The sequence below is a fragment of the Ursus maritimus genome, unplaced genomic scaffold (genome assembly GCF_017311325.1).
Source record: "Ursus maritimus isolate PB19 unplaced genomic scaffold, ASM1731132v1 scaffold_25, whole genome shotgun sequence".
Taxonomy (NCBI): Eukaryota; Metazoa; Chordata; class Mammalia; order Carnivora; family Ursidae; genus Ursus; species Ursus maritimus.
This window is the reverse complement of record NW_024425008.1, coordinates 19501313-19789670: the sequence shown is the minus strand read 5'-3', so window position 1 is coordinate 19789670 and position 288358 is coordinate 19501313.

Sequence of the window (288358 nt, the reverse complement as noted above, 5' to 3'; positions counted from 1 at the left end):
AGGATGCCGATGCTGATAATGTAATGGCTCTATTGGGACATCGGCATGCAACAGTTTTATTTTTTCTATAAACCTTTAACTATGTTGTGACAAAAGTCTCTTTCTTAAACCTTGATGACAGATTCTGGCATTTCCTGGCCAATTTTAGATGTTAAAAGTTGAGATCAATTTACATTTTAGTCTTTATTTTGACTCGAATCTTATCTCCAACTCCCCTCCCTGCCCTGCCTTGGCACAGGTTTGACAAATTGCCTGAGGTCCGAGCTCTTCCGTCTGTTTTTCCACTTCTTTCCAGCATTTCCATGTGATTGAGTGTGAGTGGGGACAGCCTTAATTAGGATGCCAGCTCTTCCTTCCCTCTCGTTTTGGGGGTTAACTTTGCTTGCATTGGTGGAATTTGGGAGTTTGGGAGGAGATGGTGGAGGCATGTCACAGAAACCAGCTGCATGTCATGATGGGGAGGTGATGCTGGTTATCTTGGGAACCCGTGTGTGTCTTCTGGTGACCTCTTCATGGCCATTGGTTTAGTGATGAGTTTCCACCAGTCCTCTCCGTCACTGACGTTTTCCCCAGAGAGGGCAGCCATGTCTCCCCAGGCCCTGAAATTGATCTATGCCCAATCACCTTTTAGGACAGCAGCTCCTCTCTTGGTGGCCACCAGAATGGCCCCAGGGCTCCTGCCTTGCCCCAGTGCTCTTTCACAAGGAGATATTGAGATCTTTGCTGCAGGAAAGGAGGGTGGGGCTCACCCCCTTAGGTACCCTGTGCCACAGTCCTTTTTCACTCTGATGAGGTGGGCATCTCTGGCAGTCTTTGCACCTTTAAATGGGCACTAATCTCCATGTTCAAGAATAGCACCTCTCATCTAGAGCTGTAGGTCAACTTCCTCTGATAACTCTATGGCTGCTGCAGAAGAGGGGTTCTGCAGCTCTGCAAGCTCCATCCAGGGTGTGAGATGCCAGTGTTCCCATCTGGTAGGTTTTCTTAATCTCTCAGAGGGTTTCTCTTGAAGTTTTTCCTTTCTTTTCTTGAAGATAGGGAAGTGGCATCCCATTACACACCCAGCATGTCTTGACAAGCCCCATGACCCTGATGGTTCTGCCCCCTCCCACTTTGGTCCTTCCAGGGCTGTCTTTTAGGGACTAGGAAGGGGCAGAGATTTGTGGTGGTAGCGGGTGAAGGTGGAAGGGCAGCTCAGGCTTAGTAAACCCCAAGGAAGGCATCTGGGCCCTGGTGTTGACAGCTTTGTTTAGAATGTGAGGTTTGGGGAGCCTCTCTGCCCAAAGCTTTGGGCCTTTGTTGCCAATTTTGGGTACACACAAAATTTACTGCTCAATATCCCATTACTTTAGCTAAACTTCTTGCTACATATATGCTGCTCAATATCCCATTACTTTAGCTAAACTTCTTGCTACATATATGCTAGGCACAGTCCTGGACCACACACTGCTCAGTTTGTTTAAGGTCACAGTGATCCTGTGAGAAAGATGTTATTATCCATTTTTCGCAGATGAGGAAACTGAGGCATATGGAAGTTGTATGAACTGCTCAGGGTTATGCAGCTAGCCCTGATTTGAACCTGGCAGTATGATTCCAGAACCTGTGAGCTTACCCACTACCTCGTGATTCTTTCTGGCTTGAGAATTTAGCTTAAATTCCACTCTGCCCATACCCTTGTTTTCATGCTCCTGGCAACTTTGGATATATGCTTGGCTACTTTTTGGCTACTGGGTCCTCATTGTGATATCGTTGGGGAGGACCACTTTTCCTATATCCTCTTTGGTTTAATGACTAGGGTCCTGTGAATTAAAATGACCAAAGACAGATTAACAGGAAAAAAATTTATACATATGGAAGCTAACAAAAAAAAGTAGCTAGGTTTCTAAATGATTAAAGTTGGAGGCTTAAATAACTAACTTAGCAGGGGTGAGGAGGGAATGAAAGAGGCTTTTATGGAAAAACAAATACGTTTCTTTAGGCAAGACAGATGGGGTTTTAGCAGAACAAATGGAAGATAAGAAAGTTTGTGATGATGTTTGTTTATGCAGGTGCGAGTGGTCTTTCCATCTTCTTCATGGCCACGGAACTCCTCTGGAGAGGGGATTTATGGCGGGTTTACTCTCTGTCTTCTTCCTGGGAGCACACCCACCACTGAGAGGGAAAGTATGGCGGCTTCATTTCTCAGAAGTTGATGTTTTTAGTCAGATAAGGGAAGCCCTGAGAAAGCTTTTTTCTGCATCTGTTGTATCTCAAATGTTTTCAGCTTAAAATAATCTTCATACTAACTGTGGAGTTCTGAATGGGTCCCCACGGTGTAGTAAGTAGCATCATTCTACCAAGCTGAGCAGTTCTCCTAAAGGAGTGATTTAAATATTAGGTAAGGCATAAGCCCAGAGCAATAGGCCAGTGAACCCAGGCAGAGGGTGGCTGGGGAAAAGCCAGGAACACTGGACCTGTGGAACTGAAGGTGACAAGACCATGTGGCCATGGTTATGATTCGGTTGTAGTCATATGAGTCCAAATAATGTGTAATAGTAGTAATGAGAAGGAAGACTTTTAACTAACACATCTCTCTAGTGCCATGAGACATTTAATTTATTCTTTTCACATGCCCATTAATTTTTTCAACACATACTACTTACTTAGTGGTTACCATATGCCAAATAAAGTGCCGGGATAGAGAAAAATTATACAATGCCCTTGCCCTAAAGATTATTGTCTAGTAGCAAGTTATGAGTAAGCTCTTTGCCTGCAGATAAGAGATGGGGTTTTGGAAGGAGGCCAGTTCAGGCTGGAGGGGTAGACACATGGCAGTGTATTTAGAATCTCAAGTAGTTCATGTGCATAGTCTTCTGGGAGGGTCAGACAATTGGTTAGGGGTGAGGTCATAGGTTTATTTGACAGATTAAATTTAGTCTTTATTCTGTAAGGATTGAAGAGTCACCAAACTCCTTTAAGAGGAGAATTAGATAAACTTTGCATAAGATAAATATTTCTCTGGTGACAAGGTGGAGGAAATATTGGCAAGTCCGGGACTGAGAAGGAGCGTAGTGGTAAGAGCATCATTTAGGAGACAAAGACAATGGTCCAGGTAGAAGGTGAAAAGGCCCTGAGGCAAGGGATGTAAATGGAAGGCAGAGGAGGGGCAGATGGAAGACACTGAGAATTAAAGTCAAGAGGATTTGGGTACTGGGGCGCCTGGGTGGCACAGCGGTTAAGCGCCTGCCTTCGGCTCAGGGCGTGATCCCGGCGTTATGGGATCGAGCCCCACATCAGGCTCCTCCGCTATGAGCCTGCTTCTTCCTCTCCCACTCCCCCTGCTTGTGTTCCCTCTCTCACTGGCTGTCTCTATCTCTGTCAAATAAATAAATAAAATCTTTAAAAAAAAAAAAAGAGGATTTGGGTACTAATTGGATGTAGAAGATGAAAAAAGAGTTGAGGTTGGCCTTCAGATTTATGGTTTGGGAGTTGGTTCTGTGCCAAGGAATGAGGTCCAACTTCTGTGGTCTACTTTATCTTTAGTCCGTATGAGATGTTTCTACCTTACAGTTGTTTAAAATTGGAGTAACAGTCCTAACCTCTCTATCTTACAGAAACAAATGCAGATATTCAATCTGACAAGTGAGGAATACGTATGGTCAGCTGTGGACGACACAGTCTTCCTGCCCAGCACTCTATTTCATCACCATGTGGCTGCTCACAGGTGTGGTCTGTCTATTCTCCCAGAATGCCACCAGAGAAGGGAGCAGAGGTCAGGTGCCCATGTGGTTCTCCAACTGAGCCATGCCAAATACATTTTAAAGCACCTGTTGAGTGTGGAAGCTATTATTTAAGATGGCTGCTAGGTTGGGAAGGAGTTGTCCCTCCTTTACCTGGAGAGAGCCAGCAGGGAGGTGCTCATCAAATTGGTTAATAGATTATAGAATAGTGGACAGTGTGGGGTTGACTGGTGCAGTGAAACCTTGGCAGTGGAAACAGCAGGGAAATATAACAAAGCTGAAAAAGTGTGGCCATAACCCAAAAAAGAAGCCTTAGCTTGACTGAACTGTGTGTTATGGGGATGCCAGGAGCCATGATTTCATAGAATGGAGCTCTTTTCTAATTTCTCACTGCAAGCTTTTCTATATCCCAGGTGCTTTCCTCTGAGCACAGTGGAAGATAGAAATCATCCAGTGTCATAGATAAAACATCCCAGTGGACACCATTTTGGGTTGTTAGTAGCCATCTGTGGAATCTTGAATGGACTATTATAATTACTGATGATTTCTCTTTAGGGAAAAAGAAGCAATTGTCACACTTGTAATAGATCTTGGAAATAAAATTCCATACCCCCTTCCTCTAATTCTTTTTCCATTGGTGTGTAAAATTTTTGCACACTTGAACCTTAACTTTCATGGATCTTCTTAAAAGTGATCCATGATGTGACTGACAAGAACAGCGTAAATGTGGGTCTGCATCCTGGGGTTCAAGGGAGAGTCCTGTTGTTATATGTTACGCAGGACGATAGGCAGGAATGAGTTTCTCCACTGAGAAAATGTGGGACGCTTGATGATATGTATTAATTTGTTTTTGTCTATTATGCACTAGATTAGAAAGTACATGAGGGCAGGAGACTTGTCTATTTTGTTTTCCACTGTATTCCAATACCCAGAACATTGCGGGGTCCATAGAGGCTTTCCCTAAATACTCATGGAATGAGCAAATGAGGAACACATGAACCAAAGAAGTTCAAAGAGTGAGAAATGGAGCTGGACCTGGGGGAGGAATGGGGAATTTCGGATCAGAGAAATGAAATCAGGACTAGCAGGTCAAATGCTCATAAGGAGGTATGGGGAACCAGAGAAAGGAGGCTTATTTAGGTGGGGAGCTGGAGTATGGTGTTGGGATGGTGGTGGTGCTGGTGCATGGTGGAGTCAATTGGCCTCAGAAAGGCAGAACAGATGGTGTGAATGCCAACATTATGTCTTTGGTCTTTAACATGGCCTCGTCATGGAAATAATTTGTCTCATTTACTGTAAATTTTCCTGGGAATCTCAAACTCCCTTCGAGCTATCCATTGTCTACATTTATTTCAGAATAATGAACCAAGCCTTACTCGCAGTTTTGGTAAAGCTCTTAGCTCCCGTGAACACAATTGAAAGGGGACCCACTCTTTATGAAGGACTGACCCTGTGCTAGACCTCACGTTGGGTATTTCCAGAGTGCCTCTAGGGCTCGGCATTTTCAGCAGAACAGCCCTGGCTACCATTTATTAAGCACTTACTGTCCAAAGCGTTTTACCTCTGTTATTAATTTAATTCTCACAAGAGTCCTGCAGATTAGAAATTACTAGAGACATAGAGGACTCCTGAGGTTTAAGTTAAAATCCCTTGCCCAAGATCACACAGGAGACAGGTGGTGAAGGTGGAATCAGAGCTCTGATTTGCTTTACTTCTAAGTCCATGTTAATAAGAGCACATAACAGTCCCCTGGAGGGATTGATGAAGGGAACAGAGTCCAGCTGCCCAGATCCCTCTGCAACGGGGAGTCTTCAGCAATGCCCTGTAGCCACATTGCCTTTAGCAGGGAACCAAATCCTGCCTCTCACACAGGTCCTCTGTGTTTTTGCATATTCTTTTCTGATGATCTTATTTTAGTTCATTTTTTTTTTTTACTTTTATGCCCCTGTCTTGTTAGTTTTGTTCCCATCCAAAGAAAAAGTAGTTTCAAGGATTTTTTTTTTTCCCCACTTAATTAGATCCAAGGCTTGGCTTGTTTGGTGGTACTCAGCTTCTTTGGCAGACTTGCTTCTGTAGCACAAAAGCAACTTAATGTCAGCTTGACAACTTGATAAGTCTAATGCCAATTTTTATGATGGAAAAGGAAACTTCTAGATTTAAGATTAAATATGGGCCTTTGAGAAACAAGACAAAATGACCTCATGGCTATGCATGAAGTTGTAATTGGGGAGCAAACATACCTGAATGATTTTGTTAGTGTGCGATGAGATAGAAACATTAGCAGGTGGTTGCTAAGGCAGGGCTGTGCTGGGTAAAGTTCAGGGTTTGCTCTTTGCCCCGCACAGCGGATACCCCTGGTACCCTGTGTCAGATCCCATTAGACCACCTTTGCTTTCAGCTGCAGTTGGCAGTTGGTAGCTTTATGGGAGCTTGGCTTCCCTTGTGCTAACTGTTTGTTCTGCTTGAAGCATAAGACGTGTGTTTTCATTTTCTGTCCTGGTGAGTAGGAGCCCACTCTGCATGCACAAGCACAGCTGGGAAGTATGTGTGTGTGGCTCTGACACTCTTGGGGCAACCTCCAATCCATGGGGGCTGAAAGCCAATAGATAAATGTTCCAGCCACCTGTCCTCCAGACAAGTAATTTTAGGAGGCTTTCTGTATGGTTCTCAGAAGGTCCAAGTGTACTTAAAAGCAGTGACCTCAATAATGCACCCTTCCATTGGCTTTGACTCCATCCTTATCTCACTTTTCCCATTCTCTCATTTCTGATTCCTGGAATTACCACCTCAATAAATTACTTACACCAACCAAGTCCTTGCCTCAGGCTTTGCTTTTGGGTTGAACCCAAATTAAGCTACCTAACTTTGGTTCCAAGCAGAATTTTTAGCACAACAAGAAGGAATCAATGTCTTAGCAACTCACTCTAACCAAACTCACATGGTATTAATGTATAAACCACAATGACAAATATTAATTTATGAAGATGCTTAAACTACCAAGTGGACCAGAATACTCATATATGCTGGACAGAGCACAATTTGCTGCTGGGCAGAGTTGGTGATAGACTGAGATTCTTGCTCTTTGACTCCTCTTTTTCTAATATCCATGTGAATAACTTCTATTCTGTTAAGACATTTCTTCCTTGGATACAGGAAAGGTTCAATTTGATATTTAAAATCTGCTTATTGATCTCATTGGTTGCATTTTGAGTTTACAGTTCTCTGGGACTCACTTTACTGAACTGTCTCGTGCTGTTGACAACTTACCTCCTTCCACCACCTTCTTTTGGTAGAGTGAGAATATGGAATATATAGAGAAAGGAGAAAGATGTAGGGGAAAGCATATCTGAGTGCCTTTCTGTTTCAAGCTCACTATACAAACTGATACGATGATAGCCTGACAGCATACAAAATCATTTCAGTTTACTGTGTGTGTAGGAGCTTAGAAAGATTTTTATCCCCAAACGGTCAAAATAAACATGCTTGCAACTCAAAGAATTAAGTTCTGGTTATCTGAAACTCATCTGTAACTGAAAGCATATTCCCTGATAATTTTTGATAGCCACATATTACTTGTGTTTCTTACATATTCATTTTGCTGAAGAAAATCATTGCTGACATGTTCTGTATAAGTTCCTATACACCGCTTCTTTCCATTCTTAATGCCACAGCCTCATTTTCATCTTTTCTTCCCCTAGACTATATCAGGAACCTCCAAGACAGTCTTTCTGATTACAAGGATCCCTCTGATTCATCCTTTACGGCAATGCCAGGCAGATCTTTCTATTATACATATCTGATTATGTCAGGATCTTGCTTAAAACCTGTGCATGGCCCTGGGTAGATATTACTTACCAGTATTTCCAATTCTCCTCTCCTTCCATGAATATGGGGGAAATATGTTTCCCTTTTTCCTTGAATTCAGGTGTGGCCATGGGATTTTCTTTACCCCCCAAAATGTGAGCATGAGTCATTTTCAGATGAAAGCTCCCATTATGGACTAAATTGTGTCCCCCTAAAATTCATATGGATGTTGAAGTCCTAACCCCCAATGGGACTGTATCTAGAAACATGGTCTTTAGGATATAATTAAGGTTAAATGAGGTTGTAAGGGTGAGGTCCTAATTCAATAGAATTGTGGATTTCTAAAAAGAGGGATTTCTCTCTCTCTGTTTCCACGTGAGGACACAGTGAGAACGTGGCCATCTGCAAGTCAGAAAGAGAGCTCTCCTCACATTTGACCATACTGCCACCTTGATTTCAGGTTTCTAGTCTTCAGAGCTGTGAGAAAATAGATTTCCGCTATTTAAGACACCCAGTATTTCCTCATGGTAGCTAAGGCATACTAATACAGCTCCCCTTGGATCTGATGAACTCTGAAGACTTGTCTTGACAGGACATCATCCCAGTTTGATAGAACTTTAATAAGCTGAGCTTCTGAGTGTGGCTGACAGAATAACGACCCACTAAAGATCTTCATGGCGTATTCCCTGGCACCTGGACAAATGTTCCTTTATGGGACTAAAGGGTCTTTGCAGATGTGATTAAGGTTATGGACCTTGAGATGTGGACATTATCTTGGATGATCTTGGTGGGCACAATCTAACCATGAGTCCTTAGAGGTGGAGAACATCATAGCTGTGGTGGGCTGACAGATGTGACAATGGAAGAATGGTCAGATAGATGCTTCGAAGATGGACAAAGGGAGCCATAAACCAATGGAGGCAGGCAGCCTTTAGAAGCTAGAAAAGGCTAGAAAATAACTTCCCTAGAGCTTCCAGAAAGGAATGCAGCCTTATTTACATCTTGATTTTAGCCCGCTGAGACCTACATCAGACTTTTGAACTATAGAACAATGAGATAATAAATTCATGCCATCTTAATCCATTGCGTTTGTGGTAACGTGTTACAGCAGCAACAGGAAGTGAATACACTGAGTGTGGTAGATTGTATAAATGGTCGCAAATTCTTTATTACATCCATATCTTTACTTGGTGACATTATAGTTTCTTCTGACAAAAGATGGAGGCTACTTCTCCTTGCCTTAAATCTGAGTTGGCCATTGTTCTCCTTTCTGAATGGCAATGATTACTGAGGTTATCTGGTCTTTGTTCCACCATTGTGTGTTGAGTGTATGTCTGTGGTAATGATCGTATGGGAAGTTGGAGAAGTGATTCATTCAGCTTCATTTTTTTAGTTCCCAGGTATCTGGTCCAAGAGGGGCTGTGTGTCCGCACTTGCTGTAAAGATTAATGTCATCCCTCCCTCCTTGCCAGTGAAGAGACTACTGCTGTCTACCAGTCCTGGACTTTAAGCTCAATGCTATGATTGGCTGAAACTTTAGGATTTCTCTCTGGGGTTGGATTTAGTGTTTTCAAGGCATTGAAGAAGAACAAACCAAATATGTGATGACCAGAGGAATGGACTGTGATAGTAATGTTCTGTGTTCATCATATCTGATTCTCTTCTACTTCTGGGCATATGAGGGAATTAAATTTCTACAACTCCATAGTCAATATGCAGGACCATGGGATTTGTTCTGACCAATAGATTGAAGCTGAATTGAGGTGGGTTGTATAGGAGCTAAAGCATTTAATTGTGGGTGTGGTACATTCCAGCATTTTGTTCTTCTAGCATGGTGCTCATGGAGGCACATACTGAGATGCTGAGCCACCATGTGGAGGACAAATGTCCTGAAGTATCACCTTAGCTCATAGCAGACTTTGTTTGAGTGAGAAACTTCTTTGTATTAAACTATTGATGTCTTGTTGCTTTTGTTATTACGGGATAACACACAACCCTGACTAATATATAGTATAATTGGATGGTTTGGCATTAAGTATTGGCTCTTACTATGTGACTATGAGCAAATTACTTTATTTTTCTAGGTTTAAATTTTTGTGTAGTACCTATTTCATGAGATTATGAGCATTACATGAAGAAATGCATGTAAAGTATTTGGCATACTGTCTGGTAAAAAGGAATACATGTTAGTGTAATAAATGTTAGTTACTTTCATGATCAAAATCACCATCATTATCGTCACCATCAGAGTTGTGAAAAACACTGAGATTCTGGCTAAACAAAACTGGAAAGTGTGAAGTAAGGACCTTTCTGGAAGTAAGTTCAACATACTCCTTACCTTTGAACTACAGAAGTGTTCCAAGTTGGTAATCTGTAATTTCAAGAGTAAAGTCGAACTTGGGGAGTATCTCCTCCTTGTATTGTGTATCTTTAGAGGCTGTCCACATGCCTTGATGTGATGCCCCTTTCTCTATCTTTAAAGCCAACAACCGTGGGCAGGGTCCTCATCACACCACCTAACTGAATGCTTCTCTTTCCTCTTCCACTTTTAAAGGCATTTGAGGGTATATCGGGACACCTGAGTAATCTAGGATAATGTCTCCATCTCAAGGTCCTTGCTTTATTCACATCTACAAAGTCCTTTTTGCCATGTGACGTCACAGAGTCACTGGTTCTGGGGACTAGGACCTGGGCACTTTGGGAGACCATGATTTTGCTACTACCATGCCTAAGATTACTTATTTATGCATTCTTTTTTCCTCCCACATTCCCTCCTGCACCTTCTCCCACCCCTTTATTTTCTTTTGATTAATTTTGGCAGGAATTTTCTTTTTTAAGTCTTCAGAATCCCTTAAAAAAAAAAAAAGATTTATTTATTTATTTTAGAGAGTGAGAGCACAAGGTAGGGGAAGGGTAGAGGAGGGAGGGAGAGGGACAAGCAGACTCTGGGCTGATTGTGGAGCCTGTTGTGGGGCTCCATCTCAGGATTCTGAGATCAGGACCTGAGCCAAAACCAAGAGTCAAACGCTTAATGGACTGAGCCACCCAGGTGCCCCCAGAATCCCTTTTGTGTTCTGTCTCTATGTCATCTTTATTTTCTACTTGGTTGATTTCTACCGTATCATTTTTATTTTCTCCCTTCTATTTACTTTTGGGTTGTTCTGTTATCCTATTTTTAATTTGCTAAGATTGTAGATTCAATAGATATGAGACACTTCTTTTTTCTAATTATAGCTTATTAGACTATAAACATCCCTGGAATTACTCCTTTAGCTGCATTTCACACTTTTTTATTAGCCTTCACTTCTAAGTATAATCTAATTTCAAAAAATGACTCATTCTTTGACCTGTGAGTTTTAATAAGTATATTTTTAAATTTCTATAAATATGAATTTTTAAAAATTAAAATAGAACTCAAAAGTCTGAAGGGGACTTCCAGGTAGCATTTCAGCAAGAGAATCAAATATTACATTTGGGATCATGATTATAAGAATTCTCTTTACAGCATCCTTATATGCATTACTTTTATCCTTCCATATCTCTTTTCAATTGCAATAAGAGTCCTTAAAGTACCCAGGTTCCTGGAGCACTTTCAGAAGGAGGAGTGGTGCTGGGGAACTGCGTACTACTCTTCGGCCAACTCTGAGATCAGGCGAAGGGAACAGCCATAAGTGGATAAAGTTGGTAAGACAGGATAAGGAGGAAGGAGCAGGTTGTGTCCCAGGGTTCTGTGCAAAGAAGAAATAAAGTTGGAGCATGAGTTGGGCCCTGATATTCCTTGGACTTATGTTGTAAAAAGCCAGTGTAATTCCCCCACAGCGCACACCGGCAGAATGGAAAAGAAAGTGCCCTGAGACCACTAGACAGGGACAAGACAATAAAATCACAAGTGGATGTAATGACTAAAAACAATAGAGTTCTGGGGCTTTCTGGGTTTGGAGTAAACAGCCCAATGCTGTCAAAACTTCTCAGAGGACGTTAGCAAATTGTGGCATTGTAAAATAATTACTCTAATGATGATCCTGAGTCATGTGGACAACAAAGTTATGTTTAAATATGCTTTTTTGAGGCGGTTAGCCTATATATAAATATACTTTATGAAAGATTTCAATTAAACTAGTTAAAGCAAAAATAAAACAAAATCTCTGGGGGTTTAGAGCAGAGATTTACATTTATCTGGCATATTCATTTATCTGATTTTTTTTTCAATAAATAAAAATACAGAGATGGGGGGACAGGGGGAGAGCAAAGTCTGGGCTAAATCAGGCCGCACTCACTCGGTTATACATTGCTTATGGCTCTAAGACAGAGTGATAGAATAGGTGAGTCATAGCGACCGAGACTCCATGGTCTGCTGGCCTGAAATATTTACTATTCTGGCCTTTTGCAGAAGGAGTTTGCTGACCCCCGCCTCAGATCATTATTGTGCATCTCCAGTGTGCCTGCTCCTTTGCTCCAAATGTGCCCAAGGTCGATGTGATGCCCATATTTCTGGAGCCCCTGTAGTAAAAGGCATCACAGCATCTTCCAAAGTGAATGTTCATGAAAAGTTGCTCTCTGTGAACTCCGGGAGAGGCGAGCACATGACTGGTTGGCTCGCCTTGCAGAGTCCGCGGTGGTCAGTGGCCGGGACCGCCACTTCCGGAACATGTGAGGAAGTGTGGGTCGGGAACCACCTGAGGGCTGAGTGCCATGGCAGGGACTCAGCTTGCTAGTGTTCGTTTGCAAAATATGGGCCACATCTCATTTTAGAGTTAAATACTCCACTGAGGTTTTGCGCCTTTGTTCCTGAGTGACATGCCACTGTTTCAGTTGACTTCTTGAGGCCATCGTGGTTCCTAAAGGAAGTCACGCACCAGGCCCCTCTTCTGTCCTAAAGGGTTCCACTTTCCTGAGGTGAGTGAGATACATAGTTCAAAGGAAGCAGACCTAAACAATAAGCAATAATAGCAGTGGAAATTGCACGGAAGAGCTGCTTCTGGCAAATACTTAACAGCTGGAGAAGTTGGGGACCTCTGACCTTATCCAATCATTATCTCCCAGAAATGCCTCACAAAGGGAGAGTATAAAAATACAAGGAAAACTGGTTATACACACACACACACACACACAAAACAAACCCCACAATTAAGAAAAAATAATAGCTCTCAATACCGAGCGGCTATTTGTTGTAGAAGCTAATTTTTGCCTCGAGTCTTTTCTCATTATGAAAGATCAATATAATACTTTATAGGAAAACAAAACACTTTTCTTAACCTTTGGTAGGCGGATAATTAGGAATATAATATGAAAGAGGGCCTCATACTCCGTTCACAGAGGTCTTGTCTTTTAAGACCGGGGATGGTTTGGGAAAATACAAGAGGCGAATTCAGAGATGTTAATTAGAAATGCAGCGACCACTTTTACTGACGTGCTGAGAACAGCAAAGCTTTCCAGAAATTATTCAAGCTAGAGGGAGTGATCTCGTTTTGTCTGGTTCTGAGAGCTTTCTAATTTGAGGAAGAAAATCACAGTGGTGGAAGCCACAAATATATCATATCCAAGATGCAATCGGCCCACGGTCTTAGTAAAAGGAATATTCTCTGGTTCTCTGCCTATGGTGATATTTCTCAAGCTCCTGTTTGAGGGAATCTGGGGATTTCTTTCATAGATGCCTGCCAGGCTTGGTACCTCTTCTCTCTACTGTTTTGTTTTGTTTTGTTTGTACCGCTCTCTGGGTTAACAATGTGGATACGTTTCAAAATTACCCATGAATGTAAAAAGCCACAGTTACATACATGGAGAAGAATTATATGAACATAACTCCTTGTATTGCTTCCCCCTGTTTCCCCCATGCCTGGCATGGGCTCTACTAGGAGCAGGACCGAATGCAGATTTGGTGAATGAATGAATGGATTTCTCCATTCAACATAGTTTATCCCAATAGTATGTTAAAAAAATATATATCTGAGGTTTTGTATCCTAGCTTTTTGCCCTCACTGCTACACTCTTGTTGCTACACAGAGACTTTTTATTCAGTGCTTTTTGTTCGTGGGGAAGAACGATTCTGTTTAGCATCTCCATCTTGAGAATGGGTTGAATGGTAGTCCCCTCATCAGGTGCCATCTGAAGTATAATGGTCTAAGAGTTTCCGGTGTTCCCATTCACAGAAATTAAACATGATCTCGTTACTAAACACACCTCCTTATGACCCAGGACCGAAGTCTTCCTTCTCTTACTTCCTACAGCAAACTTTGTACCTTAGGGCTTTCACTCATTCATGTATACATTCAAAGATATTTGTTATTAATTGAAACTATTTTAGCATCTTTCTAATTTTTGATTAGAAGGAGATCTCTGAAATCTCTGAAGGAGATTTTAATGCTGCCATTTACCATTCTTGTGACACTGGGCAAGTTATTAAACCTAGCCTTGGTTTCCCTCTCTGCAAATGAGGGTAGTGATAGAATCTTTCTTATAGGATTGCTGCAAGGATTAAATATTTTAACCTGTCCAATGGCTAGTGGTTAGTACACATTAACAATTAAATAATAATAATAATGTTATGATTCAGTTTTTTGAGGATAAAGATAGCCTCATGTTTCATACCAGGCAGCACAATTTTTGATCAATATTTGTTGCATTTATTTTATCTTATAGGAGAGAAAGAGGTTTCAATACAATGTACAAAATGACTCTGGGGTTGGTAGGTATTTCTCTAGCATCATCAAAACAGACTGCCCTGGCTGATAGGGGACCCAGGTCTTTGATTCAAGTGGCTTCACCTTTGCATCCCTTTCTCACAGCCTCCAGCTCAAGCGCTTAGCTTCCCACCTCGCACTGTCTCCCAGAGGATGAGTTGGTTAGGCTGACCGCTGGCTCCTAATCTTGGTGAAAGGTTCTTTATAGACCTCTGAACTTATGAACCAACTGTATAGAATCCTTGCTGAGCAAAGGAAGAGTTGTACAAACAGGAACAAAAAGGAGCAGGTGACCTTGGGCTTATTCTAGGCCTTGGAAATGGGTAATAAACAAAAGGAATCTGAGGGTGTGGTGAAGGATCTCATCATTAGGACCACTATGTTCTTTCCTAAATGGTTTTGAGCACATTTGCACGTTTTGAAAAAACAAACTACCTCCTTCTAAATTGCCTAAGTGCTATATTAATATGAGGGCAAATGGCAATTTTGCACACTGGGTCCAGCATTTTCATAGTCTAGTTCTGAGAAGAGATTCTCTCTTTCTGATACGTAATCTATTGTTTATTGGTTAAAATTCAGTGTCCTTATTAAGACAATGTATGTAAGATGCAATCAAGACTCTGACAGGCGCACTCTCCACGGAGGTTAGCATATTTTGGAAGCTCCAGGCGGTGGGAAATGAGGCTGAAGATTTACAGGGTGATTGGATTTGAGAAAACCCTGCATGCCCTAAAAGGGGATGGGAATTTATCTTTTAGGTAATGGGGAGAGTCTGACAGTTTTTAATCAGAGGATTAACATAGTCATATTTGTGTTTGAGGAAGGCCACTCTTGCCATAGCAATGTGTGTGTGTGTGTGTGTGTGTGTGTGTGTGAGAGAGAGAGAGAGAGAGAGAGAGAGAGAGTGTGCACGTGCGCATGCGTTTATTATGAGAGACAGGTCAGAAATTAATTCAGAGACTAATTCCAGGTGAAAGATGGTGAGAGGTGAATGCAGGCAGCAGAGGTGGAGATGGAGAGGGACAGGTTTTAAGGAGGTAGCTCTTAGCGACTGGTGTGATTGGTTCTCAGAGTTTGGGTGTATTTTGTGAAGGAAGAAGGGGCTTGGACTGAGTGGGAGATGTTAGGTTCTTCGAGTCTCATTCATTCAGGTAGGAAATGCAGGTGGATGAGGTGATTTCATGATTTCTGTTGTCAACTATAAGTTGAGGACTCCCACATCTATACTTCCAGTCCAGATCTTTATCCCTCTTTTGCAGACCCACGCACTCAGCTCTTTACTGGATGCATCCGGGCCACAGGCACCGGAAACACAGCGTGTCCCAAACCAGCATGGTGACTTGCTTTCCGAGTTCTCTCCTCATTCTTAATTGTTGAGTGACACCATCTACCCTGCCAAAAATTTAGGAATCATTCTGATTCATCTCCCTGTGTGACTAACATCTAGCTCTTCACCAATTCTGTCAATTTGATATCTTTTATATCTCTTTGGTTTGTCCATTATTTTCAGCTTTACTTCCAAGAACAGGAAGTGGAAGTTTACTGAGGGAGTTGCCAGGACAGGGACTGTATTAGAACTTAAGAATTCAGAGATATTTCGATTTCAAATGACAAAAATGATTTCATATGCAGTGGCTGGAGATTAATGGGTGCCTTAGTCTGTTTAGACCAAAAAGGCCATAGACTGGATAGCTTAAACAACATTTACTTCTCACAGTTCTGACGGTTGGAAAGTCTAAGACCAGGGTGCTGAGAGATTCTGGTGAGAGCCTGCTTCCTGGTCCATAGATGGTGGTTGTCTTCTCTCTCGATGTCCTCATGTGGCAGAAGGAGGGAAGGAGCTTCTGGATCTTATTTATAAGAGCCCTAATCCTGTTCAGGAGAGCTCTGCCTCATGACTTTGTCACCTCCCACTGGCCCTTCTGGGCTGGTTTGTTTGTTTGTTTGTATGGAAGTTCCAGAAGGAGAGAATTTAATTCAACTTCAACGAATCAGTTTTGGAAAAGGTTATTATTGATAATTTTACAAAATTAAATAATGGAATGAATTTTCAGATTTAAAGCTCACAGTAATCATTGAGTAATATATAAAAGCAAATTCACAGTAGGGAGGGCCTCACCTCTTAATACCATCCCATTGGGAGTTACAATTTCAACATATGAATTTCAGGGTAAAATAAACATTCAGTCCATAATAGTGGGTAAAGAATGATGTAAGGAGGTCACCGGATTAATAAGGTGAGGTGCACATTCCTTTTGCCCAAACATCTGCCTCTCTTTCTTATGTATGGGAGAATTCCCATATGTATTAGAGAATTCCCTACCTTATGAGTCCATAATACTTGAAAATGCCAGATATTCACCTTTCAAGCTTTACTTGTATCTAAGACATGCCTGGGACCCAGACGCCACCAACCAGATGCAACCACCATACACCTTGAATCTAGAGTCACAGCAGCAAGAACGGCATTTGGTATTGCAAGATTATGTGTTGAACACAGAAGTGACAGCATTGACAATGGTGGTCATGGTTGCAATAAGATCACCCTTCCATTGCAGAGATGGCAGCAGGACAAACAGCAATATCTAGTAGACTGATGGCCCTCATAGACCAGTTCTGTGGTGTGCTTTTGGGCATTGATGCCGGATGCTTAGACTTGTGTTCTCCCAATGAGTCAGGAAGTGTGCCAGTTAGGGATTCTCTCAGCGGCAATAACAGCAAACACAACCAGCAGTGGCTTAGGGCATTAGGGGTCTTTCTCCCACCATAATAGAAGAAGCCTGGAGTTGAGTAGCTACTGACATTCGCTGAACAGGTTGAGAGTGTCAAGGCTCTTTGTTGGCCTCTTGGCCTTTCCCTTATGCTGGAGTCCATGTTTAAGACAGGAAAAGGGGAGGGGCGCCTGGGTGGCTCAGCCGTTGGGCGTCTGCCTTCAGCTCAGGTCATGATCCTGGGGTTCTGGAATCAAGCCCCGCATTGGGGCTTCTTGCTTGGCAGGGGACTGCTTCTGCTTTCTCCACTCTCCTTGCTTATGTTCCCTCTCTCATTGTCTCTCTCTGTCAAATAAAAATAAATAAAGAAAGAAAGAAAGAAAGGGGAGACAGGTTAGCACCTGTTTTTCCATTTTACGAGGCGAGCCAAAGCCAGAGACTTAGGCTTACATCTCACTGTCCAAAGCTTATGGTCAACGAGCTGCATAGGAATGTGGGAATTGAGGGAAATGAGTACTTAGTGACTATTCGGAGTGTTCAGCCTCTATCACAGAAGTGGGCAGTGGGGAAATAAGTTGAGAAAGAGGCAGCCAGTCTACATTGTACATCACAGTGAGTTACTCAATGTCTTTAAAAAACCTGTGTGTGTGTTGTTTTTGTTTTTACTGCAAGTGTAACTTTAATCCACCTGAGTCGGTTTCTGTTGCTTTCCACAGAGAACCCTGTATGCTAATCCAAAACTTGGTATTGAATAAAGTCAAATATGGAGTAAGACAGGAATTAAAGATGATTCTAAAAGTTTGGTTGACTTAGAGAATGGTGCCTCTATTGATTAAAATCCGAAAAACTCTTACTAAGGAGGGGGTGGCTTATAGTAGTACGCTATTTACTTCATCCTCAACTTTAAAGAAGTAAAGTATGTTGACACAGTTGAATCACTCATTGGTAAAATGTACGGGAAAGGTATTTTTGAAGCACAGAGGGGAGCTCACTTTGCCTGTTCCTGGTGCCATCGTCACCTCTTCCACTTTTTCGTTAGCTTTTCCCAGGACATTTAGAAGACATTTTGAATTTTCAGTATTATTATAGTTGCTTTGAGAAGGGGGCTCCAGTTTGTCTGTGCATAGGCTTTGTTCCATTAGTGATGGAATGAGTTGTTCTTTAAGACAGTAAATGAGATTGATTAAGCAGTGAGGTAGTGAATCAATTATAAGATCATAAAAACAGACCCCTATTTATTGATTTTCCTTTTATTGTCTTTCTCTTTGGGGCAAAATTTATTGAAAATTGACAGTAAGAAAACCCTCTCTTGAGGTCATTATCAAATGCCAGTGTCTTCACACTGCTGGGTACTGTTTTCTACCACAGTGCCTTTGCAGATGAATTCTCTGTGCCTAACTTCTGTTTCTCGTTTAAAACACTCATTGGTGTCACCTCTTCCAGAAAGTTTCCCCCTATACTCCTTTAGAGGAGAAGCCTCTGGTTTTATTTATCTCTTTATTCCACGTTCCTAGGACAGAGCCAAGCATATTTCAGTTTCTCAGTGCATGCTTGTTGAATTAACAGAATAAATTAGTATTAGAGAACTTACAGCGAATTGAATATTAGTCTTGATTGATGGGAGGAAGAGAATGCATATTGAAGAAACAGAGAAAGAGAGAAAGAGAGACCTAAGCCATTCTTAGGATATAAGAGGGCCAGGGAAAGGGAGTGAGGAGCCATGGGAGCACAGACAATATATCCATCCAGCTCATACTGCCTTGGATATAGGAGTATTAGGAGTATTGGGGGCTTTCCCTGGCAGTGTGTGGGTTTTTTGTTTTTTGTTTTTCCCCCACTTGCCTACAGCTCTAGAACATTTTTGGCCTCCTTGCCACACTCCCCAATTATCCAGAGCCCCAGGGGCCTTACTCCCCCAGCATGACAGTTTCCCAAAGCATGGTTCCAATTTCCCATACCCTTAGTGGAGAAGACCTTACTTTTCCTTTTCTCTCCCTTCAATTTTAATAGCTCTGGAAAGAAATTATGATGATTGTATCTACTACACTCTAATCTTCTCGGTTGTCAGGCCATGGAAGTACCAGATCTATTCTATATATCTTATGTTTCTATGTCTCTTCAAAAGCAAAAATGCTGTTGAATAGTTTAGAGCCACAGACCTGGTTTATGGTTAAGGTGGCTCACTCAGCACCCTCACATACTTTGGACCTTGGAGGACGATAGTCATTCACCACTGTAACTCATTGAAACATATTACAAGAAAGCTCATTTTTCCAGGCTCCTGAAAGATTCTGAAGTTCTTTGTCTTCTCTGAGATTCTTTCCCTTCCCACCGTCCCACCCTCAACTTTTTCCTACTCATTGGCCTTTTTTATGTTGGCTGCCAGAAGGACTCCGAAGCATTTCAGCTTTCTAATACATCTTTTCCTGGCTTGAAGAGATGCCCTTCTTTGCAGCTCTATTTCGATGTTTGAGATGATTGTCTACAGTGTGATTTTTAAATTTGAAACATTCTCTTGTGTTCTTAGGAATTAAGTGGTATTTGGGAATCTGACAAGTAAATATACTCAAGTTTCCTCTTCCTATCAGAAGGAGGAAGAAATGTCTTTCCTCTCATGTTCTTGTATTTTTATTATGCAAAATGAAAGTCAATGCTTTATTTCCTCTGCCTGCTAGCCTCTTCCCTGTTTGGTGAGGGCAGTCAGCTGGTGATTTGTTGCTGAATCAGAACTGCCCCACTGATGAGAAAATGAAGGTCAAACTCAACCTTCTAATTTTAGAATCAAAATCAATTGGCTTTTACATTTCCAAAGATAATATGTCGTTTATTTCAAGATTGACGTGTTATGTAGTACTTAGCCTAAACTGGGCCAACCCGTGGAAGTATTTTGTGATAACCACGGGCACCAGAATTGCTACTGTATCTTGGTAAAATGGCTGCTTGTCTCTCCTTGGGGACTGTGAAAATATAAAAAGAGAATCATTATAGCTAGGAAAATCCTATTCTGCCTTACTAGTCAGAAAGCACTGCTGTTAGTTTCTGTGGGAGCATTTCCCAGGGATATTCTTAATTATTGATGACTAAATTCTCATTACTTAATGGAAGTTGAACTTTAAGGGGAAACAAGAGGGAATTATTTTTTGCTCATTGGTAATACACATTGTCTTCTCCATATCCATGGATGAAGACACTGGCTTGGCAGAAAAGAGAGATCAGAGAGTATGGATAGAAGCAAGGGAAGGGGGGCGCCTGGGTGGCTCAGTAGTTAAGTGTCTGCCTTCGTCTCAAGGCATGATCCCAGAGTCCTGGGATCGAGCCCCGCATCGGGTTCCCTGCTCTGCTGGGAGCCTGCTTCTTCCTCTCCCACTCCCCCTGCTTGTGTTCCCTCTCTTGCTGGCTGTCTATCTCTCTCTGTCAAAAAAAAAAAAAAAAGACAAAAAACCCCCCAAAAAACCTTAGAAGCAAGGGAAGGGGAGAAGGAGAGGAGAGTATAAACTGCCAAGTCTGGAAGCCTAGGTTTTTGTTTTTTTTTTAAGATTTTATTTATTTACTTGACAGAGGGAGACACAGCAAGAGAGGGAACACCAGCAGAGGGAGTAGGAGAGGGAGAAGCAGGCTTCCCGATGAGCAGGGAGCCCGATGCAGGGCTTGATCCAGGACCCTGGGATCATGACCTGAGCTGAAGGCAGACGGTTAATGACTGAGCTACCCAGGCGCCCCAGGAAGCCTAGTTTTAGCTAGGGCTTAAAACTACTTATCTCTTCCATGTATACATACATAAGAGGGAGAAAAATCATTGTGACAAAAACACCCCTACCCTTGTAGAGGGATGTCTCTGCTTATGGGAGAGCCCCCCTGTTCTGCTGGACTCCTTGGTTCATTTGAATATGGAAAGGTGGCCAAGCGCTGAGTGTGAGGGCAGGGGTTGAAGAACACTGACTTGTTTTCCTTAATAGGTTGAGGAGATTTTGGAGTTGAGGATATGGAGTGGGAATCTTTGAGAAACAAAGTGTGGAAGAGAGTGGAATTGGAAGGAAAACAACACAAGTTCTTGTGATGACCTGGGCTGGGGGAATTCCACAGGCTGGGGCGGACATTGACAAACCCTTAGTGGTCAGGTATCCAAAGGTCTTGTAGAATGAGGATGTCTAATGCTGAATTTGAAATTGTTTGTAATATTGTGGTATAAACCCCCTTTCCTAGAGAATTCTTTGTGTAAGTCAGCTTTTGCAGAAACAATGTTGGACAACAAACAACTGCGAAATCTCAGTGGCTTACAAAAACATTTCTTTTTTGTTCATGGGTCTGTGGGGTTGGCTACCGTGGCTGTGTTCCCGGATGCGGGCCAAACTCAGGTCTGCTCCTGTGGCTTTCATTTTGGGGTCCAGCAAACTTTTAACCTTCAGGAAAGCCATCCATGTGCATCTAAAGCCACACATGCGTACTGCCTCGAGGGGAGGTTTTTATTTGTTTGTTTGTTAATAAAATACGGGAAAGAGGTGAGTTGCAAATCGGGTTGCCGCGGTATGCGTCAGGAGGACACGACACAGGGAGATCCTTAAGGGAGATCACTAAGTAAGAGAAGGACCCAGAGCCGGGTACAGGAATATGGAGATTTCCCCACACCCATCCCGTAATTGGCAGAAATCTTGTACATGGAGGAGGGTTGGTCTTTCACAATCCACACAGAGTATTCACATCAATCCTTTTTCGTCTTGGAGGGCAAGAGACTCTAGCTTACATTTGTTCTATACATGTGAGCTTTGAGACCGGGAAAAGTATTCATTCTGATCTTGCCTGTAGAAAACCAATCCACATTCTTGAGCCCATCTCATTTTATATAATCATTTTTTTCCCCAAATAAAAATCACCTGAATGGCTCTTACATGATCACTTCTACTCAAGCTCTTAGATGAGTCAATTTCCTATCCAGCCTTTTATTGTCACCTCCGCCTCCACAAAAATATCTGGCAAAGAAAAAGGAGAGACTTTTTTGCTAAAGGCTGTGTGAGCCGTTGGATCTGTAAGTTCAGCTCCTGTTTTCTCCTGCTTCTTTCACAGGCTACACTAGGGGACTCAAAAACAAAAGCAAAACAAACCCCAAGCTCAGTCTATGGCTCAGCTCCTCACCAGCTTTTTGCTCCTCTGAAGTTTAAAGTAGTTCCTTTTTAGATGTGAAGATTTGCAAGTGGTCGGGCTTTAATAAGTGTACCAGCCTTGTCGTCACTTTTAGATAACTCACCCACCCCAATCGCTTCTTTTCCCTAAATGGTAGGTTATTTTCCGTTTGATTTCCTTTTTCTTTTTTGCAGAAGAATGATTTGCCTTGAATTGATAAAGAAGAAAAGGAAAGGGCCAATATGCTTTTGCTTCACAATGAGGCAGAGACAAAGAGATTCAGTAAACTATTCTTAAAGGAAGGACAGAACAGGTGAAAGGAAATAGATTAACCCATCGAGTTGTTAGATCACTTCCAACCCAAGGATCTTTCTGCGCAGCTCGGCTCTGCGTGGTCTTGTTATGTGATCCATTTCCTGCTCAGTGCAACTTTTCTTATGGAGAAAGGGGATGGGGAAAGCAATTTCAGTCTTTTTCACTGACTGACCCATTTTCCTACAGCTGGCTGTTGGCTCTTCAGAGCGTGATGGCTCACTACAAGGGTGGGCTTCTGTCCTCTGCATTGTCACTCTTTCAGAGGACAGTTGTGTGTGAAGGAAGGAACCTGGTACCAGTTTCTCTCATTAGTTAGAACTGAATTAAGGAGCTGAGAAAATGACTATCAGCAACCAGTTCCCTTTTGAGCCTGAGGGTTCCTTATTCATATGAGCACAGAGTTTTAGAGCCACAAGATACTTAGAGATCATCTCTTTGAACCACCTTGTTTTACGGATAGAGTTCCAGAGAAGTTGAAGGCTCTCCCAAGGTCAGACAACTAGTTATTGGGAGTACTGGGACTAGAGCCCAGTTGTCTTAATTCTATTCTTTCCATTACATTTGATTTATTTCCAGAATCTAGATTATAATTAAAGGCACAGACGTATTAAAGTTAATCATTAACCTCTAAAGTGGCAGATTGAGTTTTAATAGAGAGAACACTAAAACTCTCGGTAGGGATAATAAGGGGGCAATTGGGGAAGATTTAAACTGTTCAAGAATAAAACAGCTTTCCAGCTTCTTGTTTCTGGTGGAAGTCTAACGAGAAAGTTTGTTTCAAGGCATGCAAATGTAAAGGAAAGGGGTTTGACAGAAAAGCGAAATGATTGTCAAAGCTCACCTGAGCACAGAGCTCAGTGTTTTTCCACTTAAAATGTTTCCTTTCCTCTTCCCAGGTTTAGAAAATATGATTTGGGACGTGGAAATTTCTTACAAAACAGCACGGGCTCTTTGCTTTATCCCTGTAACAATGATGCTAAATTTGAAGAACTCTCATCTTCAAAAAGGACATAATACCTTGCAGATATTTTTGAGTTGCTTGATCACTTCTTCCTGGCAAGGTCCCCCATACAGCTCAGCTCTGCAAGGACTTTTAATTCCTCTCCATCCCACACCCCCCCCATGTTTCCTCACTGCAACCTTTTCTTCTAAGCAAGTCTGGGAAATGTGATGTCAGTCTTTTTCCTCATAACCTCCTTCAAAGTAGGGACGGTGGTTGAGAAAAACCCTTTGTGGGTTGGCGTCATGGAGCAGGAGTGGGGAGGCATGGAAATATTGATTATTTGGGGCTCCATTTTTCTCCCAAATAGGGAAAACTTGAGCCTGCCAAATTGAAGGAATTATTTAAAGTTGAGTGGTCAGACTGGAGGAAGGGAGGGAGGTAGCATTAGTTGTCACATACAAATCTAGAGACAGAGGCAGGAGTTCAATGTTTTATATGTTATTGGAGGAAACGGGCCTTTCTTTTCCTGTTTTTTTTCTTTTTTCCTTTTCTGTGTGTGTGTGTGTGTGTGTGTGTGTGTGTGTGTGTTGTTTTCTTTTTTCCCCAAGACCCAGAGCATACAGTGCCTGAGTAGAGAACATATCTGGAGGCTCCCTCCTTCCAGGATCACCTCTGTGCCTTCCACCCTTCCTACCCTCCCTCTTTCTCTTGCTTTCTTCTTTCCTTCTGTCCTTCATTGAATCTCTTTCTTTAAGATTGCTGAGCATGTGTTTTAATGTTTATAAGCCCTTTTATTTTATTTTAAATAATATTTCATTTAAAATTTTAATAACTGTTGATACTACTTACCTTTTTAAAAAAGATTTTATTTATTTGAGAGAAAGAGAGAGAGAGCACACGACTTGGGGGAGGGGCAGAGGGAGAGACCCTCAAGCAGACTCCGCGCTGAGCACGGGAGCTCGAATGGGGGCTCAATCTCAAGACCCCCGAGATCATGACCTAAGCTGAAACCAAGGGTTGGATGCTTAACCAACTGAGCCACCCAGACGCTCCAATACTAGTTGCCCTTGTTAAGCACGTTTCTAAGGTCCATTTTACAGATGAGGAAAGAGAGGTTAGTGAGGTTGAGTAATTTATTTATGTTTCTGTCAAAGAGGCAGCCATTGGAGGAACTGAGACTTGAACACATGGTTTTGTGATCTGAAGGCCTGTTTTCTAGACTTCATTATGCTATCAACAGCTTCCTTCCCTCTGTCCTCCACCCCATATCCTTTCCCAAATCCCTGGAACTCAAATCTCTGCCTCATGTATGATTTCCACATTTAGCATCAAAGTTTCTAGCAGAGACCTGCCTGTTGGGAAGTATTTATCTCTGATGATAAAAAGCTGGTCCTGCACTCATGGTGGTGTGTGTATGATACGAGCTTGCAGTGCATAGGAAGAGATGCCTTGTCAGTTGGAGTGTAAGATTCCAGAAGGTTCATTAGAGAAAAACAAGGAAGACATGAATTTATTTAATTTATGCCACAAACAGCTATTGTTAGTGAGTCTATAGCTTTCAGAAAAGAAATGACTCCACTTGAAAAGAAAACCACCCAAACAGTCCTGTCCATTCTTACTTCCAAGTGCTCCTTAAGTGAATGTTGTTTTAAATACCTTATTTATTAAATGGAGAAGACTGTAAGTGTTAAGGGGCTTTGGATCAACATCTCTGAAGGCAGCTCAGTTTTGTATTTATTCTCGGCAAAGGAATAAAGCACTTGAAGCTAAAGCATTTAATCCCTGCCCCCCTCTCCCTCCTCCCACCCTTCCCCCACCACTCCTTTCTTCTTGCTCAGCCCCACTACCTGAATGTTTCTGCCCTAGTTGTGCGGGGCCTTGAGAGAGACTTGCAGGCAGACATGGTGAAGTGTTCCACTGAGCCAAAGTTCTGCTTGATTGGCAAAATGGTTCTTTCCTCTGTCAGTGAAAAGAGAAGCACTTGGAGAAAGAAAGACGCCTTGTCTGCTCCCTCAGTGATTGTTAAAACTCCTGTGTTTGAACTCCAGATCCCTGCCACCGTCATCCTCACTGAGTTTGCTTGCTCAGTTCGGAAGGGTTTTGGAAGCCTTTGTGATGAGGGCTATTGGCAGTGGTTGATACAAAGGAAAGAGAAGAGAGGAAACTCATCAAGTTTAATTTTATTCCAGATTTTGGTGGAATTCCACTACTGAATTCCAGAGGTGAGAAGGCCAGCGCTGGCTCCCATGCCTGCTGGTCTTTGTGGAAAGAATGTTAATTAGGACAGCAATGTGAAAATGACTGCTGAGCAGTTTGCCTGGCTTTAGCTGGAATATAATTAATGATATAAACACTATTTATTGAGTACCTACTCTGTTTCAAATATTGTTTCTATGAATTTTCACAACAATTTTATGAGGTAGGTGACCTTTCTTACATTTTTATGTATAAGGGTACTGGGGCTCAGAAATTGTCAAGGGCCTGATGTGCGACAGTGGATCAAACCCGAGGTCAAACTGTTAGGGCTGTATTCCTGATGGTACCAAAGATGCATTATGACAGGGATGCTGGTTTACCTTAAAATATTAGGAATTCTCTCCAGATATCTTCCAGCTTCTCTAAACTACTCATCATGGATTTATTCATCCGTTAATTTATACAAATTGTTTCTTTAAAAAATTAATAAATTAGGAAAATATTAAAGGCAATATTTGTGCTATTAAAAAAAGTCAAATAGTGCAGATGACTATAGAAGAAAAGTAAAAATTTCCTTTTCCTCCCATTTTATTCCCTAGGGCTACTTCTCAGATAGAACCATCATTAAAAATTTTCTGTGCATATCCCAGAACTGTTTCATGCACACCTAAGCATGTATGTGTATATGGGGACCTGTGATCAAACATGCCTTCGTTACTGGGGAGGACACACCCAGGAAAAAGAAACTTAAGCAGATGATTCAACCACATCGCCTTATAAGCATGACAACTAGACCTCTGGGCAATAGGCTAATAATACTTATTAGCTAGAGAGTATCCGTGGAATGTTTGAGTAGGACATCCCTGGATTAGGATTGATTATGGTAAACAAATTTATAATCCATGGTTATATGAGGCACGACTGTCTGGAGAATGCCATGTAGACTATGTGACTCTCTAGGGTATAAAATAGAGATGTTTTTTCGCTGAGAATCTACTTGCTGTGTGAGATGACCCTTGAAACTCATCAGGGAACTTGTCTGGGCCCGAGAGCATTATGCCCGATAAGGGCATGAATTACACTGTTTGTATGTAGTCTGATTAATTGAACTAGTCCTCTATTAAGGGAAATTTAGGCTGTTTTCGGTTTTGTTTTGTTATTACAAACAATGCTGCATTGGACATCTTTGTCGATATATATTTATACATTTGCTTATCTGTAGGATTAAGACAATACTAGGTCAAAGTTTATGTTCATCTATAGTTTCGACCACTTTATTCCTCCTTCTCCCTCCCCTGGCCTTCTCCCATGTACAGATACAAGACTGTTGTAAAGCCAACCCCAGATCTGGTATTATTTCATCCTTAAAAACTTTGATATGTGTATCTAAGTTTATGGAATCTCTCTCTCTCTCGATACCACTCTTTTCCTTACATAAAATAGAGTATGCCATTCACACTATTTAAAGCTTGCATTTTTCTCTTAACATATCTGGGAGATCAGTGCACGACAGTATATAGAGATTTCTTTATTCCTTGTTATAGGGTACATAGTGTTCCATTTGTGAATGTACCATATGTTATTAAACCGATCTCCTATTAGGGACAATTGAATTGTCTACAGTCTTTTTCTATTACAAATAATAGTCTTTCACAGAAATTATTTAATAATTTCTCCTCTGTGTATTTGGGATAGATGTCTTGAAATAGAATTGCTGGTTCAAAAGTTATCAGTAAGAACACTTTCGTCCAGGGGAGACTGAATTTAATATGCATTTAGTTTGAGTTTAGTAGGATGTATTTAATGTAGTTTCCCATCATTCTGTGCATAAATTACTGCTAGCTGTCTCCCAGTGTAGAAATGCCATTCTAGCAGGATTCCTTCTACCCAATGTGCCAATTCACCATCATCATGACACCAGGATCCAACATAACACCTTCACTTGACTGTTACAGCAAGGATATCAATGACAAATTAGTGTCATAAATCCAAAGTATTTATAACTAGTCACTGTAAAAAATTAGTCATAAGGAGTTGTGAGGTAGAAAAAAACTTTTCTAAACTATCCATAGTTAAAACACAAATTTTGATCATGTGTTTAAGGAAAGAAGAAGTCATTTTTTTCTTTCTTTAGGAAGGAACTTTTCTTCTCCTTCTTTCTCCTCCTCCTCCTCTTCTCCTCCTGTTCCTCCTCTTATTCTCTTCCTCCTCCTCCTCCTCCTCCTCTTCTTCTTCTTCTGGTCCTCCTCTTCCTCCTTCTTTTTCTTCTTAACAAAATCATTGTCTCATGAAGAGGCAGTCAGAATGCGAAGCCAAAATAATGTAGGAAAAATTGTCATGGATATGTATCAGGCTGGTAAATTAATAAAAATACCATGCATTTTTCTGGATTTTGTGATGTTTGATGCATTTGTTAACTTTTTAACATTTGTGACTTTTTTTACTTCTCTTTTAGTTTTAAATAAGTATTTATTCCTCACTTTATAATTTTGTATTCTTATCTCAGATATGGCTCCCAAATGGCATAGGCTTGGGGTCATGCAAAACCGTGCTATGCCCTTAGTTGTGGGAGTGGTATATTCAGTGACTTTCAGTAATGAACTGGATAATTATAAGCTGAACTCTGGTGGGAAATACATGGCAACAGGTTATGTATCATTTATGGGCGTACTTCCCTGAAGAGGATTATATACTGAGACAGCCAGTAGTAAATACTTGGGGAAAATAATGCAACTTATGTAGTTGCCCTCCATTTTCTTTGTACATGGAAATGAACTCACCTTTCCCAAAATAGACACCCCCAAAGTCCCATTCAATCATGTTCTTGGCTCAAAGTCTGGGATTTTGTGATCATGTTTCATCATTTCCAGATGTGATTCTTCATTGGGAAAATTATAATCAAAACCAAACACTAAATAAGAAACAAACAAAACAACTCCAAACCCCACAATGAAAAGATGATTTATCTGTTTATTTCTTTCCCCCAAGCATATTTTGATAGGACAGGAACAGGATGGCTTCAATAAACATTCTCATTTGGAGAGAAAAATGGGTGGCAACCAGCAGTCACTGGTTCCTAGCAATTCTAAAACATTGCTGGATATACATTTTGAGGATGCTTACTCTGGGGGTAGGGAATATTCCTTGTGTTTTTTCTCCCCTAACCCTCTTTTATCTTTCTTAATCAGTCATGCTAAACATTTATCAGTCTTATTGAATTTATCAAGGAAGCAGCTTTTAGATTCATTGATTCTATATATTTTTGCTCATTCTATTTCATTGATTTCCATGTTTTGTTATTTCCCTTCTTAGCTTAATTTGGATTTAATTTGCTCCTCTTCTAGTTTCCTATGGTTAAGTTTGATTCATTGGGTTTAGACTAGTTATCTTTTATAATACAAGCATCTCATGCTATAAATTTTCCTCTAAGAACTATTTTAGCTGTATCCCTGAAATTTTGATAAACTGTGTTTTTATTTTCATTCAGTTCTAAATATTCTAATTTTCCTAGTGATTTCTTCTTTCCCTTATGGTTCTTTAGAAGTGTGTTGCTTTATTTCCAAATATTTGGGGATTTTCCAGATATCTTTTTGTTATTGAATTTTAGTTCAGTTCTATTGGGGCCCGATAATCTCCTCTATATGGTTTCATTCCTTCAATTTATTGAGACTTTTTTCCAGCCCCAAATGGAGTTTCTCATGGTGATATTCCCTGGTGCATTTGAGACAAATGTATAATTTGCTGTCCTAGAAGTGAGTTTCTATAAATGGCAATTAGGTTAGGTTGGTTCATAGTGTTGTTCAAATCTTCCATATTCCTACAGATTTTTTGTTGTTGTTTTATGAATCATAGACAGAGGAGCATTGATCCAGTGTAGTTATTTGTCTGTATCTCTTTTCAGTTGTATAAGATTTTTTTCATATATTTTAAACTCTGTTATTTAGTAGATTAAAAATGGGTACATTTAGAATTCTTATGTTTTCTTTTCATCCTCAAAATGTTCCTCTTTATCCTGGTATATTGCTTGTTCCGGAGCCTGCTTCATCTGGTATTAATATAACCATCCCAGCATCTGCACGGCATATATTTTTCATCCTTTTACCTTGAAACTGTCTATATCTTTATATTTAAAGTGGATATCTTGTATACAGCAATAAAGCTGGATCTTGATTTTTTTTTTTTTAGCTCACTTATTGATCTGGTTGGATTTAAATTTAATATTTGCTTTTTGTTTTCTATTTGTTCCACCCTTTCTTTGTTCCCTTTGACCTCTTTTCTTATCTTTGAGGTATTGACTGAGCATTTTCTCTGCTTCCGTTTTATCTCCACTACTGGCTTATTAGGGATTCCTTTTTGTTTTAATTTTTAGTGATTGCTCTAGGATTTACAATATACATCTTTGACTCATTACAACCTACCTTCAAAAAATATTATGGTAGTTTATGTGACAAATCCTACACTAGTATACTTCTAGATTTTCCCATCTATCGTTTGTGCTACTATACCCCGTATTTTACTTCTACCTATGTTATAAATCTTACAGTTTATTATCACTATTTTTGCTTTAAAGACCCAATTATTTTTAAAGAGTCATTTTAAAATGAGAAAAAAGATTTTTAAAAATATTTATGGAGATTTTTTGTTTGGCATTTTAATTGCATTGTCCATTTTTGGTTGTTTGTGTTTGTTTTGGAGACATCCAAAACCTTAGCCTCCTTGCCATCTTGCCTTCTGTCCCCAAGTTGTTTTTTAACCTATTTTTATGTGCAGCCCGTGCAGCCTCGGGGGTGATGAGTTAATATGATATTCTTGTTGTGTGAAGTAATACTTCCTTGTATTTTCCTTCAAATACTAATGTTTAAAAATGTACGTGTGTGTGATCTGGGACAAACAACTGTTCTATACTTAGATACCAATTTTTAAAGTGAGAATTTGAAGGACAGTCTTTGTTGCCAAAGCTATTACAGAAAGACCGCAAACGTTGCTTAGTATTCGGCCTTTCTGATATAGTCTCATTCGGAAGTGTTGGCTAACTGCATAGGCTTTTATTTACTATAATACATGAATTTCTCACTTATCCAGAGGTCATCTCTCTGACAACCTCATCTATTTGGAACACTAGAGAAAATAATAAAGTAAAACAAATGGCTTCTAAACAGCTGAACTAGATGCTTCAAGGTCATTAAAAATAAATTTCATGAATTTTACTAAATGGAGAACCCCTGACTCAGAATGTGCTTGCTTCCACTAAAAATATAATTTTAACCAGCTTGGCTAATTGGTTTCCTTGCCTTCAGCAGAAGGGGGGGGGAGATAGGGGTGATGGGGAGAGAAATGAGGAAGAAGCACACACATTATGTAGCGTAAGATATGATAACCGATGTTTGTATATTCCTTTAGACTGCGATCTCCTTTAGGGCAGTTAGTTGGTGTCTTATTTATCATTGCATTCTCTGCACAGTCCCTGACACAGGGTAGTCAATAAAGCCTGTCTACGTAATAAATAAACAACAAACATAAGAGACTCAGAGGCTGGGGGGACATAGGAGAACCACATGATGCTGAAATAGGATTTAAAAAAGGGTAGCAGTTAGAGGCCGAGAGTTCTTTGTACTATACTGTACTGTGCAGCGAGAACATTTCTATTTAGGGAAAATAGGAGCCAGCATGGAGCAATAGCTCATTTTGATATCGGTGACATGTCATTCAGAAAAGGTTACAGTTTAGAACCCATGTGAGTATTTATTGCCTTAAAAAATGATTTCCATTAAAACTCTCCTCCCCCATCCAGCCCTGCTCTTCACTCCCCCACTACCCCAGCCCACCAAATCTCTACTTCTACCTCTGGCCTCCCTACCTATCAGTTCCACCTCTTCACACGTGGAAAATTCGCTGATGCCACAAATGGGTCATTACCTGATAATGTTGCAAAATGATCTGTTTTTGTACGTGGTGGATTTGTTAGAAGGAATTAGTTGTTCAACAAATTTATGGAGGAAAAAACGTTCATAGTGATATACATACCTATCTGTGCCTTAAATCTGAAAAACCCTATTCACCTTTAGTAAATGCATACACTGTGTATAGATGGACATTTCTGCTCTCTTTGTGATAATCCGTTTATTCAGTTGGCCCTCATTATGTTATTTTCACCAAGACGTTTACCCAGAGAAGCACTAATAATGATAGAAATGGCAGCTGGCACTCCCTGAGTGGTGGTGAGTGTGTGTGCACGTGTGTGTGCTCCAGTGGCTCTGCAAAGACTTTTCATGGACTGATCGATTATTTAATTCTTACCACACCTTAGGAGATGGGGACTATTACTATCTAATGTCATGTGTGCAGAACTAAGGCTTGCAAAGGTGACCTTACAAAGTCTGTGTTGACAAATCCAGTAAATGGCAGAGCTGGAATTTGAGTCTTAGTGGTCTGATCCAAGCCTGTGCTCTTAACATTTGTGCTGTACCCTTTCTCTTCTCCCAACATCTCTGAGAATAAGGTAGGGAACAATAGCATGGTATCGATCTTCATCCTGCCGAATAAAATATTGCTTTACTCTGCTGTCATGTAGTCATGGCTGTGGCAGGGATCAATGAAGCTAACCCTTGGTTTGAAGAAAGAATTGGAAAATACATGTATCTCTAGGCTCAGTTTATTAATTTGATAGTAATCAGTTCTTTCTCTCTCCTTCTCTCTCCCTTGAATTTGATTGATGTATATAGCTAACTCAGATAACCCATAAAGCATTATCTTGCATCTTGCCCCACCCCAATTTATTCACTGGACAGAATTATTTGGATAATTTCATTATTTCCTGAGTTCAATTTCTTCTGAAGCACCTTGGCTACAGTTTTCATTTCTTTTCTCAACTTTGTTGAATTTTGTTCACATTGGAATATCTTTCTACAGAAGATAATATTCTTGGGACACAATTTTGAAATGTGTTCATTCAAAGAGCCTGAAGAAGAAAAACAAGTCATGCTGATTATCATGGTTCCTGTGTAAGCAATGGACAGGAAGATGCTCGGTTTAATTATCTTGGTGTCCAGATATGGAACAAAATATGCCACCGGTTTCTTTTCCTAAACAAAGCAAACCAATATATACACCTGCCGGAAGGTCCAGGGACACAGGGATGCTTTGTATATAACTTTAATAAAAAACGTGTTTTTCTGTTATAATCTTCCATGAGTGAGGCGGGAACCAGAGGCGGGAACCAGAGAGTTGAGGAAGAGCGAGAGATGGCCGCACTGGGGAATAAAGGAAAATGAGGAGCTTGGAGTGAGAGGCACTGATAAGATAAAATGCATTCAGTCTATCTATCAGATGTTAGCAGCCTTGCCCTGCTGCTCTGAAATTGCCTTTTTATGTTGCCTTTCTCGAAGGCGAGCTCAGAGGGTTGCCTTTAGTGTTCTTTGGGAAAGGAAAAAACAAGAATAAATACAGTAGTCACAGCATATGCCCACGATCTCCTCCTAATCGCAGTTCATCAAGATTATTGACATGGACTTGTTAGGCAAAAATGAGAATCACTGTTTATTTGCTGAGTACGTCAGTTCCCTCTGCCCCCTTCCCTCTACTGCTTCTTGCCAGACTTCTTGCCTCTCTTCTCGAGGCTATGCATTTTGAGTATCATTAGGAATGTCGATATCTGCTCTCCAATCCCCACCTTGACCTTAATAGTTATATCAGAGAAATTATTTTCTTACCTTCTTTCTTTGGCTAAAGCGATCCCAGTCATTCCTTGAGCTTATTAATTTTTTTCCCCTGGTGCCTGATAAGGACATTTTACAGGGCAATCATGACTCAGAGTGAGGGATGGAATATAAAGTCAGAACTCCGATTTCTGAGCAGTTAATCAGAGGGTGAGCAATCTGAAGTTGTTCCCAGACTGAAATTTTCACAGCTGATTGCTTTCCCTACTCAGTGCCATTGTCCAATGCCCCTGGGTGCCTCGAAGTGCTCGGTAATGGTGGCACCTGGGTTGTGGTAATGGCCTTGGTCCTATTTTGATGGTTTGCTTCATAGTTTTCCACGGACTCAAATAGCCGGAATACAGGGGCAGCCTGAGGAAGCTGAATGCTCCTGTATTATATCTACAAACATTTGAGATCTAAATGCCTGCAACTCCATGGCTTAACTCTCTCACCTCCTTATGCTTCTCTTGTGGTCTTAACTCGACCCAAAAGGGCCCTTAAAATCTGAGATCTCCTCTGCTTATTGACCTGAAGAGAGGGTGGCCTGGATAGAAAAGTACTGGTACTTTTGCTGGCGGTGTAGGTGCTTAGAAGAAATTGCAAGTTCTCAGCTCTGATTTTATTCCGGGATCACGTTGGCGGGCAGATCTACTCATTCCCCTGCCCCTGACTGGACCTCAAATCCTCCTCCGGGAGGACCTCGGCTCCCGGTGGGAAGGGAGATAAGTGATGGAGGAACGTTTTACTGCTTGTAGGAATGTGCCCGCTGCGGGATTTCTCCTTTATTTCCTAAAGCCCTTCTGCATTTTGCAGTCCACTTCTCCGAGCTAAACCAGGCAAAGAGAAATATGATTAAGTCTCAGAAGAGGCATGAAATGGCCTGCAGCTAGAGGAGAAAGTTTAGGGTGGACACTTTGAAAGATGAAGAGTAAGAGCGATTAGGCAGTGGAATGGAAGTGCCATCACGGCGGTGAGCCGCGGAAAGGTTAGATAAGATATTAACATTAATGAGGGAGAGCACAGCCCCGGAGCACGAAGGAGGCTTGACTAAGAGGAGGAGGGCGGGAGGGAATCCGAACAGCCCGCTGACAGCGCCGCTCTCCTCCCTGCTCCGGACGTGTTTGAGAGAGAGAGGGACACCTAGATTGCCGTCCCAGGCTGTCCGTGTTGTTATAAAGCGGATTCTTCATTTTTTCCGCAAATCTCTCTCTCTCTCTTTTTTTAAGTTCCTACTGCATGCCAGGCCCTGTGTCGGGCTCCGAGAAGGTAGCTATGTAAAGACGGAAAGGATTCCGTGGGTGTGTGGGGGTGTGTGTGGAGACAGAGGGATCAGAGTTGGGGGCTGGGCGACTTCTGTGGAAGAGAGAGCTGACTGTCTGGCGAATGCTCCTAGAAGCTCTTCGCTCTTGGAAAAAGGCTTCTTCTTCCCCAGTGGGAGGCACTATACCCAAACACAACTTCTCTTCTCTTTTCTTTCTTTCCTTCCTTCTTTTTTTAAAAAATTAATTAATTTATTTGAGAGAGAGAGAGCGTGCGTGCGTAAGCAGGGGAAGGGACAGAGAGAAGGGAGAGAGAATCTCCAGCAGACTTCCCTCTGAGGGCGGAGCCCCATGTGGGGCTTGATCTCACAACCCTGAGATCATGACCTGAGCTGAAATCAAGAGTTGGAGGCTTAACTGACTGAGCCACCCAGGCGCCCCCCGCCCCCAACACAATTTCTTAAGGGACTAGGTCCCTACTCTCCAGTGGCCTACATTTACCTTCTCCCAAGGTGGTCAAGGGCTGGCAGCTGGCACTCAGACAATTCTTTACGGGTGTCCCCTCCCTTTTCCTGCAGCCCGGGACCTACTTCCTGTCTGTGTGTTCTCTTGTGGGTGAGGCTGCTCTCCTGCCTGCATTATAATAAGGGAGAGTTGTAGGAGCATAAGTGTCCCTCCCAGTACAGAAATGCTGGCATCCCTCTGAAAGATGCTGAGAAAACGACAATGAACTTCTTTTGGAGGAGCCTCAGCTTGCAAGTTCCCCAGTAAAGTCCATCCCTTAGCTCTGCTACATGCTCTGGCATTTGGTGTCTCCCAACTTGGCCATAGCTCCATAACCACTTAGTGGAATTGGGCCAGCAGGTAGGATTTTTGGCTGGTGCATGTTTTAGAAGAAAGTGAATTGAATACCGTTAGGTGGGGCATGTGTTGCTCTGGTCTCAGATCCCCTACAGCCTTACTGCCTGGCCCCTGGTTGCACTTGAATTTGCTTTATTTGTGATGTGTTCCAGACGTGGGATGTGTTACAGAAGGGGATGCATGGGGACCGTGGGAACATGGAAGAGGGGGACCTAACCTGTGGGACTTTGGAGGAAATGGCGTTGAAGCTAAGACATGAAGGATGAGAAGGAGTGAACGGGGTGAAGAAGATGGGGATGGAGTGGGCATGGGAGCGAATGTGTTTCAGTAGAGGCGTCCATGTGGGAGGCCCTAATAAGAAAACCTTGGTGTCTTTTAGGAGTGGAAAGTTCAACATGTCTGGAGGGGTGAGCCCAGAGGACCTGTGGTTTGAAGAGTTTTTCTTAGATTTGTGATGAATTGCTCCAAAGTCTTTCCTGCCTCTCCCCTGTGCTCAGAATTTGGGGGAATCTCAGACTGGAATTAAGAACAGAATCTGTGTAGAGCCTGGGAATAGAAGAAAACAGAATAGAAGAAAATAGAATGGAAACAGAACCTTTACTTCTTCATTTTTTTTTTCCTTTTTAGAGGCCAATTCTCCTCTGTCTGTTAAATATCCACGTAATAATTACTAAATAACTTGCACAAAGATCCATGAACTACTGTGCTATTTCCCTTTTCTCTTCTTTATACTTTTTTCTCTCTTCTTTTATCCCTCCCTGCCTTTCTTTTGTCTTTTTCTCTCTGAAGAAGGACTTAGCTATAAAACTAACAAAATAATTCATTGCACTTAATTTTGTCTTCAGTGGTTTGGGAATCTGAGGAAAAGCATAGGTCCCTAGAGAAATCCTAATACATGTGACTGGAAGATAAGACCTGTGAGGACAAACAGGAGTGAAGACTAGAGGTTTACTTGCTCTGCTGAAAATAAGGGAAACACTTTCCCTCCCTTCCATTCTTGTCAGAACATCTACCTTAGAAAACTGTAAATGTACTACTTTCTCTGTCGCTCTGAAATACATTTAAAAAAACTTTTTTAGAAATGAAATAAACCTTTTGTTGACTTTATGACCCAGGAATATCCTTCTCAAGGACCTGGAAATGGCAACTCCTTGAAATGGAAGCACCAAGGGAGATAGAACCCCTGTCTCCTGGTTTCTCTGGGAGGATAGGTTACTAACTTCAGTGAGTGCCTTGCTATAAGTTGTAGAACTACTTCCTGTCATAGAGAACCCCGTTCCTTTTAGATAAAGTCACTAAGCTCACAGAGATGGTCACCCCAATTACCAGCTAAAGTTGGGATGAACTCTGTGTGACAAAGCACTATGATGCTGTCCACTCCCCTTACTTGAGGACTAGTTATGATTTCTCTTGAAAACACGTCGTATACAATGGGTTGCATCTGCTTGACTATAGAAAAGGGTGGATTTCCTTCTGTCTTTGCAATCTCTTGGTGAATTGCCTGTAACGCACTTCACATTCTGGCTTAATGCTTATTCAATAATTAGAAGTGATTTCTTTCTCTACTACCTTTGTGGAGAGGATTTCTGGGTTGGAAGAAGATTTTGTTTTTTAAATTGTATTGCCCCCACAGACCTTGAAGAGGGTAACATTTTGTGTGTCCTTTCCCAAAGCCATGAAATCGCCTTTCAGGGGAACCTAGTACTTTGAGACATGGAAACTCACCCACTCGCTCTCAGTTGCTGTGCCCGATATGAGTTCTATTTGGCAGATGGAATGCCAGCCCTTTCAAATTTTCTCAGGTGGACCAAGCACTGTTTGCTTTCAGAAGTTCTCAGCGAGACTTTCATTTTAAATTCATAAAAGTTATCAGCCAACTTCCAACAATTGTTTAATAAAAAGCAATTAGCCAGCCAAAAATATAATGGCTTTTATGTCAAAATATGCTGGAGACAGCTGCTAAGCGGGCCACTGGCAGCCCCTGGGCCATATGCCGTGAGTCCTAGGCATATGCACAGCCAGGCACAACAGCACAGAGCATATTGGGAGTAATAAACCCAGCCCCCCACCTTTCTCCTTCTCCCCTCCCCCAACTCCCCACGCCGGAGAAACCGACAGCAGGAAATTCTCTGGAGTAAATTGCCGCAGTCAAGATTCACAAAACTCATTTATTAGGCAAGGATCTAATCTGGCAAAAGATGCAGAAAGCCCTAGCTCCCTAGCCTGGTTTGGATAAAATCCATGCAAACCTTATTGCATTGCAGCAAAACGATTAAAAAAAAAAAACCTGCCTCCACAAAACAACCAAGTCAACAGCACTCATCAAGAAAATTGAAGTCAGATTATAGACTTTTCTTTTATCTATCTGTTTGCTTCTCCCGATCTAATATTTGCAGGGAAAAAGTTTCTGGAGTTTGCCCTTTCTTGTGAAGATAGTTTCATTCTCCACAGCATTCTTTGATGTAGTCCCGTTTATTGCCCTGCCTTGCTCCCCAGGAGACGTTCCAAGGACTGAGATATTGGTGATGGCCCCGTGCATCTTGTTGTCATCGGAAATACAAATCCAGATCGGTACTCATTTTCATCATAGGGGAGGGAGAAAAAGGAAACTTTCCTGAAATTTTTTGCTAGCAAGAGAGGCCATATTTTCATCAAAAGCTTGTTTATTTTGAGAACAAAGCAGAGGCAAATCACCTTTTGTTTATAGAGAGCTTTTCCATCCCAGAGGATGCCATGGTTTGTAAACACTCCGAAGCTGTTTTTAGAGCGTTCACATCGCCTGCCTCCTTAAGGACAAGATCCGGGGGGCTGCTCTATACCCATGCTTTCCGGCCATTTTGCAGTGCCAGCAAATCCTCATTCTATAGTTGAGAAAATGTGTAATGCTTTTGAGAATAATAGGATTTTTCCCCCCATAAACATATTAAATAGCAGACTGTAGGCAATAGAGTTCCGGAATAACCCTTGGAAAGGCGGCAGCGCAGATCTAGGAATCTCCAGATTCTTCAAACTTCAACTCATTCTTCCATCTTCTCTCTTCCCCCCAAAAACATTTTCTGCAGAGCTGCAAAGAATACTGTGTTGAAGGTCTCCCAAGAACACACACCCCCAGTTTCAATAATTGGCAAGGAGGACTCGCAGGGCTCGGCACAGTGGCATTCGTGGCTAAGACTAACTGCAGGGAAAGGTTACAGAGCAAAATGAGCAAAGGGAAAGAGGCATGTGGTGCGAAGTCTGGAGGACACCAGACATAAGCCTCTCCCGGGGAGTCATATGGGACGATCTTCATCCCCCCAGCAACAAACTGTGACAACACATGTGAAACATTGCCTTCCAGGGAAGCTTTTTAGAGACTCTATGTCCAAGGTTTGTAATGGAGGTCGTATAGACATCCTCGGCCTGACAGATTAAAATTCCAGACTCGAGTATAAAAACTGGTGTTGAGAATAAACTATTGCACAAATTGGTTAAGTGCAGTGAGCCATTCTTGCTAGTCTTGGTAACTGTGGGGACCCTACCCAAATCCGAGTTCCTGGATGTCAGAGTCAAGGGCCAACCTTGCAGCAAGCCTTTCCAAGGGCAGCAGTCTCACTTGCACACAGATTATGTTGCAGACTGATCCTTCCAGCCTTTCTTCTTTCCTACCTCATCCACCTGCAGGGAGGTCTGAGGCACATCGTGGGTGCTCCTGGGAAGGGGCTAAAGGTGGGCTGATAGGTGGGTGAGAAATGAAAGGCTTGTAGGGGCGCCTGGGTGGCTCAGTCGATTAAGCGTCTGCCTTTGGCTCAGGTCATGATCCTTGCGTCTTGAGATGGAGCCCCGCATTGTGCTCCCTGCTCAGCGGGGAACCTGCTTCTCTCTCTCCCTCTGCCCCTGCTTGTGCTTGGACTCTAAATGGAGGTACAGTTTAGTAAGGATTCAAAGAAATGCAACATAGTGAAGCTTAAAAAGCAAGCATTTTAGAATTTGTCAGACCCAGGTTCAAATCCTGCTTACTATTCCTATAGAATTTTTTTTTTTAAGTTTTTTTTTTTTTTTTACCACTTTTTACAAAATAAAATTGTCTAAAAAATTAAGTCTAGAAAATGTTTTTTTGTTGTTGCCTCATATCCAAGTGGGAGAGGAAGAAGCAGGCTCATAGCGGAAGAGCCTGATGTGGGGCTCGATCCCATAACGCCAGGATCACGCCCTGAGCCGAAGGCAGACGCTTAACCGCTGTGCCACCCAGGCGCCCCCTATTCCTATAGAATTTTTAAATTTTAAATCTTTCTTGTCTGTTCTTATGGGTAATCCACCGACTATCTGATGCTCATGGATAAGCAAGAGTTGGGTAAATTTGGACGTAGTAGAATAACCTTCATTTCGGAGGAAATATCATATCGAATATCATATATCATAGGAATGACCTACAGGCCTGCAAGTCAGTAGGTAAATAAAAGTGAAGTTAATATTTCTTCTTCTTCTTCTTCTTTTTTTTTTAAGTAGGCTCCATGCCTAGCACGGAGACCAACATGGGGTTTGAACTCACAACCCTGAGATCAAGACCTGAGCTGAGATCAAGAGTCCTATGCTTCACAGACTGAGCCACTCAGGTGCCCCAAAAATGAAATTAATATTTCTGAGTGTAGGTCCAATGCTCTAACTTTGGGCTGAGATTCCCATTCCATCTTTTTTAAAGATTATGTCTGAATACTTTGTGTGTATACCCCTGAGCACGCTCAGGGGGACACGAGGACATTAGAGATGGGGTCTGTGCTCTCAGGATACTTACAGCCTGGTGCGGGACCTCATGGAGCACAAGGGAGCCTCGAAATGAGGCAGCAAAGGGATTCATGACATTACAGACCTTTAACTCTAGAATTACAAAAGATAAAGGAAAGTGAGATAGAGAAAGCACCTAACCATTAATGTATCACGTCTGAATTTAACTCCTCTTGTTAGATTTGTTTTTCAAGTCATTGTTATACTTTTTGTCATCTCCTGAGCCAGTAAGTTAAACAAACTAGAACTCTTGGGGGAGGAGAATCTTGATTTACTTGTCTGAAGTGTTCATCCAGAGAACACGAGTTTGATTTTTGCCCTCCATTTCTCTAGCCTAAGGGAGTCTTATCATCCTTGCTTATCTACAGAAATAAAGCCACCATTCTCCTTAGCCCTTTCTAGGCTTTGTTCAAGTCCTTAATTGTTCATGAAGCATGAAATCCAGGAGAGCAAACATGTCCTCAAGTCAGGCTCTCGGTGGCTTTGCACCATGCTTTGTTCATTTCATGGGGGAAGTCTTACCCTCACTTGGTCTTTGTTCTCTGGACTGCCAGACCTCTCCCTCATGCACCTGACCAGTTGTTCTGGCCTGCGGGTCTCTGCTTCAATCCATGGCCTCACGTTTAAATACATAGAGCTATACATCGAGAGCTTTGTGTACTCATTGTACAAAAGGCTTTTAATCGATCTGCTCGTTATTTTACAATCATCTTAGAATAGAGGCCAGATCATACAGTGATTGAGTTTGGATTCTTTACCCTCAGTGCCTGGTTCTAATCCCACCTCAGACACTGAGCAGCTGTGACACATTGGACAATATACTTAATCTCTGTTCTCGGTTTCCTCATCTTATAGATGACAAAATACTATTACCAGTCTGAGGACTGGATAAGAATATTTTTGACATGCTTCAAGCAGCGTCTGACACTATATTATTTTTTTTAAGATTTTATTTATTTATTTGACAGAGAGAGAGAGAGAGAGAAAGCAGGGGAGAGGCAGAGAGAGAGGGAGAAGCAGGCTCCCTGCTAAGCAGGGAGCCTGGTATGGGGCTCATTCCCAGGACCCTGGGATCATGACCTGAGCTGAAGGCGGACACTTAACCATCTGAGCCACCCAGGTGCCCCTATATCATGTTTGATAAATACAGAAATTAGAAAAAGAGTCTTATTCCATGTTACAGTGTCTCTTAGATTCCTTCTTTAGATTACAAACAATTGCTTTGAGTTGTGTCTCTCTTGATAAGCCAGGAGTTGAAAGAGACTATTATAGAGATCTGGTCTTCTCACAGATGCACCTTTCTTAGGCTATAGCCTAGTTTCCCATGTTAGAAATCTGATTTATGCTAAAACAGAACCAGAAATGAGAACTTCTGCTGAAGGAAGACCTCATTACCTTTTAATTAACGCAAGAGAGAAGACAGCCAGTTCCCTTTTCCTTCTGGTTAAAATGTGGTTACAGATCTCCTAGCCTGATAAATTCCATGCTAATATTTTGAATTCATTCTTTCCACCAAATGAGACAATTGAGGCAGAAACATGAGTTTGAGTGGACACATGGGTCGATATTGCTCTAAGAAAAGTCCTGTTGGGTGTTCAGAGGCCGAGCATGATATAAAAAAACAAAGCAAAGCAAAACAAAACCCAAAAAACCAGAAACGAAGAAATTCTCTTGAAATGAGAACAGAAAGCTCAGAACGCAGTAGGTCCTAAGCAAATGCTAACTCCTTTTTCTCACTTTGCCTGGCTGCCAGAACCAATTTCTTCCCTCTCAATATTTATATTGACCTTTCTTTCCCTTTAGTCAGAAAAACACAAAGATTTTTTTTTTAAGGCTCATACCATAAACTGTGTGATGTTTAGCTTTTGCAGAGGTGTGAAGAAGTCCTGCTGTTAAAAGTGGAGTAAGATTTTTTTTCTTGGGTGGAAGCCCAGAATATGCTAGACAAGCCAAGGTGAAGACTCTTCCTGACTAATGACAGCGTGGATGCTTGTGTGTATGTTTATGGGTGTGAATGTGTATGTCTGGGTTCTGGAACGATTTCGGCAGGGAGAAGTGAGGACCAACAGAAAGGAATTAATCCGAAATGTTAGATGGCAAAATGGTTTGATCCACCGCACAAGACCCAATGTGTGAGTTCCTTCTTTCATTCTATTTGGTTGGAGTTAGCGATCTTTAAATTTTCCATCTTGGAAATGCACAATCCAGTTAAAATAGCATTTTGTGGCTAAGCAGGCATATCATGACCATTGTTCTGGCCAAAGCAGAAGCCACGACTTAATTACTCAAGTCTTGCAGAATTTTAAAAACTTAAAATAAGCATAGCAGCTCCTATCCATGGAAGTTTAGCGCTGCCAGGAGTGCCCATAAGAGAGAAGGTGTGTGGTTGGACAGGTTTCTTATTTTAAAGATGCCGCTCCAACTTCTGTCCGCCTTAAACAAGACTGTGATAAAACAAAAAGGTTCAACAACAAGTGTTCAACACAATAATCCCTTGTTCATAGTAGATTGTTAAAGGTAGTGATATGTGTAAGGGTAGAACCTTGGAGATAACTATCGATAACAAGTAGACATTTGGCTTCCTTTCCAACCTCTTCTAGAAAAAGTTTCTTTCAAAGAGAAGAGCTGCTCCGTGGACACTCCTGGTGGGGACCCAAATCAGTGGGCCTCTCTTTCCCAGTGAGGAGAAGCGGGGCCTTTTGAAGAGTTGGTGTCAGCCCCGCTGCAAGCCTGCACGTGTGACGGGGAAAGCCGCGGGCAGGCGGTGGTGGCAGCTGCAGCCGGCGCCAGGCCTCTAGCTGGCTTGTTATACGATCCTCACCAGCTTCCCTGGGAAGAGGAAAAACAAATTTTTTCTCTAATGGCTCAGATTGTCTTCGATACTTACCAGCAGGAGTTTCTGACAACTTCGTTCTCTCAGATTTTAGGGATTTAAAGAGAAACAAAATATCACACACTTGCAACGGGCGCTGGAAGAGGCCAACGTCTACGTCATTAGCGAATGGAAAACAGTGGCCCCTTTGGGCCGGGTCAGGAGGTCAATGTGTGTATGACTGAAAGGCCCTATTTATTAACCAAATACCCATTACGTGGGTCAAGTCCAAGGCCAGCCTGATGAGTAGGCAACTCCTCATATGGTTTCATTTCGGGGACTGCAATACCACTCCCTTGATCCTCCAAATGGGAAATATGGCTCCTATGTGCCCACTGATGCCTGAAATGTCTTTTATAGGAAAAATGCCTTTCATTTAGAAGCCAGTAATAAGATTCATAATGAAAGTACCTTAGGTGTGACTTCAGAATACACTGAGGTGTGAGTGACTGGAGTCTGGACTCTTGAGAGAACATTTAATGATTAAGGGAAGAAAGAGCCTTTTGCTTGGATGGGAAGAAAAAGATATAAACAGGGAGAGGGGAGCAGAAAGGGAAGACCAGAGAGTAGCAAGCTAACTTTATTTGTTGGTTCACTTTCAAAATGAGATAGAAAACGCTTATGGCTGAGGCATAGCAAGCTCTCGATGTTAATTATTCTGATTTAAAGTCATGGCAGGTTCAGGACTGGTTATGCCATTTTGGAGATAAACCCACAGAGTCCCCGCTCTGAAGCTACAGTGAGCCTTGTGCATAAAATCAAGGCCCTCGGAAATCACTCTCATTCCATTTTCTCTATCCCCTCCCCATCCTAACATTTTCTCTTTGCATTACTCCTCAGTCCTTTGCTTATGGGAGGACTCTAAAGGAGTCTTAAAAGGCTTTATACCAAAAAGATGGGGGGGGGGCTTTGCAATCAGAGGCATATCTAAACTGGCTGACTTCTGGCATTCCACCATATACCACATGTCTGTGTCACATTTGTATGACTCGTCATTAAAGGATACTTGATTGCTACCTTTCTGGTTATGGGACCCCTGACTGTAATTGCCCATTTGGATGGCTCGCATCCAGGCACATGACCGGCATGCAGCTTTCCTGATTATTCCAGCTCTCAGCAAGTGGTTCATCTGAACTACTTGGACAGCACCAATGGCTGTGACCTCTCACTCGGCATTCATATATAAATGCCTCATAAATAAACCTTGTATTTTCATTTAGTTTTTTCATTAACATATACATGGCTCATCAACGTTGATTTATAGTCTGTTTTTATCTCTCTAACTAGACTGTGAACCTCTTGTTAAGGTCCAGGTGGTGGATAGTTTCTGAAATAACTGCCAGTGAGTCTCACATCCCCATATTCATGTCCTTGGGTAAGCTCTTCCCCTGAGTTATTAGTTTTTAATGAATATAATAAGACAATAGTGTTAGAATGCCACTTCCAAGATTGGGTTAAAAAAAGTTCATAATTCCTGTCCTGCTAGCACTCTCTGGCTCATTCTTGCTTACTCCATGTGGTGGAAGCCAGTCGCCATGTTGTGAGCTGTCCCGTGGCCAGGACCTGAGGTTGGAAAGCCTTTGGCCAACAGCCAGAAAAGGAGTGAGACCCTCAGCTTAACCACTTATGAGGAACGAAATTTTGACAATAATTGCATGAGTGAGCTTTTCAGTAGCTTCTGTATCAGTTGAACCTTCACATGAGAATGCAGCCCTGGTTGACAGCTTGATGGCAACCTTGCGAGAGATCTAGAGACAGAGGCACCCAGGGAAGCCACAATTAAATTCCCAATCCACAGAAACTGTGAGGTAATATGTTTGTTGTTTTATGCTGTTGACTTTTGGAGTAATTCGTTACACAGCAATAGATAATTAATATAGTCCTGGCTTGTAGTCCATCTTTGCACTAATTCCATCATTCCAGAACAAATAACTAGAATATTGGAGAAATATGCTTTGAGCTACTGGAGGAACATTTATTTTCTTTCCCTCTCAGGTGGGAGAAGGTAACAGGTGAAACCTACGATGTGGTCCTAAAAACCTGGCCCCCTTAATTGCAGTCTTGGTGTATGAAGCCAGGGGGTCAGTTAACAGGAAGAGCAGTTAACAGGAATAGCAACCTGTGGACCTTTCAAAGGGCTAAGTGATGCTGAAAATTGAGGTTTAGTGGCAACATAAGAAAGTCAGAATGAAAAAACCTAAACTTGAGGAATGGGGAAGCAGGCGAGTGGGAGGTGGTTCGGACAGTCCATTTCTAGACTGAGTGAGTGGCGCTCATGGAAGTAGGTGCGGAGAACAGAAACTGTGGCGAATCCATCCAGAGAGGGGGTTGCAAACATCAATGTGGAGGGTACCAGGAAGTGAGTGAAGCTGGCACGTGGAGGCTTGGTGAACCGGAGAGGGCAGGTTGGTTTCAGGCAGATATAGTGTATGTTGTTGTGCTCTACCCAGATCCTCATCCTCAGGGACAGTGTGCCCTGGAAATGTTGACTGTTAATGGTTGACAGCTGCATTCCTCTCTGAGCCTTGCCCTCAGCCGCAGGGAAGTAGCTCATCCCCGGGGTGGCTTGTGGCCAAAGTCTGGAAGGTGAGGGAGTATAAGGAGCTGACTCCTGTGCCTCAGTGGGGGGGAGGGGGTGGTGGTGGTGGTGATCCTGAAGGTCTGCTTCCGCTCCAAAGCTCTGTTCTTTCTTTCTCACTTTCTCACAGTGTGTCTCCCACCAGTACCTCCAGGAAACCCTTTGCGCACAACATCCCATCTCAACCGAAGACAATCAAGACAAAGGGTAGCAACTAGCCAGCTCTAACGCTCATTGCCATGCACGGGAATGTAGATCCAATGTATGAGCTGGAAATGCAAATGTGTAAGTGAAATACTCCAATCTTTCTTTCTGTATTGGCAAATGATTCCAATTTAAGGAAAAGAATGACCTCTGAAGTGAGAAAAAACACATCTCTGGGTCAGGTTTAGCTAAGGGGACATGAGTTTGAGTCATCTAAACCCTGTATCTGAAGCTGGATATATTTTAAAAAGATTTTACTTATTTATTTGAGAGAGAGAGAGCAGGAGCGGGGTGGGGGTGGGGGAGGGAGAGTAAGGGCAGAGGTAGAGGGAGAAGCAGACTTCTTGGAGCCTGACTCAGGGCTCCATCCCAGGGTCCTGGGATCATGACCTGAGCTGAAGACAGATGTTTAACTGACTGAGCCACCAGGCGCCCCTGAACTTTGATCTTTTTTCTTTTTTCTTTTTCCCGTCTCTGTTAATATAAGTCCACCATTTGCTTAAGAGAAGAACTGGACATTTTGTGTGTGGGTGAGAAAGGAGAAAGTGGAGGGAGTTTAGTTTTCCCTATTCTCAGTACCATGTAACTCGTGTAACACTTACCATGTAGCAAGTACCATGTCACTTGAGTAATACTTCATTCTTTCCCTCCCTTCAAAATGTGCCAAAGAAATAGATTTCTAGATTTTGGTGAGTATTAGGGGTAGAGATTCTCTTCTGTCATCATGGTTTTGATACCCTTCCTAAAGGGGTCAGATACTAAGAGCAACCATATATGTACCCTATTTTACACCTGCTATCCCCGTGCAATTATTAATATCCACCCCCTCTCCGTCTCCCCAGTGTGTTCCAGTGTTAATTCATTTTATCTCTTTGATGGGGAAAGCACGTACTGTTACCTGTCAGAGTATCATTTTTTTCCACGAATAAAATTTTTGGACTTCTAAGATAATTAAGATATACTGCCTTCTAAAGAATGAAATTCATTAAAAGTTACATTTTTTCTCTTGCAAGTTGAAATCATTCTCAATGTCCCAGTGTAGCAATTTGACCCAATACTACTTTTCAGGGGAATAGTTTTCACACTCACTTCACAGTTTAAACCAATTTGATTTCACTACTAATTTGCCTTATTTTAACTTGGACATGCTGAAGCAGTTCAGGCGGCTTCCAAACACTTCCTGCCTCATTAGCTGATAGCTGTAGTCTAATGACTTTCGGAGCAAATGAGAGCTTCGAAGGCGGTGGACACCAGCGGAAACAGCTCTTTGCAAACTGAAAGAGAGGATGTCAAAATTGGATTTAATTCCATCCTTTGTTAGCTTTGGGGTAGTTAGCATTTATTTAAATGAAATTGTAATTATTTTCAGTGGTGCTGATTGATGGGAAATCCCTGGGTAAATAGACTGAAGCCATCACACAGTCCGTCACATAGTTGAGTAAATATATAACAAGGGAAACCTTTTCTATTAGAGAGTTCAACATAATTTTCTAAGTTCAGCTATAAAGATAGATGTTGATGTAAACTTTTATGTGTGTGTATAGAAACATATACATCTCCCATACGTGTGTATGTGTACCCTCACCACATATGTAAATCTGCATTAAAAATAAATATATGCATTAAAAAACATGGCTCCTTTCCCTTTCCCTAGAATATAGATTAGGCTATTTGGTTATGATAAAAGCCTGAGGCTCACTCAGCCTATCTCAAGGACAAACGTGAGAATGAGAGAGATGGAAATCTCTTTCTTCTTTTCTAAGATTTTATTTTTAAGTAATCTCTACACCCAACGTGGGGCTCGAACTTACAACCCTGAGATCAAGAGTCTCATGCTCCACCGACTGAGCCAGCCAGGCGCCCCCGAGATGGAAATCTTTCACAGAGAAAAGGAGCCAGGGTTTACATAGACGCCACACCAGGCTCTAAAAGTAATTCAGGATCTAGGCAGTTACTCTTAGGGGCTCATCTAACCTTGATCCTCACCCCATCCTTCCTTATTTATAAAGCTTCACTTTTTCCCCCCGTGAAAACTAGACAACTTCACAACCTCAGAAGATAAATCACATTTTGTCTAAGGCAGGCAGCATAATCTAATTCCCTTTGTTAGTGTTTGCTTTAGGGGTGAGCAGGAGAACAGATTCCGGGCAATGATGCACAGAAGAAAATCTCTTATGGTAATTTGGGAAAGGTTTTGTGCTCTGGTAACTAGAGATGGTGGTGAGGCTGGTTCTGTTTCTCTGCCATGAAGTGGTGTGCAAGGATTTTATGATTAGAGCTATGGCAGCCATCTTGAAAGCATGAGACTAAAAGCCTAGAGATGAAGGACCAATATGCCGAGGAGAGACTTGCAGAAGGATAGAAAAGAACCTAGGTCCCTGACAGTGTCCCTAAACAGCTCTCCCAAACCTAGACCACCTAACTCCAGACTTTTCATCATGTGAGAAAGTGAAATGTCTTTATTGTTTGAGCCATTCTTGGTTTGGTAGTCTATTACGTGCAGTCCAAAGCATCTCTGGCAATGTCCAAGGGGGCTCTCGGGACAAGGTTATCTTGTTGTCTGCTCAGTAGCAGGATTTTGTGGATATTTATTTCTAACTATTCAGGGTGACTTTAATGAGAATCAGAGGGGCTTTCGTAGCACCAGTGTTCAGAGCTCTCCAGAACAGATTTCTTCCTTACTATGCTTCATGATTGAGCAATGTTGCAACATTCCCTTTGACACACTGAAGGGTTGTCAATTAGATAGAGGTTCAAGTGATAACCTGAAAACTTTCTGCTTTGGTATGTTTGGACTTCATACTTCCCTTAGTTGATTATTCATGCAATTCACAAAAATTTATTGAACACCCAATATGTGTGAGGTTTGGAAATTTAGTGGGAAATACAGAAATGCTCCCTGCCTTCTTGGAAATTACATTCTAGTCAGATTATACAATTTATGTGTTCATTTGGCCTTTTGATACCGAATTCCAGAGATATCCAAGATGTTGAGCTGCAAGAACAGGGTATGGAAGCCTCCCAGCATGAATGTATATCTTTCTGAAAGTGATGAAGATGATAGCAAGCAACTTTTTTTGTATTCTTTTCTTTTTTGTTATGATATTTGAAAGAGTGGAGACAACAGTGAAATATTAAATTGACATTTTATCATTCTTACCTAAGCCATATTTAGAATGTCTAGTCTGGAACCAGAATATGGTACCCTTTGTAGGTTACTTATCTGGATTTTCTCAATATAAAAACAGACAATCAACTTTCAACTGTCATCTTAATATTTGGAAATAATCCAGGTCATGTGTACCAAAGTGGGCTGTAATAAGTTTTAACAAGGGTCTCCCAGCTTTTATGTTGCTGTTGAATCAATTGCAAGTTCAAGGATCCCAGGACTTCCATTCGGGGTGAAACAGGGAAGTAGCTGTGCTTTGAATGACTTCTCTACATTCACATGTGGGTAAGAACATTAAATTTGAGAGTTCTTGTCAAATAATAGCTGGAGTCCAACAATCACATCCAGTTTGTCTGGATTTCTTGTGTCATTTTGTTGGGTGGGGACATCATTACTTCTTGCCCTAAAGCAGATTCTCTTCATCATGAAGTGAATGAGTTGAGCTAGTGAGCTGTTAGTAGTTGCTGATTTATCTCCCCTCCCATCTTGGGCCCTCATGGGGCTGTTCAACTGTCCAGGATTCATAGTTACAGAAAACCTTGAGTCAAAGAAGGATGTATCTCTATTCGGTGGCTGTCTGTAGTGGTTTTGGTATCCTAGGGAACAAAAAATATAATCCTTTACAGGCTATATTTATGGAAATTGAGTTGATGGTGTTCTCTTTGATTTCTCCTTTGCTTTTTCACAGTCTCTCCTTTCATTCTCTATTGGTTGGAATTCTAATGAATGTTATCTTCAAAAGCCCCTTTGGCAAAATTTCTTTATTAAATAAAGCTTTGTTTTCTAGGCTAGCTCCCTACATTCCAAATGCCAACCCCGAATAGCAGTCATCCTTACCTAGCCTCTACTCCATCTTTAAATGTCTAAATTAAGCCTCTTGGCCACCTTCTCCCACCATTGCCAGATTTAAAAATCTGTGTTTCGGAGGTAGTGCCTGGAGTTGGTGACGATAACCTTGACCCGACACTTATTTTAAGAATCAGATTATATTCTGGATCTTGGCCTAGTACAATGGCTTGAAGGCCTATAAGTCAGCCTGTATTTTTTTTTTTCAGTTTTTTTCCAGGATAACATTTTTATTTATTCATAGTTTGTGTTTCAAAGAAATTTCCTTCATTAAAAAGATTCAATTCATCAGTTAGAGGCAATGGGGCAGAAAATAGATCAGTGCTGTGATGAACCATTTTCTACACATGTAGTTATAAAAACCTTTAAGGTGATTTGAAACAGGAAGCCGAGTGACAGACTGCATTGCTGTCAGCTATGTCTCGGGACCAGACCCACAGGTGGTGGAGAGTGAAAAATATTTTACATCATTAAACTCTTCTTTTCACTTCTGAAATATGCACCCTTAGTGCAAAACAAAGTTGTATCTACATATCAACAGTTAGCATTTTGCCGGACTTTTCATAGCTTTGATCAACCAAGTATGTACCTTCCATTCTGTATTAATTATATTAATTAATTATTCAGCATGTGGCTTTGGTAATAATTTGACACTTAGACTTAAAATAACAAGGACTGACGGCCTACTTATGGCTTTGAGGAGCAGAGGGCAATTGGAATAATAGTATAGACTTCTTAATTTTAAAATATGCATATCTCTAGTGTGAAAATTTATAATTCTTCAAGCAAAATTGAGAACTAAGTTTGAGACGGTCTGATTACAAGGCTCTTAGGCTTCTCCTCTATTCCCTGAAACTTCTTCCCTTCTCAGTTACTCCCTGCTGCTAATAAGCTGCTAGGGCTGAATAGCATTGTCCTTTAGGCAGACCTGAGACCTTGGACTAAGCCCAGCTCCTCGCTCACCTCCCCTCCTTCCGGTGACCTGGTCTGGGCAGGGGTCGCTAAGCTGGCTTGCTAGCCAGCCTCTGTCCCCACCCCTGTCTCTGGTTTTGATTATCGGGCCGCATGTTGGAGGAGATGGTGCTGACATGCAACTCTCCAAAAAAGCATTCTCTTTTAGAAATCATTCCTTATTTTGTCTTGATGCTTTGTTCATTTTTTATCAATTAGACGAGAGTTTGCCGATTTTATTGTTTATCCTCCCTTTTTCTGATTCCCCCCACATCAAAAACCCCATATGCATTCGATATCACTGCTGCTAGGTCTTGGAGCAGACACCTAGTTTCATGCTTCCTGTGTTTTTACACTTTCTTGATACTTCTCTGTTTTCTGGACTTAAGTTGCTTTTCTTCATAAATAAGAAAACAATATGTTTTATTCTGTTAGTAGTTTCTCTTAAGGTCTATGAAACCACGAAATATTTTTCCTATGAATGTAATAATGAAACTCCTGCACTCTGCGGAAGATGATGGGACACACAGTTTTCCTGCCCCTCGCGGCTGCAGCCTTCCACCTGCTGGGTTCTGCTCTGTAACAGGCCCAGATATTTTTGTACAATTTTTTTCTGTTTAGTACTTTTAAATTTGTTTCCTTTACTATCAGTAATTAATTACTGCTTCTGCTTCATTTTCTTTACCTAATAACTCCTTGCCTATGACTTTATAAGGTACAGTTTCATAGAACTTCAACATTTATGTACAGTGCTATACATAGATCTTAGGTACATGGTTCCATGTGTTTAGCAAGTGCCCACGCTCATAAGTGCAGAGCATCATTTCGGGAAGATACCTTGTGCTCCTTTCTAGTCAGTCCCTAGCCTTCTTCCAAAGACAGATGATGTTCTGATTTCTTTAATCATAGATAGTTTTGTCTGTAGAACTTAATTAGAACCTGTGTCTGGTTTCTTTCTCAGAAAGAAGATGCATCTATGTAGTATGTTCCCGTAATTGATTGCTTTCCTTTGCCACGTAGCATCCAATGTGTGACTAAGTCACAATTGTCAATTCTTCTGTTGATGGACTTTTGGTGTGTTACCAGCTTTTGGCTATCATAAATAAAGCTGCTATGAACATTCATGTCCAAGCCTTTTTTTTGAACATATGCTTTCATTTTTTTTCTTTGGCAAATACCCAAGAATGGAAATGCTTCTTCTTAGGGTAGATGTGTGTTGAACTTTATGGGAAACTTCTAGAATGATTGTCAAAGTGGTTTTATCATCCCCCCCGCCAATATATCCTTACTGACATTTGACTATGTCAGTCTTTTTGATTTTAGCCATTCTAATAGGTGTGTGGCAATATCTCTTTGTGGATTTAATTTAGCTTTTCCTAGTGACTAATCATGATGAGAACTTTTTCATGTCTTCTTGTCAATTTGTATATCTTCCTTTTGGAGCGCCTGTTCTTTTCTCATGATTAAAACTGTACTTCTGTCTTTTATTGACTTGTAAGAATTATTTATATATTCTAGATATTAGTCCTTGGTCAGCTAGTACTGCATACATTTTCTCTCAGTTTGTGGCTTGCTTATTAATTTCTTGGTGATGTCGGGGTGCCTGGGTGGTGCAGTTGGTTAAGCATAGGACTCTTCGTTTCAGCTCAGGTCGTGATTTCAAGGTGGTGAGATTAAGCCCCATGTTGGGCTCTACACTCCATGGGAATCTGCTTCTCTCCCTCTGCCCCTCCTCCTCCTCCTCTCTAAAATAAATAAATAAATAAATTTTCTTAATGATGTCTTTTGATGAGCAGAAGCTCTTAATTTTGGTGGAGTGCATTTTATCAATTTTTCTTTCTTGGTCAGTGCTATACCTTTATTTAAAATTTCTGTTTTCTGCTTTGTTTTATAAATTTTGTTTGTTGTTCTTTATCTAATCTTACAGTGTCTTTTGAAAAGAAAATGTACATTTAATTTTAGAATTGAAAACCTTAGCATTATTCTTTCCATCTTACTTTGTTTCCTCTTTTTTTCTTATTTTGTTATTTTTGTGTCTTTGATCCAGTTCTGTGTGTTTCCTTTTTTACTCACGCTAGTTGAGAAGTTTCTTGGTGCTTCTGACATCTACCAATTGCAATCTTGTTATTCCCGATACACATAATTGAATAGATACAGGCTTATCTCATTTTATCGTGCTTCTCTTTATTGCACTTTGCAGATATTTCTACAAGTTGAAGTACTGTGGCAACCCTGTGTGGGGCAAGTCAGTAGGCACCATTTTCCAACAGCTTTTACTCGCTTTGTGTCTCTGCGTCACATTTTGGTAGTTCTCACAATATTTCAAACTTTTTCATTATTATATTTGTTATGGTGATCTGTGATCAGTGATTATGACTCACTGAAAGCTCAGAGGATCGTTGACATTATTTATTGATAAAGTATTTTTAAATTAAGATACGAACATTGTTTTTTAGACGTAATGCTATTGCACACGTAATAGACTACAATACAGTGTAAACGTCACTTTTGATGCACTGGGTACCCCCGAAATTCATTTGACTTGGTTTATTGTTGTACTTGCTCTATTGCAGAGGTCTGGAACCGAACCTGCATTATCTCCAAGGTATGCCTGTATTTCTCTACTATTAAATGAAATAAAGATACTAACCATATCCCTCAACCAAGGTTATGTACTGCTTCTGATTATTAAGCTGACCTAAAGATAACAGGGTGACTATATGTCCTGATTTGCTTGTGCTAGTCCTGATTTGTTTCTATTTTCCTGGCATAATTAGTATCTGTGCCCCTTTAATCTAAAACCATCCCTGTTTGTATAATAAATTATATGTGTATGATTAGTGTAATAAATTAAATGTTTTAGATCACTTTGACCTCCCCACTCCCCTCCCACGTATCCACCCAGTGGAATGCCTTTAATTCTCTCCTTACCCCATCATGGCCCAGCAGTGAAAAGCAGACTCTAGAGTGATTAACTAGCTGTGTCATCTTGGGTGTCTTTGCCTCAGTGTTCCCATCTGTAAAGTGGGGATAGTAGTAACATTTTCTTTCTGGGTTGAAACTGATCAAAGTGTCTAGACAGAGCCTATGCCATACATGTTAGTGTGTCATAAAAATGTTGATTGTGATCTCCTGTTCCCTCCCAAGTCACAAGTTTTGCTGAGATAGTTTATTATTTTTAGTTCCACACTGTTGTGGGTTTCAGCTAGTTCAAGAATTCTAATAATTCAAATTCCTAATGATCCTATCATTATATCCATTCAAAGTGCATTGCCTCCTGCTGTTTTCTCTCCTTGTCACTGTCCTTCTCTTGCCATCTGTTCTGTTCATTTGATTAGAGTCCTTTCCTAAGTATTTTCCTCAGTCGGGTTCTGTGGGTGATGTGCTTTCTGAATCCTTGATATATCTATAAATATACTCCTCTCCACTGTCTGGGGATAGGATTCTTTTGTTGCAATCCTTTTCTGTCATTAACCAATTGATATCATTCTCCTGTTTTTTAGCATCTAAAATTACAGGTGAAAAATTTAGTGTTAGTTTTTGTATTAATTTTCTAGGGCTGGCATCAAGTACCACAGACTGGGTGGCTGATATAATAGATATTTATTTTCCCATAATCCCGGAAGCTACAAGTACAGTATAAGATGTTGGCAGCATTGATTTCTCGTGAGGTTTCTCTCCTTGGCTTGTAGATTGCTGTCTTCTCCCCCTGTCTTGACATGTTTCTCTCCATGTGTGTCTGTGTCCTCATCTCCTCTTCCTGCAAGGACACCAGTTATAATGGTTTAGAACCCACCCTAATGATGCCATTTAACTTAATTCCCTCTTTAAAGATACTATCTCCAAATATTGTCCCATTGTCAGTGCTGGAGGTTAGGATTTTACCATATGAATTTGGAGTAACTAAATTCAACCCTTCACCATTTTATTCTTTTCCTTTTGTGAAGTGATCTGTCTTTCTCCCTCCCTCCCTCCCTCCCTCCATCTCTTTTTCTTCCTTTCCCTCTTTCCCTTCTTCTCCGCTCTGGAACTCAGCCCTTTTAATCTGCAGACTCAAGTGTTCCAACCAGGAACATTTTTTTTCCTTTGCTATTTTTGGCTATCCTCTAGCTATTCCTCTTTCTCTTTCTGAAACTCCTATTACTTGTCCATCTTTTAAGAATCTCATTTTTCCTTCATTACTTCCATCTCTAAGTATATTTCCTCTAGATTGTGAGATATTTCTTCCAATTGATTTTCTAGGTCACTAATTCAGTTTTCAGTAATGAAGGTCCTTTTCTCACATCAACATATTCACTTTATAAATAGGAGAGCCATGTTTTCTAGTTGCAGAATATTTTTATTGTGCTAAAATTGGCTTATTTAAATGCCATTTCTTTGAATTTTTCTTAAAAATTTTGCTGTATCCTCCAGGAATCTTATCTTCTTTGAAGGTACACAATTGGAAATGTCTTGTTTTCCTCCACTTTTGAATTGTGGGGTTCCCTTGGGCGCATTGTTAACTTCCTTTGCCTATGCTCTATTTATCCTTGGTGCATGGGTAAAGCTAATGAGTGCTTTGAGAGGTGACAAGCCCCTGAGTGATTGTTGGCAGAGCAGCACCTGCCTCTTCCCTGTGGGTCAAGGATTTAGCAAATGGCAAGCTGTCAGTCTTCTGGTGAACGCCAGGAGAAAGCTTCTTTGCTCTCTGATATCTTTGGTCACTATGGTTCCAAGTCTCAGAGTCAAGGAGGAACCCAGTCCACCTGTGTGGTACCTTCCTACAACAGGGAAATCAGCAGGTCCTCCCAAGACCACGCACAGGGGCTGCCACCCCCTTTCTTCTTTGGATTCTGTGGATTTCTTCAGTCCAAGCTCTCAGGGAACATGAGGTCCAGACCTTGTTCCAGGTCTCTTGACTTCAGGTTTGCATGATTCCCTTGACCTCAGAGGGAAAACGTCCTGCACCTGAGCTACCTCTGGGGCCCCATCAGAACCCCAGGCCTAAATCCCCTTTCCATGATCACCCTGAGGGTCTCTTGGTTTGTATTTTTCTCAGAAGAGATAGACAATGGTTGGGTTGTAGTTGGGAAAGAAGAGTGGCTGGAACTCATTTTGAGACTGGCACAGAATTGTTGCTGAATCTGAACTTCGGCTTGTAGCAAAACTTCCGAGTTTCATATAATTAAATTAGAATGTTGATTATATATTCTTTTCAATACTTATGACATTAACCTTATATTTTGTAACCATATTTATAGCAGTTACTTAAACTCAATTCCATATACTAATGGTTGTTCTTTTTAAATCTGCAGATTCAGATCTTTCAGCTCAGGAAAGTGTTCTCCCATTAATATCTTTGATTTTTTATTCTCTTTCAGGGCATTTGTTTTTTTCTCCAGTAAATTCTTAGTTGCATCTTTGTTCTGTGCCCAAAGCTATCATCATCTTTCTTGTTGTTTTTATTTCTTTGTTCTTTTCTTTGGATTTGGGTGAACAAGATTGTCTTCTATTTTACTGATTTCGATTCCTTTAGTGTTAACTTACTACTTCTAATCCATTTTCAAATTCTGCTATAATTTTTAATTTATCAATATTCTATTTTATCCCACCTGACTCTCATTTTATGAACTGCTGCCTCTCATTCGTCTCTGTTTTCATTTCTGTTGAGGATATTCATCTCTTTACTTTTGTTTTATAGAATACCGTTTTTTAAAATTATAAGCAGAAAATAAATGTTAATTCTTATTTATGCTTCTTGAAATAAATATGTTTCAAACACATATTTTGTCTCTATATCTTGAGTGCATATTCCCTTTTCTTCATGTTACGGAATCTTTTTATTTGATATATAATATATAGTATATATATATACATAAAATATGTATATTTAACTCATATTCATAGAATAATTAGAGTTCCATCCAGATTTGGCATTTTCTTTTAAAAAGTACTATTTATTTTCTGCTAGAACGTTGTGAGAATCCTTTTTTTTTTAAGCTATAAGGTTAGCTACCAGTTTGGTGATCCATCAGTATGAAGGAAGAAAGGGGATTTTCTTTCTGTAGAGAGTTCCCCCTACACAGGAGGACCGCCGGGTTTCCATTTCCTTCCCAGTGCTGAGCCTGCCACATCAGGGCAAGACTGATGCTGCTTGAGAAGTGCCTTCCTTGCTTCTGTTGGCAGTAACCCGGGTGAAGCCTGCCTCACAGCCACCCTAAATGGTCCTGAGCTCTGGTGGTTCAAGAAATGCCACGTGAGCTTTCCCCTTCTTTTCCATGGGTTCCCATGCCTCCTCTTAGCATTTTCCACATCGGAGTGCTGTTGGGTCTGGGATCTCCCCTATACATTTTCCTTGGCACCTTATATACCATTCATGGAAGTCAAGCTCTTTTCAGTGTATGTCCTGTTGGTGCCGCATCTGTGAAAAGGTTCTCAAACCTTCCTGTATGTTCATGTTTGACATCCTTCTCCATTTTCTTATGTGAATTCAGGTTTTCTTTTATTCCTACATCAACTGAAACATTTGCAGTCAGAACTGCAAAGAGGAAAATAAGGTCCATGCTCGCTGTTCTAGCTCATGTGCTGACCTCCACGGTGGCCACACATTTGAGAAGTGGCAGGCTGGATGTGGCAAGGGCTGACATACCTGCATTGAGGAACGAAATGAAAGGAAAGTGGGGTCGATTTGGAAGGCGGTATAAGTACCAATTTACAGATGATTGCCATATACCGGGAAAGGAAGTCAGGAACCACCTGGTAACTTCTGACTGACTCTAGTACTGACATTAGAACATGATGGAATATTGTGCCTGACCTGGACAATAGCACTCTGCTATGACTCTGTGTGCTTAGTTTCAGGGAACTCGTATGTATTGCAGTGGTCAATTCTCTCCTTCCACTGATCAGCTTCTAAATTCAGCAGCCCTGTATCTGGGAGTGTGACCTTTGCTTGTCCACACCCATTTGGGTGGTTGCAAACGTGAATGGTGACAAACATTCCAATTTCTGCCGTGTGCTTCTCTTGTGTGGAACTGTGCTTAAGAAACACATCAGCAAATCTGTGATATATGTGAGGAAAGAGGTACGATGAAAAGCCTGATGGAATTTATCAGGGACATCTAGAAGTATCCCGAGAAAAAGCAAAAGGAAAGGCAGGCCACTTTTTTCTCTTTTTCCACAAGAAGTTTAGAACTGACATTATGACCCACTCTCTTCTTTTATTGTCATTGCAATGGATTTTGAGAATATTTACTTCCAAAGAAAATCCTGGGTCCTAATGTCATTGCTTACCCTGGGGAGAATTACACAAACTCTCCAGCATCAATTTCTGTGCTGGTAAAATGTGAATAATAATATATACTGGATGTATTGAGAGAATTGAAGACCCCATGTCTGGCACCTAAAGGGCACTTGATTGTACCAGCTATTATTTACATCACTCTTTTATTGCTATGTTTACTATTCCACGAATAAATTATGTTTAGACTTCTTATATGTAAATGATGAATACCAATATTTACCTGGTTTTATATGTACATAAAACTGAGAAGTTCAGGAATAGATCAGACTTCAGGACTGGCTGAGCCAGGGTTTATACAACTTGACAAAGATGTCCCGCCGGCTTTTTCTTGAGATATAATTAGTTCATTCTCAATCTCCACGTGGCGGCAAGATTGCACAGGGGGTCAGAATATGCCACCAAAATATGCTACTCTGGCATAAGGATTATTTTGCGCTGAAGACAACTGAGAAGGAAAGCAGATGCAGGATGACCTCTCTGCTGTCTTTCTAGCTGCCCCAAAACAGATGATAAATTCCCCTCATGAAGTTGTCCCTGCCTCCCCGCTGCCTTCCTTGTACCAGGACGAGGATAACACCCTCATCACTGACAATGACACGGCACCAAGGAAGGGTCCACACAAACCAACCTCATTATCTAGCCCTCATCTACCATTGGTTTTCTCTTATATTTGCCTTCCTACAATTTGCTGCCCCTGAAAGCTCAAAGCCCCTCTCCTTTGTCTTGTCACTTCTCTTTAAATCTGTTCTTTTTTTGTCCAAATGGTATAAAAGCCTCCAAACCCAGCTGTTTCTTCGGGAATTTTCTCTTCTTTCTATGAAGTCCCCTTGCACTGCGCAAAACTTTTACTGTCAAATAAATGTGTGTGCCTTTTCTTCTGTTAATCTGTCTGCTGTTGGCTTGTTTCACAGACCCAGCTGGAGAACCTAAGAGGGTACTGGAGAAATGTCCTCCTCTGCAATTGTTTAAACAGTTCCAACAGTCAGATCCTGAGCAAGAGCAGGCATCATTGTCCCAGCAGGACTAGGACTGTGTTGAGATTCTGATCGCCCACCCTGAACCACCCTCAGCACTGAATTCTGCCTGGGGATGGAGCCCCGGGGGCAGAACTGCTGAGAGAGGGGAGAATGGATGCTGGGGAGGCAAGCAACGGATGTCCAGTTAGATAGGAAACGGGATGAGTGAGGAGGATTCTTCCTCAATTGAACCTGCTAATTCCAATTTTACTATGGGTTTGCAGATAAAGGATCGAGGAATGACTTAATAATGACCTCTGAGTGTAAGCAGTGTTAAAAATCGAGGCTGAGGACCTGTCATTTTCCATCTCCACTTAGGACAGCCCTGGCCGTTGTGATGACAGGAGAGCAATGTGTAGTCGTGATGAGCTCAGGGAGAGAGTGGGTGCTTTCACTCACCTGGACCACGCTAGCCAGTGAAATGGAATAATGCAGCCATCCCCAGAACACAGGCTGAAAGGACTAGATGAATTTTGACCAGATTTAATTGTGACCAGATTGGGGGAGTGAAAGTTTCAGTTTGAGTCAAGTTAACTGTTTTATTTCATGTCCCATTTTTAATGCTTGCATAGAACCCTCTCGCTTTTTCTAAATTACATGCCTCATTGTATTTGAGTTCCTCCTGCTTTTGACAGCTCCGTGCCTTCCAATTTTGCTTCTGCTGCTTTGATTATTATTCCTGATTTGGTTGTTGATGAGACATGTGGTTTTCTTCAATTAGCTCTGTCACTCTTACAAATGTGTGTGTCTCGCAAGTGTCCTAATTAAAGTCAGGAGGAGGAGGGGGTGAGAATTACAGGCAATTACAATGGTGCCATCCTCCTCTCTCCCTGCTCTTTTCTCCTCATCATCGGGGCGCATTCTTCTGTGTCTCCATTTTGCAAGCACATTGAGCAGCCTCTCTGTTTAAAATCCCATTAATTTTTTCTGAGCACGATATGCAGCTGTGCCCGTGTGTCATACATTTCACTTTCAGGAAACCCCCTCGCTTTCATTTAGTTTTATTAAGTGCGGTCTCCTCTCTGCCACTTTCTATCATTCTTTCCATTTGTCCTGAGACAGAAGACTACCTTTACCATCACGCACCATCCAGTAAAGTCTCCCCAAACCTGCGGCCTCCTCTTGTGTGGGCTTACGTTCCGTTCACTCCACTTCAGCGCTATACACGTTTCTGGATTTCCTGAGACTACTGAATGTGCCAGGCAGTGTGCTCGGAGCCGGGACTACAAAGATAAATAAGCACAAAGATGTGAAGACGAAGTGGGATAGATAGTAAGGAGAGGCCGGATTTCAGAGCCGGACAAGATTTAAATGCCTGCTTTGCCACAAGCTAGCTGTTTGGCCTTGGGTCAATCACTTAGCTGTTTTTTTTTCATCTGTTAAAATTATGCTAATAATACTTACCTTGCAGGGTTGTTGTGAAGATTGGAGATAATGTATGCAAAGTAGCTAGCTTAGTGCCTGCTATTCCTCAATAAATGGGAGCTATAATTATTATCATGAATAAGATATAGTGTACTTAAGGAACTCACACCATCTACTCAAAGAGAGAGAAGAGTAAATTAACTTTTATAACATATTGTTATATGTATAGTAATGAAAGGATGTGGGTGCTAATGGAGTAGCCTCCCTGGGGCTCTGCACGTTCTCTCCTCCACCCACCTCTCCGTCCTCCCCTACTTAATCTATACACTGCAACCCCCCCAACCCCCAACATCTCCAATAAGCTTCAGCCACCCAACTTCTGCCCTTCTCGGTCTCTCTGCCTTCGTCCCTTGTTCCCTCTGCGTGTAAAGCTCATCCACGTGGTCCTTACATGGCTGGCTCTTTCTCATCATTCAGGTTTTAGCTCAGTCATCCACTAGAAAGGTTTTCCATCACCATCCTTGTGTAAAGTAGCACATCTCCTCACCTCCGTTTTGAAAAACGGAGCAGTTTTATTTCCTTCATGGAAATGATCTACAGTTATCTAATTTGCTGGTTTCCATGTTCATTTCCTGGCACTCCCCACCAGGGCAGGGAACATATCTGTGTTTGTTCACAGCTGTGTTCCCGTTGACAAGAACAGTGGCTGCAATAGAGAGCATGCTCAACAAATATTGGGGGGAATGAATAGCGGGGGGAGATCTTAAACAGAGGATTTCTGTAGTGGTGGGTGTGCATTTTGCTGCTGCTGGTATTGACAGCTGCCCACCACCCAACATATCGACCACTATGGGCTCCCGAGTCTAAGGTAAGAGGCTAAGATACTGGGAGTCTTGCATAGTGGTGTCTAATTTTGTACCTCTCAACCTGGCTTTAGAAAACTAGATTTAAATACCCTTCTTAGATCATCTGCTATGTGGTTTTTACCTGAGTCCTTCTTCCCAGACTCCAGGCAAATTCTTGGCAGGGGTCTGGTCAAGGCACCAAATGGCGGCCCTCAATAATTATTGTTTTCATGGAAATCCATCTTTCATTGTCCCCTTTCCTATGACTTCCAGTGGGAAGATGAGGGTGCTTGCAGGAAAAAGGTAAAAAGGCATTCGAGTCTTTGTGAGGCTGAGTATTTAGCTTTAGGCATGGACTTCTAGAAATAAGTACTGACTTTTACAACTAACGTTTCTCCTCCAGTGTCTGAGTTGGGCTTAGAATGACAAGGCATCAAGGAGTCCTACCCAGTGTTTTAAAAAAATATGTGACCTTGATCAAAAGCAGAGACTGGGTAAAATATAGCAGGCTTAGTGAAAATCTATTCCTCCTGTTGGAAAAACAATTCAGAGGGCAAGAAGCACATATCAAAGCTCCCAATTTACCAGGGGCGGGGGGGAGACCAGTCACACCATTTTCTTATAAAAAGGGCAAAGTTTTTATTTTAGCTCCACCAAGACTTGCAGTTCTTTTAGGCAAACACGTTTGCAAGGCATCCACTTAGCTTCCAATCAAGTGGTTTAACAGACTTTGTAGTTGCTTCGTTGGTGCTTATAGGGCTTCTTACCACTCACTTAGAATTTTAATCTGCATTCAGATATCTTTATATTTTCTTTTAATTGTCTTTCTCAGTCTCAATCCAAAAAGGAGCCCGAAGACTTAATGCAACTTATGTTTTATCTTTATAGGATTACATTTAAGTGTAATTTCAGGTTTTATTATGACACGGGAGAAACAGATATGGCCAAGGGACTTAATCTAATTCATTGCAATTCAGCTAAAGGCCTTGGCAGTGGCAGAAGCTCAACAAATTTGTTCCAACCTCTTAGTCTTTCAAACATTTGTGAGTCTGCCTTGCCTACACAATTGCAGCTCAAAAATAGAAATTTGTTCATTCACACACAAAATAGCATTTTAGATGAGCCACATAAGTATACTTCAAAGATATATTATTTTGTTTATTAGAATGAACTGAAATAGATATCATAGGTGTTTGAATTATTATTAGCTTTCTATCTGTATATCCTTATGTAGACTGTATGTACTTAACATTTAAATGGTTGGGTCTTAATCTCCATTAGCAGATGTTATCAGTGTTGGGATCTCTAACATGTGGTACTGCCGGGTTTTGGCACACCCTATATTGGGTACAAATTGGGTTGTTCATGATTTTCCAGATCATGACGGTTTCCCCAGTGAGCATACTTGAGCCTCTCCTATTTAATTTGGAAACAGACCTCATTTGTTAGATGGTAAGCGTTAAAATATAAGCTACAGTGAGCCAATAATTGTCCTCCAACTTCTCTAGCCATAGGCTGGACATAATCATAGTCTGGCCAGTAACAGCCCTTCCACAGGATCTCCAAGCTGGGAGAGAAAAACGCTTGTCTTTTAGTCAGGCAACTGTTAGAATGTGAGTCCATTGACACAGGCAGCCACATTTGCAACAGTGTGGAGGAAGCTTGTTTACATTAAAAGAAAATAAAGCCAGTATTCGTTCAGAGAGAAGCAGAGATGAGATTCAACAACACTCAAGTGCCTGATTTGATCGTCCCAATGATACCCCTGCCTGTGCAGAGCACACGAGCAAATATTTTGTTTGTCTGTTTTGTTTAAGGTAGTTTGAGTAGAGACTTCTAACAAGCAATCGAGGAGTCCTTCGCTAAACATAAACCCCAATTCACCCCAAAGCGACAATAGGCACATATCCTTCCCATGAAATCAACATGGTAGAAAACACTGAAACTGATAAGGTGGAGGAAGTAAAACACAGACCCAGTTAGAATCATAGGTACAAAACCAAGGACACCTCAGAAAACAATAATGATAATAAGAGCCTGGAAATGAGAAAATGACATTTCCCCAAAGGTGGTAAGGACCTCAGGAGAGGATCACCAGAAACTGGGGACTACTTGCTCGGAAAATGAGCTAAGTAAGGTTCCTATCAGTCCCATTGAGAAGAAAAGCCGAGCATTTACAAAATCCACTGTCTATTAGGGATATTGTATAACTGTGAATAGATTCTCAACACCCAGATGACTCTTCTATACAGAAAAGCCTTTTTATTACTTCTTTGATGTTTATTTAATGTCCAAATTATTGATATTATGAATTTAGCAAATAATTTTTACCAGTAAACAATAAACACTCTTCTAAATATTCACATACTATTAGATCATGTTAAATAAAAACTTACGGATTTAATAAAACAAATTTCCCTAAATACTTAGACATTGACTGCAAAGTTAAAAGTTGTTTCATAAAGCTCTCCTGATGATTTGATTAAAAGCACAAATCTCCAGAAGTTTTCAAAAATGCTTAAACATGCCACGATGCAGATAGAACACAAAAAAATGTCTCAATGATTAACAAATTATTATGGTTACAACAGAACTTAGTATCATAATGCAAATAGCATGAATTAAAAATGTGGCTTTTCATGTCCCTATTCTCGTTCTCATGTTTATTCTTATTTCTCTTCCTAATCTTATTTCCATTTTTATTATAATTCTTTTTTCTATTCTTATTCTTACCCTTATTTTGATTCCTTCCTATGTTACTTTTCTAGGCTTATAGTAAATGCATTATATATTCTATTTTCATCCTATGCTTGTAATCTTACCAGACTCACTTGAAAAACAATACCTTTGCAGACTAGCCAAGATGGCGGGTCTAGACTGTTGACCAATTGGTTGTACAGATCAGAATTATGCCTGAATGTTGGGAAAAGTTGAAACTGCTGCTTTTGAATCATTTACAGAATTGGAAAATGTATTTCTTGCTTAAAACGATGAATTTGAGTAGATTCTTCCAATTTAACAATTTATATTTTTGTCTTCTATTTTTCTTTTACTATAGTTTTCGTTTTTCACTAAGACTTTCTATCATATTGAAAATTTGTTCTTAATTAAAGGTATAGTAAAATATGCCTAGTTCTTGTTCCAAAGGATAATAAGACCAGTCATTCTCTAATATATTCTGGTATCTTTATAAAGTCCCAAGTTATGCTGAGACAGAGGAATCCTTTCACCAACCTGGTTTGGGCTTTCATGCCTTTGGAGCAAAGCCCGAGCTAACCGTCTCTTTCAGTTGTCTAATGAGACATGTTTCTGTCCAAGTGTGGGGCACGTTGTCTGTGCACTCGGAGCTTCATTGACTTTGTGCAGATAGATACTCATATCCATACAGGAAGCTTTCTGCTTTTGGACCTGAAATAAAGCCATCGCCTCATTTCCCGGATGTAGCTCAGTCAGCGTTCCCTGTTTTCAGAAGAACGTTAGAATACCTCCACAGGAAAGTTACCATGGAAATGAAAAGTGCAATTGGCTAGTTATTAGTTTTTTATTGCCCTATGGAACGTCTAACTAGACTGTTTAGAGAAGGGGACCAAAAAGGAGTCAGAGCATTTGTTTCTTCATAAAGTGTGTGAGGAGAAATTCTTGCCCCTCTGGGAGTGAGGGCAGAGTCTGACCCTCCTCCGAAAGATGTTCTGCCAGACCATGTGCACAGCTGCTTCAACCAGTTGCTGCTAACAACTTCTCACACCAATAGACCCAGTTTTCCGTCTCAAGAGTCTCAAAATGCCACGCTCCCTCCAATTCTGACAATCAGTCCACAGCTTGCCCTTAATGTTTTCACTTTATGTCTGGAAGTTAATAGGAGCATGGTTTCTAACATGCAAAACACATTTGGACTAATAAAAAATGAATAAGACCACCTGGTGGGCTTTCCCTTTAATCTAGACCTTGGGCTCATTTCTGCCCCATTTATTCAAGGCTGGGGTTGAATTCCACTTGCCAAGTATAACAAGTGCAATCATTTCTGTTTAATTTTTTTTCTTTCTTTTTTGAGCCTGCACATTTTCTGACTTCAGTCCAGGTGAATACAATTTTAAGCAAAAACCCAACTGTGCAACTTTAAGAAAGTTTCAAGTTCATTCAGCTCTGCCATTAGGTGGCAGCAATACAACATGAAAAGCATCAAGACAATCCATGGGATGAAGATGATGATGATGATGATGGTGGTGGTGGTGGTGATGAGGGTGATGGTGGTGCTGATGACCACTGAGGCATATAACCTTGGATTCATACATTGCCTTTATCCCAGTGCAATTTTCTTACTGTTTCCCCATTGATTCCTACAATATACATGGGAGATGGGAAAGGGAACGTCTTGTTTCCATGTTGTAAAATAGGATTAATTAAACTCAGAGTTGTCGGGGAACTCGCCCAATTGACCTAGGCAGGTATTATCAGAGTCAGTCCTGGAATTTAGGTCTTGGGATCCAAATCCAGCCTTCTTTTCACCTGCACTCCTTCCATGAAACATTCATCCTCGTTAAGTATGAACTTATTAATGCTTACGAAATATGAAGTTAAATTTACCAAGGAATTTAATTTCATCCACTAGGTAGAGGAAAGAGGCAGAAGGCATGCATGTGCAGGGTTAACATAGAGATCGGCTGTGCCTAAAAATGTGGGAGAAAAATATTGTGTAAGGGTGACAGTATCTGTGAATTCTTTGAGGCCAGATTGCTTAGTTTAGTGAACACCAGGCATTTGTGGTTTTAGTGTCTGTTTCTTCCATGTCATTTACAGCATGTAGGGGCTCCGGCACGACCCTCACGCCACCTGAAATAATATTTGATGGCCGACTGCAGGGACTCTGGGCCTGTAGGAGTGAACAATGCTTATATTGGTCAATGGCTTCACACAATGGCAGGAAAGAACAGTGCATCTAAAGGGGCTGTTGGACCACCCCAAGGACAAGACCCACACTTCTCACAGATTTATTTTGCAGTCAGCAATCATCAGAAGCACAGCAGGGCTCTGAGCACGAGAGGTCTGTGGGTGGGATGAACTCTGAACCACACTTGGGTATCAGGTGCCTGGGCTTAAGGGAATTGGGAATAAAAGTTATCTTAAGTTTCGGTTTCATTGTTTACTTTGCTTTTGAAGCAAAATGAGAGTCTTGAGTCAAACCAGGAATTTTTTTTTCTTCTCTTGAGGAAAAGTCCAGTTCATGGTCTGTGTTACAGACAGGTGAGGGTAACACCATGTGGCCAGAAGCAGAAAGTTCTCGGAGTTTCTTGAGGGGTGCTGTAGCGTACAGGTGAGTGGGAAGGAAAACAGTTAAACTACAGCCTGCGGAGCCATTGTTTGTGCGTAGCCTTTGACGGGCAACATGCAAAAGGGCACAGAAGACATGGTTTCTGGGAGGGAGGTGTTAGCTACACAGATTTTGCAAATATTTGTACCCTTTCTTGGCCTTCCACTGCCTCCCCGTGGCCGGGAACACAGATCAGAGAACAATGGAAAACCTGAAGAGTAGGAGGTTTTACGTCAGAATCAGGGCAGAGACATTTCTTGTGTTTTCTTGGGTTAGGAAGTGAAGAACTGTCTTTTCCCAGAACACGTGCGGAGCAGTACTCGGTCTAAAGACAGATGAGCACCGTGGCTTTGTTGCTGCCTTCGATAAGAATTCTCAGAGTAAAAATATTTCACAATTAAATGTAAGCAATTGTGGAATTTTTATTATTTTATATCTCCCATGCTTCTGCTTTTATCTTTTAGCATGAATCATCGAGCTCAGAGAAAGGAGAGAACTATTGGACAGTGGTATCCGTATGGTGAGCATTTTGTATATATTATTTTGTTTGTTTCTATTATTCAGTGAATATTGATTGAGAACTACTGCGTACCTAGAACTTGCAACACCAACAAGGCTTTTGATATAAAGTCCATATTGCATGCATTTATGGGTCTACTAGGAGAAATGAGCATTAATGAAATCAAGATGCATATCCTAAGATTCTGGTACCATTTCCAGTGTATGCTGTGTTGGGGGGTGGAACATTCTCACACCACCACAGCAGCTGGGAGTCTTATAATTCAATTCAATTCTAACGTTATCTGCCCGGAGATAGTATCAGATCCCACAGGTTAAGGGCTTAGTCCCACAAGACTGCTCTTTACTCTGAACGCCCCTCTAAGTCTGGGTTGTTCTCTGTGCTTCTGACTGACCGACGAAAGATTAGGAGTTCCCACAATCCCCTCCTTAGGTTTGATTAATCCGCACAGAGCCGCTCACGGAACTTAGAGAAACATTTTGCTTACTAGATTACTGGTTTATTATAAAAGAATATAACTCAGACACAGACAGACAGAAGTGAGGCATAGGCTAAGATATGGGGAAAGAGCAGAGGGCTTCCATCCCCTGTCGGCAGGTTCAGCAGCACAGAAGCTCTTCAAACTCCATCCTTTTGGGTTTTATGGAAGGTTCACTAACTAGGCATGATTGATTAAATCATTGACCATTGGTGATTCAACTCAATCCCCAGCTCCTCTACTTCCCCCCCCCAACAGAGGTGGGTGGGTGGGACTGAAAGTTCCAACCTTCTAATCACATGCTTGTTTCCACTAGCCACCTGAGCCTATCCTTCTGTGCTTTCCAAAAGTCACCTCATTAACATAACAAAAGCCCTTGATCACTCTGAGCACTTAGGAAATTCCAAGGGTTTTAGGAACTCGGTGCAAGAAAAGGTGATAAAGACCAAATATATGTATTTCTTACCATAAATTGCAACATTACACACATAAATACGTATACATATCTATATGATAACAAGGGAAGCTTTGCGGCTTATGCAACTGGATGGAGGGCAGAGGGAGAAGGAGGTGGGGGTAGGCAGCAACATGACCATGAGTTTGGTAGAGAGCAGACACTGAGGCTATCCTTTAGGATAGCCAGGTAGAGGCGTGAGTAAGTATGAGCTTACAGAACAAGTCTGAACTCGGCTGTTAATTTTTGGTTTTCACTGGCATATGATGTTTCAAGTCGTGTAACAGGACAAAATCATTCTGTCAGAGTAGAAAGAAAAGAGTGCCTTTTTACAATGCAATCTTGTTGAAGCCGTGGGGAAGACTCATAAAACAAGGGCAATAATGTCCGTTGGATTTAACAACAAAGAAATGACTGGTCTCCTTAGAAGGTGTCCTGTTGGGGGAACCAATGACACTCCCTTGGTCCCCGTATCCATATATGTATATATAGGCAATGCCCACTTCCAAGTCTTGCTTTCCTGATCGTTTTCGGTTTTATCTTTTTTTTTTTTTTTAACTGTTCATGTCACCATTAAACTTAGAGAAGAGAAATCCCTACTCTTCATCCTCCAAATTCCTCTCAGAGATACATGTCTGGGATAACCCCTCAAGGACCTAATCAGTACAAGAATGAAAGCTGAGAAGAAGTAGCTATTACATGTCTTTCAGACCCACTGACTGGTTCTCATCGTGCCCTTCCCTACTGGGCAGGTTCTGAGATAGGGATGCTTTTGTGTGGCTCGTTAATCAGTATCAAACTCAAACTCCACAAATTTGGCCCACTGTTCTGTGGGATACATTTTTTTACCTGCAAGACTATGTGTCCGTGTATTTTCATTGTATCGTAAGGAGAGAGGAAGGGCTTTCCTTCCTGAGAGGCAACATTGGTGGTCTCAGTGCTCTACAACCCTTGGTGCCAGTGATTGGAGCCGCGTGGCTCTTGCCTACTCCTTACTCTTTCTTTCTGGCATTCACCGAAGCATCAAACATAAATTCATCTATAATGGAAGCACAGCACTACCAGGGTTTTCATCCTCTGCAGTGGAAACAGATGGCTCTATTTTTGGTTGCTGTGATCTCTATCGACTTTGGGACTGCTACACTTCTAGAAGAATGTCCTGAGGCTAGAGATTTAGAATAGAGTAGAATGCAACATTGGTTTGCATCATGTTCTTCGTAGAAGCTGCATCACACAACGCTTCAGCTGGAAGCAGAGATTCAGTGGAGAACGCATTGCAGAAAACAGCTTGATGGACTGATGGATGCATCTGTAAGAGATGGAAACTGAAGAGAGCAACTGAGGAACCCAAGCCAGGGAAGAAGATGTGTTCACCGAGCCTTTTCTTTTTTTTTTGGGAAAATGCACGAGTCACATCCCATAGTCCCTATCGTGAGACCAGAGGGAGGGAAGTTCTGATGGCTGGGTAGAGCTCAGGGTGGCGGGTACATAGAGCGAAGGGGATGGGACTTAATCCTGAGCTCTAGAGCATTCTGGCTCAGGGCTTAGGACTGTGCTATGGAGACACCCAGATATGCATTCCAGTCCCTGGGAAGGGCTATGGCAAGTTTGAAAAAGACCTTCGAGGGGACGAATTCAATTCAGAGTGATGCCGGAGTTAAGGTTTGGGGGGATGGGGCTGAGAATAATGATCCTTCTTGAGACCAACTTTGTGCCAAGGAGTGAAAGAGGCTTCTTACTTATACTATCTCATTGAATCTTCAGAACAAACGCAGAGGCTAGATGTTTAGTCTCCTTCTTCGGGTGAGACAATGGAAGGTCTGAAAGATCTACTCATCCAACAAATAACAGTAATTATGATAATAGCCAACATCTATTGGGTGCGTGCAATACGCCAAGCACTGTTCTCGTGCTGACCTGGATTATTCATTTCAATCTTCATAACAGTCCTATGAAGTAGTTACCATTCTTGCAACTACTTTGTAGGTGAGGAATCCAGGCAGAAGAGTTTCATGTGCCCTCAGGCCACATATTCAGTCAGTTAGAGCCAGGGTTCAAATCCAGACAGCCCAACTCCTGTTCAGACACCTTTACTATGACATAACTGAGTGTCAGTCATAAACAGGAACAAACATGATCCTGACCTTCATATAACATGCTTCTTTGTGCTGGAAAGGCTAAGTAAGTTTTCTGGGGTCACACAACGTGGTTATTCAGGGTTGGAGGTTTGGACCAAAATCCCCCTCAAAAGCCACATTTTACAGGATACCTACATTCAACCCAAATATTCCCCCACTTTGGACCAGGGCGCTAAACCCTCGGAGCGTCCTGTAGCCTTCCTTACTCTCCAGCCTCTGCTCTGCCATTTTATCTGCTTCTTCATCTTCCCTCTTCTTATCTCTCCCACTTTATCCTACCTTTCCTAACCAAATGCCCCAAATCTAAAGCCCCAAGAGAGCAGCATGAGCTTCTCAGAGTGAGGGGGTGGGGATGTCATTGCCATGCCCATTTTCCATAACCTGAGGTACTTCGGAGCATACCAACTTCTTCCCCTGAGCCCAGCCCTGAAATCCCGATGTTGGGTGTGGAAGGCGGGGTGGGTAACCTCTCTGAATGAAGTAGCCCACAGTGCTCAGGATTAGCTCCCCTCAACATTAACCTCCTCGGGGTACCTCTACTCCTCCAAGGATTCATACTCTGTCAAATAAGCATTGTTTGTGCTTCAAGTGGTCACAATCTGCTAAGCCTTTTCTATCTGCTAAGGTCTCAATTATCCTTATTTTATGAATGGGGCACCTGAGCCTGAGAGAGGCCAAGTATTTTTCCCCAAGGTCACCAAGTTAGCGAGAGGTAGAGGCCGAATGTGGAGTCACGTACGTCTGACTGCAAATAATCTTTTAAGTGCTCTATGATGGGTCCAAAAGAAATGACTACATGCCAGGGGGTTGTCGTTAGTTGACAGGTCTCTAAATCTTGACCATACACACCCCAATCTTTCCAGACTATTTTGAAACTCCAGTGGAATACCTGACATATAGGAAATAGGAGTGAGATTTATGCCAACTTCATTATACCAAGTGTTTTCCTTTACTGGGGCACGTTCATTTCTGAATAGGAAAGATAATACTTGAGTGGCGCTTCTATCTACAACCATTCTGGGGGCAGGAGGAGAATATTTGTTTGGCTTTCTCTTCTTAAGGTAGAACAGAACACAATGGAAAAAAAAGAGTCGAACAAGTTTGGAAGTTCTTTCTTCCCTTCCTTCCTTACTTCCTCCCTCCCTCCCTCCCTTCCTTCCTTCCTTCCGTCTTATGATTGTACTTAATAGTTTTGAACAGTGCTACAAAATAATGTGGCTTTTGAAAGAAATGCTTTCTGCCCAGTTTCCTTCTGGCCAAAGTTTTGAGAAAAGAAAACTATAAATAGCTGATGATAAAAGAAAATTGCTGCTGTGATCTACGAAGAAAGAAAGAAAGGGAAAATACAAAAGAACCATCCTGAGAGGTTTTCAAATAAAAATTACGGTTTCCCTCCCAGGGCCCAAGATTGCAACTTCTTGGAAGATGGAAAGGCAAGCATGTGATGGACGTTTCCTCTCTCTTGCTTGTTTTCAAAGATATTTTGTTATAGTTACTTGTCTTCTGTAGAACTCAGAGCTCTTCACATCGATTAAACATTTTAAATGAACTGAAATTTCTCAAAAAGAAGATAATTTACAAACAAAGGTTCATTATCTGTAAGGCAATCATCCATGTCTTCTGATTCTTGTCTGCATCTCTCTCCTTTTCTCTCCTGTCCTCACATGTCCTCTGGAGGAGTAAGGAGGGGTAGGGAGGATGGGGGGGGAGCAGGGGAGGTAAGAACCAAGGGGTGAAGAAAACTTGGCAGGGGTCAACTGTTGAATGGATAATAGCTTTTTGTTTACTCCTCACCAGTAAACCATTTTTTGTTTCCTGCCAAAATGTTTGTTTGCCATTGATTAAACTTCAGGTTTTTATTACCCAGAATTAACTATAATGTTTATGAAAATGGAAGGTTAAAAGGGACAATATCCCTGCAACTTGCTCCATTTGCCTGTAACCAAAGGGCTTCTCTAAACCGAAACCATCTCCTCTTAATCTGAAATGCAATTCTTATCAACTGGAAGTCATTGGGCCACAGCTCAGATGTGCAGCTGCTGTTCTGAATAACACACAGAGCTCGATTTGCTGTTTTCGGTTTGATATGAAAGTTGGTTTGCAAAGGTTGTCTTAAAACAGCAAGTGTGGGAAATGGTGATCTCCGGGTCCGGTCTGTGAAGACAAACTGCTTTAGGTTTTTAAGGCCAGTTGATAGGTATGTGCACTTACACTTTTCTTTCGAGTTACATCTATCTTTTGTGCTGGGGACACTCCCTGGCCCTGTAGACGGAGCACAGGGACTGATCTTAGACTTGAAAGAATTAATGGGTTTCTGTGGAATTGTCTCAGGGTGGCAGGTGGGACCTCTGTCAGAGTCAGGGAAGGAGAAGAAGACGCGTGTCTCCAAGATCAAAGTCATCCTGACAACTTGACATGGAGAAAGGAAAAAAAAAAAAAAGGAAGTTGAAAATGAGAGAGAATAAAGTCAGAGAGGAAACTTGCCCAGGGGCATTTTAGACATAAATCTTGTGATATTAACATTTCCTTTATTTTTTTTAAAAAATGAAATAAATTGCTTCCCAGTGCCCCTGAAGGTCCTCAGTACCAGCTGCAGCTTCGGACTGCCGAGAGAATGGCGGTGAGGGTAGGGCGCGGGTAACGACTGGGGGTGTCATCAGTCATGGGCACAGTCTAGTGAGCTGTCCCCAGAATCTAGTGTAACTGTCACCTCTGGGTCCAATTAGAAGGCACACTGGATTAGAAGCCGGAAGACCGGGATACCGCCTTCATCCTGTCCCTAGTCGTGTATTTTGTTGTATAACTTTATTTATTTGTGCTTCAATGTCTTTATCTAAAAAATCAAAGATTTGGGCTTGATGACCTGTAATTCCTTTGATTTTAGTTAATCATGTGAGGCGTAGTATGTTCATGATCAGATCTCCTATGAGCTATTTTGGTCAAGAAGCCAATCCACGAACACAAGTAGATTATGCACTTTCTCTGTGCTAGGCTCTGCGGAGGGGATGGGAAGGGTAGGGAGGGACAAAAAACCCCTTGATTCTTGTTTTCTGTCACCTCCATGTGAGACAGAACTGAGGCTTTTTCAAATCACTGCATCCCCAGAGTCTAGCACGGTGACTGACATGCAGAAGTCCCTCCGGAGATGTCAGTCAGCTGTGTCTCTAGTTAGAGAGACATTAGGCATTAAGAAAAGACACTAAGAAAAGATGCCCCCCAATGCAAGATATATAAAATTGGTACCAAATCAGTGAGCACAGTGTAACTGTTAGAGAACTTCTGAGACGGAGGCTCTCTTGGGGCAGAAATGGTGTGAGATTTTCCAGACAAAAGGACATTTACCTCAAATGGCTGAAATCCAAGTGGCAAATTCATTTCAGATCCCGTAGATAGAAATCAGTTTCAATGCTTAGACAAAAAGATACCACAAATCTTGTTTGCTTTTTACACAAGAAATATCCTAATTCAGGCTCTGTAGACTTAGTTTTTTTTTTAATGCAGAATGGGTCATGGTGAGACAGAAAATGTAAGTCTGAGGATGGTGTGGGGAAAGCAGCAAACACTTTCCACCTTGGGGTAGAGATAGCTCTGTGTCTCAGGGCAGATTATGTGATGGCGAAGCACATACTTGGCTTGAGGAATTCACCATTAAATATGGTTGCGCTTTGGGCCATCTTCCCATTTTCCTCTTTCCCCACACCCCTGCCCGGGCTCCCCATCTCTCTGTAGCTGGATACCACTACTGTGGGTGGTGGTGTGCTAGAGAAGCAGAAATGAGAAAAAGACATGATGATACCTTCTCCTGAGGAGCGTAGATCACGGGAAGAGGGAGATGTGAAATCAGAAGTTACAACGGCTTGAGACTACAATTCGTACGAATAAGTAACTGCTGTGAAAGCTCGGAGAACCAAGGAACTAAAGGTCTCAGCAATTTCGAAAAGAATTCTGGGCGCCAGACTTGGGCTGTGTGTGCTGGGAGAGGCAGAGTTGTGCTGGCCACGTGAGGCAGGCTCGGTGCTTCCCACCTAGCGTCTAAAGTCTGCAGCTTTGAGTTGCTTCCTCCAGGGGCTGGAAGGCAAACAAACCGGAATGTTATTTGCATGAAAAAAAAAAAGCCATACGTTTTCTTTGTAAAGCACCTGTATTAATTTCCTGTTGCTCTTGTAACAAATTATCACAAATTTAGTGGCTTTAAACACCACATATTCATTATATAATTCTGGAGGTCAGAAGAAACCAAATCAAGGTGTCAACAGGGCTGAGCTCCTTTTAAGGGCTCTCGGAGGGAATCTGTTCCTTATCTTTCCTACTTTGTAGAGGTTGCCTGCATTCCCTGATTCACAGCTCCTTTCCTTTGTCTTCAAAGCAGTGTAACATCTTTCCATCTCTTTCTCTCTGTCTTTGACCCTCCCACCTCCTGCTGAAAAGACCCTTGTGATTCCATTGAACCCACCCTGATAATACAGGATAATTCCTTCACACAAGATTCTTAACTTAATCACGCCTGCAGAGTTCCTTTTGTCATATAAGGTAATATAGTCACAGGTTCTGAGGATTAGGACGGGAACAGGGACATTGTTAGGAGGCATTCCTAACAATATAGGAGGTTCCATTCAACCAACAATGGTACCCAAGTGTTCTCTTGAGAGTTGGCCCTTCTGCTGTCTCTCCTCTCCTAGATCTTTCCACTACGTTATCTGTCCCAGATCCTTCCACAGGGAATGCAGAATGGAAGCAGTATAGCTCAACGAGTTCTGGATTAAACCTCCAGTGTAGTGATGGACAAGTTACTTAACCTTTCAAAGCCTCAGTTTCCTTATTTGTACGGTAGAGGTGATAAAGACGCCTATTCATGGGCTGTTGTGAGGATTTAATGAGCTACCATGTATTTAATGAGATACCAAATTTATTATGGGAGAGTCTTGCACATAGAATAGGCTCAGTTCGTGTTGGCTATTATTTCTGCTACCCTCTAATTATGAGTAGGAAGCTGGCAAGGCACACAGGCAGAGATGAAAGGTCTCCAAAAACCTGAGCTGCACTGAGAACTCAGCTCGGTTTTGGTTTTCGTTTGGGAGGTTTTTGGTTTTCATGAAAACCAGTTTCCACTGGCTGCCTCTCCCCAACTCTCTAGTTTTAGAAAATCAACTTGTTTCAACTGACACTACCCCATCAGTGTACCCCAAGTTCCGCTTTAGGGATCTAGGGAAGGAAGAGTCATTTTCAGGCTTTCAGTGCTGGAATTTTAATTCTAGAAGCTCTTTGGAAGCATCATGCTCTAGAATTCCTAAATTCATCTTCTGATTTTAGCCTGGCATTATGAGGAAAATCATCTCATTTAATTTATTTGCCCTGATGTGTAACTGTCTGATAGCTCAACAACCTTTTTTTTTTTTTTTAATAAGTGTTGCTCATTAAACCAATAAAACCTCTGAAGGGTGAAATTTCAAGAGTGACAAAGGGGATGAACATAATCTGGAGACACGCTGGAAAATATATTTGGGCAATACATCTGCTTGGTTATTAGGTGTATTTTTTTGCCTAAGGGCATGGCCCCAGTAGTAGGTTGGTCTAAACTATTCTTGCTTAATAGCCTTTTCCATTCCTTCAATTTCTGAACACACATTTTATCTATTTCAATATTCTCAAAAGGGTTCCAAAAGCTCTGGGAAAGTTGGGAGGAATGGGGTAGTTAGCATCCAGGACTAGAGTGCCAGTGGTCATCTGTTTGATAATGTAGGACCTGAGTTTTTAAGTTAAGGACCAGCCTGTATTACAATTTCCTTCCTGTTTGTGTCATCTGCTTTAACAGGAGACATTTTTAATTCTTCTCAGTTATTAAATATCCAATATCTTGGGATCACACGAGCAGATATATCCTCCAAATTTTCATTAATTTTTTTTCCAGAGCTATCTTTCTGAAAATGAAATGTAACAATCATCTTGAGGCATCAGGTTTGATGAGCCCAATAAGGACATGGAATTCGCAGCAGTAGCTGTAGCAAATGATTGGGGGGCTCATGGCTCTTTAAACTCCACAGAATTGCTCAGGAGAGAGGGCATGGTACTTTTATTGATGATGCAAGGTGCTAGTGGGAAAGGCCCAAGAGATCTAAGTCCTATTCATCACAAAAGAGACCTTGCCAGCTCCGGACAGGTGTGACTTGTTTTGGAGCGGTAAAGATTGCTTCTGAGGGATGGAAGCACAGTTTGGGAAGAACTTTTGTTTCTGCACAGTTTGATCTGAAGCATAGAATTCTGATGTGCCTCTTAACATGGAAATCTGAGAATGCCTTAAATATAGTTAACTGGCGGTCCTCTCAGGGGTCTGGGATGACAAGAACAGTTATCACTGACTGAATACCTATGGTTAGATGCTTTTTGTGTATTTTTTTTCTGATTCTAATTGCAATCCTACGAGAGGGGTATTAGGAGATTTGCTTTACAGCTCAGGAAAGCAACATTCAGGATGCACACCCAAGGTCACATAGTTACAAAGCTATCCCTGGGAGTTCTGGAAAATTCACCTGCAGAGTTGGCCATACTGAGGGACCCATTAATATTCTCAATATCTGAAAGATAAAGAAGAGATTAAGTATGAGAAAAGAAGAATCATTTGAAAAACAATGATCTACTTAAAAGCAAATGAAAAAAAAAAAACACCCCAAAACCACTTAATTACATTAAAATCATCCAATACATTATATAATAGAGTATAGTACTTTTTAAACTGTAGTTTGCAACCCAATAGTGAGTCATGAAATTTCTTTATTACATCTCAAACATTTTAATTTTAGTGAAATAGAATAAAATAAAATAGAAAAGAAAATACCAGAGGGCAACATATGGAGTAAGGATGAATGGCTTCAGGAAACATGGGTGTATATATCCATGTATGTGTGTCCTCTGGCAAAAGGGAAAATGTATTATTTTATTGTGGGTTATGGTGAAAAGAGTATGACAAACACCCAGGGGGTTCCTTAGTATTGCTGACTCCCATCTATCCATTTTTAGAATACGTAGCCCAGTCCTCTCTTCTCAGAATTACCCCTGTTAATGAAACAGCTATCCCTATGTGTTATGTAGTACAGTAGCTTGCAGCGTAGTCTGCTTTCACAAGAAGGCTGAGGGTCAGAGAATTTTTTGGAAGGACTAAAGAGTACGAGCAGAGACTGTTGGGTGCTACAAACATTAATAGAGGTAGAAGCATGACTGCTAGGGGGACTGATCAAACCCTCTGATCTTCATTGTCTTTATCTTGATTACTTGGTTTAATTTTAGTCATCTTGTATTTGTGTGACTGTGCCTGTGTAAGACCTCAGATTGTTTATTCAAAGAAAGTATAATGTAAATAAGTAAATCAAATACACAAATATCAGTGTATCCATCATTCACTTAACAAATGGTTATTGAACACCTGTTTTGTGCCAGCCATTATGCTAAAGGCTAGAAATGGAAAAAAAAAAAGGAGGGTATTCTATGATCACTGTTCTTCATGAGTTCAAATGGTTGTAGGAGAGGTAGATACATAAAAAACATAATCACACTAAGAGAGGTGATGCCTGCTTTGATTAGTATAAATCCAGAAGGGTACTGCATCAGTAATGACTTCATATTTGTGTCCTCTTCAAATTCATACATTGATGCCTGATCCCCAAATAATGGTAGGTGGAGATGGGGACATTGGGAAGTGATTAGGTCATGAGGGTGGAGCCTTCATGAATGGAATTAGTGCCCTTAGAAAACAGAGAACTTTTGGGGCACCTGGGTGGCACAGCGGTTAAGCGTCTGCCTTCGGCTCAGGGCGTGATCCCGGTGATCTGGGATCGAGCCCCACATCAGGCTCCTCCTCTATGAGCCTGCTTCTTCCTCTCCCACTCCCCCTGCTTGAGTTCCCTCTCTCACTGGCTGTCTCTATCTCTGTCAAATAAATAAATAAAATCTTTAAAAAAAAAAAAAAAAGAAAACAGAGAACTTTCTTTCTGCCATGTGAGGATACAAGAAAATGGCCATCTATGAACCAGCAAGCAGTCTCTCACCAGACACCCCATCTGTCAGTGCCTTGATCTTGGACTTCCCAGACAACAGAATTGTGAGATAAATGTTTGTTGTGTAAGTCACCCAGTCTATGGTATTTTATAGTAGCTCAAACAGACTAAAATACACATCCGACCTAGCATCAGTGTGAGCGTGTGGAGTGAGTGTATGTGGGGTGTGGCTGAAGAAGCAGGTAAAGGAGTTTGGTTGCAAAAGGCTTCTGGGAGAAGGTGATGCCTGAGAATCATGGGATACAGTGGCTCTCAAACCTTAGCGTGCATCAAACCGTCTGGAGGGCTTGTTAAAACCCAGATTGCCGGGCCCTACCTTCCGAGTTTCTGATTCTGTTGACTTGAGATGGGGACTGAGAATTTGCACGTCTAACAAGTTCCCAGGTAATGCTGTGCTCTTGGTCCAGGGACCATAATTGGAGGACCACTCTCAAAATGGTTTTAGTTATAGGGAGCATCACCCCTTTCTTATGTGAAATCTTACATAGAATGTTCATGTATAAAACAGACAAAAGTGGAGGGGGCTGCAAGGAACTCTTATTCTCTTCCCACTTGTTCATTCCCAGTGGTTGCTTCTGAAACATCTTTATGGAAATAATGAATCTAGAGGAAAATCTGGTTCCACGGTTTTATAGTTTTCTCTGTGGATGCTTCCCTCTCTCTCTCTCTCTCTCTCTCTCACTCTCTCTCTGAGCTAAACTAAATTGTTTGATAAAGAAGCCAGTCAAATGATTTGAGAAGAGCATGCAGATGGGTGGGCAAAAGTTTTGGTCAAGAATATATGGACCTGTGTTTTGATTTCTTCTTCCCCCCCGTAACGTGATGTGGTGATTAGGTCTGTTCTTGGACATCTTTCTTTAAAACTTTGGTTTTTGGTGTTTTATTCAGTCAAGTTATGGCATTTCTATATGAGATCCCATCATAAATTATTCTGAAGACTCAGTGTTAACTCTGTGTTAATAAATTCAGACTCTGTGTAAATGCAGACTCTGTGTTAATAACTCTTTGTTAACAAAACTTTGTTTTAACTCTGTGTTAATAAATATCAGGGTGAGAAAAATGCTTTGGGTCAAACACATAGAGTTTGGGAACTCTTTTTTGATGGCTACCTGAAGTTAGTTCACACTGAGGTACTATGTATTTTGATGCGTAATGTCCTAATGAAAATGGGAAAATGATGAATTATCTAGATATCCAGAATGCTAGGTAAGGCTTAGAAGTAATTGAGATGTTCATTGTCCGTCCAGATATTCTGCATCACAGAGTAGATTAGTTCAATTGTTATAGTGGCAAACTGGTTGTAGTATAATTGTTTGATTCCATATTAATGATCTGGAATAGTAATTACCAAATAACATTTTGGGGTCCTCATTTTCATCATTGATTGAAATGAAGGCTCTATGGCAGAGAAAAAAAAAAAGACAAATGCCTTCCTGCTTTGGAAAAGAAAAACTCCTGAAATCTTACTTTGAGATTATTCCAAGTTTTGGTTTATCCTTTGACTGTTTACGTTGTCTCAGATTTATAAAAAATGGAGGATTTGCAATAGCCCAGAGTTGTAACCAAGTTTAGAATGGTTAAATTTGGATGCTTAACTGAAACTTGTCCAAACTTTTTGTCTCGTTTGGGACGTTGTAAGCCTGATCTATGAAGGTACGTGATACTTTCATGTAAAATTAAAAAAAAAAACTAAGACAAATAGAAATCAAAAGTGATTTTTAAACAAAAACCAATCAACATATTACGAAATGTCTAGGTCCAAACTATAGTAGTTGCACAGTTTTTCTTTTAATTTTTTTTTAAAGATTTTATTTATTTGACAGAGAGAGACACAGCAAGAGAGGGAACACAAGCAGGGGGAGCAGCAGAGGGAGAGGGAGAAGCAGGCTTCCCGCTGAGCAGGGAGCCCGACGTGGGGCTCCATCGCAGAACCCTGGGATCATGACCTGAGCTGAAGGCAGACGCTTAACGACTGAGCCATCCAGGCACCCCACGAGTTGCACAGTTTTGGGAAACATTGTATTCCATTCCCTACAGCTCTCTCTGTTGCTGATACTACTTCCTTTGAGTTTAAGTTTGAGGCCTGTTTAATTTTTAGTTTATAACACCACCAAGTCATCATTTGTATCAGGTATGCTAAATTGCATCTGTTTTTCATTTTTCTAAAACCAACTGGTGACATTGGGGAGAATAGTGGTGAATGTGTTTTAATGTTTATGGAAGCCACTGCTCAACATGATTTCTCAGAAAAGGGGGCACTTCTGCCAAGGAGACATCTGGGAGAGATCCATCAGTGGTCACTGATGCAAGCAAGCGTTCACATACTCTCTTGGAGTTGAGAGAGATGTGTGAAAACCTAACACATCTGGAAGACAATCAATCCTCACAGTTAGTCAACATCTGGGAGTGTAACCAGCCGGGGTTGACAAAACTGGTGATTAAATGTGATGGAGGTTGACCATCTACAGACAAGTGCGGAGTAACTGCCTGTGGATTGTGAGAGCGTACATGCGCCTTGCGTGCTATAATGAGCCATTAGCACCCGGCTTGTGTGCGTTGGAAAGGCATCAGAACACTGAGGAATGTAGGGGGACGCTTTCCAAGGTTTTTCCAATTTGTTTTTCTTTCAGAGCAATATATAAATCCACACTATAAATTCAGACAAAGCAAACGAAAAGTTCAACCTCCCTAAGCTTCCTCATTCCTTATCCTTCATGTTTTAACTTGCTATTTTCATTTTCTGGCTTCATCCTCATTTTCAAGCCATCGGTGTGTGCGTTGGTCTGAGTGTCAAATACCAACATTAGTGCTACTTCTCCTGGGTCCTTCTTCAGATGCGTTTTTATCACCACTCTTTGGGCTGTTTCAGATGTCCCACCGCAGTAGCCAGTATCTACATTTCGTTCAATTTTAAACATCAAAAATAAGCCACTTTGCTTAGATAACCATTTAATGTGACTCTTTAGAAGAGCTCACATAAGAACAATAAAATGATTAACAGCTTACTTTCTTCTGTGATTTTTATACTCCGTTCTCTTGCTCTTTTCTACTTTTTGGGGGGTGAGATAGGTCTAAGTTTCTCCCTAGGATCTTTATAGCTCAAAAGATCTAGCACCAAACTACAGAAGAGACATGCTGTTTTGACTTTCACCTTTCTCATTTAGCTCTACATAGAACAAGAAAATCAGTGGTTTGCAGCTAAATGAGAAAGAGATCTGACTTTCTCCCTGAAGCGGAATTTGTTCAAGAAGTACTTGTGTTGTCTGTGGCTAGTAGCTAAAGATAGGTTCACAGAAGGTATTCCCACCACTTTTTGTTCAACAACAACTTTACAAAACACTGCAAATATTTCAAAACCAACCAAGTAGGGTTATGAAAAACCTTAGCTGTGTTCTCTATAAGCACATTCTCAAGTCAATCTTGGTGCAGGGTTTTCATGGAGCAAATTCTCAACGTTATTGGCAGTAGTAGAATTATTGGTCCTTTCAATTGTGCTTCTTCAATTGTGATTTAAAATCAGACCCCTTCTCCAGCAAGGAGAAAAAGAGAACCACACTGGGAAAGAAAAATTCCACAGAGCTTTTGGAAGCTAGAACGAGTACCACAAACTTGGTAGTATTGAAGTTTCCTTAAGTAAATCTTTTCAGCTTGTGGTTGGAAGGCTTCTGTTGCAACTCTGCCATTGCAGTGCAGAAGCAGTCATAGACACACTAAGTAAATGAGTTTGGCTCTGTTCCAATAAAACTTTATTTACAAAACAGGTATAACTTGAGGGTTGTATTTTGCTGACCCCTGATTTAATATCAAGCATTTGGGGAGAATAGAGAGAAAAGATCTTGGAATTATTGTGAGTGTTGTGTTAAAACTCCAGGAGAAAATGGTTAACATCATTTTTTTTCTTTTTTAGATTGTTTACTTATTTGTTTGAGAGAGAGAGCGAGAGAGCGCATGCACAAGTAGGGGAGGAGCAGGCAGAGGAAGAGGGAGGGGCAGGGAGCACTGAGCAGGGAGCTCAACACAGGGCTCGATCCTAGGTCCCTGGGATCATGACCTAAGCTGAAGGCAGACACTTAACTGACTGAGCCACCCAGGTGCCCCGAAAACGGGTAACATTCTAATCAACAGAATCTATAGCCTTACTGTCTAACTGAAGTGTCTTTTGGACTAAAAGAAAGACACTGAATCACAACTATGATGAAAGCAGTTAACCTAATTCTCTAGTCTTTTCTTCCGTTCTTTTCTCTTCTTTGCCTTTCTTTTTCCTTCTCAATCCGATTTTCTCTTTTGTTTCCCATATTTTTTTAGACTTGTGTACATGTCCCATTCATAAATCCATTCCAAGAGAATGCTTTGGCTATTTTGATAGATACTTATCATTTAGTCCTGGCTTGATTTTCATTAAAATGAGAGTGGGAGAACACTTTAGCCTCAAGAAACAAAGTTTGTTAGCCAATTTAAACAGTTTGCATGTCTAGCAGCAATGAAGAAAGACAGATCTCCATGTCAACACTCTTTCCTGCTGCCCCTTCAATGACTGAAGAGTCTGCAATCAATTACATGATATAACGTTGTTTAATTGATGGGCTATAAGTGTATGTGAGTCCATCATAATAGATTAGCTTCTATTGAGATAAACCATCATGTGGAAAACTGTCTGTCCTCCAAATGCAGGCTTCTGCCAAACCGTTTGATCAATGTTATAGAATTTCAATGGATTTATACTCAGAAAAGTGGCTGTAGAAAAGCAGCAGCCTCACGCTCAGCACATTTGCCCTCTTTTTCCCTTGCTTCAAGTCATATCTGCTGATTTCATGGTTTGACACATTTTGTTTTTAAAGATTTTATTTATTTATTCGACAGAGAGAGAGACAGCCAGCGAGAGAGGGAACACAAGCAGGGGGAGTGGGACAGGAAGAAGCAGGCTCCCAGCGGAGGAGACTGATGTGGGGCTCGATCCCATAACGCCGGGATCACGCCCTGAGCCGAAGGCAGACGCTTAACCGCTGTGCCACCCAGGCGCCCCTTGACACATTTTTTTAATTCTTGTTAGCACACTTGGATCCCATTCTGCCTTCCAATATTACACACTAAGTCAACCAAGTTCAGATCAGTCTCCCTGCTAAGCAAGAAGGAAGAAAGAAGCACCGAAGGGCATAGAAACATTGTATGGAACTCTAGCAGACTTAGAGAATATTTGTCCCAATCTGATCATTTGAACCCTGACCCCAACAAGTTTGTTGGGAATCATAGTATTATGGAAAACAGAAGTACTGGACCGGACTTGGATTAGGCCATACCCTGAACAGTAGTTATGTATAGGATCTCAAGTAAATCACAAAATATCATGGGTCCTCAGTTCTTCACAAAATGTGAAAGATGGATTGGGGAATTTTTGAGGATATGTTGCAGGTTAATATTCCGAGAATCTCAGATGTCGTCATTTAAAAATTCTTTTGACTTTTTTTTTTTTTTAAAGATTTTATTCATTTATTCAACAGAGATAGAGACAGCCAGCGAGAGAGGGAACACAAGCAGGGGGAGTGGGAGAGGAAGAAGCAGGCTCATAGCGGAGGAGCCCGATGTGGGGCTCGATCCCAGAATGCCGGGACCACGCCCCGAGCCGAAGGCAGACGCCCAACCACTGTGCCACCCAGGCGCCCCTTGACTTTAAACTTAATAGAAGTGCATTTAATTTACTGAGCTTCAGTCTTCTAGTTATTTATTATGTAACCAACCACCCCTAAATTTTGTGGCTTAAAAAAACACAACAGCATATATTTTGTTCACAAATCTACAATCTGGGCAATAATCTATGAGGATAGTCATCTCAACATTGGCTAAGGCAGTTCAAAGGCCAAAACCCAGAATCATCTGAAGGCTTATTCACTCATACTCTTGACAATTGGTGTTTGCTATTGGCTGGGAAGTTAGCTGGGACTGCTGGCTGGAACATCTATATATGGCATTTCCATGTGTCCTAAGCTTCCTTACAGTATGATGGCTTGGTTCTAAGGACAAGTACCTACATAGAGCCAGTAAGAAGCTGTATTGTTTTCATGAGCTACTCTTGGAAGTCATGCAGAATTCCATCCACCACGTTCTATTTGCCAAGGAAGTCACGATAGCCTGCCCAGTTCAAGGGAATAGAAAATAGATTTCATCTTCTGATAGGGGTGTGTCAAGATGCTGGAAGAGCAAATGGGACTGTAAATATTGCTGTGGCCATTTTTGGAAAATATGATCTGCCTGGTTATGACAAATACTTATATTTGAATAGAACTTCTATAGACATGCTAATATCATTGGGAACTCAGCTTCCTCATCAATAATTAAAAAAGAAAAAAAACCCTGGTGTGATTCTATATCCCAAAGTCTCTTCTTAATATCCATATGTGCCTTTTCTTGTTTAATCTTCATTTTTACAGATGAGGAAACTGAGGCAGGGAGACTTCAAGTGACTTACATAAGCTCTTATAGCAGGCAACTGTGCAGTGGAAAGCTGGGCTTCAGAATCAAGGGTGTCTAGTTCCAAAGCCTGTCCCTCTTCTGCTACCCCACACTGCCTCACTCATAAAATCTTGTCCTCATGTCTTAGCTTTGTTTTTGTTTTGCTTAACTTTGTTCACTTGTTTGTTTTTGGCTGGAAGAGGGTAAAATTCAGATGAGACTTTTTAAGTGGGACTTACAGTTGTCAAATAGTTTAATACCTGAAGTGACCCCATATCTAAAATTAGTCTTTGCACAAGAGTTGACGGTTATCCTTTTTAAAAATTTTTATTTTATTTTTTTTTACACTGGAGACTGTAAAGCAGAATGATAGCCTGGTTGTTATTGGTAACTTAGGGATGAGGAAGAACACTGAAGCATGTCTCGAATTTATAGCTGACAGTACATAGGACCATAATGTGAATACAGACTTATATGTGAGAGAGTTCATCAAGAGTTAATAATAAATAAATAGTGTCTTCAGAGTCAGATATGAGGACACAGAAGAGTAGATCAAAGGTGGCCAGTGGTCTGGACTAAAAAGGAGTCAAGGAGGTATTGCCTAAGGTTCAGCTTCTGCGTGTGTGGGCCAGGCCCATGTAAGAGAATGGAAGAGGCAACAGTGTCTCTGCCTGTCCCTGGATGAGTTCTACCAAACACATGTGTCAGGCATGTATTCCAGATTGCCAGCAATTTGAAACAGTAGCTGTTGTAAAGGCTCTCTGACTACACAGAGTCACTCCTTGATAATTGCTTACCCCATTCTTCAATAAAAACAAACAACAAAACAAAAAATGATTGACTTTCTCCAATTCTCTTTTAACATATTTGGCATTGACTTGCCCCCACCAACAGTGTTATGGCATCTTGTGAACATAGTCTTATGAAAAGAATCCACTTCCCACCCTCTGCTCTTTTTTACACAATAGTTATAGAGGAATTTATGGTCTTCAGGAATTTACTATAAGAATTTTTCATTTTTGTTAATAGTGGGGTAACTGTTAAAAGACCATTCCGAGTCTGGCTGACAGAAGATTTTGCCTTGCTGTCTATATCAACACAGTCCCCCAGTACGAATAGTCTCCCAAAGACAATTTGTAGGTCTTAGCTGTGAGATTTTCTTTTCTTTTCTTTTTTTTATGTGCTTTCAACAATCACAATTGCTTCACAGCACAACATCTGGAAGCACATTTGGCTTCATTGTTGGAAAATAAATTAGCATCCCTGTTCACAAAAAAGGGGCTGACCTTGCACTGGATAGCAATGACTGTGTCTTTGGTTGACAGACCAGTCTTCCTTGACTATGGGAAAGAAGCTGAAATGCATCTCTTTTCTGCGTTAATGCCCATCTCTCAGAACAGCCTGTGTCTACTCACTATAAACTGGACATTTGCCCTAGGACATGGAGCAAAAGATGACACTAATTGGAAGTTGGCATCCTGGAAAACATTGTCGGAGTCATCTCTTGCAAAAAAATAACCCTTATCTTGTGCCAGTGCTGAACCGTGGACTCCATGGACCTGCCTGTGTCTGCTCACACCTGTTCCAACACAGATGCCAAGATACGGGGGGTCAGGAGGAAATTAGACACACAGAGCCTCTGGGAAGCCACCAGAAGTCACAGGGCCCTTTGAAAGTCCTTTGAAATTGTAATAGGTTGGACAAGGAGGGGATACCCTATGTAGATGTATTTGGCTGTGGTCATGGTCATGAACATTGAGAATCCCACATCAAGCACCAATTTGAACAAATTGAACAGTGAAGAAAGAAAAGATTTAAGGAGCCAGAAATAGAAATCAGGAAAAGGATAGAGGATCTGTTACCAACAAGTTTTGTGTGTGTGTGTGTGTGTGTGTATAGCAGCTTTTTCTTTTCAGATTAGGTGTGGTGTACAAATATAGGGATAGAAAAGTGTATACATGTTTGCAATGATATAAATAAATAAGCTTATGCATATTAGTATCTTCTGCTATTTCATGGATTTGGGCAGACTGTAAGTCAAATTATGGACCAAGAAACATAAATTATATGCATATGTAAAACCTGACATCACAATTAGCATCAAAGCGGGTGCTAATCCTAACTGTGAAATACTAGTAATATAAAGTGATTATACTTTGCATCATACTTCTTTTTTTAATTTAAATTCAATTAATTAAAATATAGTGTATTATTCATTTCAGAGGTAGAGTTTAGTGATTCATCAGTCTTATATAACACACAGTGCTCATTACATCACATACCCTCATTAATGCCCATCACCCAGTTACCCCACCCCCCCTCCCTTCAGCAACCCTCAGTTTGTTTCCTATAGTTAAGAGTCCCTCATTGTTTGTCTCCCTCTCTGATTTTGTCTTATTTTATTTTTCCCTCCCTTCCCCTATGATCCTCTGTTTTGTTTCTTAAATTCCACATATGAGCAAAATCATATGATAATTGTCTTTCTCTGATTGACTAATTTTGCTTAGCATAATACCTTCTAGTTCCATCCACACTGTTGTAAATAGTAAGATTTCATTTTTTGATGGCTGAATAATATTCCATTGTGTGTGTGTGTGTATATACACACACACACATATATACTACATCTTCTTTATCCATTCATCTATCAAGTGATCATACTTATCTTATCTCTTTACCTTCCTCTCAAAGGGCTCCTGAAACTTTTAATTATATAGGACTTTGTAAGATGCAGAAGTGAGGAATATATATAGATGATTCCATGTAGCCAGGAATTATGCTGCTTTCCCACTATGGTATATTAATTCCTTTTCTTACTCTTCAGTTAGTTCAACAGATTTGTTATGAACTCATTTGGTGTAGACACTATGTGCTAAGCCCCTGGGATACAAAATATTTAGGCTACCTTTAGTTGTTTCCCAGATTACTGTCCCAGTCTCTTAGCCAAGGTTCTTGCTTCTGGTCTCACCACTTCACCATTACATCTTCTCCCAACTTGTTCTTCAAATTACAGATTGAGTTACCTTTCTAAAATGCAAATTCTATGCTGTTACTTCCATGAATAAAATTCTTTTTGATAAAACAATTATCAATTGTTTTCATGATACAGTGCTAGCTTCTTGGCAGGACATCTGAGATTCTCATGAGCCTGCTACTGCTTGCCTTCCAACCTCATCTTTGACCACCCCTCAGCATGCCTCTGATTTGACGCCACAGTCAAACAACACTACTTGTAATTATCTGAAAGCACCATGTTCTTTCTTATCTCAAGTTCTTTGCAAAAGGTGCTCCCTTAACCTGGATTTCTTTCTACCCCTTTTCATGTGGTCAATGCCTACTCATCTTTCCTGACTTAATGGAAATGTCACTTCCTTTGGGAAGCTTTCCATAATGCTCCTTATCTGCTACTGCAGGCTTTACATCTTTCTGAAGCACTTAAGTCTTGGATGGAAACATAAACTTATGCACCTCTGCTCTTTGTTTCCTTGGTACCTTGGACTTTCACCATCAATATTATAGCTGTGTGTATATCCTCACACTTAGCACTTACTGTGGCCAGGAATTATTTTCCACTTGTCATTATTTCATCCTTAAAAAACTCTATGTGGTAGATATTATTGCCATCATCTCATTTTTAACTACATTTAATTAATTTTCCTAGATGTTTTAGGAATGGCAGAACTAAGATTTAAACCTTCATTGGTAAGACAACAGAGCTTGCTTTATTCTTTCTTATGATACAGTGTAATAAATTCCTTCTTCTTCCTATCTCTTGCTTATTCAACTTTAAACTTTTTGAGATAAGGAGTAATGTTTTTATCACAGTTACATCTCCAGGGCATAGTACAATGTCTTTCATGCAACACATTTTGAGAACACAGAGAATGAATAGGGAGGCCTTTGCACCACTCTTAAGTTGCTCATAGAACTAGAGAGTAGACATCTAAAAATGTAGTTTTGGTATAATAAGATAAATGCACTATTATAGGTAAGCATGGGTTACTATGAGAGTGAAGAAGAGGGGCCCATAGACTAGACTTTGAGTTCTTGTCTTCCTAAAAGAAGTGATGTTTGAATTGAATATGAACAGACTAACTTATTTCCACTAAATTGGTATCTAGGGGAAATTTAAGTAATATAATCCTCTCCATGACAAAAAATTAAGGATAAACTCCTGTCATATTTTTGAAATACTTGGCATGTGGCATCTGGAATGTGAATCTATTAGTCATATTTTTTATAAAAAAACAAACAAACAGTTCCATGAGTTGATTGATATACCATTGCTGAGTTATTGTTAAGACATGGTAACATATTGGGGGGTCAAGGACTAGATTGTAAAATTTTTGTTTTGACATTTTCTCATGACAAATGATTATTATTAGGATCTGATTGAATAAAAACTCTAAGACTTCAAGAATAGGCTAGGTTGAAGGCTCATGAAAGGTCTTTCCAGACCTGGTAGTCTCTGATCCTCAATTTTGCCAATTTTGCCAGTGATTTCCTCTGAGAACATAGTAAAATAGTCACTGTTTTAAAAATCATAGTCTGAATAAATAAAGTAGTATTGTAGAGGAGATGAGTGCAACTTTGAATTCAAATGAACTCCTGAGATGGGTATCATCAATAGACCCAGTTTCTAATGGTCACTAACACCTATGGCAACCAGGACCGCTGTCCTTGGTGCTGACAGTGATGTTTACATTGATGCTCTTTGCATGAGAGTGAGTTGGAGTGGGGGAGAGGGAGAGTTTGAGCATTATCCTAGATACAGGAAACAAAAAATCTCTCATTTAACCAGTAAAATCACTTTTACTCTGCTAAGCCCATGTAGGTAGCTTCAAAGTTTTTCTGGGATTATTCATTTATTAATCAAGTTTATATTTTTAACAGTAACAAAATTTTTACATGAAGGTTCAAAGTCATTCCCCTTTAATGTTTTATTTTCCATGTTGATTTCTTGGTTTGCCATTTTAGATTTTGTATGCATATCATGTCAGGGAGTTTCTTCCTTCTATTTCAGCAAATTTAGATACCCATTTTACATTATTTCTTTGTGTTCACCTTTCCATAGACATGGAGGATATTAGTTCAGTTTCTCTGAATATAAAAATAAATCAAGTTGAAATTAATCTGTTTGTGTAAATGGAAATTGTTTGTTATACCTCATTTCTTCCTCTACAACAATGTATCTGATCCTCCTCTCTATTCTTAATAACAACCCAAATTCCTTGGGCTGATGATATTATTTGTTGGTCAGCATGGAAGAATACCATGAGTCATTGTCTTCTGCTTTTTATTTTTTTAAGTATTATAAAGATTTTGCCTAATTTCTCCATTTTTCTTAACATTTTACTGCTCCTAGGTCAGTAAATTTCACACCAGCCACTTTCTTTCGGGCTACTTATTTATTTCCCATTTAACTTTTCTTATGCAACTCATTTCCCCCCCAATTTTCTCCCTAGTTTTCTTAGAAATATTTATTTCCCTCTCTTTGTCCTGCTTGTTAGAAAAAAAGAGGTTAATCCAGACTTCAGTATATGAGTTTTGATGGCAATATCTCTATAGTAAAGGGAATGAAAGCCGAAAGCTTTGAAATGGAATTAGGGAGAATAAAGTACCAGTGCATTGAACCTCTAAACTCGCTGAAAAATGTGCAGTAAATGCATTCAGGGTCCTTAAAAGTCAACATATACTTCCTTATCTTTCTCTAACTAAGCTTACTTTCACCAAAGAACAAATTCTTTATCTTTTCAGTTTTTTTCCCTCTTTCTTTCTTTTTATTTTTTGGTGTTCCAAGGTTAATATATATATATATATATATATATATATATATATATATATATATATTTTTCCTTTTTTAATGCAATTTTACAATATTTCAGTTTCAACTGAAATTTACAAGCTTTTGTGAACTGGACCTTATAGATGATGCATATCATCTCATTATGTCTTTGAGGTCAAAACAATCAGCATATAACTTTTGGAAAATATTCATTTCCATCATGGGAGTGCCTCTGTATTAATTTCTTATGCTTGATGGTTTTTATTAAATATTTCATTGCCATCCATTTTAAACACTGAATGCCTCCATTTCCTTTGCATCAAACAAATAACCATGTTAGTAGGTTTTTCTTTATTCACACTCCATTTTTAATATCTGTTCATTTACTCACATGACAATCATTCATGACAATTATTAATAGAGTGCCTAGTACATACCAGGCATCATACTAAGTCCTGGGACAGAGATGTTTAAGAAATAGTCCGTATCTCAAGTATTCATGCTCTAGTAGGGGATGCCAGATGAACAAACATAATTATGAAACTGTTAACTGAATTATAACAGAGGTACAGAGCACCATGGGAATATAGGAAAGGGAACCAATTTATCTACTGGGTCCAGAGCCGGAAACCTCATGATATGACCTTGAAGAATTGCCCCTAATAGCTGATCAGTGATTACTGGACGTGATTGTGATACATTTGGTGTGGTAGTATGGCTTTGGAATCAGGCAGATCTGTAAACAAATTCTGGCTGAGCCACTTTCTAAGAGGTTTCTCTTTGAGAGTCAGTTTTTTCATCTACTCCATGGGAGTGATGACTCTTGCCTCACATAATGTGGTTGAATAAGATAACGATGCTCGTACCTTTTCTTTAAGCCTCTTCCCATGAAATTTGAGAGACCAAGAGCAGTGGAAGGACCAAATTCTGAAAAAATCACACTTGGTAATACACAAATCCCTACCTAAGCTATTTACATGCCTAATTCTTTTGTCACCACAATCTTATGAAGTACATATTATTATTTCTAGTACCCCTGATTCACAAGGAAGAATACAGGAGTTTAGAGGAGTTAAATGTTTTGCCCTGAGGATGTGGTTAGTGAAGAATAGAGCAAGAGTTTGAACTCAGATCTGCATAGCACTGAAGCCCCAGTCTTTATCCATTCCTACACTCTTGCTCTCTGCCCTGCTAGGGTGAGTTGAAGTTGTTGAGTATGGTAGACATTTGTCGCATGGATTTGGGTTTCCGAACAGAAGAGTAGGTTAGATATTAGATTATACATTCTATGGGGAAATGTGGCAACTGTATTTTGCTAAACCAAACACCCAACATGTTGCACAGGATTTAATACCCAGAAGGCACTTATATTTGTAAAAGTGAAGCCTAAGCTGATGTATCAAAAGACTCAAAACACAGATGTTTATTTTCTTCTCACATTACAGTCCCTGGCAGGTAGGTAGGCCTGACAGCCATTCTCAGTAAGTAGGCTGGAGAAAGCAGACGTTCAGGTCAAGGATTTTCTTTAAAGCAAGTAATGTCAGAGTTGCCGCTATCACTTCCATTCACTTCCTATCAGTGCAAACAAGTCACCACATCTCTGTAAGATGGGCTGGAAATTTTAGGTTCTTGTTGGACAGCGACTTGCTCAGGAAGGAGAGGAGATAGATTTGGGGACACTACCATCAATTTCCATTACAGTGCTCAATGAACACCTATTGAATGAGCAAATGAAGAAAATCAAAGCCTGTGAGTAAACATGGGCCCCAATGAGGCCAAGACAAAGATGTTAGCTTAATCCACAAGCTTACAGACCCATGTCAGTATGCCAATATGTCTTTCTAGCTAATTCTTTCCAAAACACATCTTTAGTCGTAGCTACCTATTGTAAGTATCTCTTCACTATAGTGTTTTCCTTTAATCTATGGCTGTCAACTTTTCTCTTGAATGTCAGAATGGGATCGAAGCCACAGAAGAGTTTTTGTGAGCTCCATGGATTATGCTGCTTTCTTAAGGCAGATAAAGTGACAGGTTGTACAGCACTTATCTGTATCACCTGTCAGGGACTCTTCATCCTGGGGCAGAGGAGAGGATCAGGAGTTTTAGCTGGTTATTTGTGATCCTCTTCAGGACCCCTGTGTTGGCATTTGGAGAGAGTATCTCTGACACTGGCAAAATGTGGTTTTAGTTCTAAAAGAAAGTACTGGAAGTTTTCTACCTCTGGACTTCTAGACTCTGTCAGATCAATATCCTAGCTGGGAACTCCATCTCAGCAACTTCTTATGTTCTGTAATGTAACACTTTCTTTGTTTCATTTGAGAGTTTTTCTCACAGCCGCTGCAGGGGCATGCAATCATATGACGCCCGACTGGTAGCAGATAATTCACCCCACACAGAGCGTGACCACTCTTGTCTGTTGCCTGAGGGTATGGCAGATCCTTATTAATTTCACTGAGGCAACAGCAGAATTACAATAGACTTTGTGAATGTAGAAGAGAAAAAGCTACATTTTGGGGAAGTAGTCAGTGAGGCTGTATTCTTCCAGACTTACCAAGGTGGAACCTTTTTCTCTCACTTGTAAGGTGAAAAAATAAAGAACAACTACTGAAACCTTATATCCCTTTAAGCTCTTTCATTCCTAAGAGCTTAAAGTGACTCTGAAGTCCTACATCTCATTTATTTCCACAACATCCCTGTGGAGTCAGAGGCTAGTTTTCTTTTACTGTCCAGAGGGAAGGTAATGCCCTGAGAACTTAAGTGATTTGTATTCAAAGTCAAAAAGTGAGTCAAATTGTAAAGCCAATGTTTAAAATCAGGTGTTCTGACTCCTTAGCTAGGGGCTGCTCTAAGAGGACAGTATTTGGGGAAGAAATAGCTGGGAGAATTCAAGATATATGATAAAGACACATGTGTCATGTTATATCAAGGTTCAGATCTGGTAATGTTTCTTAGTTCAGAGATTTTTAAAAAAATGCTCCCAATGACTCGACAATATTTAATGATGTGAACTGTTCTCCCTCTCTTAAACCACAGGCACAGGGATCATGATTCTGTATTTCGTCTGGAATGATGCCGTGAAACCAGAATTCCTAAATAGCATTAATGCTTTCATATAGTTCAGGAAGAATGGGGCACATTGGCCATGCACATAATTGATGCTCATTAAATTGTTGTAGAATAGAATAGTTGTTACAACAAATTGACAAGTAGATCTAGATTCACTTAATAGACTTGTAGGTTGGAGCAGGGTCTCTTTAACTCCTATGTTACTTTGTGCAAATTAGGAAAAGTGCTTTTCTTTCAGGTGGACACAGCCCTAAGACAGGATGCATAGCTTGGTGAGCAGAACCCTGGCTGAATTTCAGCTTCAATTATCTATCCCCTCAACTGGATGCTCTTTGTGGCAATCTTGGGGTTGAATAACACCCTTCAGAGTCATTTGGCCCACTTCTCCCCATTCAGGAAGTATAACATCATTCCTACCCTGCAATAGAAGTGAATCCATTTTTAAAGACTTCTTGGGAAGCTATTTTCACAGCCCCATCAGTTACTCATAATACTATTCTGGAGTCCCTGAGGTTAGGATAAGGTTCATCTGCATATGAAGGGCGACATCCTAAGGGATTGGTCACAGAGAGGAAACTGACATTTACACTTAATTCTTCAGGAGGTCAGTCTTAGGTGCTATGTAGCTGTCAGCACAGAAACGTCAGAGAGATCATGGGAATACCTGTGTTACAGTAGGGCCTTCTCATAGGTTCATCCTTCTAATGGAGGGATAATTTGTCTGCCTTGCCTTTATTACCAACTTTCAGGTGGGACCTGAATTAGTATGCTCAACCATAAAACAGATGGGAAAATAGGGGATTAAAAGACATTAAATACATTAAAAGTAGAACTTTAGCAGATCTCTTTGGTCTCAAATGAAATGCACTATATGATGGGCAGTGGTCTCCTCTCTGGAAACAACAGCAACAATCAGGACTGCGTAGATTATGAGCTTGTGGATTTAACAAGCTTCATGGAAGGCCCATTTATAATGAGCTTTCCACTGGAAGTGGAGAACCTCAGAGGGAAGTGTTGGGATATAGATATATAGCCTGGCCAAACTTCAGACAGCCATTCAGAGGAGCAAGCCTTAAGTTGCCCTCAATCAGGACTTCAGGGATCTGCAGGCAATGAAGATCGCAGGAAGCTCCAGAGTCCCCAGGATATAGCTCGTTCCTACAAAGGGAGTGGGTTCCTACAGAAGCTCTCTTTCTTGAGCTCTCTTAATTTCGGTAAGAATATAATTGTTAACCCACGGTCACACTAATGTTTGATGATGGGTGTATTTTAATTCACAGATGAAGAAAAGGAGGTAAACACACTTGTTCAAATGGCATTAACAAACTTTTAAAACTTCCGGTTCTGTCTTTTCTGCTAAACCTGATAATTTCTAAGCTTGAACAAAGAAGTCCGTGGAATATGAATCAGTACTATTTTGTTGTGTGCCTCCAAAGTGAATGCTGACCATGTGTATCAATTACTGTGTAAAGTTCTGTGTGGCCTGAATTGTATCCCCCTAAAATGGTGAAGACTTAACCTCCAATATGACTGTATTTGAAGACAGGGCCATCGTGGAGGTCAAGTTAAATGAAGTCGTAAGGGTGAGTGTCCTTTAAGGACTGGTGTTCTTATAAGAAGAGGCCCTAAAGATCTCTCTCCTCATGCATGCATATGAAGAAAGGTCATGTTAGGACACAGTGAGAAAGTGGCCATCTGCAACCCAGGACGAGAGGCCTCACCAGAAACCAACTCTGATGGCACTAGGATCTTGCACTCCTGCTCTTCAGTTCTGTGAGAAAATAAATTTCAGTTGTTTAAGCCGCTCAGTCTGTGGCAGCCCTAGCTGACTAATACATCAAGTCAGCTCGAATAAGCTTCTTAATCAGGGAGATGGTACTATTTTGGAAATTCAGTATAGTTATGAATGGTATAGGTTTTAGAGCCCAACGGTGTTACTTCAAATCCCAGATCTACCACTTACCACTTAAGTGATCCTGTGCAAGTTCTCAACTTTTCTGTGCATTATGCTTTTCCATCCACAAGGTGGTAATAATAATAGTATCTTTTTCCACTGGCTGTGAAGAGGGTTAAATGAGTTAGTATTTAAAAGTTGCAGAGTGCCAGGCACAGAGAAAACAATATGAAGAAGCTATTGCTATTACCTCAGTCCTCAGTTGAAGACACTGAGGCTTAGGGAGACGAATTCACTCAAGATCATTCTGGTATTAAATGGGGATGTATCCCTACTGGAACCAGATTATTTGCAGAAACCAAGTCCTTAACCTTTATACTACATTGGTGCTGGCAAAGGACCATCAAACGAGAAATGCAGTTAAAACTTTTTTCTAAGTAGACTAACAATTTTGAAATTCGCCTGCTTACATTGCAGGACGAGGGCTATGGTGGGACTTATTCTACACCCCTTTATTTTGCTGAAATTGCCAGAGTTGGAATGCCTGGCAGAGAAGGGGTCTTTGATTATTTCTCTTCCTTCTCAACACTGTCCTGACTTGCTTTCACTTGTCTCAGCCATCCTTGGAAATGTCCAAAATGCAGGATGAGTACATGCTTACCATAAAGTACACGGGGAAATCTGGCTCATAGAAAATGCGACCTAGGAAACAGTCAGTGGGCACACGGGCTTTGAGGATTCCAAGGCGACCTCAGCTCACTAGATTCATTCCATTTCTTCCATTGGGCAGTGAGACTTAGATGGGTTGTGACATGTTGAGGGATGCTGGTTTCTGTGCAGCTTCTTGTCCTCTGTGGCAAAACTGAATATTGGGAACAAGCACGAAATCCCTGTCAGTTTTGTCTCCCGTGAACTGTTACTCTGCCCTCCATGGTTGCACTTCTGCTGGCTCTGGCCTTGGTTCTCTGGTTGCCGAAGCTGTGACAGCAGCTGTGCCACCTTGTGGGAAGCTACAGGCCACATAACTGTTGAATATTTAGTATCTTCTTGACCTGAGACCCTCATGCATGCTAAATCCTCTGCAGTGTGGCCAGAGGGAGGGGAATTTAATTGCTTTGGCTGATGATAGACCATCTTCTCCCCTTTGCTTCTAAACTTTTGCCAGACACCTTTTCTAACTCATTTGATCTTCCAAGATCCTTTCTCTGTACCCACTTGGTCCTTCAATTCCTACTTCTCTCCATATTATGCCCTGTGTTTCCATCTCTTAACACCTAACAGTAATTCTCCATTCTACTTCAAGGTCATTGAGGTTAAGCATCATGCATGCATGTGGCCTCAGATGCCATGTTAGGCTGGCCACTGGAGATATCTACCAGACACTATTTCTTTCTCTATACTGAATGAATGAACCAGTGAATGAATTAATGGATTATACTCAGTTGCTCTTTAGAGGACCTAGCAATATATACTTCCATGTTACAGACTAATGGAAGATAAAGGATTGAAAAGATATTTACATGTATACACACGCTGCTTTGAAACATGGCCAAAAGTCAGCATCTTCTCGGGCAAACTGGCAATACTTGGAACTTGATAACTTTCAAATTTGTAAGGTGCTGGCAGATGCTAAGACTATGGCTTAATTGATATTCTCTAGCTTCTTCAATTGTCAGAACTAAATGCTATTCTGAGAGGGAGCTCTGATATTCCCATGGTAACAGGGCTCCATTAAAGGCATGACATCACAAAGCTGTCCTTGTCTGAGGACACCTGGGAATTTCAGGTATAGACAGAAATACCCTTAAAGGTAAATAATACATACATATTCTGTGTAATTATGTGCACGTGCATAGATATGCCTAATGTAGCCACACCTTTCATTTGGTCCCATTTATCATTAGACTTTTAACGACTCAGATCTCAAGTGTGGATGTAGTGTGAGGTGCTTTCTCTTCTTAAAGAAGAGCTCATCTAAATTTTGTAATAAATATCTACCATTAATGTGGGGCTGCTCTTGGGCAGAAAAGAAAAAAAAATCAAATCCTTTCCTTGTCTACTTACCATTACTTGTAACACAACTCAGGGAATATTGATTCTTAGCACACCCTCTAAAATGGATAAATACATTGTCTTTATGCAAAATTATCCAGCACCATGCCCCTGGCTGGCCATTCATGACTTAGGTCAGTTCCAGCAGCGCGCCCGAGGGAGTAGTTTAGAGTTATAAGAAAGGATTATACAGACAACCTGGGCAAGTTCACCTAGAGTGTCTTTCTTTACTTGGTTAAAAAATTAGTCAAAATGTTTAAACCGTTTGTTATTTTGTAGTTGCCTCTGAATACTTGGCACGATATCTGAAAAAGGAAGTTTTTGTTTTTGTTTTTTTTTTTTTTAAAGAAAAAAACGGAAGGGTCGGTGGATTTGAGAATGGTCTTGATACCCTCGTCGTTGGTATCATCCCTTTGCTTCTTTACGGATTCCCTTCTTATCAGAGACAATGCTTTTAATGTGTCCATTTCATCTTATACAGTGCTGTCAGGAAAGGCACGAGGCAGACTGGATTAGCTCTGAGAATGTAGGAAAATATGACAAGGTGAAAGGCTAGTTATGAAGTTGGTTAGCTCATAAATAATACAAACTTGACGGGGTTTGTAAGAAGAAACTGGGAACAATTTGCATAGCCTGTGTTGTAGGAGCAAGTGTGTCTAAGTGTTTATGCTGGCTGAAGAGGTGCTTCCAGCCCGAGGATTTGCCAAGGTGGCTTTTCTCTAGGGGTGCTTTTAAAGGCTCTTGCTGCCCTTCCCTCCACCCAACCCCCCTCACCCTTCCCCATAAATTCCTTGGAATTGTTAAAGATGTGAGGCTGAACAACGCCCAGCAGCTTTGCTTATGACAGCGAGTCACACGGAGTTCTTTTACATGAAAATCTAGTGCTGTCTTTCTAAATAGTATCTATGTATGGTCCCTTCATTGACATTCACATTTTGGCTATGAGAAACAATTTGCTACATTTTCTCCATTTCAAATGAGTCCCTATCAGCGGTCTCCATGAGGATTTTCCTGAGGGCTAGGTGAGCAAAGTATCTGAGGATTAAAAATTGCTTTATGTCTGTTAAATCCCATACAATTGTAAGTAAATTTCTTTTTTTCCCCCAGTGGAAAAAAATGTTCATCTAGAAAATTAAGCTGGAAGGAAACTTAAAAAACGTATAATCCCTTCACTTTTCAAACATGAAACGAAGCCAGAAGAAGAAACTAAGTCGTGCCACTAATTTGTGGCCGAACTGAAGCAGGAAACCAGGCATCCAGTTACTAGTTTGTTGCTAACACAATGTACATTCAGTATATGTACACCTGTAATATCTGTGTATGTATATTCCTGCATCTTAGCAATAAACTATTCACATTTACCTGTGTGTGTGTGTGTGTGTGTGTGTGTGTGTGTAGCTTGAATTCTAATTTTATCTAACCCCTTATGACTCCAAATGTGGTCTGCAGACCTGAAGAATTGCCATCACCAGGAGCTTATTAGAGATGAAGAATCTCGGGCTCTCCCCGAAACCCCTGAATCACAGCCTGCCGTCTAATAGGATCCCCAGGTGATTCATACGCATTACACTTGAGAAGCACTGTTCTAACAGTCCCTGGTTTTCTGTAATAATGAAGTACAGTGATTTCGAGTCCAGAGATAATCCAAGACATTCATTATATATGTTGATTTCTCATCTCTCTTTTCTCTCTTGCACTAAATTTTCCAGTCCCTTCCAGCTGCTATAAAATAAAATGATACTGAAACTTAACACTGCCGCCCTGCTTTTGGTGGAAAGGGTTGCCTTCAGTTCCGATTTTGCTTTCCTCTCTTCAAATAGTAATTGTTAGTATGTATCGCATGTTTGTGCCCCAAAGTGCACGATGTTCCTTGCATCCATGATCTCTTTTAATCCATGCAAAGATGGCATGCGGATGTAATGATCATAATCTCCATTTTTCGGAACAGGAGACTGAGGCTGAAAGAGACTGAGTGACAAGATGTCTCATTGGACTCAAACTGAGATTGAGCTCATTTCAGGGTGTGGGCGTTAAGCACAACATACATTGCTTTTGCAATTCAAAGTTCTCATTTGCTCTTTCTTCCAAGCATCTACGCATCTAGAAAATGAAATTACCTTACCAAGTAAAAACCAGAAGTCAAACGTAGTACAATGCCTAGTATATGGTGGGCACTCGAGAAATACTTGGTGGATATATGTATGAATGAATGAAAGAAAAGGCCCACGTCTCCGTAATAAGAAAGTACTTGTCTCTCTGCGACACCAAGAGAAGGGGCAGATGTCCAGAGGAAGGGATAGCTCCCATTTTAGGGCAGCTGATGTTTCTTTGGGGTCCCTAATCCCACTAACCCTCTTTCTGCTTTCCTTTACCTTTCTTTGACCTGCATATCACCACAAATGCCTGATGGTTTTTCCACATTTTCAGTTTTCATTCTTGTCCTCTTGTCTTAACAGTAGTCTGCCCGGGGGACTGAGACCAAATCTAGTGACATCCTTGGAGGCCCTGAGCTACTATTTCAGGGATTCCAAGAAAGTCCCATTAACCCTTAATCCTCTTCCATTTCTAGGGAATTGCAGAGCTAGACCACCAAGCTTTAGGTTAAAACTCTATGTTATTAGGCTTTTGTACATTGTGTCAGTGAAAGATCAAGAACCAGTCCCTGAGCAGTAAAGAAAAATATAGGGATGCTGAATGCCTGGGACTCAGAGGGATGAGGGGGGAGGAAAAATGGAGGCTGATCCATCTGAAAGATAAGTGGCTTGTTACCCACTTTAAAGCAGCACTGGCTCTGAAGACGTAAAGGGCAGTGGGGCCAGTGCAGGGCAGGCCCCCTCTACCCCGAACACTGGCCTTGACTTCGGTGCTGCACCCCTGTTCTGATTTGGTACAAGGAGACAAGAGTCACGCCCTGAAGCAATGCAGTTAGGGTGTTTAGCTATTTATTTCCTTTTGTTTGGGAGGTTTAAGAAAAAGATTCTCAATTGGTGAAGTGGCAAACTGTCCTCTGTGCAGATAGGTTCAAAAGGGCCAAGGAAGGAGAGTACACCTCACATCTGCTTGGATGGTTTGGTCCGCAGTCTCCTTCCTGGCTTGGGCTCTTCATTCTGGTCAGTGGTGCTCTTGACTTTGGGGACAACTCCCCCCCACACACACATGTTGCTCCCCTCCCCCTCCCCAGACCTTCGAAGGCTCTGCATTAGATAAGTCCCCAACACAGATGACCCCCTGCAGGATGGGAAAGCCATAGGCACACCTAGCTTAAAGAGTGTTTTGGGATTTTCCAGAGGACACTTTTCAAACGTCTAAGCTGCCAAGAGTGATCTGAATGTCATCCACTATTTTACTATTTTTATTTGGTAAATGATTAATATATTAAAAAGAGTTCTTGCCCCATATGCATTCATTGATTATGTGTGTGTGTGTGTGTGTGTGTGTGTGTGTGTGTGTGTTTGATTTAGTTTCTAGGGTAGAAAAACATCTTTGTGACAAATTTATGGTCCTTCAGCTAGGAATAGATGAGAAATTGATTTAAGTTTCTTCATTCATTCAACCCAGATACGTGGAGCATCAGCCACATGCGGACTTTATGCAGGAGTTGGAGATAAAGAAACAAAATGCAGCCTCCGCTTTTAAGGAATTCCTAGTGTAGTGAACAAGAGGTAGGTATGCAATCAGGTAATTGTAATACAATGTCACAAATGATAGAGCAGAGGTGGCAACGGAGTATTATGGGAATGCGGAGCAGGGAGGGGCAGGCTCTGTTTGGGAAATCAGCTGGTTTTATGGGAAACATGCTGTCTGCAGATGGTGAAGTTGTAATACTTAATTTCCACATTATATCTCCAACCTTGAGATGACATTTGATTGTTTAAGGGCTAAGCCACAAATCTTCCCCTGATCTGTGGTCCCTCTGTAACTCAGGGAACAATTACAATCAGCTGGAATGCATCAAGGCAAATAGGGTAGGGTTCAAAGTAAAAGCCACTCTCTGCTGACGTGGGTCGGCTCCTGGCCGCTGCAGAGAGCACTTAATTTTATAGTTTTTCTGATTAAGGCTTTCCGCAGCCGCTCCTTCAGTAGAACAGGTAAGCAAAGCAAACAAGCTAGAAGCAACGTCACAGATCCTGTAGTTCAGTCTTCCCTGCTTCTGGCATACTTAGCAGGATGTCGTCTCCCTGGTGCACAAGGAAAACAAAATTGCTTGCATGAGGCCCTGGTTACAGCGAAGAAGGGGGGAAGCGGGAAGGAATTCAATCTTTGGCTTAGAGAAATCTAATTCTCTCAAGGTATATTGAAGTCCGCAAAGCAGTTATCTTTCTGAGCAGCTAGATACCACCTGGAAATGTAGCTCCTAATAGCCTTGGTGAGATTAAGTCAAGTTTCTGTGATTGTGGTCCTTACACGCAGGTCATGTAGGGTTTGATGCCCTCCCCCCCCCAGTCGGCCTGCCCCAGCAGTCCCTTTCACACTCCTCCTTTGCCCTGTGCTTTTCACCTCTTCCGGGCTGCTCCCAAGCCACTGGCATCTCTACAGGAGGGAGGAGGAATGAGTGGCTTGACAGCTTAGAAGGATTCGTTTAATAGTAATTGATGGAAGCAGCCCACGAAGGCCACCATTCTATTATTCTTGCAGCAAGAAAGGTTATCAGGGCTTGATAGAACCACACTCTCTTGCTGAAGTATTTTGTGACTGAGGGGACTTGGTGTTTACTGGACTTGCGAGGGAATTGGGAGACAAGTTGAAAGGGAAATTAATTTGAACTGTAATTGATGTCAGGTCAGTGATAGGACTGTGGGAGGGAGTAGAGTCGTGGGGTGGATTTTGCATGGGGTAGGCAATACCGCTCCAAAGTTGGCACTAGGTCCCTTTGCTGTAAGAAGTGTAATTTGTGAGCAAGGGGTCAATTTGTGGGTCTGGTGGGTCTGGTTTGATTATAATGGATGTAGCAGATTTTCAAATGGAAATACGGGTTGGTAAACATGTAAACAGATTTGGTATCACTTCATCTAATATTCTTCGCTTGTAACTGTTAATCTCTGAGGCAATTCAGGATCATTAGACAAAAGCTATTTCTGTAAACACTGCCTGAAATTATCCTTTGGATTTTTATTTCAGTCCAATGTTTCTTCTTTCTTTTTTCTTCCCTCCTTCTTTCCCTTTCTCCTTCAGTCCTTCCTTCTCTCTCTTTTATTCTTATTCTCTTATGACTTCGGTACCATCTTCCTACAGAAGTAGAGGGAATAATGTCTTCTAAGGATACCCTAAAACCCCTTCCCACAACTCAGGCTAAGAAGTGACTTTCCTGAAAAACCAGACTCCCAGATTCACAAGGAGGGTAGTTTTTTTCTTTTCTGGTCATTTGCAAAACAGACATACATTTATTATTGCCTAATGATTCCTGTAATTGTCAATGACATAAACCAACTCCAATTGACTTAAGGAAGACAAAGGAGAAAGATTTGTCTTGTAGAAATAGGAAGTTCAAGGGTCACTTTGGGGTTGCCTGTTAGATTCAGGATCTCAAAGTAGTCAGCTCCCCACCTCTGCCCCCATCTCTAGACTCAGTTTCTCCTTGTGTCCTTCATAGTGATGGGCTGATGGTGGCTCTAAGCTCATTGCCTACAGCATAAGAGTCAAAAAGAAGTTCTTCTTTCCCAAATTGTATATAACATTTTCTTGGAAGGAAAATTGATAGTCTCTGTCTTGGTAAATGTCTACTGTGGTTTAAGGAATGGGGGACAGTCATAGGTCAGGTCCTGTGTCCATTTGTATAGCTTCTGTGGGTAAGTGAGGCACTGTGGCTGACAATTTTGCTGGACAGCATGGAGTAGGAAAGGGACAGTTTTCAAAAAGAAAGAGGGGTGCTGAATAGACAAATATATCAGATATCTACTATGGTGTTGTCCTGGTTCTTTCTCTTTTAGGTGGCTAGAGTTCTGGGAGAAGATAATTTTCTCTCTGTAGGAATATAGTTTGATTCTTCTCTTTAGGTATTTTAAGTCCTGTAAATAATCTGACCTCAACTTACATTTTGAGCTTTATTTTCTATTGTTCCCTGAGTCATATCTAGGCTCTAGGGAGACATGACCACTCACTGTTCTCCAAATATTTTCTTCTCCAGGGTTTTGTATTGAGGGCCCTTGGTCATCAGAATTGGGGTAAACTGATCATTCACAAATTTAGAAGTAGAATATTTAAAATTTTTTTCTCTTTTTTTCCAAAATTGATCTAAGGGTCAGGTTTATTTTTTCTTCAGGATGCAATGCCCTGAATGGCATTTGAGTAATATCTTTTTTATCTGGTTCTTTCATTGCTATTTCAGCACTTAAGAACCACTGTGTTACGTTCTGCGTTGTGCTTGTCGACACTTTTATAGCCCTCTAATTAAATTTTTTCATTCTTCATTTGAAAATTATTTTTATCTCTCTTTTTCTTCTTAAATGTAAATATCCTGGACAATAGCAAAAAAAAAAAAAAAAAGGGACAAAGGCTTCAATTAATATGTAGTCAGAGGATAATTGCCATAGAAATAGTGACTATGGATGTCTAAGAAGAAAATCAAGCCCTGGACTAGAAAAGCCCTAAAGCTGCTCTAATATTTTGGTTAATGATGCCTTTGTTCATTTCTGTGTGTGGATTGTCATTGTGACAAAGCAGCAAAAGAAATAGGAATGAATATTAGAGAAGATACTGCAAAATTAGGATCCAGAGGAGCTCCTTTGAAACTGTGCTTGTTTTGAATTTTTTAAGGATTCTGAAAATGGAAGTATCTTAATTGTCTGTCTTTTATTCCTAGATCTTCAAGGACCACCAAAGTATAGAGGTGGGAAAATGTCCTTGTAATTTTGCCGTATTAATGCATTACTTTTGTTTCTAATACCTCTTTCTCTCATTTCCCATGCTGCACTCTTCAACCCTTCAAGACTTAACTCATGGTTAACTGTCTCAGTGAAGCTATTTCTGAGAGCCTCAGCTGGAATTACTATCTGCCATTCTCTAAAACAGTGGTTCTCAATGTAGTTACCAGACCAACAACAGTGACAATACCTGGGCTCTTTCTGGAGATGCACATTCTCCGCCACAACCTACTGATTCAGGAACTCTGGAGGTGAGGCTTAGCAACTTGGGGGTTCACAAGCACTCTGGGTTATTAAATGATACAGTTTGAATACCACAACTCTAAAGCTGAACTTTCTGTTTCATATTTACATGGAGAGTGTGTAACATCTGCTCTCCTAGATAACGTGCTCTGGGGAGGATGTCTGTGTCATTTTGATTTTTAGGCCCCAATAAAAGGTAAAAGACATTGAAACATGAAAGTCTGTAGATGACTAGGCATAATAGGACATAAAGCTTACATAAGAAAGAGAGAGGGAAACAGCCTAATCCAGTTTCTCAATTTTCCAATGTGCCTCCTGCTTTGATTGAATGGACCGGATAATTACTAAATCCCTATTTCACTTTATGTCCAAATCCCTGTTTTGCTTTATGTGGTGTCTGTCTGAGCACAGAACAGACGTGCTCTCCTGCTATAGTCACTAGATAGGTGTTCATTGATGGTGATCTGCTTCCGTTTCTGCAACCCAGCAGTTGTAATACTATTGCTTAGGGCTTTTGTGGAGTCTGCTGGTCAAGTTTAAGTAAAGGGCAAATCCACTTTAAATATATAGAACAGTCTATTAAACATTTTTTTTGTTCTTCAGAAGACACTGTTCCATCCCATCAAAACAGACTCTCCCTCACTTCAGGTGTTGCCCGGGAGGCTGCTGAGCTCTCTGGGTGTCTAAACTTGCCCTCTTGTCATCAGCTATTAAAACTGCTAAAACAGAAGAATGCTTAACCACTCCAGCTGTTAAAACATTAGTACATGCTTTGGTGAGCTCAAATTTAAATGCTTTGAATGGCCCTTTAGGGGATCTTCTTTTTTAACTTTGAGTTCAGTCAAAATTCAGCAATAGTTTTAACATCTTCAGTCCCTGGATGTGCTCATATTTCTCCATTTCCCCCTAAATGGTCCAGTTAGCCACTAGTTTGAGGATTAATTTTTAAGCTGTTAGTTTTGTATTTAGAATTCACCAAACTTTAATGACTTTTTGGCTTTGCCTTCTGTTTTTCACTCCAAGCCTTCCCAGATTTTTTTTTTTTTTTTAAATCTGCAATTCCAAATGATTCTTCCAGGATGAATCAGGACAGGATTCGTGAACAGGGCATCCGAGGGAGCCTTTTTCATCTTACCTGTCTACTAGGTCCAGCAACAATCAGCCTGCACCTTGTCTCTGTTTCCTGAACCTTACATCAATCCTTTTCTCTTTTGTAACTTCTTTTGCACTCATATTCCATGTTACACACATGCCGACTTCTTATACACTCTACTAAATTTTATAGGATTTTCCTTTAAACTCTCTGGTTTGCTCATTCTTTCATATATTCCCAATCCATTTGGACTTTCCTTAAGAAATGCATTCAATGTTCCTAAGTTTTAGAACTCAATCCATTACCTTTCTATAGAACTCGAGATTTCTGTTCTACCTTATTCAACTTGGTCGTCTAAGGTCCTGCTACTCAAAGCATGATCCATGTATCAGCATCATTGGCATTATCTGGGAAATGTCAGAAATGTTGGATCTAGCCCCCCCCCCAAACCTATGGAGTCAGAATCTACATTTTAACAAGATCCCCAGGTGACTTCTGTGCATGTTAAAGTCTGAGAAGCACTATTCTAACAGACATTTCACACTGAATTAGGCTAGAACAGAATTTTTTACTCCTTTTTCTATCCAGTTCCTCCCCAGGTGCTCTTCCCCATAACTACCACCACTCCCATCTCATTTCTTTCTTCCCCTCACTCCTCTCAGACATTCCATTAAAATGCCCAATGAGTCCTACCTCCAACTGTACCATGAATCCATTTGTACCATTCTTCATGACAACCGCTTTTCATCACTGTATTCACTATATCACTCATCACTGTTTTTGAGGTTATCTTATATTTCTGTACTCGTGTTTTGTCTTCATTCTACCTACCCCCCTGCAACTAAAAGGTAAAATCCTGAAGGGTAATTCTTTTTTTTTTTTTAAAGATTTTATTTATTTATTCATGAGAGAGAGAGAGAGAGAGAGAGAGAGGCAGAGGCTGAGAGAGAAGCAGGCTCCCCGCTGAGCAGGGAGCCCGATGCAGGACTCCATCTCAGGACCCCAGGATCACGACCTGAGCCCAAGGCAGATGCTTAACCGACTGAGCCACCCAGGCACCCTGAAAGGGTAAGTTCTTGTCTGTCTTGTTCTTCTCTGTATCCCTAGCACTTAAAATGATGAATGGCATGAGGAAGATGCTCAAAGAAACAGTAGTTAATTAATGAAGTTTTTATTTACATGACCCAAACAACATCTCTCTTGGATGAGATGCCTCATGACAATGTGAATAATTGATGAGCTGAGACTCAACACGGGCTTCTCCCTAGATCCCAAATTCTTACATGGAAAAATATTCCATACTAAAGAAGCAATTTTCATTTTGAGCAAACTGGCAGGTAAATTAATAATACTGAGAATCAAATGATTTGAGTTCATATCCATATTTAGTCACATACCAAATGTGTGACTCTGGATGTTAAATTTGAGTTTCAGTTTCCTCATCTATAAAAGGAGGGCATTGCATTACATGCAGGCTGTCTATCATATGTCTTCCTGATTGAACGCATTCTATGAAAAATGTTTTACCCACCCATTTCCCTTACCCCATTTTTCAATAATTATCTGGTATGTATCAACTAATATGGGTTCCTTGTGCTCCTGTTATTGATGCCAGCTATTATGATAACCACTCTGAATCAGTGATCATTTTTAATTGAACCTGAATATATTTAATTACATAATTTTGAGCTGTTCAAGTTTAATTGAACCAAAATTACATCCAGAAACTGGGCCACTATGAAAGATAACTGACAAAAAGGTAACATAGTATAAGTAAAGCTTATAATATATATACACGTAAAGCTTGATACACTAACTATACTAACTCATCTATTATGTTCTATTCTTTTATGCTAGTCATGAATTTTCTGTTTAGTGATCTTATCAACAAAGTAAACTTTATGTAGTCCACATTTGCATGGGTTTTTGATCATGGGACATACAGTTACAAATAAAAAACAATACTAATAAATTTTGAAACCTTTGGACTAGAGATTCTCTAAGATCTACCTACTGTTTTAAAACCTATAGATATATACGCATAGGTTGCTTTTAATGGTACATTAAATACCTTATAATAAATTACAGACGAATCTATTTAAGTAACTCAATAATGAAAAAATATTGACGTGAATAAGTTATACAGGATTTCCAGTCAAGATGAAGAGAGAAGGACCAAATTTACTCTTTTACTTGAAATAAAAACCAGACAAAGTTTATTAAATGACTATTTTTGAGATGTTGAGCAACAAAAGACAAATAAGACAAGCCCTAAAATTTCCCGATTGCCGTCTAGGCTGTGGCTCAGGGAAGAGGAATCCAGTTGAGCTCATCCTGAGTCAAAGAGATGCAATTGGGAGTCTGGGAAGGCCAAGGGAGCTGGAGCCAACAGAAGGAAAGAACCATAGTGATCTGAAGACCTCCATCAAACCTTTCTCTGAGTGTTGATCAGTGCCTGCATGAGGAACTACTGAGACTGGGGAAAAAACCATACAAAATGATGAGAGAGAAATGCTCAGAACTGACATAGGGCCTTGGAGGAAATGGAAAAGTATTGGTCAAAGGGTACAGACTTCCAGTTATAAGATCCACAAGTTTTGGGGATGTAGTGTATAGCATGGTGTATAGCTAATAGTACTGTGTTCTATACTTGAAAGTTCCTAAGAGAGTAGATCCTAAATATTCTCACCATAAAGGACAAATGGTAATTAGAAATTAGAAATTAGGGGTGCCTGGGTGGCACAGTGGTTAAGCATCTGCCTTCGGCTCAGGGCGTGATCCCGGCGTTATGGGATCGAGCCCCACATAGGGCTCCTCCGCTGTGAGCCTGCTTCTTCCTCTCCCACTCCCCCTGCTTGTGTTCCCTCTCTTGCTGGCTGTCTCTATCTCTGTCAAATAAATAAATAAAATCTTAAAAAAAAAAGAAATTAGAAATTAGCATGATGCTTACAGAAAAAATTGAAAAGTTGATTGTCTTCAAAATTAAGACAATCTGCAAAATTCAAATGAAACATAGACTGGGAGAAAATATCAGCGAGTCACATATAGAATGAAAGACTTCTATCCATAATATATAAAAATTCTCAAAATTCAACAGTAAGAAAAGGAACAACTTTTTTTTTTTTTAATGGGAAAGATGTTTGCATAGACACTTTACAAAAAAATATATGGACAGCAAATAAGCATGTAAAAAGATGCTCAACACTATGAGCTATTTGAGAAGTGCCAATTAAAACCACAATGAGGGGCATCTGGGTGGCTCAGTTGGTTAAGTATCCAACTCTTGGTTTTGGCTCGGGTCATGATCTCATGGGTCCTGATCACATGGGTCGTGAGCTGGAGCCCCACCTCAGGCTCTGCGCTCAGCAGGGAGTCTGCTTGAGATTCTCTCCTTTTGCTCCTCCCCCACTCATGTGTGCACTCTCTGTCTTCTAAATAAATCAATAAATCTTAAAAAAGAAACCCACAATGAGATACCACTACAAACCTATTAGAATGTCCAAAATGAGGAAGAATGAAGATATCAAGTTTTGGTAAGATGTGAATCAAATGGAACTTTTATACACAGCTGGTAGGAATGTAAAATGGTACAACCTGTTTGGAAAACAGTTTGACAGTACACCTACCAAATGACCTTGGCATTCCACTCCCAGGTACTTACCCAAGGGCAGTGAAACCATGTTTATATGAAGTCTAGGTCATCAATGTTTATAGCAGCTTTATTTATAATAGCCCCAAACCTGGAACAAACTATCTGCTTATCAAGAGGGGAATGGATAAACAAAACGTTGTACAGAGATTCAGTAGTACTCCCCTTATCAAAGGCTTCATTTTCTGTGGTTTCAGTTACTGTGGTCAACCATGGTCCAGAAGTCCATCTGACGTATCATCAGAGGATCGGTAGATAGCCTAAAGCTATCACAATGCCTACATCACTCACCTCACTTCTACTCATCATGTAGGCATTTTATCATCTCACATCATCACAAGAAGAAAGGTGAGGACAGTACAATGAGATATGTTGAGAGAGAGAGAAAGACAACATTCACCTAACTTTTATTATAATATATTATTATAATTGTTCTTTTTGATTATTAGTTGCTCTTATTAATCTTTTACTGTGTCTAATTTATAAATTAAACTTTATTATCAGTGCATATGTATAGGAAAAACCATAACATACACACAGACACACACACAGACACACACATACATACAGGGTTTAGTATTATCGCAGTTTCAGGCATCCAGTGGAATGCTTGGAACATATGCTCCATGGATAGGGGCCATAATGTGTAGTGGAATGCTGTTCAACATTGAAAATAAATGGACGATTTATATATGCAACATGTGAGTAGATGTTCAGAAAAGGGTTAACCCTGGCAGGCCTGAGACTGTTTTCCTTAAAAAAGCCTGCTGAAATGGTTGGCCCTTGGCTGGTGTCTGCGAACTTGGGTTCAAGAGGGTTCCCATCATTCCCAGAACTGTTAAGAATGACTCAGTATATGTGCCCAAAGTTTATAGCAGCAATATCCCCAATAGCCAAAATATGGAAAGAGCCCTGATGTCCATTGACAGATGAATGGAGATATATATATATATACACACCCACAATGGGATATTATTCGGCCATCAAAAAGAATGAAATCTTGCCATTTGCAACAATGCACAATGTGATTGAAACTAGAGGGTATTATCCTAAGTGAAAAAAGTCAGTCAGAGAAAAACAAATCCCATATGATCTCACTCATATGTGGAACTTAAGAAACAAAACAGATGACCATAGAGGAAGGGAAGGAAAAATAAAATAAGATGAAAACAGAGGGAAGCAAACTATAAGAGATTCTTTAGGAAAGCAACCGAGGGCTGCTGGAGGGGAGATGGGTGGGAGGATGGGGTAACTGGGTGATGGGCATTAAGGAGGACACTTGAAGTTATGAGCATGGGTATTATATGCAACTGATGAATCACTAAATTCTACCCAGAAGCTAATAATACAGTATATGTTAATAAAAAAATGACTCCGTGTACCTAAACTGTTTGCACAAACAGTCTAGTTTATGCTGAACACTTGGTTTTCTTTTGAGGGTCTGGAAATTTGTTACATGCTAGGCAGAGGCTGTCTACATGACCAGCCCCAAATAAATGCCTCTAATAAGCTTGTCTGGCAGATAACATTACACATGTGTTGTCATAACTTGTTGCCAGGGTGGCGGGGGCAGGGGAGCGGGACACACACTAAATGTGTCCTGTGTGACTTCATTGGGAGAGGACTCTTATTCTTGCAGGATTTACTTCGTGTTTCCTTTCCTTTTCTGACTACACTTTGCACCCTTTTGCTGCGGTAAATCATAGCCATGGGCAGTTGAGTCCTGTGAGTTCTCCCAGCAAATCATCAAAGCTAACGGTGGTCTTGAACTTTTGAAAGAAGCTCAACTCCCTCCCTCTCAAAAAACAAGTACCTAGTATATACTATATATTTTTAAATATATTTATGTATGTGTGTATATCTATCTACCATACTATATGGTTTTATATGGGTATGTTCATTTTCCTAATTGTGGAGCTCGTTTAATGTATGTATGTTTAATGTATGTTTTAACATATGTTAAAACATCAAGTTGTACAGCCTAAAGATGTGTGGTTTATTGTAGGTCATTTGTACCTGAATGAAGCTGTTCTTAAAAAAAAAAAGTACAGAGCACTTTCTATGTAATGGGTAATATTTTCAGCACTTTATGGGAATGATACTGTTCTGTCTTTCTAAAACCTTGTGAGGTAAGCACTGTTATTATTCTCAGGAGGCTGAGTTTTAGATAAGCAAAATTACTAAGCAAAGCACACAATAGCCAAAGAAAGAACTTGTACTTTAACCCAAGCCTGGCAGAATTCCAAAGCATATTCTCCATCAACTCTTTCATATTCCATGTATGAATTACTGAGAAATGAATTTTGGTAATTATTTTGAAATTTCTCGTCTACGAATGATCTTCCACTGGCACTCCAGTTTGGGGATTATAGGAGGTCATTAATTGGACTTTGTGTCCTCTGACTCTTTGGCCTGTTAGCCGTTATTGCTCTGCTGTGATGGCCTTAGGGCTTTAGGACAGCAGAGGCCAAGGGCTCCCGTTTCAGAGTTCCCTGACACTGACTCCTGCGCCTTTACTCAAGGTTCCTGCTTCGCGTCCCTGTCCCTTCTAACCTTGATTCTGTGCTTCAAGCCCCCATTCTCTTTCAGATTTCCTACCGAGTTACTGACTTATTTTGTCTCTTTTCCCCACCTCTTTATCTTTGGCTCTCTCCAACTTATATTTTGACTATTGATTCCATGGGATTCTTGGCAATGACTGCACCCACTGCTCCGGGCAAGAGACCGTCTTCCCAGCCCACCGTGACTCCCCTAGTTCCAGCTGGACTCCATCTCCAGAACAGAAAAAAAGCAGACATGGAAGTCAGTGAATCAGGTAAACTTTCAAAGATTAAGCTAAAATTAAAAGAGAATAAAAAAGAATTCTGCTCTTGTGTTTTGATGTATGTAACTTCTTGGTGTTTGGGAACTCCGCGGTACATCACCTGCTATTGTTACATTTGTCACATCAATCAATCAGAGGCAATTATGAAACTGCCAACTCCATCCTTTTTATTCAGCAAGGCTGTCTAATTCTACAGCTATTAATAACCTTCTTATCTCTTGGTTTATCATCCCCCTTTTCCCGGCTCCCTTTCCAGCATTTCGATCACTGAACTTGAAAGGGCTTGTGAGACCGTTGCATGTAGAGGAAGTTAGGAAATTAAACAATATTGCTTGCACCAGTCTGAAGTAATAGGGACTTATTTTCATGGCGGTGCCTGGTATGTGCATTGTGCCATAAATTATCTAAGCTGTTTTGAAATGGAGAAAAAAAAGATCCCTTTCTTCGAGTGTGGATCTGAATGTTTTCACTGGATTGTGTAAGAGATGGTTTCACTGGCATAGGAGACAGTGTGACCACCCAAAATGTCATGTCATGTCATAGACTTGCAGTCTGGCTGGGAATCAGAGTTCATGTTTAATTTTATCTTCCTCACATCTAGTAATACGAAGGAGTAATAGTGAAAATAAATTCTTGCCTCAGTAGCATTTGGAATTTTAAATCGGCACCTAAAATTGTACTTTCAAAAGCCTCCTTTTTGTGGAGCCAGAGACTATCCGTGAAGGGGAAATGCTAAGTGTGTGCTACACCCCGGGCTGCAATCTCTCTGTGCCCTACGATCTTTCTTCATATAATGGATACGATATAAGGAAGACAGGGATGCAATTTCATGGCAGCTGATAGGAAAGAGAGGAAAAAAATCCTTGAATTTTATGGTAACTTTGATGATCAGGCCAAACTCTCTGTCAGGATCTTCCTTCCTTCCTTCCTTCCTTCCTTCCTTCCTTCCTTCCTTCCTTCCTCCTTCCTTCCTCCTTCCTTCCTTCCTTAGTTCCTTCCTTCCTTCCTTCTTCCTTCCTTCCTTCCTTCCTTCCTGCCTTCCTGCCTTCCTGCCTTCCTGCCTTCCTCCTTCCTTCCTCCTTCCTTCCTTCCTCCTTCCTTCCTTCCTTCCTTCCTTAGTTCCTTCCTTCCTCCTTTCTTCCTTCTTTCTGTTTTTAAGAGCGAGCTTGGGAACTTGATCATTTAGCACAGCAAGAGAATTCAAACAGGGTCCATGAAAATTTTCTTAATTCTACCTGTATCTGGATAATCCACTTTAGATACTTTTTAAAAAATGAAGTAACACATAAATAAATGGATTGATATATGAATTCAGAAAATGTACTTAATTTCTGGAGCTCCAGCTTCCTCTTCCATGCAGTGGGCATTACTGTATGGAATCAAATTTAGCGCTGCTCATGACTTTGGCCCAATTTGTTTCTGCAGGAAAGGTGTATAGGAGTAGTTGCTCAGAATGAGTAGATGCTTAACTTTTTCAAAGAAAGTAGCAAAGGCATTGGTAAGAATACCTTTGTTTACAAGTTATAGAAACCTAACGCAAACAAGATTTAAGCAAAGAGTAAAATTGGCTCATTTATCTTTAAAGTTCACGGGTAGATTTTTGTCAGTCAAAGCTAGAGGGAGGGGCTCGAATGATACCTTTTAATTTGGTTTTCTCCTTCTCTATTATCTATTATGCCTTGTCCCAACGAGATCTACTCTCAAGCATTCCTGTCCTACAAGATGACTTCTGGATATTCCATACTTATATTCTGATAGCTCTCCATCCAATTGAAAGAGCCTCTTCCCTTCCCCCCAATGGTTTTTCAAAAGTTTCATTGGATGAGCTTATGTCTTAAGTCAGTTCTTGAACCAGTGACCTTGGGGATCACTGCTCTGACTGAATCAGCTTGGAGCATATATTTATGGTCAGGAACCAGGGTGTAGTTTTACCATTCAAACCATGAGGACAAAGAGTAGTGAAGGAATGATTTCCTAAAGGGAAATGTGGATTATTTTTTCTAGAAGAAGAGGGAATAGATACTGGGCAAGAATTAATAATAATAGCGGACAGTGATACAGTGCTTACTCAGTGCTGGGTATTGATTGATCTGATTGCCTTAGATATGAAGTTACTTAATAATCAGAATAACCTCGTTTACAGATGAGGAAATTAAAGGCCAGAGAAGTTAAGTAACTTGCCCAGGGTCATTCAGCTAGTAAGTGGCAGAGGCAGGGTTCAGAGGCAGGCAGCCTGGCATTAGAGTTCATGCTCTCTAAGTCACCAGGGAACAAGGCCTCTCGGGATAAAAAATCTATCACTCAGACTCCAGAATTCCATCTACCAAGTTTTGACTCTTTTGCTTATGAGCCATTGGATGTGGACAAATTCTTAACCTCTTTGATTTTGTTTCTTTATCTATAAAATAGTGATGGTGATGGTAATATTACCTGGAAGGTTAAATAAGTAAATATATCGATGGCATATAGTAGGCACCTGACGATTGGTACCTAAAATGACAATCATGTTGACATGCCCTGTGGCATAAAAAAAAAATCCCGACCCTCCGAATTCCTAAAACACATGCATCATGGAATGTGAAGTACTATTTTCTTCTCTACTCACCAAGAAAATGGTTAAACGTGAATCTTAGCTCTTATTTCTCTTCTGCCCGATTTACATTTTAGGGATGGTCTCATCACTGATTTTACATTAAATACAGAGGTGTGACTAAATAATTCTGTCTTGAAGCATAAATTAGGAAGGCAAATGTACTTAGAATTACACTTCCCCCTCCTTTCTCTCCTCCTCCTCCTTATCGACATGAAATACCATTTACTGAACACCTACACACGATGTGTGGTGTATCGTCCCATGCTCTCTCCTAATTTTCTTGCCTTTTTCTAAAATGCTTTTTATTACAGAAAGGAAATAAATCATTGAAAAGTATGACATTTTTCTGTAAATAAGTAGGGGTTTATGTAACTCTTGAAAAGAGATAGTATAAATATGTATTTTAGTAACATTTTATCACAAACAGTGGTGACAGGAGTTTCCTAAACAGGAACCATATATTCAAAATAATGAGACAAAACTGTTAAGTTCTGGAAGAAAGAGGCAACTATTGTTTGTTTTTCTGTTTCTTTGGGTACCCATCAAAATATGTTTTTCTCCTTAATGCATCATCTTGCTTTTCTCCTAAAAGAGAGTATTTTACCAACTCCTTTAAGGAGTGAAATGGATAATAAAAAATATTATGGCACGTTTCAAAGTCTGGCTCTTTAAACAGGTAAGGGATATCGTTTTTAATAAAATCCTGGGGAACCAGAAAATGGAACTCCCATCTTGTTTGATTAAAAGGATGTTAAAGAGGGGTTGTCTCAGTAGGTAGAGCACACAACTGTTGACCTCAGGGTCTCAGGGTCTCAGGCTCATGAGCTCAAGCCCCACGCTGGGTATAAAGCTTACTTAGAAGAGAAAAAGGGTGTTTGGAAGATAATATTTAGCTGAGAAGGCAGAGGACACAAGAAAGAGGCTTGTTCTTTAGCACAAAATATCTGGACATCAGCCATGACATGTTTCTTATATTTTTCTGATTATGTGGTCAAAACCAAAATTTCATTTTGCCTGGCATGTGGTAAAACTTGCTAAAGTAGACTTTCCATTTGAGTTTTGTTGGTCTCATATTCTCTAAAATGGTGCACAGAAAGGAACATTATCAGTGTCTTAGGAAGATTTGGCTTCAGTACTACTGTCAATATGTGACCTCGGGTAAGTTCTCTAGAAAGCAGGTCAGTTCTACTGATGATGTGTTAACCAAATAACCAGTTTTTGCCAAATTTTCTTGTGAAAGTTTTAATAAAATATTAGTAAGTTTAGCAAAAGTATAATTTACACTAAAGTTGATATGCTAGCTGAGAAAATGGTCAAAGAATTTTATTTTTATTTTTTTTCTTTAAAGATTGTATTTTTTTATTTGAGAGAGAGAGAGAGAGCGCGGAGTGGAGGGTGGGGAGAGGGTGAGGGAGAAGCAGACTCCCCGCTGAGCAGATCTAGGGCTGGATCCCAGGCCCCCAGGATCGTGACCTGAGCCGAAGGCAGATACTTAACCGACTGAGCCACCTACGAGCCCCTGGAAATGGTTAAAGAATTTTAAAAATTATAAAAAATTCATATACGAAATGTTATTTTCCAACCCAAATTTGACTTTTCATACATGTTAGAATTGTTTCCTCTCCTTTTAGATTTGAATTTCGATGCTTTTGACTGTCATTTTTGTACTTTTTGCAAACTTTAAACACTTTTAATATTCTGTTGCCAACATCTGAAATGGCATATCAACTTTCAGTCTGTATCCCTAGCCATTTAAAATTTAAATTTAAATCCAATAGCATGTGAAATATCACAATTTTAAATTAAATTAAATTTTAATCTTAAATTAAATTGAGTTTCAACTTGAAATGAAATTAAATCTATTCTAAATTAAGTCTAATTTTCAGTTATTTTTATTAAAGTAAGATTCAATCACATTAAGCATTTAAATTCAATTAAAATTTAAACTTAAATCCAAGAGCATCTTAAAGAAATAAGAATAATCTGAAAAAAAACCTCATAGGAATTGCAGAAACTTTGTTTACTGATAAGAGACAACTGGGATAGGTCAATGTATTGTTAAGTTTACTGAAATACCACATAAAAAAGGATTAAAAAGCTCAAAGTATGTAAAGGAAGTGGGACCACTCAGAATCTTTTATTATGGCAGATCATATGATTAGGACAGCTAATACTCTTTGACAAATCAGAAAATGTGAAAGAAGAATTTTACAGTAGACCAAAAAAATCCTAAAATTGCTAAAATCTGACAAAACACAAATAATGTTAAAATGAGTTTAGAAATCAGTAGAAACTAAGAAATTCTTAGAATAAATGCTGACATTTCTGTTGTATTTTTAAAGAAAGTTTTATTAGCAGAAATCAAAATTCGACCTTCCTTTTAAGCTCTTAAAATATTCCTGTCTGATTTTCAGTTTCCTCATCTGTTCAAACTATAAAAACCATTTTCATTAAACCAGTAAATGTGATACATAGAGCACATTAGGCATTTAGGAAGTTGAATTTTGCAGAATTAACTTTAAGGGCACTGCCCCACTGCCGGCTGCTAACTTCTCCAAGCCTCACTTTCCAAGGCTGTAAAATGAGAATGACAGTAACATTGCCTTCTTCCTTTCCTGTTCCCTCATCTGTATTTCTCCTGTACTGTTTATGTATTTCCATTGAAGTATCTTCTATGTAAATATTCCCAGGGCCTGACACATGGTAGAATAATAATATTAATAATTGCTCATTTCATGCCAGACACGGTGCAAATGCTTTACCTAATTATCTCCTTTAATCCTGACATCAAGCCAGTGAGAAAGGGACTATTATCTCCTCACTGTAGATAAGGAAACAGATGCTCAGAGAAGTTACTTTATGAAAAAGAGGCACAGGGAGCAAATAATGGAACTGAACTTCAAACCCAAGAGGTGTCACTGCGTGGCTGCTGAACGGAATTTCTAAGAATACCAATAGGCCAGCTCTTTTGTGCGTATGTGTCTGTGTTTATGGTGCAAGGCTATTATGTTGTCTGGCTCATTTGTTTCTTTTTAGGACTAAATACATTTTCAAATGTGAGGGCCTCTGCAGAGGCTAATATGGCATGTGAATGCAGATATTTTTTCCAATGTCTATGTGGACTGGGTGAGGATGAGAGACGGGAAGGAAGGATGGGCAATGTGACCTAATGATTCAGTACAAGACAAAGGGGGATGAAACAACATGTACGAGTGAAGATAACGACCCGAATGTGCTTGTGTTTTGGACCCTCAGGAAGACTGGTGTGGATTACTCTGAATTCAAGAGAACTTCTGGGTCATTAGTCCTCATTGCTTCTCATTAGCTTCTGTGGAATTACATAAACTAGATTTGTTGGAGATGTGTAATGAGCTGGGGCCACAGACACCTCTCTGTCTCCGTTTGCAGGGAGATCTTGATGTCTTTGCCTTCAGCCGTTTGCTGCAACGAGTGTGGAGAATTTACGCATTCTGAAAATTAACAGAGAACACCTGGCTATCTTTTTCTGGGCTGAAAGCCTCATTTGATGTCAAATGTTAGCTTGCCCATTGAGAAGAACTTGTTTATTCATCCATCCCTTAAACATTTAATGTGCTCAGACTATGTTTCAGACACCGCTCAACCTTATAGCTGCCAGAAAATGATATTGTCCCTGCCTTTCGGGGTTAATGATGTAATAGGGAGGGCAGACAAGCAGGAAAGATTATGATGCAATCAAATACATACAATGTAGGAGAGCCAAGATCATGATAATTTTCAATATTTACTGAGAGCTTAATTTGTAACTAGACATTGTCCCAGAATCTTATATCTCTTATGTCATTTTGTTCTTATAAAATCCTATGAGGTAGTTACTTTTATTATGCCGAATTAAGATGAGAAAACCAAGACACAGTGATTTTGAATAACTTGTCAGGGCCACAGAAGTGGCAAAGAGATGAACCCATTATTTATATCCAGATAATCTATCACCAGAATCAGGGTATGTGAGACACTGTGTTAATATTATTTCTTGTATGGGACTACAGATAGAGGCTCCAATGGAAATGCAAAACATACTCTCATCATATTCAAGTTATAATGAAGGCTGGAGACTTAAAACAAGTTTCTGCCTTTGGGAAAAAGAATAGGAAATTAAATAAGCATGTTTCAATCGAGGCAGTAACACATGGTGCTTAAGAACCAGACCGCTGAGTTGAATCTGGACTCATCTACTCCCGCTAGCCGAATAACCTAGGACAAGCTATTTAATCTCACTGGGCGTCTGTTTTCCTTCATCTGTAAAATGGAATAATATTAGTATATAGGTCACAGGTTTTTGGTGAAGGGTACATGAGAATATTTGCAAAGTACTTAGCAAGATGCTTCGAGGTTAGTAGGGAGTGATCAATAAATACTAGCTCTTATTAAATGTAATAAAAAATTTACAAATGAATTCTTTACAGCACTGTATCTGCTCTGAGTTTGAAGAGACAGTAAAGTATAGGAGTGGTGGAGTAACTTATAAAGTGGTTGGTAAGGCAAAATATCAAAGAGAAATAGAAAAACCAAAGGGGAGAATTGGTTCTAAGCTACATAAGCTAAAATTCAAAATCGAAGAAACTTTGTAAGTTTGGATTGACTTAAATATTACTTAAAAGGCAGGGGCTCAGTCAATCATTACCAAAAGGAAAAAATGAGGAGCTCCAAGAATCCCAACAAGGATAAACAAAAAGATTTGCACTCAAATATATACCACAAACTGTTGAAAAGCCAAAAGCAAAAAGAAAAGAAAAACTTGAAAGTAGCAAAAGAAACATGACCTAATGTGTGAAGGAGAATGACAAGCTAAGGAATGACTTATAGCTCATCAGAACAATGGAGCCAGAAAGTAGTGGGATAACATATTCACAGTGCCGAAGGAAAAATCCTATCAACCATGACTCATATTATCAGCAAAATTATCCTTCAAACGTGATGGCAAAATAAAGACATTCTGTGATAAACAAATACTGAGAGAATTACTTGCAAGGCACTTTCCGTATGCTATATTGATTTCATCCTGACTCAGGACTTGTTAAAGTTTTCTTTTTTTACTCTTGCTTTGTAGATGGGGATGCTGTGAAACCAAAGGGAAGTTACGTAAATGGCCATACAGCTAGTGTGTGGGATTTGAACCCAGATCAGCGGGATATTAATGGGCATTCATACTCCTTCTGACTTTCCGGGAAGTTCATCCTATCGGTTTTCCGGCTTCCAAGCTCTCTCCTTTCATCTAGTCTCCCTGGTGCTGTTAGATGATCCTCCAAAGTATCACTTTCTTGATGTTCCTTCATCATTCAAAATCTGTGAATGGCGGGGCGCCTGGGTGGCGCAGTCGTTAAGCGTCTGCCTTCGGCTCAGGGCCTGATCCAGGCGGTGTTCTGGGATCGAGCCCCACATCGGTCTCCTCCACTATGAGCCTGCTTCTTCCTCTCCCCCTCCCCCTGCTTGTGTTCTCCCTCGCTGGCTGTCTGTCTCTGTCAAATAAATAAATAAAAATCTTAAAAAAAAAAAAATCTGTAAATGGCTTTTTCTTACCCATAGCGTGAAAGCCAAATTCCTTAGCTTGATTTCTAAGGATTTGAAAATTAAGTACCATTGAAACATGTCTCTTAATATTTCCCAAGTTGACGGGTTTATATCATATCTGCCAACCCTTTCCTATCGGTTGAAGTCTGCTTTATTTTTTGGGTGGGGAAACCAACTCAGAGCTCATGTCTTTTAATTTTTCTCTGGCATTTCCACTCTTTCTTTATTCTCTCTTTTTACATATTGCTATTACCCTCTTTAATCTATGTGTTGCAATATATTGTGAGGTTTTATGTACATTTAATATACCCACATATGTATGTATTTTATATATATATATATCTCATAACTGGATAGGAAGGAAGTCATCTTATTTTTTTATGTCTTCAGCAGGACCTANGCACAGTACTGTCTATATTATAGCAACCTATTAAATATTCACCAAATGATGTCTTATGGTTTTTGGATAAAAAACTAAATATTAAAGTCACCTAGTAAGAAAACCTCCCCCCCTCCCCCTTCACACACCATATCCTGGTATTTAAAGTGATCCCATTTGGTTGGAAAATTATGTCAGTCTGGTCTTGTTAAAATCAAATCTGAGGGAAACAGAAACCTTCTCTCTTTTCGTGTTCTGGGCTCAGGAGGCCACCACGATTTTTCAAAGCCAGACACTTATGAATTTCTTCTCAACCAACGTTGCCATGAACCCAGGGAAAACCAAGACAGCTGTTAGTGGTCACGGACACTCACAGCTCATAAATTTGATAAGCTAAGATGGTAGCCAACTGTGGTTTGATGGGGTAGGTTTGGGAAGGTTCCTTCAGATTTGGACTGAACTATGTTGTGGTGCTTATGAAACACAAGTGGACTCAATTAACTCACTCCAAACTAGACTCTCTGTTCCATATATTGTAAGAGTAGTGAAGAGGGTTAATATTCATGGAAAAGTAATTGATTTTATAGTGGAAGCTGAATACTTAAAAAATTGCTGTTTGGGGGATTTTTGTCTGTGATTCTGTTTTCTTCCCAAAATGTGGTCTATCTTTAAAAACACAACTGGGTCAATCACTAGTATGGATGTCTTTCTTCTCTTTTTCCTTAAGCTTCACCTCTGATCTCATCCTCTCACTTTGAGGAAAAAAAAAAAAAATCAAATCTTGTTAGGGTTACCCTTTGCCCCCAATACATACTAGTTTCATTTATCTCCTTAAATATGTTATACATATACCTTCATTTATCTAGGTTATCCTTCTGGCTATATATTTATCCAATTTACCAAAAGTAAGACACTATGATTAGTGATTGGTAATTGATGTTGGTTCTCTGCCCAGCCCCTGATTAAAGTTCTTACCACCTAAGGGAAGCGGGGAGAGGGGACTGTATTGGAAGGGAAGAAGTGAAGTTCAGGTGAAGAAATAACAGGGACAGATTTGGGGATAGATGTGGAGGCTGTATCCTCATTATTTCTAGTGTTCTCCCATTCTTACCTGAATTGGGGCCAAAAAGGCATAAGGATATGCCGGTAATTGTTATTGCTATCCTGGAAATTTCAGACAGCTAAAAGAGCCAGAATCAATATTTAAAAATATTTAGGGCAGAGAAGATAAATATGAGGTGGGACCAAGCCACAGTCATGGGACTACATGAACTTGGATCGTATATCCCGCACCTTCCACCCAGTGAACTACGTAGCTTTTTGTTAATCTTGCAATATTGCGATCAGGCATTTTATGTGAGTGAAGAGTTGAACTCACATCACTCTTTTTTTTTTTTTTAAAGATTTTATTTATTTATTCGACAGAGATAGAGACAGCCAGCGAGAGAGGGAACACAAGCAGGGGGAGTGGGAGAGGAAGAAGCAGGCTCATAGCAGAGGAGCCTGATGTGGGGCTCGATCCCAGAACTCTGGGATCACGCCCTGAGCCGAAGGCAGGAGCCCAGCCACTGTGCCACCCAGGCGCCCCTAGACCTCACATCACTCTTTGAATGGGTTTTTACTCTACTTACTGACTCCTCCTGCTATATGCCAGGCATAGTTCTACAAGCTAGAGATACTCAGTGGTAGATATGACAGACACAGACCGTTCCTTTTACTGCTTAAAATTTAGTAGGAAGAGTACGTGCCACTGTCCCCGTGACTTTTTTTTCTCTATTTCTCAAATCAAGGAGAAGGAAAACATTTACTCATAATCAAAGTTTATTTTATCTATATTACTGTAATCAACCAGGCATAAAACTCTAATATTTAGATGGGCTAATCTAACAGTAATTAAAATTACAACATTTCTTATAATCTACCTTCACCTATATGATTTCTTGGAATTTATAATCTACTTTACTCATATGATTTCTTTTAACCTCACTGAGATTCTGCTTTTTCATCTGGAAAGTAAGGCATAACAATATCTGTCTTACGTGGATAGATACAGATAGCCAGCCAGTCTAGGGTTATGCCTGACAATTGTGAAGTTCTGCATTTTATAGAGGGTGAACCTGAACCTTAGAGAGGATATGTGAATTGGCCATGGTTGAATATAAAGCCAAAGGGGAAAAACGAGACTTAAAATATAGTCTTTGGACTCCGAAGTTTATGGTTTTTCCATTATACATCAGTTGTTGCTCAATTGACCCATCAATCAATTGGGAGACAGGAGTATATCCTCTCAGAACTTCTCCAGACTTTGTGTTCCAGGAAAGCCGGCTACATTTTACTCTTTTTGGCAGCCCATATGATAATAGTACAACCAAACAGGAGAAGAAATAGAGAGGAGAAACAGGGAACATTACTTTAAGGTAATAATACAATTCATCCACAAGCTGACCACCCGGAAATAATCAATTTTGTGCGTATCCTTCTAGTCATTATTTTAGAAAGCATTCTATTTCCAGGCTGTTCTTTTTTCTTTAAGCCCTAGTCATAGGGAGCTGATTGCATTTGTTCCCTAGAATATTAGAGAAGGAGCAGACCTTTCAAGCTATCCAGTCAACCTCCTTTACTATTCAAATGAGGAAGTCACAGTCAGAAAGTTATATCTATGGACTAAGGCAAAGTCCTAAGACAAGAAAACAATTAGTAACTTAATGAATTATTTTCTGCAAGTAATTGCTTACAAAATAATGTTCTATGGCTTAACCATAGGATAATAATGGAAATTTTGTCTGAGTTAAATTTAGACAATGTTTTGACCTGTTACATCATTGTTTCAGACCCAACAGAGCCTTTGCAGGGCCTCATGTATGGTAGCTCTCAAAAGTAATTGCGATGTTATACATATGACTTATGTATACACTTCGGAAATAATTAACACAGCTTACTAATCTAAGTCAATTATCCTCATATTCAGGCACACCACCATCATCCATGAAATTTTGCTGAATGTGTCCCATATACAATTATAATAGGAAAGGGAAAGAAAAGATGTGTATAGAAATATTGAGCCATTGGAACTGAGTTGCATAATGATTGAGGTTTGAGTATGTGTGTTCATTTGGGAAGGGGATGGAGGTGGAAATAATTGAGAGGAGAGAGGAATGTAGGACGCTACCACGTGTGATTATGGTAGTGACATAAACTGATAAATGAAGGAGTCCAGTTACAGAAGAAGGTGAGGGATTTTAAAATGTTAATTATTTTACTCTATAACAGCCCATGTACTAGACTGGTCACCATTTATTGAATACCAATAACATAAAATCCTAGTATAATAATGGCTAACACTTCTGGAAAACTATTTTCCATCCATGATTATAAGCACTTGACATATATTAAATTATGTAATCCTCCTCACAACCCTGTGAAGTGGGTGGAAATATCATCCCCATTTTACAGGTGAGGAAAATGGAGTTTAGAGAGATTACATAAACAGCTCAAGGACACTCAGCTATTACATGGAAGATCCAGGTTTTGAACTCAGTCTGCTTCCAGAGCCTGTGATCTTGGGCACTTTGTCGTACTACCTACTAGAAGCTTTGCTGTGGAAGGAAAGATGGGGATCACGTAGAATAATTAGCCTCACCTTACAGATGAGGAATCAAAGTCCTAGAGAAGTTTGGTGACTTGCCCACGGTCACAATTATTTTGTGAGAGAGCCGGAACCATGACAGTTTATGCCTTTGTGTGCAAGACTGAAGCAGTTGGAGACGGATTATGGTGACATTAGCCTGCAGGGACCAGGTACTTTTATTATCACTGCCATTCATCAACCAGTCTCGAAAAGCTAGAGAAATGGGATGGCCCACACAAGTTTTCAAGGTTTCTTTCCTATGTGAGGCACTTAAACAATTCTGTGAATGGAGACATCATTCTTGCTTGCTCTGGATAAGTGACAGTTTCCTTTGCAGAATATGTCGCAATAGCTCATTGGCTATTCAAGAGTCTATGTATGAGGAAAGACAACCCAAAAGGAAAACTGAGTGGCGGCCCTGTGCCGGGGGAATTAACACAAGATGCAAGAGATTGAACAAGTGATCTTCTTTCTCTCTCTCTCTCCTCCCAGGCAGTGCCCTCCACCTTGTGCCACCCCAGAAGGACATCGGTCCACAATATTCCCAAGAAAGAGATTCCACTCCTAACTCTTCATGGCTGACAAAATAATAAGAGAAGAAGGGCTTATCTGGTATCATTCCATCCTCCTAACTAGAAAAACTCCTTCAGGAAATGTCTTGAGGCTAACTGGGAGACGTACATCAAAGAGAATTTGGCTAAGCTGAAATGTCATCTTTCACGGGGAGCTCACCAGGGCGATTTATCAAAATTGACCCTATCAGAGAAGGACCAACCATCCTTAGTAGACCCGAGGTTGCAAAATGCCACCACATTTGGCCATAGAATTTATCATGTCAGGAGATCTATAGTCAACACCATGTGCTATGAAATATGGCAGTGCTGCCGGCATATTTATCTTTGTTGGGCCTGACAGATTAGCCTCGCATTTCCACTTAGCCCACTTTTGCACCCCAGTGCCATCGATAATGACCCATCAGGACAGTCTGCTTGGCAAGAAGACTTGCAGCTCCCAGAAGCTGGGATGGGTGGAAAGAAAGCTCGTCCACATGCGCATAGTTGGGATGTGCTCTTGTATAATGCTGAAAAATTATTCAGTGACTTTCTTCTTTTCCAGATGATATTTTAAGAAAAGTAACACATTAGATGGGAGTTTAGGCTCTTGACAAGTTGACACCATCGAAGACACAGACACTTAACTTTTTTTTTTCTTCCATTTTTTCATTTCCCAGAAAAGAAACAAAGGGGCAGGCATGGTGGGATATCTTCTTCGTTTCTGAGTTCCTCCTTGGGCAGGATTGTAAGGGTGGCAGTGCGGGGGATCAAGGTTTTTGCCCCCTTCACCCTCCGGCTCTCTGTTCTCACCGTGTGCTGCCTCTGCACCTACTGTTCTCAGGATCTCTGCGTTATCGACTTTTCCCTGAACTCTGCTCAAGGCACATTCATGTACACCACTACATGGTGAGGTGCGGATATGCTGTCCTACCTTATGACTGCTTTTTATTATAATAAACAAGAAATTATTGAATTAGGGGCGACTGGGTGGCACAGTCGTTAAGCATCTGCCTTCGGCTCAGGGCGTGATCCCAGTGTTCTGGGATCGAGCCCCACGTCAGGCTCCTCCGCTAGGAGCCTGCTTCTTCCTCTCCCACTCCCCCTGCTTGTGTTCCCTCTCTCGCTGGCTGTCTCTCTGTGTCAAATAAATAAATAAAATCTTTAAATAAAAAAAAAGAAATTATTGAATTAGATGAATTGTGGCATTTCGGTTCTTAGCTTCTCCCTGATTGTGACTGTGGTCGGATAAAGGGAGTATCAGTTTACCCCCGAGCATAGCAGAGTGTACGTTAGAAACAGTTTAGGGGAAGGCTCAGGACTGGGTGTTATGAATTTGGGGTTTGTGTCCAGACTCCATGGCTTGTGCTGATTGACCTTGGGCGAATCTTGAAAACTCTGTGTTTCAGATCTGTGAAACATTTGAAAAATGAAATGGCTCTTTTTCAGGATTGGTGTGCAGATTAAATAGAATTTTATACATCCCTGTATATGTAGACATATACATGTATATATAGTTTCATAAATTGAAGAGCGTGATAAAAATGATTTTTCTTTTTTGTAAAGGCAACAGAAAGAGAACTGGGTTTGAAATCAGAATTTGTGTACTAAAATTCTAGTTTTCCCATTACTAGTTATGCGATTTCAGGAAAATCACTTAGTTGCTCTGAGTCTCAATTTTTCATCTGTTAAAATAATGAGAATAACTGTTGTAAAGTTCTAATAAGACATATGTAACATCCTTTGGAAATTTCAAAAGTATTACACAAATGCTTATTAATTTATACCTCATCTTTTATTTTAAGATTTATTTATCTAGTATAGAGAAAGAGAGCACAAGTGGGGAAGGGGCAGAGGGAGAGAGAGAGAAATCCTCTAGCAGACTCCCTGCTTGGTTCAGAGCCCCACGTGGGGCTCAATACCAGGACCCAGAGATCATGACTTGAGCCAAAATCAAGAGTCAGACGCTTAACCAACTGAGCCACCCAGGTGCCCCTCCTCCTCAATCTTATTATAGAAAGTATATTCATACCATAAAGAAACTTCCGTTTGATCTCAGGTTATTTTATTCTAAGATGTCTAGCAGACAATCACCAAAAGGAATCTGGTCATTGGGTAATTTGGATTTCATATTAGGTTAAGATAGAAGTCTATCTTAACCATAGCTATCCCTCATACTAAGACTGGACAGAAATTTGTCCCTAGGGTCCTCAAAAACAGGACACAGTGGCCAATGTCCTCCACAACCATTATAATAAACACAAGGACAAAAGTATTGGGCTGTAAATAAATGTTTATTTTACAATTTTCCCAGTGTTGGGATGCTATAAAATAGACAAAGGAAGAACACAGCTACAGCAGAATAGTTATTACCACAAAACTGTTGGGGCAAAAATCCTCCTACTCCCCCGAGAATCATTGTCCTCACACAGTCACAGGTACTCAAATAGGACTCAAATCAGTTGCAATGATTCCTACCGACTTTCTTACAAAGTTCCTATGGTTTCTATTTGACTCCCCATCCCACAATTCCTAAATGGGCAATAGAAATCACATTTCCTTGCTGACCCGTTTGACCTGCTGATTACTGCTGTCATGACTAAAGGAGGAGTCCGTGGACACAGTGGAAATCCTCACAGTTCTCTCTTTTCCAGGGAGCCTACATTATGTAATCTAAGTGCTTGTTAAAAATGCAAATTCCTGGGGCCCCTGGCTGGCTCAGTCGGTGGAGCGTGCAGCTCTTGATCTCGGGGTTGTGAGTTTGAGTCCCACGTTGGGTATAGAGATTGCTTAAAAAGGAATTAAAGAAAAAAATACAAATCCCTGCTGAATCAAAATCTTATGCTAAGGGATCTAGGAATCTTTATAAAAAGCCATCAGGGGTGTTTTTTATGCAAATTAAAAATTGAGACCAGGACTGGAGACTGGATGAAAGACTGTGACTCACTATCAGGCCCTGACGGACCCCACATGGGTAAATAAAAGTCCCCTGTCTGTGTCTGTAAGGTTGTGTCTGCAAAACACTGGGAATGGGGTTGAAATTGCCTAGCATTTAATTAGACTCCTAACCCATGACTTTTGACCATGAGAAGCAAGTTGACTATATGGGAATAGTACAGAGCACAGTTTCTTGGTGACTTGTTGTCAGGCCAGGAAGCTCAGCTCGTTGCCTTCTGACCCGCAGAAAAGCTTCATTCTAGACACCATCTACATCTCCCCTCTGAATTCTTGGTCTAAATTTACAAGCCTAATGAACTCCAAGTAGATGTGCTGTGGCTATCTCTGACTCAACACACACCAAACTAACCCTGTGACTTTCACCTGGTTCTTATCCTGTATCCTACCATCAGAAGGGGAGTGTCCATCCTTCCACGCATCCATGCAAGAAACTTCAGAGCCAAATCAGCTTTTCTTTTTTTTTTTTTTAAAGATTTTATTTATTCATAAGACAGAGAGAGAGACAGCCAGCGAGAGAAGGAGCACAAGCTGGGGGAGTGGGAGAGGAAGAAGCAGGCTCCCAGGGAGGAGCCTGACGTGGGGCTCGATCCCAGGACTCCAGGATCATGCGGTGAGCTGAAGGCAGACGCTTAACGACTGAGCCACCCAGGCACCCCAGCTTTTCTTTCTTCCCCATTCCTGCACCTGTTCAGCGATTTATTCTTCGTCCAAACTATGTCAATTCCAACTCTCTAGTCCCTCCAACAGTGCCCTAATCTTAGACCATTGGCGTCTTGTAACTGGTCATTTGCTTCTACTTCTTAATGTATATTAGTCAGAATCAATTTCAGTGGATGTTGCTGAAACATCTATAATTCATCACTGGGCTGGGTGTTTCCACATATTTATGTCACTTCATTCTTATAAAATTCTGTTGTTATTATTCCCATTTCCACCTGCAGAAATTGAAAATCAGCAGGGTTGTGTGACTTAAGATCCCATAACTGCAAAGCCAGGATTTCAACCGGTCTTCCAAAAACTGGTCCAGCTGTCTCAAATTTCCCACCTGAAATCTATTCTTCACATACTGCCATGGTCATCTTTCTCTAACACAGTTGTGACTGAGTCACAATTCTCTTGGCTCAAAAATCTCCATAGTTCCCCATTGTCTGTACCAGTGTTTCTAAATTTTTTGATTATGTACCCTTATCAAAGAATTTTGACTACACATCCCATGTGTGTAGATTTAGGTATTTATTTGTGAAATACTTGCACTTACTAAGTATATTGGTATATATCACAATACATACATATATATAGAAAAATGAATGTAAAAGGAAAGAGAATAAAATACAAATAAAATTACAATATACTTTGTTATGTCCCTGTGGATGATTTTTTACTTTCTCAGGGGGTTTCTCTGCACTTTGGACACCACTGAATCCAAGTTTAAAGGGCCTCTATGATCTGGCTTCCACCCAACTTTTTGGGCTTATCTTCCACCCCTCTCCATCCAAGCCTCACTGTGTTGCTCATAGTTTGTTGTAAATACTATGCATTTTCTTGTCTCCAGTTTTTGGCTTCAATTGTTTCATCAGACGGAAGGGAGCATTATCCTTTCTCTGCCAGCAGAAAACTACAGGTGTTGGCTGCTTTTTGAAAGTTCATCGTTATGCCACTTTGCTTTTACAAAAGACCTACGTTAGTACTTGTTTTCACCAAGTGAAAGAAATCCGAAGAGGATTTTTGCTTTTATGAAAAAAGGCAGAAAGTGAAAATAGCATTCAGCGTCTGTGCTGCAGGGAGCCGAGAGGGAGGCGTTGCTCACCCCCAGCAGTGAGAGGGGGCCCCCTCCCAGCTCCTTCCCAGGAACTGCACCAGCATCTCAGCATCAAGCCACCAGAGCTTTGAACAGTGTCTGTGAGCATCTGCGCTTTATCTCGACTTATTTTGTGTATCTGTTAACAAGATGTTTCCTAAGGTATCAGAAAAGCCTAAGAGAGATTATTTTTGGGGTCTGGGAATGCTCAAAAATCGTTCCATATGAATTAATGGTAATTGCACACCTTATCTAGTTCCTATTTCACTCCTTCTTCTGAAGCCAGAAGGAATCTCTCTTACATGCAAACTAAGCCCGTCCTCCGCTCCATGCCCTTCAGTGGCTCCCCATTGCCCTCAGGGCAAATTCTCAACACCTTCATTTGGCTAATGAATGACCCTGATCTGGTCACCTCTTTATCTTCATGCCCCCTTCACACACTAATTAGGCCAAATGCCTTCCAGTGTCCCAAATTTGTCATGCTTCTTGCCTCCCTCTGCATTTCCTCCAAATTTGATTGCTGTGCCAGTAAACGAGGAGGAGGAAGAGCCCTGATTTGCAGTATTTGACAATTTCCATGGTGTAAATACTTTTCACCATGGCTCACTTCAGGCTACCAATGTGTTGCCACAGAACAAGGAATTAAAAAGAGATGTACACAATTGGCTCTAGCAAGTGGGTCCCTGCCTGCTCCAGCCTACTGCTGGACTAAATCTTACAAATCCTTCAGATTAGGGTTTAGCTGCCCCTCTCCTTGAGAAGGCTTTCTTGATCATGCCATATGCTTCTACTGTAGCCTGAGCTTAGCCTGTTCTCATACTTATCATGTAATATTGCAATTTCCTGCACATTTCTCTCCCTCACTGTTAGTCTGTAAGCTCCTACATGTAGGGGTTGTGTCTTACTATCGTTTCTCCAGGAACTTCCAGAGTGCTTCCCACATGGTAGTTCTTTAATAAATATTTGTTAAATAAATAAGTGAATGACTAAAACCCAGTGATAAGAACTAACATCAAGTACTTTGCACCAGCCACTGTACTAATTGGTTTGTATGCATTCTCTCATTTCGTTTTCCTCTAAACCCAACGGCGGAACATTTGATTATCACCATTTCACAGATGAGAAAGATTGAGGCTCAGGGCATCTATCTCACTCAAAGGCACACAGAGAGGGGAAGACACACACACACACACACACACACACACACACACACACACTCTACCTTGAACATTTATCCACTATATTTGTTTTAGGTTGAATAAAACTAGCATTTTTAAATAGTTGGCTTCTGTGAAGAAGATTCAAGATCTAAGTCACTTTTATTCAGGACTTTTACAGAGGGCTAAACTCTCAAATGCTGTCACTGACACTGTAAATTTGTTCAAAGTTAATGGCAAGCAATTGGTATTATGGCCCTTGAAAATATTTGCTTTTAAACAGTGATTCTATTTCTCATAAATAATAAAAAATATAGACAATACTTTGTGACCAAAATATTATTTCTAACGGTTTTAAAAATAACCTTTTTCACTTTAGAATAATTTTATATTTATAGGAAAATTGCAAAAAATAGTATCATTTCCATATATACTACATGTAGTTTCCCCTATCATGAACCTCTTACATCACTATGATACATTTGTAACAATGAAATGAACCAATATTGATACACTATTATTAATTAAAATGCATACTTTATTCAGATTTCCTTTTTTTTTTTTTTCCCTAATAACCTTTTTCTATTCCAGGATCCTATCCAGGATACCATATTACATTTAGTTGTCAAATCTTTTTAGGTTCTTCTAAGTTGTAGGTTTCTCAGACATACTTTGTTTTTGGTGACCTTGAGGGTTTTGAGGAGTATTGGTCACATGTTTTGTAGAATGCCCCTGTATTAGAATTTGTCTGATGTTTTTCTAATGATTAGACCGGGGTTGTGGGTTTTGGGAGGAAAACCACAGAGGTGAAGTCATATCCTATCAAGGGCACATACTATCAACATGACTTATCACTGTTGCTGTTGACCTTGATTACCTGGCAGAGGTAGTGTTTGTCAGGTTTCTCCAATGTAAAGTTAGTCTTTTACCCCCTTTCCGCACTGTACTTTTTGGAAGAAAGCCACTATAAGCAGCTTACATTTAAGAAGCAGGAAATTATGTACCTACCTTAAGACCAGAGTATTTACATAATTTGGAATTTTTCTCTACGGGAAGATTGCCTTTTTCCTTCCATTAACTTATTCATTTAATCATCTATTTGTGGATACAGTATGGATTCAGAGATATTTATTTTGTACTTTTGGTCATAATCTAATACTTCATTATTTTCTTGCTCAAATTATTAGAGCTTTTGGTGATTTTTTATTTGGTTCCTGTGTCTCTTAGACATAACCCATCATCGTGTTTTTTCAAGCACTTCCTCAGTTTCTACCACTACTAAATGCTTCAGACTCATGTTGCATATTCTTTGCTCCAGTCCTAAAGTCAACAATTCCTCTAAGAAGCCTTTGTCCTTTTTATTGAGGAGTAATATTAGAAAACAAGACCTGGGCTTGTTTCCACTATGGTGATGGTGTTTCTGGGCTCTCTTAGCTGACAAAGCAAAGAAATATATGTGTGTATACTAACCTGTGTATATACATATACCTATAACTGTTTCTAAATGTAACCATCTGTATTTATTTTAAGCTAACCGTGAGCTCATCCTGATGTCTCCAACTCTAATCCATGATCACATGGATCACTTCAGCCTCCACCATTGCTTATCGGTAACGTCCCATTACAACAGGGAAAAACTTCGTTCTTACCATCCTCCTTCCACGTACTTAATTCTTCAAGTCCAGTTATACTTGTAGAGTGGTTTCAAAATTGTGTGTCATACCACCATGGAAACAATTTTATCAACAAGAGTGCACTGCTTATGTATAGTTCCTTTTGCCTTTTCTCTTAGGGAATCCACACATTCCAAACTTACTTAGCTTAGAATGGTTTCCCCATCCCTTTCAATGAAGTAATACATTTGTAATACAGTTAGATCATTTTACTACAATCTACATCCCATCAGGGGATCCCTGACCTCCTAGATCAGTATTTTTAAAAGTTACTTCTATTTTTCCAGACCATAAGGTTTCCTCTTTTTTTGCTGTAAAATCCTATGTGTTTTGACAAATGCATAGTATCTATTCACAATTCCAGTGTCAGAATAGTTTTACTGCTCTAGAAATTTCCCTGTGCTCCACCCATTGAACCCTTTTCCCATTCCCAAAGCATCTGACTGTTTACCGTCTCTATAGTTTTGCCTTTTACAGAGTGTCATATAGTTGGAATTATACAGTATGTCACCATTTAGGACTGACTTCTCTCACCTTGCAAGAATGCATTTAAGATTTATCTACATCTTTGCAGTGGTTTTGCTCATTCCTTTTATTGTTGAACAGTATTACATTGTGTGGATGTACTGTAGTTTGTCCATTCACCTATTGAAGGACATTTTCTTGCTTCCAGGTTTTGGTAATTATGAATTCCCAATGATCTTTTAAAAATAATTGAATCATTGGAAATAACAAAAATATGCAAGTATTGAACTAATCTTTGGATACACAATTGTACGTCCATATAATGACATAATAAAAGAGTTTTTAATGGCACTGGAAAATGTAAATAAATGTAGGACACAAAAATTATATATTCAATATGGTCTCAATGTAATGAAACATGCATATGTATCTGTTCCTGGAAGGAAATATAACACTATGTTCACAGAAGTAATCTCTGGGGATCGGAATAATAAGTGATAGTTAATCTGTAGATAGTTCTCCATATTTTTCACAAGGGTTAATTATTCCTTGTATAACCAGGAAAAAAATAAAACAAAATCATTTTCAAATCACATTTCGTGCTCTCGATTCTGTAGCGAACCGCGGTTACATATTTTCAGAAGGATTTCTGGAATTTTCCTCCTCTTCCTTCATTTCTTAGAGATTGTCCTTCTGGAGTGGTTCTTCTCTGCGCTAGATTCATTCTCATTCGTCTGACTCTTCACAACCTCTAAGGGTTCTTATGCAACTTTGTGTTCTTTACTCTCTCCTCTCCACCTCTCATTAAAATCCTGGCAAATATCACCAACCAGACCTTATTTTCCCATTAGCTGGAGGACATTTGGGCCATGTGACAATCAGGATTTTCTAGAATGCCTTGCATCCTCCATTAGTCAGCAAGATTATTGACATCCCCTTGGCACTGGGTGTCATAGACCTTCAACCTATTACATTTTAAGGTATTTTTGATTGTTATTTTTATAGTGAGGGGTGCAGGACACAATGGTACCGACACATATGAAAAGAAAAAGGGAAAAAACCTAAAGTAAATGCATGTAACCTTGCGTACTACTTCTTCTTTTTTTTTTTTTTTAATAATGATTTTTTATTATATTATGTTAGTCACCATACAGTACATCCCCGGTTTTCGATGTAAGGCTCGATGATTCATTAGTTGTGTATAACACCCAGTGCACCATGCAATACGTGCCCTCCTTACCCATCACCGGTCTATCCCATTCCCCCACCCCCCTCCCCTCTGTAGCCCTCAGTTTGTTTCTCATAGTCCATAGTCTCTCATGTTTCATTCCCCCTTCTGATTACCCCCCCTTTCTTTATCCCTTTCTTCCCCTACTGATCATTCTAGTTCTTATGTTCCATAGATGAGAGAAATCATATGATAGTTGTCTTTCTCTGCTTGACTTATTTCACTAAGCATTATCTCCTCCAGTGCCGTCCATGTTGTAGCAAATGTTGAGAACTCGTTCTTTCTGATTGCTGAGTAATATTCCATTGTATATATGGACCACAACTTCTTAATCCAGTCATCTGTTGAAGGGCATCTCGGCTCCTTCCACGATTTAGCTATTGTGGACATTGCTGCTATGTGTGTACTACTTCTGAAAGTGTGATTGCTGCTGTCACCTCAGGCAGCTGCAGTTCTCCATAAAAGCAGAACTAATGAGGAAAGTTCATTGTGGTTTTGAAGGTAGATGATTAGAAGAATAACAGAAAGTCCAGGCCCTCAATTCTTCTGTTTTTAAAGGGGCTCTTAATTTCTGTTTTTGTTTTAAATAAGTTGATATAGCATATATTTCTGTGACCATTGGCAAAATGATTTAGACAAACTTTATTTCTTTTGGAATATTATAAATTCATTATGTTTTCACCAAATATTGAAACTTTAATTTTAAGATTTCTTCTCTCACAGTGCTAGGGACACTGGGAAAAAAATGTTTGTATTAATTTCAGCTCACACCCCGAACCACATTGGAAGTTCTGCAACTGATGAAAATGGATACACCCAGTTGACTGTCAACACCTGAGCCCTGCTCTTGGCAGATTTGTTTTTGAAAGGAACACTTTTGAAATGGGGAGAGAACCACATGCCAATTGGGTATAAAATGGTTCTTGCCAATGTCTGACTCAGCAATGGTTTCCACAAAGCCCAGTTCCTCTGGAAAAGAGATGATTCCAAGCCAACGGAGGTTGGTTAATATTTTCTGAGCTTCTATTTTTTTTTATGGGCAGTATGTTAATTGCCAGATTTTCGAAGATGAATAATCCTTAGTCAGTCTGTCCACTGAAGGAGTTCATGGTCTAGCAAGAGAAGTAGGAACACAAAAAATTCTCTGTAAAACTGTGCAGTAAGTAGTATTCTAGGGATAGGAAACATGGCACTGTAAATTGCCATTTCCGAGGAAGTGAAGGTCCTGGGGAATATCTGATAGAGCCATTCCTAACTCCTTGCCCATAGTTTTTTTTTTTTTTTTTTAATTTTATGTCATTTCTGTTGGTAGAGATAACCTTGAAATAATATGGGTGATTCGAGGACTCTTAAGCTGTTTGGATAACTCGATAGATAAATGCTGAGAGGTCTATCATACTGCTTTTGAAGAAGGACATCTGATCTTCACACTCTAGAACACAGAGCTAAATTGGCCAGTGGGGAAGGGAAGGGGCTATCTTAAGCGATGAGAGTGGTTCATGCTTCTTGGACAAGCACCCTCCCCCCAGGCAGGAGCCTAACCTTAGTACAGCTTTGGCTTACACTTAGAAGTACAGAAGCAACATATAATGGAAAAACACTGGCTGTACATTACCATACATGTTCAGAAACCTGAGATTGTACTTGGAGTGAAAGGCTGGTGCATAGTAGTCTTAAGACATCTTCTGTTGGCCACAGAAGGCCAGGACTCCAGTCAGTAGGTAGAAATGATTCAGCAATATCAATAGGTAGATGCTTTTGTAAGAAGGATGTTCAGTAGGCATAAATGCATTTCTGGGTTTATTGTGGGGGTATCAAATTACCTTCCTATGATTTTTATATAACTCCTTCCTGCTAATATACATCAGCAAACATTATGAGTTGCTGTAAGCAAGAGATCCTATCATTATGTCAGCTGTGCTTTGCAAGGCAGTCCTTAACTTACCAAGGTTCTGCTTTCTAAGAGTTAAAGAGAGGCCATTGTCTGGACTTACAACTTTTCTCACAGTAACAATACTGGAGTTTTAAAAGCAGAAAGTGGAGAACCTTATTTACTGGATTGATTTATGCATCAGTCTGTGCTGCCCTTAAGTTTTTATTATGCAAATTTTAAACATGATACAAAAGTATAAAGAATACTATTAAAAAACATAACCAGTTTGAGTAAATCATAACATTTTGCTGTATTTGCTTCAAATTTTTAAAAACTTTTAAAACATGACAAGCTAATTATGAAAAAAGAATTTTCTTGGCGAAAGAAACAGGCTCCGTTACTGCTCATGCCATATTCAAAAGCAACTCTTTGTTGCTAACGTCCTCCAAACCTTGAACTTGGGTTTAAATGAGATTTCAGGATTTGGCTTCTACCTACCTCTCTTGCTTCATCACTTGCCACTTCTGCTCCTTACCAACCCCAAATCTACTACTCCAGCCATACTGAATTTCTGTCAGTTTCTGAAAGAAGCCATATTCTTTCTCAATTCCTCACTCCAGCAATGCTATTCTCTCTGCCTGGAGTACCTTCCCCTCTGCCTCTTCTCTGGAGTGACTCTTCACCAGATCTCAGTCTCTATGTCCTCTGGAATATTTCACCTGAAATCCAAGTCAGGTGCTTTTTTAAGGATTCTTCCTCTAATGGAATATTTTTCTTTTGAATGTCAAATACTTGCTAAGACAGTGAAGATAATAAACATGGTAGATAACAATTAGTAAAAAAAACCAAAAATATATCTTGGGGTTTATAAACATTTTTGAAAATTTACTTAAAATAAGTTTAATGTTAAAGAATATAGATCCATTGAAAGTTATATATGATATCCAATTATTTTATAATACCCATGCAGCACTTCTTGTATACTACCTTACATTATTAGTCTTTCACATACTTACCGTATATATGTATATATCCATGAATACATATATGCACACACATGTATGTGTGTGTGTATATATATGTATATGTGTTTTTATATATATTATTTATTTTGTTTTTTGTTTTTTTGGGTTTTTTTGCATCTCTATGGAGGGATCTATTTTTGGATATGTTATATATCTAAAGAGAGTAAAGTTTTCGAGTATGTACTATCTGGAACATTTGCTAATATACCATGCAATAGCTAGCATAACATCAGCACATAATAGTTATTCAATTAATTATTGGTTTAAAATTGAATTTTTAAAATGGAAGAAGGGATAACTAAAATTTTTAAATAGCACTTAAAAATAAATGTTTATACATCTCTAAAAGCTTAAAAGGAGACTTTCCATGATCAACCTCAGAAACAAGTTTCTCCTTATACTTATAAATTTGTTCATTATCTTTCCTAATATTTATGGAGGCTCCTATGGTTTTGGTCTTGAATTTACAATGGTGAACTAAACAAACATGGAAATTTCATCTAGCGCAGACTTAGAGATTAAAAAAGTAAATCAATTATTTAGGCAAAGAAGAACAAATAAATACTAAATGAAGGGGTACTTCTTTAAATCGGAACGGTCTGTCTGAGGAAGATGTATTTCACTTGGGAGCTGAAGTTTGAATGAAAGAGAGGTGCATTCAGAGAAGAAGGTTTTTGTTTGTTACTGTTTTTTTTAATAATAACAAGGGTAGGGAAAGGGGGCCGAAACTGAAGTTAAACAATACACAGATCATGCAGAGTTTTTAGAACAAAGAGTGTGAAAAAAACCCCAAATTCTGAGGTTCTAGGATTCAATGCCATTTTTGTGTGTGTGTATTTGAGGGTGTGTGTGCCCCCTGTTACTTAAGGCTTTTAGTTTGAAAACAACTTCAGACACATATTTATGTTAAAGGAAGTGTTGTATATGACGACTACCCTTGTTTCCAGGACGTACTGTGTGATCGGGTAGGGAGGGTTTAAATGGCGAGAGAAAAATCTAATTTACAACCATTTGGGAGGTCACACCACAGTTTCCAAAGATGCTTCTAATTTTTTCCTAGGTTATATGTGGATTTTACTACATCCAACAAATTGATGAAGACTTCGGGCACTCCCGGTGATTCATGGACATTTCCATAAAGAGGTTTGAGAGAATGTGTTTTGACTTCTGCAGGTACTTAATTCAGCAAGAAGGTCCCTAGACAAGTGGCTCTAGTGTTGTGGTACCACATAAGCAAAGCAAAATCTAAAGCTGTACATACCTCAAATTTACCAAATCAAATCTTAAAACAACCAGTCACGAACAGCCAACCAGGCTTTAAGCCAATCAGAATTTCCCTTACTTTGCTTCCGCCCTTTTCCTATGAAAGTTTTCCACAGCTCCCGTGGGTGGAGTGCTTCTAACGGCTTCCTGTTTGGTGCTGCCTAATTTGAGTCAAATTGGCTCAAAGAAACTCTTAAAATTTTAATATGCTTCAGTTTATCTTTTAACATATGTAGTGAAAACAATATGCATATCGAGCATTGGTAAGGACTTTTAAGGTCTTGTCTACCAAGGACCAAATCCCATTCCAGAATCCCAGTTCTCTATTTATACTTTTACGCCTCTAGTATTAGAAGCTTATCACCTCCCAAGTTGGTCTGTTTTATCAACTCTAGTTTGAAGGCCTTTTCTTACGTTTGTGTAAAATCTCATTTCTCGTAAACTTTATTCATTTTGCTCTTGGAGCAACACAGAACAAGTTTGTTTATTTATTTATTAACTTAATGGAATTTCAAACATATACGCACAGTTCAATTTCTACATTATTTCTTTCTTAGCTAAACATAATCACATTCCCTCTGTCTCTGTCTCATGTACCAGTCTATCTATTGCTGAGAGAGCATCTCCCTATACCCTAGACACTCTACACTTGACCTCATAGAATTACCCTTTCGGTCACTTTATATCTTCAAATTATCTTTCACATCTCTCAAGTGCTTGTTAATTTCCTTCTTCAAAAAATTTAAATATTTTTGACCCATAGAGAGCTTTGGCTGCTTTAGGAATTTTGTGAGCTTTACCAGAAGTAAGTTCTTCCTTGATTTTTTCCTTTTCGTTAACATTATGATCTTCTAGTGTGTTCATGGTTTCTACCAAGTTGAGATTCCTGGCAGAAGGTTCTTGTCAAAAGATATGTCTGAAGAAGTAAAGGCAGTATTTCCCAGAAAAATGTATCTCACCTGTCATCCGGTGAGTGAAATTTTGTGAGACAGCGATGCTTTTCTGTAGAAAGGTTTTAGAGGAGATGGTTTTAATAGGCCTATTGTCACGGAGTGTAAATACTTCATCCAGAAGACGACGATATATTGTGAGTGGATTAAATTATTGATTTCCAAACTGAGCTCGGCAGGTGCCTGGATTGTTCCTTGTACTTACTTACACAGCCGTAACTGTGGGGAGTGTGTGTACCAGGGGTGGTAACCAGCTCAGCTAGGGATGCTCCACTTCTATCTGGTGTGTGTGTGTGTGTGTGTGTGTGTGTGTGTGTGTGTGTGTGAAGTCAAGCTTTGTCGCAAGATTTTGTTGAAGAATGGCTAAAAATTATTTTGAAAGCCACTGGAGTATTTTGGATACTGAGGAATTTTCCTTAAAAACAGTGGAATATTCCCATTAAGCCTCTTGCTAAAGCTAGAATCTTTTGTGGCCTTGGAATTTTATTTCTAACAATGATAAAGATGCCAGCTACAAGGGCTAATGACAGCAAATGAAGAACTAAGGATTAGGAACAGGTAAACTCAGGCACCGCTAGGACCCTGCTGTCATGCAAATGTCCTTGCTAATGCAGAAAGGGGACTGAAATTACAGTTCATATGGCTGTCTAGAAACAGAACTGTTCCTACAGAGAATGCTTTCTACAGGTTCCCTAGGGCTGTGCAGCTCTTTAAATCAGCAAGCCCCTTTTATTTTCAATCACAAAGTGGAAAAACGCACCTTCTTTTCTTTTTCTCTTTCAAGAAATCCAAACTACAAGTATTGTTGAGTCACCTTATCTCTCTTTGAAGAGGGAAATGCCATCCCTTTGTGGGTTGAATGTAGAAGATTTATGAAGAAAAAAAGAGTAGAGAAATGGATCATAGCAGCATTGGATTTAATATTTTCTTCTTTTTACAATGTTCTGCCTTGCTTGACATGTTTACTTTACAAACACTTATATTCCTGGCTCAGAGTTGCTCTCTGAACACCACGGTGCATAATTAATGTCAAGGTGGAAGGCATTATGTTGCAAATGCTGCTCCCTCTGCTCGGAATAGCATTTTTAAAGCCAATTTAGGTCACACATGGTTCAGTCTCTTAGAAATTTTTCTTAATTGTTCAGCTAGAGAGAATGCCTCGGGGCGTTTATTAACAGACATTCCAACGGGCTGTCTGTCCTGGGGTGCGTGAGTGTGCTGGGAGTAGGGTACAGTGTCCCCCGGGGTGCTGGGGGGGGGGAGGTGATTGTGTTGGAGAGAGGGTATTCCAAGAAGGTTATTTTTTTTTTCAACCTCAGAAATAGACCACAATTTAGCTAAAAAGTATGTGACAGCTGTGCACTGTTTTAAAGAAGAGAGCTGTTCTTATTTTTCTCACTCCAGTAAGCTTCTGAGGTTCACATGGCAAGGAACATGTCAGGCTGGGAAACAGATACAAAATACGTTTTTAAATGGACCATTTCTTTTATGTTCAGTTGTCATTCGCCACTTTCTCTGAGTCCTCTCCTGACTGAGGAGGAGGCTGATAAATCTTGCAGTAGCGTCAGTGAAGTCAACAGGATGGAAAATTCTCAATCCTTTTTTGGCATCTGTAGTCCCCAAGGCTTGAGCCAGAAGATGTGCTGTCCTGAGGGTGACAGTCAATATCACAGGTGGAGACAAGGAAGAAATTGGAGGTTCCTTTAGATGAATCATCTACAGAAGGACTAGCCCAACTGGGAGTAGAATAGCACTAGATGTCACCTCCTCTTTTCTTCCATTTGTTCTTTCCCAATGGGATTCAGCTAGAATCCCAGAATTGAGAAGGAAGGAGATTAGAATATGCCACTTTGGCTTAAGGATTATTTTAAGACAAAGAAAATTGAGAATCAACAGGTACAAAAAAAAACCTTCTTGAAGCTTCTCTGAGGTAGCAACTTCTGGGAAATAAGACTACCATAAATTTCATTTTAGGAGAGATCTTCCCCCAGAAGGAAAAAGGAGAATAAAACCTACCTGAAATCCCTTCTCTGGGGGAGTTTTATGGCCCTGAAGGAGACAGAAAGTTCACCCAAATTTGTATAGACAAACATCACAAATTTTTTTATTTCTTGATTTCTCTTCTAAAAATCCATTTATTTTTTCCAAGAAGAAAACTATTCTTCTCATAAAAGCCTTTTCTATCCCGCTTCCTTGATTTAAATTAGGTATACAAGCCTCTAACTTCAACCATCTAGGGGTCCAGCTACTTTTTTTGTTGGCTCCCACACGCATACAAAAACCCCTTTCTCTAGTTAATTTATCTTTTTTTTTTTTAGTTTAATTTGCACATCCCCATCACCAAATATAAGAGGGTAAAGGAAAAATTTTTCCACCCCTAGTCCAGCTTCCCAAGTTTATTACATCATCATATAATACAGACTATATTTTTTCCTTTGAATTATATATGGACACAATAAATACTTCTTGTATCTATCTGCCATATGTCCCAAGTAGGTCATTAAGAACCAGAGTCTAAGAAGATTCTTCTGCAAAGGATTTGGTGAGAGAGTGCTGCAGGTGAAACCCCAAAGAAGTGAAGAAACAGGATGGGGTAGGGAAGGAAGCTCTACAGAGATGTGAAGTCCACTGAAGTCCAACCTTAGCCCGAACCTACAGGGAACGATGGACCACAGGCCACATGATTGTCCCAGCTTGGAGCTAGGGAGCTAGTGTTTTATATTCCACATCGTTGAGCCATTGGCGATGGGAGACCCTGGAAGAAGGGTCTAACCTTGCAAGGATTTCTAGGGGATTGTCTCCAGTCAGGCTCCTGAGAGCAACTCTCATGAGAAGGATACACCTGTGAGCTGCTGGGAACCAAACTCAGAACAGTTAGGAGATGAAGGGAGTCTTGCCAGGGCACCAACGGCGTCTGCTACACCATGTAAAATATCCATCTTGTATTGTAATTTGTTTATGAGAAAGATATCCCAGGACCCATTGTAGTTAAGCTAAATCTTTGCGTGAAGAGGATTATTGGAGATACAGGTCAGGGGTCAACATACATTTGCTGTAAAGGGCCAGATGACAAATATTTCAGACTTTGTGGACCAGATGGTATTTGTTGCAACTACTCAACTCTGCTGTTGTAGCATAAAAAGAGACACAGACAATATATAAACACATGGGCAAGGCTGTGTCCCAATACAACTTTATTTACATTATTAGATGGGGGGGTGCAGATTTGGCTATAGTTTGCTGACCCCTGAGAGAGGGAATAAAACAGAGAAGATATTCAGTGTTTCCAATTCATCTAATCTCTTAAAATAGAATTAATTTTCATTTCAAATAAAAGCCTTCTAACTAACATATTGTCCAATTTTGGTTAAGAGTATAGGGTTTGCACATGAGAGACTGTGGACTCTGGGAAACAAACCGAGGGCTTCAGAGGGGAGGGGGGTGGGGGATTGGGATAGGCTGGTGATGGGTAGTAAGGAGGGCACATATTGCATGGTGCACTGGGTGTTATATGCGAGTAATGAATCATGGAACATTGCATCAAGAACTGGGGGTGTACTGTATGGTGACTAATATAACAAAATAAATATTATTTAAAAAGAAAAAAAAAGAGTATAGGTTACAAAGTTACAAAGTTACAAAGACCAGGATTCCACTTTGCCACTTTCCAAGCTACCCATTTCACAGGGTAATGCTGAGGAATAAATAAGAAAATGTAGCTAATGCACTCATAATATGGTGGTTGGCCTTCATTAAGTGCTTAATAAATGATACTTCGTTATTATTGTTGTTCTTTCCAATGGAATTTTGCTTTATAATTACTTTCCTGGAAGTAACACTATTTTTATTTTATTTCATTTTATTTTATTTTTTTAAAAGATTTTATTTATTTATTTGAGAGGGAGAGTGCACAAGTAAGGGGAGGGGCAGAGGGAAAGGGAGAAGCAGACTACCCACTGAGCAGGACCCTGGGATCATGACCTGAGCTGAAGGCAGATGCTTAATGGACTGAGTCCCCCAGGCGCCCCAGGCATTATCACTACTTTTAGTCAGTATCTGATTTCCTTCTGAGACATTTCGAGAATGAAAATAAAGGTTTGCAGGATAAATGTGACTGCACAAGGGAAGCTCTATATTCTCACATCAACTTGACCCAAGACCAAGACACCTACTTTCCGATTTCCTAGACTTTTCCTCTCTCTTGCTCAGCAAAGATAGATGCGATAAAGATTTATAAAATAGATCCTCATTGAAAGATGGAATTGATGTGGTGGAGGAATTAAGCTGGATGGGAGTCTGGTAGAAAATCTGACGTATAAATGGATCCTATTTGCTCTAACAAAGAGGAACAGCTGAGGAAAATGGGATGACCTGAGCTGGACCTTAACTTGGCCGCTCCCATGATCACCGCCGGCCTCAATCGCTCACTGAATGCCTGAATGAATTTCTAACTCTATTGGGTATAAGTCAAAACAACTTTCACTTGTTTCATTTAGCTTCCATTATAGGATGGAGGCGAGGCTTGGATTGGGGGCTTGATTTAAAACAGAGCTGTCTCTCTCTGTTTCTCAGGCAGGAAAAAAATGTGAGCAAAAATTACTCTTGTCTCTAAGGAGCCTGTGGAGTTGGCCCCTGTCCTGGAGAAGAAGCTGGAAGGCCCGGTGCTGCTGATGCAGATTCATTGAGGAAGTACACTCCTCAGAGGCAAGCCATCCGTCATTACTCACTTGCTGGGCTTTTGCTTCCCAGACGACTACATAATGTCCAACTTGGACGTACAACCCTGCATCAGCCCAGGGGAAACAAATGGCACCCCTTTGGTAGATTAAATGGATTGGGCCATCCAAGGGAATCTGTTTTATGGAATCATTTGGCTTACTGCACAGCCTCATGTTACAGATAAATGAAATTCTTTAGCAAAGGAGCCAAACCTGCTTTTTAGTTATTTTTCCAGAAGTAGAGTCATTGGTTGCCAGAAAATGTTCAGCTTCATGATAATGGGGAACACTGGACTGTGAGAGCACTGGACTGGGAGTATCCTTTGCATTCCAAATTAAGTCCCAATTTCTCATCATGGCTGTAAATACCTCGGTCTTGTGTCACTGCTTTCTTCCTCATCCATATGCTCCAACCACACTGGCTTCCTCCCTGTCCTTCAAATCTGTGAAGTGTGTGCTGTTCCAAGGACTTTGCGCTTGCTGTGGCTCTGCTGAATATCCTTTCCCCAGGGCTTTGCAAGATTGGCCCTTTGTGATCTTTGATTGGCTTCAAATGTCACTTTCTTGGGGGGTTCTTTGCTGACAACTCCCTTTGAAGAGGCATCCACATCACACTCTGATACATTGTCCCAAATTGTTTTCTCTATAGCACTTTTCATTATCTAGGACTCTTAGTTATTTGTTTACTTTTTTTTAAATTTTATTGTTTCTCTCTTCTAAAACACAAGTTTCATGAGAGTGCTGTCCTTTTCTGTCTGTGTCTTCAGTTTCTAAACAATGCCTGGCACACGGTGATGCTTAATTAGTATTTTCTGAAAGAAGCAATTAAAGAAGGAGTCAGATAATCTGGATCATGTTCAAAACCAGTCCCGTAAAAACTGGAAATCTTCATATTCTTTCTGGGTTTCAGTTTTCTTAAAATCAAAGGATTGGATACTCATAAAGAATGTATATGCTTATATTTTATGACTCTATGGAGATTTTTTCTTTTTACTGCCCTCAGATGTTGCTAGCCATACAAAAAAAAATCATCCCATTGGAATCAGGAGTTACTACTGTACATCTTTCTCTGCGGCTATGTCCTCACAAAGCCAAAATAACTAAATGATTCCATCATATCTGTTATTTGACATGACAAAAAGTTTATTTCCAGGTTATATAAACACAATTCAAATGAATAGTTAAAGAAGAGATTAAACTAGAATAGTTGACCCTTAAAATCCTGAGATATGAGATAGAAATATTACTTTTCCCAGTTGTCAGCAGATTATTTTCCATTGAGAAGTGATCCATGGTGATGATAGTAAAATTAGGCATGCTCACTAGAGTTATGTCAATAACATTTAAGATTTCATCAGCATTGACTTCAATTCTGGTTTTTTGAAGATGATAGAAAATATCTCCTAATGCATATCTCCCCCCCCCCATAGCATTGGCCCTGTCGTTTATTTTAAGGATTACACTTTTATTAGCAGGATGTTGAATTCCTCTTCCTAGAAGCCTGCAGTTGTCTTACAAAATTGCTCATTTTCCCCACCAGTTTTATTGAGAAATAATTGACATACAACACTGTATAAATTTAAGGCGTACAGCATGATGGCTTGATTTACATATATTGTGACATTTACATAAATTGTGGAATTCAGCTAACATCCATCTTCTCATATGGATACAATAAAAAGAAAAGAAAGAAAAAAAGAAAAAGCAAAAAATTTCTCCTTGTGATGAGAACTCTTAGGATTTACTCTCTTAACTGTCTTATATATCACCTAACAGCATTAGCTCTAGTCATCATGCTGTATATTACATCCCTCGTACTTACGGATCTTAAAACTGGAAGTTTGTACCTTTTGACCACCTTCTTCTACTTCCTCTGACATGATCCTTTGCATCCAACATCCACATGTCTGATCTTCTTTCCTATGGGCTGGTTTTAATTAGTTAGTTTGTTTTTTAGATTCCACAAAGTAGTGAGATCATACAGTATTTGTCTTTCTCTGTCTGACTTATTTCACTCAGCATAATGCCTTCAAGGTCTATCTGTTTTGTTGCAAATGGTAGGATTTCCTTGTTGATTTTTTTATGGCTGAATAATATTCCATTGCATATCCATTCATCCATCATCCATCGATGGACTCTTATGTTGTTTCCATGTCTTGGCTGTTACAAACCATGCTGTTATGAGCATAAGGGTGCACATATCTTTTTGAATTAGTGGTTTCATTTCCTTTGGATATATTCCCAGAAGTGGAATTGCTGGATGGTATAGTAGTTATATTTTAATTTTTTGAGGAACTTCCATACTGTTTTCCATGGTGGTGTACCAATTTGCAATCCCACCAACAGTGCACAAAGGTCCCCATTTCTCTACATCTATGCCAGCATTTGTTCTCTCTTGTCTTTTTGATGATGATGATTCTAACAGGCAGGGGGCAATATCTCATTGTGGTTTTAATTTACATTTTCCTAATGACTAGTAATATTGAGCATCCTTTCATGTACCTGTTGTCCTTTTGTAAATGTCTTTTGGAGAATTGTTTATTCAGGTCCTTATCCCATTTTTTAATTGGGTTATTATTTTTTTCTATTGATCTGTCGGAGTTCTTTACATATTCTGGGTGTTAACCTCTTATCAGATATATGTTGTGCAAATACTATCTTGTTCCTGATCTTGGGGAAAAGCTTTCAACCTTTCACCATTGAGTATGTTAGTCGTGGGCTTGCCGTATATGGTCTTTATTGTGTTAAGATATGTTCCGTCTAAACCTAATTTGTTAAGAGCTTTTATCATGAATGGATGTTGAATTTTGTCAAATGTTTTTTCTACATCTATTGAGATGTTCATATGGTTCTTTTCTTTATTCTATTAATGTGATGTATCACATTCATTGGTTTGTGTATGTTGAACCATCTCTGCATTTCAGGGATAAATCCCATTGGATCGTGGTGAATGATCTGTTTAATGTGCTGCTGAAGTTTGTTTGCTGGTATTTTATTGAGAATGTTTGCATCTACACTCATCAGGGATGTTAGCATGTAGTTTTCTTTTCTAGTAGTGTCCTTTTCTGGTTTTGGTATCAGGATCATGCTGGCTTTGTAAAATGAGATGGGAGTGTTTCCCCCTTTTCAATTTTTTTTGGAAGAGTTTGAGAAGGATTGGTGTTAATTCTTCTTTAAGTGCTTGGTAAAATTACCAGTGCAGTCATCTGGTCCTGGGCTTTTCTTCCTTGGGAAATTTTTGATTACTGATTCAATCTCCTCACTAGTTATTGGTCTACTCCTATATTCTATTTGTTCCTGGTCCAATTCTGGTAATTGTACATTTCTAAGAATTTTTCAGTTTCTTCTAGGTTAGCCAGTTTGTTGGTGCATAATTGTTTATAGCCCCTTATGATCTTTTGAATTTCTGTGTTATCAGTTGTTTCTCCTTGCACATATATAATTTTGTTGATTTGGGTCCCTTCTCTTTTTTCCTTGGGTAGTATAGCTAAGGTTTTGCCAACTTTGTTTATCTTTTCAAAGAAGCAACTCTTAGTTTGGTTAATCTTTTCTATTATTTTTCTGTTCTCTATTTCATTTATTTTTGTTCTAATTTTTATTATTTCCTTTCTTCTGCTAACTTTGGGCTCAGTGTATTCTTTTCCTAGGTCCTTAAGGTGTGTAGGTTGTTTATTTGGGATAGTTCTTGCTTCTTAACGTAGGCATTTATTGCTGTAAACTTCCCTCTTAGAACTGCTTTTTGTTGTATTTTATAAGTTCTGGTATGTTGTGTTTCCATTTTCATTTGTCTCAAGAAACTTTTTTATTTTCCCTTTAAGTTTTCCTTTGATCCATTGGTTGTTCAGGAGAGTGTTGCTTAATTTCCATGTATTTGTGAATTCTCCAGTTTTCCTCTTGTTATTGATTTCTAGTTTTATGCCATAAGGTCAGAAAAGATGCTTAGTATGATTTCATTCTTCTTGAATCGGCGAAGACTTGTTTTGTGACCTAACATATGGTCTATCCTAGAAAATGTTCCATGTGCACTTGAGAAAAATGTGTACTCTGCTGTTCTTGGATAGAATGTTCTGTATATGTCTGTTAGGGCCATTTGGTCTCTAGTGTTGTTCACCAATTGTTCATTTTTGTGCTGAAATCACACGCCATGTGTTCGTGGTTGATATTATTTCGTTAACTCTATACATTCATGCTTCATTTCATGCACATAATGGTGTGTATGATTTTAGAAACCAAAGAAAGAGTTTTTATCTACATGTTTCATTTTTGCCCACAGACATTTATCAAGTATCTACTACGCCTAACTCTTTGGGGAATGTAGGCAAGAAAGTAGATGACATGGGCTCTGCCCTGATTTATATTCCATATTCGGTGTTATAAACATTAGTTGAACACCTACTGTTTACCAGGATCAGCCACACACTTTCGCTTCAATTATGTCATTTATTTCTCAAAGCCATTATGCCGTATAAATATTATTGTCCAAACCTGGCAGATGGGAAAGCTGAAGGCTACAAGTTCTTACAAGATTAAATTGATGTCAAAACTAGTACTTAAAATTAATTTTCTGATTTCAAGTCCAGTGCCCATCGCAGAAAGAGAGATGATACATAGCATTAATGAAATGACCATAGAACAAGGCAAGCTACTCTAAATATAGCAGGAGAGGAAAACATGTGCTTCTGTATCTCTACTTTAAAAAGGTGAATGTATTAGTCAGGGTTCTCCAGAGAAACAGAATCAATTGTTTGCTTGCTTGTTTGTTTATTATAAAGAATTGGCTCACACAATTATGGAGGCTGGCAAATCCCAAGACCTGCAATCTCCAAGAGCCAAGAGTGTGAGTTCTAGCCTGAATGCTGGCAGCCTTGAGATCCAGAAAGAGCTGATGTTTCTGTTCAGGTCTGGAGGCAGGAAAAAAACCTGTCAGCTCAAGGTAAAAGAAGTTCCCTCTTAATATGGGAGGGTCAGCCTTTTCGTTCTATTCAAGCCTTCATTGACTGGATGAGGGTCACTCACCTTAGGAAGGCAATACAATACACTCAGTCTAAGGATTCAAAGGTTAACTTCAATCAGAAACACCCTCACAGACACACCCAGAATAATGCTTGACCAAGCGCCGGCGCATTTCATGATCCAGTCAAGCTGACATACAAAATTAACCACCGATGTGGTTTGCCCTATTCTATTTTGATATGTACTAGTGACAATAGCCCATAGTGGCTTCTGCATTAAAATTCTAATGTCAAGGTTTTTTTTTTTTTAATTGAAACAAATGCTTGTTCTTTATTTGTTTTATACTGCCCAGCATCCATTTTTCTTTTGTATCAGTTCTTGATATGCTTATAGGGAATTACCTCTCTTCAACTGCCCGTTCTTGGAGGGACTGTACATCAAAGTTCCCTACTTTTCGCTACCGGAAGGGCAGACATATGACCCAAGATAGTCTCAGCAGACTCTCACTCTGGGACTATGAATCTTGAGCAGAGCGACGTAAGGTGGGTAAATGATTGGGTTCAACTATTTCAGTGGCAGAGGCTCTGAGTCCTTCCTGCTGCTTACATGTTTGGAACTGCCAGGTTTCAAGCCTGGTTCTTTATTCTCTTACCATCATCCTTTAATACATTTCCTTTTTGCTTAAGTTAGCACATTTGTTTTTGTTGCTTACAATGGAAGTATCCTCTCGAATACAAAAGCATTATAAGAGTCCCCACATTTTTGTGTCTAGACTCAGTGGGGAGGAACATCAACCGTTTTAGATTTGCCACTGGGATGGATTTCCCAAAAGATTAAGTATTCATTTGAAGCCTGGACTACCACTGAGAATTCTGTAGCAAAGCTATTTTTTGAAGTGCTTTCATTTTTACATTGTCAAATTTGGTTTCCTTTGACTCATATGGTCCCCACATCCTGAGACGGGGACTAAAGCCATTATTTTTGCTTAATCTTAAAATCTTCTTACAATACTCACTTTTCAAGTGGGATTCCTGGAGTTATTCAATTTTCTATATAGCCTGCTTTAACAAGGAGTAAAATGGCTGATTATGCCGCACTTTTTCCAACACCCTAGTGGAGTTTCTGTACAATAAGTACTCATTACCAAGCCTCTCCATCCCCAATGAAGAAGCAAAGACCACAAGAGACTAAGTGCCTAGATGGAGACTTAACAGCACGGAAGAGATCCGGGAGCTGAACTCGAAAGTTCTTTTCCCTCATTGGCTTCAACAACCGGACTGTGTCGTGTTGATCTCTCTTCCTTCCCCTTTGCACACCGACCTGTGCTGTTCATACAATGCTCTGCTGTGTCTCCAAGTCAGACTCCAGCAGTGGTACATGCCGTGGATGCATTCTAGAACTGGATCCAGTCAGAAACACAGGCCAGGAACCAGCGACAATGTCTGCTTTAGAAATCCCCAGCACTCCTGCCCTTTCTCCCATTGTTCTGCTTTGGCTTGGCAGATGAAAATGTTCCTCTTTGACAGTTTCATTTGGCTTCTTCAGAGCCTTACAAATCCTCAGATTGCCATCTGGGCTTTTTCCTATTGCTTGATCAAGTGCGTCTACCATTACTGCTTTCTTTGTATTCAGCTTATTAGTCCTCTGTCCCCTTGTTCTTTCTGGCTCGTATTTGAGCAGTGTCATAGTCCACACACGATCTCATCCTTACTTTTCTTTTATGTGTAGAGAGTGTATCATGGGTAAACCTTCAGCTCTTACAATCACATCAGCAAACATTTAATGCTGCCTTTTATAACCTGAACACGCTTTGTTATTTCTTTCACATTTCATGCCTCAGTGGTTGTTGTAAGTTCCCTGCTGTATTACAACTGCCTGTTCAGACACTTAATCCTCGTATCCACTGGGACATCACATATTGCCAAGGTCAGAATTTTCCCTTCTGTGAAATTGTGCAGTTTTACTCCTTAAGATATATCATGTGCTTAGGGTTCAAGCTTTAAAAATTTCAAGTAACTTGCCTCCCTTATTATGGCAACTGAAAATATTCACACGTCTACAGGGGCAATTCATAGATTTTTTTCTGATCCATCCAGAAAAATGAATGGAGTACTTAAAAGTCTACACTTCTGCATTGTATCTTTCCTACCTGTGGCTCATATCTGATGGCATCTACAGCATATTTATCTTTTTAGAGCATACATTTGTGTTTTTATTCTCAGGGACTCCATTTGGCATTCAAGCCAAGCATATGAAGCACTTTATATAAGCATTTTCAAGAACCTGACTTAATTCAGCATAACTTTTATCTTTATAGCCCCAAGACAGGAATGTGTGTCTTCTCAACCCCACATTTCCATCTTCATAATGAAGGTGAGAAAATACTATTTGCTTAGAAGTGGCAGTGGGAGGTCAGAGGATGTTCAAATTTCTCCAATTTGTCTAATGCCTTGTGGGCCTTCACTCCAAGATTGTGATAACCCCATCTCCTCTTTTCCAAGGTTAACTTTTCCATCTCTGACCCTTGAACTGCAGTCAACCTCTCCTTTGATTGTTTCTTTGATCTCCTTCTCTTGTCCGACAAATGGAGCCCAGGTTCCCTCTGAGTTCGAATATGCTTAGGGTTCCCCGTGTCAGAAAGCCATTTCTCTCAACTATATTAATGCCCCTGGCCTCGTTTTCTACTCATCACCCAAACTTTGAACCAATTGTCTAAACTTGCAAGTTCTGTTTCATCACCTCTTAGTCATCCCTGAATAGTTTGTAGTAGACGTCAGTTGCATTGCTCCACTGAGACTGTAAGGAAGAGTGGCTAAAGTGGCCAAGAGGTGAGGACAATGCAATATGGGGAAGGGCATATCGGGGGTGGGGGGGAAAGCAGGGACAGAGGCCTGGAGATAGGACTGAAAAGATTCATTTTGTCAGAGTCAAGAGCAATGGTAGGACTTGCAGATATGAAAACAAGTTTAGGTGGTAGGAAGTTTTCATCTTGTAAACCAGAGGAAATTGAGAACGAAGAAAAAACTTGCCTTGTTACATGGAGAAAAATAGGCAAAGAGGACAGTCCTAGGCTTTCTCTGTCACCATTCTTCCCACGATTTTTCCATTGCCCAAGTGATGATTAGTCTCCAGACTCCAGACTCCATGACTCCAGACTCCATGAACTGGTGCACAGGTTTAAACCACCCTTAGCAAGCGACCCTGTAGACAGAGTTTTTCCAGCCCAAAGTCACTGCCTGCAAACCTTTCTGGTTTTACTGACCTGGTGTATACTCTCTGTTAACAGCTTTACTTTGCCTCACAGAGATAGATGCCTCTGTTTCAGCAATATACAGTCTGGGAGAGTGCTTCCTATCCGTTGGGCACTTGTACCCAGAGTCCAGTTCTGTTTGGGGACCACAACAATGGGATGTGCATGGAAGATAAAATTCGGAATTATCCATGTTGACAAGTGGCTCTGCTCAGCCGTCAGAAGACGGCTTAACAATCATTTCTCTTTGGTGTCTTAGGATGTCCTCAGTTGAAATTCTGGGTTCCCACTTAAGCATAAAGGTGTCAGGTATTCATTCATGTTGTCATATGTTGGTTTCTGTCTTGTCTCCTACACAATGAGTAGAATCCCCTGGGGGAGGGACCCATACATCTGATAACCAATAAGGCCGGCTCCTGGGAAAGCACAGTATAATAGAACACGGGCTCTCATGGCAGATTGCCAAAGTCAAAACTCAACCCTTCACTTACTAGTTATGCCATCTTGATTAACTTAACTCTTTGCGTCCCACTTTCTTCATTTGTAAAACAAGTATAATAATAGCAATTTTCAAAAAAAAAATAATAATAGCAATTTTCTCAGTATTGTTACATGAAGTGAATTAACACATGCACCTTGCTAAAACAGCATTGTGACATTGTCATTTCAAGCTATTGTGTTGTGGAATTTCACAAGTATCAAGAACTCCTGAGGGGCTTCAAAGTAACTTTCTAGGACAAAGGGCAAAGTTTGCAGTGGCAAACAACCAGTTGATCCTGTTCTTCTTTATAATACTCTCCACTTGCCCCATGATAGGTCATAAGATGGGAGTCATCACATTACTTTTTCAGGAGGAGCTAGAATAGGGACATAATTAAATAATACTGTACTGGGAGAAGAGTTTCTTATAGTGTATTTATCAAGAAAAAAATATTATAGACCTATGAGATAGGCATAAAGTACCCTAATGACTGTTTTGCATACACCTTGTCCCTCACCCTCAAGGATAATAGTGTGCGCCAGTAAGCCACACTTCTTTTAAGTTATCCCAGGACCTATAGGGCTATTAGAACTGAGGAAGCCTTGAGACTGATGTTACTGTGTTCACAGACTAATCAGGGCTCAAACCTTAATTGTGGATGATGACAACTATAGTTAACCTTTGAAGATATTTCTTGTGTATCTTAGAAACAACTAAAAAGATAGTTGACTATACAATTCCAGGAAAAAACTGGTGGTGTCGGTTTCATAGAGTTTTGAGGCCTTCTTGTTTCTCCTCTTTCTCCTTCCATGAATGAATTTTCATCCTCAGAGCAAGCTCTTGATGTAGATTTTCTATACCTGAGCTTTTGGATTGTTTATATTAAATGTTCCATAAAAATTATTTGGCACCTCTCTTCCTTTTCCTGTCCTTTGCCCATTGCTTAATTGCATATTTCCTTTAGGTGGGAAAATCCAGGAGACTGTCAACACCTGATATTGCTTGGAATTTCAGTGGGTAAAGACGGCACTGGTGTGAGGTCTGGGGTCTGCTAAGCCGAGCCTTCAAAGCACAGATGTTTCTCTAAGAGCTTGCCAGAGCTGGCCAAACTCTCCAATGTGCAAGTGGGGCTAAAACAATTTGTAGGCAGAAAGTGTCTCCCAGCATTTCTGGTCATCCTGCCTCTAGACGAGGCTAGAGGCACTGCAGAGGTAGCTTCTCTCATGGAATTTCCACACTCTGTGGAACCACTCCTTGGTGGTTTAGAGTTGCAGCTCAACAGTTTGGAACCAGCAAGCAGATCAGTCTATTCTCCATCCTGCCCTGTAACTGGAAAGTTCATTTCTCCTGTTCATTCAGTTCTAACTTTCATGTTGGCTCATTACGGTTGTGCCAAGGACTGCCACCATAGTCTAGACTAATACAGACAGAGAACTAAATGCTGTGGGTGTTCTTTGTCCTGCTGCTTATGTCGAAAGTGCACAGTGTTGTAGCACTCTCGAGAATGCTGGTTTTCAAAGCTGAAGATTATGATCTGACGCCTGTGACATCTGGACATGAGAAACAGGTTTAGTGAGAGGTTGAGAGACAGTTGTGTGACCTCTCGAAACCTTGAACTGAATCAAATGTATTTTTGTTGGGAGAAAGATAATGACTAGAACAGATGTCATCTGAAAATGACTATCTGCACAACACTGCCCCATTCCTGAGAAAGATTACAAATTCTCCCCTTGGATGATAATCCTGTTTTCTCTAATCAGGTTTTGGGTTGTGTTCAGGGAGAGGAAGATGATATTGTAAAATCAGAATTTGGAAGCCTTTGAGAACTAAAAGCGAACGAAGTGTATTAGAAGTTTATGATAAATCTCTCATGAAGAAAAACTCCAAATAATTTATGTAGATACCCCCCCCCCCAAGGAGATGGAGCATAACTCCTAGTCCTAAAGTGTGAGCTGCACAGAGCGACTTCCTCCCAAAGAGCACTGGATGGAGAAACCTGACAAACTCTCCCTCAAATAGAGGATCAAGGTCAATACAAACAATCATAAATCATATCTGCCACATGTACCCTTGATGGGACATGATGAAAATGACACTTCGCCTCTGTGGTCTTCTCTCCAAACCCCATTCCTCCAGTCTAATCATGAGAAAAATATCAGACAAATTCCAGTAGAGAAGCATTCCACAAAACACCTGACAAGTACTCCTCAAAACTGCCAAGGTCTTCAAAAACAAGGAGAGCCTGAGAAACTGTTGCAGACGAGAGGAGCTTAAAAAGACATGACAACTCCATGTCATGTGAAATCCTAGAACCGAAAATGTCCATCAGGCAGAAAGTAAGGAGATCTGAATAAACTACGGAATTCAGTTAATTTAAACAAATGTTTGATATACCAGTCGTTTTCTTATATCTCAACTAATTTAATTCTCACAGTGAAACCACATGTCCTTTAAGGGCTGGGGGCTTAGTATCCTAAACCCATGCTTTGAGAGATATAGTAACTTGTCCCCTTGATGAACTAGAATTTAAGTTTAAGATTATATGACAACTTAGAACAGATTTGCCATAATCCTATGATGATTTATATATCAATTTTTTAAAGATTTACTTATTTATTTGAGAGAGAGAGAGAGAGCACGTGAGTGGGAGGAAGGGGCAGAGAGAGAGAGGGAGAGAGGGAGAGAATCCTCAAGCATGGAGCCCGACTCAGGGCTTGATCCCAAGATCCTGAGATCATGACCTGAGCCGAAAGCAAGAGTCAGATGCTTAACTGACTGAGCCACCCAGGCACCCCTATATCAATTTTTTATTGCTACTATAATGAATCATCATAAGTTTAACAGCTTAAAACAATACCCACTTGTATCATTGTTCTATATGATACCCACTTGTATCATACCAGTAGTCTGGGTACAGCATGGCTCAGTGGGGTCCTTTGCTTAGAGTCTCACAAGGCTGGACTTAAGGCATGGGCAGATCTGCTTTGCTTCTCAGAGCCCCACAGGAGGAATCTGCTTTAAAGATCATTCAGGTTATCTGCCAAATTCAGTTCCTTGTGGTCATAGGACTGAGGTCCCCATTTCCTTGCTGATTGTACGGCTGGAGCCTCTTTCAACTCCTTGAAGCCCCTGCAATCCCTATTACATTGCTCCTTCCATCCTCAAACAAGCAACAGCACATCAGGTCTTTCTCATGCTTTGAATCTCTTTGACATCCTCTTTTGCCCTCAGCCAGGAGTGACCTCTGATTTTAAGGGCTTTTGCGATTCTACGAGCTTGCTGGCTAATCCATGGCTAATCCACTGGATATGGGAGCAGGAGACTCAGGTCTCCATCTCAATTCTTTCTACCACAACACAACATCTTTACTGAGGGGTAGGATGACTGCAGGGCAGTCACTCAGGGAAACTAATTTACTGGCCATATGTTACATTCAGATTCTAACTCCAGATACTTTAAAAGTGATAAATCCATAAATTCTCTCTTCAAAGATGAATCGTTTTTCAGTTTAAAGTTTCTAAACTTAGAATTCATTTTCCAATCTTTGCATGTATTTAGGTGGTAATACTTTCCTCCAGGAAGCTGTGAATAGATTACTTACAATTTCTTTCCTGATTCCCCTTTCCTCCATCAAATGTGACCTCTTCACTCTCTCCTTCCCCTGGACTGGAAGTACCATGGGCACAGGGGCCATGTTTGCTGTGTGCAGCCTGGTATGGTGAACACAGGAGGCAGTCGGCCATTGAATGAATGAATGAATGAACGGGCAGTCCCTTAGAACCGAGGAAATGGGGTATTCTGAGAGACTAAGGAGAAGTCCTCCCTTAAGCTCACCTCCTCTCTGCCTCCTTCCAGGGACATTCCAGGACCCCAAGTGGGCCACATTCACAGGGGTGTTGTCACTGCACTGAAGGCTACAGCCAGGCTATGGGGTTCTCTTTCTGGTGCTCAGGACTTTATTTTCCTTTCCCGTGGTAGAGGTTGTGAACTGACAGAGCACTAACATTCCTGTAACCAACTTGCTGGCATTCTCCGGAGTTTCCTCCTTCCACACAGCAGGGTGGAATGTGGTAAAATTCAGGTTGGAGCTTAAAGGGAAAGAAGGAGCTTTGAAAGAAGCAATGGCTTGACCGATCAGACTGCCTGGTTCCCACATGGGCTCTGTCCTTTACTAGCTGTGTGAGCTTGGCAAAACTAGTTACCCTCTCCCTGCTCCATTTCCTCATCTGTCAAGTGTTGATAATGGTAGTAAATGTTTCATAGGGGTGAAAACGAGCTCATGCCTATAAAGCATTTTACACAGTGCCTGGCTTCTAGAAAGTGCTTCTCTCTTACAGCCACTTCTCTCATACCCTCGCCTACTTTAAGCATTTCTTCAGGTCTTTCCTTCTCAGTAAGACCTCCCTGAGCATCCTACTTCATATCTCAACCTGCTCTGCCCCTGAGCCAATTGGCACTCTTGATCCACCTACTTGCCCTTCTTTTTCTTCATTCTATAGCCTTTCTCTAAATATTCTGATAAATTACATTTATTTTTAAATGTCAGTTATATATTTGAAGATAGAATAGAAGCTGAAATGGGAAGAAGGCTACTTTTCATGAAATTTTTGTTTTTCCCTTTCAGAGATTAAAAACAAAACCCTCTAAGCTAAATACATCCCTATGGCATCATAGCTGACGCTTCTTCTGAGCTTTAATTTAAGCTTCAAATCGCCCCCACATGGTAAATAAATACCATATAAATATCTGGTGACTTTGCAACGTCTTTTATGTTTTCTACAAGTTCAACTCCTCCGATCCCAACTAGGGTCACCACTAAGCACAGATGATATCTACATTGTATTTATACCCATAAACGAATAGTCTCAGGGCTCTACTTGGATTTAAAGTGTTAGCAAGGACTCTCCTTGGTCTTAGACTATCCTTTGGGGAGGCCTGGGACCACAGAGATCCTATGTGGCACATGTTTTACTGAATTGTCCTCCAAATTCCTCTAGAGTTGAAGTTATGCTTACTTGGTATTCTCCCTGCGGCACCGCAAACCCCTTTCTTTGCAGTCCCTCTTCTGGATAGTTGAACCACAGGTACCAACCCTTCCCCCCTCCATCTCTTTCCATACACTTATCTCTTTCCATACTCTTGTCCTACTAATGCAATACCATCTGCCACACTTTTTCATCCTACTATGGTGTCATTTAGAAACCTACGTCCAAACCATTTCCCTCTGGTCATAATAACTGAAACTGAGTTTTCCTTTCACATTACTCTGTTACTGGTAACCCCCTGCAGGGGGGTTTAAATCTTATTTAATCTACACACACATTGTTGAAGTTCTACTGAGGTTTCATTTAAACTGCAGATCACTCCCATAAGAGAAATAAATATTAGATAAATATCTGGCAAACTTCTTACTCTTAATATCCCTTGGTGTTCCCTAGAAGTTTGGGAACAAGCTGGAGTTTGGTATATTTCTTCCAACATCCAGGTCAACCATCCTTGTCCTTCTCAAGTGACAGTTCTATTTTATAAAGTCTTTCCAATCTTCCTGACAAGCTGTGATCTCTGCCTTTAATGTCTTCATTCATAATTATGCCCCTTTTTGACATTCTTACTATCCACTTACACCTTTCTCTTTTCTCATTATAGTCATCTCTAGTGTTTTAAAATGTTGGTTTTATTATTATTTAGGTGTGCTGAGGCCATAAGGTCAGGAGACAACTGCCATTGAAAAGAGTTACTCATAGTTCCCAAGAGAAAGGAGTGTGCCACACCATGCAGTGCCACACAGGGAGGCACTGGGATCAATTAGGAGGCAACAGGGAAAACATGGGCAAGAGCCCTTACTGTGGTTACTGTGGGAAGGATTGGGAAAGGCCGGGTAAGCAGTTTGGGACTGGCTAGTTTGAATAATTTCAGCAGGCTCTGTAGGGCAGAGGTCCTCCCCCCGAGTTGTCTGGTACCTGGCGGCAGGGTGGTTAGGGTGGGTAGATCTTGGCTTAGACTGTAAGGGCCAGATAAAACAGGTGATTAAGGTGAATGGGTTTTGGGTGGGTTGGTTTTCATATGAAAGGAGCACTTGCAGGAGAGTTCTTTACAGTCTCTAGGAACTGGCACGCTGGGGGAGACAGTCTCTCAAGGAGTTGCAAGGCCTCGGATGTCTGAGCATCAGAAAATACAGAATATAAACAGACAGGATTAATATATTCAGTCGCCTAAGTTCTCTCCAGATCTCTTAATAATTGAATTTCTTCTTCTTCCCTACTTAACTATCTCCTTCCCATTTTCCACACAGTTAACTTGATATTTGGTTTTATACTCGGGAATTCAACTTTCCACCAATACTCTTGCCTTGTCAGTGCCAACGGTCGCCATCTTCACTTAAACTACCAAGATGAAGCACTGGATTAGATTAACCATACTTCACACTCACTTTGGATCTTGTTCTCTGAAATTCCCCTTATCACCTACATACCCCTTGTCCTCCTTTATCTCTGTTTATTCCACTCAGCAAGTTCTTTTCTCTCCATTTTGAGTTCATGGACTTCTCCAATCACTTCCTATCAATGCTATTCCAAATGCTATTGATCGACCCACATGATGCCTTCAGTTTAGCCTTCCACTCTTACTTCCTTCATTTAGTTCCCCTTCAACCAGAATCGACAAGCTTGTTTCTTCTTCTAACTAGTGTATACATGACTGCTAGATTAATCTTCCCTAAATGTAATTCCTGTTATGAGACTCCTGTACAAATGCCTTTATTGACTTCTTTACATCTATTGAGCGAAGAACAAACAGATTATTCCTGCATTAATGGCCCTTTATGGTATGGCTTTTTGCCCTTCTCTTGGATGAAATCTGCTTTGATATTCCCTGGCCAGTTTTGAACTTTCTCTCTAAAAGACATGTAACCCTATGGAGGTTTTAATTATTTGCATATCATTAGACAAAAAGCTTTCTCATGGCAGAGGCTTTATCTTTATTCATTTTTGTATTTTCCATAGTGATTAGCAATAAACCTTTGAAATAGCAGGTGTTAAAGATTACTTTGAACGACATAGAATCTCAAACCCTACATTAGGAATCTTAGTACTTCAGCTAAATCCTTAATTAGGTGTCATTTTTAAGAAAATAAAGATATTTTATAAGTAATTGAATATACATCTCCAAGAAATTACTCTACAAATGTTTGTTTGAATCAAACACTTAAACAAAGTCCCAAATTGCCACATGTATCTTAGTTTGCATTATATTTTGTGCTATTAGTTCTCCTTGTGCTTTCAATGGTACATTTAATGCTTAGAAAAGGGTTAAACAAATGCTATGTGTTGTATCCAAGGGAGGAGGGAAAGTGAGACAAATTAAGTTGTTTATATAAAAGCCAAGAAAATCCAAGACACAGAAATAGTCTAATACATCATGAACTCCCCCACATTGCAGGCTTTGAGAGGGTAGCTACATTATCTTGCTTGGAGACAGCGAGGGGGTAGAAAACAGTGGAAAGTCTGATTTATGATCCTATATTGAGTAGCCAGGCCACTCCCTAGTTTTCCACCTAGCAGGTGAGAGGAAGTAGAAAATAGAGTCATATACTTTCCGAAGTAGAAAGGTTCTTAGAGGTCATTTGGTTCAATCTTCTGCCAGTAGCAGGAGTCTTTCCCAAGTGCCACCGACATATGGCTTCTGTTGTGCATCCCACCGAGAATGATGATTGCTCTATTGAGGGATCTCATTTCACTTTAGGACAGAACTAATTATTAGGAAATCCTTCTTTCTATTGAGTTGAAATATGCTTCCCATAACTTTTACCCAGTGGCCCTTGTTCTATCCTCTGGAGTAACGCAGAATAGATTTAATTCATCTTTCTTATAATTGCCCTCCAAATAGCTGAAGCTCACTATCATGTCCTCTATCAGTCTTTTCTAGAGGCTAAATAAAAATCTCTATTCCTTACATAAATGACAATTCCAAAGCACTTTATTTCCTTCTTGCATTTGGAATTTATATCACGTCAATTAGCATATTAATTTGTGTGCATTTCCACTCTCTTTCTTCCTCTTTGTCCTATGTTGAACTGAATTGAGGAATTTTTTTCCTGAATCTTTTATTCTCCTAGCCACCTTTCTCAAGATCCACCTTAGGTCTTTAATATTTCTTTTAAATATAACTTCCAGAAGAGAAAGGGGACAGGAAAAGCAATGCATTCTTTTAAAAGAATGTCTTTCCAATGATTTTAAAGGGAAATATGTTGATTTTGTGGTAGTTAAGACTATGATGAAATTCTTTTAGAGGAGTAAGGAGGAGATGAAACTATGAGAGACTTAACACAGAACATAAAACGTGGAAACTTTGAAGAGGCTTCCTTAGGCAGTCTCCCACCCGTGATGCTCCGTCTTGCCCGCTGGACTGGGCTATCAGGCTCTGGCTCTTCCTCTGCCTGAACTGTAGAGAATCTGGAGGGACTGTGACTTCTCTTGATCTTATCAGTGTAGTCCTCCCAAGGCAGCCTCAAATTATAATTTGATGAATAAAATGAAGCAGATATTCGTGGCTTCCAGAGAGCACAAGGCCAACTAGAGCCTCCCCGACTTGGCCTCCTGGACCTCACTTTAAGTAGTGGTACAAACTGATGAAATATCCCAGAATACTAAATGGAGTATCTGACTTTTATTTCTGCTGAATTTTATCATGTCACTTTTTGTCTCTCTCTCTTTTATTTTCATTCCCTTAAGAATCTCTTATGGCTTGATTCTGTCCTCCAGTGAAAATTTCTGTCATCTTTCATTTGATAAGTATGACATTTATGTCTTAATCTAAACTTTAGATAAAGTTATTGAATAGGATAGAACCAAGAACTAGACCCTTAGGTCTGTCATTTGGGACCTCCCTCCAGACAGACATGGGTACTTTAATCAATATCATTTAAGTTCCAGTGTCCTACCCTTTGTGAAAACACATAACAGTATTATTAGCCAGCAAACATTTCTCCATTTTGTCCACAAGGGTGTCCTAAAAGCTTTGTTACAGCTTTGCTGAAGTCTTTGGTAAGATTGCATTGTCTCACCAAATTTCCTTATCAAAAAGAGAAGGCAGTGTCTTTTGTCTTAAGTTCATGCTGGAGAATCATCACATTCTTTTTTGTGAATATACCAACATTCTCATTAGCTATTAGCATGCCTATATCAGTAAACTACATGAATTTCATTAGTCTGTAATTTCTAGAATCTTTTTCACTTAAAATTAAAATTTTCATTTTCATTTGGTATTTTCGTCTTCTTATGAATGTTTTAAAGACACTGACGTCATGATAATAACGCAAGGTTCACTTAGTATCATGATTTAACTCAATGTGGGTTGGAAACTGATTTATTTAACCCTTTATGATTCATCCAAATCTTGAAGTAGTTCTAGAAAAATCCCCATGCTCTAGAACAGTGCTATCCAAAGAACTTGCTGTGATGTTGAAAATGTTCTGTATCTGCACTGCCCAGAACAATAGCCACTAGTCGTATATGGCTATTGAGCCCTTGAAATTTGACTAGTGCAACTAAGGGACCGTTGTTTAAATTTTGATTAATTTTAACTTAACTTTAAATAGCCACATATATAGCTGATAGTTACCATATTAGAGAACACAATTCTAGGATTCTGGCCTTTTTATTAATGTAGAGCCTTCTCTCTTTTTGTATTGCAAAAATTTGATTATATTGTCAGATTAAAAAAAAACTTAGCATGCCTCTCATCAAAGGATTACCTCTATCTTTTCATGGAGATGTTTAAAATCTGCTTTTCTTAGTATATATAGATATCTCTACCTTCTGCTCCTCTTCAGACTTCCTAGAACAAAAATTTTAAGATTCAGTATGGCACTTGGGAAGAGCCATTCCATGCACAGATGGTTGAAATTTTGCTAAAAGGAATAGGGATAGATTTTTCTCTCTTTTATAGACCATTCCTCATATCACTTCCCCTGTCACCACCCTAACCATCACCGTCTCAATTAGCAGGGGATGAGCTCTTGAAGTTTCTGAATGCAGTCTGGATAGGCACATCTTCAGTTGGAAAAGCGCAAGATGTTAACAAGAAATTAATGCTTACAACAGGAACACAGCTCTTAAGTACATTATTTAAAACGTTGGAGCCACAGAGTGTTATAAAGAGAAAATGCTTTCCTGAGGCCTGATACAATTAGAACGGGAAAGATTTTTACACAGGAGTGTATTGGGAAGATGTAGCTTACATCCACATTTTTGACTTTGTAGCCTGGGTTGTTAGATTGGCATGTCATGACTTCGAAGGTGTGTGTGTGTGTGTGTGTGTGTGTGTGTGTGTGTTTGTATATATACTGATGTGGGAAACAAAGGCAGATGAAAAATTATTAGATTTCCTTACGATTTACAGCCCATTGACAAGTCCTTGAAACAGGCAGGGTGACGTTCTTCTAGTGACTCAGCTGCCTGGATGTTAATACTCTGCTAAGAGCAAAAGGCAATCCTAGCCTGACACCCCCCCGCCCCCAACCAGTATCCTGTAAGTCTGCTTTAACACATAAAAATTCCTTTGGAAACTTCCTTTATCTGTACTCCCCATGATACATGTTGAATATCATCTCCCAAGCATATGACCCACTGATATACATCTGAAGGGTCTCATGATTCAGGTTTTATTAAACGGTAGTAAATGACCTTTTCCTAACAATAGCTAGCCCTTCAAGGTCCTGGAATCCTTTCTTCCAAAGCTATCCCTAACCCCCTCCCAACTTCAAAGTATATAACGGGCCACTCCTCATGACCCCAGAGCAGCACTTTCTGCCCACAGGTCCTGTCCCGCTGCTTTAATAAAACCACCTTTGCACTAAAGATGTCTCAAGAATTCTTTCTTGGCCATTGACTTTGAACCCTAACATCTTTCCCACATCATATACAAATGCACAGAATCAGGTAATATGTCTAGGTAAATCTGTATCTACAATGCCCTATGCTCATTCTTACATCTGAGTTTGTAGCCTGCATTTTCTTATGAATAATTAATTCTTATGACAAGAAAACTAAGAAGAGCCCCAGGATTTGTTAACTATTTTTGAAACTGTGGGGTGAGGGGGAGCTGGATACTTAATTCTCAAAAATGTGTGGATTACTAACAATGAACAATAACGATAGCCTGCCTTTGCAGGCTTAACTGGGAAGAACATCTTGCCATGCTCAGCTTCCTCTGGGGCAGCTTCTCTATGCAAGTGGAGGTTAGGTTAGTCTGACAGGCACAGCTCACTCATTCACTGACTCACAGCGACAAATCTGGGACACCACACGCTCTCAACCTTCTTTGTTTCCTAATGAATTTGAAGTATTAGCAAAATGACCAGAGCAGTTCCCTAAGGGTATTCAGTAGAAATAACATATTGGTAAATTGTCAAGTGCTTTGAAAAACAACAAAAACAAAAAAACTCCTAAATAAAGTACTAAGTGTTATTTTATGCCTCCTGCTACACAAAGCCCATTTACGGGCTCAATTCCCTTAATTCCCTTGTTGATGGTGGTGGTGGTGGTGGTGGTGGTGATGGTGTTTTGTTTGTTTGTTTGTTTGGGGGGTTTTTCTTTTGGACACAGTTGGAAGAGGAACAATTAACTCTGGCCATTGTATTCTAAGTAATTACTGATTACCCCATACCTTCTCAGAAAATTATGCAGAATGGGAAGTAAAACCAAACAGTGACCTGTAGGTGGTTTGTACTGTTTGTAGCTAACAAACACTGCACCCCAGCTCCATTTACGCCCGTATTGCTTAACTGTCCCCAGCCAGTGATGATGGACGATAGTACTTGAGTCCAGAGAAAGGAGCCCTGAGGCCCTTACCGCATCACTGCGCTAATGGACCCTGAACTTGTTTAAGAGAGAGCAATTAATTCTTAGACCAGCTTCGCAGCAGAGACTTCCAGAGCTGACTTTTCTTTGTGTCCTAGAACCAACCATCTCATATCTACCCTTGTAGGGCAAACATATATAGAGCAGGAGGGAAATAAGAATTATGACTGAGCTCCCTGCCACCCCATATCTTTATTTTCTGCTTGATCTCTTTGGTAAATTCCCCACAAGAAGTGGGAGTTCTCTACCCTTTTAATGAAGAGTAACATCACCTGTCTGCCTACTTTTCTTCCTCTCTCCTTCCCTTCCTCCCCACTCACTTCGTAAATATTGATGGAGTATGTATTATGGGTCAGGCACTGTGTTAGGTGGTAAAGGCAGCATATGCACCCTAAAATATGCTACTTTGGCATTGGGATAATTTTGAGCTAAAGACACTTGAAAAACAGCAGGTGCAAGAGAAGGGCGTTCTAATCTTCCCTTTTCTGCCTGAAAACAGGAGATTAAAAACTCCCATGTGAAAGATATTCTCCTTGTATTGGGAGAAAAGAAACATTCCTCAATGGGGAGCCAAAGCTAAGAGAATTCTGTACAAACAGACCTTGTCAAAATAATTCTTATCTTCCTTTAGCCTCTCCGGAATATTTTAGTTACTTTTCCACAATTGCCTCTCTTTGTTCAATGCGATATAAAAGCATTTAGGTTTTGCCACTTCTTTGGACTCCCATGTCACATAAAATTTATATAAATCTGTATGCTTTTCTTCTGTTAATCTGTTTTATGTCATTTTAATTCTAAAGCACAGACAAAAAACCTGAAGATGGTAGAGGGAAAGTTTCTCCTTCCCTACAGTGGTGATGATGACATAGGGATTAATAAGGTGACTTTCTAAAGCCAACAGTCTCTGCACTGTTGCTGTTCCTTTCCTAAATTGCACCCCAACTCCCTTACCCCAACACAGGCTCACTGAAAAAAAAGGTGCTGATTTCAATAGAAGGAGGGAGGTTTACTGGAATCAGGGGAGAATTTCAAGGCAGGAGGAGGAATCCTAATGGACAAAAGGAGGCAAGACAATAATGGCCTCCAAGTAACACATTTAAAGTTTGGCTGCTTTTGTGCTAAAACCATTAGACATGATTAACACTCTGGTAACTCAGTAAATAAGAGCTTTAGTTCCTTTGAAATAATTCTGGGTGGTGGGTGGAGAGAGCAGAAGGAGAAACATAATTAGGGGGTAGGTGGAGAGGCAGGAGGGCCCTTCTTAAGTGTTTACATGGTGGGGGGGGGTTGCTTTTTCAACATGTAACTCAACCAGTTTACCCTTCCATTGTTACATGCTTCATGATGCTTTATTCTTGCTCCGTAATTGAAGGAGATTACAGTTTAAAAGTAATATTTAAAAATGGATTATCTAATGTATACTGCTTATTATGTTGGCTCAGTACGTTGTGCGTATAGGTTGTAAAGCTTTTAGGGATTAAGTTGTAATTAATTTTTTATCACGTCAATTTCTTATGTGATTTCCTATGCTCCTTTGCCTGCATATTCTCTAACAGGAATTTTCTAAAGATACCTGGCTATTTTTGTCCAGGAGCTAAGAAATATCTCTAAGTACAACTCATATAGAAACAACCCGGATGAAGATATGGTAATGGGGGGGAGGGGGGGACAGTTTCCTTGACAAAGTTCCTTTTGTATATAAATTATGTTTATTGTAGGGTTGCTTGAACTAGCTGTTTAAGCTAGATTTTATTGAAAAGTTGGATTTGGGGAATTGAGTGTTGGTGGAATTTGTCTGCATAAATAGGTAGGTAATAAGCAGGGTGCTCATTGTAGCCATTCAATGGATATTTACTGAATTGGTCATAAATGAGAGGTTTCCTCACCATGACAATTACTTTTTACACTATAATATATTTAAATTGAGGGCTTTGTCGGGTTAATGTGGTATTCTAATGGCACCCTGGAACGGTGTTGTGTTGTAGATTTCTATAAAAAAACAGTAAGTGCCCAATTACTTAAAAGCCAAAACACCATGTCCAAACATTAAAAGAGATTCCATTCAAACTGGATATTTCTGGAACATCTGATTTTAAACAAACAGCCTTGTTACCTCTATAGTTATTCTTACTGACCATGTTAAGTTTCACCTGAGCGCTGTGTTCTTGGAAAAGAACAAAGATCAAGAAATCCTCCCACCCTTTGTGTTCCTGGAAATGATTTAGTGCAAAGAACCACTTTTCCTCCTACCACCTAGATAAGACTCATCAACAACCTGTCCCCCCCCCCCATGGTTTGCTCCTGATAAGGCCAGATGCAGACCCTTCAAGCTTCCATTCTTCACCTCTTAAATGATTAGCGAAACTGTTATGTCGCCACTCATTAACTGAAACAAAACACTTGTTAACTAAGCTTTGGTTAAGGTTCCCTTCTTCTCCCAGATTACTGAAGTTTGCTCCACTTCTCAGTCTGGGCCTACGCACGCACAACCTCTCCTTAACAGCCTGCCATGGTCTGAAAGTTTGTACACCCCCAAAATTCATATGTTGAAACCCTACCCACCAATGTAAAGATGTTAGAAGGTGGGGCCTTTGGGAGATGAGGTCATGAGGGTGAAGACTTCATGAATGGGATCAGTGCCCGTATAAGAGTCAGCAGAGAGCTTGCTTCCTCTCTCTGCTGTCTGCCCCATGAGATACAACAAGAAGTAGGAAGTCTCCAAACCGGAGGAGATGCTCACCAGAACCTGATCGTACTGGCATCCTGACATTCCAGTCTCCGGAACTGTGAGAAATAAATTTCCATTAAGTACGAGCCTCCCACTCTGTGGTGGTTTGATAAAGCAGCCTGTGCCTGTACCCCTCCTGAGAGTGGCCTTATGATAAAGCATTCTCTCATCTGCTAACCCATAGCACCATCTTTTCATCCCACTTCCCCATACCTGGTTCTCTGTAGCCTTGTTCACTCCTCCTCCATAAAAGAAGCATCTTTTTTGCCTAACTCTTGAGGTGCTCATAGATCTTATGGTTACAGTGTTCTTCCTACCACAGTAGCCTCCTTCCCTATTGCAATAGTTTTCCCACATTTACCACTTGGAATAATCCTTTCAAATAGTCTCTCCCTACCAAGTCCAAATTCATCTTTACTTGACATCACTCACACTTGTTAGATACCGTATTCCAAGGTGCTCAGACAAATTTAAAAACTTCCTAATGGATTTAAAAAAAAAATAAACCAGACATGAAATTTTTCTTGCTGTTCTCAGTATTTTAGAACACATTAAGACAACAGGGTTACCAAAACTCTAGTTCCTCTTGAAGTCTATACTTGAAAACTTCCAACCCTCACTCTGTCTAGCCCATATTTTGTTTCCTACTCTAGGTTAAAATTCTCTGTGTGTACTTTCCTCTTGAAAACAAAGATATTGAATAGACCTTAGGCATCGAGGATTTGTTTCTAGTTTCTGTTGTTTGACAGCAACGCCTGAGGTCTGTGGCATGAAATGATCTCAAAATTTTGCTCTGTGAGACTGTATGGTTGGGAGTGAGAGATTTACCCGTCTGAACCTCACTGTGGCTTTATTATCTGAAAACAATGTAGAGAGAAATAGTTTTAGATATGTTCATGTATTTGGGGGATTCCTTTGGAACGTAGGCGCCCTGCTATTTTCATTAGCTTCTCCAGCTCTCAGGACAGTCCTTGACATACGATGTACTCTTAGCAGCGATTTCCTTCAGTATATTATTAAAAACAACCATATTTTGGGGCCTCCTGCTGCAGATCTAGAGATAAAACAGCTTTGTGGCTCTTCTCACTGGGTCGATAGTAGAGTGAACAGGTAGATAAGGAAGGCAGCATTTTCCTCCTGACTCTCTTCTCAAGGTCAGAGCAGGAAGAGAGTGCCTGTACTCAGCAGAGCATTCTTCATGTGGTTGTTACCTATCCCGTTGGGCTTAATTCTGTTCTTAATGAGCTGCACACCTGTGTCTCTGGCTGGTTGCCCTCCACACAGTGGGAGGAGGCAAGGGAGGGTGAATTCCTCCTTCATCCTGAGTCCTAGGATTCTGGGTTGTGCCTGCCTGTATTTTGTTGACCATCCCCAGTGTGGGTGGTATTCTGAACATTTTCCCATTATGCTAAGCAGCCAACATCGGCTTTGTTATGCAGATTGAGGTTAAAGACAGTGAAATTTCTCAGTCATATCCAGGCACACCACAGCCCCAGCAAATTTCCCAACTGCATAAGGAAATCTTGCCTGATTGTTTTTGTTTTAGTTTCCTGTTGAGTGGATGCTTATCACAACTCAAGAGAAGATGGTGGTAGAGTTCACCAAAGCCTTGGGCTTCAGGGTGAATGGCCTTACAATAAAGAATGCAAAATGAGTCCTGAAATCTGAAAGACTTTTATCAGCCTATCACTTTTTTGGTGGGGGGGGATTCTTTATAAGGGTCTGGGGTCAGGAGGGAGATGGACAGTAATAACTCATATTTCTTTTGACCATTATCTCAATTTTAGAAAATGGCTGGGTGAATTTTTATTGGTTACAAGATATATTTGGGATAGAACTCAAAATGTAGCCTTTGAAAAGTGTGCAGGATTCACTTCAGGGGGCCATGGGAGCACTTTAAGGAGTTAAACAGTCCTTCCCTGTAGAAACTGAGACCAACGGACAATTAAGAGTCCTGTGGTGGACCATATCTGAAGATATAGGCCAGACATACTGAAATGAGGCAAAATCATGACTATGGTATGACCCCAAGATCCAAAGTTCTGAACTGACATGTTAGTTGTGGCTGCTGGTTTATGTTTGAGTTCTTCTCACATGGGCTTCCAGGGTGTGAAGGGGATCGGTATATGCTACTCCTAAATATGTCCCTTTGGCATAAGGATTATTTTGATTTGAAGGCAATAAAGCAACAAATGCAGAAAAAGCTCTTTTCTCTTCCCATCTCCCTAAAAGCAGGACATATATTTCCCTTTGTGAAGTTGTTCTTGCCCACCCTTTTCCCACACCAAGAATAACCCTTATCACAAGAGATAGAGAGTAGGCACAGAATTAAGTCTGCATAAACAAATCTTACTAATAACCCTCATCTTCCATTGGTTTCCCCAATATATTTACCTTCTCACAACTATTGCCCCTAGAACACTAAGCCCCTTTTCCTTTGTTGTATCACTTCTCACAAAGGTATTACTCTTTGTTAACATGATATACAAATCCCCAGATCTGATCCTTTAGGTCCTCGCTTGTTTTCTATGAAGGACTCCATGTATATAAAAATTAAAATATTAACATCAAATAAAATTTGTATGCCTTTTCTCCTGTTACTCTGTCATTCATTGGTCTAATTTGCAGGCTCCATTTATAGAACCTAAGAGGGTAAAATAAAGGTCCCCCCCACCCCCCTTCTGCAGGTACTATCTCAAATCTCTCTCTCATTTTCTCTATGTACTTCTATCTTGCCTAAGCCGTTGGTTACCAGATTTATTTTATCCTGTCCTTTTTTCATCTTATCAGTAGGCACACAACTCCAATATATGTTTATTTGGTTATAAATTATATACTGGTAGTGCACTAGTATTTCTGTGCGTTATAAAATACACATAAAAATAGAAATGTTAAATTAAAAATATCAGTATTCTGATATTCTTTTCCTCACTCCCCAGTGGATCTTTGAAGCCTCATTTCATTTTGGGGAACCTGCTCTAAGATGGGCTTCTTTCAAGAGCCAGAGTGAACTTTTTGAAGTGCAAATACAATCCTATCACTCACCTGTTTAAGACTAAGATGGCTTCCCTCTGCACTGTGAATGAAATCCTGTTCCCAGAAGCCACAGAGGCCCTCCTGCCCTGTTCCAATTTGACCCGTCTCCTTCTCCAGGCACTTCTCTGCTCCTCTGGCCTTGGTTCATTAGGATCCTGCCATCTTGGTTTCCATTCCAGTTGTTCCAAAGCTGCAGTCTCATGCCTGTCACTGAGTTTTCATGTAAGTTGTTTTGAAGGCTCTTACTTCTACTCCTCACATGAATAATTTTTGCTCATTCTTTGAGTATCTTCTTTCATGTCATTTCTTCTAAGAAAACTTTCCTGACCAACTCACTCATCTCCCACTCATCCAAATCAGTGTTCCCTATACCAAGCTCCCATCTCATTCTTAAGTTTTCCTTCGTGGCACTTATGATAAATATGCATACTGGTGACATTGTTTGCTTGATAACTATTCCTACCAATAACTTCTGTGTGCCCTGGGGCTATTTTTTTTTTTTTTTGAGCATTTTATCCTGGTGCCTAGAACAATATTTAACACATAGTAAGCACACAATACAATTTTGATAGTTGAACAAATGAATAGTGACCATATTTTCCAAATCAAACACCATGGTATGTGGTTTTGGGGGACAAAGCCTAGTCTATTTGGAGTAGAGACTCTTCCATAAAATCCAGGATATAGGACTGGTGAATTTCCTCTTTATTCTTGTCAACTATATATCCCGTTGGGCTTTGTGGCTGTTGTGATATGAATATCAGACAGAGATTATATCCAATGAATGAACATATTGCAGGATCCTGTGGGGTAGTGCTTTCCTTCTCAATGTGCCTATCACTTCCTCAATTGTAATGCCGCCATTTTTGGCAAGGAGCTGCTGATGCTACAAGTCCAGCTCTCACTTTTATTCAGTTGTCTTGATTAGGCAATAATCCAGTGTTCCTAAATTATTCACAAGTCTCAGGCATTGCTAAGGACTAGCAACTGTCAAATATGGTAATTGTCAGCTGGGCAGGAAGAAGGACCTGATTTAAATGTATGCATTTAAATGAACAGGAAAAGCAGAACTGGAAAAGTGACCCCATCCCTTCCTTAAGTGCCCAGACAGTTAAATGCATGATGGATTTCCCCAGGGCTCCTGGGCCAGCTGCTCTTCCCCCTCAAAAAGAAAGGGAAAAGCCATTCCCTGTTGTAATCCAGGGCAGAGGGTCTGACACTGACTGAGTGCCTGTACTATTTGGCCAGGACTAACTTGCATAAACACATGTGATGGGGACATATTGAAATATGAATTGGGGCTTTTTCCTTTTTAAATTACCTCCTGTGATAATCAAGTTTGTTGTGCCTTCCCTACGCCAGCCTAGACAGCTGTACGCTGCTTTGAGGGGAAGAGGGAAGCCACCATATAGTCAGAGCACGAGGTCAAAGAAACTCAGTTATCTATTTACTTAGTTCTTTAACAAATAATTAGCATAACTCCTAAATTGTACTAGGAGTTCTGGGAATACAGTGTGCTTAAAACATGGTCCCTTCCTTGTGAAGCCTACCTTCTACTTGGATCGATAGATAAAAAACAGAAACTAATAAATAATCAATATAACCACTGTAACAAGAATGGTAATATTAGTAATCAAGTCAGGGGAAAAAGATAGAACATGAAGTAGGTGAGAATATTTAGGTACCTCACCGAATACATGTCCTTTAAATAGTACTGCCAGATTTAGCAAATAAAAATATAAGCTGTCCAGTATGTATGTACAAGGGCCATCCTTATACTAAAACGCTATTCATTGTTAATCTGAGATTCAAATTTAACTGAACATCTTCTGTTTTATCTTGCAACCATTCAAACTGCACATCTTGCACAATTCAAATTGTGTCTTGAATAATGTGAAGAAGCTGGCAACCGAAAGCCCTAGAGAAGGAGCTGGCAGACAGGGGATGTGCAGGTGTAAAGTGCCCTAAATCAGGAACAAGGAGGAGAGACTGAGGATGGGGATGAGAGGTTGTCCAGACCAGACTGTGTAGGGCCTGTGAGCCATGTTATGGATTATGGATTTTATTTTAGTGTGATGGGAAATCGCTGAAAATGTCATCTGGGAAGAAGAGTGACATTATCCACTTTTTGTTTTAAAGATATCACTGTGGCTTCAGGGTTGAAAACAGGCAGGAGGTAAAAGAAGAAGTAGATACAACTGGGCAGGGGAGAAATACTTTTTTCTATCCATCTTAGTTTCATTGGCTAGGGCCTGTACTTTAGATTGATGAAAGACAGATTAACAAGAGAAGAATAAATAGAAGTTTCTTGCGTGCACCACACATACACGGGGGAGTACTCAGTGACTAATAACTCAAAGGAGTGGTTAGAAGCTGGGCTTATATGGCATCGTAACAAAAAACAATACATTGGTAAAGAAGTGACAAAGACAAAGGAAAGGGACTTTGAGCTTCTAGGGGTGGCAAATTGTGGGAAGGCAAATATATGAGAGAAACTGATGAAACATAAGGGTTGTTTCGGCAAGATGGGTTTGGTAGATTATTCCGGTGTCACCTTTGGGTTAAGAGTCTAGAGTTGCCTCTGGTGATTCAGAATCATCCTGTTCTTCCTGTTATGGAGGGGGAAGGCAGAGAGTTTTCTTTTCTTTTCTTTTTTTTTTTTTAAAGATTTTATTTATTTATTCGACAGAGATAGAGACAGCCAGTGAGAGAGGGAACACAAGCAGGGGGAGTGGGAGAAGAAGAAGCAGGCTCATAGCGGAGCAGCCTGATATGGGGCTAGATCCCATAACGCCGGGATCATGCCCTGAGCCGAAGGCAGATGCTTAACCGCTGTGCCACCCAGGCGCCCCAGGCAGAGAGTTTTCTTAATTCTTAATTGCCTTCAGCTGAAATGAATCCTTACACCGAAGTGACCTGTTTTGGGGTGGCATATTGCCAGAAAAAACAATGTAAGAGTGTATTACAATAGACCTGCCATAAGATGGTGAGGCTTGAAGGAGGGTGGGTCTGGTGGAGGTGATGAGAAATACTTACATACTTAGATTTGGTATATATTTTAGAAGTACAGCCAGTGAGAATTACCAGAGGAGTCCATGTGTGTTGGTGGGAAGAGAAGAATCAAGAATCATTCCATTTTAGCCTAAGCAATCATTTCAAAATTTGTAAATGTCAGCAGGAACAACAAATTTTTATTCAAATTTCTATGGAGTTTTCCCACTTTGGCATCAGATAGAAGATAGGCTGGCGAAGAAATGGGGAGAGACAGAAGGAATGGCCATTTTAAATGGAAAGATCTTAAGACTGATGGATTATTCAGCATCTGGAACCATGTCCAGGGAGCTGCATGGAATCAGAGTCACACTTGTCCTCATGGAGGCTTTCTGATGAGAAATTGATCAAAGTATCCATTGATAACAGGTAGCCAGGTATTTGCTATGATTTCTGAGACTCGAGCTCTGGGATTTAGCTCTGCATGCAGCCTCTCCCATATGAACAACTATTACATCCAGTGGTCTGGGACACTCAGAATGATTCCCTCTCCTTCATCCTGAATATTTTAGAGTGCCTTAATGGCAGTGTGAAGGCAAAGCTGCCATAGCTATGGTAGGCAGGTTAATTGTCCTTCAGAGATGTTCAAATCCTACTCTGCAGAACCTGTGACTATGTCATGTTATATGGCGAAGGGGAAATCAGGTTACAGATGGAATTAAGTTAGTAATAAGCTGATGTTCACAGAAAGAGATTTTCCTGGATTACCTAGGTGGGTTCAGTGTGATCACAAGAGTCCTTTAAATGTGGAAGAGGGAGGCAGAAGAGTCAGTACTAGAGTGATATGAGGAAAGACTCCACCCCCACCGCTGGCTTTGGAGACGGAGAGGCTGTGAGCCAAGGAACATAGCTCCTAGAAGCTGGAAAAGATGAGAAAGCAGATTTTCCCCTAAAAGTTCCAGAAAGGAAAGAAGCCCTGCTGACACATAATTTTAGGCCAGTAAGACCCTTTTCAGACTCCTGGACTCTCTTACCATAAGTTACTAAATTTGTGTTGTTTTAAACCATTATGTTTGTATAATATGTTACAGCAGCCACAGAAAATAATACACTGACCAACAGGGAAGTGGATAAGACCAGCTGGACGTCTTTCATTGAGGAGAGCAATGATAGAACATGTTTGTCCTCTTATACACAGACAAGTCGTCCAGTCGTCCCTGGCAGAGGGAACTGAAAAGGAGACAATTACCTAGATAATTGAGGTAACGTCCTATATCTTCCAATTTTCCAAATCCTGGCCTCCGTTACCAGCTGCTATAGACTGTTTGTGAACCCCCAAAACTTATGTTGAAATCCTAACCTACCTTTGGGAGGTGATTAGGACATTAGGGCAGAATCATGTATGGGGTTAGTGCCCTTATCAAAGAGGCCCCAGAGAGCTCTCTTGTCCCTTCTACCATGTGAAGGCAGAGAGAATACCGCTGTCTGGGAACTGGGAAGCAGGCTCTTACCAGGCACCAAATCTGGCAACACTTTAATCTTGGAGCTTCCAGTCTCCAGACTTATGAGAAATAAATTTTTGTTGCTTATAAGCCACCCAGTTTATGCTATTTTGTTACAGCTCCCTGAGATGGCTAAGATCGGAGCTTAGCTTTCCAGAAGAAATCGGAAGTTTTGGGGGTTTGTTCAGCTCCACGTAGCATGCTGACTTTTCTGTGACTTCTACCCCTAGACTGTAAGCTCCTTCGAAGTGCAAATTATGTCTTATTCCACAGTCCTAGCCTCACACTGAGCACATAGTCGTTGAACAGATAGAGGAGTAAATGAATGAATACATGAATGAATGCATGCATCCCTTGCCTTTCAATTTTGACAAATGCTCATGGTAGGCCGGTGTGTCTACCAACAACTGTGTGTTGGAAAATCCCCAGTGAAGCTTGAAGTCACGCAAGTCATTTTGCAAGGCCTGGTTTGACAGATCCATTTGTTATGCAAGGTCATAGTGTTGTAATTGTTGTCCCTTAGCATAAATGCGGGCCAGGGACCAAGCATTAAAATGCAGTAAGTCCTTGCCATCTAATCTCTTCCTTTGTTGCTTGACCTGATCTCTGACAAGCAGCCCGCAGCCCCGCCAGACTGTTGTAAGAATGACAGCTTTGGCTCACAAACGGGAGCAGGGCGACGTGAGGGGTGACGCGGTCAGTCGGCGGGGGAGCCTGGAACTTAGCTGGCTTGGAGGATGGGGACAGAGGGCGAGGCAGGGCAGAGTGAGAGAACATTAGGAGAACTGTGTGAAGTCGTGGGTTGCTTCAGGTTAAATCTGAGATGCATTTGTTCAGTGATTGTTTACTCTCCTGGATGCTTCGTGCCAGGCGCCATGCAAAATACCTGGAGGGAGGGAGGCCACGAAGAATAATCACAGCTGACATTTACTTCCTGTTTATTGTGTGTCAGGCACGTGGTGAGCGAGTTAAAAGCAGTATCTCATTTAATCCTCGGAACAATTCTGCATGCAGAACAGCTATGACACTCATTAAAGTGATGAGGAAAATGAAGCTTGGTGACAGTAACTTGCCCAAGGGCACCCAGTAAGTGGCAGAGCTGAAAATGCGAACTGCGCTCTGAATCAAAAGCCTATCCTCTTAACGACTGCTCATCCTGGCCCGGTCTTTAGTCACTGCAAGGGATCCTTGAATGGCTGCACTTTTATTCTAGTAGGGGACATAAGATCCACAAATACAGAGTTATGAGACAAGACGGGATGAAGGCTGTAAGAAAGGGGTGAGCTCAGCATTATGCACACGGAACTGCTGGGAATGCAGCCTCAAGCAGGATTTCAGAAGCAAGAGCAAGAGAAGAATAGAGGGTCAAGGGTTTTGCCTTCCTTTACGAGAGATTTCCTGAGCACCTACTATGCATCTGACACCCTTCTGAGTACCTGCGATCTATGAAAAATAGAGCAGAGATTTCTCTGCCTTCTTGGATCTTGTGTTGTAGCAGAGGGAGAGAAACAGTAAAGAATAGACTGTACATGTACTGTTCATATTCACACGCACACATTTTTACATGTTAGACGGCATTAAATACAATGGAAAAAGAAAAAGTGGAAGAGGGCAAAAGGTATTTTAAACGGGGTCACCATGAAATAGGGTGTCCTGCACTATCTCATTGAATCCTCACAATACTTTTGAGGCAGGTACTATTTTTGTGCCCCCTTTTCTCTCTTTCTTTCTTTCTCTCTCTCTCTCTTTCTTTCTTTCTTTCTTTCTTTCTTTCTTTCTTTCTTTCTTTCTCTTTCTCTCTCTTTCTTTCTTTCTTTCTTGAAGATTTTATTTGTTTATTTGACAGAGAGAGAGACAGCCAGTGAGAGAGGGAACACAAGCAGGAGGAGTGGGAGAGGAAGAAGCAGGCTCCCAGCAGAGCAGGGATCTCGATGCGGGGCTCGATCTCAGGACCCTGGGATCACGCCCTGAGCTGAAGGCAGACGCTCAATGACTGAGCCCTCCAGGCGCCCCTGTGCCCCCTTTTCTGATGGGGAAACAGGCATGAGGAGGTTAACCAGTTTGCTCAAGAAAGTAAAGGAACTGAGATACCAGCTTGGGTGTATGGACTTCAGGACCTGTATCCTCAATGCCTATGCTATTCTCACTCTCCAGAAGGCTTTTAAGATTTTCTCCTTTTCCCTCCAGAAACTACAGATTTGCAGTTACAGCTGTCAGGTTCCATTTGGCCTTCCTAGAACTTGCTGAACTGGGAGACAGTGAGAATTCTTTCTGGTGGGCCCAGCTCAGCCTCAGCTGTGGAGGTCCCAGCAAAAGCTACATTCAACAGCCTCAGCAACTTAGCGCCTACCCTCTGGCACCAGGAGCCACCTCCAGGCCAACAGAGCCACCTCCAGCCCAACAGAGCCACATCCACACAGTCTCGGGGCTTCAGCATTCATTTCTCCTGCTTTCTCCACCTTTTGTCATCTTTCCTGAGCTATATTTGTACCTATTAGGTTCTTTGGAACTGGGTTGTGGGCCAGCAGAGGCCAATGCAGGGACTGGCTTTTGAATCTGGGCAATTGCTCTCCAGCCTGAGGATGAAAAAGCCCTTCCTGTCCTCTCCTTCACAATGGCCCCAAGTCCAATAATTTGGAGCCACTGCAAGTCAGCTCCTATTATGAGCTGGAAAGAGAATTGGATTGGAGAGCTCCAATTCGTGTCACTATGTGCTTTTCTGGAAAACATTGCCTTTGAGGACCCTGCCTAGTCTGGTTTCTGAGATCCCTTCTAGTGTTGTAATGAATTTTTAGTGTGTAAGTGTGTACTTTTGTTGGGTTTTATAAGCTGACCAGGGCTAGCCTAGGGCAATATTATCAAGTAGTTGATATTTTGATTCATTCACCAAACACAATATTTTGTCATTCAATACTCAGCACCCAATGCGGTGGGTACCGTGTTAATATCCCCATTTTATAGATGACAAAACTGAGGTACATGGAGGTTAAGTTGCTCAAGGCTAAATTCCTTGAGGGTGGTAGGGCTGGATTAGAAACTGAGTGCTATCATAGCTCATGTATTTATAATATAATCTCTAAGTGCTGGGGACACATCTAGATTAGAGATCTCTGATTTCAGGAAATGTAGAGCCTAGTGGGGAGATAGGCAAGTAAACTGAAAATATCAACAAGGGCCATTTCTTAAAAGTTGGGTATAGTGCAGGTGAAATACTGGGAGAGAGCATCCAGGAGAACCAGTGGAAGTTTTCTTCTCCTTTCTCACCCATATCATTTTTGTCTCTCTGGGAGCATTGTATGCATTGCATGACTCACTGTATCTGCAAAATCTGTCTGGGTGTTTTCTATCTCCTCAGGATTTTCTAGAGGACCATGTTGAAATAAGTCCAAATGAGGTACAGTTAATCTGTTGCCCTAGACTCTAGCTATCTGTTACGGCATAACAAGCTCCTTCAAAATGCAATGGCGTAAACACCAACCTTTTTATTATCTATCATGATTTTCTGGGGCAGGAATTTAACAGGACTTGGCTGGGCTATTCTGTTCCACCTGGCAGAGACTTTGGTCACTGGGTGGTACACAACTGATGTCTGGATTACTATGGAGGGTCCAAGATGGTTTTGCTCACATGCCTGGCCTCTTGGAGGGACATCTGGAAAGCTGACCTCCATCCTTATGTAGTCTTAAGACTTCTCTAAGTGGTCTCTCCAGTAGGTAGTCAGAACGCCTACATGATTCCCCAGCTATGAAGGGAGACCATGGTTAAAGCTGCCAGGTCTCTTAAGGCTAAGCACAGAACCGACACAGTGTCACTTCCACCATCCTTCATTGATTAAAGCAGCTAGCTACAGGCCAGGCCAGATCCAAGGGGAAGAGAAGTACTCTCCACATCTGGACGGGAGGAATGTCAAAGAATTTATGGCATTTTTCATCCACCACTCTTTCTAATTGACTTTGCCTTGAATTTGCGTAAAGGATTCAATGTATTTTTTTAAGTTTTTATTTAAATTCCAGTTAGTTAACATACAGCTTAACATTAGTTTTAGATGTACAATATACTGATTCAACACTTCCATACAACACCTGGTGCTCATCACAGCGAGTACCCTCCTTGATCCTCCTCACCTATTTAACCCATCCCTCCACCCACCTCCCCTCTGGTACCATCAGCTTGTTCTCTATAATTAAGAGTCTGTTTCTTGGTTTGCCTCTTTTATTTTTTTCTCTTTGCTCATTTGTTTTGTTTCTTAAATTCCACATATGAGAGAAATCATATGGTACTTGTCTTTCTCTGACTTATTTCGCTTAGCATAATACTCGAGCTCCATCCATGTCGTTGCAAATGGCAAGATTTTATTCTTTTTTATGGTTGAGCAATATTCTATTGTTTGTACCACAACTTCTTTATCCATTCATCAGTTGATTGACATTTGGGCTGCTTCCATAATTTGGCTATTGTAGAAACTGCTACTATAAACATTGAGGTGTGTATATTCCTTCGAATTAGTATTGTTGTATTCTTTGGGTAAATACTTAGTAGTGCAACGGCTAGATTGTAGGGTAGTTCTACTTTTAACTTTTTGAAAAACTTCCATAATGTTTTCCAGATTGGCTGTACCAGTTTGCATTCCCACCAACAGTGTAAGAGGGTTTCCCTTTCTCCACATCGTTGTGAACACCTGTTGTTTCATACATTGTTGATTCTAGCCATTCTGACAGGTGTAAGGTGATATTTGACTGTGGTTTTGATTTGCATTTTCCTGATGATAAGTGGTGTTGAGCACCTTTTCATATGTCTGTTGGCCATCTGTATGTCTTCTTTGAAAAAATGTCTATTCATGTCTTCTGTATATTAACTGGATTATTCATTTTAGGTATTGAGTGTGATAAGTTCTTTATATATTTTGGATACTAACCCTTTATCAAATACATCAGATATGTCATTTGCAAATATCGTCTCCCATTCTGTCGGTTGCCTTTTAGTTTTGTTGATTGTTTCCTTCCCTATGCAGAAGCTTTTTATTTTTATTTAGTCTCAAAAGTTTATTTTTGATTTTGTTTCCCTTGCCGTAGGAGACATATCTAGAAAGAAGTTGCTATGGCCAATGTCAAAGAAGTTCCTGCCTGTGTTCCCTTCTCGGATTTTTATTGTTTCAGGTCTCACATTTAGGTCTTTAAGGATTCAAGGTATTTCTAATAAAATGTTGTTTTCTCTCTGAAAACTGTTTGAAGCTGAGATGCCACAGCCTTTAGTAAATATTTGGTGTTCAAATAAGACAGCTAGACTTTCTTAGCACTTACTGCAAGGATGGTAATGCCATCCATGTGCACAGTACAATATGGGAGCTGCTGACTGCACGTGGCTATAGAGCCCTTGAAGCATGTCAGTATGGCTGCAGAAGTAAATTGTACATTTTGTTTAATTTTACTTAATTTAAATTTAAGTTTAATAGTCTCTGTGGCTGGTCTTTACTATATTGGACAGAGGATTTATTTAATGCTTACTTAGAGCAGAGTCTATAATACAAGATGGTATTCATTAACCTCAGGTGTATAACACTGGTACCTTGAAATTCTTTCACATTCTAGCAAACTTCAATTTTTTATTAAGTTACATTAAGGAGGTAGGAGAAAAAGGTTATATGTTTATGGCTAATAGGGAGTGAATATAGAGGCCTAAATATAAGCACAAAAGACCACGACTGATGGAGGGGTAGTAATTTAGGGACCAGCTCGTTGCTCTGGACAAGCAAGACTCTGGAGTATGTCAGTAACTATTTATCAGAATACCATAGCCTGGTTTAGTGCTTTCCAGGCAGCAAATTAAGTGAAATAAGTATTATTTATGTTCACCTGGCATAATTTGTTATTAGACTTTTTCTAATGGCAATAATAGAACTGGAGCAGTTAAGCCATGTTCTCTAGGGTACTGGTTCTACTGCCAAGAGCAGAAAACTTTCATCTTCCAAAGCCTCAATCAGCCAGCTTCTCATCTGCATCCCATAAATCATCAGGAAGGAACAAGCTCATTATCTCAGCACTAGGGACAAAAGTCTTTTACATGACACTGAACTTCTGACTACTGCAAAACATGGCCGCTTGCCATCATATCTTTAACAGGTGTGTTGGCCCCTTTAACAGACTGGGCCAGAAGTTTGTGGCTGTGGCCTGAAATTTCAATTTTGTTTTGTATCGTAATTTGCAGTGGGCCCATGTTCAGAGGTAATTGGGTCTAGTGGTCTGTGGAGTTACTTGGATGTTTGTCATTTTCATAGGATTGGGGAAAGAGAAGTGAGTCTTTCTGCCTCTGAAAATATTGTCTGTCTAGAGGCTAAGACTAGGGAAACTTCTCTGCTCTACTTTGGGAAGGTGTTTCAATGCGTCTACTCCAAAGAGCTGGGTAGGATCTCCTAAGTACAGGCTGTTAGACTTTCTTATACCTCCACCCTGTAGTTCCCTTTATCTAATAGGACTGATTAGGTTCTGGAACCTTCCAAATTACAAAATATTTTATTCTTGTGTCATATAGAATTTCCTATGATTATTAGTAAGATAATTGTTTTCTCAGGAAGGTCTCGGCTTTCATCTCCCTTTCTAAGGACAGAAATACTATGAGTATTACATGGAAGGTGTTCCAGATGTGGACATTCTCTTGCTTCCCGATCAAGAAAAGATAATTTGGCAGGAATGAAAAAGGGTATACTCTATAACAGGTATGGCAAACCTTTCCCATAACAGGTCAGATAATACATATGTTTGGCTTTTGAGCCACGTGATCTCTGTCATTACTACCCAAGTCAGTAGCAAAGCCAAAGACGATGTGTAAAAGATTGAGTGTGGCCACCATTTCAATAAATTCTATTTATGGACATTGAAATTTGAATTTTGTGTGATTTTCACTTGGGATGAAATTCTTCTTCTTTTGGTGCTTTTCAAATATTTAAAAATGTAAAAACCATACTTCATTCACAGGCTCTTAAAAAAACAACAACAAAACAAGTGGCAGACAGATTTGGCCTGTAGGCTGTAGTCTGCTGACTCCTACTCTTTAAAATGCACACATAAGTAACTAGAGCGTTAATATTTCATAAAAATTGCTATAGATATTGCCGGATCCAGCCCTTTAGAGTTGTGAGACAATTTATGTTTGCATTTTCATATACAGAATTCAAAACCACAATTTATTTATAATGAACATCTTTGTAAGTGGGTACTTTAAAAACAGTGAAAAAGAACAAAGCATATTTTTATGGCACAGTAGAAAGATAATTGATCAAAGTTTTGGGAGTCTAGGATCCTCCACTCAGTCCTGACATTAAGTAAGGACTCATCACGTTGGATTTGCTCTTCTCTAAAATGGGAATAATGCTGGCTTTCCCATTGTCATAGGCTGTTGCGAAATCCAAATGAATTTGTGCTCCTGAAAACTCCTGGAAAAAAGATCAAGCACTACCTGTGTATAGAGTAACTTGCCAGGAGGATCCCCAAAGTTTTTGGGCTGGTACGGTATATAATTTTTCTCAGCAATTGTATGGGAAAAATATTTTCATGTAAGTGAATAGATATAGATGGATATTTTTGTATTCATGCTGTGATGATCTGAAGAGAGAAATGATCTACTCTGAATATTTTATCTTTTAGTAACACTAGCAATCTTGCCATATGTGAATCTTTTAAAACCATGCTACAAACTGCTGTTTCACTTAGAATATTAGGTTTTCCCTGATTTATCCCAAACAAAAATGGCCAAAGGGGATGGCCTGCATGCACCTTATACATGGGAGGATATAGAAGACAGTGGGTTAAAGATGGGATTGAAGAAGGAGAAAGGCCTTCACACAAGTGGTTCTTCCTAATATTGAAAGGTTACTAGTTGACGAGACAGGAAAAACATCTTTTTTTTAAAATTTTTAATGTAAATTCAGTTTAATTAACATATAGTGTATTATTAGTTTCAGAGGTAGAATTTAGTGATTTGTCAGTTGCATATGACACCCAGAGCTCATTCTATCATGTGCCCTCCTTAATGGCCATCATCCAATTACCCCATTCCCTCCTCTTCTAGCAACCCTCAGTTTGTTCTCTAGAGTTCAGCATCTCTTATGAAGTATCTCCCTCTCTGATTTCAGAAAGACATCTTTCTTAACCTTCTGCTGTTCAGAGAGGTATTAGCAATAAATGATAGTGTGTGTGTGTGTGTGTGTGTGTGTGTGTGTGTGGGTGTGTGTGTGTAAATGAAAGGACATATACAATATACTACAATGGGGGAATAATTTCAAAGGTGAAAAATGTTCATCTTAAAATCATTCAGTTTGTTTAATTTTAGTTTAATCGATTTTGTAAAAGACTTTTTTTTTTTTGGCTGGCAAGAAATAATTCAATGAAAGACTAGAAAACATTATGAGAAGGGTAAATTTTTGTTTGTGCTTCTTAGAATATGAAATCACTTGTCGCCTAAATAGAGAGTCTTAATTAAAATAGATGAGAAACCAGGGAAGCGGAGGAGAAAGACATTTAAACATATTTTTCTTGTGTAAGATTTTTCATGTTTTCTTCATAAAAATTGAATTTCCCTTCTGGGCTTTGCAGTATAGTTTGTATAATTATTTTGGAGAAATGAGAAATGAGAGAAGGAAAATGGGGTATTTTAGAACCAACCCCAAATAGATGCTACATCTGGCTGATTTCAGTTAACTCTCCAAGCACTACTATAACGGTGGAGATGTCACGAATTATGATGATGTAAAGTTTTATATTTCCCACTTCTGACACTCATTTTCACAGTGCTGGCATCTCCGGCCACTTGTTCTTACTCTCTCTGCTGTACGTATACTCACGTAATCTTCAAACTTTTCTTATTCTTCCATATTTTTAATATTATTATACTCTTGTTAATAATGTGTCTACCATTTTCTGATTTGGATGCATGTCTGTGATATCGGCAGTCATGCTCAAGAAATTTGACTTTGGGTGAGACCAGCCTAATGTTTCTCTATAGTCCATAGTGTAATGAAAGGGCCTTTAGTAATGGGTCAACACTAACAAAAGCTTTTCTCATTAGGTATGGTGAGGGAGCGGAAGGCAAGCTGAAGACAAAGCAGAAGCTGACACCCTGCAACCCCCCCCCCCATAGGATGTATGTGACATTCCTCAGGCACTCCTGGCTGCCCTAAAGGACAAAGAAACAGTCCTTATTACCTACAGCCCATTGACAAGTCCTTGAAACAGGCATGGTGACATTCCTCTAGGAATTCAGCTGCCTCGATGTTAATACTTTGCTAAGGACAAAAGGCAGTCCTGGCCTGATCCCCTCCCCTCCACCAAGATCCTGTAAGTCTACTCTAATGTATAAAAATTCCTTTGGAAACTTCCTTTATCTCTAACCTCTCCCCCCAAGATATGTGTTGGCAATCATCCCCCAAGCGTATGGCCCACCGATATACATCTGAAGGGTCTTGTGACTCAGGTTTTATTAGACAGTAATAAATGACCTTTTCCCAACAACAGCTAGCCCCCTCAAGGTCCTGGAAACCTTGCTTCCAAAATTCCTCAGAGACTTACGCTATCCCTAACCCCCTCCCAACTTGAGGGTATAAAATGGGCCATTCCTCACAACCCGGGGCAGCAGCTCTTTCTGCCCATGGGTCCTGTCCCCGTGTTTTAATAAACCACCATTTTGCACCAAAGATGATTTAAGAATTCTTTCTTGGTTGTCGGCTCCAGACCCCACCTCACTGATAGTCACCTGTACCTCATCAGGTATCCACCTCAGAGTCTTGGTACTGTTGTTGCTAGGTTCAGCTTTACTTAGAGGAGACCATCACACACACTGATACCAGATTCACACGTTCAGAGTGTAGAATTTTTAGGGACTATAAAACCTAATGACGGCAAATATGAGTTCAGAAACCTCTATCCACTCTACCATCTTGTTATATCAGAACCCCCTGAAGGAACAGTTAAACAGTACAAAAGGAGCACAATATGTTAAATCCCTAGTCCTTAGGCATTTTGAAAATTAGAACCAAATCTAAGCTCAAGGAGTTATGTGTACACTCTTGGATATTTTTGTGGATCCTGGATTCTTCTTTTATTAGGTCAACGCAAATTGCCTGTGCCGTGGGGAGGCAGTACCACCCAGGGGATGAGAACTCAGCTCTGGAGTCAGACTTACGTGGTTTTAACCTTGCCTGTTCTCCATATTAGCTGAGAAACATTGGGCAAGCTATGATAGTCTCTGAACCTCAGCTTCTCCCTCTTTAAAATGGGGATAAAAATTGTATCTTTCTAAGAAAATCCACTGAAATAATCATATATAGTACTTAAGACACATAAGATGCTTGGTACAGTGCTTGGCCCATAATAAGCACTCGATAAATATCATTAAATATTTAAAGAATAGCATACAGTCTTTCTAGGACAATACAATATACATAAATACATAGATAAAAATTATTGTGCTTTCAAGAAGGTGATGGTCTTTCTGCAGACAGAAGTCCTAACCTCAGGAATGATTTCAGGAACAGCAGACAAATGTGTATCATTAAGGGTCCCAAGAACAGATGTGCTCAACTGAAAGTGTATAAGGAGGAATGAAAGATCACTGGGGAACAGAGTGGTCTAGGAAGGTTTCTTGAAGGTGGTATTTGATCTGGGTCTTGCAGAATTTAACAGATAGGTAAGAAACTGTTAGAACATTGAGGTAGGGCATTTTAGGTGGAGAAAGTAGAAACCAGGCCCTAATGATGTCTAGCTGATGTGAAAGGGTCCCTACTTTTAGACCATAGCCCAGTGGCAGCCATTACAGGGCTTTCAAACAAGATGATCAATCCAAAGTTGGAAAAATTCTCTCCCTTTCAAGTATTATGTATCTGGGATCCAAATTCATGAGGCCTGAATTTGAACCTAAGTTTAGCCATTGACTAGTTGTGTGACATTGAGCAAGATTCTTACCCCTTGGTGTTTCAAATTACCCATCTGTTAAGTGGGGGTAACCATACCTCTTTCAGAGGAAAATTTAAAGAGTTAAATTTGGTGTCATAAATGGAGATGCCTTGCTTGACACTTTGTAAATAATTAGGTCCTTATTTAATGATACTCTTTTAAATCTTTACTCCCCACCACTCCCCACCCCATCTCCTTGTTTAGGCACTGATTGCTTGGGGAAACCTATTTGGGAAGATTTAGGATTTACTTCATTTATTCTTCCAAGATAATAGCCTTGGGGCACTTGGGTGCCTTAGTCGGTTAAGCTTCTAACTCTTGATTTCTGCTCAGGTCATGATCTCACGGTCATGAGGTCAGGCCCCACATCGGGTTCCATGCTCAGTGTGGAGTCTGCTTGAGATTCTCTCCTTTTCCCTCTGCCCCTCCGTGCTCACATACTCTCTGAAAAATAAAAAATAAAAAGTTTCTTTTTTTTTTAAAAAAAGATAATAGCCTAATGGTTTTGGAGGGTTTTGGCATTTAGAGCAGCCTCCAGTTCATATCAACTTATTTTATCCTCACAACACTTTTATAAAGTGGACAAAGAATTCCAGAAAAGGAGATCCAGCAAAGTGCATAGGGGTTGGCTCCTTGAGGGACAGTGGAGCTGTCTAGAAAGACATGGGCCTTGCTCACTTCAGCCCTGAGGGAATTTGACTAATAGCCTGCCTCCACTACACTGGGCATGCTTTATGTCTGAGAAAAACACTATCACCCAAGGAACACAGAAGCAGGATTTTTAGCTTTTTTTTTTCTTTTCTTTTTAGAGGTAAGGATGGGCAGAAGGAGAGGGAGAGAGAGAATCTTAAGCAGGCTCCACGCCCAGCACAGAGCCCAACATGGTGCTCAATCTCAGGACCCTGAGATCATGACCTGGCCGAAATCAAGAGTCAGACATTTAACTGACTGAGACACCCAGGTGCCCCTGTTTTAGCTTTTTGTATATTGAAAGGTTCAAAGATGGGGTGCAAAGGATAAGTGCTTCGGCAGGTACTTATTTTATTTCTTAATCAGGCTTTTTAAACTTTAGTCCCTTTAGGCTCTGGCCACGTGAAGTTTTACTTGGAAGAACTTGTAAAACTTTAAAATATATACCTTACAACCTAGACAATCCGGATTGGAAAAGTGCACGCAGAGATATATCTTGTATATAACTGGGCTCATCTCATTCCCCTTGGGCTGGGGTTTTGGTGAATGGAGGCAAAGGGGAATACACAGTTGGTAGGCGTTCTACCCTTGTGAGGACCAGAAGACACCCGACATACCAAAGGGAGCCGCATGCATATGCTGGGATGCACCTCCAGGGCCGCCACTGTCCTTGGAGATTGCCTTGTGCGTCCATGCTGATCAGTTCATCTTCTTCCCAGGGGGGGCCTTGACGTGTCATTTGTTCACAGAAGACACCTCCAGAGCTAACCTTCAACATTTACAACAGAGGATCCAGTCTCTGAAGGAAATATATGCAGAATATATCTATGCTTATTATAGAACAAATGTTCTGTGCTGAGAGGGCAAGGAACAGTTTCTTTCTCCTTTTGCTCTCATGCACAACACTCAGGGGCACCCCCCCCCACATTCCCTGTTGCTTGTTGGGGGGGGGGCATGCAGAGTTATTTACTTTATTACATTATTTATATTTTCAGATTGTTCTTGGGATTAATTGGTATTGAAGCCCAGATTTAATTAGCATAGACTTTAGTAACAGCTTAATATAAATTAAATTACAAGCCATTTCTCTTTGAGAAATATTAGGATTTATTAGTGGTCCCCCCAAAACCAATTAGTTTAAACGGATACATTTCAGCATTAAGGGAGGGAGGAAGCTTTGTGTGCTATTGTTTGTAATTATATCGAGCACATTCCCTCCCTCCCCTCTCCCTTTTTTGTGTCTATTCTGGTGATTAGCCTGGGTGGGAGAAGACTTGTCTTTTTGCCCAAGGCCTTAGGAAAGCAATAATGGTCATCAAGAGAGAAATTAGCTCCACTGAGAGACCAAAGGAGAGGAGGGAGGGGGAACCTGAGAATAAGGAAATCATCAGGTCACAGTTCAGGACTTAAAAAAAAAAAGTTGATGCAAAAAGAAACGAGCATTTTAAATCCAAAAAGTATGAAACGACTTTCTCATAAATCTAAATGGCTAAAGGAAACTGTAGTTAAGTATTCCTGTTTGTGCTGTGGGCTAGGAAAAAGTGCACGTTCTGTGCTGTTGCCAGATTAATCTTCAAGAAGGATAGTGTGATCGTGTCATTCCCCTGCTCAAGAGCGGACAATTGTGGGAATGGGCCTTGGAGTCGGGCAAGTTTGAGTCCGTTTTGCCATTTGTCCATTTGACCTTGGGCAACCCAAGGTCAACAGTTGTTTCAGTTCTTCCATGTATAGAAAGGGATAATGCTGGAGCCTTCCTCACAAGGTTTTTGTAAGGATTTTATGAATTAACGTAGGTGAGACTCAGCACCGTGGCACGTAATAAAATCAATCAGTGTTTGTTGTTATGAATAGAGAAGGTACATTTCTGTCGGCATAGCACGTAGCATCTTTTATCATCCTGTGTCTACCTGTCTTTAAGCAGGATGCCCTGCCACTCTATTCTAGAAGGTCTTCCCTATAACTAACTCAGTTCCTCTTTTATAATTTGACGAGTGTCTTTATTACCTGGTAGGCCTTGTTGAATAAGAGATAATGTCTTACCCCAGGTTCAGAACTCCCAGTGGCCAGGAGAGTCCCTAGAAAATGCAGATGCAACCCTCCTTATGATAAGATGAGTTCTGTAAACTGTAATTTTAAGTCCGGGTGTTTGTAAACCCACAGTGTCTTAAGAAGCTTACAGGTAGGACACCAGTTTGGCCTTGAGTTTTCCCGTATGTCAAATGGGGGAGTTGGATGAGATGACTCACCAGCAGGGCTCTCTCCAGCCTAAAAATGTTAGGATTTTATTTAATCTGTTTTAACTTTATTGTTGTCATGTTTCCATGATGCCAAACATCACCCACATGAAGATGGAAAGATTAGCCAAAACAGCGGTATTTTCAAATACTCCGATGATTCGTATGGTATGGAAAGCATATTTTTTTCCTAACATATTCTTCTGTTTTCCACAGGATGCTTGACTACTTGTACTATTCTTTCCTGTGAGTTTGGCAAGGCGGTAGTGATGGAAATGAAGCAGATGGTTGGAGGATTTAGAAGATGTAGTTAATCCTTACATGTTTCTGCCTTACATGCCTTTGTGAATATTCCTTACAAGAAAGTAGGAAAGGCAGGTTTCCAGCTTTTATCAATTGTCATCAGTGGAGCTACACTCTTCTTGTGCAAGACCTTGGGAGAAAGCGTTGACGCCAGGATCACACTCTCTCTTAAATGAGAGATGGGTCATTAGTCATGTAGGCGATAGCCTCACAAAATTGTGGGAAACATTCCTTTCCAAATCTGTGGTTCACCTCATCTCTAGAGGTGTGCTGATGAATCAGATGAGGCGAGTGTTTTCTGGAAACCAGAGTAAATAACTAATGTTGAGTAAATTACCTAAATTACTAAATGGGACATTGGATTCCTTGAAGAATTAAATTCACCTCATGTGAATGAGTGAGCAATTTCTTTCAGCAGGTAATTTATTTAACTGTAAGCTCAGCCAGCTATGGTAATACAGGTCAAATCCTATTGAAGGAAACAAATTTGCATCTTAAACGTCTTTCCCATTTCTCAGCCAGTGGCATGATTCTTTCACACATCTGAATGCCTAAAACCGGTAAACAAGTGCTCTGGTCAACGGCTCCGTAGGTGGATGAAAGAGTGTTAGTTCCCACGTAATTGGTTTATTCTTTTGGTAGAAGTACTGAATGAATTATTTTGGAATATCTTTTTTGTGTGATTCAATGCGATCTTTAATTCAAAATAAAGAGTGAGAAAGCCAACGGATACAAAATATGGATTATAGAATGAATTTAAAGAAATTGAAGCAAGGCGATTTTACTTTTTTTACATTTTGTGAGTTCATATATTTGAAATCGTAACTGACGCCCCTTACCCTGACATTTTCAGTTGCCCCAGCCCTTCGTGCAATTTGAGCTTTAGTCAGGAGATATAATAAAAGTAGTACCTATTTCTATAGTACTTACTATACGCCAGACTGTGTTCTAAGTACTTTACATTTATTAACCCATGTAACCATTACAAAGCCTCAACGTTGGGTAAAAATATCATCCCCATTTTGCAGTTGTACTATACCTGTGGAAGGCACAGGGACATTAAGCCACTTGCTCAAGGTCACACAGCTCGTAAAACCCAAGCAGTCTAACTCTAGAAGTTAACCTTGTACCATGTTTGTCGAACTTGAGCATTCATCAGAATCACCTGAAAGGCTCTTGAATAACAGATTCCTGGGTGCCACTCCCAGAAGTTCTGAGTCAGTAAATCTGGGAGGGAACCTGAAAATGTATATTCTAACAAATTCCTAGGTGATGCTGATGTTACTGGTCTGAAGGTCACACTTTAAGACCACTGCACTATGCCTGTCTCTAATGCCCATAACCCAGAAAAATGTTGGTATGGCAGAAAACAGTCAAGGCTTTTCCATTTTGAAAGTCCAGATGGTGAGGCCACTGAGGGTGTAGGAAATACGTGATCACTCTTATCTGGGTTTTTTGGATCCTAAGATTAGAAAACCCTCCCCGGATAGAGGTAATGGAGGAAAGCATAGGTGTTGGTGGGTTCTTGAACCTGTCTCTTCTGGACTCTTCCCCCAGAAAGGATGGAAGGAAAGGGGGGATAAATAGAAACCCCAGAAAGGTTGGTAGATCTGAGCGCAGAGAAAGCCCATGTCTTCTGCCAGGTGAAGCCGGTGGAAGTTGCAAAGTCTTGGTGTTCTCATTGCTCAGCATGTTGGAGAAGCTAAAGTGACTACGTGGAATGTCTTGGTAGACAGGCTGGAGAGGTAGAGGCAGGAACAAGAGGCAGAAGCATAAATCATATTCAAGAGGCAGGAAAATTATATCCATGAGTATTTAGGAGGACTCAGCTATGGCTTGCAGAGAGCCTCTGACTTGATGAGACTGTGGGGTTGGGATGAAGCTGACCAGCAGTGATCTGTACTGACAGACAACCAAATACCAGGGAAGGACAAGGGTATGCTTGTGGACAGATGGCTGCACAGAGGACCAGATGCCCACCCTCTGCCACCTCTTCTACTGTATAGGAACAAGATATGTCTCCCAAATCTCAGAGGCATCCCTGAAAAAAGGAGATGGGGTGGCTTGTTTCAAGAGCTCAGCCTTTCTTTCCTTGGGAAGCAAGGGTTACTTGGAAAAATCAGCCCAGACTAACAAGGTAGTGAGAGGCCATTCCCTACTCCAAATAGCATCCATCTTGACCTTTTGTAAAGGGGGGCTTGCAACCTTTGTGGAAAGCCTATGTTTTGAAAGAATATAGGAAACCCCAATCTTTCAAGCCCTGGAGGGCTAGCCATTAGTATCTGTGAGCTACAGTTTTCTTACCTATAAAATGGAAATACTACCTCCCTGATGGAGTAGTTTGATTTTTATATGACTCCAAACACATCACACTTGACATGTGGCTGCTACTACGTTGCTTCTATATTCTGAAGATATCAAGAATAATATGTTTGGTATAAAGTAAAAGGTAATCATGCTTAGAAGCAAGCATATAAATTATAAGGCAAAAAGTGAAATTCGACATGAAAACTACTTTCAGTTAAATAGAAAATTCTTGATTTTAAAACATGAGCATTCCCAATTTGGCTCATTATCTAGGATGTAAGAAAGAAGATTTTTTTTGACTACAGATATTTTACAGTCTGTTTTTATGGAAGATGTGTATCCCAATATGTGGGCCCATTATCCTTCTCTTTCTGGGTCAGAGAACCTGATTTATTAAGGTAGAAATATACCCAACCAGAAATCAATATTTCTCAGACTCCTTTGCAGATAGGTGTGTCCATATGTCTAGGTTTTGGCCAATGAGATGTGAGTAGAAGGGTTATGTGGTACTTCTGGATTGCTCCTCAAATAAGGAGGGTGTGGGAGTTTCAGCTAAGTACACAATTTAGAGGGAATACAGTGCACACAAGACTTCCCGCACATCTGACACCAACTGCAAGTTCAGGGGGGGTCCCAAACCACCCTCAGGTTTGGTAGTTCACTCTAAGGACTCACAAAACTCACACAGTAAAGGTGTTAATACCTATGGTTACCGTTAACTACCAGGGAAGGAGACAGATGAAAATCAGCCAAGGAGGGAGATGCGTAAGGCAGAATCTAGCAGTGGTCCAAAGGCAGAACTCCTGCTGTCACCACCCCCATGGAGTTACCGATGGCATAACCTCTCCTGGCCACGATGTGTGACAATACACTTGGAATCTTTCCAAGCAGCAAAGCTCACCCAAACCTTGGGGTCCAGAGTTTTTATTGGGGTTCATCACATACTGCTCATTGGCTGGCCTGATGTCTCCAATCCCTCCAAGAGATTGTGCTCCTACCTATAGCCTCCACTTCCTCTGGTGGTTGGAATGGATACCGTGCAGGACCCAGCACAAGTCACACTATTAGACTGTCCAGTGGTTCAATTCCCTGGGGCAAACAGACAGTTCTATCATGTGCAGAATTTCAGGGACCAAGAGATCACCTTCCAGTAGCTGAGGGCAAAAACCAGGCCTCTTTTTGGGTAAGGTTCTCCACTGTCCACTACACAGATGGCCAGGGCTTTCTTCCCCTCCTCCTTCCTCTTGCTGGCTAGAACACCTGTTGAATGGGGGGAGCTCTCTATCTGTCACCGAACACACCACATCTTAGAGTTGCTGGCCTGGTGTCCGAGGAGGAACCCAGATCTCCAACAACTCTATGTGCCAAAGTCCCCCACAGCAGGGCCTGCTTAACCCTAAATTCTTTTATATAAATGAGAAATAAAACTTGATCTGACTGAGGTCATTTATTTTTACTTTTCTCCCCCCTTACAATCATTAAATATAATTCTCACCAAAACTGCATATTCTTGACTTTCCAATTCAGAAAGATAATGCCGACTCTCTTGCTTGAAAATGTTCTTATTTAAAACAAAATCTCACTAATTGTCAGGGAAAAATGATTCCAATTTCCAATTCTCAAAATATACATTTTTGAGAAGTATTTGAATTCCATTTAGGAAGACATTTCCTTGTGAAGGCGGAAGTTCTCTCCATGCTCCGTGTTTGAGTGGTTTCAAACTTTCATCAGAGTAGTCCACGTTGATTTTTACTGAGGATACATTTGAATGCTTCAGGCAGTCTTAGTTTTGGCAATTTTTACTTTCACACCAAGAATAACATTTCCCGTGGTCTTATTCATTATCTACTTACATCATGGGGGCTTCTCTTTCCTTCTCACTTCTTGTAAGGGGACTATTTCAGTGTCAGGTGGCAATCATTTTCTCTATAGTCACTTTTTGGCGTGCTGGTACATGCTGCCCCATCTAACCGCGCCTCCCCCCACACCATCAGTCATAAAAGAGTTATAATAGCTGTAATTCTCTTGCAATCAGTCAATTGCTGCAGTTAACAAATGGTTTATTAGAGTGTTAACCTCCATTAGCTGAGAGGCTAGGTCATTAACTGCCTCTGATAACCATTTCTCAAGGTTTATGACTTAAATAATTACTGAAATAATGACTTTCATTCTTTTATCTAGATTAAAACAAAGTTTCATTAGAACTTAGAATTTAGGGATAAAATGAGTAATATTGGTTAAGAAATATCTGTAGACTTGGATCTTCCATTTTGTTTTAGGGCCCTGGTGTTTGTATTACAGCCTCTAAGCAAGGACGAGATACAGATTCTCGAACTGTCAGGCACCAAAGAAGTATTCTCAATGACAATGTGTATCTGTCTTCTGGGAACTGGAGTGTGCAGGTAAATTACATATTTTCTTTTTACCTTCTAATTTCTTGTCCTGGAATTACCAGCGGTTTCAACATAAGCTTTGTAGTCTCAATAGTTTTAGCATAAACTGTGTAGCTTTTTGTGGGTTGATTCGCTGCTAAGCAGTGGTACACGGCCTACACGTAGCTTTCTGCAGTACGAAGGAAACTCTCTTCAGAGTGATGGGAGCTGTTAGAGCTGATCTCTGTTTGGCATCTCTAGTGATTCAGGATGACAAGTCATGACATGGAAAAGACAATGCGGTTCACAGACTTGATGGTGCCACACCAGTTTCAAAAACCTCACCAGTTGTCAGGTGCCCAGGAATAAGGATTTTATAGGTAGAGAAGGTGGAAGGTTCAGAGTGCTAATTCATAGAATGCCAGTTTTCCTATTTCTTTTTTTTTTTTTTAAGACTTTATTTATTTATTTATTTGACAGAGATAGAGACAGCCAGCGAGAGAGGGAACACAAGCAGGGGGAGTGGGAGAGGAAGAAGCAGGCTCATAGTGGAGGAGCCGGATGTGGGGCTCGATCCCGTAATGCCAGGATCACGCCCTGAGCTGAAGGCAGACGCTTAACCACTGTGCCACCCAGGCGCCCCCAGTTTTCCTATTTCTAAGGTGGAAATGGCAGTGTGAATATTTTCATTCCTAGATATCTTGAGGATGAAATGAAATAATGCTTGTGAAGCATTTATGAATGGGATGGGAAACTAAAATGCCACTTCTATTTTCATATTGCTAATACGCCTAGAAATGAATATTTTAGACCACTGAAATGAGTATTTTCTCATTGCATTCTTTCATTCAATAATTTAGATACTTTCAACTATACAAAACTAATAAAGCATTTTTTTACTTGTAACATGGGCTGTAAACAGCCTTATTTTGGTTAACTTGGCTCTTGTGCAAAATAAATTATTTATTAAAGGAGGAATATGAACCATTTCTTATTCATCTCTGTAGCTACTCTGCCTGATACCATGACTGTCTCAGTAAGTTTTAAATAAATATTTGTTAAATTTCTTAAATTTATCTGGTAAAAATTAATCTCTCTTTTTGTGGTCCTTCAATGATTGTATCTTCATGAAGGAAATTTTTTTTTCTTTTATAGTCCATCTTATATCAGTTTTTTACACTTCTGCCTACTCTGCTAACTTGTAGGCTTAGTTAAAGCACAGTCTTGTTCTTTTTATATCCCTCATAACGCCTAATTCCATACCTTGCCTAGAGTGTAACATTTCCCAGATGGTGTTCCATTCATACACTAACATAATAGAGTGTTGTATTAATATCCCATTGTTACTGGAACAAGTTACCACAAACTCAGTGGCTTAAAACAACCCAAACTTATTGTCTCACAGTTCTGGAAGTTTCAAGTCCAAAATTAGTCTCACTGCGCTAAATAAGGTCAAGATATCAGGAGGACTGGTTCCTTCAGAGGCTTAGGGAATCTATTGCTCGTCTTTTTCAGCTTCTAGTGTCTCTCCCATGCATTGGCTTGTGGTCTCTTCCCACACTTTCAAAGCCAGCAGCATAGCATTTTCAAATCTATCCCTGCTTCCATGGTAACATTACCTTTCTCTGTTTCCGACTCTCCGGCCTCCCTCAGGGATACTTATGATTATATTGGTGCCCCCCACCCCCATCCAGCCTCAGTAATCCTGGATTATCTCTCCATCTCAAGATCCTTCATTTAATCACATTGGCAAAGTCCCTTTTTCGAGTCAGGTAACATACTCCCGAATTCTGGGGATTAAGATATGGACTTCTTTCTAGCACCATTATTCTGTCTCTCATAGATATTAATAGGTAATAAGAAGGAATAAAAGGGTTCCATAGTTAGATAAATCTGGGAAACATTTGGTATACATAGCATTGAACGTGTGACTTTTAATGAAGGATTTTTCTGAGCCTTTATGCCCAAAGGAATTCCTTTTTTTGGTAAATGGATTATCTTTTTCCCCTAAAGAGTATATAATAGACTAGTGTTTATGGTAAAGTCATGGGTGGAAGTGGAAAAGAAATCTGGAAGCTTTGGCTACTTTCTATTACTTATAGGTAGCACATAAAATGAATATTAAAATTTCTAAAAGGACAAGTTTTTTAGACTTTGGCTGTGTCTGATTCAACAAACTTTAATTTATTCTTTATTAATTTCCTCACCAAATTGTCCTTATCCAAAAAGGATGATTCCTTCCAGTTTCAGCTCTGACATGTAAAGAACTTAGAAGTTGTCACTCCTATCTTTTCAACAAGAAAAACCTGGACAAACTGGAAAACCATCTAGTTTGCTTGGACCTATCAGAGAACTGAGGTTATAGGGCAAACCATCACCCAGAAATCTGTAGAGACAGGTGTGTACGGATAGAGAGAGCCACTGAGATCTGCCTACCCTGGAGCAAAGGCCACTGGAACTATAAACTGGTAGGAATATTTAGTGGTAATTTTGACAAATTGTTGCAGGCTGAGTGTGGACTAGCTTGAGAGTGAGAAACTCCTGGAACCTGGCCTTGTGAAAGATTCTCTTGTGACTTTGGCAGAGAGAGGAGAAAGGTAACCATTGTGAAATATTCCCTGAGACTCCTCCATAACACAGGTATTTTCTCTAGGGGAAAGGACTTTGCCAGAGCACAATTCTTACCCTAGCAGGAGGAAGGGAAATTCTCTGTATTCCCTTGAGTCGCCTTCGTCCTTCCCGTCTTACCTAAATGGGGAGCAAAAATTATAATCAATAGAGGGCAGGGTTTCAATAAAATAATTTGGGAATGCTTTATCTAAGAAACGGAGCAGAAACCAAAAAGCTAGACCACTGGAGGAGGGACAGAGACACTTGTGAAGGCCCCAGCCTGAGACACAGGCCTGCTAAAAAGTGTAGACATAATTTAAGCATTATAGAATGATTCCCTCCCTCACACCCTACCTAACACCACACCAAAAGTCTCCACTGCCACAAGAACGAATTGCAGCTGAACTTTACATGATGATAGCTCAAAGCCAAGAAGGAGACAAAAACAAGAACACTAGAGGAATTTGAAGCCTGTGGTGCTTATAGTTATAGCAAACATTTAACACAGACTGTCTCCTAGTCAGCTTAGCACAAATCCTCACACTAATATCCTGTTTAAATCCTCAACTCCTGTCATCCAATATTGCATGTCCAGTGTGCAACAAAAAACTACAAGGTATGGGAAAAGTCCAGAAAAATACAAAGTCTGAAAAGAAAGCAATCATTAGAACCAGACTCAGATATGCCACGGATGCTGAAATGATCAGTGATTTTAAAATAACGATGATTAAAATGTTAAGGGCTTTAATAGAAAAAAACAGTATGCAAAAACAGTTGGAAAATGTGGAAACAGGAAAAGTCAAAAGAAAATGCTGCAAATCAAAAATCCAGAAACAGAAATGAAGAATGTCTTTCATGGCCTTATCAGTACACTTGACACAGCCGAAAATAAAAATCAGTGAAACTGAAGGTATGTCAATAGGAGGATCTCAACTTGAAATCAAAAGAGAAAAAAAATGAATGAAATTAACCTTGTTATTTCTTGTGTTTTTGATTTTAGCCATTCTGACAGGTGTAGAATGATACTTTTTTTGTGTGTGTGTGTTTCCCTGATGATTAATAATATTGAGCATCTTTTCATGTGTCTGTTGGCCATCTGCATGTCTTCTTTGGAACAATGTCTATTCAGGTCCTCTGTTTTAAAATCAAATTATTTGTGGGGTTGTGTGTGTGTGTGTGTGTGTGTGTGTGTGTTGAGATGTATAAGTTCTTCACATATTTTGGGTATTAACCCTTCATCAGGTATATCATTATGATATCATTATATCATTTGCAAATATTTCTCCCATTCAGAAATATATAGAATTGTCAAATTACTATATTGTAAACCTCCAACTAATATAACATTGTGTATTAATTATTCTTCACTTAAAAAATGAAAAAAATTGTGAGACAATGTCAAAAGGTGTAACACATACATAATTGGAATATTGGAAGAAGAGAGAAGAGAGAACAGAACAGAAATATTTGAAATGATAACAGTGGAGAGTTTTCTAAAGTTAGTGCCAAGCACCATTCACAAATCCAGGAAGCTCAGAGAATACCAAGCAAAATAAATACCCCAAGCCCTATAACTCGATGTATCATATTCAAACCACAAAAAAATCAAAGACGAAGAGAAAAACTTCAAGGAAGCCAGAGACATAAAATTGCCTTGCCTATAGAGGGGGAAGGATAAAAATTATAGCAGACTTCTTATCAGAAACCACACAGGAAAGAAGAAAGTGCAGTGAAATCTTTAAAGAGTTGAAAGAAAAATTCTCACCAACTTAGAATTCTATATTCAACAGTGTTACTTTTCACAAGTGAAAGAGAAATACTTTCTCTTTCATAAACAAAAATTAGAGATTTCTTACCAGCTGACCTGCTCTGCAAGGAATGTTTTAAAAAATTCTGGAAGCAGGAGAAAAAACAATACAGGTTAAATACTTGAATCTGCATAAAGAAAGGAAGAGAGAGCAAGAATAAATAAAATTTATTTATTTTACTTTTTTTATTCTTAGTTACTCTAAAAGACAATGGTTTGTTTAAAACAATAACAGTAGCAATGTATTGGTTGATTACAGCATATGGATCATGAAAATAACTGACAGCAGTGTCAGAAAGGATGAGAGAGAGAAATTGGGGATACTCTCCTATGAGATACCCACGCTGCATGTGAAACAGGGTAGTGTTATGGGAAAGCTGACTTCAATTATTTTAAAATGTGTATTGTAAGCTTTAGGGTAGCCACCAAAACATTTTAAAAAAGAGGTATAAATGATATGCTAAGAAAGAAGCTATAATGGAATTCTAGAAAATGCTAAATTAAAATTTAATAAGGCAGTAAAATGAAAAAAAGGGGCAAAAGGAATCAAGGAATAAATGTAACCAATAAAAAACAGTTATAGAGATGGTAGATAGTAATCTGATTATATCCATCATCACTTTATTTTTTATTATTTATTTTTTGATAGAGAAAAAGAGAGAGAGAGAGTGTACACAAGCAGGGGCAGGGGTAGAAGGAGAGAGAGAATCCCAAGCACCTCCACCCCCAGCATGAAGCCTGATGCGGGGCTCGATCTTACAACCCTGGCATCATGACCTGAGCAGAAATCAAGAGTTGAATGTTCATCAGACTGAGCCACCTAGGCGCCCCTCCATCATTGCTTTAAATGTGGATGGCTTAATTTACCAGTTAAAGGACTGAGATTCCTGGAGCGAATAAAAAGACAAGACCAAACTACATTGCTGTCTCTGAAAAACCCACTTTAGTTATAAAAATTCAGATAAGTTAAAAACAAAGAGATGGAGGAAGATGCAAAGAAAACATGAAGGAAGATGCAAATGAAAAAAATGATTATTTTAATCTTTGGAATCAAGAAATCTGGTTATGAATTACAGCTCTATCTCTGAATGAACATGGACAAATTATTTAAGCTCTCTATGCCTCAATTACAAAATGCAGATGAAAACCCCTGTTAAGACTGTTCTTCGGTGCACGAGCGATGCATGCGGCACGCCCAGCACCATATCTGATTTATAATAGTTGCATGCAGTAACACCGATTTTCCCTCTGGCTTCTCATAGCCTTCCTTTCTTGATCTTCATCTTTTTATTTTGTGGAATTTCTGTGTTCCTCTCCTATTATTTTCTTTTAAAATTTGGCGCACCTGGGTGGCTCAGTGTGTGAGCTCGGGGTCCTGAGATCGAGCCACACGTAGGGCTCCCTGCTCAGCGGGGAGTCTGCTTCTCCCCCTTTGCCTGCCTCTATGCCTAATTCTGCTCTCTCTGTCTCAGTCAATAAATAAATAAAATCTTTTAAAAAAATAAAATTATTATTTCCACATAATACAGTACATCCTTCCATCCTGGGCATGACTCTATTATATAGAGTGGTGATTTGAAGAAATCTAACAGTTTAGGGATAGAATTAGCAATAATTAGGAAATGATTGTGGCCATCAATACTGGAGAATTTAACAAATTGGGCAGATGGGTTCAAACAATTCTGCAGAGTTAACCTTTTCCTGCTCCAGATTGGGGGGGGGGAGAAGTAGTATTTAGAGAGAGTGAGTATCTGGAAGAGGCTCTGCCCTGAGCTCTGTAATTGGCCCAGGATAGGAACTGTGTTTGTCAATGTGATCTGAGAAGAATAGACAGGAAAACTATCCCTTAAAAATTAATGACAAGGATAAAGAGGAATGATACTGTCTTCCAATGAAGTCTGAAGAAATGGGTGGAAGTTAATTCCTGGTGACCAACAGCAAAGTAAATAAATTGCTTTTTTCACACTTATGGCTTGGAAAATAAAATTCAAATCCTCAAACTCCTGGTTACCAAAACGAATAACAATAATTATAGGAAGCTTGCTACATAATGGTCATTTTAATTACCATGTTTTTGCTTCTGTGATATAATTAGTTGTTTTTTATTTTTTATTTTTTTTTGAAAAATTGGAAGGAGAGACTTTTCCAGCTGGTTTTAGGTCTTGTGTATTCTAATGAGTATAATTATATATTCCCAGCAACAATGTTCAGAATCCAAGGACGTGAGGAGGATTAGACCCTGAACATCTTCTATCTCAAAAGAGAATCCGATGACAAGTTTGCTCAAGCCGTTTCCACAGGTCTTTTTCAGTGACTGAGCCAATGGAGGACAAAAGAAACTGTGTGCTTCTTTTGTCATTGGCAGAGACGACTAGCTGTGCTCAAAGTTGTGCCCTCTCCTGTGAGCGTTCTACCTTCTCCCCGCTGGTCCAGGCTAAACCCTAAGATTGAATTCAATGGCACTCTAAGCAGTTATTGAACAGAAGGCTATAGAATCCTCCACCAAGATTACCCATCCTTCATTGGCAGCTCGAGTTTCCAGTTGGTCTCAATATTGTTCTAAACTGTATACATAAAGAGCCACCACTGTCTCAGTCAGATCATTGACAAGACCACGGAGAGCCAAGGAAGGGGCTTGCTGTAGCGTAGCTCTAGCCATAAAGAAATAGCTATAGACCACTTTAGTAAGTAAGAGGCCAATTGCACGGTACGCCACTGTGGAACGTCCTCTCTGATCACAGTCTCTGAGCAATTAGAATGGGTTGCAAACTCTGGGAGGGGCCATCGGTGCGTTTTGTACTATGTACTGCGACCGCAGTTGCTCTTCCGGAGATGCGACTGGGGCTCTGAGGTAATGCCCCATGGTAGCAGTTTCTAGAGGCTAATTAAGTATTGCATAGAAAATGATATCCCTATATCTGCTTTAAATTTGCTGCCTGTTAATTTGGAGCAGTCCCTGGTTCTGATGTGATGGGATGGTGCAATTAGGAGTAATTTATGGCTCACTTCTGCACCGTTTATGGCTTGATGGCTATGGCAGGATACAGCTTCCAGTGGTTAATGAGGACCCCTCCTGAAATGAGGGATAACAAGATGATAATGCTTTCCATTTGTACCATGCCTTAGTCATGGCGGAACAAAGGACCTCACTCAGACCCCCTAATTTCCTCATTGTGTAGTGGCCACACAGGGGGCACAGGTAAAAGGGCAAGGTTTACCAATCATGATTCTACAGCACAGAGGGGAACTGCCTGACTCTGCGGCCATCAGGACTCATGGTATCCAGCTTCACACAGATTTCTACTATACCTTCTCTCTCTTCTTTGCTTTTCTACTCTTTTTTGTTTTTTCTGGTAGAAAATGCGCAAAAGTAGAAAGGAGGGGGCAGGGAGCATCTCCTGGTATGTTTCTCCCTTATTTGAAAAGCAAAAACATTCTCAGAAACCTCTATTAAATTTTCCTTGGGCTGGAAGTAGGTCTCACACTAACCCCTACAACAATCACTTCCAAAGAGCTGTGAAATGACTAGAATTGGTTTAGCCCAATTGTAGTTCTTCCCCTGGGATTGAGTACATTGCTACAGGACAAAACTGGGGTTCTGATGGCCAGGACAAATGGGAGGAATGAGTGATGACTGGGCTCTGAGAAACTGGCAGCCAGAGTGGCTTACTAACCACGGTCTCTTTGAAAAGTCTCTAAGCCTCCATTGTCCTCTAGGTTATCATGGCTTTCTGCGCAGATTTTGAGGCATCAAGGCCTTCAGGATACCAGGCTTTCTCTCAGGTTTCTCTGTGTTGGAGCAAAGTTGTGGTCCCCCAAAAATTAGGAGAGTGTGGTCCTTTTTCCAAAGCATCTTTGTGGTATCTATGCCTCACAAATTTCCTCACATGAAAGAGGCCCTTCCACAATGGCTGAAGCTCCTCTCTCTACTTAGATCAGAACCTGCCCTGGACTTGCAGCTGGGAGCAAATAATTGTGCCTCCCCAACCCTGCCTTTTTCAGCAGAAGATTGTCCACCTACCTAAATATCATTTTAGGTGCAGTTGTACACCATGTTACTTCTAAAAAAGTACTAACAAGCCAAAGCTACAGATGAAGCTGTGAATTTTAAGAGACCAAACTTTAGGGTTAACAAGCTAGAGGAATTCTCCCAGAATAGTCACTTGAAGAAACTAATAATAAGTTGTATATGTTTTCTAAAAAAATTTTAAAATTTTGTTTAAGGAGCTTGGGATGTAATTGAGACAAGCGATACCAGAAGCATCCGGATCTGGAAACTGGTCAGGCTTCCCAGGAATGGGGTGCTCCTATGACTTAGTCCATGTTTCATGTAATGAGAGGAAAATCATGGTGGGCAAATACAGTAGTGAGTCTGGCAATAGTATTACCATGTAGAAATAATCAGCATCAGAGATGCCAACCAGCAGGGCGTGGAGATGCCGAGAGGCAGGTGCAAATCAAGGAAACCAGGCATGCAGTAAACAACAAATGGTTGACTGCCATTAAATTTGCCACCAGTGCATTCAGTGATAACACGGATTTAGCCTTTAGTATCAGATGGTCCTGCTGGTGGTTAACGGAGCCTAGACCAACTCTCTCCCATTATAGATTCTCCCAGTGACATGTGCCACTCTGTCCTCGCCCTGTCACCATGGGGATGTTAACTTTGGGAGAATGTTTGGCTACTGTATACTTTCCTCTGTAGACTGAGCTCCATGGCTGTTTTTGTTCATTATAGTATCCTCAGACCTATTACAGGGGCTGGCTTCATAAAATATTTTAAGTAAATAAATACATACTAAATAGATGATTGAATAGACTTTAGGGTAAGCCTTTGTTCCTCGGGGAGAATAGTGAGAGTGGTCAAGAACAAGGGTATATCTTAAGCTGAAGCTTTCATTAAGAATTAGATACAAAGTCAGATTAAACCCAGTTCAAAAGAGATTAGAAGCTGAAAACCCCAGCACTGAGGGAGGTCTGTGTTGGAGAGTGAAAGTCAAGTGACCCCACCTTAGGGGTGGGGATATGGACTCAAGAGAAATTTGTAGCTGAACATAATTATTTGACAGCTCGTCTTACTTTTCCTTCTTAGTTAGAGGTTCTTTAAAGGTGGATGTTTTGTCTGGTTGGCACTTCCATTACCTTCTGTGTCTTGCACATACAGGTAGTTGGACCATGATTGTTGAATGCGTCAGCCAGTCCATAAACGAGTGAAAAATTTGCAGTTAAAAACTATTGGAATGTAGTGCCCGAACGCGAAGTGGGGAATTTACAGAGGTTCGGTGATATATACATCGGATGAATATTTTTTCTTTTTGGCTTGACATCAGAAAGTGACAGGAATGTCTCATTAAATTAATAAGTCGTAGGCTCAGCTGGTTTCAATATTCAACACAAATGATAGTTACATTTTTGCCAAATACACCAGTGACAATCTCTAGCTCTGTGGCGTCTACATGTCCTCACAAGTGGGAAATAGCGATTGTCACCTTGCTGAAGGAGTTCTGGATACTTGAGAGGAAACGAGAAGAAAAAAAAAGAACAGAAATATAGATGCTACTGTTTTCCTGCCTAATATCCACTTAGTACTTCTACCTTACTAAATTGACCGGACTGTTTGGTTTGCAGTGTACTCGAATAAAAACAAATTCTTGGGGCGCCTGGGTGGCACAGCAGTTAAGCGTCTGCCTTCGGCTCAGGGCGTGATCCCAGTGTTCTGGGATCGAGCCCCACGTCAGGCTCCTCCGCTAGGAGCCTGCTTCTTCCTCTCCCACTCCCCCTGCTTGTGTTCCCTCTCTCGCTGGCTGTCTCTCTCTGTCAAATAAATAAATAAAATCTTTAAAAAGAAAAACAAAAAAACCAAAAAAACCCAAATTCTCAGCCTCTTTTGCAGCTGGCTATGTGATAGTTCTGAGCTAATGACACGTATGAGGACATTGCTCTCTACCAAAATGAAAATGCAACATGCTTGACTTTGTTCTTCTTTTTATTATGGTAAAATATATATAATGTGATATTTGCCATTTTAATAATTTTTAAATGTACAGTTCAGTGGCATTGATTACATTCACAAGGTGCAACCATCACCGCTATCTATTTTTGATACTTTTCCATTACCCCCAACAGAATCTGTGTTCACATTCAACAATAATTCCCCATCCCCCACATACAATTTATACCTCCGTAAATTTGCCTATGGTGAATATCTCATATAAGTATATTTATACAGCATTTCCTTTTGTGTCTGACTTACTTCTTAAAGCGTGATTTCAAAGTTTATCCATATTGCAGAATGTGTAGAACTTCACTCTTTTTTATGGCAGAATAATATTCCATTGTATGTATGATATCACATTTTATCGCTTCTCCTATTGATGGACATTTGGGTTGTTTTCATCTTTCGTCTATTGTGAATAATGCTGCAATAAACATTGGTGTTTAAATATCTGACTGAACCTCTGTTTTCAATTCATTGGGTATATACCTAGGAGCAGAACCACTGGGTTGTGTCGTAATTTTATGTTGAATGTTTGAGGAACCACCACACTATTTTCTATGGTGCACCACTGTACATTTCCACTAGCAACCTACGAGGGTTCCAATATTTGCATCCTCACCAACGCCTGTTTTCTGGGTTTTTTTTTGTTTTTTTAAAATTAAGCCTGTCATAGTAAGTGTGAAGTGGTAGCTCTGGTTTTGATTTACATTTCTCCAAAGACTAATGATGTTGAACATCTTTTTGAGTGCTTAATGGCCATTTGCAAATCTTCTTTGGAGAAGTGTGTATTCAATTCCTTTGCCCATTTTAAAAGCGGGTTGTCTTTGTTGTTGAGTTGTGGTGTTCTCTATACATTCTAGATATTAAACCCCTGTATTTTCTCCCATTATGTGGGTTGCCTTCCACTCTGTTAATAATATCCTTCGGTGCACAAAAGTTTTTAGTTTGGATAAAGCCCAATTTATCTGTTTTTTTTTTCTTTTGTTGTTCATGCTTATGTCATATTTAATGATACATTCCTAAATCCAAGGTCATAAAGGTGAAAATGTACTTGACTTTGACAGTACAATGTTAAAATTACGTGAGTGGTTTTGTTCCTTGGATTATCACCAAAGATTGATTTTCACTTAAATCCTAGGATTCACCATGTAATTAACCTCCCCATCAATTGTCAATCGCCACCCACAGAATGGTATAGAATGGGTTGAGGTAGGAACCGGAATCCTGAAAACTTGGTTTCTGTTGTCATAGCAAATACTGTTGACCTCCCTGTTATCCATTTTCCTTCCTTCTGCTAACAGCCTCTGCCATTTGAGACTCTCTGTATGCCTCCTGCGTTCTCAGTCCATGCGGAGTACCACTCTTACCTTGGAACTAGGGACATGATTGAGTCACACTCTAGGACATTTTATTTTCACAGAGACATTGAGACACAATTAATTTTTTGCTAGTAAATTATAGTACAGAAGCAGATGCTCCTTCCCACTGGATTTTGACCCGAGAATAGGAGGATAAGGTCTGGAACTACTGGCAGACACCTTGCAGTATAAGGAGAGAATCTACCTAAGAATGGAGCCAACTTAGAGGTGGAGAATGAGAAGCTGGGGAGAGATTTAGATCTGATGAGAATTTTTGGGACTTTGCATCAAGTTAGGCTTGAAGCTGGTCTTCAACTTGAACAAATAACTGTTTTTTCTTAAGCCAGTTTGGGATGGATATGTAGTCACTAGCCACTGAGAGTCCTCCTAGACACAGCTAGTAACCAGCTATGGGACCTTGAATATGTCACTTCACATCTCTGGGCCTCTGCTTGCAATCTGACACACAAGTTCTGTTTTGGGAACTGGGAAATAAAGACACTGGAAGGTGATGTAACTATCTTCAAGGTCACACGATACATTCCCAGGAGCACTGAAATCTATAAGCTCATTTTGAATGTTTAGTTCTAGTGCAGAAAAAGCATTGTTTTTATTAAGCACAAAGCTGACTGATGATGTCTTCTGCAGACCTGCTCAGACTTGAAAATTCCAATATTACAGAAAGGAATCCGAATCTTTAGGTAAATTACTTCATATATTCACCCTGCTGAGCCGTGGATGGACAGTACAGGACAGAATGTACTGGGAAGAGCGCATGCACCCACACTTCTATCCTTTGAGATTGCAAATTGTACTTGACAAAGGAAATTAAACTTGGCTCAAAGAAAGCTTTAGGCAGTTCCGAGATATTGAATGAGCTCGCTCTCTTTCTCTTTTTTTTAACATCTCAGGTTCATGAACTCATTTTCTTTGCCTCACATTTCATCATCTCCCTAACAGATGGGATTATTACCCATATCTTGGCTACGATAAGAATATAAGACTGCCACTTTCTCTGGGACAGTTCCCTTTTCCTGCAGGCTACATTCAACTGGCACACACCTGCTTGGTTGAAAAGGCCCTTTCTTATACTGCAGATGCTTAGGTTTTTTCTTTTCCTTACTCCTTCCATCCTATTCTTTCCTTCCTTCTAGCCTTCCTTCCATCTTTGCTTTCTTCCATCATTCCTCCAACCTTCCTTCCTTCGCTCCTTTCTTCCATCCTTCCTTTCATTCTTGCTTCTTTCTTTCTCTCTTTCTTTCTCTAACTCTTAGAGAAAAGGCTTCAGGATCCCTCTCTACTCCTACCTCTTCCTGGCAGGATAGGATTTTATCTTGTCACGGTCTCCTGTATGGTCCTCTCTCCAGGGGTAACTAAGGGAAATTAGTTTAAAAAACTTTTTTCTTTACAAAGCAATTTTTTTTTTGCCTGAAACTTGATGAAAAAAGAAAAATAAATAAACTTGGATTTCTACAGAGGCAGAATTTGCAGAGAGTAGGAATACATTTTGAAAAAAATCTTAAAAATCTAGATCTATCTCTTCATTTTACAAATGATTGAATGAAAACCAGAGTGACAACAGGGGCTGCTCAGAATTGTGCAGGTAATTGCTGCCAGAGTTAATCTAATCCAAACAAAGCTTTATCTGATCCTCTGCCCTGAACACAGCCAAAGTTCCTTCTTTTTAGGGAGCTCCTGAGGTTTCTAGGTTTTAAATTAGAAAGTATCTAATTAGAATAGAGCCATAGTAATCCGAAGGATGGTACAGATGGCCAGTTTTATGTGATATATTTAAAACATGTACGACTGTTGAGTTACTTGCATAACCTCTGGTTTATTTAGTTTTTCAATATTCAAATTTATTCTATTTTATCTTAAAATATATTTATATATATACATAGGCATAATTTTACATAAATGCATAATTGCTATATCTAACCTACTCTCTGTTTTCTTGCTTCTTTCTTCCTTTTCCTTCCCACCCAAATCATTCCTTACTCCTAACATTTCAGGAAAAGTAATTACTTCCTTTTATTCTCATGCTTATATATTACATAAAAATCATCACTGCACCTATATAGACATTGCACACATGCACATCTCCCTAAAGAGTATTTTCGATGTTACATTACAAAAACAGGATGATATTAGACATACTTTAATACATCTAGCTTTTAGCGACTGGTTTAACTCTAATATTTTAACATAGGTATGATTCCTTTGATTATAAATGGAAGGAAGTCTTGGCTGTATTCATTGTAGCCATTTTCTAGTGTCTTGTTAGTTACCTACAGCCTTGTCCACATGCTTCCCCTAAGGTTTTTCATCTGTCCTATTTCAGTTAGGGTAAAGATAAATAAGACATTGCATATTGTAAGCACATAATTAGTAGTTGTCACATTGATGGAAGAATTCAAATTCTAAATGGAGACCAAAGTACAGTATCATAGGGAAATGGTGGAGTGGATTGGGTGTGGGATTTGTCAAGGATTGTAATTCAGGTTCAGTCTTTATTCCAAACCAAAGAATATTGGAAATGGAAGGCTTGGTTCTACTACTCCAGCGGTTCTCATACTTAGGGAGCATAAGAAAAAACTTGTCAAGAAAAGTGACACCCTTGGAGCCTGATTCAATAGGAACAGGTGTGACCCAGGAAATAGACTTTAAGATGCTCTGTAGTTGATGCTGTACTTGGGTGATCCTCAACTAGATTTTGAAAAACTCTTCCTTGGGAGACAGGAAAGAATGATCCAAAGACTCATGGACTTGCCCAAGGACAAATAGTCATATTTAGTGACAGAAATGTGTTTACAAACTAATTCTTCTTCTTTGAAATAGAGTGCGATTAATGGCATTAATGCCTCTTATTTTCATAATCTCTGGGAAAGGCTTTAAAAATGTTCCAAGTGGTTTCCTTTCCCCGTCTTCATTTGCAAGGAAATATTCTATCAAATGAGAGATGAGAACTTTAAAACGAGAATGGTTCCTGGGAGATGGGGGCTGATCTTATTAAATAAGTCATCTCCAAATAATGTTACTTTTCAAGTAATCGAAGAAAAGAGATTTTTGTAAATGACTTGCTTGTCCATCCAGAATACTCTGTCAAAAGAGCAACCTTATCCCACTTGATGCTTGGTTATTCCCACTTAGAATTTCAGGAGAATAACTGTTGGTATCTTTGAAACCGACTTCGAATCTTCTCATTTGAACATGGTTTCATGCAGGTGGCAGTAGGAATCGTTTGGTGAAATGAAATACGGGTTAGTATTATTAAACTTTTGGGGTTATGTTATGTATTCATGGCTCATTATGAAATATTTTTATATCTCTTTGTGCTTCAGGGGATGAATAATATCATCGATACAAATTTACAAAGCTTTATGTTTAACATAAAATAGTTTAGGACCTCATGGGGCAATCTAGTTTACAATTAAAATGTCGCGGGCAGTGAGTTCCTCATTAAAAACACAAAGTAAAACTTAACTCACACTATTAAAATATCTCCATTTGTTACTACAAACACGCACCATCTGGGGTTGTTTCGTGCCTCCCAATTTCTTATTAGCAGGGGAGAGATCTGGGTTGACTTCGTCCAGAAATCAGTATGTCTTACCAAATGCAAATGCACACTGCTGATTGCAACTGGAATGACTGATGGGAGCCTCTGACCAAGTGCTAGGGCTAGAACGTGTCCTTCACCTGCGCTTGCAAATTCCTACTGAGGTTTACTCTTCTTCTTAATGATATTGCCTTTTATGACTAGAAAAGATGAAGTGTCATTATTAACATTTAAAAAGAAATACCCATTTTCTTCTCAGCTCGTAATAATGGTAAAAGGAGCTCCTTGTTCCTGGGTGCCAACTTCCGTGTACTGGCTACCATAGCAGCATGATTGCTCTCGTCCTCTCCACAATGCTTTCAGTTAGGTATTATTGCCCCCATCTTTCAGATGGATACCCAGGCTTACAGAGGTAAATAGCTTGCAAAAGCGAAATAGCTGGTGAGTCGCAGATGTGGGCATGCTGCTTCTCTGGGGGACATTATTTCGTAAAGATATTATGAGGCTGCTCTTTTGGGGTAATGGCTATTGGTATATAAAAGATTAATGCACAGTGATTCCAGCTGCTTCAAAATACCTCGGTATCTCATATGTTCCAGAAGCTTCTGCATTACCTGGGCACTTGATAAAAATACAGAATCTTAGGCACTGTCTGAGAACTACATCAGAAGCTGCATTTTAAATAGATCCTCAAATGCCTTGTATGTATCTTGTGTGAAGCACTGTATTAGATGGTCTTTAATTTACCTTCTACCAGTAGTACTGCAGTTTATGCAAAGAGGAAGACTCTATGTCTCCCTTAGGTATCATACATTTCTTGAGAATAGCAGCCCTCTCTTATACAGTTATGTAGCTCCCACATTTAGCATATGACTTTTCCTAAGTTGCTTAATACGTTCTTGATGAATAAATGAATAAACAAGTGACACTTCCATATGGAAATGTAATGATTATAAAAGTTAGAATATTAAAGAAATCGACAATGGTTGCCAAAGCCTTTTTAAAATTGAAGTTTCATTAATGCAGTGGAGTTCTATATTATAATGTTATTACTAGATTATAATGTTATCATGTATACCATACAATATAAAGGATTATAACGTAGGATAGTATAATGGCACATTAGTCTCAGGTATACAGCATTGATTCAGCAATTCTGTATATCGCACAAGGCTCACCACTATCTGTGTAGTCCCCATCTGTCACCACACAACATGATTACAATATTATTGACTGTATTTCCTACGCTGTGCTTTTCATCTCTGTGACTTATTTATTTAATGACTGGAAATCTGTACCTCTTATTCCCCTTTAACTATTTCACCCATTACCCACCCACCTCCCCTACGGCAATCACCAGTTTGTTCTCTGCATTTAAGAGTCTGCTTGTTTCATTTGTTTTGGTTTTTAGATTCCACAAATCAGTGAAATCGTATGATATTTGTCTAAACACTTAATTAAAGCCTTTAGATACAGTAGATTTCCATACCATCTTTTACAATTTTCTGGCTTTTTCAAGGCAGGACAATTTTATTTAGTATGTAAGCTTAAATATAGAACATGGAGATTGAGGCTCCCAGGGAAGACAAGCGTTTTCCACTGTGCCTGTTACTGACTCCCCTAATTCAGAGACAAGTTGCAATTCCACCTTCCTCATTGTCTTGTCTACATTATGGATTATAAGTAGCCTCTAATTTGTATCAATCTCATCACTCTGTCTTTTGACTAATTTCTGAGAACTATGAGTAAATAGTCTGGGTTTCCTGGCCAAGCCCTTATCCCCATATTTACTGGGGTCCATTAACAAAGTAGATGCAGGTAGAATTGATAGAGTTCCCCCACCTGAACACCTGCTCCATCCAGAATAGAATCGGGACTTTCAATGAAGCCACAAATGAAATCATCTTTTAAAGACATTAAAAATGCAGGACCTGACATCTGGATGAAGAAATAGGTCTGGGAAGTTCTCCTGCATGAACATTACTGAGCTATGTGTCCTGAGAACATCCAGAGGGTGCAGTGCAGAGAAAGCACAAGCAAGACAGCAAGAGAGTAGGACCTTTGTGGGTTTCCGTGAACCTGAAGTGGGTTTCTGGTCACCAGGCTGTTCAGCTGTAGAGGTCAGCCTTGGGATAAATACCACTTGATGCCTGAGGTTTGAAACTCCTACAGCTTGTAGTTGGCAGCTGGGACCAGAGTTAGAAGAGGTAAAAGATAAATCGAAAATGTGGAAGGGGGAAGGAACAGGATGACTAAAGCTGATTTGATTTTTCATTTTAACTTTACCTCATTGCCATAGGGTGAGGATTGTTGAAATTGGTATGCTAATTTATGTACAGTAGATATAAATTCTTGTTTGGTGTTAATGAGTGCTATTTTTAATAAGCCTGAAAAGCAAAATGCACAAAGGTGGAAGTTATATGTATGTGTGTATATATATATACACACACACATATAAATATATGATTTTTTTTTTTTTTACTGCTCATTATTGCAAGTGACTTGAGAAATAAGGCTGGGGGTGGGGAGCAGGTGTGTAGCATTTCACCCTCAGCTTTAGGAAAGCCTCAGCTCCTGCACTTTATGCTTTGGAAAACCACATTCCCCTGACTCAACACTTTCCTCCTCATTTCTTTCTACTTTTATTCTTATGTTCAGAAAGCAGATAAAGGAAAGTTAGGAAAGAACTCTTTATTAAATCACACGAGGAAAATCACTCTGATTCTTCTCTTTGACTATTCTTTTCCCTTTATTTTAAAAGTTGTCAAAAAGATCATGCCAGCTCATATTCCAGAACTTGGGCAGGATAATCCCTTGAATTTATCTGGCCTCTAAGCCAGCCTCAGGAATTCTCTAAATGATATCCTGGTTGGCAGAATAGGGTTGCTTAAGAGTGTGGACTTTGGGGGCTGACAGCCTAGGGTCGTACATCACCTCTGCATGTCCTAGCTGTGAACTTAGAAAAGTGATAAAACTTCCTCATGCCCAGATTTCTTCATTAATAAAATAGTACTAGTAGCACCTAGCTCCTTGGTTATGAAAGAAGATTAAATGAAAGTACTTAGCATAATGCTTGGTACATGGTGAAGAAACATTAGCTACTGTTATCATGATATTCACGTCATCTACCATTCAGACGTTCATAGACAAGGATATTAGAGCAAGGAGGACCTTAGAAATCACATCATCTATCAGCCGTGGTCTGGGGGCACCTCTAAGTAACTGCACAACTTCACGTATGTAAAGGATGCTGAAAATAGGAGGGTAAAGGTCTAGATCCACGTGAAAGAAGACTGAAGACATCTCATCTAAGTCTTTTCCAATTCCTGATCTATGAAGAGAGACTCAAGGTGGTTCAGTGATTATTTTTCTTTGACTCTAACCATCCAGATTCAGTGTTGACCACACGGACAGCATTTCTCCTTTGGCTATATTTTATCAGGAGCTCAGAGTAAGCCAGCCCTGAGATGTTGTTTTCCACAGTGATTATATTTGAGCTTCAGTGGAAGATATGGAGCCATGTTTTTATTGTATTGTTAGCCACACCATAGGTGACTATCGATTATGTACCAAATAGCTTACACATTTTGGGAGTTTTACCTCTAAGCTTTGGATAACTGGAAGGTAATGTTTGTCCCAAACTATCAAAGGCTACAGGATTTAGCAGATCTGAAGGGAGTTAGAATCACAAAGGTATAAACTGTCTGTGGAAATAAGCCTACGTCTAGTTTTTGGCTGTTAGAATTTAATAGAATTACCTTGGGTTAGCTGGTAAATCTGTTCATAAGCATCATAGTAAAAGGGTGAATTTTCAGGATCTGACTTAAATATTCTGCAAATATGATGTGCATACTCTGTGTCAGGAGATCTATAATATATTTTTCTTTACCAATCTTTTTTCCCCCCCATTCATCATAAGTATCGTAAGAGATGAAGTTCTTATTTCTCAGATAAAAAGCCCCTGAAGATCAGGGTTATTCAGGGAGCAAATGATACAAGTGGGATTGGAACTTAGGTCTACCATCAGATCCTCTAATTTTTTCTCATTGTTTCATTCTCCCACAGGACATGGATATGGGAACTTGGCTTTGGTTAATTGAGGGCAGCTTCTTCCAATAAGTGATGAAGCTGTATCTGTCAGAGTTGCTAATAAGTTTTCTACCCTGTTGGTTGATTGGACAAAAAGGATGAGATCAGGGGCTCAGAAGTTAGTTTTTGGCCCAGTAAAATTGCCCTGAGACAACATCAAGTGACATCATGTGCATTTCTAAGAGAGTTTTGTTGTTAATAATGGAAATAATTTCCTAGAATTCATTTAACAAATATCTAATGAGTTCCTATTATGTGCTGTACATTTTTCTAAGCAAAAAAAAAAAAATACAGTAATAAATGAAATTTAAAACCATCTCTGCCTTTAGAATGCTTTTCATGTATTTTTTTTCACATCATCAAATGCTGTTGCTTATAGATGACTATTTGAAAACCATTTTCACTAGTTACAGCTTCTTGATACTTTTAGTGCCTGCTATAAGGAAACTTTTATTAGGGAACTTTAAATCTCACTTGTTTACCACTTACTAATTATTGAATCAGGAACTATCAGACAGTAAGAGCTTTAGGCATTAAAGCAAGAGTAAACAGAATTTTATCTTGTGAGATTGTTAGGAGAAATAGACCTTCTTCTTCCTCTTTTTAAATATATGCCATTATAAAATGAACATCTCAAATCTTAACTGTGGATGTTTCTAGAGGCTGTTTTTTTTTTTTTTTTGCATTTAAGTCTGTTGGAGCTGTCACTTTGCTAACTTTTCTTCCTGTCACTGTTCTCCAGTTTAATCTTCAGATGATTTGTGTTTGTACAAGCTAAAATACTTACTGATCTCATTAAAAGTTTCTTACCATGGTCTAGTACTCAAAATAAAGATGTTCCTGTTTAGTCCCAGAATCACTGTTTACTGGTCAAATAACAAGGGACAAGCCACTTAAATTTTCTGGGGTCTGTTTTTTCCTATTTGTGTGTGTGTGTGTGTGTGTGTGTGTGTGTGTGTGTGTGTGTTTTCTTGGAAAAGTTAAGAGAGAAAAGTTAACAAGGGATTTTTTTTTTCCAGCTGCCACCTCTCCCAACATGGCATATTAATACCAGTTCAATTACTTTTATTTAGATTTTTTTGGAAGTATGAATTCTTCCAAACTAGATGATCACATCTTTGATCTCATAAATATTGTCATACACTTTTTTGAATCCCCTAATGCTTTCAATATGGTGTGTTCGGCAGTATTTTGACTGACTTAGGACAGAAAGGAGTAGACATAATGTAAGGAATGAAATCACTCACTTCAGCTATTTGCACTCGTGGATACACATGGGTACTTTTCTTCTAGGAGAGCAAGGGGAGTTTTGGTTAGGAGCATGAGTGGGAGCAGGGTGTGTAAGAAGTAAAATGGGAAACGGCTCTCACTTGGTACCTTGACTAGTTTCCACCTTCTGTGGTCTTTGGGAATAAAGGGAATTTTGTTGGGATCCAAATGCCAAAGCAGGGCATTGTTAGGCGAGGAGCTGTTCTTTCCTTTGTAAGGAGCTCAACAGTACTCAGAGGTGCTAATGACGGGGAGCTTTGGGACATATTGAGGTCACACTTCAATAATGGACATTGGCCCTCTCATGATAGTTTTAGAAATGGTGAAGATTCTGTGAGCAACTTCTAGGGGCAATGCACAAGGACACGTGTGAGAGTACGAGGTGTTTGTTTGACACCATGAGGGGCTCCTCATGGTGACTGCATCTGACAGACATGTTTGAGGGCACAATGACATAGCTGTTCAGGATTCTAAGGCATGATATGAAAGGCTAATTTTTAACAGTCAAATATTGGGGGATTATCTTCCACAAAAGGAGATCACAAAAACAAGTGTGAAACCAAACTTCTGCTCAGGGACGATGGAATAGACATACTTTTTTTTCTATTTCCCCTTTAGGGACAACTAAAATCTTAGGACAAATATTAAAGAACTCTTAAAGGTGGAGAAGAAGGCTAGGGACCTCGAGACTTAAGGAACAACACGGTGATGAATTCCTTGGGTTTTGACTTGGAGCTAAAGAAGCCAGCAACCTGGAAGTGATGATGGTGTAGACCCCTCCCTTCACTTCCCCCTGCTGACAATATTCTGGTCTCTCTAGCCACAAAACCAGGAAAGTGAAGTCTAAGAAGGCAGAAAAGTTGTGAATTCAACTGCCAAACACCACAGAAAAGTATATGTCCCACTCATACCCCCATATTTACCAATAACAGCCAAGGGACAGTCTAGACTTCAAGAACTCACCAGGCTGCAATGAGGAGGCCCCCTACCCCGCCCATGCACCGCATTGGGGTAATATCAGAGAAGGCCAAGTAGAGCGCTGGGACTTTTATCCCTACTCAGTAATCATGAGGCCACCCCTCCCGCCATCGGGTCAGTAGAGAACATGCGGGGTACAATAATGTGATACTCCTACTCCTCTTAGCCAATAACGTATCAGTGGAGACCTAGTGAGAGCCAGAACCTCCACCTCCAGACTCAGCAAGAGTGGCTTCAGAAGAAGCCATCTAGACCAGAAGGAGGTTCTAATGAGATTCAGAGTGTCATGACAAATAATACCCAAATGTCCAGGTTTCTCTTGAAAGTTACTTTTCATAGCAAGATCGAGGAAGGTTTCTTACTGAAAGATAAAAGATAATTGATAGATTCTAATATTGAGATACCAGAGATCTTAGAATATCTGACAAGGAATTTAAAGCATTCATCATAAAAATGCTGCAATGAGCAATTATCAACATGCATGAAACAAATAAATATAAAGATAATTAGCAAAGAAATAAAAGACTAAAGAAGAATCAAATGGAAATCCTAAATATAAAATGAAATTAAAAATACAGTAACTATAATAAAAAACACAATGGATAGACTCAACAGTAGACTAGAAGGGATAGAGGGAAGAATTAATGAATTAAAAGATAGAACAATGAAAATTATTGAATCTGAAAAACAGAGAGAAAGTAGACTAAAATAAATTTTAAAAAAAGGAAACTTAGGGACCTGCATTACTATGACAAAAGATTTAACATTCATGTCATTGGACTCCCATAAGGAGAGAAGAAAGAGGGTGGAGCTGAAGAAATACTCAAAGAAATTTTATTTATTTTGTTTATTTATATATTTATTATACTTATTATATTTAATATATCTTTAATATTCAATATATTTATTATATTTATTTATATATATTTATAAATTTTGTTTATTTATTTATTTTTATTTATTATCAAAACAAACTGAAAACTTTCCAATTTTAGAAAAAGACATAAATCAAAACATTCAAGAGAACTAAGTGAACCCCGAACAGAATAAGCCCAAAGAAATCCATACAAGACAGATGGTCAAATTTTTGAGAGGGCAAAGACAAAAAAATCTTGAAAGAAGTTATAGAGACATGATATCTTATTTATCAGTGAGGAAATTTCTCATCAGAAATCACAGAGGCCAGAAGGGAGTAGCACATTTTTCAAGTGCTGAAAGAAAAATACCATATCTTATATCCAGAGAAAAAATTAAGGGGGAATCGAGACATTTTCAGATGCTAGAAAACTAAGAATTTGTCAAAAGAAGGAAGAAGAAGAAGAAGAAGAAGAAGAAGAAGAAGAAGAAGAAGAAGAAGAAAAGAAAAGAAAAGAAAAAAAGGAAGTTCTTCAAATAGAAAGGAAATGATGACAAATAGATATTTTCAAATGTTTTAAAATGTAGAATTAAAACTGGAGATCATTCATTTTGCTGGACTTAATTTCTTTATTTTTAAAGGCAGTATTGGACTCTAAGTTCTCCTTTAAATTTAAAAGTCAAAAATTCAAAGGTCTTCAAGATGATTTAGTAACTAACAATCATTAAGCACTGATGGTAGTTTATAACTTAAATTACAATTTCTTTATAAACCCTCGGGTCAGAGATTACCCCTATACCTCTTCACTTACCCGATGCCTATTCAAGCTAGCTTTTCACAAAATAGATGTTCACTTAAGTTTTTATTGATGACTTATTTGATGACTTTACCACTGGTTCAGTAATTTAGGGCAGGTGCTTCCCAAAACAAGTATCCATTCTTACATGCACACAAAATTTAAATGCCGGCTTTAAAAATCTCTTCCTATACGATAGCCCACCGGCTGTTTGAGTGTAATCATGTGCTGTTTAAATGTTCCTTATTTGAAGCTCATGTAATTCAGCTAAATGTATGTTAAAATTACACCATTTTTAATTAATCTTAACAACCACATAGCAAATATTATAAGCATCCATATTACAGAAAATAGGACCCTGGAGAAACCAGCAAGCTGAAAACGGAATCTATGATCCTTCAGTAGGCTTGGAAATCCTTCCAGAGCTGTCAGTCTCCCAGTTGATTTTTCTTTAAATTTTCAAAGTAAAACTTTTTCATCATCCTAGATATTTTTATAAAATATATGCTGTGCAATTAATAAAGATGATGTAATGGATGTCTGTCATGATTCTCAGACACCTGGTGGAATTCTAGAACTAGTGTCCATTTAGGCAAAGTTGACTTTGGTTTCTCCTCTATCTGCCATTTTCTTACGACTATGAATTTGTCCAGTTACTAACAGAGGCCATATGGTCTAAAGGTTAAGATTCTAGGCTACACTTAATTATCCCCTAGCCCTCATGCGGTGTCAACAGATTCATTCTAGATAATGTTATAAGGCTTATTTACTTGTTCTTAGAGTTTAGAGAAGACATTAGAATAAATTGTTCTGACAGCAGCAAGAATGGTCTGAAAACTTTCTAGCAGTGTGGGAAAAAACCACAAGATAGTGCCTTGTACTATCTCAGTCTCCTTCAAGTCTTACTCGTTAGTGGATCTTAGGCAAGGTGTGTTTTAACAGTTTTCTCTAATCAGCTCCTTAGTCCCTTGTGTCAAATGGCAGAACCTCAGGGGTGCCTGGGTGGCTCAGTCAGTTGAGCGTCTGCCTTTGGCTCAGGTCACGATCCTGGAGTCCCAGGATCAAGCCCCATATCAGGCTCCCTGCTCAGTGGTTAATCTGCTTCTCCCTCTGGCCCTCCCTGAGGCTTGGGCTCTCTCTCATGAGCTTGCTCTTTTTCTCTCAAATAAATAAAATCTTTTTAAAAATTGGCAAAACTTCAGCCACCCCCTTTTCTCTTTTTCTCTAGGATGTCCTAGAGGTTGGGGTGTGTGGGATTCGCCACCTTTGAAATCAACTACCTTCACTTCTTGGTTTCTCTGCTCCAAGTACTTCTCTTGACTACTTTTAGCCAGTCCTGGCTGCTGCTCTATTAGCCAACATGACACTGCCTGCTGTCACTTCCCGAGCTAGCAACTATCATTCGATAATGAGTGTCCCTGTCCATGGGCTGCTGACCATGCTGCAATTCTCAGTATTCTACAGCCATGGCATTCTGTAAGTTAAGAGATGTGACTAAATCCACTGTAATGAGAATTCCTAGGGCTGCGGGAAAAAAGGTACAAAACTTGATTTTTTGTTGTTGTTGTTGACTGGGGGACAGGTCTAATTTCAAATATCACAGTCCAAAAACTTCTCCAAACAAAATATTGATTGATTTCATGAAAATAAGAGAACCACAAAGTAACCAGCTACTATTGAATTGTGTCATCTAATCCCATTTGCTATTATATATGGGCCACAGGTCTGACCTAGCCAGGACCACTGAACATATATATTTTTTTAAGGATAAAAATCTAAAATATTAGAAAAGCCTGAGACCCTTTGTGAACAGGGAAATAGTCTTATCCACTTTAAATTTTCTTGCAGGCATCACAATATTACTACATAATACTATTAATACTGTTATATAAATATGATGAAAAATATCAACCATATTTAAATTGGTTGAAATTTCTTTTATAATCACAATGGTAGATAATATTTTCTAGAATAAATTCTAATTAAAGTGAGTTGACCTTAATACACGCACCCCAATGTTTATAGCAGCATTATTAATAGTAGCCAAATTATGGAAAGAGCCTAAATGCCCATCAACTGATGAATGGATAAATGGATAAAGAAGATGTTTTTTATATATATATATAAAATATGGAATATCCATTATATATCATGGAATATTACTCAGTCACAAAAGCAAACGAAATCTTGCCATTTGCAATGATGTGGATGAAGCTAGAGAGTATTATGCTAAGTGAAATAAGTCAGTTAGAGAAAGACAAATACTACATGATCTCACTCACATGTGGAATTTAAGAATCAAAACAAGTGAGCATAGGGGAAAAAAAAAGAGGCAAACCAGAAAATGGACTCTCAACTGTAGAGAACAAACTAAGGTTATACTGGAGGGGAGGTGGCAGTGGGATGGGTTAAATGGGTGGTAGATATTAAGGAGGGCACTTGTGATGAACACTGGGTGTTGTATGTAAGTGATGAATCACTAAATTCTATACCTGAAACTAATATTAGCCTGTATTTTAACTAACTAGAATTTAAATAAAAACTTGAAAAAATGGGTTGACCCTCAAAGTATAAACTCTAAGTCTCTGAAAATTTTCATGGGAAGTTCCCATTCTCTGATGCTGATACATAGAAATGAGATACCATTGAAAGTAGTGCTATTAAAATAAAGGAAATAGAAATACCTGAAATTATAATACTCTTAATAATATTTGTTGAGGGCTTACAAAATGTCAGGCTCAGTGGGAGCTCTATTACATACATTATTCCAAATATAACAATTCTGTAGTATGAGGAGTTAACTGAGGTCCAAAATGGTGGAGGGATTTACCAAAGGTACCACTGAGAGACAAACATTTGAATCTGGTTTTGTCTGACTCCAAAACCTTATCTTTTTTTTTTTTCCCTCCTTCATGACACTGTAATACTAGGTTCCTCTTGCCTAGCTGCTAAAATCTGAGACTTATGAAATGATTAGAATTATGATGACAGGATAAATCCCCTCTTCCTTTCCTGTGGAAGGAAAGAACAAGTGCGTCACACAGGTGAGAAAAGTAGAGAGACCTATTTGCTCATTAAAGCCCTGGAGACTGGAAGTTTCACTTCTGTGAAACTTCGTGTTCTGCCCCAAGGCAAAGTATTTTCCTGTTGCTACAAAATTTGTCTTCAGAAAGTGTCACTGTGTTATGCCATTGGCAACCATGTACAAGCTAGACCTATGGACTAAGCAAACATTTTCAAATATTTGGTCAATATTGTCCTTATCCCTCCTTTGTCTTAGGGGAACTGAAAGAGGAGGAAAGATGTGACAGTTAACCCACACTTCTTACCTACAAGAACACGAAGTGGTGTGCCCAGAGTAGAGTGGTTGTGTGATGGAAGGACTTCCAACCCTACCAAGCATAAGTAACTGGAGATCTCTAGATGAGGAACACAGGATGGTGGCATCCTTTCATTTGTTTTCCGATAATGAGAAATTGTCATTTGAAAAGGCTTCAATCTTCTTTCCGTGATCTGAGAGGACACAACCAGAGTGGAAGTTAGAAGAAGGCAGATTTCTTCTTGTAAAAATGAGCTTCCTAACAATTAGCCATATAAAATTTTCATGAGCTGCCTTATAAGGTAGTGAGTTCCTCACCACTGAGGTATTTGTACTCATATATGGGACTGTTATTACTTGGGGATTAGAGATCAGTGGCTACAAGGTAAGTGTAACTCCTGATCCCCCTGACCCCAAATAAAATATTTCCTGGAATTCAAATATCTAAATCAGGTAAATGTGGTACTTCTTAGGTTGGATTGGGGCTGAAGTACCATTGAGGAGCCTTAGGGTTCCATGGAACACTGCTTGAAAAGAATTGAATATTAAGCTTTGGATGAGGACTAGATAGCTCCAAGATCCTTTCCCTTCTGAGAATTTTAAAAAAGATTTTATTTATTTATTTGGGAGAGAGTGAGAGAGAGAGAGAGCATGAGCAGTGGGGAGGGGCAAAGAGAGAGGGAGAAGCAGACTCCCCACTGAGCAGGAAGCAGAAGGTGGGGCTTGATTCCAGGACTCCAGGATCATGACCTGAGCCAAAGGCAGACGCTTAACTGACTGAGCCACCCAGGGGCCCACCCTTCTGAGAATTTACGAACAAATTAAACCTTTACACATAGGGATTATTGCGTCACCCTCTAAACATCACATGTGAATTTGAAAAAGATGAACAATCTTAAATGTTCAGTCTGTTTCTGTCCTTCTCCTTTTCTTATGTCTTAATGGAGCCGAAGGAGGCCAACGAGGCAATAATCAATCATGAAGTTTTTATTGAACCCCACTCCTCTTGCTCTTTGCCGCCCTCTCACTCCCTTCTTACCAGGAGAATGAACAAGTGAGGACAACAGGTGAGGAATGAATGAGGACCTGTTTGACCATTAAAGCACTAGAGCCTGGCTTCCATCCTTCTTCAGAATTTTATTCCATGATCTGAAGTGTGTTTGCTATTGTCACAAATTTTATCTTGAAAAAGTATTATTTTGCATTACCTTTACCATGGAATTTTGAAAGGTTTTCTATTACCTTTTAAAGATTGAGGCTGAGTAAGGACTTTGTGCTCAAAGTGGAGGAAACCAACTCTTTTAAAACTTATTTTACCTAATGACAGTCCTACAACTACTATATTTCATTAAGTTGGCCTCCCTAAGGTCTTTATTTACTTCCAAATGTCATCTCTAAATTATATATCTTCAAAGATTGTCATCAGCTTACCTTCCCTAAAGCTCCATGGTGCCTGTTAAGTTGAACTATAATAAAAAAATTGACAGACTGGAATTGGAATTTTATTTTCAGTTTGGATTAATTCAGAGTTCTCCTTCTGAGAACATGAGAGTAGGTGAAATTGAAACCTCAGTACCTGCCAGTTGCTTTGTCAAGTTAAAGTTTAATTCTCTGGAGTATAAACTGCTTTCAGCTTTTCCCCAAAGTAAAGCCTACAAGTTAAGTTTTTGAAATCCTGGGTGACCAATTTGTATCTTTATGAATCCTTAAGCATTTCTGGTTGCATACAGCCATACTCTATGTTATTTTACTAGAAGGAACCCTGCTCTTTGTCTCGGCAAACAAAATTTTTCCAAGGAGGAAATAATAAGAAACTGGTATGTATGTATTGATTAACAAATATTTATTTACATTTATTGAGTATGTTGATATCGTACTAGACATTGGGATGTATCTCCTACCTAACAATGATTAATTTCATAAATGACTGTTTTATTAAAATGGGGGAATAAATATATAGATATGTAGATATTTTTGAACACATACCTTAGGTTTCTCTTGACATTGGCTTTAGTCAACTAAAAAAGGAATGGATTTTTTCAGAAACCAGATGGAAGCTGATAAATGGGATTTCCAGGGGCACCTGGGTGGCTCAGTCGTTAAGTGTCTGCCTTCGGCTCGGGTCGTGATCCCAGGGTCCTGGGATCGAGCCTCACATTAGGCTCCCTGCTCAGCGGGAAGCCTCCTTCTCCCTCTCCCACTCCCCCTGCTTGTGTTCCCTCTCTTGCTGTGTCTCTCTCTGTCAAATAAATAAAAAAATCTTAAAAAAAAAAAGGGGGATTTCCTTGTTTTAAGAAATACTTTTTCTCCTCCCTGCATATCAGGTGTGTTGACTTGCATTCATTCACACACTTAGGATGATTCAGTGGATTCTCATCCAGTGGCGATTATTCCCATAACCTGGGCGCTAATGTCATAAGTATCATCATTTAGGGAACGTCTACTATATGTGATTATTTGCCTGCATTATCTAATTTAACTCTTACAATAATTATAGTAAATTCTATCATTTATTCCTATTTTACAGATGAGTAAATAGAGGTTCGAGGGTCATAGTCTTACCCTAAGTCAGAAAACCAACAGTGTCAGACTTAGCTCTGTTTTGTTCCAAAGCCCATATTCTTTCCACTGTGCCGTTCTGCTTACACTGCCATTCCCACGCCGTGGTGATTGTCAGGACCTCATAACTGAACAAGTGCGAGAGTTACTCAATTAGCGGCTCTGCTACTGGAAGGCAAAATGCTGGAGGGATCCTATAACTTCTCAGATGGGTCAGAAATCAGTCCAGGTCCAGAGGATTCCAGAGAGCAATGCTATGTTGCCCCATGACCTGCAGAATAATCTGTCCTGAATGTTTTTCGTGGTAGTAAAAAAGCCAGCAGCTACCCTATTCCTAGAGTGTTCTCAGGAGAATCTGCTGGACATACTTTGCTTGAGTTGGTTTAACCCTAAGGGAGAACCCAGAGCCCAGGATGCAGCATTGTCTTCCAGTCAAGGGACAGCACGATTTCCAGCTTGCTCATAGAAGGCTGCTGGACACAACTGCTTGCCAGGGCTAATGTTTAATGTGTGGGAAGGAATGTCACAAAGTGGACTTGTCGGCACTTGCTGGTGAAATTCTACATTTCAAAACATTGGAAAATATTTCCATATTGACGTAACAAGGATTTTGTCTCTGAATCCTGTAGAATTTATCAGTTTAAATTAGTACAATTAGTGCAAATTATTCCTTATGGATGGGCCTTAGTTCATAAATTATTTGGTTTGTAATGAGCTTTCTTTAAGTGATCAGAAAGATGGATGTTGCTTTGTGAGAATTTGCATCTTTGCCAGTCGATATAGCAAATTGCCCCCATCAGTCACTATGGCTCCAAGTAGGCAGGGAATAGAAGAGCAGAAACAGACTGGAGAGGAAAAACTATATGGAGGAGTAGGGGTTTCCAGATTCTGACGTTGAAAGTTGCCTTTCCACTAGGACTGAAGCCTTGGAGCCAATTAAAACTATGCATCACTGAACCGAATTTCCCCTGCCCCATCCTCAAATTAGAGGGCGTTTACATCTTCGCTATAATTACAATTCCATCTGAAAAAAAGAGAGGGAAACACTAAGAACTCCATCTGAGATTTCAGGATAATGTTGCTATTGTTCTTCTCTCCTGCCTTTTACTGGATTTCCCCACTGGATTATATTTATCTTTTGATATTCCTCCTAGCATGCTGGAAAGCCACAGAGGTGCTATCTAGGGGATGTATTAAGGAAAGGGACAATTGAAATGTAGCTTATGTAACACCACTGGCTTTCCTAATTATTAGTAGCTATTAGGTTTGTTCAAAATCAGTTACCTCTATCAGGAAAAAAAAGTTGAGTAAATGCCTCTTTATAACTTCTAAGTTCTTAAGTATTTGACCTCCAAAGATCCTTTCAGAATTAACTTTTTTAAAAAAAAATATAAATTCCCCCCATATTCATTCCCACTTTAGCTCAATTGCAATGGAATACCCACTGTTATTGACAATGTCGTTTAAATCATACCTTGTGTGTATGCTCATGGTGCCACTTAGATACATTCTTCTTATCCTTAAGTGCTAAAGTACTCCTTTCTCTGAGAGCCTTCTTTGATAGGCTCTCAAAATTAAATGCTCTCTCTCTCATTTGGATTCTTCCATCAGATTAAGTGTACATTAGATCACCCCTCCCATATTTGGGTTAGTTATGTTATACGTTGATATTCCTTACAGATTGTAAACTCCTTGAAGGCCAGTCATTTCCCTCATCTGACTGTAGGCTCCCAACCCATTTCCACTAGTTTTAAGTTGAGACAGAAAAACAAAGGCAAAATGTAGAATAACTGAGTAGAAAGTGAGACCAGAATTTTTTGGCTTAGGTGTGAAAGGAAGAAAGAACTTTGTAGAAGAAATACATACAGAATTGCTTTTTTCTATTACCTTGAAACTGGAGATTTCCTCTTCTCCATTTGCCTTTTGAAAATAAATGTTGAGAAGCTTTTTCTTTGTGAATAAAACTTAATTATGTCCTAGTAATTTGTTGGAAGAGGCAAGGGTTTACTGGGTCTCCTGATACTGCCTAGTGTTTGGGTCCCTTGTGCCATCACACTCGGGGCCCCAGCGTGAACACCATTGTGTGCTCCTAGATAATTGGATCCATGTTCAGAGTTTGATATACTTGCCCAGGGAGGATTGGCTTAAAGTAAGAGGCAAAGTTTAAAACAGTAAAAGTGGAAGGAGTAAATTAGGAGGACAGTTTTTTTTTTTTAAGTTGTTAATTGAATCATTAAAAATGCCATTTTGAAACAGGGCAGGTAGCGTGTATTAATTGCAAGCATTAAAGGAGCAATAAATGTTACAGCGCCTCTTTTAGTCATGAGTGTTGAGAGCTGTTAACAGAATTTCACAAGTGGGAGAGTCCACCCACATGTATTTGGTGATCATTTGCATGCTCGCTCTGTGCCTGGTACCGTCTCAGGCTTGAAGAAACCTAGTCCGATAAAAGCTTGAGATCTGCTGTGGGAGACGAATCAAACAGGTGAGGCATGTACCTAGAACTCTGGAAGGACAGAGGGAGCAAAATAACCCTCTAAAGAAATCTGGGAAGGCTTCCCTTGGGAGGGGATATCTCGTGTGTATATCAAAGAATGAATTTTCCTGGGAAAAAAGGTTGAGCCGAGCACTTCATGCGGTGGGTACGGACGATGCATGCACATGGTGCGGCCGAAGGGCATGTGCACTTTCAGGAGCAGCGAATAATCCAGCACGGTTGGATGCAGGCTGGGTGGCAGGATTTCCTGAAAAGTGAAACTGGGAATGTACAGTAGAAAGTAGTGGTGAAGGGTTTTCTGTGCCATGACAAGTCTGAACATGATTACAGGAGTCATCTGACCATATGCCTTCATACCTTATAAGGACTTTTCATTATTTTAGTTCTTTTCATTATTTTTGTCACCGGGGACTGAATTCACAAGCATGAAAGCAGCGGCCTAGATCAAAAGGAAATGTCAGTGCTTGAAGGCTAGAGTCACCATCAACTAAATAGCTAGCAGAATTGTTGAGGGTGGAATCACTCAAATCTTGTCCCTGAGTGAGTTTGCTATTCTCTCCCACGTTTCCCCAGGAGTCCACATTGGAAATGTTCGGGGAACCGATCTCTGCAATTAAAACGAAGAGAGTCAGCTAGTGCTAAATTATTTAAACCTGAATAATTGCTTGATCTCTCGTAATTGTGGACTTTGGGAACTTTTACTGAGTTAAACTTAAGGACTCTGAAAGGTCATGAAGATTCCCTGAAGTTTTTCCCACTTCTGAGCCTTTCGGGTCTTTACAGCTGCAAGTCCTAAGTGGGTGAAGAGCGATGACTGCTATTTGGAAGCTGACGAGAATACATCTAAGATATAATAATGGAAGCTGTGCGAGGCTCTTAAATTTCCCCTTTTCCTCTGGAAACAGGCCGCATCTCTTACCACAGTGAATTGACGGGCTGGGAATGAACAGCTCAATTAACAACTCCAGCCTCCAGTGGGAGATCAGTAACTTTTCAAAGAATCTTTGTTCAATGTCTTTTTTCCCCCTAGCCCTTTGGCTAAACAGACAAAAATTAAAATTCATTTTCTCCTTCCCTCTGTGTCTGTCTTCATGGGTCTTTTCTTTTTGTATGTCATCTATTGCTCATAACACAGACTGTTACCTTGAGATTCTGTTCGGAAGAACAGGAGGATTTGGGCAGGGTTAGAAATTGTCTCTTCAACTTTACTGGAGAAATCACAGATGCAGGTGCAGAGCCAAGAAACAAAATTAGGAGTTTACCTTTAGCCTGCCTTTCCTTTCGGACCTCCTTTCTGTCCTGAAGGAGATGAGAAAGTGTGAATTTTGAGACTTTTTACAGCCCAATCCCCTACCGGCTTGGTGCAGAGATGAAATTATGGCAAAAAACAAAACAAAACACAGCTCTGGAGATAAAACTATATTTTTTGACGGTAAAATGTTTAAATAAAAAAAATTAAACTTATTAGGCGCAAGCAAAATTGATGGGGAAAACATTCCTAAAAAGATACCATAAAGACTGTAGGGCGTGTACAAGACAAGTAATTAATCCCCAAACATTCTCTGTCTCCCTCTCTCTTTTTTAACTTCCTAAGGGCTCAAAATAGGTGGGGGATTTAAGCTTTTTCTATGTGTCAGTCTATTCTTTCAAAGAAGCCATAAGAACATTCTTTCTCTCTCCACAGGCTGAGTTAGATAGAGCAGGGAAGCTGAGGAAGAGGAAACAGGTTGGCCCTGGAGGGCTAGTTCTTCATTTTTCTACAGCCTGTGGGGGGTGTACTATTTATGTTAAGTCTCTTTGCTGCAGTTCCTGGGCCATAGGGCTTCAACTGTACTTAAATGGTATTGTTTTGACCAGTAAATATTATTTTTGTGGTGATTACACCTTTTAGTGGATTCGTAAAAATAATTATCATAAGTCTCATTGTACTGCCAAGATGAAGTTTACAACCAACACCCTGATCAACGTAATTCAGCAAACATTTATTGGGGACCTCCTCTTTACTGGTACTGCATTTAGACCAGCGAATAAGAGAAAGGCCTCACCTGTAAGGAGGTCGAGTCTGCTCAAGGAAGAATTATTCAAAGGAGCTACACTAAATGTTATTAACTTTATAGGTGTTTGGGGAACATAGGTCCTAGAAGGCATTTTTGGTTTTCTTTTGAAACTGGTGATAAATGGGTTTTTTTGAGGGTGGGGGAGGCAAACCTAACTATTGGATGACATGTGCCGAGCGACAGCTACAATCTAATTTTAAAACTAGGTTAATATTAGGTCTAAAAGAAAACCATGGCTTTCAAATATAGAAATTGGATTATTGTTGTGTAATAAAATTTTTCCTCTAACTCTTTTAAGTTTAGTGACTGGGACATGCAAATTAAACTGATTAACAACAGGTTAACAGGAGAAAAGTTTATTTGTGTGTATATGGAAGCTTACAAAAGAAGTAGCTCTTTAAATGGTTAAAGTTAAAGGCTAGGGAAAGTGGGGGGAGAAAAGTCTTCTATGGGAAGAACAAATAGATTCCTTTAGGAAAGACAAATCGGTTTTTTAGGAGAACAGCTAGGGGATAAGAAACTTTGTGATGATGCTTGTCTGTGCGTTTATGAGTGGTCTTTCCATCTTCTTCAGGGCTATAAAACTCCCCAGAGTGAGGGATTTATGGTAGGTTTACTCTCCTTCTTCCTCCTGGGATTAGACCCACCCTGAAAAGATAATTTACTGCAGCCTCATCTCCCAGAAGTTGCTGCTTTTAGTCAGATAAGGGAAGTTCCGAGAAAGCTTCTTTCTGCATCTGTTGAATCTCAAATGTCTTCAGTTTAAAATAATCTTCATGCTAACTATGGGGTTCCAAGTGAGTCCCCACAATAGGAAGAAAGATTTGTTGTTCTCGTTGTTGTGTTTGTTGGCAATTGTGGGTGGGATTCTTTCCAGGGAGAGATCGGATTTGATTTTGAGATGGAAAGTAGTGGGCATGTTTGGTTTTGAAGATTAGTCCCTTCGAACATAGTCTGAACTTGCTATGGGTTGGGTAAGTAGCTCTTCACTAGAGTTAATGGTAATTATGAGTGTTTGGAATGAATGGGCCCCAGGAGGAGAATGAGGAGTTCAACAGAGAGGAGCTAGAGGCCCAACAATGTGGGAGAAATGAGACTCAAGTGAAGTAGGAGATGGCCAGGAAAATCATTCTGGAAATGGGAATAGCCGAGGGACCTTGAGAACACCGATGTGTTAGGTTTAAATTGTTGGCGGGGCTATTCTTGTTGAGAAGTGACATAAATTGCCCACCCAACTTCTTAACTGATTACCTTCTATATATAAGATTGATTTTTTTAAAAAAAAAATTATTTTATTTATTTTTAAAGATTTTTATTTATTTGACAGGGAGAGAGAGAGAGCGAGAGAGAGAGAGAGAACACAAACAGGGGAAGCAGCAGGCAGAAGGAGAGAGAAGCAGTCTCCCCGGCTGACCAGGGAGCCCGATGCCAGACTGGATCCCAGGATCCTGGGATCATGACCCCAGTCAAAGGCAGACGCTTAACTGACTGAGCCACCCAGATGCCCTGTATAGGATTGATTTGGTGGGTTATCAATATGTACATTCTGAGATATTGAGAAAGAGAGAGACTGAGAGAGAGAGAAGGTTAATTTTTATTAATATATTTTGAATTTGACAATGTGAAAATTTGTAGAAAATTTTGTAGACATATAGGGAAATTGGAGAACCCCTAACGGTAAAATGAGGTTACTGTAGAAGTCCCAGGTGAGGTGGACTAGGGGGGTAATACAGGTGGAAAGACATGGGTAGATTCCCGCAATGTTTCAGTGCTTACATCGGTGTAATTTGCTGGCAGGATAGGTTAAGGGGAAGTGGGGATCTGAGGACTGTGCATTTGGCTGGTATTGGGGGTGCCTTTACTAAGAAAGGTAAATCCCTTTCATCCTTGGGACGTGGCACCCTCCCTGAAAATATGGGAAGGAGGAAAAGGCAGCTGGTCTTTCGCATTGTTGTTCCTCGGGCCCAGCTGACCTACTTCTGCCCACAAAGCTTCCATGTCAGTGGTTCACAGTGAAAGGCGGTAGAAAGGGCAGGAAACTCGGCCTCCAGACAGTTGTGTGAGGAGCTGTGGGGTTAAGAGGAGGAAAAGTGGTTTTTTTTTTTTTTCTTTTCAGAAAGCTCAGTCAATGTGACTTGGAGAGAGCCTGAAGCCAGTGCCTTGAGTGAAAAGGTGACATTTCTGCTCAGGCTCTTTTCTGAGAGAGCAGGCAATTTTAGTCAGATTCCCACCTGGTTTTTCCTGTCACTTTATCCTCAGGTGCAATCTTAATCTCACATTGTTCAAGCCAGTCAGTCACTGTCACTTCTCCTTGTTTCGGCAAGGTATTTTTGCAGGGCTTTCTGGGATTTTCTTCAAAATCTGTTCAAGGACAATGTGCTGTTGTAAGCATGGTTGAAGGAAGTAAATGCTTGAGTCTGAGGCCACGGCTTGTCTTGGGCTTTCTAAATGGGAAATACAGTTCTCTGGACATGTGGGCTGTCCCTTACATGACACCTTGAATAAAGAAAAGAGCCAATCATCTTGCAAAAACCTATGAATAATGTTTTCTGCTTTCTAATGCTATGCCTCTCCATATTCCTCCTCATCTCTGAGTAAGTCCGTGGTCCCCTTCAGAGGGTCTGGGGATTGCTCTCCAGTTCATGATTTATCCTTCTTGATGTTGACCTTGGCACCTGACTGACGTGGTTGCTTTATCCACTGTAAAGTTATTATTATTTTTTGTTTTGTTTTTCCCTTTCCATACTCTGTTCTTTTGAAGTAAGTCACCAGGTGCACCCACACTCAAAGAAAGTGGGGAGGAATTAGGCTCCACTTGAGGGGAGAGTATTCTAGGGAAGTCAAAATACATCCCCCCAAAATATGGCATGTTAGCAGATGGATTATTTTGAGGTTAAGGCATTTGAGATTCAACAGTTGCAGAAAGAAGTTTTCCCAGATCTTCCCTTATATCTGACTAAAAGAAGAAACTTCCAAGGAATGAGGCCTGCCATAAATTTCCTCTTCCGGGCAAGTTTTATGACCATGAAGAAGACAGGAAGTTGGTGCCAAGATGAACCTGCAAAAGCAGCCCTTAGCTTCCATGGGTTTCCCCCACTGGTTTACCTCACCATAGTTTGCCACCCTCGGAAACCTAAAAGCCTTTTCCTTTGCTTGCAGCTTCTCTACAAATGTATTATTCTTTGCTAATACGCTACATAAGTCCAAATTCTAACCACCCCTGGAGTTACTCATCACTGAGTTTCTCTGCTGTGATGCTTGTCCATGTGTTCATAAACTTCTCTTCCTTTTTCTCTCGTTCACCTGTTTTTGTTTTTCATTCTAATTTGTGGGGACTCCATAAAGAATTTGGGAGGACAGAGGAGTTTTTCCACCCCTACAGTTTCTACATAAATTATTTGGAATTCTTCTCTTAGAAAGGTTTGTCTCGTCTACATTTATTTATTCAACTGTTCACTTAAATCTCGGGACCTGATCTTCATCCTCCTGCCTAATCTCTCTTGTTAGGCTGGACTTTTTTTTGTTCAACCCACATCTTGATTCCTAAGCCTGCTTTCCTTTGGGTACTGTCTCTGTCATCAGTTCTCTGTTGTGTCCAGAATTTACCGTGCTTGTTTTGGGGGAGGGAGGTAGAGGGCAGAGAGAGGTCAATAAACAAGAAGGGCAATGTCACATTGTGGGGGGGGAAGGTATAGAGAGAAGAGACTATGGCTGGACTTAAGACAAGTGAGCTGATGGAAGATGCAGGGGGTGCAGGAAATCAGAGCAAGAGGTGACCATTAGAATATACATTTCCAGAGAACTGGCAGGAAACGTGGAAAGAACACTGGAATTTCCACACTTTAAGGTAAAAGTGATTCTGGGAGCATTCTGTGGGCATTCGGGTGGCAAACATCTAGGTTACATGTAAAGGTAAGGAAGTAGACTCATTGAGGCCTTAGAGATCAACCCATCAAGTTCCTAAAGATGAAGAAGCCGTGGACCTGAGAGTTTTAATGGATTGCCTAAGGTCAAAGTTGTCCCCAGAAGAGCTTGAATTAGAAGTGAGCCTTCCTGATTCCCCATCTAATTCTTATTCCAGGATGCTGCAGCTGTTGCCTTGGAAGCTGATTCCGATCCTAATAGAGTGAGGTTTTCCGTCCCCTTGGGAAGTTTCAGGCTATAACGAGAAGTAGCCTCAACGGGATATGAACAACTCAGAGAGGCCAAATTCCCTTTTTGGTGATTTAAATGTTAATACCTTGGCACCTCTCCAGGCAAGTGGGAGATTAGGAGGCAGCTAAGGAGCTATGCCTATTCTAGGAAGCCCGGTCCCTGTTGTTGGTTAAGTGACTCTTTACAGTCCTTGAAGACAGGATTAGAGGCTTATAAGAGATTCCTAATGGAACCCAGCCATCCTTTCATCTCGTGTCAATGGTAATATTTCTCTCCTTCTCTCTAGACCAGTAGAGGCACCCGGGAAGCTACTGCACCCAATGTGCTTCTATTAAAAGTCTGGACCTTTCTTTGGAAGCAGTTAGTTACTCTAGCAAATATGCAGCTCGGACAGTTGCAAGGTTAACTTTTGTCTGTATGTTTCTCCGTCAGAGCCTCCCCTGCTCTGCTTTCTCAGCAATCTTAGCTGCTGTTGTTTCAACACTGAGCCACTTCCAGACAAAACTCCAAGGGGAAAACAAAACTAAACAGTTAAAGCTTTGGTGACTTAGTTTACTTTCCAGCAGACATCTGAGAAGTTGGAACTTCTGGATTGTTTGGTTTAAAACCTTCAGTTTTCATCTGGTTGGGTGTTATGTCTACTTATTATGCCTTATCTCTTCGAGGGCATTTGCCATGCCCTGGTCCTGGCTTAGAGTAAGCCACCAATCAGCCAAATGTGGCAATAAACTTTTGCAAAAGAACACTTGGAAAGTACTAAAAAATAAAAGGAAGGAAGCAAAAACTCCCCATTTTTCCATTATCAAATCTAGTAACTGTTCTTACACTTCAGTGATATTTTCATCTTGTCATCTTTTCCCCATATAGGGTCTTGTTAAAACATTGTTCTTACAAACACATTATACATCTCATATTTGTATTTTGTTTCCTTACATGGCAAATCAGAATTTCACATACCAATGAAATACTAAAATAGTATTTTAATTATTGTATTAATTATATGATGACATCATAAACTATTTAATCTATTCTCTACCACTCTTTATGATTTAGATGATTTCTGATAAATAGATTTTACCTTAAACTTTTTTTTTTAAAGATTTTATTTATTTATTTGACAGAGAGAGACAGCCAGCGAGAGAGGGAACACAAGCAGGGGGAGTGGGACAGGAAGAAGCAGGCTCATAGTGGAGGAGACTGATGTGGGGCTCGAGCCCATAACACCGGGATCACGCCCTGAGCCGAAGGCAGACCCTTAACCGCTGTGCCACCCAGGTGCCCCATACCTTAAACTTTTTTCTGAATTTGGAATTTTTTATTTGAATAATCATCAGAATTAAAATTCACTATTGACTTTTTGAGAAGTTTCGGTTGACCACGTCTTAAAGAGATTTTTATCTTCTAGATTTTTCCCACGAGGCCAAAATCCATAACCAAGTTATGATAGTGATTTGCAAACACTTAGTACCAGGAATTTAAAAAAATACTTATTTATTTTATCTTTTAAACTACTCTTGTCTGCCCTAAAGAAAATTATTATGAAAGAAGTGATTTCTGTTTATTTGCCATCAAAGGCATATATAATGAAGTACATCTTCATCCTCTGTGTTTTCACAAATGAGCAAGATGGGTCAAAAAACTGAAAGTCAGGGTTTGGGTACATTGGCTTGAGCTGTATGCCTTCTTGTCTCTATTAGATTGGAAAGAAATCCGGACAGAATGAGAAGTAGAGGTGCAGGGTTGGAGCTAAATTTTTTAGGAACAACCGAAGTTTAAGGTAGGGGAACCAGGTATGCTGTCAGGTCAAAAGGGCAAAATGGCTCCAAAATATCTCTATCAAAGATAATTAAATCAGGAGGACAGTTTGTATTTCAATTAAAAAGTTCGGAGACAGGACAGTTTCAGGGTGGTACAATGGATCGGTGATGTCACATAGGATCCAAATTCTTTCTAACTTATTATTCTACGATAACCAGCATTCAAGCCTTGTCTTTATGCTTATCTACTCTTGGTCACAAGATGGCATCACATCCTTGTCCAAAAGAGTCCAAAGGGGTCCTGAAGTTTTCAAAGACATCCATAGGCAGGCAGGAAGAAAAAAGTTCTTATCAGATGTCTCTCTTTCTCTCTTTTGTAAATCACAGAGTGAAATATTTTCTAGAAGCTCCTAGCTGACTTGCCCTCAGGTGCCACTGGATAGAAATAGATCCTGTATATACTTCTGAGCCAACACTGGCATGGTAGTCTTAGACCAATCAGATTTCAGTCCCTGGGGAAGGGGAAGTGGCACATCTTTTCTGAGCACTTTTCTGCCCATTACTTGAAAAAAAGCAGGGTTCTTTTAGCAAGGAAGGAGGGTGGATTTGCTAAGGATTTGGAGAAAAATATCTGCTACAATTAGCATTCTGGTTTGAGGAGGAGACCAGGTGTTTTCTTTATATTGTTTTTGTATAAAAAAATTCATTCTTCAATTTTGAATTTCTTCTCTTTTGGAGTAATTTGTGTTGAGGGGAAGGAAAAAGGTGATTAAAATTATGAAAGCTAAAGTTCTTCCAAAACCATTCCTAGCTCCTCTATAGAAAGATGGGGAAATACACCCAACATTCAGAAGTAGTTTAAGTGAAGTGGGAAAGAAATAGACTTTGAAGCAAAATAGGGAAGTTGGAGGTATTTTCTATCAACTATGTTGGGGATGCATGACTTATGAGGGTTATCTTCTGAAGTATACTGGCTCAGACTGATAAAGAAAATTCAGAGTCAGAGCAGCCAGGAAACAACCAACAAGAGTGAAGAAGAGCCATTTGATTTCTTCTAGGTTGTTTGAAATATTGGAAGTAGTTAATGGAGCCATAGGAGTGTTGGATGCTGGGCTGGAAATCATGAAATCCACAGGCTTCCAGTTCTCTTGCCTGTTTCACATCCCACTAAATTCCATAGGAAAGCTTTAATGTTGCACAGCAGCTGAAGAAACTGGGTTTACTATAAGGGACGCTCCTGTTTGTTCTTCCAAGATTAGTCCTCTGGCAAGCTTGTCTTGATTTTCAAGCTGGTGATTGGTTCTCTTTCTGTGGGACCTCTTGGCAACCTGTATAATCTCACCCCTAAGGTTATACATATCACACATATTTCTATAGCCTGTGGTTTAATGCAAGGAACACATGGTAGTTACTATATGAATAATGGAAATTGAATTAGCAAGTGCATGAAATTAAATAAATGAAAGAACAAATTAAATAAATGATAGCATGAAAAAAAGAAATTCCCTTTGTTCTTTTGGAAGCTGTCAGGATAATCAGGGTAGAAGACTTTAAAAATATACATATGCAATAGCTTTTCTTGAACATTCTTCTTCCATCTCTTGTAATCCTATTTAAACAAATCCTTTATTTCTAATGCAGTAGAACTTCACCCAGTCTTGAAATTAACAGCTAAGTATTCAAAAAATAAATAAATAAAAGGGACAGATTGTGTTATCAGATTTGTGCCCTGAAACCAACCATCCCCTGCCTCTTCTGTACAGTTATAAAGACCTAAATATGTTTGCAAAAAGCCTGTTTACTCAATCTGTATGCTAATAAAGATGGAAGTCTGGAATTTGACCTTTCTTGTTTAAATACATTTTATTGGAATATGTTTGCCTTTTTAATCTCAATAATGAATAAGTTTTGAATGTGAATTGCTAAAAAAAAAAAAAAGCCTCGGAAACCTCAAATCAGATTGTATTGCATATATTAAATACTGCCAGTATCCTAGCACATGGTAATATTTATTGAGAGCATTATTATACAACTGATGTCTCCGTGGTTCACATACTATATGCCAAGTATAGAATCAGATGGTCACAAAAGATATGAAAATGACAGTGTTACAGATTTTATTCTTGGTAAATTTTGCATAAAATAAATATTATTATAGTTATGTAGAGAACCTTTTAATATAGGACAATCATCTGGGAAAGAGCACTGGCCAAGGAGTCATGATAGTCAAGATTAGGCCCTGGCTATACATCAGATCATTCACTAATTCTTTCTGAGCCTCGGTTTCCTTCTCAAGAAATTAAGATAATGCTATAGGTCTTACCTATCTTATTAGTAGTTTTTGAGATAAAATGACTCTGACTTTTTTATCAAAGGACTCTGAAATCTATAAAAGTTATAAAATTGCCCAGTATTGTAATTATTAGTCATGAGAGCCATAGGCACAGTGGTTAAAACGGAATATATCGATTCTTTATCAAGAGGGAAAAAAACCCAGTAGGTCAGTGGAATCATATCCATGTATGAAGGATAGTGCTTATATTTCTTATAAGGAAAAAACCATTGATTAAATGTGTTATAGTTGTCATCTTGTCATATCTTAGACGTTATTTCCATTGTGACTTGATCAGAGAAGATGTGAAGTTAAGCAGTCGTCTAGGAAGAAAGGATCCAAAGTTTGTTACACACTTAAGAACTAGTGAGGAAAAATAAAACCTAGAGATATAAAAAGAAAGTGGAAGGATGGGAAGGCAAGAAATCTATTTTCTATTAAATAGTGCACATAATCTCTTCGAAGTGTGTATGTCTGGCGGGAGGGAAGAGGAAGCCAAAGAAAGTAGAATAAAAGCACACTGGCTTTTGATCGCTAAGGATGAAGTGGAGCTATTTAATCTCCAGATTGCCCTCACACTGTGTGCATCTATTGTGCTGTGGTTGAACTCTAAGAGGCAGTGCTGTTGTGCCTGTTAATTTCAGCACAGTATGAGCCCCCTCCTTACTTAAAGGGAACGGTTAGTTCAATTGATGCACATTTCACTGAATCCACAAATCAATAAACCACTTGGAAAAAAAGTAAAGTGTGAATCTTCCTGCATGGTCTCCTGATAGGAGAGACAAAGAATGGCAATAAGATCTGAAATCCCCAACTGGGAGTTAAGCCTGCTTTCACTTGCCTGGCTTAGCAGATGACGTCAATTGACGATGACTTATGAATGCTATCTCTATAACCCTTTTTCTATGGGCCTCTCGCTCTCCCAGCTGAGCGTCTGAGGGCTGGCGTACAATTTCATGTCATATCTTGAGAATCAGTGGAGCATGGTTTTTAACTTACAGTGGAACTGGGCAGTGGGACAGGAGCTGGTGGAACCAATCCAACCGTAGGTTCTGAAATATGAAGTAGTCTGCTGGGGAAAGCACACGATCATGGAGTATGGCAATCTTTGGGCATAGTCCAAACCACGGACAAAAACCAGTCTGCGTGTAGTCACAGGGCACATAACTGGGCTGAGGTTAAAAGGCAGAATTCCGGGAATGGGAGCCAAGGCAGTAGTCCATTTTATCAGCCAGAGCTCTTGACTGAAAGCAGCAGAAACTTATGCTGGCTATCTAAAGGGAAAAGAGGATTTATTATAGGGTGATTGGAGACTTACAAAATTGATTGGAGGTTGGAGACCTGACTTGGAAAAAAAGTGGAGGTATTTACAAAAAATCAATTCCCAGTGGCTTAAAGACGTAAATGTGAAAGGTAAAATTATAAGGCATTTTGAGAAGATAGTGCAGGAAAATATCTTCACGAAGTCAGAGTTGGGAAGGATTTTCTTACAAGACACAAAAAATACTATCCATAAAGGAAAAGATCACTTTTTCTACTACATTAAAATTAAGGACTCCATCAATCAAAAAAACTGTTTAAAAAGAGTGAAAAGACATATTACAGAGTAAGAGATGATATTTGTGATATTTAACTACCAAAGGCCTAGATCCAACATATACAGAGAGTTCCTACAAATAGGAAATAGGAAGAAGATATAGGACTCAATAGAAATTCGTACATAGAACTTGAACAGGCATTTAACAAAAGAGGAAATTAAAAGGCTAATAAGTACATGAAAAGGCTCTCAACCTCATTAGAAATCAAGAGAATGCAAAAGAAAACCACAGTGAGGTGTCATTACACACTCGCCAGATTGGCAAACATTAAAAAATCCGATAATACCAAGTAGAGGTGAGGATGTAGAACAGGAGGACTTTCATCCACCGCAGGAACATCAATCGGTGTAAGCACCTATGGAAAACTTATTCCCATTATCTCCTCAAAACTGAGCACATGCGTGCTCGATGGCCCAGCAATTCCACTTGAAAATGTTCATCTATCATTGAATGGACCTATAAATAACTTTACAGAATAGAACGCATCTATGCACAGCAGCACAGACAAATCTCACATACTATATAAAGTTTCAAGATAGGCAAAGAGACAAACTAAATGGAATTATTTGGGAATGAGTCAGTAGGGGGTAGAGTTAAAAGAAAACCAAGAAAATAATGGTCACCAAAGACAAGGCTATGGTTATTTCCAGGAGGGAGGAAGGGGACTGTGATTGGGGAAGGGTCCATGGGAGTGGGGAGGAGGCATTGATAATGTTTGCATCATTCCCATGAGGACAAGTCACCAGGCATAGTGCATGCTGTACCTGCTGGAGATAAGTGCACTGGGGGAACCCATGCAGTGAGTATCAGTGGCACAGGTGGAGGTCCTTGGGCAACACACAGATATCCAGCAGAGCCAGATGTAAGACTCTGGTTCAGGGATTGCAACCCTTGGGCTTTGGAACTTTTTAACAGCAATGACAGAACCTCAGCCTCAGTCTTTCCCCACCAGCTTAGTCCTTGTGTTAGAGGTAGCACCATGCCTTCAAACCCAGGGGCTGGTCTAAGCCTGGGAGTCATGGCTCTACGACATGGCAAGTGAATGACAGGATTGCCAAACCAACATTCATCTTCTCCTGGGATATTAAAAAAAACTGTGATCGAAGTCTTACTGTTGACCAAGCTCAACTGCCTTAAACACCAGGCTATAGCCCATTTCCAAGGAACATTGCAAGAAACCATTTTTCTTCTAAGGGGCCAACTTATAGGAGAAATAGTCTTGGGCAAATTTAACTCTTACATCTGGCTTTAATTTTCCTACCTGTTGATGAGGTTTCATGGTTGTTTGTATTATAATTATTTGCCAAATTTAACACATCTTTTATATACTTTTCTTATGTATGCCTTATTTTACAATTAAAACAAATATTGGAATCAGGAGGACTCTAGGAGCTGTGGGGCAGGCACCATAGCCAAGATTCCAATGCAAGCACAGCTTGGTCCTCAGGCTGCCATGGAACACCCTTGCATCACTCACTATTGACTCAGAGGCCCAGGACAGAGGAGAATTACCTGGCAATAATAGCCTCCAAACGTACTACTAGGCAGGCTATCCCAGAAGTCATAGGACAGAAAACCTTACAGACCAAATTAAGATGCTCAGATGACATGATTTATTAAACTGAATTAAAACACACAGTGAGAAACAAGGGGAAAGAGCTGATGTAAGTTAACTCACTTAGGATAGGTGCAGGTGGAATGGGGGGGGGCACAGAATTTGAATCTTAGAATATGCAATGTTCATATGTCCCATCTGTCTGTGCCACATGAGTCTTCTCCACCAAAAGTGTGCTTATGGACCGAAACTGAGGTTTGAGCAAACGAAGCCCACAGACGAGTGATGCGTTGGGCCAAGGACACACACTTGCTCTCTTGGATACACACAGGGACAAGTGCAACTAGTCACAGCTGGAGAATGTCAAACAGTCTGAAGAACAGCCATGGGTTCTATTTGTGTTTTGTGGGCAGAAAATTCATGAAGCCAGAGTGGGTGTCACCACTGGGTGATGAATTAAAGCATCATATATATTAAGTGCTCGTATAGAGTGTACCCTGAGTATTTAGTTCCTTATGTGTATTTTGTTGTATGTGTGTTTAGCACCTAATATTCTATAGGCATCTTTTGGTCCTTTCATTCTTCCCTATGTGGGACACACATGGTCTATTTGCTAGCTCATCATACCCCGCAAGATCTGCCTACATCCAACAAAATTTTGCTTACTAGCTCTTTACCTATACTGAAACACCTTTAAAGGTTTTGCCTATTTTTATAAACTACACATTCATTTATTTGATAAAACTGAATATTCTCAAAAGCAAATGCATGTGACATAGCTGATTGGTTGAGACTAAGTCATGCACCCATCTCGCTGGTTATGCCAGGACAAAGAGAAAATAATGTAGCCCCTTGGGGTTGTGAGGTAGGAAGTGAGTTCTACTTATTACCAAAAATCCTCATAAAAAAGAATTTCCCCATAAAGAAGATCAGAGTGCAAACAGGAAGGAGGAAATTGGATACTAAATGGTCCTAGTGAACAAATGCCCACCACATATAAAAGGGATATTGACAAGGGAGTGGGCTTTGGGAATAAAGCCAAAGCCTAGCTGTTGGAAATGCCACATTGCATCCTCGTTGGCTAAGTAGCAGGAATTCTTTGAGTCTGGATGCCAGCATAATGAATTGGATGTTTAAGAACCTCTTTCTTTAGGTCAGGAAAGCTGCATGACTGCTCCTGTGAACACTGGGCTGAGCTTCCACACAGTGCTTAGATGTCTCCAAATTTGGAGAGTAGGACTGCAGTAGCTATGATTAGCCTGGGCCTCAGAGTATCTCTCAGATTTCCTGGAGTCCTGGCCAGCCATGAATTTCTGCACTTCTCGTAATTGTTATAGAAATTTGTTGGTAAGAAGTAGAGTAGTTTCTACCCATCATGCCTCTGGAATGTTGCTTAGATAATGGAGGAGCTATCTTCTCTCTCTCTCTCTCTCTCTCACACACACACACACACACACACACACACACACACACACACACTCATATTCTTTCAAAAGGAAGCTATACTAGAATTATCTGTAAATAGAAGGTTAAGTGGTGGCCAGTAAGTACCTTTAGATGATACCTGAGGTTCTGGACGATTTAGTCTAGAGGAGGCATGGGCCACTCATCAACTGAATTTTTTAGTTATTCTCTAAAAGCTGTCTTGGAAAATTGCTTAAAGCTCTATCCCAAGCTCGAGTGCCCTCTAAGATGTGAAAAACCTTTGAGGAAGTTGTCCAGAGCCCTTTGCTGTTCTGACTGACTGAGACATATCCCTTGTTTAACCCCATCCACACTCTCCCAAGTGGCCTTTCCCCTTACCCACCTTCATACAAATTACAGAACTGTGCTCTCTCGGTAGAGCTGTTGCTGTACTTACTCTTAAGCAGTGTCTGAACAATGATGCATAAGACTTAGCAAACATCTGACTTTCACCTTCCCACATTTTCCTCACAGGGCACAGTAGAATGAAGGCCCTGGGAACAGCTCTTCAGGAAAACGTAAAATAATGACAAGTGTACAGATTTTAAAAAATGAACATGCATTAATGATTTTTTTTTACTCGTATATGTGATAAAGGGGATCAGAATATGCCACGCCTAAATATGCCACTTTGGCACAAGGATTTTTTTTGAGTTGAAGGCAACTGAGAACCAACAAATGCAGGAAGAGTTCTCTGCCTTCCCCGTTATCTGCCCAAAGCAGGGTGTAAGTTTCCCTTTGTGAATGTGTCCATCCCCTTCTACCTGCAGGTCTTCCACCTTCCCCACCCGGAATCTGAGTACTCTTATCACTGGAGACAGAATCCTACTGCAATGAGTTTGTACAACAAATCTTAGTAAAATAAGACTTTATCTTCCATTAGTTCCTCCACTTTTTCCCCAATAACTTCACTGTGACTTATCAGCTGTTGAAGCACAACCTTCTTTTCTTTGTTAAAATGGTAGACAACCCCCCGAGTTTAGCCTCTTCTTTGCATTTCACTTATTTTCTGTGAATTCCAGTGCACATAAACATTAATAAAAATTGTGTGCTTTTTCTCCTATTGATCTGTCTTTTATTAGTTTATTCTCAGGCTTCCTGGTACTGTATCTAAGAGGGTAGAAAGAAAGACAGAGGGAACCAGGCAGATATTATAACAGGTTCAAAGGAAAAGTCAAAATACTGCAAACTTACCTTGCAAGCAAAGGAATGCTGAAATGAATTTCCACTGGAGGCAAAAAATTGTATTTTACCCTGGGGATAGGAAGGATCAACTAAATCTCTATCAGACTGGACAGAATTTACATGTTTATCAGTTATTTACAATGCAGAAGGATTGCAACATTGCTCAAAAATAATAAAAGTTTAGTATCTGATAAACTGGAAGGATGTGTTGTACGTAGACAATGCACAGTTTTCCCTGAAACACATTTTTTTGAATAAAATGCAAAAGAGCTAATACTCTTTTTTTTGTTTGTTCTGTTGACTTCTCAACTATTAGTATTTTCTTGACTCAACCCTTTCTTTAACAGGCTTATTGTACATCAGGGCTTCATCCCAGAGACTTAACATTCTCAAGGTTAATGTGCTGGAGGTTTGAGAGTTTGTGAAGAAGCCCTTAGGGTTGCTTGAGATTGGATTTTAGGTGCTTAGTTTTAGAAAACTGGGAAATCAATTACTATGCCAGCTTCCTGGATGTCAAGAATGGCCACTGCTTCACACAGTCCCTGCCAGGTAATAAAGCAGTCAACATTTTCCCCATTCACAAATCGTTCATACCAACTGTTCAACTTGACCTTCCCCTTAAAGAATTCACAGTATTTGTGAATTCTCATGATACTTGTGCCTGAGGTCTTTAGAATTAAAAATGCTTGCATTATATATTCTGGCAATGCTGGTCTGTTTGTGTTATCTCCACGGTATTATTTGTTGCTTATGCAGCTTCTGGGGGAAAATAGATATAGTCAATCCTCATTACTCCCGCATTCTGTATTTGCAAATGTCTACTTGCTAAAAGTGATTTGTAACCCACAAATCAATACTTAGGTACTTTTCTAGTCGTTCTCAGACATGAGCATGGTCAGGATGGTGAAAATTGGAAACACCCAATGTATGTTCCCAGTAGAGGTGAAACAGGGTGATGTTCTGTCTTCCTGTTTCAGCTCTCACACCATTAACAAGTGTCCTTTCTATGGTTTCTTTAGTGTCACCTTTTTCACAAGTTTGTGCTTTTTGTGGGTGATTTCTCTGTTTACAATGGCCCTCAAGTGTCCTGCTACAGTGCTGTCTAGTTTTTTCCTAGGTGTAAGAGGGCTGCCAGGTGCCTTATGGAGAAAACATGTGTGTTAGACGAGTTTCGTTCAGGCATGAATTATAGTGCCGTGGGCCATAAGTGCAATGTTAATGGATCAACAGGATATATTTTAAAAGATATCTTTAAACAGAAACACACATAAAACAGGTTATGTATTGATCAGTTGACAAAAAATGCTCTCAAGATTCTACCCTTGGATTTCCCCTAGGAGCGATGATTTAGTATTCACTAATCCAGTGTTTGCAGTGACTTGATAGAACATAATTATCAAGAACAACAAGAATCAATTATATCTATCTCAGAGGATGTTGGCATGGACGGTGATGAGTTGTCTTCCTCGTCACCGTGCAGTCCTCTTCTAGGCTTTCCTTTTGCAGCTGGAATTTACATCATTTGGTTTGTTTGAAGAGATTGGCTGTGTCAAACCTTTGTCAGGAGTTGGTTAAGGTAAGAGGGTAGTGTTCTGGAAAGTGTTTTTTCCTCTTTTTTGCAAGGGATGGAAATAGGATCCAAAGGCTATGTCCCTCTGGTTTCAGGTCATTCTGAGTTCCTACTGAATTAATTGCCTGAATACTTCATCCTTAGCAGTTCATAGAATTTCAAGTGGAATCCCATTTTTATGGTTTTCATTGCCCTTCTAAATTCTGATTAGCCTTTCCATTGACACCTTGGCCCTTTCACTTCTTTGTGGGTTTTGAAAAATTATAATGAATACACGAGTGCTGGGCAGACCTCATTTATTTTATAGCTCCATGCACTTGTTTCTTTGAAGGGAAACCATGTGGGCTGCCCTGTCCACACACACACACACACACACACACACACACACACACACACTAATTGGGGTCATATAGGAGCATATGGGTGATGGGAAAGGAGAGAGAGATGACAATATTCCAAAAGGAAACTTGTTAAATACCACGTCACAGGACAGCTTTAATAGAACAATTGCTCCTGCCATTTTCAACCAGGCCCTAAGGGGCTAATACCAGCTAATAAGAGGTTACTGTTGTAATAACACCCCCCCCCCCACTTTTGACAATAAAATGCAAACCAGATCGGAGGTGGTGAGGAAGAGCAAACCATGTAGGTAAATTGAGTTAGGGACCCGACTGCCCTCAGGCAACCCCAGTTTTGTTTTGTGCTAGCCTTCCTTTGAAACTTCACTCCTTTCCCTCTCCAGGTGCAAATACATGGCTTGGCCTCTTTTTCTACTCAGAGAACCGGGGCTGTTCTCTGTTATTATCACCTTCCCACAAACCTAACTTTTTATTTTTCTTCTTTCAGATATTTTTCATTTTTACCTTATCTTTGCAACATGGAAGAATAGTTCTTTCCTAAAGAAATTCCAAGCATGAGTATATAAATGGAGGCAGAGAGAGTCCTACTTTACAAACACCAAAATTATGCTATAGAGGAGTTGATCTGGTTTGGGACAAATAAAAGCTTGGAAGCATTAACCTCTGAGGAAAAATACAGGGAAGGAGGCTTAAGGATCTGGGCTATGCCACTCACTAACTGTGAATTTGGGTAATTTTCATGATCTTTCAAAGCCTGTTTTCTCGTCTATTACAGAGTTCAGCAAACCTTCTCTGTAAAGGGATAGATAATGAATATTATAGGCTTGATGGGTTATGTAGTCTCTGATGCAAGTTTTTAGCTCTGCTACTGTAGGGCAAACACAGTCATAGACAATACATAAGCTAACGGGTGTGCCATGTTCCAATAAAATCTTACTGACAAGCACAGGCTGAATTTGGCAGGCCGGATTTGGCCCGCTGGGCTGCTTGCTGTTCATCGATTCTTGCTTCATAAAATGGTGATAATAATAGTACCTAATTCCAGTGGGTTGGGAAGATGATATGGATATGCTGCATATGAAAGATTTCGTACGATGTCTGGTTTATAAGAAGCATCACTGGTAAAAAAAGGTAATTTAAGACACAAAATCATGATTTTTCACACACCTATAAAATGAACATGTGTTAAAGACTTAACTCATTATTAATGATGGGATCAGGCAGATAGTATATCTCATTCAAAAGAGCTGTGAAAAAAAACCCAGAGATTTATAGATCAAAAATTATGAAATTAAATTGCGAACTGACACCAAACTGGCTTGGAGGAGGGACGTTTGTCCTTTTACCAGACAATTCATTTACATGTTCATAGTCAAGAGTCATTTTCATTGCATTTTAGTTTTCTACAACTTACAGAGTTGAAAACAACTCAAAGGTGATGAGAACACAGAAGTGGATCATCCCTAGTCCTGTACTCTAAACGCGCATAATTTGCCACCAGAGAAATCCAGTTATCTTGTCTGCTGATTCCAAGTTTCTTTATGCACGCTGATCTTGCCACTATCATTGTTTCTCACATGTCAACTAGGGTTACCCTGTTCTTTGGGACTGAAATTGGATTGGGTTAAATTTCATTTGTGTGTGCTCTAGGGTCTTCTTCAAATCAAGCCTGATTTGAAGTTCCCGATGCTCCTGCGTGAGTTCTGTTGGTGATTGCCTCAGTGAAATGTGCGGTGTTGTTCACTCTTGGCGTGATGTCCCCCTGTGTGAGATGAGTTCCCAGTGACTCCAGGTCCCTGAGATGTCACCAGCCTGAGGTTCTAAGAATGCAAGGGCAGTCAAACATATACATCCCAACAACCCAAACAGTTTAAAATGACTTCAGCTTCCATTGGCTTCCCCCACTGGGGATTTCCTACTGGCTGACCTTTGTTAGACTCTAAGCCAAACTGTTTCTCAGCTCTTTTTCTTCTACTCCTCCCCTAACCCACCTTCCTTTCTCTAACAGTCTTTTTTTTTTTTTTTAAGATTTTATTTATTTATTTGACAGAGATAGAGACAGCCAGCGAGAGAGGGAACACAAGCAGGGGGAGTGGGAGAGGAAGAAGCAGGCTCCCAGCCGAAGAGCCTGATGTGGGGCTTGATCCCAGAACGCTGGGATCACGCCCTGAGCCGAAGGCAGATGCTTAATGACTGAGCCACCCAGGCGCCCCTCTCTAACAGTCTTATATTCCTGTTCATTTCTTATGTTAAACAGTTTATGTCTTTGTATTACAGTCTCCTTAGAAAGTATGAATCCATAGTCTACCTTTCACACCCAAAGTAGCTTATCAAGTTACTGAGTTCAAGGAAAGGCCAAAGAGACAACAGACCTACTGTGATCTGGTGTGGTTTCAGATAGTTTTTCTTTCTTGTCTATTACTGTTATTATCATCATCATAAGGAGGAGATAAGTCAGGGGTACAAATGGGATTGTTTGGATAAGCAGTTATTTCTGCAGGGTGCTATTTGGCTTTCTATGTTTCTTACTCAGTTACCTTTTCCCTACTCTCTCAATCTCTTCTTTAACTTTCCTCCTACACAAATTAAGATGTATTTTTAAACTCTAATTAACATCTTTTTCCTCCAGCGGGAAACCACAAGACACACAGAGACACTGTTGTCTCAGCAAGGGTGCCCAAGTGTTGGGATACTTTCAAGGGTTCCTTAGGCATTCTCACTGCCAGAAGCCAAGTGGTCCTGCCTAAAATGGCACTTAAACAATTATGCAGAGAAAGGAAACTGGAGATTGACGACTCATTTTTCTTTAAGGAAATCAGTGGTAGACTTTTGTCAGCCTGCAGAAGTTTCGACTTAGCTCTATAGTCCTCTTAGGTTTTGTAGTCTAAACTAGCAACTTGGGTTTAACTATTGGTTATAGTTGGTGTAAGGAAAAATTGTGAATGATTTCTGAATTTTAGTGGTTGTCCCCACTAGACCATTCCTCTTTGCCTTTTTCTTTGACTAGGCCACCTGACAATAATATAAATTGTAGAAAACTGAACATAGTGCCTGTAATTTCCACTCATAGAAATGCAAATTTTGTTAAACGTGTGTTCGGGCTGCATTGTAATGTAGACTGGTGTTAAAGAAAAAAAAATTATTCTGACACTTGTTAAAGTACTAAAGGAGACTTTATTCAAGATTATTGTAATAGGAGTATTGTAATAGGAGAGAAAGATTGGGCTCAACTCCAAATATAGCAGACAGTTGGGAATTTATAGCCAAGAAGCAGAGTAAGGGAATCAGTGGATGGAAAATTACTAAGAGGATACATCAAGTATAGGGGTATTCTTGCTAAATTGGCCTAACAGGATTCTTGTTCAAGGTAGACCAAGGACTTACTCAACATTGGGGTATGAGAATCTTGAATAGATATCAAGGGAGATCGGATATTCGGGATGAAATAAGCTTACTTAGGAGGATTCTTGCTAGTACTATTGGGCAGGCCAAAGCCTGGAAGAGGTCCAAGGTTGAAGCCTAGTCAAGAAAAGGGCTCAGAGAGCCTGATTAAGTTTGGCTAAAGACAGAGTCTTTGTCACCAGTCAGGGTAAGTCCCTTTGAGGAGCGTAAGTTTTGAGCAAAGGCTTGAAGGAGAAAGATAGTTGGCCTGGCCGATATCTGGATGAAATGCATTCCAGGTGGAGGAAACATCAAAGGCCCTAAGACAGAAGTTTGTCTGCAGGGTAAAGGAATACCAAGAAGGCTAGTGTGATTGGCCACCACAGTATATCCACCCACATATACTTCTTGCAATGTGATATTAATACTCCTTCCATTTTTCCGGCCAAACTTTGTGAGCATATTACATGAATGTTGTTTTATACCACAAAGATTTGGGGTGGTTTATTATGCAACAATAATAACTAGAATATCTACAATGATTGAGGTTGAGTGAATAAGGGATAGAGTAGATGGCAGTGAATTCAGAATGGCATTAACAAGGAGGCAGAAAATGCAGGACATTACGGGCCAGAGTAAAAACTGACTTTTATCATAAGTGAAAAGGATAAATGAATGAATGAATGAATATTTTTTAATTATTGGGAAAGATGAACTCTTAAAAGAGAATAATTATTGTGTCCATTAATCAACAGGCTCTACAGTGAAGTGAAAAAACCATTTAGTTGAATCTCAATGCTACCACTTATGATTTTAGTCATGGAAGAATTATTTAAATATTTTGAGCCTTATTTTCTTACGTGTAAGTTTTGCTATGAGAATAAATGTTACAAAACTTATAGTAAGCACCCAATGTTTGTTAGTTTTCCTGTCTGCACCCTTTAATATTTTTAATATGTTTGGATGCCCATTACAGTGAAAGGGATTGAATTTAATCTGCCTTGCCATTTCTACAAATTAGGTCCAGTAGAATGGAAAAGACAAAGAGGCATATTTTAACTCTGGACAAGGGTCAATAGCATATTATTGGGTATAGTTACCTGACTCTGAATCTGACTCTGTATTTACTAGCTTTGTGACCTTAGACAAGTTACTTATTCTTTTTTTTTTTTTTAAAGATTTTTATTATTTATTTATTTATTCAACAGAGATAGAGACAGCCAGCGAGAGAGGGAACACAAGCAGGGGGAGTGGGAGAGGAAGAAGCAGGCTCCCAGCCGAAGAGCCTGATGTGGGGCTCAATCCCATAACGCCGGGATCACGCCCTGAGCCAAAGGCAAACGCCTAACCGCTGTGCCACCCAGGCGCCCCTACTTAAATATTCTAATGCTCATTTTCTTTATTGGTAAAATTCTGCTAATTATAGGATCTGCCTCAGGGGCGCCTGGGTGGCACAGCGGTTAAGCGTCTGCCTTCGGCTCAGGGCGTGATCCCGGCATTGTGGGATCGAGCCCCACATCAGGCTCCTCCACTAGAAGCCTGCTTCTTCCTCTCCCACTCCCCCTGCTTGTGTTCCCTCTCTCGCTGGCTGTCTCTATCTCTGTCGAATAAAATAAAATAAAATAAAATAAAATAAAATCTTTAAAAAAAATTATAGGATCTGCCTCATGAGTTTATATTAGATTTAAGTACAGAAATCCATCTAAAGTGCTTATCATGATGTTTGACACTCAATATTTATCAACAATTTACCCCTACTTGGAACAAGGAATGTTTAATGAAGATTAACTTCCATTACTGGAAATGTTAAGGGAAATATTGCGTGCCATCTAAAGAAGAAGTTTCTTCATGGAGGAATTCCAGTCCTAAATTCCATCTTTGTCAGTTCCTCTCATGAGATCTTGGGTTTCTTTGATCTATAAGTATATCGACTAGATTTTCTATTTTCATCTTGTGCATGTGGTTCTAAATTATGAGATTGTATTGTTTGGGATGAGCTAAATTTTGCTGTAATAACAATTCCCAAATCTGATTGGCTTAACACAACGAAAGTTTATTTTCCATTCAAGTTAACACTTCCATTGTGGGTTCACCAAGAGCTGAAGGTAGGGATGTGATGGGAGTTCCATTCATTAGTTTCTCTTGGATTCAAGTTAGTAGAATGATAATCACCTTGAACATTGTCATTCATAGTGTCAGAGGAAAATGAAAGTTCTAAGCAGTACTTTTTTTTAACTATCTGTGGTGGAAGACCAATTTTTATTTATTTATTTTATTTCTAATCTGTTATGGACCAATACTTTTATAAAATATGATAAAGATAAATCATCGATCACATGTTTGGATGTTGCAGCAATAGTAAATGATGATGAAAGTTTCTAAATGTTTATTTCCATCTTCTACTTATCTTTTCATGGACTGAGAAAAAGTAGTTTATGGACCAGTGTGCAGCCCACACTTGGAATAGAACTGATCTGGAGGGTCTCATGCTGGTAAATACTCTGACCTAGAAATAACATGTCATTTCCTTTCAAAATTCATTGGATGACACTAATCATATGTTCCCTCTCCCAAGAGTGAGAGTCAAGTTCAATCTTGTTGATTGAAGACGGAGGGAGTGGTGAAAGGAAATATTGTAATTCTTATGATTACCACACTGATAACAAGAACCTTTTTATAAAATATAGAATTCTATGTATAAGCTTGGGAGGCTCTGATTTGGTAGGTGGAGGAGGAGTAATTGGAATCAGTACTTAAAAAAAAATCTTCCTCTTAATTTAATTATTCATAGACCTGTTGTCCTAGGTGAAATGCATTTAATCATTTCATACATCATGAAGGAAACTTGGTACCATCCTGTATTAGTCCAGGTCCTCTGAGAAGCAGGCACAAAGACAGGACTGAACTTGCATGGATTTTACTTGTGGAAATGTTTGTGTAAAAGAAATGGAAAGAGAGTAAAAAAACTGGAAGACCCATCAGACCATAATGGAAGTCTGATCTCAAGTGAAGGAGAGAAGTTTAGGTCAACATGTTGTAGATAGCCATGAAGTCTCAGAATGAAGCAGCAAAGCTGTTGGGGATACTGAGCCAAAGCTGGATGACAACAGAGTACTATGTCTCCCAGGAATCTGAGTCTGCCTTTTGCAACACCTTTCTCACCCCCGACTGCCCCCATACTTAGTCATTGTCTGAGAGCAGCCTTGGCAGAAACCAGTCAATGAATTTCAAAGCACGGCAGCTGAGGCCCTTGGTCAAGTATACTTTCCATGTAGGAGGTTTGCAAGGCATATGCTTATGGCTGCCACATGCCCTCTCTAGTCTCCTGCCTTTAGGAATTTTAAAATATTTGTTCCCATTTTATGAATTAATTACTGAGGTCAAGGGCACTTAGTGGGTTAAGGTACTGGCACAAGGTCCAGAGCTATTAAATTTGGAAACAGAGACCAGAACCACTTATACCCTGCTGTCCCTAGTGATATGCTTATGGCTTCCTTAATTGAAAATATTTTTAGTGGATATTAAATTATTTTTAATTTTTAATCTGCCAAGCACTTCCTTCTGCTGGAAGCAGCACTACCTTCTTTCAATCATGAAATTTTTGCCTGGTGAGGTCCCGTCTGCCTGACCATAGCAAGTCTCCCAGGAAGGAATGCCTACTCAAATTGGGCCAATTATGTTCTTCCCTGGGCCTTTCAAAGCTTGAACATCCTGAGTGCTGGGGGTAGAAGGCAGGGCAGTTATTGGCAGTCATGTTCCCCGCTCTGTGGTTTAAGTTAGTCCCTGAGAATGGAATAAAAATGCACAAAGAAACAGAGATGAGAAAAGTGATGGCAATACCAGTTGTCCTTGAGGTTCAACAGCACTCGCTTCCTTCTGGCCTTCATATAAGACATCTCAGTATCCTTCCAATAATATCCCTATTTTGCCTAAACTGAAAGGAGTTTCTATCACATGCAACCGAGAGACCTCGACTAATACAATTCCTCAGAAATGCAGGCTTCGAGATCCCTTATTGTAGTGCTAACACAATGAGGTAATGACTTTTTTCTATTTCCTACTCTTTTCTTTCTTTCTTTTTTTTTTTTAAGTGGCTTTGGGGAAAAAAATGCCTTTGATCTGCTGTCAGAGACAGTGATTAACACCTAGATGGGCAGCAGAGGGTTCCACCTAGTCCTGGGAAGGCAAGGAGGGATGGCAGACCAATGAACCATTAGAAACTCCTTGCTCTTGCAATGAAGAGATTGACCCTTTATTAAAACTCCACCTAGCTTCACAATTAACTGTTGTGCAATTAAATGCTGATAGCATTGAGTTTTCACTGATAAATCAACGTTTTATTTCTGAAGGAGAAAGCATATCGAATGAATTTGTTTAAAAAATCATAAAACAAGTAGATTGCTGTTGTGACTAAACTTAAAACTGATATTTCCAATTTGTGTGTCATTGGTACATACTCATAGGGTCTGTATCCTGAACAACTAAAACCTAAAGATAAATCTTTTCAGCACCCCAAACTTAAGTAAGTAGATTGCACTTTAGAGATTAGAATGGTCTGGGTCAGGAGAGCTACTTTGGTGCCCAGCTTGGCCTTTAATATGGGTGTGATCCTCCGTTTGCCATTAGGTTCTTTGGGCCTCAGTTTTCCTTATCTTTAAAATGGGACTAGTGGAATAAATGATCTCTAAGGCCCCTCATAATTCTATGATTCTTTTATTTAAAAGAAAGTTTTATGTTTGAAGAGAATGTAATTTCTTTCTCTCATCCTGTGGCCCCATTTTGTATATAGGAATTGGAGACCTGGAGAAGCCAATTGATATATGAGAGGTGGGACTTTTTGTCTTTATTGGAAGAATGGAGGCAGCCCTTCCTGGGATGGTAAAACAGCTTGGTTTTCTTAACAGTGACCTATAACATGGTCTGAATAGTTGTAGCCATTCATCTTCTCTCTCTGTGATTTTTTTGTATTACCATCTATTTTGCATATTCCTGTAACAGGAATTGATTTAATGGCAGGAAAAAGGGAAATTCAAAATGATAACTCTGGAGGTGGTAATAATAACATTTCTACTGGAAAAAATGTAATAAATGGTAGTTCTATATCTGTATACTTTATAATATCTTACTTACCTTAGAGCACCTGCCTGGCTCAGTCAGTAGAACATTAATTCTTGATCTCAGGGTCATGAGTTCAAGCCCCACCCACATTGAGCACGGATCCTACTCAACTAGTGGGTGGGGGAAAGGGTAAAACAGGTGATGGGAATTAAATAGTGCACTTCCTGTGATGAGCACTGGGTGTTGTATGGAAGTGTTGAATCACTATATTATATACCTGAAACTAATACTGCCCTGTATGTTAACTAACTGAAACTTAAGTAAAAACTTAAAGTTTAAATTTTAACTATTAAAAAGTTTTCCATTTAATTTTCAAAAGTCTTCTAATACTTGAAAATTGGAAAAATTTTCCTACTTTAAAAAGCTGCATGTATTTTAAGTGGGTTGGCTAGGGAAGAAACCAGGATGAATTCTTTGAGAGAGAGTTAACCTCCTTTTTTTTTTTTTAAGATTTATTTATTTATTTGAGAGAGTGCACAAGTGGGGGGAGGGGTAGGGGAAGAAAGATAGAGAGAGAGAGAGAGAGAGAGAGAAGCAGACTCCCTGGTAAGCTCAGAGCTGGATTCTCGGGCTCAATCCCACAACCCTGAGATCTGGACCCCCGCAGAAATCCAGAGTCAGACTCTCAACCAACTGAACCACCCAGGTGTCCCACCTGTTTTTCTTTTTAATGCCTGAAGAGACTTATTTTCTTATGAAATATAGTCAAACCTCACACCATGACTTTTTCTCTTTGGGGTTCATTTAGGCAAAAATGATTTAAATTGGTCTAAACAATAAAGTAAAAAAGAAAATTGCAATTGTCAATGATTTAAGAAAGGAGGTAGGAAACTTGAAGAGAAAATGAGAAAAAAAGCTCTAGACTGAAGGAGGAAACAAGGAGGAAGCTTGGCTTATGGACATACATTGGCCTGAGGTAAAATATTTGCTGGGCAAGACATATTCATTGACTTTTGAGACACAGTGTGATATCTGATGTTTATCAAAATATTGTTGGTTTGAGCACTATTCTGTATTCTTCCTCCATTACCAAAACATTTAGTAAAAACTTACTGCATAAAATATCTTTGTCTAAATGTTGTTTTAGAGAAGGAAATAAGAAGGTCTATATCCTAGCCAAGTGGGGAAGAGTGAGAGCTCCAGGTGTAGGAAGTGAGCTGTTAAGTGGGACAATCGAGAACTCAGTGAAGTAGAGATTTGGATGATAGAGGACCGTGAGGTCAAGGGCACTCTGGGAAGTCTCAACAAGTAAGGTGAAGGTGGGGTGAGCTTGAGCCATTTTGTATAGATAGATAGTAAAGAAAACGTAGTCCGGGGGCAACCTATTTTCAGCATGAAGAAGCTAAGGCACAGAGAACTTATCTGACTTCTTTTTGGCTAGAAGATACTACAGACAAAGAGAACAAGGGGGCAGTTTTTCCGAAGTCCAGCTTCATAGCTTCTCGCTGGATGACGGCATACACCTGATGACCTTCTTCAAGCAATTAAGTTACATTTCTGGGTAGATGGAAGTCATCATAGTTACTCATGATAAGTGTTCTTTCTAATATTGAGACATTCCCTTATGTCCCATTCCATGTAGTACTTGCCCTGTGTTTATGGAGTTAGCACTCGAACCTGGAGGGCACATCACTGCACTTGAGGCCAACTGGCAGGGAAATCCAGCTTTCATGGACCTTGAAGCCTCTACAGTTTGGGCAGGTGCTTCTTTAAGAAAAAGCATAAAAATTCCCGAATATAAAATTAGATACAAAGGTGAATATTTATCTGAAAAAAGAAATCACAATCAAGTGCATATTTTTTAAAAGGTGGCAAATATCACAGACATAAAAAATACAGAAAAATAATGATTTTTACATTATTTAGCAGCCTGCCACTTGCCTTTTATACTTTTTTCCTCCCTGCATGATATTTTGACAGCTTCTTCACATAACAGTATTTTGTGATATCATTTTCTATTGAGAGAATGGAAAGATAATTCAGTCTTTCCTCTGGAGAGGTTGATTGACACTTTTTTATATTTTTGATAATAATAAAAGTATAGATATATTTCTCTGTTTGTAGGATGACTACAGATTTGTACTCTTTCATAGGAATTCTATTTGATCCTTCTTTTGCATGATTCTCATCAAAAAAGAAAAGACATGTATGGTGCTGGTAACTGTATCTTGTGTATTGGTGAGTATATTCCTGCTAGGAGAGAACTTCTGTTCTAATTATGCATTTTTGAGAACTGAATCTATGTATAATGTCACCTGTCTAATATGTAAATTTTGCAAACACATACTGACCACGTGAACATATAGTGAGGGTGCCTCCCAGAGCCTTGGAAGGGGTTCGTACAAGTGAGTGAAGCTAAAGCTTAAACTTCATTAGTTTCATGGTAAAACTGGTTCAAGTAACTGGTCAAAGGATTGTGAATCAGGTGCATTCCATTCTGGGCCAAGTTCTTCGGTAAAGGTGGGTATTCCAAAAGCGTGCTATTGCTTACTTGGGGTTTTTTCCTCCCTGAGGGAATTCTGGCTTTGGCAGGTAGTGCTGCATAATGAAGACTTGCTTATTTTCTCCCTGGTGAGACTGTTATGATTAGATGTGATAAACCTAATCATAACTTTAATAAGAAACTGCTTTCACCTTATTATTTGCCCAAGCTGTGTGTGGGGTTTTATTGGCCATAAACTGGGTTTACTAATTCTTTAGGTTCATGAACAAAGAGACCTGGCCTTTTTGGAAAGCTTTCTGGCCAAGTAGTTTCTGGGCAGATCAACTATTACATGTCCAAATGCTCCAAGGAATCAAAAGAGGGGTTTTGACAAAGGCACAAAATTGAGAGGGGCTTCCTGGCAAAATGAAGAAATTTGTTGCTGCTTGTCAAAGTCAGCCTCCTATTCCACCCCCTGCCCACAATTTATTATAGTGGATTTCTTCATTGCCTTTGAAGAGTATTAGTAGAGAGACTTCAGTGAATTAGCCAAGGTCTTAATAGGAAGAGGGGGTAACTGAAGACAGCTTAGTAAAGGAATTTTTTTTTAAAGATTTTATTTATTTATTTTGACAGAGAGAGACAGACAGTGAGAGAGGGAACACAAGCAGGGGGAGTGGGAGAGGAAGAAGCAGGCTCCTATCTGAGAAGCCTGATGTGGGGCTTGATCCCAGAATGCTGGGATCACGCCTTGAGCCAAAGGCAGACGCCTAACGACTGCGCCACCCAGGCACCCCAGTAAAGGGATTTTTTTGCATAGATATAGGCAATGGTGATACATATAGGATGATGATATACCCAACCCTACTGCAGCAATAACCAGCCCTCATATTTGTAACCATGAAGGGTCTAGTGGAGGGAGCCATTATTGACACTTGGAGAGAGAGGTGTAGAGGGGGCCATGTAGCAGAAGCAGTGACTTGTGGTGGGGGAATACCGCTATTCTAAAGCCTGGCAGTGTTGAGGCAGGGGAATAAATACCCTGACCTTCCTCTCCAATTGCCCTTTATACTTTTGCAGGTGATTCTCATTGGCTGAACTCAATAGCAAACCAAAGATCAAGAAAGCTTATTGATATAATCAATAAAGGTCAGGGGAAGGGGCATAGGGCAAGAGGTAGAGCGTGGATTGAGGGGGGCAAAGAGAAAAATATCCAGCACAGAGGGTTACTTACATTGGAGGAGTTTTACCATGGTAAGACTGGCCCAAGAGGAAAAGATCTCCATATTCCTGTCTTAAGAGTTAGGCTTGCGTTTTTGCCTAGCATCCCAAATTTCTCTTTCTCTCTTTTTTCAAAGAGGGACTGGCTGCCTAGATGAGGGCTGAACTCATCAGATAACCTCAAGGTGTCAGCTCCATTATGGTTTGTCAGCTTCCAAGAGCTGTCCTGCCTGACGTCAAGTTGTATTTTCTGGGGGTAGGCTTAAGCTGAATTAAATTAAATAGTTCAAAACCCTTCTTTTTACATATATATTACAAAATGTGCCCTATTAAATATTGTCTTAACCTTCATCACTTTTATTACAGAAAACCTGTTCCATATGGAATGACATTAAGCCTTTCTTTTGAGTGTTTTTACCAGAACAAGTCTTTCCTCATTTCAATGGCTATAATAAAATGAATTTTTCATATGCTAGAATTATCTTTTTCCCTATTTCAGTCAGTGATATTTTTCAAATTCCATATATTCTCGACATTGTTTCTTTAGTTTTCTTGAGTTGGAAGACATATGTCAATGTTTATGTTTGTTTTTGTTTTTTGTTTGGCTTTCTAAGTTTTTATTTTAATTCCAGTTAGTTAGCACACAGTGTTATATTAGTTTCGGGTGTACAATATAGTAATTCAGCAATTCCATACAACACCCAGTGCTCATCACAACAAGTGTATTCCTTAATACCCACTACCTATCTAACCCATCTCCCAAACCCCTTCCTTCTGGTAACCATGTCAGTGTTTATCTTGGTTGAGAAATTCCAGTGAACAAATTTGTGTATTTCTAAGATTGAAATGGACTGAAACTCTACCCCACTCTTTCTGTAATGCCTCATGCAACTTATTCAGAGAAAATCCCATTTGATCATGGTTTAGTCTGGTCACTGTATATTTCTTAGCATCACTTTATGATCTGTAATGGACACCATTACCTTGTGACATGAGAACTCTGAGATAATGAGGATCATTTTGTACCATCTATTCTTCCATTAGTTTTCAGTCATGCTGATCTCTTATTCATCTTCCTTAGGGAATTTATGAATTTTGTAATAGATAAATTTTAAAAAGAGCTTTCTGAATGCTTTAATTTCACATCTTTCTCCAGGTCTTGTTGTGTACTGATATGGAATCTAAATTTCTCTCATAGTGTTTTACTTTCTTTAAATGCATGTCTTAGTTTTCAATTTTTATTTTCTAGCCTAGGTTTTCGTTTATAACTGAAGTTGGGAAATAAATATGGAATTGCCTGAAAAGCTGTAGAATCACTAAATATATAAAACAATATAACATTTTGGTGCAAAACACACATTGATTATGCTGAAGAAAATTTTGCTGTGTTACATGAAATAAGAGAGGAGTCAATGAAAGTGGTTTAGTAAGAAGAGTTTTATATAGGATTAAAGCAAAAAAGCAAGCACATTGCAATTCCACTAAGATAAAGTTTTTAAAAGTACGAAAGTGCTCTATGTTGTTTAGTACACATACAAACATACAGTACATATATACACACTTGAAATAAATGTATAGGGACATACTTGAGTATGATACATATTAAATTCAGAAATAGTTTTAGGATGGCAAAGTAATGGAATTATGAATGGATTCACACAGACCTTCAGTGGTTTTTGTATTTTTCATCTCTATCAAGCTTCAATCTGGCTATTTTCTTTTTATGTATCTTCTAGTTTACTAATCCTTTCTGTAGCTGTGTCTAATTTGCTATTGAACATGTTTATTGAGTTCTTAGTTTCAGTTATTGTTTTTCTAGTTCTAAGATTTCCATTTTATAATAGTTTCCAGCTTTCTGCTGAAATTCTCCATCTAATTGTTTAATTTCTGTCAAGAACTGAGAAGGGTCTGAGATTTTATTTTATTTATAAGGTAACAAGGTAGCATACCACAGTTTCATGGATCTTGACAGAAGGTATGGGGCTTCTTGGGTCAGAGAAATATGACACTATTACCCACAGCACAGTAAGATGTCTGTGCTTCATGTTCGCATTGATTTCCTTTGTTCCTCAAGTTTAACATGAGAAGTTTAGTTAGGTGTGGCAGTGGGTTTGTGTCAATAGAAAAACATCTCCAAATTGGGAAATATAACTCTTTTATAATGAACTGCAAGCAAATCTTCCATTTTTCCTGGAAGGAGACATTACCTTTATTGTACTATATAGAAAACAAATATTCCTACTGCTTCAGAGGGAGAAATTATCACTCTCTTCCAAGGCTGTTTGCTACATTAGCATATTTTAAAAGATAGTCCAGAGCAAAAGTTGTCAGTACTTTCCTTTTAAGATGGGCAGAAACTCAGGATACCCATAAAGAACTGTATTCCAACAATTCTTGAACTAAATCATCTATTTTAAAACTGTTCTGAATATCTGCATCTTCCATACTTATCCTCTTATTATCTGCTACTTGCCCTTAGTTTTTAGTCCTGAGCCAATCTACAGTAGTCATAGAGAGTGATTAAGAAGTAATTTTTTTTGATATTTTATATTATTGAGGTCATAGGGTTGTGTATTACTGTGACACACCTTGGCTTATCTTATCAGAATGTTGTTTTATTGTAGTTACTGCTACTATTATTGGCAGATGCTCAATGAGTTGTTCCAGAGACAAAACAGAAGTGTGGAAGACTTAAATTCAGATAGCAAAATGTCCACATGCTTCCATGAGTAATACTTCTGGCCCTACTTTCCACTTTTTACTTACTCCTTCTCCGGGAAGGAGGGCATATTTGATTGGTGACATAGGGTAAAGTTTTTACAAACTTTCATCCGGAGGCTCCCTCTCTCTTTTTGAAACATCCTGAGTGAACCTTTTGCCATAAGGTGAAGAAATGCTCCCTGGTGAGCAACTATTCCACACAAATTGAAGAGGGCAGAATGCTCTGAAAACTAACAAGACGTGTTCTGCTATATACATCCAATGAATTGTTCTCAATCTCATTAACCCAAATCCTCCTCTTTTCTTGGATAAGACTGAGCGAGTGGATAAGGAGGAAAGCACAAACTAGAAAAGAACTTCCTAATATTTCAAAGAGAATAGGAAGTTCTATTTCATAGAAACAGCAATACCACCCTATAAGGCAGAAAACATGCATGTTTCCCTTCTCTTACTGCTATAAGTTGCTGGGAGAAAAGACCTATTTTTGTCTAGTGCTCTGCTATGACTGGATAGGTGTTTAATTCTAGGAGGAAAATGATGGGAAGCCAGAATGTGGCAGTAGACCAAACTGCGTTCTCTAATCCAGTTCAGTAGAAACCAAACATATTTTGATACTTCATCTGCTTATGCCTTCTGTTTTTCAATTTGTTACACATGGTAGCAGAAAGGGTATAATTGTCCATTCTAGGTACAACATATAGGTCAATGAAAGCCCATATTTATGAATCTGTCATTTGCTTCTGGCTTTCCCTATTTGGGGGGCCATCTTGTATAGTACTTCATGGAAATTGACGCAAACCAACAGAGGAGTAGACAATAGTGAAGTCACACTGAGAAGTAGTTACTGAGTTCAATCATTAACTGACTCATTTCAGCAACCTTCCTACCCCGCTTTATTTATTCTGGGATTTCAGCAAAATGACAACCGTAAGTCAAAGACCTTCAGAAGTTGCTTACAGGTGATCAACAACACAAACGCTGAATCCACAAATGCCAAGGGTCAACTGTGTGCATGTACTAGTGTATGAGTGAGACCAGTGCAGAAATACCACAAGCATTGTAATCCCCTTAACCCACTAATGGAAAGGGAGAGGAATTCAGACCAGCACATGGGGCTTACTCTTTTTGCCAGAGGGCCTTTCTCTTCAAAGTTCTTCTTTTTTAAGAACCATAGACATTTATTTTATTGCCACTCTATTCGGCTGCACGGTTTTTCCCTGGGCTAAGAATGGAATTACTAACATTGCTTGTTCCATACTCTGAAAATTGCCGTCAGGTGTGAATTAAATGTTTTATTTGAAGATTTGAGCTCCTTCTCATCAGTCACAAAGGGAATTTTTATGGAATAATACTTGTTGGCACTAATATAATTCTTTTCATCTTAGACTCTCTAAGTGCTTTGTAAACCTTCTCTCTCTGCGATCTACATTTCAATGAGTCTTATCAGCCCTCCATCTAGGATCACTGACAAAAGCTTTATACTAATTCCCTCAACTCTTCCAGAGCTGCTTTCAGTTCCATGCAAGTGGCAAACATTTGAATAATTGTTTCTGGGTTCTTAAAGAAAGGAATAAGACAACTTTGATGATCTTCTGGCATATTGTGAATTCAGAATTTAGTAGGGGTGCTAAGAGTAAAATGTGTCCCTTGAGCTGACAGGGTGGAGAGAAAAAAGAATGTTAATAGGGGGTTAAGAATAAGCAAGCAGCCAGTTACCCTTCCCCTCCTCGCCCCTTCTCCCACCAAACCCACCAAAACTTTTCTTGATCTTAAAAAGATCACAACTAGGGACTTTAAGTTATTCCACATTCCCATTAAGGTGTCCAATTCGTAACTGTTTTCTGGTCGCTTATGCCATAACGTGTTTGACTTGGAAGGAATGGTAAACACTACTCATAATCATTAATAATCCAGCCAAATGATTCCATAGTTGAGGCACTGAAGTTCAGAGACATCTACTCTTTTATACAAGATCAAGCACAAAGTTAATTAGTGCAAAGCTAGGTTACTGGATTTTTTACTGCTCTCCACTCCTGCAACCTCATACCAACTATATTCCTTTTTTTTTTTTTTAAAGATTTTATTTATTTATTCGACAGAGATAGAGACAGCCAGCGAGAGAGGGAACACAAGCAGGGGGAGTGGGAGAGGAAGAAGCAGGCTCTCAGCGGAAGAGCCTGATGTGGGGCTCGATCCCATAACGCCAGGATCACGCCCTGAGCCGAAGGCAGACGCTTAACCGCTGTGCCACCCAGGCGCCCCATACCAACTATATTCTATACCCTTTCTTTTCCTTTCTTTTCTCCTCCTCCTCCTCCTCTTTCTTCTTAGTATTCATCTTCATTTCCTTCTTCATGTAATAGCTAGATCTTTATCACATGGACAAGAGTGCTTTACAAGAATGAGAAAAAAATAAATACTAATTAAAATGCAACCAATATCTAGAAGAGAAACAGACTAGACTCTCTTCCTTGTCATTGGCTTTTACTTCTACATTCTGTATCATTTAAACCTTATATTATGTCTTAGGGCTTCATCCCTAGGAATTCTGCAAAACACAGGGTGTCATGTGAGGATAAAGCCTGAAATGTGTCATATATCTTGAAATAAGAACATTAGGAAAGAGGGTTTCAGAGTATGATAGAAAAATAACCACAGAGACCAGATTCTTTAATGAATGGTCATCCTTACCTTTTATTCACCAGTAGTTTTTACCTTCCCTAACAAGCCATCTTTTAGAGTTTGGATCATTTAAAAATGTTTTTATTTTTAAAATCCTGTGGAGGAAATAATATTAGATGTTGACAGCTAAGAAGGCAATATGCCAAGAAAATTAACCTGTTGGCTAACATTTTGAAGGAGATCTGAGATGTATGTTTCTAACTGCCTTTCCTGAGTGGTTCCTTCTTACTCCCGTGTGATTTATATAACCCTCAATTACTGGGTAGCACCTGTAAAACAGAATCATCCAATGTTAGTGCTGGCAAGGGACTAAGAGATCCAAAAACCTTCATTTTGCTGATGAGATTCAGAAGGGTGAAATGACATATCCAAGGTCACCTTATAATTTCTCTCTTAAATTTGATTTACTTTGGATGTCAGGGTAGACTGTTCTTTACATTCTGGAAGGATGGAATTTCAGTATAAGAGAGATCTTTATGGCAATTTGGCCCCGGAGAATTTACATAGAGCAGGAAATTTCGAATGATGATTCCCACAACAGTTTTAACTTGGCCACAGTCAGCACGCTCATGGAGGCAGAGTCCCTGGGATTACTACATTAGCATGTTTTCTTTTCTTTTTCAGCTTTAAAAAAATTCGTAATTGAATTTTAGGTTTTTGGGTATACTTGGTAGCTGCATTCATTTGGGGAAGACATTTCTTGTCAACCAAACACACTGCCTTAGGAAAGGGGAAAAAGTAACTCCAGGGAGTTAGGCCTGTTTAAACAAAGAGCCATCTCCGGATGTGGGATGCACAGGGCCGCATCCAGGCAGAGCGCCACTGAGCTGCTTTGCCAAGCTCATTAAATTCTGTCTTGCCTGCCACAATCACCAATAAGTTAAGAGGGTGTTTTGTCATCCTCATCTCTCTTAGGCATCAGAGTTTTAGGAATTCTCCTCTCCTAAAATGACAGTATTGTCTGTTGTGCTGCAGTTTGCCTTTCTTTTGATGGCTATGCAGCACTTCTCAGAGATTACTGCAAATCATTCTAGAAGTTTGGCAGGAGTTAGAGTTAAAAAAGTCTTTATAAAATCAATTGGAATGTGGTTAAATGAAAATATACTGTATCCCACAACAAAATAAAAGTTCAGATAGATTTTTAACTCCTTTTCCTAAAATTATGTAAGAGTTCCTTTATGAGTCATTTCTTCCCACCCCCACAATTTACACAAGTGGAACCAGGCGTGTGGAGGTGGTAGGAGTCTTGGCCAAAATCAAGAGGGGCAAAGAAAACACTAGAAGCCTAAATCTAGCATCTAGCTAGTACAGGACTTGAAAATATGTTGTAGAATGAATCAGTTCCCAGTAATACTTTTCTTATTGCACCGTGGTTATTTGGTTACCTGCCCATCAGGTCACTCAGCCCTGTCCCTCACGTCCTCACTTGCGGATGACCCCACTGAAGTTGACTCTGGCCGACCTGCATTCAAGTTGAGACATTTGAGTTCTCATGCACCAAGGCAGTCCCAGGTTCTGCATCTTTCTACATGGCTTGAACAGGCACTTCAATCAGTGACTTATTTTGGGATGGCTGAGAGCACAGCTCCCTATCTACTTATTTCTCTTAACATGGGCATTTTAATTAGGCACCTAATTTGGTCCTGGGGGACCTCACTCTGCTTTAATAATACATGTGACAAAATTTACCTCTTTGCTTTCAAAGTTGTTAATTATGGAGCGCATTTCAAATGAGCTATTGCAGCCAAGAAATCATCCCTTTTGGATGCTTACATACTTTAATGCTGAGAAGGAGCAATAAACATGGAAGGGTTATGAAACACCTCTCCATATGGACAGTGGTGCTTTGCAGGGGACCAAACAGGGTAGCCATGAAGACTTTTAGGTGATGGCCTCATATTAAGTTGTATTTCAGGTTATGCTATAGACTGTATAACCCAGAGGGCTTAACCTGCTTTCAAAGCAGAGGAAAGAAGAGCAGACAAAGGCAAGCTTTAAATGGGCTAGGGCATTGATCTCTTTAAGGAAGTAGACTCCATTTCTTCAGGGGAAGACAGATTTTTTTGTTTGTTTGTTTTTTATGCCTTCTACTGTGAGGATAGCTAATTGCAGATTGCTTCAGGCTTCCAGTGATCTTTGGGGTGTGCTCTCAGGCTCATATGTGTTATGAATCCTTACGGTCAATAAAGCTATTACTTCTTAATAAATTAAGTAGGTTTCAGTGAAATTTGCTATAGGTTCTCTGGTCTTCAGACATACAAATGCTGTTTAAAAACTGATGCAGTTAAAAAGATTTAAACAATCACCTAAATCACTGTGTCTTAAAAGCAATGAAACTCAGCTAACCCATTTGCACATGTTCACCTCAAAAGATGGCTTTTAGTGGCTTCGTTCCAGAGCTTCCGCTATTATTTTCTCATTACCTGGAATGATTGCCAGGCTTTGTAAATGACTTTGGGTGCCATACGAAATATTTACTTTAACCCTCTAGGGACATTGTCCTAGCAAATATGATTGTTAGGATTTGAAGTATGGAATAGGTCTTCATGAGGTGGCCATTTTATGTCATCTACTCAGAGGCATGCTTAGTCTATTCCGGGAGTAAGATAGAAGACAGAGCTAAGAAAAGCTTTCCACTTTGTTTAATGAGAAAAGCCAGGGATTTTGTTTTTTATAAACCTCAGGTTGAGCCCAGATTTACTAGGCATTACAAAGGCTTTTGGGATATAGTCTGGGTGGACCAGTGCAATGTGATCACGTCTTTGTACTCATCAGCAAGCAAAGAAGTAGAAAGTAGATTAATTTTTTGAACACATGGGTGACAATAATTCTCCTTCTGGGAACTGACCTAATATGAGAAATTCTGCCAGTAGAAACTAGGTATTTTGCAGAGTAATAAAACTATGATATAAAAGGGTAAAATCTGATTATTATTTGGCTAGACAAGAAGATGGAGAACCATCCTGTGCTATGTGAGGAGAAACTATGGTGACTATAAATGGCTACTCGTGTGGGGGACTCAATATCTTGGCCTTTGCTTTCCTATTTCTCAAGTGAGAACTTTGGAGAAGACGGTGACAAAGGGCCCTTCTATCTTGAATATTTTTATGGTCCAGATGGTAAGATGCAAGTGTAGACTAACGGAGAAAATGTTGCTCAGGGTTTCAAAAAGGCTGGTGGTAATTGCTAAATACTAAATTATTGGTACTCCTTTTGGTCACGTAGAACATCTCCAGTTTTTCACAATGCTGTACTGAATATTCTTGATCGGAATCTTTTTCTTTGAAATAGATTCCCGAAGTTAAATCAAAAGTAAGACGTCTATAAGACTTATTATATTATCAGAACAAAACCAGCAAATTAAACTCTCACCAGATATGTGATTTTGCCCATTTTATTACAAATGCCCCTCAATGGATATTATAACAAAAATAAATCCAGATCAATATAAGCGTTTTGAAAATGAATTAACAACAGCAAAAGATATGAATATACATTTTTATATATTTAGTATTCCCCCCTTTCTCTTTCCCTGACACTCAATTTCCTGCCTTAATTTAAATAATCTCACCCTATTTATAAGACCTTTCAGCTTTTGGTAGCCTCTTTGATATACATCAATGGAGACCTCAATCAAGGTCAAGTGCAACTATTCTGTCCCCAAGATGCTGGCGGGGGACAGAATCCTATTTTATAACAAGTATTCCCAAATTCCCACCTAATTTTTCTATTGTGCAGTTGATATGTAGAAAGGATCTGGAGTATTATATAAACTAAATCCGTTATTAGAATTGAAACCAGAGAGGCCTAATGGCTTGCCCATCACTGCACAGCTCTTCATAAATAAACGTAGAGCATTCTGGATTGAAGAATGTTCATAAACAGCTATCAGTGTGGCAAATAAAAAGAAGTAATATATGTGGCATTGAAGAAAGTAAGATACTGAGTCATTTTCTTTTTAATCTTCTTTTTTATTTTATTAAAAAAATTTTTTTAAAGATTTTATTTATTTGGCAGAGAGAGCGAGCGAGCATGCATGCAGAAGCAGGGGGAGCAGCAGGCAGAGACAGAGGGAGAAGCAGTCTCCCCATAGAATAGGCAGCCCAATGTGGGGCTCGATCCCAGAGCCCTGGGATCATGACCGAGCTGAAAGCAGACGCTTAACGGACTGAGCCACCCAGGTGCCCCTTCTTCTTCTTTTTAAAATACATATTAGACTTTTAAAGTCCAGGCCTATCATTTAGGAGACTCACGGCAATTTTGTGCAAGTTAATTTATCTCTCAGGATCTCAATTTTCTCAAATTATAAAACAAAATAGAATAAAAACTCTTAGATTGAATTAAACCTCAACTTTCTTCTAAAGTTAACATTCAAGCATTTTCTCTAGGTCATGCCAGTGGCCTGTTAAAAAGGCTGTTTTTAAGGAGAGAGTTATTGTGAGTCCAGGAAATACTAAGATTTTCATCTTTGTGCATTTTTTTAAATTGCCAACAACCAAAAATGGCAGATCAAAGGCCTAAGTTTTATTTCCCAAGACATATAACCAGGCCAGAATTTAAAAGCAATGTTGAAGAATAAAATATCAACCTACTCTGTTGAATTTGGACTTGGGTCCTATAGTAGAAATTATTACACTGTATGGGGCAGAGAGTGGGTAGGGTTCATCCTCAGGCAAATGTTGGGATTTCCTCTGCCAAAGTGAAGTTTATAGATTTTCACACAATTTCTGAGGGGCCTGTGGTAGAGTGTGAATACTTTAGACCAATCACCAAGAAGTCTTATTTTCTTTCTTAGACTTATTCTACAAAAATATGTAAGACATGGCACCTGGGTGGCTCAGTCAGTCAGGCAGCCGACTCTTGGATTCAGCTTCGGTCATGATCTTAGGGTCCTAGGATCCTGTTCTGCAATGGGCTCCGTGCTCAGTGGGGAGTCTGCTCTGGGATTCTCTCTCTCTCCCTCTGTCCCTCTCTCTTAAATGAATAAATAAATCTTAAAAAAAATGTGTAAGACACTGACTTTGATCTCAAGGAGCAGAGTAGTGCAAGAGGCAAATATAGTCCATAATAATTATAAAATAATTTAATAGGCAAGGTAATAGAGATAAGATTAAGCTACAAAGGAATAAAGTGGTCCCATCTATCCCAGCTTTGGGAGGGGAAGAGTAATCAGAGAAGGTTTCTAGGGAAGACAAATTCTAGAGACACTAGGTGATTTGCCAAAGACCATACTGCTAATTAGTTACAGAGCAAGCACTGGAATCTATATTCAGTCTCTTTCTTGAGTGTCTAAGTTCTTTTTTTTTTTTTTTAAGATTTATTTATTTGAGAGAGAGAGAGAGAGAGAATGCACACACATGCACCAGTGGGGGGAGATATAGAAGGAATCTTCAAGCAGACTGCCTGCCGAGTATGGGGCTCACCACTGGTTGGTCCACATGTGGCTCAACATGGGGTTGGATCTCACAACCCTAAGATTATGACCAGAGCCGAAACCAAAAGTCAGTTGCTTAACTGACTGAGCCACCCAGATGCCCCACTGAGTGTCTATGTTCTAATCTACTTTAAGGAGATGGAAATGGAAGAATCTCAGATGATGCAGTGCTCTTTCCTCTACCCTATATAACTTCCTTAAGTACACTTAACATTTGTCTGCTTATAGTAAAAGAAATTCAAGTATCTCCAGGGCAGTAACTGCCCTGTTCTCTTATTGTCAAACTTTTCTCTTTCGTCAAACTGTTGCTTGTTTATTGTCTGGGTGTTATCCAGGTGTCTTCGTCTTCTGAAGAGCACCACGGCGTCCTAGTTTTAAGGAATGCATTATATTCCCTTGTTTTCTCACACTTAACATATCAGGTGTGACAGTGTGAGGGGATGCGTGTAAAAGGCAATGGGTAATTATTTGGTGCTAACAATAATCAGTGTATGTTAGCTGACTTTATTATTAGTTCTTGCAGAACCATACCGAGGAAGGCAAATCCATTATTTTATAAAGGCATTAAAAGTCAAAGAACCAAATTTTTTCTTTTTCACTGTCTAAACTATTCTTCTTTATCTCTCAGCATAGATAATTCATCAGCTCCTCAAGGGCAAAGATAATTCTTTACTCACTTTTTTTTCATCTTTCCAGAGTACTGGGCACATGAAAGAAATGCATCCCAGGTAGCTACTACCCTTTCAGGCTGGAATACAGAGTGAGATACACAGAGCATGTCTTATCCTAACCTGGAGTCCAGTTCAGCTGAACCCCAAAGGACAGAAACTTGTGGGTGAGAAATGTAAATATTTGTTGTTGTATGACATTATGGTTGCATGTTTGTTACTGAAGCATTATTATAACAATAGCTAACAGATATGAACATATAACTGACCGCCCAGTATACTGAACATTAAACCTACCAGTTGCTCCCGCTGCTTGAGTTATATACTTACCAAGAGTCAGTTGTCTTTGTTTCCATACTTGTGTGTCAGCTGTACCCATTATTCGAATTACATCATTTACTTTATGTTATAGTAGTCAATGAATCATGTTAGAGAAAAAAACTTGTTTCTATAAAACTAAGTTGAATGCTTTTTAAAGACTTAGTAAAAATGAATTGTTAAAACATTTTAAATCAAATGAAGTGTTGGTGAGAGCTTTTAAAAAGACTGGAGAAGGGGCGCCTGGCTGGCTCAGTTGGTGAAGCTATGCGACTCTTGATCTCAGGGTTGTGAGTTTGAGCCCCATACTGGGTGTAGAGATTACTTAAAAATAAAAACTAAAAATATATGTTAAAAGAAAAAAAGACTGGAGAAAAATATCTAGAAGTATTTTAATTCAGATTGTTTTTTACTTGCTTAAGTTCCTCTTTTCTCTTTAAAGAAATTAAAACTGGGCATTTTAAATGATGTTACATATGGTTTTATGCAAGAAAGGTGAGTTAAATTTCAATTATTGGAGATAGCCTCATGGGAAAGGCCTTGACCCTTAATGAAAGATTGCTGAGCACATGCTTATTTATGTATTTAAGGTAAAATAAGGGGCGCCTGGGTAGCGCAGTCGTTAAAGCGTCTGCCTTCGGCTCAGGGCGTGATCCCGGCTTACCGGGATCGAGTCCCACATCGGGCTCCTCCGCTATGAGCCTGCTTCTTCCTCTCCCACTCCCCCTGCTGTGTTCCCTCTCTCGATGGCTGTCTCTCTGTCACATAAATAAATAAAATCTTTAAAAAAAAAAAAAAAGGTAAAATAAAATGTTTAATCTGTATTTGTATACATTTTTATGATTTCCTTTTATAACTAATTTTTTTGCCTAACTGAACAAAAATCATCTTAATTCCTTTATTAGGAATGTCATAGTTTCCCAGTTTTGACTTTTTTCATAGTAGCTGACTGAGTTTCAGGAATGCTGGGATTTTCTGGTTATTTGAACATGTTGTTGTTGTTGCCCCTACAAAATCATACCTCAGAATCATCTAGATTTGAACAAATCCATAAATGGAAAAGAAAAGACAGCCACAGCTCTCATATTTTCACCTGTTTTTTTCGTTGCTCCCAAATGAAACCACCATATACATTATTTACCTGAAAACCTAAGTCTTTGCAAAGTATGCATGAAACAGAGCCAATTATAAGAAAAAAAATCACTAACATTTTCCATGCATCTGGACTTGGCTTGAGGTTTAGGGAAAAAAACTTGGATTCATTTCAGAGTTTTAAAGAAAATATTGCATATATTGATTGATGAACCATGCTGCTGGTAGTGGTTTCTGAGATGCTGATGGTCACCTCCTGGGAACCATTCTGAGATGAATGCTCTGTGACATTTTAGGATCAAAAATCAATCTATAGGTGATGACATTCAATCACCACTGACTAAGGTTGGGATTGAAAAGAGAGTTCCAATTGGAAAAGCAAGCTTCACACCACATTACCCATAAGTCCATGGCTTGGAGTGTAGGGACTAACAACACAAAGAAATCCAAGAGCCACTCAACACCAACTCACCAACAGTTTGGGACACATGTGAATAATTTGCAAAGAAAGGGAGTTCTGGCTCAGACATTTGGGCTATTCTAGTTTCGAGAGTGTCAGTTCTCACCTGGACAGAAAAGGTAGACGGGGGTTTGGCTTTAATAAAGTATACAGACTCTAGACAGTTTCTAATACAATGAGATTATCATAGGCCCATAAAACAACATATTCAAAGACACTGAGCTATGGCTAAAGAAAGTCAGGTGGCAGTTTTCAAAGACATTCTTCCACTCCAGGATATTATTTTGCATTAGGGTTTTTTTTTTTCTTTCAGATTTTGAGAAAATGGAAGAATTGAACTATTTGTTCCAGGCAGATATGAAGAAATTCTTGGGTTAGAGGTATAAAAAATGATGTGAAAAGTGACTATGGGTATGATGTGTTGACATTTATAAGTATACATGAACCAATTCAAAAATAGTAGGCTGGTAAAATTGAAGATCTAAGGTTGTTGCTGTTCTCATTCAATTAACAAACTAACACCAGAAAGTGCATCAGGGAGATTATTTTAATATTCCTGATATAAACTATGCCAAGGTAGGGGATGAAATGTTTTCTTTTCCCCCTACCTATTTTGGGTTTATTAGCTGGGGCCATGCAAAGTAGACTGACAGAAGGCAGATTAATAAGAAAAAAAAAAAAAACACAGTTTATTAATGTGTGCAGCACACATCACATGGAAGAAACCTCTGTGATGAATAACTCAAAGAGGTGGTTAGAACTTGGGCTTATACAGCAACTTAACAAGGACAATAAATTTATAGAGAATTGGCAAGACAAAGGAATAGGATTTTAGGCTTCCAAAGGCAGCAAACTGTGGGAAGGGAAACATATAGGGGTAACTAATGGAAGTTAAAGACTAGTTAGTAAAGGTTGTTATGCAGATCCCTCCAGTCCACTCTTTGGGCTAATGAGGATCTAGACTTGTCTCCTGTGATTAACTTCTGTCCTTCCTAGAAGAGAGAGGAGAGGGGGACACTTTTACAGATTTATGTCCTGTTTCAGGCAAATAGGGGAGGACAGAGAGTTTTTCTTGTAGCTCAATTGCCTTCAGCTCAAAATAATCCTTATGCCAAAGTAGTAGATTTTGAGGTGATATATTCTGCCACCATCCTTCAAGCATAATTGTGCCTGAAGATATCCACATAACAATAAAAAATAACCAAAATGAGGGATCTATGATACAGTAAAGAAATTACTGGAATGGTAATAAAAAGAGCCACTTTGAGTGTAGGCTATGCTACTTCCTAGTCTTACAACCTTTGAGAAAATTTTGGGGGGACCATGTTGTTATCTGAAAGCTTCTCAATGCAATACAAGGTATCAATACAACTGTTATACAGTTATCAAGAACATGTCACAATATAATACATGAAAGCAATCTGTATCCTGACACCACCTTAAATTTGATTAGCTCTTTATAATCAATTGAATGACACAAATATTGACTTATTTGGATATTTACTTAGTACTTAGACACTTCAGTGTCTCTAGCTATTTGGTGGAATTATTTGCTTTTAATAACGGGTGTTTGGTGTTTTCTGGATAACACTGGAAACGGTGACACTGATATGTGTGGAGAGGGAGGGGTGTCAAGGAACTCCATCGCCAACTCTGCACAGGGTTCAGTGGCCTGCAGCCCCTGTAGTTGATAAGTATTCTTGAAAGAAATGGCTTTATTAAGCACTCTGTTGACAGGCAGCCCTTATGATCTGAGCAGATGGCAGTCACTGGTCTCTGCTTCTTTCCTCCCACAAGCCCAACTGTCTTTATACCTAGAGAAATCAAAGTGAATAATATATAGCTATTGGTAACGGAAAAACACAAACTCCAGCCTTTTTCTATTTTAATTGGACCCTCAAGCAGGGGAACAGGAAGACAGTGGCAGCTACAACACTCAGCTTCAGATGTTTTGTCTTCTGCATATGGAAACAAAGAGTTCTTTATTCTGTTCCTGGCAGGGTTATTTTTCAACAGGAAGGGATGGGGTGGTTGATACAGATAGACTTCATCCTTGTCTGATTTCATTCCATCACATCTCCATTATTCCTTTTCTTTCACATTAATTCTCCCCTTACTGTTTGTACCTTAGAAATATTTGTGGATGCTTTTTCTGGCTATACTCTCTTAACTGATAATGAGCCAAATTCTACATGTTTAATTTTTCCCCTTTTAACAAATTTAGCTCAGTGGTGAAGTGAAGCAAATGGGCTTTGGAATCAGATCTGATGACAGTTTTCCTCATTTACTTTGAAACATACTACTTAACATTGGGATATACCTTTCAAGACTCAGATGCCTCACTTTAGAAAATGGGGAAGTCTCAGGACCTTTCTCAGAGGATCTTGAGATGATTACATGAGATATTTTCTCTGACATGATTACTCAGTCCCAGATTATATGCTAAAATTTCAGTTAAAGTTTTATGAAAAATACTTCTGTCTCTTATAACTGAAATACTTTAAATTTCCCAACTTCAGGCAGATTCTTGGATTCAATAATTCATATGTGGTAGTATATAGAAGGAGACTTTGACATTCATGCTGGTTGGTTTCATTAAAGTCAATGGTCACTCAGTCCAAGAGATTGAGACAGCAGTCTCCCCCCTCCCCATCCCAGGCAAAATAGCAGCTTCTAAATTATAAGTCCTAACTACTACACAAGAGAGAAGAGCTATGTGTGGAGTCTTCTTTTAAGGGTCATCTTTAAAAAAGGCATGGAGTCAGGGAACTTTGCAGCTCTTCATTAATTTCACAGCTTGAGAAAGTTATGTTAATGTGCACTAGACATGGTAATGTTTTAGGATAATCTATCTGCTGAAACATTCCCGTGTCATCCATTAAACTTGTTACTCAGTGGGATATCTATACAACTGATGAAAGAACCAGCGATCTCACTGATTTTCATCTGAATTGAAATACATTTTCTTAGTAAATTTCAGCATTAAGATTTTATTTTCTTAAAATAAAGTTGAATTGAAGCAGATAAGGGAAAGGATGATGCAAAAAACATAGTGAAAACACATAGTACTGTTTCGTGCTTGCCGTGTCTGCTCTTTGGGACTAACTATAAATGTAAATTTCTCTTAAGAAGAAACTTTCCCTTTGCCTTGCCATTTTCCCCTTTCTTTTATGCTCCACCTGCCAGGATGAACCTGGCAGGAACCTGTAGGGTCATGAAAGAATGAGCTGAATTCATTTCTGAGTTTTTGGCATCTCATATCCTACAATCCAAATTGGTCTCTAAATCTGGCAGAGTACCTGGTGGGCCTTGGTGTTCATGGGTGGAGAATGAATGAGTTAGAGGCATATCTCTTTCACCTTTGTTTAACTCAAAGGTCAGTATGACTTTTAAAATTAGTACATTTCATTAGTTGCAAAGCTCTGATTGAGAAAAATCGAGGAAGTAGCTGGGGGGGTGGGGTCATTTCACTGTTGTGACAAAACCCACGTCAGACTGGTTCTTTGCCGCTCTGGCTAGGATGGACCTTCACATATGATTGAGGAACAGAGTGTCCCTCCCCAAGGGTGGGTTTTTTTTTTTTAATGTACTGTGATTGAAAAAGGAAAAAAAAAGGACGGCCATTTGAGCAGTTTTATGTTAAGGCTATGAAAGCTGTAATTTGAAAAACTACGTGGGTGGCAATGTTGTTTAAGGGGGAAAAGAAAAGATAATTATGGGAAAAAAACACCCAGACACACAAATCAGGAGATGCTAATTACATAAGATGGTTAATTTAGGAAATACAGCTGAATTAGAGTCAAATTTCATATGACTCAGATTTTAAAGCAGCAGCAAAATAACCAGAGAGCTTGGGGCAGTCTGACATACGTTTTGGAGGGATAAAATCAATATCAGTAATAGCTAATGTTTGTTGAATGCTTACTATGTGCTAGGTATTGTGCTTTTTAATGTTTTATCTTATTTATTTCTTAAAACAAACTCCTAAAATAGTATCATTTTCCCCCACTTGTCAGATAAGACAACTGGGGCACAAAGTAGTTATACTATCCAAGAGGTAGTACTGGAACCTAAGTCTATCTGACCACAAACCTTCTTATTTACCAAGAACTCCTTCTCAGAGAATCTTATATAATTCTGCAAATCAGAGGGCTTCTCCTGGAAGCCAAATCCAAGATCATGGGTTCAGAAGAACAAGGAAGCTAGAAGAAACCTGTATGCCACTTGCCTCTGTATATTATCTTTAATTTTGTTCTTACCAACCTAGGGCTTGCTATTAATGTTAACCAACTTACTAACATCAAAGTACTCTTTAAAACATTATTTAAAAAGCAATAGGGTGTTATTTCTTAACAAACACTTAATGCAATACCTTCAGTGACTAGATGAAATAAAAATAAAGTCTTTGAGATGTTTAATTTGAAGAGGAGCCCAAATGAGAGATATGGAAGAAATTTGCTCCAGGGAGAGGGGAAAAATGTCAATGTCTTATATCTCTTTTGGACTCTAATTCCAGTCTCATTTGTACCTATTTTTCTTCTTCCCCCTCTCCCAAAGAAGTTTGGAACCATAACGACAGATGTGGAAAGCCGCATCTCTATGGGATAGTGTCTCTCCTCATGTTAAGACCAAACTCATTTTCTCTCTTCAACAATGTATTCACTGGTTTCAGCACAATGACTTCACATTTTTTTAGCACCTCAAATATTTATACCAATTTGTCAGCAGCAAGTATCAGTGACAAGCGGAGATAAAGTATTATTTATGCTGAGATATCCAATTTTTACTTGTTTGACTGCTTTCTTGAAAGATGATGCTTTGGAAAATAAAATGCAACATTTATCATTGTTTGGTTGACTACGGGAGGTGGAGCTTGCTCTCCTCACTGTGACTCAGTTAGTTCACAGAACTGAGCCTTCACAGACCATCCCACATTCAACCCATGGCTCCATAGCCCCAGCACAAGAGAGACATTTATTTGCACACCACTTTTTGAAAGGCAGAGCAATGCGAGGGTGAACCGGTTTTAATATAGATAAAAATAGATTGAAGAATCTATTCTCTACAAGTTGCAACCTGTTTCAAAGCCAATGCATAAAAACCATTGCAGTTTTTGGATTTGCATGGGGACTACAACATCACATTGTTACTATTTGGGGATGGGAGGAGGAGAGAAAGAGTGAATGACAGATGGAAGAGAACAAAATGGCTGACACTTTCAAAGGGCAAGTGTAGAAGACTGTATTTGATCCTCACCACATTATTCTTTATGGAGTATTTTAAAGAATAATTTAATTAATTCATTAATTCAACCAATATTTATTTAGCACTTACCATGTGCCAGAGACTATTCCGTAATATAGGGATATGGCAATGAACAAAAGAGACACAGTCCACTCCCTCTTGAAGCTGCTATTTGAGTGGGTGAAACAGATAAGAAATGAATAAACTAGAATAGAGTATGTCAGATAGTAACAGTATTGTAAAGAAAAATAGAACAGAACTAGGAGGAGAATGAGCAAGGCCACTGCACACTGTTGTGTGGTTTGTTCACTGCCCAAAGACCCCCAGCTGAGGGGCTGAATGGCAGTGGGAATCAACAAACATGTTGAGTCCCATATGTGCAGAATGGTTGTCATGATCTGGGGTGAGGGCTGGAGAGATTAGTAAAGATTAAATTAGAACACTTTGAAAACAGTGTTGGAGAATCGACCCTCTACAGGTTGCAACCTGTTTCAAAGTCAGTGGATAATTGGTGTTGCAGTTTGGATTTGTATGGGGACTGCAAGATCACACACTACTAAATATTTGGGGATGAGAAGAGGAGAGAAAGACCGTGAATGGCAGATATAAAAGAGTAAGACAGATGGTGAAGTTTCACAGGAAGGGTATGGAAGATTGTTTATCTGGATCTGGCCCTCACCTTAACACTGTTATTTATGAACATTTTGAAATTTAATTTAGTTTATTCATTTATTGAACAAATACTTGTTGAATACCTCCTACCAGACCCTTTGATACTCCCCAACTCTTGATTCAAGTTTTGATGCATGAATTTATTTGAAGATATCGTTAAAATCATACTTTTGCTAAGTTTAATTTGATTAAGCTTTGTAGTCTGGGGGCTTCTCCTCTACCTGTTTTGCAAGATGCTATGGTCATTGATTATCTCCTGCTTTTGGAAGTTTCTTTCCAGTGACTTGTAGGTGACCTAATGTGAATGTTTTCATTTTCAAATTTGGAGCTTCAGAAAACAAGATGTTGGTGATGAAAATCAAAGACACCTAGACTTTCTGCAGGAACAACTGGTTTTTATGAATGCACTGTGCTATATATAAATTGCGATGTTAGTTTCTTTTTGAATATTTTACTTTTAGTCCAAAAACTCTGAGGAGGACTTATAACCGTAGCCAATTGTGAGCTTAGTTAACCTAATTTTAAGGCAGTTACTTACTTTCTATTTTTGCCCAATGGTTTGAAAAGGAACTTGAAACATCTCCATGAGTGACATGGCAGAGAGAGAGCAGGGAATTATTTTCCTCCTTTTTCCCTGTACCAATTATTCAATCAATTGACCAGTTTTGTTTAAGTGCACATCATAGGTAGGTGGCATTTGGGTATGGGGTATTTTAAAAAGGAAGACTATGTTCTGATATGTAAGGAGCTAAGTGGTGTTGGCTAAATAAAACTAAGCCAATTTGAAAAATTGGGGTGCTAGATAAGTAAATGCTAACCTCTGTGGTTCAAAGATCTTGAGTTATTAATTCATAGCTCTTGGCTGTAAACAAGGGGAGCTGAGTCTAGTAGATGAAACGAAATGGAGTTTAAATTTATCATGTAGCTCACAGATCTACTGGGAGAACAGAAAAATAAAACCTAGAATAATCTTTCTGAACAGGCATGGCTCAGAACATCGTTGCTGAGCAAACGCCGCTTCTGCTGCTGACCACCAGATTCTAGAGTTGGCATGACCACTAATTCTGGGTCAGAGGTTCAGCCCTGCATCTACCACAACCCTGTTGCCACAAGCAAAGAGAGAACGCTTCATCCCTGCTGTCTTGTATCACTAGCCATGTCGTCAAAGTCGAGGTTGGGTGACTTTGATTGGAAGAGTTCATCAACTTCTGAATCCTAGGAGGAAAGGATGCTCAGCTGTCATTTCTGTTTTCTAAAGGTGGTCTTTGTTGTCCGCCCAAAATGATAAACTGTGGAATTCTCCAAACTTAAAAAGGGGTTCTGATGCTTAGTAGCCAAAATAAGTGATGGATTGTCACTACCAGAATCAAAATCAGTCAGAGAATGACAAATACCATATGACTTCATTCATATGTGGAATTTAAGAAACAAAACAAATGAGCAAAGGGTAAGAAAAAAAAGAGAGAGAGGCAAATCAAGAAATAGACTTCTTTTTTTTAATTTTAATGTTTTTTATTATATTATGTTAGTCACCATACAGTACATCCCCGGTTTCCGATGTAAAGCTCGATGATTCATTAGTTGCGTATAACACCCAGTGCACCATGCAATACATGCCCTCCTTACTACCCATCACCGGTCTGTCCCATTCCCCCACCCCCCTCCCCTCTGAGGCCCTCAGTTTGTTTCTCATAGTCCACAGTCTCTCATGCTTCATTCCCCCTTCCGATTACCCCCCTTTCTTTATCCCTTTCTTCCCCTACCGATCTTCCTAGTTCTTATGTTCCATAGATGAGAGAAGTCATATGATAATTGTCTTTCTCTGCTTGACTTATTTCACTTAGCATTATCTCCTCCAGTGCCATCCATGTTGCAGCAAATGTTGAGAACTCGTTCTTTCTGATGGCTGAGTAATATTCCATTGTATATATGGACCACAACTTCTTAATCCAGTCATCTGTTGAAGGGCATCTCGGCTCCTTCCATGATTTAGCTATTGTGGACAATGCTGCTATGAACATTGGGGTGCATATGGCCCTTTTCTTCACTACGTCTGTCTCTTTGGGGTAAATACCCAGTAGTGCAACAGACTTCTAACCAGAAAGAACAAACTGATCTGGGGCACGGGTTTAATAGGTGATGGGGATCATGGAGCGCACTTGTGTGAGTACTGCGTGACGTATAGAAATCTTGAATCACTGTATTGTGCACCGGAAAATAAAATTATACCAGATGTTAACTAACTGGAGTTTAAATAAAAACTTCAAACAAACAAAAGAATCGAAGTAAATATTTTTCTCCCAGACTTTTTGATTCATATGTATATATGTTGAATATGGTGGAGGGATTTTAGACTTCATATCACTGGTCTATTCTTTGTAAGGTGACATTTATCCAGTCAACCATCCAATTTTTATCCTTCTACCTCATCTTCTTATGTGAGGGGTTCAAAGATTATTTCGTATGCCATTTGCCTTTTTAGACAGCAAGTAGAAAACCACTGGACTGATGTATCAGCACTGGAAAATAATAATTTTTGAGGATTTACCTATGTGTTATGGAAACATTCTGGCAGATGCCAGAAAAGTCTTTTCTAAAAAACTCAACTATTCTAACTAAAATAGCATTTTTAAAAAGAAGGTTCAACCTTTGGGATATATTAAAAAGGAAGAATAATTAGAAAATTTTTAGTATAAACATCACTAATGTCAAGTGAGATAAAAAACATAATAGAATGTTTACAATTAGAAAAACTTTTTGCGGCCCCAATAAAAACAGAAATATAGGTGGGAATACATCCTAAAACTTCCACGTAGTCTCTATATGAATGAACTATGAAAATGAACATCTGAGGCTGAGACTCATCTTCCATAGACATTGTAAAAAGTGATGTATGGTGACAGGTGGCCATTATTCTTACCACGGTGAGTGCTGAGTTATACACTGCCTTGTTGACTCACTACGTTGTACACCCGAAGCCGATATAACATTGTAGGCCAACTATATTTCAATAATAAAAAGAGGCAAAAAAAAAAAAAAGATTTTTGACCCTTACAAACTTAAGAAATAGAACATACATGAGAAACCACTTAATATATTATTGGCCTATTCGAAAGGAGCTACTGCATAAGTGCTGAAACTAAAATAATTCTTTGCCAAATGCTGAAATCATTTCATTTAGAAGAAAGGACTCTTTGCGCAGACACATTCAAGAAGCAACATCGATGCTGCTGGCTTAGGTTCAAAGCCACCCTTTTTAGAGGGCATCACCACCACCACCACCACCACCACCACCTTCAAAGTGAGCAGAGGCATTGTTTTCTTAAGACTGTAATCAGCGTAAGGAAGAACAACTGGTTAGGGACTGAGCTTGTCATCCTAAAACATGTATTATTGTTGGATATCAGACCCAACTTGCCTGCACGTAGCTGGGGCTTTATTAGCTGAGGGACACTGAATGCCAAGACCTGTGGGATGCGTCCTAACTGCCTGGGTTGGGTGGATTTGCTTCATCATGCAATGTTCAATAACCTTCCATATGTCTCATCCCCTCTGGTGCTATGGCAATCCATGAGATGAACAGCTGATAACTAAACTGAGTTCAATAGTAGGGGAACTTAGCCTTACAACCTTCCTGGAGCTCACAGTGCTATCTGTCTGTAGTTTTTTCAGCACACATAATCTGAGAACCGGTTCCTGCAGTGGGATGCCTGGGCACAAGGAGAGCTTCTACAGATTTCTCCATTGGTGTTTCTGGTTCCATTTGCTCCGATCAGGCCTATTCCCCAAAAAGTTTGTGCTGGGAAACACAAATAGCAAAATCAATGGTTTTCTCTCTGTTTTTTGTTTTCTGGGGCTTCCCTTGGTTCATCTGTGTAGTCTCAGAGGTCGACCTCCTCAAGGGATGTCTGGATGGCCTGGCTGCCTCCCGCTCCCGCCAGCTCAATTCTGCTTTCATCTTTTATATATTTGGACTTGGTATGATTTTATTTTTGAAACATAATTCTACTACTTAAAAAAAAAAAAAAAAGCTTTGGAAATCACCAGCATAAAGAAAAATTCTAAAGGACCAATTTCTCTCTTCCCTTCCCTTCCCTCTCCTCCCCTCCCCTCGGCTAAAGAACGTATTAATAGCAGCCCTCACCTATACCTTCTCTTCCCTTCCCTTCCCTTCCCTTCCCTTCCCTTCCCTTCCCTTCCCTTCCCTTTCTTAGGACCAATTTCTCTCTTCCCTTCCCTTCCCTCTCCTCTCCTCTCCTCTCCTCTCCTCTCCTCTCCTCTCCTCTTCCTCTTCTCTTGTAAAACTGTTTATTCCAAATGTTCTTTGCTTCTTTAATAATAACTAACCCATGGTGTTTACTACATATCAGGCACTGTTCCGAGGGATTTGCATATATTAAAGTCACTTAATCCTCAAGACAGCTCCATAGACGAGGCACTGTTTTTCCCTTACGTTACAGGTGAGGAAATATAGGAACAGAGACATTTGGGAGCCTGCCAATGGTTCATACATCCAGTACATGGCAGAGCTGGGACCCAAACTCCAGCAGCCCAGTTTCAGAATCTGTCCTTTAAATTGACTTTGTTACATGTGTCTCCCTCTGTATGGCATTTTGTGTCACACTGTTTTTCTTTCCACCTCTTAACTTTTTGAGCAGCGATGTGGTCTCTGATTTAAATGAAATGCTTAAGAGGTAGGGACTTGCTATAGATTTGGGACTAAATTTTGCGACCAACATAGCATCCTGCACAATTGTTACCCTTCTCAACAAATTCCTGAAGCTTATTAAAAAATACTTATAGTGAGCATGTCGGAAGACTTATGCGTATGGCATGATTATCTCCCCAAATCCTAATGCTGATGATGATAAGGCTAAGAAAGTAATTGCTTACGACTATCACGTGCTTACAGATATCATCTGTTGACAAAGGCAGAAAGTGGTCCTTTTTCTCTATTTACCCTCTCCCTCCTAAGAACATAACTCTGAGTTTTCCCTGGATCTGCATATCTGCCCAAATCGTAAGTGTTGCTTGTAAAATAAACATGGGGGACTAAATGAAATGATCCGAGTATAATCAGTTAAAATCTCCACATACACTCATTCTTTCGAACTTCTCAGCCTTACAAAATCATTTCACCATCTCTCTGGTTGTTATGATAACGGGACTGGGATTGGCATTTATTCTACTATCATCTGGATGAAAGCCGTGCAGGAAGGCTCATCTGTGCAGCTGGCGCTGTCTCTTGGAGGTGCCAGGCTTCCTTCTTGTCGTGGTCTTCCTTGAGTCACAGAAGCGTGGATCTCTAATTTCTCAGAGAAGCTTATGACCCAGGAGGGCTGTTCCGAGTAGTTTCCCCCTTCAATACCACAAACTGGCATTGTGAGTCATACTCATAGGAAGGAAAGTAAGCTACGATAATGTTAAAAAGGGGTAATAGCTGGCCTATTTATTGAGTTTGTGTGTCAGGCATTTTGCAAGGAACTTTATGCATATTCTCCCATGTAATCCTCACGCCAGCATCTCAGTAAATGAACACTGAATGAAAGCTGAGCAATGACACTGTGCAGTGACTATGATTATTTCCCCCTCTCTGGAAAAGGAAGATAATGTTCAAAGGGGTTAAGTAACTTTCCTGAAGTTTTGGTCAGGTAGTAATTGTTAGTTTGCTCTGACAACCAAAGCCCATAGGAGTAGCCAAACTATTATGGTTCTTCTCCTCGGTTTGAAGCTTCAGTAGGATGAATGTGAATTGAGACTCATTCAGACATCCCATGGCTGAAGAAACAAGGGGAGAGTGTGGCATCTCTTCTTATAGGTAGACTCCCTAGATTATAGGTGAGAGCTGCTTTTAATACCTTCTTTAGCACAAATTACATACGGCTCCGTGACTGGTGGTAGAAATTCCTCTCCACTGAGAATTTCTTACCTAATCAAAAGAATATGTTCCCCAACCCCCCACCTTCTATCCTCTTACCTTTTGAGAAAAATCCAGAAACGTATGTCATTCCACCGGCGACCAGTAGATGGCAGCAAATGTCCACCCTAGACTCCGGGAGTTTTGCTTCTGCGCTCCTCCGTGGTGTGGAGCTGGAGGCAGTTTTTAAAAATACAATCATGCACGCTCCTTACCTGACGCGTTGGAGGGGCTGATTTTGCAGGTCACACATGTCTTATTACTTTCGAAAATAATCATGTGGAAAGGCTTTTCATTGTGTTTGCTGCTACATTTCTGCACAGTGGTGACTGTCAAGCCAAAATCAAACTAATAGCAGGGGGAGAAAAAGACGCCTACGACCCAAGAAAGTGCAAATAATTTCCCTTAAGAATGTTCCTCATGGGTTTTCAAAGAAGTTTTCGGCACCCAATCTGATCAGTGAAGCAGTCTTGTTCATAAATTATTTATCAGTCTCTGTTCTCGATCTCATCTTTCGCACCATTGAAACAAGAAAGTCCAACTTTGGGTGGATTCTTTTTTCAGAAAATCTGGAGAGAAGCATTTCCTACCACCCTTCAGTGTCAGAAATGAAGCACAACCATCACGTAAACTGTATACCCCAAAAAGATTGTTTTGGCTGTGTTTTCATTTCATTAGAATTTTCTTTGTGAAGAATCTTACCCATGGCATTTAATCTTAGTGTTAATCTAATTTTCAGCTTCTTGTTGGTTCATTGTTCTGGGGAAAGTGATGTGGATTTTATGGACGGTGTACTGTCATTGGTCTGAATTTGAACAAATTGGTTCCCTGACCCAGGAGAGAAAGGCCTTCAGCGATTTGGCAAGCAAATAGCATCTCCACGTTTTGTTTCTTTTCTCTAAAATGGAGATCTTACAGGATTTTTGTAAGAATTATATAAAATTGAACGAGTCAATGTCGTGAAACGCCTAGCTGAATACATGTTAAAAATTCACTGTCAGCTGAATGCGAATTGAGAGGGTAAGGCTGGCGAGAGCTAAGGATTCTTCTAGTTTTAAGTGTCTAGGACTCTGATTAGTTTCATTCCGTTCAACCTCAACCCAAGAGTTATAAATCCCCATCCTAAGAAGGGTGGGGGGCACTTGAAAGATGCAGAGAGGAAAGTGTTCTAGAGGATGAGAGGTCCATTCACTGTGGAGAAGAGCGATCTTGTTTTTACTACTAGGAGGTGGCTGGAGGTCATCTTTGACAAAAGCTCATCACCCAACAAGTGAGAACAAATGGAAAAAAGAAGATAAATGATTTCATGAGGAAGAGAGAAAATTAAAAACAAAGGCTCTGAGGAATAGAAAGGGAACTGGCATCATTACCTACACTTTGTTACCTTGAAGAGTATTTTCCAGTATCTGGAACCAAAGGAAATGATGTTTTAAGGGCACTTCAAGAACCAGGTCAATTACACGTTTAATATAGAGACTCTTAGCCAAGAGTCTCTTATTTTAATCTTGCCATTTATTTTGGAACTAAATCCTGCATCAGGAGATAACATCGTCCCCCACCAATGTCTGTTTGGCAACCCATCTTAACGGGTTTGGTGCTTTGTCTGGCATTTGGGACAATCCATCCTTTCCATGCCATGGCATTTCACAAACATTCCACACTGAGAAAGTTTGCAGCGGTTTTAAGTCCCATTTTGCCAGGGAGCAAACAGAGATTTCAGGGAAATTGATTTGCCAAAGACTCCAGAGTTAGGATTGAATGTCAGAGATCTGTGACTTCTCTCTCTCTCCTTTTTAGTTTAAATTCAATTAGCCAACATGCAGTACATCATTAGTTTCAGAGGCAGTGCTCAAGAATTCATCAGTTGCGTATACCACCCAGTGCTCATCACATCACGTGAATTTCTCTTATTGCTGCTGCCGCCATGGCTACAAATACAACTAAGAAATGGTGGTCAAGTGTGAGGTCTTTAACGGTAGAGTGACAGCTTGGGTTCCTAGCTCCATTGCTATTTCCAGGCTGTGCAACTGTGGCCAGATGACTTGTCAGGGAGGTTGGACTTCACGGTCACCATGGACCAGGGTGGCCACGCTTTTTCCGCTTAGAGGTGGTTATAGTTCATCTTTGTTCATCCAGCAATAAGCATTAATAAAAAAATAGACTAAATGATAACCTTGAAGAAGGAGGAAACAGAATGCTTTTTTTAAAAAGATTTATTTATTTATTTGAAGGAGAGAAAGAGAGAGAGAGTGCACAAAGTTGCCATGCCCAACGTGGAGCCTGACGCGGGGCTTGATCTCACACCCTGAGATCATGACCTGAGCCGAAACCAAGAGTTGAGCGTTCAACTGACTGAAGCACCCAGGTGCCCCCAGAACGCTTTTGATAAACAAAGATTTTGAAGGAGATGGCAAGGGCACTGTCATCATTTTCTGCACTTGGGAAGTATAGAGGAAATTGTCAAGGAGCCGAACAAAAAGGAAATCAAGATTACCTTGCGTGAGTTCCTGGTTGAAATCCTGGCTTCTCATCAGCTGTGTAAGTTGTCTATCTCTCAGAGCCTTCTCATCTGAAAATGGACATGGTAACAGGACACGTATAGCGTGGTTTTAAGTATAAAATGAGCTTATGTGTGGTGAAATGCTTCCCACAGTTCTATCACATGGAAGATGCTTGGTAATACATGCTAGCTATTACTACTTGCACTCTCTACCACACATGCCCTACTACTATTTAAACTGTACCTTCGAGAACGTGCAGTTTTTGGAAGACTACTTTGGCCTTGAATGTTCAGCTTGTTCATACTTGGTGTAATCACTAGGAAAACTTCCAGAATTTCAACAAAAGTCCTTTTTTGTTTGTTCATTTTATTTATTTATTTATTTTGATTTTTATTTTTTTGACAGAGAGAGACAGTGAGAGAGAGAACACAAGCAAGAGGAGTGTGAGAGGGAGAAGCAGGCTTCCTGCCGAGCAGGGAACCCAATGTGGGACTTGGTCCCAGGACTCTGGGATCATGACCTGAGCTGAAGGCAGACACTTAATGGCTGAGCCACCCAGGTGCCCCTGTTCATTTTTAAAAGAAATCCTTCTATAGCCAATACAGTGTGATAGCCTTACCTTGGCCTTAAACTTGAAACACATCCATGGGATATGTATACTGTCATTGCCTCTCTTTGCCAGTTATTGGTTATGAGTTGGATTTCCTGCCCTTACTGAAGTCCTGACAGTAAAAATAAAACAAACAACTATGACATAGGACTCTGACCTACTTTCTGAAACTGAATACTCTGTATAAACCTGAATAATATAATTAATGCTTTTAATATTAGATGTTATTTTTTGGGGAACCACTCACCGAACCTGTTGGCTCAGTATTTCCTTATCTGAAAATGTAGGGACTGGTCTGGCCCCAGCGATCCTCTTTTGAGCATTTATCATGGGCCAGGTCCTGTGGTAAGTGTGTTACATACACGTCCTTATTCAACTGATAGCAACCTTGTGATGTCGAGGTGATTCGTGTTCCATGAGGGAGGAAGCTGAGGCAGGACATCTACATAAGCAGTCTGAGGCCCTGTGGCTGACACACATAGCATGGTGGCGATTTGCACCCAGGTCTGATGCTGAAGCTTATGTTTACAACAACTGCACAAATCTCACATTACCATGAAGAACGTTTTCATATCTAACATCGTGAGATCATACTTCAGATACTCTTTTCTGTAGTTGGTAAAAGTGTTTTGCCATATTGCCTTCAGCCTGAGGGGGAACAAGATGATTTAACAAAAATAAACATAGTGGATCGGGTATAAATTCACGCATCACCACTCAGGGGCAGAGAATTATAACCTTTTCATTTTCTGTGACTCAATTCTATTTTGTTCTCAGGTTCCATCACGTTGCCTAGAGCACAACTTATTTTATGACATTCTAGAATATTCCGTTCAATTTGCTTGAATTTGCAGTCAAACGTCAGCATTATTATTTCAGCCACTGCCCAGTTTGAAGCTTCTTCACTCTGGAGGGGGCTCGATGCTTCAGGCTTCACTCTCTCACTTCTGTCCTTCTCTTTTCTTTCTCTTCGTGCCATGGGGTGCTGGGAAAAGCTATGGCCTGAATTCACGGAGGGGAGAGGCATCTCTGCTTAGTGCAGGAGTGCCTGGATGCTTGCTGGCCACTGTTGGTAAGGAAACTGCTCCTACTTGGCCCATGACAGGTCCTGATAGTTGCCCCCGACGATTCAGTTTCATAGACCTCTACAGCTTTGTCCCAGCATCCAGGAGATTTCTAACTCTTATTTATCCCTCTCTGGGCTGTGTGGAAACTAGTGAATCTGCTGAAGCCATAAACAGTTGACCAGTGGAAACATGGGAGAACTTCCAGTTCCTCTCTCTGTCCCACCCTTTCACAGCTTCCTTCAGCTCCACTTCGGTGGCCTCGGGTTGGCATGCCTCCCCACTCTAGGTCAAACACCAGGGATGCAGAGCCCAGCTGAAAACAGAAGCAGCTTTTAACCCTTGTCTTGTTTCTGCTAAACTTCTCTTGGGGCTTCCAACCCATATCCCATCTTTGAGCTGGGATTTCCCTCCACTTATGGGGAAAAACCTTTATATCATATCCTAGCTGCTTCCTGCTCTGCATTGACTCCATGGTCACATCTTCATGCTTTGTTTTGTATCCTGTAAAAATCTGAGATTTCAGGAAAGCCTTGTGTTCAGGAATGCTGTTTAACTATGGATCTATGGAAGTCTATGTTGATCAAACAAATATTGAACAATGGCTTCCTTATTCTTGGCCTGTGTGCCTATCCCTGGAAGAAGCTGGAAATACTTTGGCTATAATTTGTTGAAGGGCAACGCTCCTTGGGGCAATTGGAAACAATTAGGAGTCCCAAGTGGTGCAGAGAACCCCAGCTCCACCAAGAATTGTGCTCACATTCTTTACTGTAGGGTTTTCGCTGGAAAACCATCCATGTTTCTCACTTTTACCCTTGCATCTAAGTGTGGCCGTGTGACTGGTTCTAACCAATGAAATGTGAATGGAAAGTGGTGTGTCAATTCTAGGTGGACATGGGTTACACAAGGGTGTACTTACTCTGTGCTCCTTCTTGTTCCCTGTTCACTAGCTGGAGGATGTTAACATCATCAATGCTGACCTTGGGAGACCTGTATGAATACTGTTGATCCTCTGTCAGCCTGGGTTCCTGCATGACTGTTTGTAGGAGATAATCCCCGCTCATCCTTCTATGGGGTGAAAAGTAAACTTGTCTTTTCTAAGATTTGGGGGCTTATTTTTAATATCAGCTAGTGCTGCTTCAACTAGTAAAGCAGCAGTGAAAAGGTATGGGTGTGATATAGCTTTACAAATTATCCCCTGCTATAATAGCCAAGTAAAATTTCCTTATAGGGATGGTCGTGAAAACAAAAGAAAAAGTCATTTCTTTCACTCTTTATTTGGCTCTACATACCTAATACATCTTGATGTTGGGTGAAAGACAGCAGCTGGCAAACTCTGGCCTGTGGCCTGTTTTAGTATGGCTAATGGGAAAAGCATAGTTTTTTTTTTTTTTTTTGCATTTTTAAACAGTTGTAAAAACCACCACCACCACCACCAGCAACAAAAAAACCAGAAGTGCAAACACACACTAAACCAAAAAAAGAAAAATACGTGACAGATCATATGTGGCCCTCGCAGTATAAATTTTTACTATCTGGTCCTTGGAAGAAAATTTGCCATCTCCTGGTATGAATGGTGGGGAGACCAATGAGCTTAAACTGCATTGCCTTGAGAAGACTACTCTGAGCATAAAGAATTGAATATGCTATCCTGGGTTCATCTGTGGTATGATGACTTAGGCCTTTGAAATTGATAGAAGCTCTATGGAGGGTATGCACTTGACCTTACACTGGTGGAAAAGATTTGCTCAAACTTCAGTGCCCGTGTCTGTAGGACTAAGAGCAGCTTGGCTTTTTAATACAATTGACTGATTATTTTTGAAGCTGATAGTCAATTTGGTATTATACAGACACAGCCAGAGAGAAGAAAGTGTTCTTTTTTGTTTATTTTGGATTGGTGGCTCCCTAAACCAAGGCCGGTGACTCCTGGATTTATAGGGTGGATGAAACATTTTTAACATTCAATTAGAAAATGAAATTCTCTGGAGACTTGAGGAACTGAAGCAGTAATTCTTTTCTTTTTCCATTTATAGCCTCAGGAAAGTCAAGCACATTTGTCCAGAATAATCTAGATTAACCATCAGTCTCTAAATTTATTATAAATATACAATTTTTGGTGGGTTTTGCAGCCAAATCTACCCATTCTATCCCCTGAGTCATTGATAATAATTAAGAGGCCGTACTTGTGGTTTCCAAGGGGAACTGAAATCAAGATTGTATTATGATTAAGATTCTGCTTATGATATGTGCCAGTGACCAAGATTTGTTGAAGTTGGCAGATTTTAATGCTTGCGTGAAATACTTTTTTTTTAAATTTTCCTGCCACTAATTGTGATTATGATTAAGTTACATCCACTGGAGTGTAATTATCTATTGCATAATACTTTTTATACGTGGGTCCCTAGAAATTTGCCACTTCAATAGTGCTGACTGAGGATCTGCTGCACCTTCTTAATGATAAAACTTTCTTTTACACAGTTCAGTTTATCTTCTTTCCCCTAGGAACTCCTTAATAATCATTTTCAGAAGAATAAAATTCTAGTCTAAGTTGTTTGTCTTGCAGATAGGATTTTTCATTTGGCCCTTGTGAATTCTGGGCCAATCATGATCATAGTGAGTTCCTGAGTGGGAAGGGTCCTACTCACCCGAGGTGGTGGGAAGTTTCTCCGAGAGATGGCACTGAGAGTTCATTTTTATTTTAGTTTCCATTTTGATAGCTTTATGTTTTTCCAAGTCACGGAACAATGAAACGCCGATCGGTGGTTCATAATTGACACCACCTATTTCCTTCACTTTTGTATTTTATATTCTATGCTTTAGGTAGCTGTATAATTTTCTTTACCTCTGGGACTCTGGAGGTTTCTATTAGTGCACTGGGTGGGGAGAGTGATATTTCCCCCAACCCATTCCAGGATTGGTTCCTCCTTTCCCTTTTCCCCACATTTCAGCTTAAGAGTCACCATGGAACGACCACGTGTGTCATTCCCACCATTTGATCCCTAAGAAGCCTATACTGTGCCTGTCACCCAAACCACTGTTTGCTGAAGGAATTAATGAATGACATCTCTCTGCTGCAGAGACTTCTGAGATCCTTCTCTAAAATGGTGTTTTAAATTCTGGAGTTCACCTTATACTTCTGGAACTTGAGTGGCTAGATGATATCAATGTTTAGTTCTTTTGCTGCTCTAAGATTCTGTGATTTATTTTTTTTATTTTTTATTTTTTTAAAGGAATTTATTTATTTATTTATTTTTAAAGATTTCATTTATTTATTTGACAGAGAGAGAGAGAGACAGCCAGCGAGAGGGAACACAAGAGGGGGGAGTGGAAGAGGAAGAAGCAGGCTACCAGCCGAGGAGCCTGATATGGGGCTCGATCCCAGGATTCCAGGATCAACCCCTGAGCCGAAGGCAGACGCTTAATGACTGAGCCACCCAGGCGCCCCAAAGATTCTGTGATTTTAAACATGTGCCTTATGATTGATTTATTTTGCTTGTTCATTCAATCATTCAGCAAAATGTATTATGCACCTACTGTGTGCCGAGTACATCACAGTGCAGTGATGATCACAGGTGAAAAGGTCCCTGATCTCATGGAG